This window comes from Oreochromis niloticus, linkage group LG5 (assembly GCF_001858045.2).
Source record: "Oreochromis niloticus isolate F11D_XX linkage group LG5, O_niloticus_UMD_NMBU, whole genome shotgun sequence".
NCBI classification, from domain to species: Eukaryota; Metazoa; Chordata; class Actinopteri; order Cichliformes; family Cichlidae; genus Oreochromis; species Oreochromis niloticus.
Window position 1 is genome coordinate 17,324,276 of NC_031970.2, and position 288,358 is coordinate 17,612,633.

Genomic DNA, 288,358 nt, shown 5'->3' on the forward strand with positions numbered 1-288,358 from the left:
TTTTTTTTTAAATATGAAAGTAATTCTTACAGTTACTTTATATTAAAACATTTGGATGAGGGTTCCTGAACACTTTGGCTTTAAATCAACAGATTTAATTTTAGTTTTCATGCTAGAATTTCTTTATTGTAGCTTCAGCAATAAGATAAAAATCCAATTCAGAATTTACATTCACACAATTGCTTATAATCATGTCAAATCTACTGTATGAAATATTGGTTTTTTTAGTGATAAATTGTTACATGAAATACATTTCCTCAGTGCAAAAAGAAAATCGACAGCTGCTTTTCTGAAATGTGCATTAAAAAAAAAATGTGAGCTGGATTAAGTCACTTTCCCTTTTTCTTTCTCCTGGTTTAAAATTACAAGCTGCTGGTGGCAAGGAGCCCTCATGAATTCTTTACATGTGTAGTGTCACATATCATTGTGGGACAGCTGGAGTGTTTTATAACTCATTGTTTCTGCTTGGATCTGTCACAGAGCGCCTGTTGGTTAGCCACAGTCCTCCTCTGACCATGAAAAACCCTAAACGGACAGAAGCAGGTGTTAGTCCTTCGAAATGAAGATTTTAGGAATGAATGAATTCTCCAGTGTGCAAGAGAAAGGGAGAGTTGTCTTTCACCTGTACTGATAGCAGAGACCACTGTTAGGACAAGGGACATGTAGTACAGCTCAGGGGTGGTTTTGGCCTGTGAACATACCGTACATAGAAATCATTGACATGCTGCAGGAGTTTTTTTAGGGGGGTTGAACTGGCTAATATTGCTTTTTTTTTTTTCTTACACATGCAGCTGCTGTCAGAGTCAGGATAGTAGTGCATAAACCTTGGCCACATGACAGTAGACCAAACACATGGTAGGCAGCCCACAAGCTCTGAGGAACTGGGTCTGTGAGTGTGAATATCACTGCAAAACCTTGACAAAATAAATCATTGTTCCTATTAAACCTGTGTAAATGCTGTGAGAGTATCTGCTTTGGGACTGCTGAGCTGATGGGACTTACCTGAAGCCATCAAGGACAGAGCAACTGAGGCTGACAGATTGTTCAGAAGGGGCTGCCTGCAGTATCTTGAGGATTTGGGCCTTTAACCAAAATAGAAACCATTGTTAACTTCATGTTCCTTCTTGTACGAGTAACCTGCGGGCTGTATGGCATGATGCCATTGCCTGCGTCCCAGTTACCTTCCCATCACGTAGAACTGAGGAACCAGAACAATTGTGATGAACAGTACATTCAGTAGTTGACTGTGAAGGGGGAAGTGAACGGAAAATAGATTAAGATCATAGTAAACCAAAAGTCATTCTGAAATCTTGATGTATGAGAGTACTTACAATCTTAATCTCTGATTCTTTGGTATCCATCTGCTGCTGTGATATGCCATGAAGACCAGCAAGTAAAGAAACATGGATGCTGCACATCCAGACGCGTATGTACTGTAACACTGTCCCTGGCACGTGTTGTATTAGTGCCAAACGCCCTTGTTGACCAGAGGAAGGATTGGATTTCATCCTGTCCAAGCCTGCACTTTGGATGCATATTTTTACTCCTTGAACTCAGAACATTTGCCCAAATAAGTTATGCTTAAAAGGGTTTTTTTTTTTTTTAAAAGTTGGCTTTAACATTTTAGAGGCTTATAAATTATTTTTGTTAAAACTCGCTAACACTCTGAAATTGTATGAGATTTCTTCACTTTTACCCCCTCACCCACTCCCGGAATGTACAGGCCTGAACTTCTAATACTTGGCTACTGGGTTAAATCGCCTACTGCATTATACTGACGCATGTGACGCATGGCGGCTGCACTGGCACAGAGAAATAAGCAGTGATCAGAAACTTTCTTTTCATGAGGTTAGCATCGACCATTTATGGTAGAAACTGGGCGGATACAGGGCTGGATGTGAGGCCGATCCTCTCCACACAAACCACGATTCATAAAGAAACACTGACTCCAGGTGTGCATGCTTACAGATTTAATTACCTCCAGCTTTTTACGCTATTATCACATCTGCGCAAGACCTCTTTTAGTATAAAGCCCACGTAAAAATACGAATAAAACGGAGTATATTAAAATTAAAATAAAAAAGCCTTGCGTCGTGTAAGGCTGTTAATCTATTTGGAACAGGGTAGTTTCCTCACATTATTTCAAAAGTCTTGCTCCACCCTCCTGCGTATGTGCCCAAATTAACTAGAGCATAAGCAACGCGTCACCCTTACCCCACATTTGACACACAATAAAAAGAGCCCACCCGACAACTTCGCATCCTTCCACTCTTGAAATTCTGCTGTTGCGTCTTCCAAAGAGGCCACCCAACATCCAAAATGCCTGCCAACCTCAGTGGGACGTGGGACATGGTCAGCAATGTCAATTTTGAGGGCTACATGGTTGCACTTGGTAAGTTTCACCCTTTTTAAAGAAAATTGGAAGTCTGCATGCAGAAAATGAGATTAGAAGAAAACCTCATATTTAGTTTGTTAAGAGTTCTTGAACTTGGGTGTACGTAAAATTTATAGATGGCAGGTTAAAGTTTATACTTTTTTTTTTTTTTTTTTTTTTGAGTGTAAACATTTTGTTGAAAGTGTTGTCACTTACCTCTGTCATTTTTGACATGCAGGTGTTGATTTTCCAACGCGCAAGATTGCTTCTATGTTGAAGCCTCAGAAAGTGATTAAGCAGGACGGAGATTGCTTCACTATTCAGACACTCAGTACTTTAAAAAACTACGAGTGCTCATTCAAGACCGGAGAGGAGTTCGAGGAGGTGACGAAAGGAATGGACAACCGCACCTGTAAGGTAAAAATGTTACCAAAATGTAACCTCCAGTTTTAAAAAAGCAAAAGCAGCCTCTTTGCACAGTGTAAACTCCATTTATGTTTATGTATTGGGGAAACTGTAGTTTATCATGATCTTTTTTTTTTCATTTCTTTTTATTTATTATTTTTTTTTTTAATGTTACCCGAACAGTCTGTGGTCAACTGGGAAAATGAAAAGCTGGTGTGTGTTCAAAAAGGAGAAAAGAGAAACCGAGGGTGGACTCACTGGCTTGAGGGAGACGAGCTTCATCTGGTATGACTCTGAACTTTATGCTGGTGTCCCTGTTAATGTTTTAACTTATAACATTCACAATGCTGTGTTTGCACATGTGTACAAGTGTAACTATACAAATGAAAATGCTGCTTCCTCTGAACATTGATGCCATTCATTGAACTCCTGCTGTTTTGTTTGTTTGTTTTACCCTTTTGTAATTGATGAATATGAGTTTTATTTTTTTCAGGAGCTCACTTGTGGGGATCAAGTCTGCAAACAAATTTATAAAAGGACTCTGTGATTAAACTCACAAAATGAAGTGCATTGTGTGTTTATTGTCTCGTTAACTGACATCATAACACAACAAAAACTATATCTCTTCCTTTTTATATTTTAGAATGATGCACAATACACTTTCTACAATTCTAAAGTGTTTTATACTAAAGCTTTCTTAGGAATTTAAAGCTACGTTTATGGATATTGATCAAAAGAAATGCTAGTCTTTCCACATACAGATTCATTTCATGTTGCCATAATGAAAATAGCAGGCTTTCTCACTTTCTAAAACATGGTGATAACAGATGTTGAGATTCAATTTCTCTGCTTTAAAAAAAAGGGGGGGGGAGATTTGTCTCTTAAATGGACATTGATGGTAAAATCCCCATACACAGTTATGAAAGGATGCCATAAATAAGTAATGTGCTAAACCTATGAAGCGTCAGAAGCAGCAGTAAAAGTAGAGAGAGGTTAAATAACTTTTATAAAAAGATAAAGGAAAGAAGTAGACGTATGAAAGGAATGATTGTTTTATGGGGACGTCCTCTCTTTTTGCAACGGTGCCCTTCGGCTTCCAGTATCACAGAACCAAAACATGTCTGCCAGTACAGTAAATACATGATGTTGTTTAGACTTGCTCTCCGATGAAGTGTCCTTGTTGGCACCATCTGACAGACAACACACATGCACTATGTTGGCACTAGACGTTTTAAACTAATGCAACGTGTGCACATGCAGCATTTCTCCCTGAGGTTTTGCTCAACAGATCAGCATGACTGTAATACTGTGACCTAAGTTGCAGAAATTAAGCATGATTTCTCGTGCGCTCATGTGTTTGTCACACACTGTCAGACTTCTCAAGCTGATTGGTAATTGAAGTACAAGCTGAGGAAAGATCTCATTCAAACCCTGGACTTTGTAAACTATGTACTTCCTTTGACTGCATGATCATGCACTGTGATTACTCAAGAGGAGGTGGAGCGCTGATTGATTTCTTTCTGGAGGGTGCTGTCCACAGAGCACCATCACTGCTCCAGGAAAGCCTTTTTGATTTTCCTCTTGTGACATGAAAAAAAAGAGTTGAGGTTATCTTTCATTCTTTTAATGCATCACAAAATCTCATGAGGTCATGAGCAAAAAAACATTGTCCAGGGTTACTTATAATTGTTGAGTGCAGCAGAAATAACTGAATAATCTGTAAATTATTATTATTATTATCATTATCATCATCATCATCATTATTATTATTGCTGCTGATGCAGCTTAAAGCATGTTGGAGCTTACAGCCGTGCCACTCACATGTTTCGTCTGATCTCAGAAGCTAAGAAATGTCGGGGCTAGTTAGTACTTGGATAAGAGACCTCATAATACCAGGTGCTGTAAGCTGAAGGTTGGTGGTTCAATCCCTTCAGCTGTCTGAATGTTAATAGAAAAGCACTTGGGGATAGAAAAAGTACTTGTATGAATGGGTGAATGAGGATGTCTATATTTGAACCAGTCTATTTATTTATTGTATATTGTAGTACCTCAACTGGACCACAGGATGATGCTATGAAACTAATCAACTAAGGAAAGACAGTGACTCAAAACAAGATCTGCTGTATAAAGAGTTCATTGATTCAGCATTTCATTTCAACCTTGTTGTCGGCGCCAGCACACAATCAATAAGGGACAGTAACATTCGGAAAAAAGCTTTTAAAATGAGTAGCAACAATAACTGAAAACCAGCCTGCATGCAATTCATATAGCAAAACATCCAACAGGGTACAGTCAGTGTAATGGAGAGTGGAGCACATAATCTATTCTGCAGGAAATATGGCTACAAAAAAAAGAAAGAAAAGATATGATGGGTCAGTTAATGAAAACAAGGCATGTATGTGTAATGATTACTAGAAAAGGGAGTCGGGTTTTTGAGAACAAATCCACACAAGGATAACCTCTCGGCTTAACAGCTTTAGTTCCTGAACTGAGACAAGCAAGATTTTCAGGGACAACAGCTATCAATCAAAGCTGTCATCATAACTCTGTCAGACCACAGTTTTACCATTTTAGAAGTTATTAATTAAAATCAGACTTTTGGGAGAAGTCACCCATTGACCACACGAACACATGTTAAGTAACATGGAAGAACGTGTATTTTATATGTATATCTGAGGTGGACTTTAGTGTTTTACTTACACTAACATTGAGTGTGTGGGGTTAATAGCCTTTACGGCAGCCAGACACCAGGGGGCGATAGAGACGTTTGGGCTTGACTTTAGGGAAGTCAAAAAATGGTGACGTCATTTTTTCCACAGTCAAAGCACTGGTTGGAAGTGAACTAAAATGTAAAAGACTAATAACACCAGGAGGGGGCAGTAAGCGGAACCTCTGGACACCAATCGAAGCAAAACACTGAAGAAGAAGCGGCGGAGTCGTTGGTTTGTTGACGCATTTATGCCGCGAGTTTAATTTTGTAGATATCAGACAGTTACCTCAGAGCAAATAACTTAAAAATCAGTTTACAGGTTACATATCGTGTTTTCAGCAGTAGCTAACCTCCAGTTTGTGACTTTCCTTTTTGCCGACTTTGTTGTGGTTGTCTGGGAAATCTTCGGTTTGGTTTGTCAACAGTTCTTCCACTTGAAAATGTCAGTGGATACAGAGGAAACTCACCAGGTAACAGTGTTTCAGTTTGCTTCACTGCTTGCCTGTTTGGCTAATATTAGCTATCACAAAGGGGTCTGTGCGAAAGCTACTGCACAAGACCGTTATGTGTTTTAACGTGATGTGTTTTTGGGGTTTTAGAGGTTAAAAGCTGCAGTTCATTATACAGTGGGTCGTCTCTGCCAGAAGATCGGTGAAGACCACCGGAGACAGTTCAGCCGACAAGCTATAGCGGCAATAGCCGAGACGACATTCAGACAGTGTGGTAGGTGTTCAACTAATGAGGACATCCGCTCACTGACCACTTTATTAGGTACACCTGATTTCTAATCAGCCAATCAGATTGCACCAACTCGGCGAGTGTACACTAGAATTGGGGGGGGGGGGGGGGTTAAGTGACTTTAAACGTGATGCGGTTAGTTTTCCGAGTGTTTCAGAAACTACTGTGATTTTTTTTTTTTTTTTTTTTCCTCCGCACACAGCCATCTCAAGCGTTTATAGAGTGGTCTGAAGAAGAGAAAATATACAGGAAGCCCATTTCCCTGAGTGAATATGCTTTGTTGGCCAGATCCCTGGCCAGATTGTTTTGAGGTGATAGGAAGGCAACAATAACACAATAACCCCTCATTTCAACTAATGTATGCAGAAGCGCATCAGCACAGTATATCAAAGTAGATGGGTTGCAGCAGTAGAATACCACACCGGCTTCCGCTCTTGTCAGCTAAGAATAGAAAACTTAAGCTACATTTCACATGGAATCAGCAAAATTGTACATTACAAAATTTGAAAAATGTTGCCTGGTCTGCTGATTCTCAATTTGTGCTGCAACAGATGGCAGGACCAGGATTTTGCATAAACAACATGAAAGCATGGATCTATCCTGTCTTGTATCAATGGTTCAGTTGGTAGCTGAGGTGGAGGGAGGTCTGGGCTTCTCAGCTTAGGTTGCTGCTTTTGCTGCCTGGCCCTGGATAAGCAGTAGAAAATGAATGAATGAACTGTCAGTCTGTTAGTACCTGGTGATCATTAATTAAACACCACAGCCTACCTGAGTATTGTTGCTGACCATGTCCTCTCTTTTATGCCAATAGTAATATCCATTGTATGACATGGTGTATTATTCTGGCTTCCAAAGGAATCGCACATCATGTGACAAACCTCAAATTATCTCAAAATGGTTTCTTGAACATGACAGTGAGTTCACTGTACTCAAATAGCCTGCACAGTCACCAGATCTCAATCCAACAGTACCTTTGGAATGTGGTTGAAAAAGAGAATCACATCATGATGTGCAGGTGACAAATCTCTAGCAACTATGTCACGCTAACGTGTCAATATGGACCAAAATCTCTGAGGACTTTTTCCAGCACATTATTGAATCTATGCCATGAAGAATTAAGACAGTCCTGAAAGCAAAAGGGGTCCAAAACAGGACTATAGCATGGTGTACATAATAAAGTGAATGAGTGTATGTGTGTTAACATTGTTTATTCTTTGATGGTGTATGTTATAAAATATAAAAATTTACTGGCACGTCAGTACAAAGTGTGGCGGTATTTACATACCCTGCCTAGCAGCAGCTCTATCTCACATTTTTCAATAAGGGATATATGAAATATCATGCAGAGATTCAGTCACAGCTCATAATGTACAGTTTTGTATTTTTAAACCCAAAATACAGTTATATTGTTTAGAAAACTTAATATAGCTCTTCATATGAAATTATTATGAAATTCAGTTTTTAGCTTATTCTTCTTTTTTGTAATTCAGTTACATTCAAGTAGTAGTTTTCAGTCTTCTTTTCTTAATGAGCATATTTCAACATATACCATATGATATATATATCATATGATTTGACCAGTCACATGTAAAATTATTTTTGCATTATCAAGACTGTATAGTTTTCCTTCTAGGCTCAGATTAAATCAACAATTTGCAAGCATGTAAAATTTAGTCTACAAATGGGGATAAAATTCCAGCTTTTTTTCCTAATATCCTCTTTGGTATGGATTGTAGAAATGAAATGGCATTACAGAACTCCTTAGATTTCATCAAAAAGGAAAAGAGACAAAGGTAAACTCTGGGTTTCTTGAGTTCAGAAAGAGAACAGGAAACACACTTTTCCTATGCTTAACCTAAACCCCATTCCTGGAATAAAGTGCAGTTACTTAATTAAGAATTGTCACTGAATTCAAAAATTGTGTCAAAATAATAATGTAGTCAAGTTTGGTCCATGTACAGTAGTCTTTTGTTGTGGTGTGTTAGGTTTATCAAGTTAAAAATGTAATACAGGTGGTGGCCATAGACAGCGCTCTCACATTTTCTCTTGTTTATTTATATATTTTATATATATATATACACACACACACACACACACACACACACACACACATATATATATATATAGTTTTGCTTTTCGTTGTTGTCCTTGTCATTACTGGAACATGAAATAGCACCTGCAGCCTTTTTAGGTTGCACAGGCAGTCCAGCTCCTCCAGTTTAGCACATCCATATGGTCTGTCACAAGATTTTTGTTTCCAAGCATAGTGTGGAGGAGAAACCAGGAGATGGGCTATTAGAGGAGGAGGGCTGGACAGAAAGGCATCACCGGAAGCACGTATCAGTCAGGATGGATAAGGAGAAAGCCACAACCTGCAAAACCATTTCCTTTTTGGGGGCATCTTGTTTCACCTCTAGTGAACCTGTTCTCTTTCATTTGCATCAAAGAAGGTGAAATGGCTTCAAAATGGTCCATTTACCTGAAAACTGCAATATGTCAGGTTTACCTTGTTATACTGTGCTCACTTTCCCTTATGTTTACTTAACTTTTGAGCAATAGCTATGGAAATGAATGGAGCTGAAATGATTCTAACTCATAAGTGGACAGAGGATCCACAATGGTCAACATTAATGCAGTTTTGCAACGGACTGAAATCAACATTTCACTCTTTGTTTTTAACAGATATATTTGCAAAAGACCTGGAGGCTTTTGCAAGGTAAGCATTTTTTTTCTTCCCAGCACCATATTAACAACTTAACCAAAAATACTTTGTTACTCAAACTGCAGCTATTCAAATATGCCCACATGGCTTCCAATCCCAAATTTTTCAGGCATGCTAAAAGAAGCACCGTGTCTGTAGATGATGTGAAACTTGTAGCCCGCCGCAGTACTGCTTTGGTGAGTTGTTCAAAAAAACAACACATTCAGTGACAAATGATTTCTGTACAGTTAACTTACAGTACAACAAACATGTAGTTATGCCAATGTTAACCACTAAAATAATTTCAAATAATTGTTTACTGAACCTGTGTATTGCGTATATAATCTACAGCAGACAGCACATTTAATGTTTAATTTGCCTTTATTTATTTCAGTCCATCTACATACAAAATAAAAGTGACGAACTGACCCAGGAGCACATGAGTTTAAAAAAGAAGACTACTGCAAAGAGAAAGAACATAGAAACTGAGGAGGAAAGCAGAGAATAAGGACAGGACACAGGCAAGCCTGCGGTATCTGATTTGAGCCCAATCAATCAAATAAACATGAAGACTGACTTACATGTATCTGATAAGCCGAGAGCCAACAAAAGTCTTAGTTCTTTCATGGGACATGTGCCTGTCAAAACAGTTATGTAGCCTAGATTTGGAGCAAATAAGTGCAAAGTTTCATCCCAGGATCTACTAATGTGATGTCAAATTTTAGTGCATGTAACAATTTTGACCTGATTTGTTACCATGTATGAATGAAACATTAAACTTGATTTTTAAAGCCAAAGTGACCCTACAGAAACTGCATCTTGTGTTTTACTTGGGACTGTAAAGTTCCCTTCATGTTTTGCAGTGAGACTCTTAAAACAAACCCCCAATTCCAAGGCACAGAAACTTGACATTAGCTCTAGTATAATAGCCAATTTGGGGGAGAGAATATTGCTGAAGGAAAGCAAAGCCACATTGCTGAGCTGGACTGTTTAACCTTCCCAGTACCTTATAAGTAGCTGTGGATAATAAAAAAGGGGATCATTCACGAATAAGCCATCAAAAGCAGCAAAAAGACAGGTACTACCCCATGTCATGTCTGAGAAGGCCACACACTGAAAGTGTTGGAACTTCCATCTTCTTCCTTCAGAACAGACTTCAGTCAGGGTTCAAACGGAGACCTCGACCAGCAGAGCCCAAAGTCCCTAGATGTGTGAATCGAATTAGATGGTTTTTGATTTGACAAACTTGACTCAAGTAATATCAACTAAGCATCTATTCAAATGAACTTTATTAGAGAACTCCCTTCATTTGACATGTTTATAAACACCTCACAAACAAAATCTACTGGGAACCATTGGACACACCACTCCACGTTCGCACACCATCACTCGCGTCCCCCAGTGTCTTCAGCAGGTGTCATCCACATCAAGTACACACTTACAGATCAGTTCATTAACATGAAAGCACACACCATACAGCATTCAAATCAGATAATATAAGCAATACAAATATTCATCACAACATTCCACTACATTTCGATATTTCTGCACTTGACAGACATACTTAAGAATAAGGAAAAACTTGCAAAGATTAAAAAAAAAAAAAATCTTGAAGTACTAATTAAACAATGTCCATGTTAGGGGAGGCGCTCGTAGCATCTGCAGCTTCCACTCACACACTCAGAAAGCAGTCAACTTGGGCTCTTTCACTGCACAACCAGTCCGTTTCACGCGTCTCTCTCCGTTCGCTCACTCATCGCTTCACTCTTCGCCACAAGCCATCCTCAATCGCACTCATCAGTTCTTAAAATGTCAGTTGCGCTGTTCTTTCCATGTAAAAGTGGATAAAAGTGAAAACACCCACCGTCTCTTAGAACATGCGGAGTGAAGCCGTTCTTTGATGGCATAGCATTTACAGGTGGGAAGAGGGAGAATGATACCGATATCACCCCAAGAATGCTGCCAAAGAGGAGCTTCCTCGCGGGGAAATGGAAGAGAGGTGAACTGCAGAAGAGATTTCAATGAAGGCTTTTCCATAGAACTTGACTGCAAATAAAGTTGCACTTAAAACATTTATGTTTCAACCAGATTCTTCCCAATGCAAGATTGCCTTTTAGGTCGATGGCAATGCCGGATAATGGTGAACCACAAACATTCATGCATTTTCAAAAATGGTTATCACATTTCACAATACATGCATTAGAGAATCCAGTTGAAATGGATACAAACAAATGAGACAGCAAAAATAGCACTTTTCTCAGACATCCTGGTAAACAATTCACTTCAACACTTCCTAAATTAAATCTTTAGCATTTTTTTCCAAATGTACAAAACATCTTCACACAAAAGTGTTAAGTTTTCAGATACGCATCAACACCAGAAATAAATTTCGAAATGACTCATCTTTCTCGCAATACTTACCATACAAACACTTAACTTACATACCCCACCCAGATGACTTTGACTCCATGCTGGACCCAAAACCTGAGCTAAACCCACTACCACTGGTTGTAGAGTTTGACCCTGTTCCCCAGCCAAGACTGGCTGAGCTGGTGCCGTAGTTGCTGTTGCCTGTACTGAAAGACTGACTCTGGTCTCTACTAGAGCTCGTTCCACTGGAGGTGCTGCCTGAGGTGGATGTCTGCTGCTGGCTAGCCAGCATACCCATCATACCCCAACTACTCTGCAGAGCAGCCTGTGCAGCAGCCATCATGGCAGGGTTCAAGCTGAAGGAACCAAAATTAGCCAGACTACTGTTAGTGCTGCTCCCTAACCCACTACGGCTGCTACCAAATGCTTGAGCCCCAAAACCATTTCCGAATCGTGCTGTGCGATCAAACTGCCTATTGCCATGTTTGGGCTCAGCATTTGAGATGTGAACACTGACTCCTTTGATAATAAGGTCTTCTCCACAGAGAGACTGGGCAACCTGTGAAGGGAGAAAAAAGTTAGATTATGTGGATGCAAGCAACACCAACAAAGAAGGAAAGTAATACCTTCTACATATTTCATACGTTACCTGATCATCTGCAAATGTAACAAAGGCAAAAGCACGGAATGGCTTGGGAATGAACACATCTGTGACTTCTCCATACTGCATAAAGAACTGTCGTAGATCATCTGTGGTCATGTCTTCTGTGCAACGGCCTACAAACACTTTGCGGCTTCTTAGTGGCTCATCAGGACCTTGCTGTAAACAGGAAAGGAGGGTGCATTAGCATTACAGATTGTTAACCACAGTATTAGCTTAGTTTTGATTCCCATAGTGTGTGGGTATATGCATGGGCATTACCATATTCACCTTCGAGTTAGGGAGCTTGCAGTCGCACCACCTCCCATCGATCATATGGCGCTGAGAGATCACCTTTTCCTGAGCTTCATACTCTGTGAACCTCACAAAGCCAAATCCTTTAGAGTTTCCGGTCTTGGCATCTCGTTTTACCTATGAAAGAAGAAAAAAAAACAAAAGAAATAAATCACCAACAAAAATAAAAACTTTTTTTTTTTAAAAAAATACATAAATAAAAATTGCAAATCAATGCAAATGTTTTACTATTCAAGTAATACCTGAACCATAATGACTTCTCCAAACGTGCTAAAGTAATCTTTAAGGTCCTGTTCGGTCGTTTTCCAAGGAAGACCCAATACAATCAGGTCCGATGTTTTCATATCTCCCCTCTTCATTTTCACGGCAGAAGAGGCATCGATTTCATCCATTTTTCTTTTATTGTCTATACGGAAAAAATGGGAAAAAAAATTTAAATACATGAAGAGCTATACAACAAAAATGCAAAATATAAAAATCTCATATAGTTAGTAGTTTATGCATTTCCCTCTTTCTCTTGACATTTAATAAAACAAATTGTACACCACTTAAATAATAATGATAATTTTAAAATCACAGTTGTCGTGATTTTCCTTTGTTGAAAAAGCAGTCAGTTCTAAGGGCACCAAAAATAACGATGCTGGAAAACCCTTGGCCCATCATTAAATCTTGTCACCTCGTTGATGCACCAATTCAAGTTTAAAAGTGATTTTAAAAGCTTGACATTGGAGGTACTTGATTTAATTATCCGTACACATATAATCTTAATTAAAAAGGTCCTTAATGGAATCGGGCGAAACAAAAATTCCACCAAATGGTAAGGTTAAAATAATCATGCCCTTCAAAACAAAGTCCAGCAATATAGATTACCTCCAATGCACTACAGGTACTTGGTTTGGCAGAAGGAATTTAAGGAACAAAATCAATCCTATGGTGCTCTTTTTAATGAATGGATTTAGTGCCTGAACTCTGGTGGGCGTGGCCAAACCACTTCTCACGTCACTTATCTATTTTCAGTAACCTGAGGCTACTTCATGAATTATAAATAACATCTGCACACCTGTTCGGATAAAGTCTCTAGGTGTAAATAAGAACAAGGAAAGCACCAATCCTTACCTTTCGGATAGTTCACCACGTACACGACATTCCCCCATCCATTTTCTGGCGCGTGCAGGACCCCTTCCACGAGTCGCACTCCTCTCATGCACTGAGACACGGGGCTCCTGAACCGCAGGCCGCAAGCCCCAGGAAACTGAGCCGCCACGGTGGAAAGAAGAACAGTGCCGTCGTCTTCGGAGGGAATCTCCATGGGCTCCTCATTTTCTTCCTCCGCCACTCGAATGTACACCTCAGCCATTTCCCCGCAAAAATAAAACTTATTCGCAGAAGCAAAACAATGCTAGCGGTTAGCTCGCTAATTGTCCACAGAATCGGCTAACCTTAGCCGATGACGCTAACAGGACTGAATGAGTCAGGCTAAACTGTTTATTATACTTGAGACAAAGACTTCTCAAATATAAAAAACTAAAACGGCGTCAGGGCTAATTTATTTCCAAATTATTTAATCAATAATGGTACTTTTAGATTGCGCTAAAAAGCGGGCAACGATCTTACTGCTCCTTTGTTTGCTGGGACGGGGATCTGTGCCGTCAACACCGGACGACGACCGTTCTAACGTGCCTGTTGAAAAGAAAACTGCGCAAATTCGTCAGCTAAAGAAAAAGATGGAACGTTTTCCTAAAAATAGTTTGCTCGGCCCAGAGGAGTCGTGCAACTTAAATAAAGCGCTTGTCTCATCCAACATGCAAAGTAAGGAAAGCTCAGACGAGTATTTTTCCACGAGGCGAAAAATAATAGCGCCATGTAAGGCGAGCAAAATGGCATTATCTAAGCGAAGGAGGAACTACGTCATTAAACTGGAAGGTTTCATTTCAACCGGGGAGGCGGGGGGCCGTGTCCTGTCTGTGTCGGCAAAAGTAAGTAGCAGTTGTAAGTAAGTACGTGCGTAATGCATTCTAAGGCTAATATTTTTGTTGTACTTTACTGGTTTATATTAATTAAATTTAATATAAAGAATTAAACTTAACAGTTAATTGTGAATTTTGTTTCCCTCCCCCAGTAAACGGAGTAAATAAGGCCTAGTGTATGTCATCTACAACAACAGCTTCCGTTTGTTGGCTGGAGATTGGAAGATGGCGGTTTGAATGAGCTATACAAACTTTGAAAGACAGGCGGCTAATAAGAAGTTAGGATCACAAGTATTTACCTACATTTTTAAATTGTAGGTAAATGCGCTCCCGCCTTTAAAATTTCAAAAGGCCGGAGCGTGTCTAAAGCATAGCTGTCATGTCCATGTTAATGTAAAATGCATTATTGCGTCGGTTGGGGGTGAACTTAAAAGAATCCAGTTATGATGAAGAGACTGGCTTTTTTAATATTAAGTAATTTTCAGATAATTGGTCTTTTTGCATGGCATGTTGTTCACTTGAAAAATAAAACTTGAAAGTTTCATGTGCATAAAGCAGTTTTACAAACCAATTTTAGAAGTTTGGGGATCAACATTGACTAACTACAGACAAGAGGTAAAGCAACGGAAGCTGGTGCAGGGATAATAAAGGTGATGATCATTGATTTCGGTAGGAAAGGAAACTCCCCTCCTCTGCACTTCATCTGTGGGAGTGGCCTCCACCTTCAGGTACCTTGGTGTATCTCATTGAGAACTTTACCTGGAGCCATAGCTCTTGCTACCTACTTAAGAAGGGACACCAATTCTATCTCATGAACCTGAGGCATGCTGGTACTCTGGTGAGGGTGGCGAAAGCCCCACCAGCACAGACATCTACACCAGCAGAAGCAATTCAATTCAATTTTATTTATATAGCGCCAAATCACAACAGCAGTCGCCTCAAGGCGCTTTATATTGTTAAGTAGATACAGCGAAAAACCCAACAATCGTATGACCCCCTATGAGCAAGCACTTTGGCGACAGTGGGAAGGAAAAACTCTCGTTTTAACAGGAAGAAACCTCCGGCAGAACAGGCTCAGGGAGGGGCGGCCATCTGCTGCGACCGGCAGGGCCTTCGTCTTGGTTTTTAACCAGGGGGCAAGTGAAAAATTTTACTTCACGTCATGTGAAAATGACTTTGAATGACAGAAATCCTTGGAAGAAAAAAAAAGTACCATATAAAATTATGTTGCTGGAATCTGATAATAAAGAGTAATAATACAAGCACTGTTACACAATTTTAAAAAACTCAAATTTCTGCATCCACATGCATCACAATTCCTTCTGCATAGGTCAGAAAAACAAATCCGGTCTCTCTTTAGTGAATGCAATACCATTACTGCATACAAGTTAGTTTTTTAAGGCTCCCTCCAAAAACTCAAAGCTGCACAAAGCAGTGAATTGTTTAAATGGCACATCAGAAGATTCAGGCAGAACCCTCACAAAAACACAACAAAGCAAGATCTCAAACAGCTTTTTATTACATTTTCCAATCAATAACAGTACAATTTAGTACAGTATCTATCTTGCATCCAGCTCACCGTGGAACACCAACAGACCGAAATGAAATACAAAAAGTGAATAGGTACATAAGGGTGCAGAGCTCTATAATATTAATGGAAAGAGAAAAGGGAATCCACCTCAGTTGAATTGCATTTTCACTTGTGGCCACACACTAATACATCACATTTATTGTACATCATCGCAGAAAGGAAAAAAAAAAAAAAAAAAAAAAAAAAAAAAGAAGAAAAGAAAGTAAAGTGAAAATATGTCACAACTTTAACAAAAGTGCTTCTGTATACAGTGAAAATGTTGTCATTCAGATGTTCCAATTTTCAATTTAAGACCAAAAGGGGGGGGGGGGGAAACAAAAAAAAAAAAAAAAAAAAAAAAAAAAAAAAAAAGGGACAGTGTGTGAGGACATTTTTGTTCCATTGTGTGTGTGAAGATTTGAAGGAGAGAGAAGGACTTTTCAAGGATAGATTTCTCACAATGATTGTTATAATTATTACAAAATTGGCATCAATAGAACTGGTAAGCATAATTTACATTAAGTATGCAGTCAATAATAAGTCTGTTTCCATTCTTGCTCACTCTGGTGCATAGCGTTACCAGTATTAGTACATGATGTATGTATGCAGAGTTTGAGCCAAAAATAAATTGGCCTCTATTAAGTTCAATCAACAGGTTACTCTCCTTTTTGGAAACAAAAGAAAAATCTAGGATTTTTGCACCATTGAAAGCAAGTCTACAGCATGCACATCTAAATTAACTCATGGCAGACAAAATTAAATGTCTTAACTTAAAACAGACCATTATTTTCAGACATTGATTTTGTACATTTCATTCACAGAGTTGCAACTGCAGTCCCAAGCAAAGGAAGTGTCTATTATGTCAGGTGAGGTGTTTCACTCAAAGTGGATACGAAACACAAATCCCCTTTCATATAGTAAAATCGAGCCATGCCTCAGTTACCTCAGCACCCTAAACCAAACCCTTCCCACCAAAAGTCAAAGGCATGTACAAGAATTAAGGGGGTTAACTGGATAATTTACTGGTAATAACTCTTTCTGTACTGGAATGAGCATTCATAACTTATAGCATGTGCTTGGTTAGTTAACACAGTATTAGTTGAGAGGCAAAGCTTCATGTGCAAAAGGCTGTGATGAAACAAAAACAGCTAGTATATAAATACATCATGGACATTTTGAAAGCTGCTCGTGTAATATGATCCAAGCTTTTTACTTCTGCATGTTTTTCTCATCTGTCTTATATGATTTACCTGGATTAGAAAGACAAGCTGTAATTCAAACATATCTAAAACCACTAAAGAAATATGACAACAAAAAAAAAAGAAAAGAAAAAAAGAAAGCCATCAAGAATAACAAACCATCAGAATAGAAATCTTTAAAAAAAAAAAAAAAGAAAAAAGAAAGAAAGGAAAAAAAAAAAAAAAGGAAAAAAGTTAAATAATTTGTACAATTACACTCCAACATTTGCTTTCAAGACGCACACATTTGCATGGGATGATAGTGTTGTTTTCTCTTTCAAGGTAACATAAAATGGTCCAAGAAGGAATGCACAAGTTTCGGATTTGATACCACAGGAGATCCTTTCTTAACTAGGTGATAAACAATTGTGCTCTTCTTTGTGTAGGAAAGGCATTGGTTTCCCTTCGTTTTTGTGGTGTCCAAGTCAGTTTAAACAGTGTTGAAGAAGATGCTGTGAACATTCTCAAGTTGTAATGGTCTTCCAGTCAACTTTGGAGTTAAATGAACATCTGAGAAACAAAGAAAGGTTAAATTTAAGATTTGAATAATCTAATCTGACCTACTGTTTAGCCTTCTTTAACATTCTGCCAGGTTAAGACCTTAAAACTTGATGGACAAAGATCAAGCACTGATTGTGTCCCGTACAAACTACAACCAAGTGTGGAACAAGCGTAAAGTTAGCTGGATTTTGGAGGGAAATTGCCATTTATTTGGATACAAATGTAAAAAAAAAAAACAAAAAAACAAAACCAAAACCAAAACAACCAAACAAACAAAAAATAAAACAAAATAAAAATGTGGAAAAAACAATCAAACAATAAAAGAACCTTCAGGCTTCAATTCCAGATCTTCAGAAAACTGTCCCAGGATCCTGTTGCAACTGCCATGCCATCATCAGTAACTCCCAGGCAGCTAACGCGGTTGTCATGTCCAGCCAACACACCTATAGGCAATCATAATTGTCATTTAGTTAACAGTAACGCACTAAGGACATAGAGGTGACATCAATTTGGATGTTACAAAGTGCTCTTGGGATTTACCAACACTAAGGAGATAAAAGGCTTTTTCAGCAATACTAACCAGCACGATCAGCTTTTAGTGTGTCCCACACATTGCAGTTAAAGTCATCATATCCTGCCAGAAGAAGGCGGCCACTCTTTGAGAATGCCACAGAGGTGATGCCACATATGATATTGTCATGAGAATAGATCATTAATTCCTGATCAGCACGCAGATCAAACAGCCTGCAGGTGGCGTCATCAGAGCCCGTGGCAAAGGCATTTCCATTAGGGAAAAACTGAAAGTTCCAAAACCAGAAATAATTATTGTCCAATTATCGATTGTAATAACAAGCAGGGAAACAAATTTAGCAAGCAAAACACTTGTATTTACATGTGTATGGAACTTACACAGATGGCATTAATGTCAGACTCATGGCCAGTAAATGTCTGTCTGCACATGCCCTCTCGAACATCCCAGAGTTTAGCAGAGGCATCACAAGCACCAGAGACAAATAACCTTGAGTCAGGGGCCAGTGACAGGCTCATGACATCACCAGTGTGTCCGGCAAATGTGGTTGTCTGCTGGCCAGTCTCAATGTCCCAAAGTGCACTGTGAAATAAAAGATTTAGAATCAGTTTGCCTGCCGTCTAGCACGTTAACCGCTCATTAACAAAACTCAATGTCATCTTTTCACTCACCAAGTGGTATCTCCAGAGCTTGTAACAATCTGGTTGTCATCAAGAAAGCGACAACAGGACAGGTATCCTGATATTGAGAGTCAATAGAAGTCATTAATACACAACTGAAAGACAAATGTAGAACTAGCAGTGCACATTTAACCCCTACTTGCAGTTATCGCTCAACAGCAATTAACAGTAAATAGATCAGTTATTTAAAATTCATTGAAAATTAAAAATGTGTATTAGCATTTTTTTTAAAGCAACATAAACCTTATGTCACTGTTTTGTTGAATCCAACTATAAGTTACCATAGACAATATGGCAAAAGAAACATGTTTTTAACTGATACTTTGCTATTTGAGAAGACTTTTACAACCATTTACCTGTATGTCCAGCGAGCTCACGGCTCACACGTACATTCCCCTCACGGGTTTTCAGGTTGTAGATGGAACAGATGTTATCTAAGCCACCACAGGCCACATAGTTTCCTGAAGGCGCATATGCGCAAGTCATGACCCAGGAAGATCGAAGTGGAATGGCATGAACCTATAGAGTAACAAACACACACATACATACATGCACAGAGACTTAAGTTCCATTTTGCCAAAGAAACACTTTAAAATAGGATTACATACCTTTTGGAGAGCAATGTTAGAATAACTCAATTTGGCATTTAAACACTAACACACAACAATGTCAGTCTGCCTTTATAAAGCATAAAATAAATGTCAATACTTGTAGGTACAGTTAATTTAGAAAGTACTACAGCTCCTTCACTTTTTACACTTCACAATTTCAAGCTTTCTTTTAAACAAGTATTCAGACCCTTTGCTATAGCACTCAACACTGTAGTCAGCTGTGTCCTGCTGGATATGTGTCCTTAAAATTTGTGTGTAGGGCTTCAGTAGAGTTGACCAATGTCAAAATTATTGGATTAAACAGTTTAGAAAGTCCTGCCAGGAAGACGACCATGTCAGCACTTCATCAAAAAGGTCTTTATGGTAGAGTAGTTAGAAGCCAAACACAAGGGTCCTTTAAGAGAAAAAGAAAAAAAAAAAGAAAAAAAAAAAGAAAAAAAAATCTCTGGAGCGCAGCAACCTGACTGCAGCAGTGAACCAAAGCTTACAGCAAAGAACGCTCTGGTGGCTTGCTGACAAGTTTCCAATGGTTCCTTCGAGGACAAGCCTAACCCCGAAATTTAAACTGAACAAAATATGTTTCTAAGAAAAAAATAAATAAATAATTGCAAAATTCTTTTCAAGTATAAACTATAAAAACAAGCTATTGTGAGGTACTGCCAGATCACAAAGTAAGTTCTTGTGACTCAAGCTACAACTCAGAAGAGACTGCACTGTTGAGATATTAGGCAGCATCCTGTAAAAATCAAACGTGTAATATTTCCATTTCAATGGAAAAGTGATATCAGTCAATAATCTGCTGCTTAGGGACACCATAATGCAACAGCTTAATTAAACAGAGGATGAAATAACCAGCCTTGCATTAAAGTATCCCATAAACAAATCAAACCTCTATCTACCCTGTAATGTTGGAAGAATTACCCTTTAATCTTTTTATTACCAGCTGGATCATTGTCCACAGTATCACATTAAATTATATTACCCCAAAAGGTTCTTCAGTACCCCAAACAAGTCAGAAAGCTTTTTAAGGATCCCGAAGAAACTTCTGTCTTTGGTGGAGAAGCCAGATTACCTTTTAGGCATTAAAACAGTGTACTCGTTCCTCCGATATCAACAACTGCACACCAGACACATCAGCCTCAGGGGAAAGGGCACAAATGCCTCGCGCTCAGCTGATCTGCAACACTTTTAAATATAGTTTTCCCTCTTTTCATTTCAACATATCCTCATAGGTTCCGAAAAATAGGTTTATCCCATAAAAAAAGTACAACATAGTACAACAGGAAGAACTTAAAAGGTAAACTAAATGTATATAGTTTTATTAATTTCAAGATCACTATTAGTATCCAACCTATGTAAACGTTTTAAAACATCCGAATGAAGATGGCCACACTTTTTTGTCTGCGCTTTGTGAGGCTGTGTTGTTATTACCTGTCAACTAGATTAAACAAGATTTGCCTATTATTCCATTAGTCCTCATTATAAAAGAATAATGAAGGAAATTACCTTATTTGTGGTATAGCTATCCCAAATAATAAGTTTGCCATCTTGAGAGGCACTGACCAAGAGCCTACAAAAAAGAAAAGAACAGTAATATGAATATCACTAACACAGTATCCAGAGGTTGTCACGGATCTATTTTTATCCAGAGTTAAAAACAACTAGAAAAATATGCATAAACTGCTGAAAGACAAAGTTCACTATGCTCCACAAATCATCTTCTGGCTGTTAGGTTTTACCTAGAATCTGTTCCCCAATGCATGGCATATATTTTAGCCAAATGGCCCCGCAGCGTTCGTCTTGTACGCATCTGGATTCGGCCAACGGGGTCAATGTTAGCTGTGATCTGTAAAACATTGCTATAAGGTTAATTTCCCATCAAATGCTTTTCAACCCAAACACTATGAAAAGTTAAATGTCACCTGTGATAGTGTGGCATCTGCACATGCTTTCCTGGCATCCTGAGGAGAAAAAAAAACAAGAACAAAAAAGGGTCAACACTTTGGTCAGATTTTTTCCATCTCACACCAGTCTCTACTGGAAGGGCTGTCAAATTTTTCAGAATAAACGTCTGTATGGTTTTATGTGGTGAAGTGATACTTTGTTACTCACTCTGATCTGATTCTTGAGCTGCTCTGCCTCTTGGCGTAACTGGTCCAGTTCACTCATTTTATTCTGCTTTTTCAATTACCTTACTCCAGCTACCACGGGCACTTGTTGCTCTAAAAAAGCAACAAAAACAAAGGAAATATGAGGCACTTTCAGCTTTCAAGCAAACCATTTTTAAATCAAAGCTGTAATGAAGACAAGACAAACGCAAAATGGGTCTGAACGCAGCTCACAGACCTGCAGTGGACAAAGACTTTCACCAAGATTGCCATCAGTTCAATCAAATAAATTGTTTACCTACAATATATGCAATGTGCAGTTCATGCTTCAACCTTACTTTCTCACCTCAATGTCACCAGCTAAATCCTGACACACAATTCATATTGCCAGACAAATCTTGTTAACGCATGACTTTCCAGTGATCCGAAAAGCAGTCATTATCCTGTTGACCTCAATCCCTGGGATACTCAGAATTTCAGTGATCAATAAGCCACTTATATTAATACAGAGCCTCGAGGCACGTTCAAAGTTCAGCTAATAAAATATATACATTTTAATTTTACTGATGATATATATATATAGCATTCCCAGTGTGTTGAAATCAGTTTCTTTGTATGAGACACTGATTTCATTCACATGGAAGATATCAAGAAAAAGACAAAAGCTCAGCAGTACAATACTGAACTAAAACTGCATTTAGCTTGACAGATTCATCTATCATTTTAATATCTGTTATGGTTGGGACATTTGTTAACTGTCCATTTCAGTAATGTCCACAGTCCACATCCGCATACTTAGAGTAACGAAAAGCAAGGTTTTCTTAAGGTAGCAGAATGAAACGCCTAAAAGATGGCTGCAATCAACAGTTAGGAATGGATTTATGAATATAGTATTGAATTTAATAATAAGGTCAGTAGGAGGATTATTAGTTGGACAAATCTTCTTATACTGACTCCAGTTATCCTGTAAGACAAATAACCTTGTGGTAAGATCCATCTAATGAATTATGAAAGTGCGGTGAACAAAAATACTTTACAAAACCAACCTGAAGCTTCACGCGGGACATCTCTTTGCATTTAAAATGGGAAACAGATACTTCTGTATTGAACTGCAAAGAGTAAATAAGTTACCAACCTAAACTGGAGAAAACACTCTCGGTTTTGACCAAATGTATGATCAGCCATAATTTTCTACAGATTCAAGAGTTATTGAATGGTTAGGACATGTGAACACTTAGAAGCCAAATTCTTTCTAAAGAATTGTAACTTCCTTCTATTATATGGATACTGCAGACGACGGTCACAAAGTTAAGCTCAGAAATTTTACTTGTTACACATGTAACAACTTAAAAGTGCAAAATAAATAACATTACCAAACCTAATTAACCCAAAAATTAAAAGCAAAAATGTAATACAGATTTAAATATGATTGTAAAGTTACTAAAGATCAAGTTAACCAGCACTGCCCTACCAGTTACCTTACCTTGTGTTTTTCCGTCAGCTCACCTATGTTACTGGAAGTTGCAGGACAAGACTGAAAGTCTCCTCAACCTTATCTACACTATCGTTTAAGTTGTCTGACTGGTTGGCCTTTCTAACTCAAGTTATCCTCTTATGCTCATTAATCTTATAATAAATGTGTCATGGAACGTAATCACGATTAAGCATCATCCAGTGACAGCAGGATGCCATTCTCACCTTGAAAACCTCTTAAAACATAATTTTAAAATTATATTCCCGACTTCTCTCAATCTGAGAAAAATAAAAACTCATAACTGTTAGAAATATTTACTACACTGATGTAGAGTTTTCTGTCTTAACTTTAAGTATAATTAATGCCATGAACTCAAAAATAAAACGTAAGAGTTTTTATTTAGTACACAGAGTTGAAAACAACTACAGAAAAAAGAGGTTAGATAAGTAACTCTGCCTGCATTTGAACTTTTCCAATGAATTTAAATTAAAGGCTTTTAAGTTAAACTGATGAGTATCTATCACAACTGAACTATGAAAAGCTGTTAGTTTTAAAGTGCTACTCAATGCTCAATGTTTTAAATTCAAACTTGAGTCAGATGAAATAAGAGACGCCCAAATCTTTTGTTCTTTTTTTTTTTAAATGCCAACTTCCCCAAAAAATAAAAATAAATTCCAGTGGCAAATATTAATGTGGAATAGCCTGGAGTCATGTTATAAATCTGATTTTTAAATATTCTACATTCAGAAATTTTAAAAAAAATTAAAATTAAATCTTGTTGACCTCTGTGGATGCTTACAGTTAAGGAGTTCCTCTCCCTCATCACTTCTCCTTTCCAAGCGCCTGATCAGGGTCAGCTGACTGCATGATAAACAATGAGCAGTGGCAAACAGCCTGAAGTTGCAGCTCACTAGTTTTCAAGTCCCTTAAGGGCAGGTTGTGTCTGCTATTTTAGAAGGTGTCTCCTACATTTTCAGTTAAATGTGTATATGTTTTACTAGATAAACATTTGTTCTCAAGAACATACCGGCTTATCTGTACTGTTAAATAATAATAATAATGCAATGTTTCACAGGTCTAAAGCTGGATCACAGAAAAAGCCATAACCAGCAGTATCACTGAGCAACTCCATAATCCTAAAAGCTAAAATCCTCAGTCAATGAGTCTCTAATCCTATCCATGTCCACTAATGTAAACAGCTGGCAAAGCCTGTCCAGGCATTAGAAATATGTTTTTCCAATCATAAAAGGATGAGATTAATCTTAATTCTTTTACACACAACTAATCCAGGCACTTGCTTTGAGAAATTGCCAGGATTTTCAGCTTCCAATGACATCACAACCCTATTACAGATCCTCTCATGCAGTTGTGACCAGATACAAGTAGGACTACTTTCTGAAGGAATCCAGTGACATACAATTAATTTCAAAAGACTACTGGTAGTTTTAACAGCAATGCAAACAGATTTTGTGACAGAAATAAAATGTACAAGTATAAATCAACAGCACGAACTAACGTGCAAAGGTTTAACCAACAGTGTATGGGTTGTACTGATAGTTGACACAGACACTGTGTGCAGTACTGTGATTTGCCTACAACAGTCACAATGAAATCATTTGCATTGGACTTTGCGTTGCATTTGAATGGCTGCCGGGTAGCTGTTTTAACCCCGCTTTTGGTTTGAATTTGTTTAGTAGGTTACTCTACAGATGCTGCACGCACATTTCAGGAGGAAATTACACGCAATTCTGCACAATAAGGTGGCAAATATACTGAGTGCTGCACAGTGTAATGATAATATGACTTGCACTGAAGATGCAGCTAAACGCCATCTTGCAGACTGCTGTCCGCTAGTTAGCTTGCTAGCAAGCTCGACAGAGTAGGCCTGCAGGCAGGACAGAGCTAATATTCAAGAATTAAAGTCACCTTATTAAGAACAGTTACAAACAAGGGTTAAAAATGCCTGGAAACGAGCAAAGTCAATGTAACGCAATACTCGCAAAATTTCATAACACCCGAACCAAATAGCCAGAATTATCTAATGCAAAATAACGTAACCACAGTCACTTCAGGGAAGACTCCGCCGCTCTTCCGCAATTACACAGGGTGCTATGTAGTTAGCTTTTAAGCAACAGTGGGTAAACCAGAAAACTGGCTTGTGGACTGGCCTTCGTTGATCCACTTACTTACATACTAACAATCTTGTTAAACGCAGTACTTCCAAGTTAATTTGATTACCACGTAAATTTATTTGGTCCTTTTAATCTTGCAGCAGACGGAGGGAGGGGGAAGACTGTAAAACTGCAAGGTCGGGCGGCGATGGCCTGTTTTACTCCAGCAAGCGACAAATGCAAGAAGGAAAAAAGAGGGGGGAGGAAAGGGGGGGCTGGGTGTTTTTCATAAAGCAAATGACCTCTCAAAAAATAAATGAATACAGAAAGAATAAAGAAAATAAATCCATGAAACCTGCAAGTTAGCTGGCTGTTGATAAGTAATGTTCCCAACACGAGTTAAGGCGTTGCATCGACGCGGCCGTTTTGTTGCAGACAGGCACCGATATGCTAACTTATTTGCTCGGCTGGTAAAAACAGGGTGTAAACGCGGCAATGGCATTTACGTTAAATAGGAGTTGCAATTTAATCCACAGAAGCGTGTGCAGAGTTAACAAGTGATGCTATAACCCCCTCTTTTTAATCACAAGAAAAACACTGTTTGCTGTTATTACGGGACGTTTATTGTTCCAGCCCAACCCAGTATGTCATCATCAACTGACAAAATCTTTAAATGTACCATTTCGATTATAATGTAAGTCAGTGCAATCTGTGAAGCTTTAAATTTAAGCATGATTACTGCAGTTGTCTCTTATATCATATGGCTATCAATGCATTTTATATCAAGAAGCACCTCCGCTGGGCCAACATTATTACTTTAACGCCAGCTAGAAGCTTTCGCCGACATTAATTGTAGCTAATGTTGCTCAGCTGCTTGGATACTAGTTAAGTTCTGTCATTTAATTTGTAGCTAATACTCTGCACCGGGATCCACCGATGCAAACACTCTTATGGCAAAATAGCCAACTTAACGCTAGCTAACCGCTGCTAACTAAAAGGCTAGGCTACTGCTACCCCACCCCCGGGCAGTTCAATTCCGCCACAATTCATTAGCTAAAGGTACGAACAGTTACAATTACAGCTCTAAAAGCAGTGTGCTGGTCGCTCCATTTTTCCTTACCTGATTCAATTTGCGCCTGTTTTTGTGTTTGGGCATTGACTGGAACACGGGACGGTGTGTATCTCCGATCCACGCATCAACGAACACCACAACGCTAGCTTACTAACTAGCTTAAGCCAGCTAGCGTAGTTTTCCGAGGAGTAGCCCTTCCCGAACGCAGGCTACGGCTGGGGGAGCTTGACAACCTCAGTCAACCAACCGGAGAGGGGAGGGGACGGAGAGGGGGGAATCACACCCACTATAGCCCTTTAATGTAGGCACTGCCCAGGCAGATAAAAAGCCAATCTTTAAATTCACTAAAGCTCACCCAACAAGACAGCCTACTGTCTCCTTTTTGCCGAGCTTAACATCTGCCCTTTCCGTAGTAACACTCTTGTCCGGCCACCGAGCGATGAGATGGGCGCGGTAACCCTGCAGTCAGCGCTGGGAAACCCCACGTTGCAGCAGAGAGGGAGAGAGAACCTTCGATTGGAGTTCTATAACTGGAGATGCTACAATTATCATCAGCCCCCTTGCAGCGATGTTTAGCACGTCTAATTTTGTACATGCGTATTTAATTCGAGCACAATACAGTTTAAGAGAGCACAGTGTTCGCTTATTTTTCTCAGCAAAGCAGCCTAACTTAAAGATCCAGTAAACAGGGCCCCAACTTCGCTTCTAAAGTAGGAAGTGGTAATCATGATTTCAGTACAGTGCTGTAGGGGGGGAGCATTTGCTCCCTTCCCGATTTCTTAGTTTTTCGTATATTTCCCACACTTGTTGACAAAATGCACTTTTTTAAATGATTATTTCATTTATTAACCGTGAAAGAAGATATCCAAACCCTATGACCCTACGTGAAAAAAAATTACCCTGCTACTTCCCCACATCCCCTTTGTGAAATCATGAATTAACTGTGAGTAACCACATTTTTTTTTTAAACTGAGTCGATTTCAGGAGCCACACCCAGGCCTGATTACTGCCAGACCTGCAGAATCAAGACATCAAGTAATTAAATAGCAAGCTAAAAGGTCTCAAAAGCAACCCAAGAATAGATGATAAAGTCACTCAGATCTATTATTCTGCGTTACAAATCCATTTCCAAGGTTTTCAGACTCCAGTCAACCACGGTGAGAGCCATTATCCACAAATTAAGAAAACGTAGAACAGAGGTGAACCTTCCCATGAATGGCCGATCTGTCAAAATTACTCCAAGAGTGCGCTGACGACTCATCCAGGAGGTCACAAAGAACCCATTACAACATCTAAAGAACTGGAAGCCTCAGTTATTGCACTTAAGGTCAAAGTTTATGATTCAAAATAAGAAAGCGACTGGGGAAAAAACTGAGGTAATGATTACTTTTTAAACGTATGCAGCGATGCAATGCAATTTTCTGCTGGAAAATCTTGTTGGTGAGCATATATATCAATGCTACTTTGATTGCACCAGCAGCCAAAATGCTCTTGCAGAGTGAGTACACACACCCATGGCAAAGACACACAATGACATAGCTGCTACTTGACCCTGCCTCAACATTCCATGAATCCCTAACTGGTAGAGTAGGGGGTAGGTAAGATTTTTTTCCAGAGGTCCACACGGGCTTAAAAAATCCAAATGAAAACGTTGTTATATAAATTTTAAATTAGCCTACATCTTGCCAGTTGTATGATATGTACTACTGCATAGGTCACTGATTTAAAAATAAGAAAACACAGCACTGAATTAAAATTAAATAGTTGTGTGGACCCAGTCATTCACCTCGATATTCCTTCATCAATGATTACGCTCTGATTTCACTGGCATTTGTTTTGTTTTTCCTCTTAGGACATTGGGGGTTAGATTGAGATGGTTCAGGGCTGATCCCTGCCCTCGGGCATTATTTTACCCATGTGAGCTATAGTGCATTTGTGAGATGGCATGAAAAAAACCTTATCTGCAAAAGTCCCACCCCACAATCCACAGGACCCAAAGGATCCCCCACTGACTTCACAGTGCCAGATACCACAGGACAACCCCAGAGGTCCCGTGTCATGACCTGACAGATCAAAGCTATTTTGGTGGCATGAGCGCTTTTGATATTTAATTAAGTCATATTAAGCAGTCATCTGACAAACAAATACACTTGTAAAAAATCCTAAGTGGACCCGGTTCATGTAAGAAATACATACTAGACAAACTGGAATATAAGAATCCAACTTCAATTAATCCATACCAGAAAAAATAAGTAGCTCAGGAATGTCATACAAAAAGAAATGCAATGGATTTGGTTGAGTAAATGTAGTAAAGACGTTAACTAAAGTTCCACATGTAATCACCTGTCAGGCAAATTTCTTGGCTACCTAGTTAGTGACTACCAACCTCTTTGTCTCACTTGCCTCACAAATTCCATCTTATTCATACCCGTCACCACATCCGTTCATTATCTAACCCCTCGCTGCATCTCGTCCATCCTTCCTCTTTCAATCAGACTACTCTCCCTTCTCTCCATTTTCAAGATACCATCTGGAGCTCAAAGTAGGCTCAGATGACATAAGACGTGATCTTCCTACATTCATTTCCTTCTCGCATCATCCATTCATCATCCATTACTACCCTGCATAACTTAAACCTTGAAAACCTTGAATTGATTATTGGTACTGATGGCCCACATATATATACAAAAATATAAAGGCAAGATGTGAATCGGTAACATTGAAAATATGTTTGACAAATCTCTTCTTAATTTACAGCATGTCAAAAGCCACTGTGTTTACCTTTCCCTCTTTATTTCTGTTGGACTCACATTTTACAACAGGATTTATCTACTATAATCTTTGCCATCAGCAAAATGAAGAATACATAGAATCTCTTTAGTACCATACCTCTGAGTGACCCTGTGGAATAAAAACAAATGGCATAACATTTGGATTATCATGACCATCTTCTTTATGGCTTGTCAGTGTCATTTTAATATTACATTTTGATCATGAATGAAAGCAGTAATTTGATTTCAACATGCAGATGCAGAAAGAAAAGTATTCCCACATTGCTGTGTAAGTTAGAATTCAATGTATGTGAATTCTCCCGGTCATATTTTTTTTATTTGCAAATGTCACAATGGATTAGTCATGTATTGCTTAACTAGAAGGACAGGGACCTGGTAAATTCAGCTCATGAAATTCACCTGACAGCTGGTAGTAATGTTTAAAAAAAAAAATTAATTATTATCTCGTTGCCTATTATCTAATCTACATATTAAATGCTAATAGCTTCACATAACTTTTAATTTTGATTTCCATGTTGTGTCCTTTTAAATTTGCACTCTGCAGTGAATTAGCTCACAGGAAGAATGCAGTGAACAGCGATACACAGCTTGTTCACTCAGCTAACAAATGTGAAATTCTTAATGTTCCCATTGCAATATTGGAAATAACATCTTGCAGTTGAGTGCCCCCTTATTTGGATGTCAGCTTTCATAAAAGTCACCGGGGGGCTGTGCAAACACCTGCTAATGGGCCACACTAAGCTAATTGCAGTTCCCATAACTGTGTCGTCATGTGACACTGAGGTCACGCAAAAATGCATCTGATTGTTTACAATATTTTGCTGTTACTTTCTCTAAAAATACTGATATTTAACGAATTTAAAGCTATACAAACTAGTTATTTTCCGGTGTAGCTGTGTTGCATTTGATGGGTGAGATCAGTATCAAATTATTCCTCATGGGTGATTAGCAAGTCCATCCTCTAAGTGCCATAAATGGTCTTCTGGCAGGCTTTTCTAAACTCTGGGGAAAGAGCATTAAACGTTTAGAAATGATGAGGCTAAGACATCCTCTTATTGTGCATTAAGTGTTTTCGGTACACACAGTACTTGCACTGACTCGTTTCTATATAATCCTGAAAAATTGGTGAGTATCCTATCTTAAAATTTAACTATTAATAGTTATTATTTTGAATAATATCTAATTAAAATGACGAATTTGAATTCAGAGGTTTTACATCATGATTAACAATCCCCTAAAAAATATTGTTAGCAGCATAAAACTGCAACTTCTTAAACAGTTTCCCCATTTTCATTTCCTTCCAGGTCAGCAAGTTATCACAAGAACAGATCAAAAAAGAGAGGATGATGAGTTTAACTGGAATCAATCCTACCAAGAGCGAGCTCATTCAGATGGCCAAAGATGTGGACAAAAAAGATACCTGCAAAATTCCTTGCTATGGAAAAAAATACTCTATCTTACTGTGCAGAGTTCTTGAGCTACCCATAATTTCTCCATATATTCTCTATATAAGTGATCTTAGACTGAACAATAGCAAGTATTTTCTTTGGCCATTGGCTGCTTTTTCACTCATTTTCAGCCCAGTTCTTGCCCCTGACCATTTTCATAGGAATTTTTTTGTTAAACCACTTCACCTCAACATACAAATCATTCAAGCATTAAAAAGGCACCAAACTCAAGAGGTGAACCAGACAACTTAGTAACAGACAACTTAGCAAAGAACCAAAGAATCAATTATGATTTGTATCTTTGGGCACTTTGTTACTAGCAGCCCTTCTTAAAAATGCATAATTTGTTCTAAAAAAGAGCTTTTAATGTCCTCCAAGAAGCGTGGAAAACATTTTTTGAAGACTTCTTAAAGAAATTACAAGAAAACTTGTAACTTGCAATGAGAGTTCAGGCTGTGTGGAAGAATAAAGGTGGTCATACCAAATATTGGCTTTCAAATGTACAAACACCGTTTTTGCCTTATATGCTAAATTTCAATTTATGTTTGAACATGTTTCAATAAATCACTGCACCTATTCACTATTTTCCTAGCAAAACATGCTTGGCATGGCATGGCTCAAGACTTTTGCACTGGACTGTATCTATCTAGCAAGTGGACATAGAACTTTTTAAGGTTCTACTTCTGTTGCCTGCTGATTGAGCTTTAAACAAGTTGTTGCAGTTGTTATGCTTTATTATACTGCGTTGCACGTAAACTGGTTCTATTTACATACATTAGAAATGTCTTTTTCTACATCCGCTGCACGTTAATGTGCACATTAATATAAGCGTTATCTTTTTAAAATCAGCCCAAACCAGAGAAGTAAAAACCTGTAACGATAATGTGGCTTATTCACCTTAGGAAAAGTGCTGATATGAAATTGATGTTTGTTGGATGTTGATCTGATAAATTAATCTTAAGATATTTTTGGTATTATCCTTTGTGGCTATTCGGGTCCAGAATTTTAATACACATCTTAATCGATTAAGGATTCATAAAGCAGCTTTCCCAGAGAACAATAATATTCCAAAATGCATTTAAAAACATTAAGTATGCTGCAGTCTTACTGCAGGTTTCTCTGTAAATCACTAGGTGGCATTGTTTTACAGTGTGTAATCTGAGAAGTGTCTAGTGGTTTTATGATTATTTGCATTGCCGAATCTCCCAAGCAACCGAAAATACACACACACACACACACAGAGTCAGACATTTAAACTATTAAATTATACATTTATTTGTATTAAAAATATATATTTTTAAAAATTATTATTTTTTGTAGAAATGAAATGCTCATTGTTCCTCAGTTGTTCCTATTGTGATTTAATAGTTTCTTGCATTTGTGAAATGAATGATATAATGAATTAACCATTATATGACCTGTGATGCACTGAAACACTGCATTCCTGGGATTTAACTTATTCTGAAGTATAGTTTTCATTTCACTTTAACTTAGCAAAACTGTGTTAGTTATGTTATGTGTCATTTCATCTGAAGAACTGGAGGAAATATTGCAATTTCCTTTCCTGTTTCCGATTTCCTATTGTCTTCCCTGCTCTCTTTACACCTCCCTCCCCTGTTTTCTGTCTGAACCAATGCAAGCTGAGACACACCAACAATTTTGATCTATATCTGAAGAATACATCCCTTTAAAGGAGATATATTGCTTGGAGAGGATCTTCTTTAACTGTAGTTATTATGTACTGTGTAATTATGATAAAGTCTATATGTAGCCCCTATACACGTAAATGTATTGATTTTTTATATATATGCAAAGCACCATAAAAATCACATACGGAGCAGATTAAAATGTATTATTTTTGCAATGTTTCAGGAAAAAGAGTATTTAACTGTGAAAGCTTTCTGGGTCTCGTGGTTCTATACCATGAAAGAACGAAGAACCAGGATTCTGAACACAGAGCTGCTTTTAGAGTATTTGATAAAGAGGGCAAGAGAGAACAAAGACATCATACTTTTCCACTCTTACACAGCACAAAAAGTTCCCTGATTCAAATCAAGCTATAACATATTCAGCAAAAAACACAGTAAGCATGGATATGCTAATCAGACTGTTTTCTACACAGGAGTGTTAGGGCCACATTATGAATAAAAACATTGTTCATTTTGAGCATAAAAGACTGTGAGGAAAAAAGTCAAAACGTGGAGATTGAAGTTGTCGTGTCAAGTCAAACAACTGCCACGGCTGCTATACGCTCTACAAAATGACCTGTGCAGACGAGCTAGTGAAATCATACTTCAGGATCAGTTTTAGTAAAAAATAAATTATTTCTCTTTCAGCACATAAACACAGTGTAGTGAGAAGTATAACACCATTGAAGAGATGGCGCAGAAAGCCGCTTCTGGTCAGAAGGAAAAAAAACACAAATTTGAATGAGTTGGTCGGGTTTGCAAAATAAAATGACAGGAAATGGACAGATGCAAGGATGTCGATGGTCACACTCCCATCCAGTTGTGTTGCATCACAAGACACAATAAGACAGCTCATCAAGTTGTTTCACTATCAGCCATGGCAGTTGTTTGACTTGAAAACAACGACTTTAATCTCCACATTTCAACTTCTTTCTCAAATTGGACAATAATTTATAATTTTCTTAACGTCGCCCTAATACGCCATCGTAGTTTCCCTTAGTGTTAATTTGAATTTGTCTTTAATATTTTCAGGGTTTTTTTTCATGTTTAATATCGATGGAGGCAGATAGAGATGGAGACGATTGATTATGAAGGCATGTTATATGCATTCTCTTTTATATTTTATCATCTTGATGTTTGTGATTAATTTTATTTTGTTCAAATCAATCAGAAAATGTTCAGTGTATCAAGTCATTATTGTTTTTACACATTTTATCTAAATCTACAAATGAGCTTCCTCTGAAGGGTCGCTGCCGGGTCTATTAGACATTGAGTTAGGAGCAGTAATTCATGAAGGGTTCGGAACTCCTAACAGTCCACAATTAAAAGGATCCAGCTTATTTAGTTTTGGGATCTGACTAGGGTCCCTTGGGTGCTTCCTCGGTGAGGTATTTTAGGCATATCCAACTAAGAGGAGATCCCGAGACAGATCTGGGTCCTGCTGAAGAGATTAAGCCTCTCAGATGGCTTGCCTTGGGTCTTGCCTTAGAGGAGCTGGAGAAGGTGACTGGGAATAGAGGTCTTGGCATAAAAGCTTAGACAACACAGATAGGCAGAAATTACTAATCAACCTAATTGTATTATTAAACCAGTGACTGTAACTGACTACAGAAAGCATTTTAACTTGTAAAATATTGTTGTCTATTAAAAAAAAATCTCTGAACAAATTTAGTAAGATATGTTATGCAGGGTAGTAATGTATAAGAATTGTACTATTATACCCACAGTGTCACATACCAAAAAGGTTGAAACGAATAATAATGATTTTGTTTTTATTTTTTCAGAATTCGTGGCAACGATGACTGGAAACTTGTTCAAAATGACTTGAAGAATCTACAGATTTGCTTAGAATCGACACACAAAAAAAAAGGAAAATAAAATCTGTTCAGTCATTTATCTGTGTGGGGATTTTTGTGCAACTGTACAAATCCTTACCAGTGAAACAAAATTTTAATGCCGAATTCTTTGCTGGTTTCTTCTTCTGTTCATGTGTTCCTGGGGGAATTCGGGTCATTGAGGTTTGGACAGAAGACATCACAGGGTTAATTTCCTCAGACCTGCCACCCGGATGCAGTCATTCACATGGGTCTGACAGCATCTGGTGTGCAGTGCCATTAAATCCCATTCTCATCCTTGCAAAGCCAAACAGACAGCTGAGGGAGCCAACCACATTCATCATCTTGAAGCCATTAGACCAATTGCAGGGTGAAGGGGGAGGGAGCTTGCCGCACTGATCTCTGTTTGCAGCATCCCCAGAGCAACCTCTGCTGTGTGAAATACAAGAAAGGGCAAGACGACGGGAGTAGATCCTAGGAGGCAATCGAAGAACTGGAAAGGAAGATCTTGGGGGTTACCAGGGTAGGGTTTCTTTGACGTGTGGAAACCATCTTCAGAGAAAATGGCTGTTTTGTCAATGTAAACAGCCTGTGCCATACCTGCATTGCTAAAGGGGGAAGCAGAAGAGGAGGAGGAGGAGGGGCAAATACTGGAGCAAATGTTGCCTCTTACAGTGAAAATTCTCTGTCTTTAGCTGCCCCAGGTCACCTCTGAGCATGCATGTTGTATGTTAAGGTACGTATGGATCTCTAATCTGAGAGGACACATGAGTAAGAGCTGGTCCTGGTGGCAGGATTAATAGCTCAGCTGTTAGTGCAGGACAGCTGAGATCCACTACACGTTAACTAAAATTAACACGCATCCGTAACACATGGTAATACAATCATACAATCATCCTCACAAAGACCGTGTAAAATGGTGCATGCTCCGTCTTTGTGGAGTGCAGGAATTGCTAACTGGACAAGAGCAATGACTGAATCCAGTCTTTGTTTTTCATTGGTTGGCTTCAGTTGCACATGTTCCTCATTAAGAGCACAAGCAGACAGGATGAGGAGGGAGGAATGGATCATATGTCTATGCCTTTCTGTGTCACCACATAACAAAATGGAAAGCATGTTCGTCTTTTAGCACTCCTCATATAATGTAAATCTTAAGGAAAAACTGCTTTGCACTCTCATGGGATGTGCATAGTGGAAGGCACATGTACCAAGTCTTGGATGCAGAGGATATTTATGGAACCTGTGTGAGTGTGTGCGTGTGTGTGGGTGGATGTAAGTTGATTTTGACGTTAGAATACGCTGCCAACACATTTCCTCACAGTGCATATTGAAGTTTGAACGCTTACCATTCCTCTGAAATTCATGAAGCTTTTTTTTTCTGCATACCGATTTCCTTCTGTGCGTTTACGACCCACATCCTGCCCAAAACACCTACCACAACCCACTGGCACAATCACCACGGTTTGAGTAAATATGAGGGTGAGGGTTCCAAAAGTGAAATGTTTAATTCTTTGCTTTTTTTTTTGTAAAGATTTACTTAAATCACAAGTGCACAAAAGCAATAAGAAAATAGGATGTAAGCATTTTCATAAATATGGTTATAGTTCATTCAATTCATTTTATCACATGAAACCTTGTACAGATTCATTGTAGCAAAATAGTTGTCAGCTTCTCCTTCATGTGTTAGGTTTTATTTTACAGATCTTATGGCCAAAAAAAACGATGCGTCAATGCCTCAGGAGACGTCGGACCAGCACGAAGACACTTTTGCTGATCATGACACACGCTAGAGGCTAAGCAGTATAACAGCATCTACACAAATAGTGAAGATCCACACTCCGGTTGAAACAGCTACACTCGACCATGGCTGCAAATGGAACTAGGACAACTACAAGTTTTTTCTCAACAACTGCCACAACCCCCACAACCTCCACAATTCCCTTCCTCTCGACAAGTCCTGGAAGCAGAGACAATATCACCTCAAGAACGTTAATGACTGTGACTATAACGACAAATGAGACCAATTTGAATGCCACCACGTTGCCAGAAGTCGTGATTGAGAGCTCAGGCATGGGAATGTTGCTCGTACCCTTTGGCATCATCACAGTCATTGGCTTAGCAGTGGCAATAGTAAGGAATCATTTTAACATGGTCTCTTCAAAACCATTTCACACAGTATAAAACATAAAAGTTATTTGACTTTCTCCGTCATATCTTTGCTTCTCCATTCCAGATGCTGTATATCAGGAAACGGAAGCGGTAAGTTGCCACAACCAAGCAAGGCTGGATTACCATCTGTTTTGAGTCTTTACAAAAAGAAAATAATCAAAGTTCACTGTGCCAAAATATGCACCACTAACTCAACTAAAACATATCTTTATTAGGTATTTCACTGGTTTAAGCTTGCATTGAGCCCTAGTGCATAATCATTCCTGAAAAAAGCAAATCATTTGCTCAAATTAGTACCACTAGGATCACACAGAGAAATTTGGCTCAGTATGTGTTCAACATGATTATTATGTTAATTTCACAGCCTTTTCCCCTCTTACTCATCTTTAACCTGTCATCATACAGGTTGGAGAAATTGAGACACCAGCTCATGCCCATGTACAACTTCGATCCGGCTGAAGAACAAGATGACCTGCTGGAACAGGAACTACTGGATCACGGCCGGGAAGGCAGCATCACAGGGCCCAACGCCAAGGTAGGACTGACAGTTTTTCCAAGTAGCAGTTTTTCTTTTTTACTGTTTGTGTTTATTTTTATGTATGATCTGAAGATTTCAGTGCAGATTTTTTGCATGTTTTTCTTGAGGTTGCTTCCCTATTAAGTGTTTTCGTTGTCATAATTCTTTATTTTCTTTAATTCCTTTGAAGTTTTGACAATGGCATAGTTGTAAAAGGCAAAAAATGGTAAAGTATCGCCTGTGTGTCATTTCAACCATTTCTCCATTTCTTTCCTCACTACCCTTATTCTTTCATGCTGTCTTTGTATCTGTATCTCAAATAAAACTACAACCCTAAATTCATAGACATAGGACAAACAGTGCTACATCGCACTGCCTTTTCCTTTGAACCTACATTCATATTACCTTTCACATGCTTTCCTTCACACTCTTTCAACTATATACTTACCATAAACTACCCCAGGGGCCACATGAAGCAAACACATTTTCAGAGTTTTCAGATGTATCTCATACGTGTCGACTAAATCTATCCCACTGTGTCCTTGTTGATGTTGTGCATTAAATGCATTTGAAAGCCTAAAAATGGCTTCTAAACCTTAATATTTTTATCAAAACTTTATTTTGGCTGTGTAAAACAACCAGCATAACAGCATCAATCGGTTTTACAATGCATGCTGGTATTTTCATAATTCTGGATTTTATGATTTACATTATCTGTGGTCTGTGGCCTCTGGTACAAATCTTCTAGTTTCAGTAATGAATCAGTTTAAACCTAAAATGCTAAGTCTGTGTAGGTGCTCTTATTGTCCTAAAAGTAGCAAAACATTACTGGGAAAAGAATAATTTAGCTATTGTATAGTTTCCTTCTGTCCTTCTTTCTTTTATTACTAATGACACTATAAAGCTTGTGTCATCACATGATCTTAATGTAACGGTTTTTGCTTTCCTGCTTCCTGCTACCGCTTTCCTGCAGACTCTTACAAGCTCCCAAGGGACAACACAAAGGCCCAGTCGTCTTGTCTTCACAGATGTAGCCAAAGCTCTCAACGCTTAACAGCTTTCTTCCATTGGATAAAATCAGTTTGTGAGGTTTGCTGGCCTCTATAAAGGGAAACCAGACTGTGTGGCGGAGCAACTAGAGCTCTCATGAAGGTTATCGTCACCGTGCGTGGAACGGCAGCGGTTGCATGTATGATAGGGAAGGGCAACGGGAAGCATCACGTATGATCTTGCACTGTTATCATATGGCGCACAAATGAAGTGGGATGCACTTTTTTTAAGGAAAAAAAAATCATGTCATGTCATTGCTGTTAAAATATTTGGTAGCTTGTCAGGGAAGTTCTTCTGAGCTTCAGTATCTACTTCTATGTTTCATAAGAGAGAAGTGTATATCTGTGTTCTAGTGATTTTGTGGTCCTACATTTCTGACAAGCTTCAAAGCTGGATGTGTTTCCATCCTTAAGTAAAGTGTTTCTCCCCAGTCGGTTTATTCTTTTGTGAGCATTTATGGATTGTTTCTCTGCGTGTGTTTTCATTAAAGTTATTTAAACCGATTTCTAACGAAATGTTCTTGTTGTACAAATCTAGAACAAAGGAGTTGATAGGTGATATTTTATTGATAAGTGATGCGCAGACGTAGAGTAACACAAATCACAAGGTAAAGAATCAAAACAAAATATATATCACAGGTTTGTGAGTTCTATTAAGGAAGTGGATGAGGACACATCAACACATAACATAACTACAAAATGGTGTTAAGAGTAAGGCATAAAAAGATGATTTCTCAAGTTACACTTCAACCTTTTCAAGAGTTGAAAATGGATCAAGTACTGTATGTAACTATATAACTATCAGTAAAATCACAAAACATTGTCCCCATTTAGAGAGTAAATATCTAGACAGCTCTTGTAAAATAACACACATTGACTCAGCTGTAGTTAAATTAAAAGGCACCCTTTAAGGCTGACTTCCATTCACTTATGATCATATGAATGTAGTGAGATGAGTGATGTGGACTACGACAGTACTAGTTTGACAGTTACTTCAAAATTTCATGATCCACATGACCTGCAGGTCTAATGGGAACTATTAGACATATTTAACCAAGAGTTTCCCCCAGAGATGACCCAGGCGTGTCTGTTTTCAGAGGTAGTCCAGGGAGCATAGTCAAAAAAAAAAAAACAACCCAGAAAACAAAAAACAAAATTAAAGTCAATGCAGATGAACACTGAATCAATATCTAAATCCGGCTGCAATTTTGTCAACAATGCTGAAATACATGAAATGACTGAAATACAACATATCAGTGATAATATAAGTACATTTTACGTGGAAGAAACATATATACAGTAAATAATGGTGATATTCAAGTAATGTGCAGTAATTAGCAACTTGTAAGTGATATCTAATTTGAATAAATGTTCACAAAACAACTTCTCAAAAACATTTTTTAAACTACACGGAGGCAGGAAATTTCTTAACCTCTGATGTTTTAGACATAAAGGATTCAGTCATTTGTATGAGAAACATCTCCATGAGGAAAAAGACATCCTGAGCTCTCCAGATTATTCTATATATATATGTGGCTACTTATGTTGATTCATGATAGAAACCAGATTTACTATCTACGAACACACACACACATATATATATATATATATATGAAATACCTTTAATGTTCAATTACATTTTTTTTGTAAATTTCATTTCCCTGCATTACTGTCTGGTGCCAGAGACATACAGTGCTGTGCAAAAGTCGTGAGCCACTCATTTATTTAAATTTTGCTAGGAAATTGGGAAATAGGTGCAGCAACTTATTGAAACATTCAGACACATGGAAATACAGTTTCTAAAGAAAAAAAGCTCAATATTTGGTATGACCACCTTTATTCTTTAACACAGCCTGAACTCTCTTAGGCAAACTTTTTGTAATTTCTTTAAGTAGTCTTCAGGAATAGTTCTCCAAGCTTCTTGAAGGATACTCAAAGCTCTTCTTTTGTTCTGTTCTCTGTCAAGATGATCCCACACTGCTTCAATAACGTTGAGGTCTGGGCTCTGAGGAGGCCAATCCATGACTGATAGTGTTCCTTTGTGTGATTTGTACCCAAAACTTCAAATTTGTATTTATCAATCCATAAGCCCCATTGCTACTGATTTTTGGTCCAGTTTTTGTGTAATTTGGCACACCTCATCCTTTTCTCCTCATTTCTGCCTTAAGAATGGCAGAAAACCATTTCTGATGAGGCTTGAACAGCAGATAAATCAGCTGAAGGGTCATGCATACCCTTCAGGTCCTGAATCAGGGCTTTGCTGGATTTTCTTTCTAGTAGCTCTTTATGAGTCACCTTGTTGGAGCAAAACTACTATTTGCCTGTTTTATTTTGTAGATTCAACTAAAGTCTATGTTCTTTTTAAGTGCCCAAAGATACTTAAAAAGAACTTATAATTGGTTCTTTGTCAAGTTGTCTGTTATGTGTAGACACAGCACTGTTCATCCCTTGAGTTAGGTGCCTTTTTTTATGCGTGAATGATTCATAGCACAGCATTTAGTGGTTTAACAAACAAAAACATTTCTATATTAATGGTCAGCTACAAAGACTGGACTGAAAGTGAGTGAGAAAGTAGCCAATATCCAAAGAAAACCTTTGAAAGACCTTCAGAAAACCTGGAGAACTATTGCTCAAGACCACCTAAAAAACATTACAAGAAAATCTGGCTCCTTGTATACAAAATATAGAAATGATGGTGACTTTTGCACAGTACTGTATTCATGGTGAAAAATACTACATTCACTTTTTCTGTTGGCATGCAGCTAGTTCAGAATGAATGTTTCTATTTGAAAATCTCCCATTTCTTTTTTTAAAGATTTCTGAATGCATCCTAATACAATGGAGATGAACTGAGTTTTATTTATAGAGTTCTTACAGACTGGGAGTTACCACAGTATGTTAGTGTGGACAAGTCTTAAACCACTTTGTCAACATATTCTTAAGTAGAAAGTAGCTTCAATGGAAAAAGTTCATTAAGCACCACAAAATAAATCCCATGCGCTTTGTTGCATTGAGGTGTACATACTGTAGCTGTGTAGCTGCATGCTTTTAGAGGTAAGTGAAACGATCCTTTAAAGGAAGACTGTAAAATTTGCAACGAGATACGACGCTCTTCCTCTCTATGAAACTAAAAAAAGTTAAACTTGTTTAACCGATAGACCATAAAACGCACTCCCAATACCTTCAGTACAACGAGGTGTTTTGTTGTTATAGCCTTAGTCGGTCTGGTATGGCCGGTGCCTAAAGTTAGCCATAACGCTTATGTATTTCAGCACTTTGTGGTTATTTGCTGCCATGTATTAAGAGTGTCACACATACAATTTACAGTGTAAGAATCAGAAAATACATGATAGAATAAAAATGAGAAAAGAATAACAATCCCCACCCCACCCCAAAAACAAAAACAAGTATTTCATGAGGAACTGCACCCTAAAAAGCAAGTATTTCATCAGGTTGTTGTAAACTATTGGCTGCATTTTATTTCCCAGGAGAGCAAACAAAATCTCACTTCAGTTTATATCAAATACAGTTTAAAAAAAGGAAAAAAAAAAGAAATTATACTGATGCTTTTATTTGTACTCCTCAACTGGAGTGTAACATCTGCTTCCACGTGTCGGCCTGCAGGCCTGAAAACCTCGTGTGTAATCGTACTGTATATCTGCACAAAAACCTGTGTGTGTTTGTGTGTGTGTGTGTACAGTAATTGTGTATATCACTGTTGAGAGAGCGAAGGATTACTTTGCAGGAGATCTTTTTGTGTTACTGAGGTAGAATGAGAGATTAAGAAACTGAAGGTAACTGAGGTTTAAATGAGGTCTTTGTGTCAAGGCATACTGGTAATGTCAAATACAGATCAGAAATGCACAACAAACACAGCACCATAATTATTTCTGAGTAGACAACATGTTCCTGAATAGTTTTGTACCTGAGGTTTCAATATGGTGTAAAAGCACTGTTAATAGTGAAATCCTGAGTGTGGCAAAAAAAAAAAAATGACATGTCAACATCCTTGTTGACTAAATGATGTGTGAAGGGTTTCTCTTTTCTAAATGAAATATTCAAACATTTTCTCTCAAATCAGCTGCTGGATTAAAGAAAAAAAACAAAAAACCCTGAATGTCACTTTTTTGGATCCAATTTAATCTTCTTTTTTTTTTTTGGAAGGAGCCCCTGCCCTGCCCCTCAAATAATTTGATATTTCATTTTCAGTTTAAACCTTTCACACAACTTTCATAATGACTTCAGCGCACTGTGTCTATATTTTAACGATGTTTCATACGAGGGTTCGTGACATTTGATTTAGAAACATGTTTCAATAAAAACGATTCAGTTTGGTTCCTTTGTTTTTCTCATTCTCATTTCAGCCTGCAGCCCAGTCCCCTCTCCATGCAACCGCCGCACACACGTGCTCACACGCACCCATGCACACTAAGGGGCTCAGGAAAGCTGGCATACTTGTAGGAATAGTTCAATTTTTATGGGAAATGCACCTTTTTTGTTTTTCCTTTATTGCTTAAAGTCACACGAGAAGCAGGCACGTCTAAAACGACCACAAAAACTGCTTTTACATTTTTTGATTTCAGAAATGAGACAATATTTGTGTGCAAGCTTTAGAGATGCTGCAGGTAGGAACTGCATATTTATTTGCGAAAATGGGATGTCTCAGTAAAAGAGAATAAGTGCATTTCCCAAAAAGTGGAACTACTCCTTTTCAATAAACCTTATTGAAAGATCAAAAACTCCAATGTTAAAACGCAGTTTGCTTACCAAAAATCCAAAACTCTTAAAAATCGATAACAAATCCAGGGTATCACATCAGGAGAAGAAATTACTGACTGCAATTACTTTTGAGTGTGTGTGTGTGTGTGTGTGTCTGTGTGTTCCTGAATCCCCATCACAGATAGGAGTCAGATTTTACCCCTGTTTGTCTGAGGCCAAACCTTGAGGTAGGTAGAGAGGTGCCCTATCTACTCCCCTTCCTCCTGTGCTGCCGCCTGAGATGACGAGGGACCCTCCTCAGCCTCTTCTGAAGCGCCCTGGAACAGCAGGACACCGAAAAAAAAAAAACCCAAAACACTTTTCACTTTGTTGTTATCTCTTTTGGTCTACTGACTCATGATGCTCAAGCACATGAATCAATACTAGAAAACGCACGAGAATACAAGAATGACTGTTAAAATCTCATGGAGCGATTGCGTGCGAGGAAGCAGGTTCCAGCTGTCAGACCCAGAAATGTGAGGAAGATGACGGTTACATCAGGAAACCAAAAAGACAGGGGAAGAGAACAGTTAGAGCAGGTTTCCCCTCACTATATTGACTCATTCTTCCCCTTCATGTGTGTGCGTCTGAGAAATGGAGTCTGTCTCAACGGTTTCAGTTCTTAAAGCATCTCAACCCCTTTGACAAACTGCTTAGTGGAGAGGATGCGATAAGACAAACGAGGGGCATCAAGAGAACTGCCCCGCTTCGGTGAGAACTGTTGTGCAATTTCATTTGAAATTTTAAAAAAAAAAGAAGAAGAAGAAGAAGAAGAAGAAAAAAAAAGATGGCTAAACGAACCAAAGTTACAGAGAAGCACTTGGTGTCACAAGATGATGTTTCTGGCGGTTTATCTGGGGAATTTAGCAACGGCATCTGTGAATTTTCAAGAATTTGGCATATCCTCATGAAGTCAGTGTACATGAAGCACAAGAAGCATGTGCATTCACGGCTTTGCTATCAAATGTGCTAAGGTAATGAGTTTTTAAGTGGTTTTATAGTTGCATTATAGTAAAAATGTGCCAAGGCCTAAGAAGGTTGTAACATACACAAGTCCTAGGAGTACTGAACTGAAATAGTATTGCGCAAAGTGAAATCCATATATTTAAAAAGAGCAGATACGCAACGTGCAGGGGAGTGAAAAGGATTAATTAAAGACAATGTGCTTCAGTACACGAGAAAAAAGGCAGTTTCGCTTCTTGAAAGTCTTTCCCTTTTACAACTGTTAGATTTTGGGACACTTTTCAGAAGATGGAATTATTTGGGATGTTCTTCCATTAACAGATATAGAAAAATATAAGGAAAGGCTTTGTATTGACACTAAGAGGCATTTCTCTTCTTTCACTGATGTCACTACTTTACCAATACTCCAATACAGATCAACAGTACTGCAAATTTATCAGGAATTAACTGGACACTTTTCACAATATGGACCATGAGCGTTATGGTGACACTTAATGCATTAAGTGTAGCCCACAAAGTGGCAGCTGAGTGTATACATATAGCATAAAGGACTTTATTGTGAAAATGACAAAGCCAGAGGATGGGATTCTGTGCCACGACCAGTTTAAAGTCAACAGGCTGCACATCACTAAGCCTAATTTTATATAACCTGCGGATCCTGGTAGATTAGCGGCTGTGTTTCCATCATGTCTCTCTCTCTATCTCACTTTTATTGCTATCAGTAAATCCTACCAGGACTAAAAGCAGCTTAAAAAACAGTATCTGCAGCTTCATGGAGGACATGTCAACACCATGTCATTTTAGGGACTTGAGTTTGTAAGCTACTGAGTATACTAGATTAACTATCTTAAAGGGGGCAAATAACATTTAGTAGAAAATATATGTATTATAAATATTCATCACTAGTTGGTGCAACTTCCTAGAAAACTTTACCTACTAGTTTCAAGCAGATTCAACATTTTAAAACTTCATGTTAGACATTATTTTTTGTATTTTGCTCTTTGTTTTAGGTTTTTATCAATACCTGTGAGTAGACTGGTTATAAAAATGTACAGTGCATACACTGCTTGTGCAACTGTTAATGTTTTTGTTTGGTTTTTTACTCACCCTATAGAGTTTGCAGGCCAGATTATAGCGTGTTGTTTTAGTTGCAGCTCACTAAAGAGTACAGGGGACTTTTGAATGTACTTTTTCTTTGATGATGAACTTTTGATATTAATAAATAAGATAAGCTATGCAAATCAGCACTGCAGGTCTGGCAACATAAATGTAACTGACATTAGTCAAAAGGTAAACGTGTGACACAAAATGAGATTTCTGCCCAACTGAAGCAGGGCTCACATTCCACCACAGTCACAAACTGTGAAAGTGACTTGTAACAATACAGATTACACTGCAAGAGACTTCAATGATTTGATGATTGTAAATGTTTTAAGGATTCCGCCGCAAAGCCACTGCTAAGTTTGTTAAGCCATAAATTTGATATAGTGGGGAACACGGCTGTGAATGTTAAGTGGTTTACTTTATTTTGTGAAGTTGTCTCAAGCGTATCTTAAACACAGGCCCTAATTCCATTATTCAAACCACGGCCCTTTCACAACAACAACAGCGTGTCAGTTGTGGGAACCTGCGTCTCAAAGTGCTACATCAAAACAAAACCGGACCACCCTACTGCCCTTTAAAGATTTCGTTTTCCTCACCTGCTGTTCTTCAGTTACTTCTAGCACTACTTTCTGGGGCTGTGAAAAGAGAGGCAGCAGAATTAATTAAACATGAAGGAAAACGGGCCCTCAAGGACTGCTCAGCTCCAGCATACACAGACACCTTGGAGGCTTTGGACATACATTTACAATTAACTCCATGAATGTCAGTGATTGCTTCATACCCATTTCCTTGGTCGCCCACGTGGTCGCTTCTCTCCAATGGGTTCTACTTTCTGCAGAGGAAGAGAAAAACGGTTGAAAACACAAATCCTGTGGTTTTCTTTAGAGTATTGTAGTTTTTCAATCTTCAATCCAGCCATATTTATTTGCGAGATACAGTTTCCTGTAGGTCAAGGGGGGGGAACACCCCTCTCAGGTGTGGCACCATTTCCTTAATTGAAGAAACATTTCAGTGAATACTTTGATGGGGCTTGTACAACTCCTGTTGGTAAAGTCAACAGTTGAAACAAAACTTCAGAATTTAGTGCAAAAAAATGCAAGGGGTAGGAGATGTATGCATGTGCAATGCCTGCACAGATGAACAATATGCCAAATTAAAGTTTTCACAGGCATCAGCATGTGCAAAGTTTACTTGGCCTATCACAACCATGTAAAATGATTTTAAACAATTAAAGAGGAACGTTTAAATTAATATTCGTGGAGTTCTTTTCTTTAAAATCCGTCTCTTCTGGGAAATGATCAGGTTGAAAACACAAAGGATGGATTTGTGTGATTTGCCATGTCTAATTGCAGGCTTATACATGAAATACCTCTCTCTGCCATGTTGTAACAAGTTTAACAAGCTCAGTTGCCTGACAATAACACTTCCCCCTCAGAGCTAGTGATGAAGAATAAAAACAATTCTTGTGAGTCTGATGTCTCCTGACAAAACAGAAAAATTTCAAATTATATTTTTTAGCATATTTTTGTATGATTAGCCAAATAGTTGATCCACTACAAGCTGTGGATCTATGATGATGAGGTCACACCTTCTACAGCAAGTTTTCTTTATTTTACACTTTATTTTACAGTAAAACCCGATTTTTTTATATGCACACAAATTTATGTCTAATTTTACAAGCAGCAAAACGATGAATATTGGTTGGTTTATACGTGAAAAGACTAATCAAATAATTCACGAGTCTATCGCCAGAAAATTGCTGATTTTTACAGTAAAATAAGTCTTTAAAGCTCAAAAGAAATTGTTGTATTGAAGAATGTTTTAAGGTGGTGTAAACAAGTCCATCCACTCTGATACTTCCCACCACTTATGGAATGCAATCGTTGTTCCTGACAAGACAATATTTTATTTGTCAGAATAATAACGCATGAGGCATAAAACCTGCAGTGATTTAACTTGAGCTTGTCTTTCTTTCTGTCTTTGTTGTGCAACCTCATATTTGCCCTTATGATGGCTGCTTTGTAGCCACAAAAGTATAATTGAATTAAATTGTATCACACACAAAAAAAACCTCACTAACACAGGTACATTGCAAAGTTAAGCCCACTAAGATTGCAAAGAATTATTTTTTAAAAAGTGCAGACACTGCCACTAAACCCTAAGCATCTGCATCTATTTCAGCTTTCTTATTACGCCAATTTCAATTATGTAATGTTTGGTTATTTGAAACAAATTGATTGTGATAAAGTTATACTCTGATCAGTTTCAACCTTCAGTGCAGTTTTGGGGCCTTTGTTCTTGCTGCCTTTTGGTCGTCCTCTTGGCCGCTTTGGAGTTGGTGGTCCAACGGGCTCCTGTGGAGAAACATTAGATGTGGATCTAGTAGATGTAAACACGCCATCGGCTCAGTAAGGCAAAGCTCATCACATTCATCGCTTAATGAATGGAGTCCTACCTGCTGCTGTTTCCTTGGTCGACCTCTGCCCCTACGCTGAGGCTCAGGAGGTGACTGGGCAGTGCTTGGCTGAGGAGATGGCTCTTTGGTCCCACTGTTACTCATGCCTGCGTCTGTCCACCTGCTTCAAACTGTGTGGGCATCAAAGCCTGGAGCAGCGGCCTCGAGGGCTTAAAGAGGAGCAGAGTTGAGTATCAGGAGCTGGAGATGTGAGCAAAGGAACGTGGAAAAAATGACTAGTTTTGAATGCAGTGCAGCAATCGTCTCTGACAAATTTAGCATAATCAGCTCTATTATACCACTTCAAATAATTTTCTTTTTGCACAATTACCACAATGAGTTCCAATCAGTGCTTAATGGCATCATTAACAGGATAATTCAGGATCACACAGGACTCTTTTCCAAGAGCAAGCGTGGGAACTGCTTATACATAAGCCTTGGCACCAGGTTCATCGGAACACAGACAGGGGTCTGGCAAATGCAAGGAAACATGAGAGTGGTGTGCAGAGACTAAAAGTAGCACAGATATTCACAACTCAATCTACCATCCAAAATCTGCATCTACTGTACTACACTACCCACTTCCATCTGACCTCTGCTAGGCGTTGCATGTTGTACGTGTGGTGATGCGACATTTTTAATGTAAAACTTGTGCAACTCAGACAATGATTTGCAAGAAATGAAAGACGCCACATGCAAAAATTTAATAAAAAGAACTGAAACTACTAGTAAATTTACAGTTTGCAGCCTGTAGTGCAAAACTGGGAAATAAAGCTACAGCTATTTGGATAATGTAATAGTCGTTTAATTGCTTATAGTAATGTGTAAGGTTTAGGTGAATATATTTGGTTTGGTCACTTTGGACATTTTATAGGCCCAAGAAAAAGGTGGATTTACAAAGTAAATCTGTAATCTCTAAATAGGCCTGTGCAGCTGATTAACTGTCTACTCAATAAAATGGCGAGAAATGGCCTTCACAGCTCCTGCAGCCCTTCAGGACGTCTTCGTGTCGCTTGGACTGTCTGACCAACATTCAGGTGGCTATAACGTTTGCATTTCTGCATGAAAACTAGAAAGAACTACTTTGCACGTTAAATCGATTTTCACAACAATTGCCAGTTAAGTCTTTGTAATAAATAAATAAATAAATTTAAATAAATAAATTTAAAAAAAAATCAATTGGTCAATTATTTTGTCGACTGACTTGTTTCAGCTCTAGTTGCAGCCCATCACGGGCCTGATTAATAGCACTGGTACTGTAAACACTGTATATTCCACTTTGATCACTGGTCGAACCATTTGTAAACGTGATGGATTTATTTCCATGGGTGGAACAAACAATAAATAACCACTTAAAACTGACTTTTGGTAATGTCCCAAGGTGGTCGCTTACCACAACGGGCAGCTCTGCGAGGAATGTGCCAAACACTAATTGCCAACACAGCCTATCAAAAACGGCCGCACCGAAGCAGGAAGTCGGAGTAATTTGAGAAATACGTCCTCGCTTGAAACGATTTAAAGCCAAACGAGACGCACGACGTCGTTTCGTCGCTTTTAAAACTCGTTTCCAAACAACTCAACAGGCGACGTGCACTTCTCGTGCAGCAGCAGACCGTCCGCTCAACTAGTCCGCGTTTGGCAGTCAAGTACGGGACTGAATGTACTTTTTGCATATGGGCGGCAATTGCAACCATAAAAACACATTCTTTTACAGCGTTTACCAAGGTGCGCGAGGCGCTCCTGAAGCGAACCCGTGAGCTCAAAGCGTCGACTTCAGTTGGGTAACTGGCACATGCAAACGCCAAAACAACAGTCGAGCAACAGGCCAGCAGTGTTTTAAAGCGTAAAGTCGACGCTGACCAAACAACATCCCCCTGCTTCCATCACTTGCGCAATCGATCTCTAATGTGTTTGGGTTTTTGGACCGATAACAGGTTCGCCAAAGTGGATGAACCGTGTGCTAGAAAGAGCTGGAGGAAGAAGGAGGAAAAAAAAAACTTTGCCAAGGACAAAGGCAAGCAACACAGGTGCAAAACCTCTGCTTTCAAAAGCAGAACATACATTTAGGCTATAGGCTCCATGTTCTGGCTGAGCAATCCTGCCCATGCAGCCAGCGCCAAATAACAGAGGGAGCAGAGGCGGTTCGACTTACCTTAAGTTGGTTTGCAGTTTTACCTGGAAGTTCACACACACTCACTTCACTTTGTCCTCCTGCACAACTATGAAAATCTTAGTGTATCGACCGTCTCATTGGCTGGAATGAAAGGGTAATCTCTCTCTCTCTCTCTCGCTCCCTCGCTCTTTCTCTCTCTCTCTCTCTCTCTCCCTCCCTCCTCCTAATCGGAAATGTGTGTGATCCCCCCAGACGTCCAGTCACGAATACCCCAGATGCAGTATAGTGGGGGGTTGTAGCAGAGCTGTATGCATTGCATACTTTCTCTATTAAAGCATGTTTCAAGAAAGAACGAGGGTAGGAGGGTTGAAACAGCGGACCCCGCCCCTAAAAGCTCCCTGGACCACCCACTTAAGAGGGAGAAAGACGGGCATCAGACTGGAGGGTCTGGTTCCGGGGTTCCCAAAGTGGGGTTTGGGGGCTGGGAAGTTCCCCAAAGAAGGGAGGAAAAGGTTCAGTTTGTTTCAGCAGAACAGAGTGGTGAGAGCAGACTGTCTGCACTGTTTCAAGCAAAAAGTTTCACTCTCTGTCCCTCTGTTATCTCCCCACCTACAGTGCTAAGAGATGTTAACTGTGTCATAAAGGAATAAAACATCAAATGGAGTTTCAGAAGAACAAAGTTTGCTCAGCAGCACTATCATATACATTTTCTTTAGGGGAAAATGTAACCCCGGCTCTGCTCATTTCAAAAACTGTGCTACATGCAAAGAGCATTTGAAGTCATCAGCAGAAAAACTTATAGAGCACGCAAAAAGTTGCGATTAGATGCAATCTTTGGATTTTGTATTCAAGTACTTTTAACAAGTGTAGCCCAGCTATTTTAAAAAAAATTATAGAACTGTTTATTTTTAAATAATAATAATAATGAAATAATAATGGAGCATTTTTAGATTAAAAGCTCCCTTTCTGTGTGGATTTCTGCTTTACATGCTGCCTGAGTGCAGCTAGAAAAAAAATCCTAAAAATAATATATTTTCAAGATGTAACTTTTTGAGTTTACACAAACTGATAAAAATGGAAATGTTTGAACCACCGCAGTGAATACACATTCCAGGGGCAGCTGCTGCTGCCACTGGACCGCTCACGGAGTCATGTCAGGTGAACACGTTGGCGTGCGACCAAAATATAAAGCTTTAAGTTAAAAAAGATGAAGCACGGAGCTTAGTTTGGGTGGTTTGCAGTGTCACTTTCATCATGTAATTAATACATTCTTAAACTGAACATCTTGTGAAACCAGATTAAAAAAAATTCCAAACAAATGTAGCCTATATGTCTCAGGTTATTACCATAAAATGCACAAAAGCAAAATAAAGAAGAAAACATCTGCATTTTTCTTTTTCATGGCAGCATTTATTACAAATTTCAGTCGGGTTTCCCAGCAGCTTTTGTCAACAGTTACTAAGAACTGGTAGTCATATACAAATTTTCATTAGTCATCTACTATAAATATTACTAAATGAAAGTGAACAGGATGACTCTGAAATCACAACCGCCAGTCTGCTGTTTCCAAACACTGTATAGAACAGGAGCATAACTGGCCATCATCAGTTAGACAGGAACGCGGTCTAAGCTTTTCTCTTATCGGGTTCTATTTCTGCAAACAAATATAAACATAAATCTTGGGATTATCTGAGATGAAGAAAAGTTTAAGTTTTACTGAGAAAGACACAGAAAGATAGAATGGGGGAGAAGGTAGAGGTAGGGGGAGGAGATGGTGGTGGTGGTGGTGGGGGTCGCGAGAGAGAAATTATGCGTGTGTGTGTGTCAATGTATGAGAGAGTTCACTGGCCTTCCGCGGCGTGTGGTGTCTGAGATTCGGTTGGACTCTGATCTTGAGGTTTATTTAAGCTGAATTCCGTGGGCTCATCAGGACCGCGTTACAAAAATCCTCCTATAGAACTAGAAAGAATGTGCAGCGCATACAGTTCTGCATAAGGCACAAAGGCATGTCTTTAGAGGTGGGGGCAGGCATCAAAAGACAGGGAGAGGAGGGATTTCTTTAGAGGCTGGGGGCAAAGAAGGTATTTCGGAGTTCCATTCATTGCCAGGGAGAGCAGGGGAGGCGTACAGTTTTGCAATAAAGGGTGCATTTCCAGGGGATGTTAGGAACTCCGAAACTGTGCCGTAAACCTCCGCACCCCTGCTCTAACTGGAAGTTAATTAGGGACGATATTTTCCTCTGACCCCTCGGGGGCTACATTTGATTTGATCCGTTTGAAAGCTTTTAAATTTTTTTAGAAGTTGGTGCAAAAACGGGTAAAATTAGGAGCCCTTTAAGCCCCGTTTGTGGTGCATAAACATGACAAAAAAAAAGGTTAAAAAAAAAGAAAGAAAAAGTAGTTGTTAGCAGATAAACATTTATCAGGGTAAAGGCGAATAAAGACCGGAGAAGTAGTGGTAATAAAAATGAAAAATCTCATCAAAGAAAAACTTTGAAAAGCAGCTCACATTTTTATGATGAACCTTTTCCGCATGGCTTTTTATTTTGCATGTCAGCGTGTGTGATTATTGAGTTCTTATTATTTTGGCATATGTGTTGGTTTCTGGCTGCCAGCAGCAAAAAAACAAAACAAAAAAAAACTGGATTCTGATCCACCTAATGTTAGTTACTGCGACTGAAAGGATTCATTAAATCATGCAGACGTAATGCAGACATAACAGAAGAAATCCCGAAAGATGCATTACTACAAAACGTTTTTTTCATGATATAGTAATGTAATAGTAATACAAGTCATATAACACATTCTAATTATAAATCTGGATTTGTGTTAGGGATAAATTTTACTGACAAAAAGGCATCTGAGAAGAGGAAAAGTGTACATGTTCAGCGCAATAAAAGGTCTCGCAAGTTTTGATAATACTCAGAATATCCAGTTCTGCGTTTGACGGCGCTCTCTCTTTCTAAGCCATCTCCATGACTTTCTTTATCCAGTCCACGTACATAGACACGCGGATAAAGATGTTGGGCTGCCCCGGGTGTCCACAGCGCCTCATGGGGATGATCACCCCCTCGAGTACCCAACAGTCCCTGTTCTGACACGCCAGAGGTCCGCCGTAGTCTCGCTGCAGACACACAGGAACAACACTCCGGGGTCATTATTTGTCTCTGTTATGACTGACTGTCACTGCTGAGGTTAGAAACATCTTGCAGTCACATCTTGTCCAGTTCACTTCCATTATCCAACTGGTGACTGTGTTTGATTTATAGGAACATATAAATAACTGTATGCGCTTTGCTTAAAGTAACTTTCATTATCAAACAGTTTTCCCAACCATCAGTATTTGAAGCGTTAAGTCCTAACATGTTACGCCGTTATTTTGTGGCACTTAAGGAACATAGTTTGACACTTTGGGAAGATACTTGTGTTCACTTTCTTGCTGGGGGTTTCAAGTATCTGCACTTTTAACACAAAGCTAGACAAGCAGTTGGTTAGCTTAGCTTAACACAAACAGCGGCGGAAACAGCTGGTGGAACCAGCTGGATCGGCTCTGCCCAAAGGTAATGAAATCCACCTACCAGGACCTTATAAACTCACAGCTTAAGAGAACATTTAAACAGTGTCTCTTAAACTCACAGTTTAAGCACGTACTTTCCCATTTTTAAACATCAAACTATTCTATTAATTTTTACAGCTATTAATACCAAAGATGGTCAGTGCTGTGGTTCTGTTATGACTTGGTTAAGAAATATACCACTTCAAGCAGGGGACCTTGCATTTCTCCTGTAACATCACAGCGGCAAAGTTTTGAAATGGTCCAACATTTTTACGCAGATACCTACCTCGCACGCACCTACTCCAGCTTGGAAGGCGTTTGTGCACATCTCATTTTCACGAACACGACCTCTGAAGTATTTGTTGCACTCCTTGTTACTAATAACAGACATGTGGGCCACATTGAGGACAGCCTCATTACCAGTCCCTTGAAAAAAGATTAAGAAGAAGGAATTAGTTAACAGCTAATGTATTTTGAGGCACAGTGAAACGAAAAGGAAGTTGGACAGATGTTGAAAATTTTGAAAATAGCAGTGCCATCTGTTGCTCAGTAGCCTGGATAGCCCTCATTTAGAAGCAACATTACTTCAAGGGCAGAAACAAGATGCTCGTTCTAAGGAAGACACCTTTTATTAATTATTCGAAGTAGAATGGTACTGCATGAAGTCGGCACTTCCGAAGTATTATACTTGCCTCTTGTCTCGCCCCATCCTGCAATTTCACACCTCGTCCCCTCGCTTACAATGTAGCGCTCAGGAGGGAGGCAAATCTGAGAGACACGCTCATTAAATACGGCCGGGCTACAGAAAGAAAGGGAGGAGGAAAAAGAGTCAGGAGGACTTTTAGGTATATGTCTGTGTACATATGCATGCATGTGTGTGCGTGCTGGTGGGACCTGACAGTACACACTATTCCAGTTGTAGCATGACCAGTTGAGACTCAGAAGGTCCGCAAACAATCTTAGTGAGCGGGATGGTTTGCACACCGGGTTCTCCTTCTTGAGGATCACGAAACAGCGTTCCCATCATGGCTGAATATCCAGGCAGGTCAACGTAGCTATGCACACATACAGACAATTAAGCACTATCAATATATATTAAAGCATTTTTGAGTTTGGAAAGTTTGGAAATATATTTATTTACTTTCCTGATGAGATTTAAATGAACGGCTTTTTCTCTATCATACGTGGATGGTAAATCTGAAGCTTTGAAGACTGTAAACTGAGAAACTGAGAACTGAGAAATTTCGACATGTCTTAGAAATATCTAAAGTCTAACAGTAAGTCAGACCTATTAGAGATTTAATTTAAATTTCACACTTTTATATGCACTCACCAACCACTTTATTAGGTAGTAATTAGGTTCCTAAAACTGGGTTAGGACCCCTTCTGCCTTCACCAAATTCAGAGGTGCTCTATTGGATTAAGGTCTGGCGACTGTGGAGGGCATTTGAGTAGACTGAACTCACAGTCATGTTTAAGAAACCAGTTTGATCAGAAGATGGACGTCGTCAGCAACAACATTCAGGTAAGCTGTGGCGCTTAAATAATGTTCAGTTGGTATTAAGAGGCCCAGAGTGTGCCAAGAAAAGATCTCCTATACCGTTACATACCACCACCAGCCTGAACCGTTGATACAAAGCAGGATGGATTCAAGCTTTCATGTTGTTTACTCCAAATTCTGACCCTACTATCTGAGTGTCACTGCAGAAATTGAGACTCAGCAGACCAGGCAACATTTTTCCAATCTTCTGTTGTCCGGTTAGGGGGAGCCCATATCAATTGTAGCCTCAGTTTCCTGTTCTTAGCTCACAGGAGTGGCACCCAGTGTGGTCTGTTGCTGCTGCTGCTGTGTGTCTGCTGCATACCTTGGTTGTTGTAACAAGTGATTATTTGAGTTACTGTTGTCTTTCTATTAGCGCAAAATATTCTGTCCATTCTTCTCTGATCTCAGGCATCAACAAGGTACTTTCACCCAGACAAATGCTCACTAGTTTCTCTTTTTCACACTATTCTCTTTCAACCCTAGAGATGATTTTAAAGGAAATTCCCAGTAGATCTGTTGTTTCTGAAATACTCAGACCAGTTTGTTTCACACCAACAACCACTTAAATCACCTTTCAGTTTTAACCTTAGCAGGTCATCTTGACCATGTCCATGTGTAAATGTATTAAATTACTGCCATGCAATTGGCTGAATGAATATTTGTGTCATGAGCAGTTGAACAGGTGAACGCTGCCAATGCTCTCTTTACTGCTCTAATAATTTGCATTAATGTTTTGCAATGATCCCAGTCTTCTTCATGCTCTTGTGCTACTTTAAACACACAAACAGCAAAAAAAAATCTCTGGTCTTTTGTCATTGTTGTTCTCTCTGCAGTATTTTATACAAGTAAGAAAACCTCTGCATCTGGTTTAAACCAGTACGGACAAGCAGCACGCTGAAATGCTAACGTGGAGTTGTTTTTATTTGTGACTGGACATACAACTGCAATCAGTTTTCTCATCTAACGCTTATTAAGAATAAACATTTGCAAAAAGGCCAAAAACTTTAGATGTGTGAAATCAGAGAGCACTTTTAAAAGAACCAGACTTACCAGGAGGAGAAACACTGTTTGGTGCTGATCACCCATCTAGCATTAACCAGGGATCCTCCACAGAAGTGGTTTCCTTTTCTGCACACACAGGTCAGAGGTTACATCTAGCATAGCAGAAAGCCTTTTACTATAACTGTTAATCAGCTGTTAGACTCACCTGTCTCTCAGGCTCACCGTCCAAGGTGAGTTCCCAGGAATCCCGTTCACTATACGCAGTATGGTCCTCTGGACCCGGTCTTCTCTCTTTCCACACTCACTAAACTCCACTTTTTCTGTGATCACAAAAAGGCGACTCAATACTGTAAAACATATTTTGCAGAGGTTTGAAATATATTTGAAAGCCTGCTCAACTAACCTATTGGTTCAGTGATAGACACTTTCTCCCCAGCTGTGTAAAAACACCAACAGATTGAATGTTAAACCCAAACTCTGGATGAACCATCACCACACAGCCCGATAAAGTGCTACAAGAGACAGGTAGAAAAGATCTGTACCGCACTGTTTGATGGCACAGTAGTCAAACTCTGTTTTGTGGTCTGTGGTGTAGCACCAGGGTCCGTGATGGTCACCGTCTGGGTTGCGACAATAGTTTTCTGTCAGATTGGCATCTGGATGCGTTCTTGGGTTTATCCTGGAAGATCACACACAGATCTCGTAAAATATAAAGGCATGCTAAAAATGCTGAAAACATGACAGGCCTTCTGTTTGTAACAATATTATTCTTTTTTTTCTTACTCAAGACACTTTTACCAACTATTATGTTACACACCACCTTAATAAAATATAAAGTACAGAGCCTATTTTTTAATAGTACATTTTCTAATGTATTCATCGGTTTGAACAGAAAACAAAACCCGTTCGATGTTAGTATGAAGTGCAGATACAGTTTCAATATAAAGCCAATTAGTGGTCAAGGTCATACATGTGCATAAAATAAATCCTCTGCTGTTTAATAACTTAAACGTTTATCTTACTTTGTCCTGTGAGGCGTGTTAACGTTCCATTTCTGGCAGGTTATGCCCTTACGAGTTTTACGCACAGTGCCTCTGTAGTTTCTTCCGTTTTCCTGGTAACAGTCTGGAAAGAAGACGAAAGACTTCATCATCATGGCAACGGCCATTACTAAGTATGGCAGACTGTCAACTGAGCATAATGGGACAGAACAACTCTGGCTTCATGTAGAATCAAAGCTACATTTGAGGTGAAGTCTTCCAATTTTTCTGGGCATTACAAAGTTTCTATTTCTGCAGATTATAATAATGGTGTACAGATAAATATTTATTTATTTAACAGAGAAAGAAATTTTCAACATGGTAGTTTTATTTAGAATGCATAAATCATTTCTTTTAGCACATGATAATTAAATTATTAAAGGGAAAAAAATGAATTACATATTATGAGTGTGATTTAACTTTTATATTACAAGCTTTGAGCTTTATAAAGTTAATTTCACTGAAGGTCTGTGGAGAGAGAACTGAAGACCAAGGTGAATAATAATCCTGCCCCTAGTAGTTTTTGTTTTTTGAGAAATAATTTCATTGTTTTGTTTCAGAGTAAAATAATGTAAGCATCCAAAATTTTCTCTTTGCTGCTTTTAAAAAAAAAAAAATTAATTTGCATAGGAGGGCTAATAATTCTGTCCTCATCTATAGTTAAATGTTCAAACTGAGAAAAAGAAAAAAAGAAACGATTTCTGGCGACTCGTCAGATATTCCAGGGTTTTGGGGCTCTCGCTGGAGGGGTCTTCATCACATTGATATTACAGCCCTGCACGTCCTCATATGAATATTCATACAGTCATTGCATCGTAAGGTCATCTTTATTCATTAATGCCAACAGGAGCCTGTTCGCTGGATTCATATTAAAATGGAGAAGAAGGCTAATACCCTCAGCTTCTATGTCGTCTGCACAGCGTTTGATTTGCAAGCAGAGCGCAGTCCTCATCGCTGGGACAGATGTGAAGCACCAGGGAGCCTCCGACCCATCTGGGTTACGACAGTAGTTCTCCTCCAAACCCCTGGATGACATGTAACACAGATTCAGCTCATCACTGATGCATTAAATTACTGGTCACTGACACACTGTGCCGGGTTAGTGTAGAGACACAGAGATCACGCTGAAATAACTAAGTTCTTGTCCCCCCAGCCTTGTAACGTCTACTGAAAATGAATGAATGAAATGCCGCTAATCACTACTGGCATGATGAGCGATCACAGCATCACAAAGAAGTTTAATATTCATTTCACATGCATGCTGCCACTCTGAGAGCGATCTGCTTTTAATGGGGAATTACTGACTATCCATCATCTGCTGTCAACTGTCAGCAGAGAAATAAGATGCAAGAAATCTCACTGCAGTGACGTTTTGACATTAATATTCATGTGCAATGCAGCGAGAGCACTATCAAACTAACAAGCTGTGACAACAAACAAAATTTTTTAAAAAAGACTAAATGACAAGGTTAACCTTAACGGCGATCAACACTTACTTGCACTCATATATGTTTGGGTAGAAGGGGTGCTCATGGGGTTGCTGGGTATCCCACCGCTGGCAGGGGATGCCTGACGTCGTCTCGTTGACTTTCCCGCGGTAATCCTCCCCACGCCCACGGAAACAGTTGGTGGTGAAGCTGGAGCGCTGGCGCTTCTCCACGTGAACTTCAGCTGGAGAGAAGGAACAGGTTAAAGATGACAAAAACATAAACAAAATGCAGGAGAAAACGAAAGTTTGTTGGAATAATCTCATGAGATAAAAGAACAACGTGATCTCAGTTTTTTATGAATCACCTTTAAGGACCAAATGATGCTGATTTACAGCGGCAGAGAGAAACTACGAGGAGGATCAGATAAACACAGATATAAAGGAGGAGAATAATTACCTAACGAAACAGGATAAAAATCATGAGAAAACTAAGAATGCGAAAGTCACAGTGAAAATGCAAGAAGCTCAGGAAAACACTGCGGTTTTTACGTGTGTGGAGAATAATAACATGTTACATAATACTAATCACACCACAGGATGGCACTGTTTTATCATGATCTTCTCTTGTGTCAATGATTCTCATTGGAAATCCCCAGGTTACACAACTTCTGTTGAAATTTTTGGGAGAACACTAATGCCCTGTTTATTTGATTTGTTCTGCTGGTTGTTCCCGTTCTCTCTTTGTCCTTGAGTGTATAAAAAAAAAATACACGTGGCCATCATCTACCTGCTTTAGAATTAAAATTATTTTTTTAAAGTATGGGCCTGTATGTCATGAATGTAATTAAAAAAAATACAAATAAAACAAACAAACAAGCAAAAACCCCAAAAATCTCTTAGCTATTCATAGGCAAGAGTTACAAAGACCTACAAAAATACACTGGGATTAAAAGCAGTACAAAAAGTCATAGAGAAAAAAAAAGGGGGGGGGTATAAAACTACAACTATTACTACTACAACTGAAGCCACTATATCTGGCAAACACAGCCCATTATACATGGCTTAAATCGATGAAAAAACACTTTTTTAATTGATTCGTTTAAAGAGAATCATCGTCTGCCCTGAAATGTCTCACATTTCTGAACGCAATTTGTACAAACACAGAAAAGGTGATTTTTCTAGATTTAATTACAGCAACTTAATGAGACTCTCTAATCCCACTGTGTCTCAGAGTACTACAGGAATCAATTTGGCTTCCTCTTTCTTGCCTGAGGGACCCACTGACAAGAACAGAACAAACAAATAAGCCACAAGTTTAATCCAGTAAATTTATACAGTGATACAAAACATTACAGTAACATCTAGTAATTATCTTACTCACTGTATAAGACAGCAATTCATTTCTCAGTTGATTAATTAATAATTTTGCCTATAAGCAAGCAAAAGATACTGAATTCTGGAGAAGATGGAAATGATGGAGACTTTTTTGCTTTTCTTTTTTCTCTCTCTAAAAAAGTAAAAGTAAAGACTCTACTGTAGGAGTTTGTCCAGTAAAGTTCCAATAAATGCAAGCTCTTACTGCATCGGCTGATGTCACAGTTTTCCCTTTCCACCTCAGGGTCAGTGGTGTAACACCAAGGCACCGGAGAGGCATCAGGGTTACGGCAGTAGTTATCATCTAAACTCTTATCCGGGTACCTGAAAAATACACATAGGCAGGTTTTTATCACCTGGAAATGGAAAAAAGAAATATTTTAAATAGTGCAGATGCAACAGCAAAATATGCCGTGCAATGCCGACTCATGTGCAAACAAAACAGTAGTAATGAGTGCATACTTTTCAGGTTGGTAGATGTGTTGGTGAGGGTACTGCTGGTCCCATCTTTGACACTCTCTGCCATTCACAGTGTGGTCAACCTGGCCCCTGTAGTCCTCTCCATTACACGTGATGCACACCTCTGCAAGCACAATGACTCAAAGTGAAAGATGCTTGAAGTAAAGAGAAACAAACATACAGAAAGCCCCACTCTTTTTTTTAACAGCTTCTATAATTGCTGAATAATTTTCTTAAAGCACATTTAAAGAATGAAACTTGAAGCTATTCATGAGGCAACTGGAAACACAGTAACTATTGTACGTGCATGCTGTCAGCAGGTAAGCCAAAAACGAGTAACAAGTTTTCCAGTTACATCAAAGTGCTAATTACGAGACATTTGGAGGAAATAAAGCTTACATAAAGCTTTACAAATCTCACATGTTTGCAGTTTAGATAAGCAGGATAACGTGTGATAATGTATAGGATGTACCATCTTTGCACTGGGGAATGTTGCAGCTTTCATAGCGTCGCTCCGGGTCGGTGGTGTAACACCACGGACCGATCCGATCCCCATCCGGATTCCTGCAGTAGTTCAGCTCCAGACCATTGGTAGCTGTAGGAGTCCACCTGAGGAAAAAAAAAAGAATTTTTCAGTCAGTCATACACTTTGGTACAACTGGTCGTTTAAAATAAAACAAATAATGCAGTTGAAGTGACAACTCCCTAATCTGGGAGTGTCAACTTCTAGTGTGGATGAATAATATAGAAACTGCAGCTGTTCTTAACCCAAGGGAATTGATTCAGACAACTATGACAGAAAGTGACTGGGTTCATTCTTAAACACTTACAGATGTATTAATGGATTTTTACAAGCTGAAGAGTACACATATCTGACATAAATTTGTTTTGGTTATCACATGTAAATCTGCTATCATTTGCACACCTGTACGCCTCTTTCACGGTGGTGTAGTTAGAGAACTGCTGGCCACCTGATGGCTATTACTCAGATATTCATCACGATTTAATCACTGTCAGGTACAGAGAAAAGATCTGGCTCCTTACTTTGCTCTGAAGACTGCTTATGATATTTTGCTTATCACAGTTTTTCTGAAGAAAACAGGCACCCACACTGGTGGAAATAAGACTTAAAAACAGTGAAATTTACAGATAACACAACAGTGAGAAGGATACGAGCAGTAATGCACTCTGGCTTTCTACCTTCAGTCTGGCTTTAAGGGAAATGAAAGACACAGTTATTCAGGAAAGTTTCTTCAACTGTTTGGTTGTTGTCGTGAATTTCCCACCTCTGCACCTCTCTCCCACAATTGGAAAATTATTATAAATAGAGCTGCGCTGTTGTTGACCTTTGAACTGAAAGTGAAATGCAGCACTTTATCTTCACAATGTTTTTTTCCAGTACAATGGGGACAGATGAATCATCTGAAGATGCAACTCACCTGTGATCGTGAGGAAATTTGGACCACCACTGTTGGCAGGTGAGCCCGCTTCTTGTGGTGGACACTTTGCCTCGATAGTCTTCTCCTTTACCCACAATGCACTTCCTTACATAGACTGCATAAAAAAAAGCAATCAGTGGTTACAGTATCGATGGGAAGCACTGATCTCTGTGATATCACCGATGTGAGTCTTACCCTTCTTCTCATAAAGATCACAGTTCACGTTTCTCTTCACTTCTGCATTGGTGCCATCGCCCACCCAGGGCAGATGTTTACAGGTGACAACTGGACGAGTCTCATAGTTGAAAGCTCTGTTGATGAGAAATATTTTCATGTCAAAGCTCTTTACTTTCAGAGGATAAACTTAATGTCTACAAAGTGTTTTTAAATTAATCAGTGAACATTTTAAAGTTATTTTTAAGAATATTATGTTTAACATTTAACAGACAGTATAATGAAAGCCCGACTGATATACTGGCAGGGATGACATGTCAGCTGATTGCCGATATATCAGTGTCAGCATTATTAAATAAATGCCGTCTTAACTAGACCCTGATTGGTAAAGATACAGATTTTAATATTGATATCGATACCAATATTTAATCATTTAAGACTATTCTGATATATTGGTTGATGATTTTTTTTTTTCAGGGACACAATTCACTGTTTGTTGTGTTTCTGGTGCTCCAAACATGTGTTGCAGACAGGAAAGTTCATATGGAGAAACTATGAAACAGCAACATGATGTGTTTGAAGGGTGTTTCTCCCATTTCTTCTTCTTTCTTTTAAATTTATTGGCATTTGTAAATGTCGATGTTGCTGGCAATTACCTAATATCAGTAGATAGTAATGGCCCGCCATTATTTTCTACTATTCTATTCTTAAGATGGCAAAACTCTGGGGAAAGAAGCTGCAATGACAATGTTGATAGTCCAGACATATACTTTTAGCCTTTTTGAATAAGGACTCATTCTGTGGTGGAAAGCCTCACACCATCTAGCCTTTCACTAATAAATATCTGCAAGGCTAGTCATTCATTCCAGGGTGGAATGGTTGTGCAGCATACGTCTTTAATGACTTTAAAAAACAAGAATTGGGTTCACAGGTTTTAATTGAATTTAGATTTTCTCAAAGCGAGTTCATAAATATTTGGTTGAATGTCCCTTAGCAAGTTGCACCTCAACCAAATGCTTTTGGTTTCCATCAACAAGTTTCTTGCACAATTCTGGCTGAATATTTGACCACTCTGCTTGGTAGAACTGGTAGAGCTCATTCAGAATGGTTGGTTTATTTCTTGGCATGGAGCCGGCTTTTAAGCATAGTCCACAAATTTTTATCGTCCAGAAGGTCAGGGCTTGGTTGTGGAGAAACATTCCAGAAGTTTAATGTTAGCCTGCTTTATCCGTTCCAACCCAGTTTTGATGTGAGTTTGTCCTGCTGGTAGTTTCAACCATCTAGTTGCTAATTTGAGCTGAAGAATTTGGAGGTACTCTGCCTTTTTCATTATTCCATCCACTTTTTGCAATGTGTCAGTTGTACCGGCAGCAAGTATGAGGATGATACTAGCAGCACCATGCTTCACAGTTGGTGCAGTGCTCTTAGGTTTGAAAGCCTCACCTTCTCCTCTTTGTCATTGTAGCCAAACAGCTAAATTTCTGTATCACCTTACCATAAAACTTTACTTCAAAAGGCATTTGGCTTGTCTGTATGGAAAGCTGCACATTTCAGTCAGCATGAAAGCGTCAGTTTTGAAACAGGGGCTTCTTTCTTGGTTGACACTCTTTCAGTCCATGGCGATATAACTGTGAACGGTGAGTCAGGTGTTCTTGGTGGTCCCTGGGTTGCTTCTGAACATCCTAACTAATTTCCTTTCATCTAAGGATAAGAGTTTAGGTATTGTTCTGGACCTTAGTAAAATTGTGACACATCAGAAAAGCTTGTACTTATGTACAATTGTTTAAACTGATGATCTTAGAATCTGTAGTGTTTGGCAATGGCTCCATTAAGCTTCTGGAATTGACTTTCCAAAGCCTTGATGTTAACTCTACTGAAAATGTGTGCACTATGCTTACTCAGAATCAGAATCAGAGTACTTTAATAATCCCTAAGGAAATCAAAAGCCTTGGCCGTACCAAGAAGTCAACTAAGTTAAATGAACTCCCACATTTATGCTAAGAACAGTGGTCAAATATCAACCCAGAATTATGCCAGAAGCCTGTTTTTTTTTAAAGATTTTTTTTTTGGCCTTTTATCCTTTATTGGATAGAGGCAGGAAAGCAAGGAGAGGGCTGTGGGACTCGAACCTGGGCCTACTTCTCTGCGGTCATACGGGATATGATCGCCTGCTAACCCACTGAGCTAAACCAGCGCCCAGAAGGCTGTTGATGGCAAAAAAACCAAAAAAAGCCCCTGATTTGTGCAGCTTGCGAAGTTGCACTTCAATCAGAAGCACTCTCCATTGACTAACTATTAACGGGGGTGTATACTTTTGACCCTGTGTGAATTAGAGAAAATTCAAAGTATATCGAAATTTTTTTCACCCAATTCCAAATTCCCAAAGTGACAATGACATCCATATCTATTATGAGAATATGTAAACTTTTAAGTTCTTGGCCAATTTATGAGCAAAGTCTGGTGGTCCTTTTGCAAACCATAATCTTTAAGTAGTTTAAGCGTGTTGTTTACCTGCAGTCCAGTGACTGTGAGCAGCGTGTGGCACAGTCCTCGAGGTTCAGGCCTGGTAAAATCTGCACTCGAGCAGAGTTCCAGGAGGTAGGAACGAGCTCTCGGCCCTCCGAGCGCTGGAAGTCATTCAGAGGACTGCGGTACCCTGTTCATGTATAACAAAACCACAAACATAATGCTTACAGACTGATGTGGGGACCATGCAGTATCTGCATCTGTTTAGTCCTGGTTTTAACTGGAGAGCAGTGGCACCACATGGAATATTTGGGCAGGAGCCTGGACACATATAACCTTTGGACCAACGCTCTGCTGCTGGTTTGAGACAGCAGATGTCTAGAAAAGGTTTGAACAGCAACACAGTTACACAACTGGTAACTCAAACTAGCTCCCATTAACACAGATACATACATTAATGAAATGATAAAATCCATCACATACTAATATTGGTGCTGTCAAAATGAAAATAACTGTCTTTTAAAATAGTTTATTTCTTTTGAAAGTGCTCAGTCTGTAAATAGGCCTCGTGATCTTTAACCAAATAGATTTAAACAACCAAAAATAATGAAAGTAGTCAGAATAACTAAGAAATTAATCAAACTTACCAGTGACCACTCCGACAGTCAGGAGAATGCACTGCAGAAACTCTTTCATTGTTTGAATCGGTGGAAGATAAAACTATTATAATCACGTTATGGGGGTCAAAACGAGATCTCTGCTCTAAAATCTCCTCTCTTTGAAGCCTTCGGGTGGTCAACTTCAAACAGCGACCAGCTCGACCTGACAGGCAGAAAAATACCCCCAAAAGCTCAGCACGATGTTAAACATCCACACAGAAAGTCTAAATCACGACCACCCACACGCCAGCGTCGCGCCTTTGCTCAAACAGTGGCCCTAATCCCCAAAACACAGCCGATCAATACATGTATTAATCATTAATGAGGAGTGGCACATCGGTCCATGTTCATGAACCTTCTTCATGCCCCTCAGATATATAAATATTTGCATCAGGATTAGGCTCAATATCCTGAAAAAAAGGAAAACTTGTGATTTTTTTTCTGCCACAATGAACGCAATTCTCGCCACAAACGCTAGACGTCAGTAGGGCGATTTCCAAAGGTTTTTTCTCTTTCTGTTGTTTTCCGGGAGATAAACTGAAGCTGAACTGCAGCTGGTTCAAGAACCTGTCTGACCTTCTCTGTTTTGCACCTTTAATCATCGGGGATTCACAGTCGGGTAAGAAAAGGGAAGGAGGGGGTTGTTATTCTGTCGCCACGTGTGTTTTGAATGATGAGCAAAAAAGCACCTAGATAGGCGAGTTCGATGTAAAATAAAAATGATCTTATCTGGACTTTGATCCGACTTGTTTAACCTGTCAGCTGCGCACACACTTCTGTCTGCTGATTATACGTCCGTGGAATATCCGATTAAGTCCACGCTGATCTTTGAAAGCACGGGGATCGTGGACAAACTCACTGCAATAAAACGGTGGACTATAAGTACTTAGCGTGGAGCAGTAAACCTGCTATCGGACTTTCTGATTCACGGTCAATGGATTAAAAAGGGGTGGGGCGATGAGTAATTGGCGTTTGTTGCCACACTCAAACGGAAATGTAACATAACATATATAACATAACATGAAGAGGCAACATAACCACATTTGTAGGCATGTGATGCAGTTATAGGCAGTTATGTCTTTCATTTAATACATAATATATAAAATGTACATGTTATGAAGTGTTTAAAGTAAAAAATCAAAGTTTTTTAAAAAACATTGATTTTATAGTATTTCAAATTAGTTTTATTATATTTTCAGTTAAATAATCACCATATTTATTAACAGAGAGGGGAAAAATATTGCACTGCTGTGCAAAAGTCTTGGTCTTCTATATTTTGGTTGAAAAATGTGGGGAAAGGTGCAGCGATTTACTGAAACGTGTGAAAACATACAAAGAAATATAGGATATAAGCCAAAAACAGAGTTTGTACAATTCTAATTGGCCATACTAATATTTAGTATGACCACCTTTATTAATCAGCACAGCCTGCACTCTGTAAGTCAAGCTTTCTTGTAAAACAGTCTATTAATAGTTCTCCAGGCTTCTTTAATGACATTCAAAGCTTTTCTTTGGATGTCGGTCGGCTTTTGTTCTGTTCTCTCTCGATCGTGATGATCTCACACTGCTTCGATAATGTTGAAGTCTGAGCTCTGTGGAGACCAATTCATGACTGATAGTGTTATCAGATATGCTTTTACCAGACTGACAGTGTGTTTGGGATCATTATTGTGCTGAAAAATGTTACATAAAGTTACATGACGTTTATCTTTCTGTGCTTACACTTTGTAAGGAAAACAAAGCAAATGAAGTTACGTCATTGCATTTTATTTTTTTTTGCACTGTGTACACCTATTATGGTTGGGAATTTTATTTTTTAGCATCTCCACAAGAATTTCTCTCTCTCCAAAGAAATATGGTCCTCTCTTGGTGTGATCTTTAATTCTGTCCTCAGACACAGAGCCAGTTGTGCAGCCAAGAGAAGAGCTCCACAGAAACTGGCGGCATAGAAGATGGTTGAGTTTTCCACGTGAAGGAACTAATATTGTTAAAGAAAAGGAAAAATGGGAGGTATAACAGTGTGGAAAACCATGTGAAATAACTGCTTTCTCTTTCCTCTGTTGTTGTTCAGGATGGCAGCTGTTAAAATGACGGAGGGTACAGTGCAGGTGGAGAGCTGCAACGCGCCACTGTTCTACAGACAAAGCCAACCTGTGACAGGAGAAGCAAAAGTGTCGGTTCTGCTTCTTCACGGCATACGTTTCTCTTCAGAAAACTGGCTCAGCATCGGCACCCTGGAGACTCTGGCCAAAGCAGGTTGCCGTGCGGTCGCCATCGACCTGCCAGGTGCGTTTGTCAGGGAACAAACACCATCTCCTTCCGTCACTCGGCTTTTAACTGAAAAGTCAGCATGACCAATGAAGCGCAGCGAGGCAACAGGCTGCCACCGGCACATAAAGAGCTCCTAAAAGTCTCAGAGTCAAACTTTTGGCTCTTCGCTGTTTTGAATGCTCGCAAATATTAAATTGGGCTTGGACTATTGACAGGGCCACACAATTGGGTATTACTATGCTAACCCTTCCTAAAATGAAAAACACACATATTAATTAAATATCAGCTAACATATATGAGTTATAACTTGTTTTAATTTTTTGTTTGCAATTTATTCCTTAAAAATGTTATTTTTAAAATTTAAGTTTTTCAACAAAAAAAAATCACAGTGATGATGTAGAAGTCTCAGAAACAGTTTCTTGACTTTCTTATTGTTGTTTATATTATAAACTTTTTTTGAGAACTTTTTTTAAAGTATACCATTCTGGGTCCCCATAACACGAAATCAGCACAGCTAGCTGTGTCCTATCGTTTTCATATTTTCATAGGTGAAACTTTAAGTTTTTGCATTATATTTATGGAGATGTATTTGCAGTTGGCATCAGGACTTTGGCTTTGTTTGGAAAGTCTAATGTGCATTGGGGGTTCAAATTTGAAGGTTTTTAATGCACTGAAATCCCTCCATGAGTCATCGTTACAGCCAGTGTTCTGCTTGTTTTTAGAATCTGATATTTTTGACTCATGCTTTGACAGCCTCTGGTAATCATCTGGCAGGCAGTCTACAGTTTATATAGATCATTGAGGTGGCTAGGTGAAAAAGAAAATGTTTGCCTTGGGGCCAGTAATTAGGTTAATAAGTCACTGTCCATCAACAAACCTTGCTGCTCTCCTCCTCTTCTCATGCCTCCCCTCTGTCCACAGAACTTGGTCAGTCTAAATCAGCCAAAGCACCAGTGGCAGTGGGAACACCCGCCCCTGCAGGTTTCCTCAAAGAGGTGTGTGAGCAGCTGAATCTAACCTCAGTGGTGGTGATCAGCCCGTCCCTCAGCGGGATGTATTCCCTGCCCTTCCTCCTCGAGCACCAGGCTCTGGTGCGAGCCTACATCCCTGTCGCTCCCATCTGTACGGACAAATTCACAGCGGAGCAGTACCAGAGTGTAAAGGTAGAGTCTGTGTGTGAGGATATGCCTCTGCTTGATATTCCTTTGTAGGTTCCTCTCCTGCAAAAGTTTTTTTTTCCTCTTTTTTGGTATAGTATATGCACTGTCATTTCCTTTTTTAAAGGATAACTTGAGCAGCTGTGAATATCATCCAATTTCCCAACTCTTCTTTTTAAAAGAGAAAGTGACTTCACCTGCACAGATGCCACTGGCTTTCATCCAGCTCAGAAATTTCTTAATGGCAAATCAATTGTAGGCACATTAGCCTGAAAAGTGATTTGTCTAATTTACTTATTTAGAACAAGCACTTACCTTAACAAAATTTGCAATTGCCACACAGAAAATCAGGTTTTGTCAGGTCACTAGGTCGTCCCTGCTCACTTTTATATACAGTTTGAATGCAGAAGTTGTACATTCTTTATTATTTTAATCTGAACAATATTCTAAAGACTCAGCTCACACTTTAAAGTCTCAGCAATTATAATGCAGCAAGAAGATTGTCACAGTTTTTCTGTATAATGAGTGTTTTTTAGTTTTAAAGGATGTTTTGCAGAGAATACTTTCGGATATCACATTTAATCTTTTATTAAGTGTTTTAAAAGACACTGAGTTGGTTTTTATAAATAACAGTTAAACAGCTAACGGGGAATGTTAAGGGACCAAGCACAGGCAAACTGATCAAAAAGCAAGTTTTACTTTACAAGAAAAATACTAAAGATTTTAAGAAAAAAAAAAATCAGATAAATGAAATTTAGCCTTTAGAAGAGGTCAATTAAACAAAACACTAATCAAAACATAAGTGCTTAAGAAATTACAAAGAAGCTGGTCAACCCACAGTAGGGAGCAGAGCAAATCATTAAAAACCCAAAGGGTCTCTGCGCTCGATACAAAGAACCTGCCCTTTCTGTCCCTTTTGTGACAGGTTGTTACAGGCCTCTGTATTTGTAGCTCCACTTTCAGCAGTCTCTTAGCAAACGAAGAGAGATCGGAGCAGCAGAGTAACTCAAAAGATGGATAACAGAGTAGTAAATGCAACTTGCTGATGACAAAAAAGCATAAAACAAACATTTATTTATTTAACTAAAATAACTAAACCGGAGTAACTGCATTCATGTGTATTTCTGCAATGAGGGTTAGGAACTTTAATGCAGTGAAGATGTGGGAAACGATAAGGTCGTATTCACCAGTTCTTCAGGTTTTCTGATGAAGTAATCTGATCGATGTTTTGCACCAACTTTTTTCAAAAACTGCTACAAAAATAACTGCTTTTTATAGCCTTTTACTGGTAATGGAGTTTGTTCATATTGCTGTATTTTTTTTAATAAGATGAGAGATCTTAATGTCTCTTCTCAGGCTGGAAAAACTAAGACTGTAGTTTTTCTCACTTTTATTTACTTTAATAATTCTTATTGACTACTAGACACATAAATCTGTTACACCTAAAATCTTTTAGTCTTAGCTTTTCACAGGACCAGTTTTGATTTCCTTCTTTCCTTTTTTTTTTTTTTCAGCTTGAGGTGAAATTTAGGACATCTGCAAAATCCCTTTAGCTATGGGTTTGAATTTAAAAACAAACAAAAGAGAGACAGATTTTAAAATGTGAGAAAAAGAACAGCGGAAATCACTGTGCAAAAGGATCTTTTTGTCATTATGGTTGTGTTTTTTGTGTCCAGGTCCCATCGCTGATCGTTTACGGTGACCAGGACCATCAGCTCGGGGAGGTGTCGCTCCGTAACCTGAGCAATCTGGCCAATCACAAAGTGGTGGTGATGAAGGGAGCAGGCCACCCCTGTTACCTGGACGACCCAGACACTTGGCACAAAGCTCTTACAGACTTCCTTAACACGCTGTGAAGCTCTTTGCTGTGCATTAGCGGCGCGATCGCCAAGAATGCGGTCACGCATAAGCAAACACATTAATCACTCGTGAAGAATTGAACTCACGTATTCCCAATGCTTAACCTGATTTGTATGTTTTGGTAACGTCTGCAAATCGGGCCTTTTCTAATGATGACAGCAGATGAACTTTTCCTTAAAAGGTTTAAGCCTGAAGCTTTTTGAGAAATATTGTTTCTTAAATGAGAAAACCTGATGTCAGTCTTGAATCTGTACACTAAACACAAAGCTCAAGTCTGCAGCCGACTACTGAACCCAGGCGTGTAGGATAACGACACGTGGATCTCCCAGATCACTGAACAGCGTCCATTATTTCCACTCTGGAAACTTTTCCTGTTTCGTTGTCGTAAAATATTTAGTTTGAGTAATTTTGGTTTAATTTAGGTGACTGAAGCTACAGTTCACTAACATCATATAAAATGACCATGGTTGTTTTAGTGTTTGTTGCGTGCACACAAAACTGTAAGAGTCTTCCAACGGGCACCTGGTCAAGGCTGCGAAGCAGTTGGAAACACTTTGAGAAGCATTTCTACAAATGGGCAAGATAGAAATGTGTCAAACATGTGCCGCTTTTATGTCACAGTGTTTCTGTCCTAATGCAGTTTATCTGACTTTGCAGTAATCATTACAGAACTGCCTGAAAACAGCACAAACGATGCCTTAAATCTGCCAAAGGCCATTTTTCTGTGTAACTGAACCCAAGTTTTAATAAAAGAATGACACTTTAGTGTTTACGTACAGTACTTTATGCCTCAGACACTGAAACTCTGTAATTATGAAGCAATCAGAAGGGAGCATGTTAAGAACATGGAAATGTTTGTGATGTGTCTAAATGGCACAAACAGAATAATAAAGTTCAAAGAGAGCAGGCTGCAGGTCACTTTCATGTCTCTGCACCATGTTACGTTAGCCAAATGCTACCTGCTATAAATTAAACTCACACACACACCAGGGTTTTATTGATCGTCTCATCCCAGTGTTAGAAGTGAATATTTTTAATGAAACATCATTATGATTATTATATATTTGCTTGATTCTGGACAGACTGTGTGTTTTCTATTTAACTGAGGAGTTAAAGTAGGTAACGCCAAACTGATTTTACATCACGGGCCACAGACAGCTTCGACTTCAAGTGGGTCAGCCCAGTGAAAGTACATGAGAAACATGTAAAATTACAGAAAAAGTTCTGGTAGTTCATTAACCAGCTTGCCCTGTAATTATAAAATGTTAATTCACAGAAAATGTTTTTTCTTTTTTAACTGTTTCTATTGGTAGATTGTGGAAAAGCGGGAACTTTTCTGTCATTTAATTGTTTATCTATTACTTAATGACTTTAAAATAGTATGAATAGCAATGTGGTGGTGTCTTTATCAAGAGGAAAATCTGTAAAACCTACACAAAAACAGTTAAAAATCTACGCACTCTATCACATTTTCCAGCCAGATTGGAATTTTTACCGGGGAATTTTTCCACCCCCCCCAAAACAAAACACCACACAATAAAATGAAGTGAAAAATATGAACATTATTTAATAACTGATTCTCTGTAATAAACAATTTGAAAATATTTTACAAGGAGTCACAGACACAATATTTTACAAATTTTGCCCTCTTCTTTTTTGTTTTCTTCTTCTTTTTTTTAAGCTTCATCTGTACAAAAGAATGGAGCGACGACATGGACTAGTGCCCAGAAAAGAAGGAGCTAAATCTTCCACACATACAAACATTCACACTCACACACGTACGAGGAAAAAAAGAAAAACAAAAAAAAAGAGAAAACATTTTGACATCAGATCTCAAACTTATCAACAGTGCTGTATTCCTATATTTTTTTTAAACTTCACTGAAAGTTTGACTGAATTTACTCTTTTTTTTCTCTCTAAATTGTTGCTGTTATTTTTTTCACACACGTGTCAAACATGGTCACATAGCACCAGACTACAGACTACAGAATCACATACACACGTGTCTTTCCCACATAGACGCACCAACACAAAGGGTTGCAGCGAGGGTCGGTGGAGGGGAAGGGAGACGCTTTGTGAAAACCCGCATTAATCTACTGTAGGGTGATGTTTTAAAGCTGACCCCTCCCTCTCGTCCCCCAAGCTGGTCCAATTATCTATTTATGTTCCCTTTTTTTTGGCAAAATTAAATTTGTCAAACCACAGAAATCAGACGTGTGTGTACCTTCGGAAGCTATTTTCCATCAGGATGCACACACAGACGTCACTAGATGTCTCTCCCACGACCTTCTGTTTACTGGGCTCGTGATGCTCTGTGGAGACCCACTCCCTGAGCTTGCCTCTGACATCCCGTCCGCTCACGAAAAAAATAAATAAAATAAAATAAAAACACCTGGAAGGTGACGTCCTTGGCTTACTTCTTCCTGGTGTTTGACATCTCCCAGCGGGGGATGAGTCAGTGTCATTACATGGTTGCTTATAGGTGTGTGTGCATAATGTCTGAGTGCAGGTGCACAGAGTGTATTTAGTTTGGGAGTGAGATTGTGTGCGCACACAGTCAGGAAAAAGAGTAAGTTGCAGGGGGTACATTTCCACAGGCACGTGTAGCGTTCATTTACAGACAGTGGAAATAGAGAAATACAGACAGAATAGTGGCACAGGACAGAGACAAACAGATGGCAGAAAAGTGAAACTGCATCCAGCATCAGATAGTAACGGGCCACGTTGGAAATGCTCATTCGGATTTTCATTGTCTTTAACAGTATGAATTTTGTTTTCCCTCTGATTTGTCCAGAGCTGAGCTGCAGTTACTGTGCCAGCAACATTTGTCACATCAAATAGTACCTACGACTGTACAGAGTGTCTAGTTAAGCTTCAAACTGTCGAGTGAATCATCCCACCTGAGCAATACTACGGCAAGTCTTGGGTGGGGTGTGAACATCGAAGGTCAGAGGCTTTTTTTTTCTTTTTCTTTTTTTTTTTTTTAATTTTAAAAACTTCCACCCACTTTCAAGCATTTAATCAAACAGGCATCGATCGATAACTAATCATTCCGAGACGTAAAAATATAAAATTAGAGCTCACTATATTTACTGCATAACACCAAGAAAAAAAAAGCCCAGGGGAGTGAAATATTTCAGGATCGATTTGTGTGTGAGAAAGAGGGTTACGTGGGGGTATCGGAGCTCCATACGTGTAACACTAAGGCATTTAGCGAGGTTTTGAAACAGAAAACACTGATGAACTACACATTCTTTCTGCCTCCTCTGCCCCCGTATATTAATATTTAAGCAGTCAACATGGATCTCCTTTTGTTTTCATAAAATCACCCCCTTTTTCTCCACAGCAACACTGGATTTTTTTTTGTCTGTCGCAACACGCCGAGGAAACAGTTACACGAGCACAACTGCCATCCCCCGAGCACTCCACGACTCATTTAAAAAGACATTCCCTTTGAGGGTTTTTAAACTAACGCGCATACATCCACACACAAACACATACGATTCAGGCAGAACTATAGCAGTCAGGTGGCCCTAAAAGAAAGGAAAAGAAAACAACACAAAAAAAGCTCTATGGCCAGTTAAGTCGCTGTATACTGATAGTGTAGCTCTATACATGGCTTTGTAAAGGAACGGTATAGTAACTCCATATGATGACAGTCAGGTGGCATTGGAGGAGTACAGCAACAACAGCCAAGAGGGGAAAATACATTAAGCCGAGCCAGTCAGTTCGATGGCTCTGTGTAAAGCTATTTCTTTAGCCAACAGATTCAGTCTTAGGCTCCTGTAGTGTCCAAAGCCTCGGCTGCTTTATAAAGGTACTATACAGTAGCTCTACTCTTATACAGCCGATGCGTTCCAAAACAAAGTGCATCAAGGCACTATGAAACAGAGCGGCTCCTAAACATGGGAGTCTAAAATGACTTTTCACACATGATCAAATGACGAACTGCGATGGATTACAACCACACTACTTACTGCACATGATCACCATATTTAGTGGCCTCTTCTGCACTTTTGTTGGAAATGTTGATAAGCCCCTATCCCCCAGCAGCGAATGGTTTTGAAGTTTGAACAGCATCAGTCAAAGGTAATACAAGCACACACCAAAAGAAAAATGATTAGCACCCCCCACCCAAGCACAGACAAGGAAGAAAGGAAGGGGAAAAAAAACTGGAACTACTATGGCGGGGAGATGTGAGTGTGTTTGCTGTGTGACAAAAGTAAAGCACGAATACAAATCGCGGTTAGGAGCGTTAGTCGAGGTTGTTGGAGAAGCCTCATGAGGAGTGGCAGAGGTGAGCTTTTTCATCAGAGGGTGCAGAGATTTTTTTTTTTCCCCTTTAAACATCAGTCCAAACCCGAGGTCAGCGTGGTGGATTAATCGTAAAGGAGAATACTACACAACAAGTTCCTGCAGCAACCGAACACTGATTCATATTTTACAATAAAAGCCAGATAGCACTAACCTCAAATAGTAAGTATGAGGAAAAATACTTCAAGAAAATGAGATTACCAACGTGTAATTACATTAATCCCCAGTGGATGTCTTTTAAAAGCATTAATCTGTAATTATGAGTCAGCATTCAGCTGCCGAGTGTCTCCTCTTCCTCTCGAGCTTTATCCTAAATCTAAATCCATTTCCTCTTCGTGTTTTGGCTATAAAAATAAGACCACACGAAAGTATATCTCATTTTGGCAAGTAGATATAGCGCATAAACTAATTCATGTCTTTTTAACACTTAACTTCCTTTTCATGTTAAAACCTAAATATACTGTATGTTTAGAATACTCATCACTTCAGCAGTTTATACGTGACATTTTGTATACTTAACAGTTCTTTTATTTTTCTGCTATTTTTCTTCTATGGTGGCTATTACTGGCTGAATGGTCCACAGCCTCTTACAAGAGGCAAATGACAGAGCGATGAGACTCTGAGATGGAGGAAAGGAGGAGGAGGAGGAGTCCTGCTGTCCCTCTGACAGACAGAGGTGAAGGTGGACACGCAACCTCATTTCTCCAGTCTGTGGTGGGAGGTCTGTGACGAGGAGATCGGCCTGTCCTTTTCACCCTCCCTTGTCTGGATGGAGAAGGTGGTGGGATGGTTGTAGGCTTGACGGGGTGGTTGGGTGGCTTGAGATCTCTTTTCTGACATTGCCTCTGATGATCCAAGTGGTCCAGCACCACCCTAGCTCATCTTGCAGATGAAGGTGAGGACGCAAATGTCTCTCTGTTTTCACAAAGCAACACAGACCAAAGCAAGCTGGGTAGCGCAGCGCTCAGGGCTTCCAACTCGCCGTGATGGGAAGTCCCATAATTACCTATGACTATACCAAGGGGGAGGGCGAAGGGGCTAGGAGGTGGATGCGGGGGGCTTAGGATGGGATAGAAGCTAAGGAGGGTGAAAAGGAGGATAAGTGCAGGAAAATGAAATTAATGTAGTAGGGAGAGAACGTGAGGACTGACAGCTGGATAAAGCAGAAGCAGCTGAATGAGCAGTAAAGTGTAGAGGGACGGGCGGAAGGAGTGACCTCGCCCGCAGTCCGACGTGTTCTCCTGCAAAACCACAGAAATGAAGCTGGAGTTATAAACCGAGTTTATATGAAAGTTCTTCCTTGGTATCTTACCATCAAATAAACACTTACATTCAATAATCCCTATCTGGTAACACTTTTAACTTAACTTCTACCTGCATCGATCTCTATATTGCCAACAGAGTCTGAACAAAGTAATTTTCATTCAGTGGTGTGAAAATGTAATTGCCCCCTTCCTGAGTTCTTAGTGTTGTTGAAGTGTTTTTGTATTTGCCACAGTTCATCAAACAAATTTTTGTATTACACAAAAACAATTTTATTAAATGAAGATTTGATTTATTAAGAGATAAAGGCTGTCCATACCTACCTCGCCTGATGTGAAAAAGTAATTTCCTCCCTAAACCTAATAACTGGTTGTGCCACCTTTGGCAGCAAGAACTGCAATCGAGCGTTTGCGGTAACTGACAATGAGCCTTTCATATTGCTGTGGAAGAATTTTGTCTTGCTCTTCTTTGCAGAATTGTTGTAATTCAATCACTTTGGAGGGTTTTGAGCAGAGGTGGACTTGCTGCTGTATTTCTAATCATTACCCTGCTGCATAACCCACGTGTGTTTTAACTTCAGGGCATGAACAGATGGCCAGACATTCTCCTTCAACATGGTTTCACCGATTATGACAAGTCGTCCTGAAGCATCAAAATGGCCCCAGATCAACACACTACCACCACCATGTTTGACTGTTGGTCAAACATGGTGGTGGTAGTGTCATAAAATGCTGTGTTAGTTTAATGACAAATATAACAGGATTCTAAAAAGTTCAGGCTTTGTCTTGTCAGTCCACACAATATTTTCCCAAAAGTCTCGGGGGATCATCGAGATGTTTATTGGCAAACGTGAGATGAGCCCAGTCTCTTTCCAATTGTTGAATCATGAACTCTGACCTTAACTGAGATAATTGAGGCCTGCAGTTCTTTACATGTTGTTCTGGGTTCTTTTGTGAACTCCTGGATGAGTCATCAAAGTACACTTGGAGTAATTTTGGTAGGGTGGCCACTCCTGGGAAGGGTGTGTGTGTGTGTGTGTGTGTGTGTGTGTGTGTGTGCGCACGAATGCGTGTGGAATGAAAAAATCATTTAAAAACAGCATTTTATATTTACTCGGGTTAACTTTGTCTAATATTAAAATTTGTCTGATGATCTGAAACATGCAAGCGTGACAAATATACTAAACACTAAAAAGCCCAACATTACTATATTTTTTAATATAACTGTATAAATATGTATATTAAATATATAACATGTATCAAGCTAAATCTGCCAAATATATAGTGTATGCTTCAATTTAATAAACAGTGTGTAAAAAATGAAAACAGAGTGCAAATCTTCTTCAAATTTCTCCACAAACTAAATAACGGACCTTTCCGATTTTTTTTAATTTTTTTTTGCCAGTCAACTTTAAAATCTTTAGCCCCACCTTTAAAAAAAAGTACTGAAATCGGCTAGGATCTCAGTGAAATCTTGAGGTCATGACAGTTCTGGGACTGAAAAAAATAATCAGATAACTAACTTACAAAGTCTTAGACTCGGTTGGCACTTTTGTGTAATTTTCAGTCATCTCATGAAAAAACCTGCAACGTCACTGTAATGTTTGTCTGTTAATGTCAGATGTAAATCTTTAAAAGTGTACACACAATTTTTGTTAGTTTTGCCTCACTACACTTAATGCAACAAATTTCACAAAATCCCTTGAATTAAAGCTAGAAGGCTGCACTTCAATCGCATCTTGATTGTTTGATTTTTGAAATCCACTGCTGTGGTGTACAGAGGCAAATCTACAAAAACTGGGTCTTTATCCAGCAAATAATGGACCTAACGGCATATAATTTCCAAGTCAATACTTGATCTCAGAATAGAAATAGGATATTTTTTAGTGTTACATAATGAAGCAACTGTTAAGTACATGAAAAAAAGAAAGAGACATGGAATCTGCATTAGAAAATCAGTCTCTTAACACAGAGAATGCTCAAAACCCCAATATCAGCTGGAGCCAAGTGAACATAGCGATAGGATTTTGGATATTGATCTTAAAAAAAATTAACTATGCTCTGGTGACAAATTTTAAACATAGTATATTTAACTAACAAGCACCAAGATTCAATGCTAAATAATGTTCTTGTTTTTCTTCAGAATAAGGGGGATATTCATGTGTTGTGTTATCTGAAAATCTTACAGCGATGTTACTGTCGAAGCAGGTGGAGGGTCCTTTTCGATAGCGCGCCTCAGGCGTTTCTTTACATGGATCCTCCTCCTTGACTGAAAATTGACTCCATTAAGGAAAATTAAACTCCTTTGAATTTCTTTCTCTTTCTTCTGTGCAATTTTTCATTATCCGCCTGAGCACCAATTCCTCATGCAGCCCTACACATGTAAATGACTGGCTATAATTCATGCCATCAATCTTAAAAATAACCTTAAAATGAATGTGAAACGTTCGCGTTTCCACAGGTATGGTGATGAGGAGAGAAAACCTACAGATGACAGAGTGTTTCTTCTCCTGTGCCAGCTGGTGTACAATGTGAAGAGAAAAAAAAAAGGATACACTCCTTCTCCTCCTGGGATAGCTTCTCTATCTCGCAGGTGTTGCATGGCATCTTTTCTGCTACCACAAACAGCAAGTTGGTGTTGTTTATCCTCTTGGCATGAATCAGCCTGCAGAGAGAGACAGCTCTGTCAACAACCCCCCTCTGCTCGCTTACATCACAGACTCATTTGCTAATGGATGAGCGAGATTCATGAGACAGTCTTATAAGGCTCATTTAGCCAATGATACGACAATTTCATTAGAGCTGATATGGGTTAATCATCAGCAGAGTTTATTAACTCCAACAGAAAGATGAATCTGTCTCACTAACTGCGTCGCTGTCACACCGCGATTCTTCATGCTACTTGTCTAAGCATATGCATGTCTGATTATGTGTGAGTGTTAAGAGTACTATGTCACGCATACAGACCTGGAGCAGTTGCCACAGTCCTGCAGTATGTTGTAGGAACTGCTGAGATTACTAAAGAAGTACTGGGTCTGGATCATTACACAGCTTCTCTCTTTAGAGTCGATTCCTTCGGCATCCACCTCATCTGCAAAAAAAACCCCAAACAAACAAAAAAAAGCACAGGAAATGATTATCTCTTTAACTCATTTCTCAGATCTGATTTTCAGCTCAATGCCCAAGGATGTATGTCATGTGTAATTTTTTCACTATATTTGGACTTAAGGTTTATTTGCTGTTGACTTAAAGCTCCAAATAGATTTGATCAAAATCTACTTTTAGCACTTTTAAACCTTTTTCCAATATCGTATAAAAATCGTATCATATAAAACATCAATACAAAATGTTACATCCTGTTTTTTCACCCACCTGTGACAAACCAACTGTGGTATGCCAGTCCATATATGAACTGTTGGAATAAGGACCTGAGGAGACAGGATTTGTTTTTAATTCAACTTGTGGACAAAAAAACGGCTGCAATTTTGCATTTAATATAACATTGTGCAATGATTAAAATCATGAGTCAAAGCTTTTTTGTTAGCAGGACTACTGCACATGCAGCAGTCCAGGTAATGAGCATGGCACGCCATAAAATTTTACCAAACGAGTCACAATTACCTGACCACAGAAATAACTATGAAAATGATGGCAGTGCAATACAGGACAGTATAAAATGTGATTGAAATGCAGACTTTCAGCTTTAATTCAAGTAATTTAACAAAAATATGTGCAGTAACTGTTCAGGTATTATACACATTGTTTTACATAGTCTCCCATTTTGAGAGGCATAAACTAACATAATTTTAAATATAAGGACTATTTTAAATTCAGTCATTCAGGTTATTTTTAAGTGTGTGAAAAATACGCTCTGTTGGGCTGAGATCATTGAAGAATATACCATTTCTTTCCTGGAGAAATTCTTGTTTCTGCACTATGCTTCGGGTCATTATCCATTTTCACCCCACAGCGCTGTCTGATAAGTTGTGTGAATCTGAGATTGAGAGTGTAGCCGTGTACACGTCACAGCTCATCCTGCTGCTTTAGCAGCCACAACATCATGAAACACTACTAGCCCAGTTCCAGTGGCCGCCAAATATGTTCATGCCATAATACTGCCTTCACCATGTTTGACAGATGATGTGGCATGCTTTGTTTCCAAGATGAATCCAAGTTAATGTTTGTTTCATCTGTCCAACTCATGGTCTTTGGGTATTTAAAATAACAGTGAAGAGACGTAAAATATAAATTCAACACTTTGAATTAAATCCAAATATTATGTGAGCAGCGTTCACCTGGCCCGACTTTTTTCTTTTTTTTTTTTTTGGATTAACAAATTATGAACCTTAATCTATGAAATAATGCTGGCTAATAACAACAAATATTATCAGTTTGTAATACGTAAAACACTTGCTGTATGTTACTATACACTAATAATCCTACCATGCAGCAGCTGATGTCCACCAAGCCAGGTTGGCAAAATCTGCAATAGTGGGCTACAGATACAGAGGGAAATAAAAAGTAAAATCAATATTTAAGTTCAAACACACACCCATTAGGCTACATTCAGGCTGCTTTTGGAATCAAACTATTCCTGCCATTGACGCCATATCCACTCACACCTGTATGGAGAAAGTCTATAAAGTAAATAGAACCTTTTTTTCTTATCTGCCTCCACTTTAATATAAAAGTGATATCTTTCACTAGTTCACCCTGGAATCTGATATTAGTCCAATTAAACAAAAAATAATTCAGTAAGTCAGTAGCTGATCTGATTTTTGCACACAGACTTGCAGTGTGAATGCAGCTTTAGTTTCCCCGTATGTCCATGCATTGATTAAACTCGTTTCTTCTACTCTGCCTCCTTCATTTCATTCACGGTATCTCTCTTTCAAGTGTTATCTTACCACGAACACTCCTCTGGGTGCAGCTCCGGCTTCGCTGTTGGGCATCCGTTCACAAACAGACTGGTAATCAAATGATTGTTTGCTGTTGTAGAAAGAATTGTTGTAGAGCGCGTACATCAAGTAGGGGTCAACATCACTGAAGAACATGCCCACCTGTGGGGGTAAAAAACACGAGGCCAAGCTCAATGTAAAGCTAAGAGCGAGGCTACGATCGGCGGAAGAATGAATTCTTTATTAATAAAACCTTGTTCCAGTCGTCCTTCTGATTGGACATGATTAGGAATCCGCCATCATCTATTAAATAACACAGCAGATCCTGCGGACAGACACAGAAATGCACTGCTAACTGGAAGTACAGAGATAAGCTGGGGAGTGCTCAGATTCAGAAGGTCCAGTTAAACTCGGGAGGATGTTAAAATTTGCATCAATCCTTACATCACTGTTGGCTTCACAGTCCATTTCACAGCCCCTGTTTGGTCCACACTGTCACAGACAAGGAAAAAAACAGTGTTAGCCAAATAAAAACAGATTTATATATTACGTATATTATATTGATCATATATATTTTACCGTATTTGAGCCTTGTCGGCTGTCTGTATGGTTGCTGGCAAGAATCTTAAACTTATCCGTCCAGGCTTCGAGGTCTAGCTTCACTCCGACAACTGAGAAAGCGACAAAGAAAGTTTAAAAGCGCACAGAAGAAAACGACAGGTGTGTAAAAAGAATAAATATATGCAGGGCAGAGACATGCCAACACAAAGTGACAAAATAACAAACTCAGACGTGTAATTATCTCGCTCTGAAAGCTTTTCTTTAACATCTATCATTATATCACAACAATTTGTTTCCTCTTTCAGAAGACTACCCACCTGCAGGTTTGATGGTCTTCCCTCCTATTGTCATCTCCAAAGCTGTGCTGACCAGAATACCTATGGTGTCATTTTCTGGGTTCAGCAGCTCGTCCCTGGCTACAAAAAAAACAGGAAAACGAGCCAAGAGAGAGGTTAGAAACAAACAGCCTTTTCTATTAGGAGGCGAGTTATATAACTCAAGACTAAGAGCATCATTCACCTGTTCGATAAGGCGCTCGGAAGATGTAACCCTTGTTGTCGAGGCTGCGGCGGTAATAGGTGGCATTAAACGGCTCAGGGTCTTCCTCCCAGGTTTCTGCAGCCCTAAGGTTTAAAACGAGAGATACCAGAGCTGTAATTGTCTCATGTATAAGCTGCCTGCTTTACCTATCCCACATGTATTAACAGCATACCACTTCAAAAGAGAACAAAGAGAAAAATGTATCAGAACTACAAAGCAGCTGGAGTCCAGACACACGCGCCTTGATGATGAGTGCACTTACTTGTTTGGAAACACTCTTGTTATACCTCCATCTGTTGCAGCAAACACAGCCAGGAAGCCGTATCTAAATGTCAGGTGGAAGCAAAGACAGAAAGGGGCTTCAAATCAATATCCAAAAATCTTAAAATGTACTTCCCTCACTACTGGCTGGTCACACTCACGTGTTCAGATCTTTATTCTTCCACACTTTCTCGACCAACTGTCTGATGATGCCCGTGTCCAGAATGAGGTTGTGAAGGAGCAAATTGTCACCTAGCGTGATAAGAGAGATTAGAGAGTTTAATCCACATTAGGGGTGCTGCCATATAGTAGCTGATGATAGTCGTTAAATTCAAAAAATGAAATATAGAGATTGTGTTAACACCATGGTAGCAATCCAGGGCTGGTAACTGTCTGATTGACAGTGATGGTGTTTGAGGCGACACCGCATTAATAGCAGATGTCAGGTTTTCTGGATCTTTAGTTCAGCAGTTCTTCTACATTCAAAACCCGATGAAAAACCCGATGAAAAACCAGATTAAAAGGTGTATTAAATGGTTCTTGAAAAGATCTGCCTCAACACAAAAAAACAAAACAAAAAAAGCCCCCAATTTGGGAACATTTGACAGCTGCACTGAGGCGACACATGGTCTATATCAGATGCCCAATGTGGAATGTGTGGACCAAATCCCGATTTTAACTCTTTACTCCTTGTAAGGCTACTAGGACTAATCTTTGAAGCTCTTTTCTGAACTGAGTGGTTTGTGTCATATTTCAGACCTGCCTATAGAAAAAAAGACTGGGTTTGCATCAGACGTTAGTGGTCTCTGCCTATGCAACTACCCTAGGAAAACTCCCTGTTTATATTGCTACAGATACTCAGAACTAAACCATGCGTTGAGACTGCATGGTTATTTTGCCCCACATCACACATGGTATGGAACCATGATAGATCATGTATATAATTTTGCTAATTTGCTAATTTTTACTATTTTAATGGGACAAAGCTGTAGAAACATCTGATGTAAAATCTGTGCACACCTGGATGGGCGACAGGTTATAAATACAGTTTAACTCCTGCACACTGTCTCGCTTACTGCTGATATATTTGTTAAATTACAACGTTTCGGTCCATTTGAGCTTCGTCGTTTATGTAAGTAACATCTCATCATCCTCACATATACACACAGAGTAAATGGCCCATTCATTCCAGCGTCCAGTCCTAATGAACACCCTGGTCAGTTCATAATGAAAACAAGATAATCAAGGTGACAATGTTAATCTCCAGTGATGTTCAAAATGAGTTCAAAAGGCTTCGTATCTAAAGCAAAATAAACACACTTAATTACAAAAAATAATGACTTTATCAATCACGTTTCTCAGGAAGCACTCTGAGAGCGGAAACCAGATAAGGGTTAAAATCAGATACGGGTAGCATGACATTTGCTTACTTCGATTACACAAACATTATGTATGAGTAGGTAATGGATAATAGGCACAACTGGGCAGCGCATTCTCTTTCTCCTTACAACACTTGCAGCACATTTTGTGGTACATTTGAAAGGAAGGCAGGTCAGAGTGAGGTCAGAGGTCAAACATAAGATGATTTGGATGCAAACTGAAATGTGATATATAATTCCCTATTTGCCTATATGCCGTCAATACAAACAACCACAGGAAGAAACAAATATTTAAATAGCTCTATATATTGTTATTATCACTTTGGCCTTTTTGACCTTGAACACCAGGTCAAAGATCAAATGTGACATATTTTTAATTGTGGTACTTTTTATATGTCGATAATGGACACCACACCTGTAAGAAAGCTTTCGGTCAAAAAATCATTAAGTCGACTTTGAAGACTTTAGTGGATGTAAACAGAATTATACTGGATTTTTAACGTGCCCGCACTCTACACCGCTACAAACTTCTATCAGAATTAATTCAAAACTTTTCCGGCCGTCGTGTTTACAGACACAAACACTGCCAAAATCACAACCTCCTTGGCAAACAAAACAAAACAACCTAACAATTTTCTTAAACTACCGAGCTGCTGTGGTTATTACTAAATATTTCTCACCGAAAGCTCAATACTGCATTTGTTACGTACTATTTACGGCTGTGAATTAATACACATTTTCATTATTGGAGGATTTGTGACAGCAGGATAATGCATGTGGGATTATCTCGAAATAAACTGTGCTCGTCACAAGAAAGAAACATGTCATCAGGTGCAGAAGTGAGGCTTGCTGATGCTTTTTAACTGTATCTAGGCAACAGGCAATAGGTTACATCAGATTCTGGCTACAAAGAAAATACCTGTTAGTTGGATCACTGCTGTTTATTTTGCCTTTTTATGGGATATGTTTTTAGAATATCACTAGACGAGCTCGTGGTGAATTATTTAATGTAGAACAAACTGCGACTTTACTGTGTGGGTGAAAAGAAAATGAAACTCACATTGTTTGGAGTCTGGTGTCACCTTCTCCATTAGAGCAATGAAGTTGAGCAGGAACTCAGTGTTGTTGTTGGCCAGTTCCAGATCATTGCAGTACTCCCTGAGGAGCAGACGCAGTGTTTTAATTCAAAGAAAAGGCAAAAATAGAGCTCGTTACTCTTATTCTGCCTCACTTGCTCCTCACAGATGGACACACAATGGAGATGGAAGATGCACGATCCCATACACACATTACTTGATGCTATTGTGTGCCTCATGTGCATGGCAAAGCTTCAGTGTGCTATAGTGGTGTCAGTCAAAACAAAACGTGGACTTGTACTGCAATACAGAGCATATTATAGGCTGTATGCACATGCAGATGATATTTTTTTGCCCAATAGCTTCACTAATCCTTACAATACATTGTGCAAATGCATTAATAATGCTTAATTTGTGTAAAACATGCAGCACCACAGTAGCAGCAGGCAAGAAGGGTTGATGTGTCTTCAGTGATCTCGTGTAATGAGTGTAACTTGGGGAATATAATTTATGAATAAAATATGAAAAGAAATCAAAACCAGATGAATTTTATTCCTCATAAATATAATTTCTGTCAAAGGAACGTTTAACTATGAGTAAACACACCACTCAAAATGTAAAATCAAACCATACAAGAAAATTTGAAATACGAGGTGGAACGAAAACAGGATGCAAAAACTGGATGCAAAGACGGCACCGAAAACCGATGACCATTAACGACAGGCAGCAATCACAGACAAGGCTACCTGGGAGCAATGAATACATGTCCTTCAGACTCAAAAGTGTTTGGCAGCAGTGACTCAAAATCTGCAACAGAAAGGGGAAGATTATCCAGGAAGAGCAGTGGGCAGAGCAGTGGGGAGTTGTGGGTAAACAGCAGCTGTTCTTCAGAGGTGCGGGGACGCAGAAGGGAGTTTACCATAGCAACACTGAGGTATCATGGGAACACTAGCGTTAGCCAATATGGTGCCTAAAAAGGAACCTGACTCTCAATGGAAGACCGTTTTACTTTCAGAAGCACTCACACTTTTGGTTTCTGGTTTGTTAGTTTGCCGGTAAACATTTTCTGATTGTGTCGGGTTTCAATCTAACATATTTGGGATGTCGGAGAACTGACTTGACTTGTCAGGAAGCGAGTTCTCAGACAGGTTATCCACGGTGAGTGCTTTTAGATCAGGCAGGCATCAACATGGCCAACTATTGCAGGGGGAGGTGGGTGAAGGTCCTGATGGAAGTGGTCACCCCTCAGACTGGCAGGAGAGAGGACTCGGAGAGACACATAATCAGAGGAAATGCATTGCATTGTGAAGGGCATGTCAAAAGGGCAACTTCAGTGAATCTATCACAGACAAAACAGAACACAAATATCAACCAGCAGGTGAGTCTGCGATGAATCCGACATGTCATTTTCTCATTAAGTCGTGACCTGCAACTGTGTCCAGAAGAGGAATTAAATATTCATTTGAAGAGTTAAAATAGAGTGCCCAGGTAGTTTTCCGCCCACAATGCCATGCACATCCGGGGTCAGGTTTATTGAGGAAGCGTTGGGCCGTGCCCCTGGCAGTCTGAGGGGTGAGGAGGGAGGGAGACAAGCTGATGGAGATAGGGGGTACAGAGGGACGACATAGAAGTGAGGTGCCATGCCGAGTGGCACCCTGACACCTGACAACATGGGAGGACCTGAGAGGGCAGGACACAGCTCAGACTGTAGGTCTGCAGTCTGCAAGCTGCAATGCTCCCAGCCGTGAGATACTGCTGCAGCTAACAAACAGTGTATTTATATATAGATGCCTTCATGACTTCAACATATCCCTATTATACTGTAAAAAAAATGCCATCACTATCGATAGCTGATATATTATTATAGCTAGTAACTTGCACAGACTTACACTGAATAATTACAGATCTTTTAGTAGGGCTCGATGTGCCCAAATAACAGTAGATATTCCACAAAATGTATACATATTTTTTTAATTAATTAAATATCTATCAATACGTCAGTCTTAGTGTTAGATGCTTATAGTGTTAAGACGTTTATAAACTACACTGTAAGAAAAAGACGGAAAGAGAAGAAGAAGAGAGCCAAAGAGAAATGGAGAAGGTGAGGAAGAGAAAAATGGGGGAAAGAGAGAAATGTAGTCAAAGCAAATGAAGTAGAAGAGAGAGGCAGAGGAAAGAAGGTAGACAACGTGTTTGGAGCTATCTACAAAAGGAAAAGGACTGAGGTGCAGGGAGCAAAAGACAAGTTTTAACAGAAAACATGAATATCTGTCTGTTTGTTTAATTATTTATTTATTTCTGATTCTGGAGCAGTGGATATGAGAGAAGGTGGTCGAGGTTGGGGACTGGAGGAGCCACTGTGAGAGATGTGGGATCTGAGCTGCAGCAAGAGAGTGAGAAGGAAGAGGAGGAAGGAGGGATTAGAGGAGAAAGTGGAGGAGAAAAAAAGAGGGAAAGGGGAGGAAATCCTGAAGGCAAGACGGGCAGGAACAGAGGCAAGCAGGCTAGGATGGGTGAGGGAAGGGAGGGAGGGGGTCAGCGGGAGGAGGTTTAGGATGAGAGGTGTAGGAAAGGGGAGGAAGCGGTAGGGAGTAGGAAGTAGAGGTAGGGAACGTGGACCAATATGGAGTATACTTGCCCTTGGTGTATGACACTGTGTGGATCCATCAGAGAAGGAGTGAGCAAGAAAAGAAACAGGGGATCGGGTGGGAAGGGAGGATCACAGACAATATTTTATTCAATTACTGTTTGAATAAAAATATTGTTTTCTTGAAAAAAAAGAAACCAATTAAAGTCAAACAAGACAAGAGAGAAAAAAGAAATGAAGAGCAAACATCTTATTTGCAAGAGCAAACGAGGAAACGGAAACCAACGGAAGAAAGGAAAAACAAAACAAAACATGACAATCTAGGAAAAGAAAAAAAACAGCAAAGACAAACCAGTAATTATGAGCGATAACCATGGGGAAAAAATCAAATGCACCAGGAAAAGAGGGAAGTAATGGGGTCTGGACAAAGAAAGAATGAGAGAGACAACACGTGTCCCCATTCAGACCCACAGAAAACCCAAACTCCCACAGTTGACAAGCCAGTATCCCAGGCCATGTGGGAGTTTATCAGTCGAATGATTCCAAAGCTGAGAAACATCTCACACAGTTTAACAAAAAAATCAAATCAAATCAAAAATAACACACATAACACAAGGAAAAGTTCCCAAAATTATTTAAAAAATCATCATAAGGAGTGAAAAGCATGCATGTTTTCACAGTTTTCCATCACATCAAATACTTTGAACACAGACGCTTCAGAATCATTACTTGGTGGAAGAAGAGGCGAGAGCATTTGGCAAAAAAAATAATAGCACAAAGGTCACCATTATTTTCACCTGAGTAACACAGTAAAACCACAGCTTTCACCTTTCTGTCAGTTCAGTTGTTTTTTTTCTTCAGCCAGTGTGAAGAAAAAACATCACCGTTTTTACAGCACAGCATGAAGACAGGAGGGAACGGGGGCAGAAGAGGAGTCGGGGGGACTCAGGAATGATCCTGCCTATCAGAGAGCATAGATAGAGCGAAGACAAGGAGTGAAGGAGGGGGAGGGGGGGGGACTGGGCAGGTGCCTCCGCTCGGACACTCTCTATGATGATGTTGAAGACCCGGGACAGAGGACTGAACCAGAGCGTAAAGGTCATATTGGGCAGAGAGCAGAGAGGCAAGAGAGACAGAGTAGTAGAGACAGAGAGTGAAGGATGTTGGGTATACCCAAGAGTACTTACACTGCACCTGGAGGATCTGGTCACTTAGATTGGCCTTGATGTGGTTCTCACTATATGTAGGCAGTACCAACCCTAGACTGAGGTGACAAGATCCAGAAAAACAGGAACATTTAATCCAAGATTATGTTAGAAGTCACAAATACACAAAATACAGGCCAATATGTTTTTTACTGCACGCCTGGTTTGCTTTTCCTTATTTTCTGTTCTCAAAAAAATCAAGTCTGTGCATATGCAAGAAATACCGATATAAGATTTTTAAGGCTGATACAAGTATTTGGTGATTTAAAGTTCCAATATTCTGATATACTGGCCGATATTTTTCTTTTAAGACACACAAAATCTAAAAAATAAATTTTCCTAGCATCTTTTACCTGCATCTAGTTATTTAACGATCAGCATTTATAGCTAATATTGATGATAATATCGACCTGCCAATAAATTGGTAAGGCTCTAATGCTCAAACGGACAGCTCTTTGTACTGTCAAATACACAACTCTAGGTTTGAGTAAAACAGCGCCATCTGCTGTGTTCAACCCTTCTGTTAGAGAGGGGTAGCCAATCGAAAGAAAGGAGCGGAAAGAGCTGAAATGACTTGTTTCAGACAGTGGATGGGGCTGTTAAAGGTAAATAAGGATTAACTTTGAATCATCCAAAGCTACTTTGGTGTACTCCATGATTAAAAATATAGAGTTGGAAACCAGCATCATAATCAAATTCACATACTGGCTGGAAATTGTGAATTTGCTGTATTTCTTGAGTCAAACTGAGGCAGCTAATGGGAGTTTTGACACTATAGACTGTTGGCAATGATAACAATTACCATTAAACCTGTGGCCAACTTTCTTAAGGGAAATCACTAGTTTAGCTGATGAAGATCCACTACATTCACCAGCCAGTTGCTTTCTTTGTTTATTGTTTATTTAAATTCCCCTTAATCTATAAAAAAGATGGAACAATCCTTCCTGGGCTCCACACAAATAATAATTACATTATAATATAAAATCTCACATAATCAAATAAGATAATAAAATCCAAGACATAAAAAAGAAAAACAATAAATAAAGAACAATTAAACTAATAATAATCATACCACCAAGTACCCCTGCATTGTATGAAATGCTAATGACACAAGAAATACAGGAAGCATTTGTCTGCTGAGTGGCTCTGAGCAGTTTGTGTACAATCAGTTCATCAAAGCTTTTTCTCCGGGAAACAGCTGCCGTCTGAAGCTACAAGGTAAACGCAGTAAGAGTGACCCTAAACAATAAAGATGGAAAAAATAGAAAACACCTCATAGAGCCTGATTTTTATCCAATACTAGTGAGGCCACTGTGAAAGTACCGTCACTTTTACCCTGCAATACATCATCATCAAGACATCACAGGTCATAAATTGTACAAACAGTCATCGCCGAAAGCAGAATTTAAACGGGACAGAGATGTCCCATTTCTTGATCTTTGTTGCCACGCAAGCCTAAAATAGAAGTCTTCACAGATATAATAGGAAGAGATTAAAAATCAAGTTGTGACAATATCTGTGGCTCACAACAGAAAAAAATTCTATGAGCCTTGAACTGCACAATGTAGGATACACTACTGTGCAGAGCTTTGGATGTCGGGTTATTTGAGTTTCACACAGATTCTTAAATACACTGGAATATCCGTTTGAGTTGGATATTAATAGGACTGTGCAGCGAAAGCCTCATATGCACTCTGCCAGGACTAGGCACGCAGCCAGCAGACGTAATAAAAAACACAAATCAGGCATTTGTAGGACTACCGAATGTCATAAACTGTAATTTGCAGAGTGTTGCCTAGAGGAAATGTCATTATGATGCAACTTCAAATGTTCAACCGAGTTTTGAGATGAGTAAACTAAGCAGTTAATTTACGCTACTCCTGAGAAATGTTAGAAAAGATAGAAAAAGAAGTGGCTTTTTAATTTTTAGTCAAATTCATTAGCGAGCTGCCATTAATGCAGGGAAGCTACTGTTCACAAACATTCATAGGTAGAAGCTGTCAAGCAGATAGCTGAGACTTGTGACTCAACACTCGTGAATTTAAAGTGTAAAATCTGGACTTCACTCACAGGTTCAAGTTGTGCCATCTTTTTCTCTGACGGTCAGGTGATGCATGTTTGCATTTCCAACCTACCTGTAATCTGTCCCCTCCACAGGGGTCCACGTGTACGTCCGCACAGCCTCGTCAATGTACCTCTGTTGGCAACCACAAAAAGACAGCGATAGGTAACCTTCACACCTCCTCACATAATCGGAGAGAAACAACAGACACTAAACAAACTGAGCGCTTCAAATTCATTACAACACCATTCAGGAAGGTGCTACTTTGGATCATGATTGAGTTTCATATATTGATGACTTGCCTCATCAACTGATTTAATGAGCGTCTTGATTTTCCTTTGCCCTGATTTGCCATCAATCATCTGTCGGCGGATCTGAAAGGCAAGCGAAACACAGAGGCTGTGGCGTGAGTGTGCATAGTGAAGGACAAAAACGGTTGAAAACAAGTGACAGTTAAAAGGTTAAATGTAACACAAATTGCATGAAACACAGGTGGTGACAGTCAGGGTACTGCAGGGGAATAGTTCTGCACCTCCTCTTTGTTGCTGTCTTGCAGTTCTGCATCCAAAAAGTCCAGAGTGACGGGCTCCCTGAAGTTAATGATCTGCACAGAGAGAGAAAGCAGTGGAAGATGGACAAGAGGGTGAACGTCAGTCAGCAGGAATAATGTCCAAAATTTAACAACGACAACTCTTTAGATGCACAGAAGTGTTAATAACTGGGTTTACCTTAGGCCGAAGGTTGGGATGCAGCAGTACATAACCATTTGGATCGATGGCAAAGGTATAGCCATTAGCTCCAAGCTGCACAGCACAAAAGAGAATGGTGAAATTATTCAAAAACCACACATATCTGAAAGTAACACGAGACATCTTCAGCGACATGCTCACTCTGTATGTAGGTGTCTTCTTTTTGATTTCGTTGATTGCAATGTCTACTCCCATGACTCCAAGGATGAGCTGGTTCTGTATGCAGAAGACATAAAGCAATTATAAGCATTTTATCCACAGCTCCTGCTAGCATCAGAGAATCACACAGGGCTGGTAGCTGTGCCGTGAGCGTGCTAAGAACATCTCTATGCCATCTCTGACTTATCACTTTGTGCGCAATCTGATTAGCACATATTTTCACAGTCTATCTTAAACTGAGTCGGTTTGCCGCTTTAAGCCTTTGTGATAAGCTCAGAGTAAATACTTTGGTCATGGATACTGAAAGCTGGATGCATCTATGGATGTTAGTAGATAGTACAGATGAGTTGCTGTGATGTCTGTCGTCACCTCAGGGGGGAGGTGTTGCATAGAAGAGCAGCTGGGCGGACGCCGTTACAAATGATTGATGATGGTCAACAACAAGAAATAAAACCTCAAATCCTTCTGCTCCTCCAACTTGTGTCTGTTTTTAGTAACTTTATAGCCCTACCTGCCTGGATAGATGTAAAAAAAACCACCCGAACATTATATTTAGTAAATAATAATGATAAAGTGCAAAAGCTCAGCTATTTTAAGGTCACATCCTATGTTGCAGTGTTGCTTTTACCTGAGAGCTTGCAGTATCAGCAGTGAGGTTGAAGACTGGCATTGTTCCGGTGATGACAAGGCCCAAACCCTGATAAAACACATAGAAATCCAATTAATTGCATCCTTAAAGCACATGTCCATATAGATGACAACAAAAATATGAAGAACACTGTTTACCAGGGGCAAACGCAAGAGGTGGCCAGATGGGTGACTAATGCCACCATAAACCAAGGTATGGACACCCCACATAAATGACGTCGTAGCCCCTTTTTTTGTTTGTTTTGCAAAATTGCATTTCTTTCTCAATGTTGTTGCCACATGAATTCTTTTAACGGCAAACTCATGTTTTCAGGAACATGAGTCCTGAGTTCCAACATATCTGGAACGCAGCGTGTTTCTACATACCAGTCATGCCCAAATTAGTAAATGATAAGATCTCCCACCCCAACAGGTTGTGGCAGATGGCTGATCTTCCCTGAGAAAACTTCTGTCAGAGGTTTCTTCCTATGAAAAACAGGACTTTTTCTTTCCCCCTGTCGCCAAGTGCCTGCTCACAGGTGGTTAAATCCTGTGATTTGATGCTATATAAATAAAACTACTGGTACAGTGAAATGGAATTGAATTGAATAAAAGTGACCTAACGATTTACAGCGATTTGCAAAAAAACGCAAATAAACCGCTTCATGTGCCAGCCAATGAAAGTGCCCCCTACTTTAAAAATAGTATGACTTCACCACTGCTTTATACTGTCAGTGTATCAACTCCTAGCCTATACGTGCACAGGATATGCTTATAAATTCATTATGATTATAAATTCTTGCTTACCAGTGCATCCTGGTAGACATTTGTCCACTGCACCTGCTTGGCTTTAGTCCCGGCGAGCACCATCGGACGGCCCAGGACATCCAGGTACTCCTGCAACAACAAAACCACACATGCTACTATGACTGCCTACAGTATTCACACATAATCAAACAGCCATTTATAGTGCGTGTCATGTACTGCCATTAAAGCAGAGAACTTGAAGAGCCTTCCGACATTCATCTGTCATAAAACTACAAGACCCTGACCGGCCTCGTCTCTATCACCACATAAAGCAGCGGGCCACCAGCAGCAGCCGCGTCCCGGTCCTGCCGAGCCATAAAGCCTCCAGTCCTGAGCCGCTCAAGGCCGTTTTTCATCATTATGAAGGAGCTATTAAAAACACATTAAGGGTGTCAATGGCACGACGTGCAACCACGCCATTTTCCCAGAGGCTTTCCTGTCAATGCTAGGAATGTGATAGTGTCCCACAGCAATTGTGAGTAGAGGTGAGGGGTTAAGTCTACTAGTAATACATCATATTCATTATTTTCTTTTGCCGTCCGAAGCCACCTCAAACAAAAACTGGGATGTCTTCTTTGAAAACAACTGATTGATCTGTGTCTGTTAGCAGATGCTTAACTGGTTAAAAAGTGACCTTATGACATAGGAAAGAAATGGATGCCAGAAATATAATCTCACAGAGACCAGAAGAAGAAGGCAAAACTGAGGTATAATTAAAACTAACTGTATACTTCTGCCATAATAGCTTCTTTTTCCCCGAGTATCCTACTCAGCAGTTAGTGAGCCATAAAGTCATGTATCACCACAATATAATTAAATGTAAGAGGATCAGCAAAAAAAAACAAACAAAAAACCCCCCAGCAGGTCTTCTGGGTTAAATGTTAATTTAACAGTTTGCACATAGCGACAAATTTCCATCCATTCAGCAGCGAAAGGGGAAATGTTATCGCAAATGTCTGACCCCTGACACCATCTACCCTTGAAACACAAAAGGCGTGACCTGTATAAGCACGCAGCTATTTCAGCATCGTGCTTTTGACCATTTGTTTTCCAGCGTCTGAACAGTAAGGTGCTGACAAGCATAACCTATTCTATTATTAGCTCAATAAAAGTCCGGTTTAATGCGCCACAGGGAGATATTCCATCAGGACAGTGACAGCCAGACCTTTTCACGGGATAAAGAGGGGAAATTTTCTGCCCGGCTACAACAATCTGGGAAACATAAAAAGTCAGCAACTGGAGATATGTGGACCCCCCCCTCCCCCCACAAATGCAGACAGTGAACTCACCAGTCTGGTCACACAGAAGCCAAACATCCAAACTAATGCCTGCACTGTTATTGTTGCTCCACTGAGATCCCATACAAAGAAGCCAGGATATATAAGTCAAAGTATTTTCAACTATTCATTCATAAAAGTATGACTCAGGATGGTGGGTATAATAATAATTTTTTGCCTTCTGTAGTCCATCTGCTATTTGAATAGTACCATCATATTTAAGCAAGACTATGCAATGAGTGTGTGATACTGAAGGGCAGACGGTGGTTAAATAACATCTGGCCCCAGTGTGTCTTCTGGGCTTGCACAGAAAGCTGTAGTCACCCACCTTCAGAAAACCTATTAGAGTAAGTGGCGGTTCTCAGAATATAAATATGCCAGAGTTAATGGAACAGCTGACAGTCTATTCTAGGGCCTGATCACTCACCGGGACTGGGGGTGGGTGGGAAGCGGAGCATAGGGGAGGAGGAGTTTGGAGCAGCTCCCCCACCACCAAACAATGGAGTCAATTTCTCCAGCTAGAATGAGGTTATCCCGAGGGCCTCTCGAAGCCCAAAGTGCCTTAAGCAAATGTGCATGTGTGCGTGCATGGGGTGGGCAGGGGACATCTGCGGGCCTTCTACTTTACTTAGCGTTCAGGTATGTTCTCATGGAAAGACCACATTTGTTATCGGTACATCTAAACTCGTGTCACTTCCAATTTATTGCCATCCAGCTGTGCTTTCTTCTGTTCCTGAGGAACACTTGAAAGCAAAGCTACAGTGTAATTATCATCAAAGCCAGCATGGGAGAAAAGTAAACTAAGTTCTTCATTTAAAATATCCTTTTGTGGACTTTTGAGTCCATAAAAGGATTTGGAGAGTCAGTAGCGGAATTATATAATTAACCTACAAAATAATCAGGTGAAGTTCTGAGAGAAAATATGCATCTAATTTAAAGTACAGCTAAAGTACAGATATTTCTGGAAATCTGTATGTATAACGATTTGCATCCCTTTGCTGTGGCAGACTGTCTTCTTTTGGCAAACTTCTGCACAAGGTGGATCAGCAAAAGGCATTTGATCAAATTTCCAAATCAAATTTTAGGGTAGGATATCTTACAAGGAGCTAGATTGGTTCCTTTCATCTGGTAGGATGTTTTTAAGCAATGTTCTGAATTTGCACAGCTTTTTATCTGCCAAATAAACATCTGCTGCTTTAAGCAACTTAAACTCAACAGGCGTGTGACCAGCCACACACGCTAAGGCTAGCAGTCAAATTATAGGATAAGAATGACTTTCATTGTTAATGTTTTAGTAGCATTTTTCTTTTAACATCAGAAACAGGCTTTCACATTACTGTTTTCTTCTTCTTTCATTTGCTCCCTTTAGGGAACACCACAGCAGATCATCTGCCTCCTTCTTACCCTCTTCCTGGCATCCTCCACTGTTGCACCAACCCTCTTCATATTGTCATTCACTACATCCAGGAATTTTCCATGATATTCCTTAAAATTCTTACAAAAAGATCTTTTGTGTTCCTAATGTCAAAGATGGGGAAGAATCAACAGCCTGTAGAAGTGCTGCCATTACTAACTTTGAATTTCAAAAGTAGTATTCCCAACACCATTTTGCAACAAACACAAACTCTTACCTGAGTGTTGATCCTGATGGCTCCAATTGATGGAATTTCAAAGTAGTAACCTGAAGATTAAGAGGAGAGAATTAATGCACTATCTCCACGCCGAGCTCGCATCCAGTCTGCTTCACGGAGCAGCCGGTGTCATACATATATTTTCAAAAATTAAACAGTCACAGTGTGCAGTAAAGTGATCCATTAAAGATTGGAGTCTAATCTCTTCATGTTATGAGGCACATTTAATAACATCATCTTCAGCTGATGATGTTGGGCACTGCAGGCATGGAGGAGCCTGTGGCCACTGACCCTTTCAGACTGTGTTGCAGGATGTAAATGTGGTGGCTCATTGGGAATGCTGAGCCCACGGCTCTGCTTCTGCTGATTAGGAATGGAGGAGAATGCCCGACTGGGTCAATAACCACGCTGCTCCCCAAGTTATTAAAGCCATGAATGTTTATACAAAGAGCTGCGAAATGGAGGCAGCATCCCCAGAATGTTAAAAGGTGGAGATAACTTTCATTATTTTGATACATTATGCGCTTTTTTCACTCGCCTGGTCTGTGTTGAAATTTGTCTCCTGTGTCTCTTTCATTAGCGCACGTGCTCATCCGTACACATCTCTGCACCCTCACACTGAGGTTCACATGTGCACACACGCAGGGCACAGCTATTTGTTACTGCTCTGTTAATAACAGCCATTGTCCAAGTGATTTCTGACTGTGTGCCAGGGAAGTGGTTATGGAGCAAAGCACCGCAAGAGGTGAAAAAAGGAAAATGTGTGCAGTGACTAAAATGTAAATCTCCACTCTGCGCTGCAGGTTCAGTGAAGATTTTCAGTTATGGACTTTATCAATCATTTATTTTCTTTACCTAAAATTCAGTTTTCCTCAAACTCCTTCTTCACATTTAGGAAGTAATTTGGGTCTCTGTTAAACAAATACAGTGCTTGGTGATAACACACTTTTAATAGAATAGATTTATTCCCCTGCCATAAAAAATAAGAACATGTAAATGTTTTAGAAATGTGTCAAAAACTTATTTAAAATGAAATTCACTGAACTGAGTTTGTGTTTTTACACACAAATTTGAGCTGGTATATTGGAGTGGTCAGAAATTACTCAAGCATAACATTCAATCACTCAAACTAATTTTTCTGTTCAGGAATCCGAGTAAATAACTGTAATTTGGCATCTTAGTAAAAAATAAATAGTGCGCTTTTCTATTCATTTATTTTAATATTATTATTATTGTGCTTTTTTAAATCGTGAATTTCAAAAATCATGTATTACAACAATAATTCAACAATAATTTGATTTTAACATGTGCTTGTGCATAATGTGGAATTAACAATCAGAGAAAAATACAAAAATGATTTTGTTAAATACCAGTAATGTAAATTTAGGGCAGCTGTGACATTTAAAACCTTATGTTTAGTCATGGACTAATACATTTTTAAAGTACTGGAGTCTAAAAAAATCATATACACTGATTATCAAATACATATCAAGCTTTTCTATTAAAGATAACTTTGTGCTTTCTATAAAGTCTTCCTCAGCACATTCAAACATTTTCAGTGGACTCGAGGTCTGAACTCTGGTGGCCAATCCATGGGTGAAATTATGTCTCTCTCACACTTTGACCCTGATGAATCCTGGTTTTGTTCTCCTGGAATATATCCATCAGGGAAGAAAAAGAATCCATTGATGGCAAAAACCTGGTTATTCATTATAGTTTGCGATCACAATCATTCGAGACATTTTTCCAGCCGTCCTCAAGGATGATGCTTCACAGTATCTTTCCAGATTTCAATAATTCCCCAGACAGTTCTTAACCCGGTTTTGTAGTTTCAGTAATGCCCTTAGATGTTTTCTTTGCTTCATCCAGGCTAATAATGTGAAGCTTCCAAAATGGAGTAACATCTTTCCAATCTGCCTTCCAACATATTTAAGTAATGAGAAGTTACTCACTGCATCAGTTAAATAACCCAAACTGTTGCCAGTCCAAACATATTAACCACTGCAGTAATTATCCAATGGAAGGCTCGTCTTCTCCTCCTGTTTTCTCAGTTAAATTGAGGTGGTGACTTCTTTTGGGCCTGATAGTTTTTACTGTGGAGTGTAAAGAAGAATGCATTCTCCTCCTCAGAAGAACAGAATGAACAGCTTTCTGATGACATCCAGTTTCCTTAACGCTTTTACTGAGACAAAGTATTTAAACTGAAGTTTACCCAGTAAACCCGTGCACCTAATTTCATGGTGTAATTGATTTTACCTCTCTTGGTGGTGGGCATTATGATTTGTGGAATATTGTACTTCTAACTTTGGATTAAATTCAACACTTTTGTGGGAGTATTAGGATCACCCACGCGGCATGTGACGTTTGCTGTTTTTATCCTCGACTCCACCTGTTCTTTGGAGATAACTTTCTTTTCTGTTTTGGATTTTGTTACACTGTGTGAGAGCATGCCGAAATGGTCCCATTGTCCTCAGAGTCACAGAGAGGTTGCTTTCTTCTTAGAATGGGACTGCAGCTCAAGTGAGGCAACAGCTAGCATCTTCAAGTGCCCTAGTTGTGCATGTTTGTGCTTGATGGTGTGCATTAATGTGGTTTGTTGAATGTGTGTGTGTGTGTGTCATGGGTGAAGGGTTAGGGCCTGGAAGTGTCAGGGAGCTAGCTCTGCTGGAGTGAGATACCAAAGAGTAATAAGTACTGAAGATACGAGAGGACAGCTCCATTGAGGCCTGTGTGTCAACACTATTGTCTTATGCCAGCATAGACTTTAGTAGCATGGTAATCACTACAGTCATGAACAGAAGAGAGCTTGTTGGCACAGAGGCATAATCCTGGACTTTCCCCAGCCTGACAGGGAGATGGCATGGTAATCATCCTGCTACCAGACTCCTCCTGCTAATTAATAACAACTTCTGGGGAGATACTTCTGAAGCACTTGGCTTCACTGGCAATAAGCTAATCGGCACACAACTAAAGCCCCCATAAAGGAGCAGTTTCAGATAAATCACAACACTGAAAAACAAAACGAAATCAAACCACAACAGGCCGAAAGAGAAGTGGGTTAAAAACATAAGAGTGAGCTCGACAACAACAGCAAACTAGGCTGGAGACAAATGAGCTAAGTCAAGATGAGATGCATGAAGACAAAGTAGCTCACAGGAAGACCAGCTGAGTCATGTGGGCTGTCAGACTGTGGGTCAGAGGCAGAGCTGCCTGTTTGCTGGGTTATTTCAGGGCTGCTGATCTCAGCATCATATGCCAGAAGACATTATTTTAAAGCAACTCAACAACAGATGGAAGGTCTTAATACCTTTCTCTGTCTGAAAGCTTTGAACCTGTTTTATTTCAGAGCACAGTGAGCATCAAGACGGGTGTGGTTGGGTTTGGATGTGAAGTCGCACTGTCCTGGTGGACACCTTTTTATCACTGCTGCAAGGTAACAGGTTAAATCAACAGGGTCTAAAAAATAAAAGTGACAAAGTGTGATTACAAAGTTGCACTGTCATACTGAACTTATAGTCTCCTGGGGCAATGCTCTAGCTCTTAGTATTTTTGGATTGTTTCAAGTATTTCCCATCAAAACAGTGATGCATTAACTTTTCCAATTCTGGGAATTGGAGGGAGTCAAATCTACCAAGATGCTACTGGTTCTGGTGAAAAAAACTCCAGATTTTCAATCTGCTGGGTGTTCAGCTCCTGTGAGTTTTTGTTTCCTCAGACGTCAGTGGATGTTACAGCAGAACTCTGTGTTGACAGTCTGACCCTGCGGGAAAAGTTCAAGGTGCACAACCCCGTGAAGCACTCTCGGAATTGAATACTGCGACCGATTTAGCTGAAAACTGCCTTTTTATAAATGTCACCTCCTCTACATCTCTGGGCTATAGCTAGAGATCCAGCTCCCATCAGCAATGATGATCCCTGCCAAAATTGGCTCAGTTTGATGTAAAAGTTGGAAGTTTGTTAAGTGCTGGTGGTCAGAAAGTGACTCTTAAGATGCTATCTATAAATATCAGGTATGGGTTTTAATTACTTTGGGTGAAGTAGCCGAATTTTGTGTATAACAAAAAAATGTATAACAAAACTGACCACGGTCTAGGACAACATTAATAACGTTAATCTCATTAATTAAACCAGTTATTCTTAAAAAACTGAATATTTACTTGACTAATTCATCTTTTAACTAATTAAGGAACAACAACACAAGTCAGTGCACCCTTCCTTACTGAAATGTCATCCTTGAAATATTTTCTGATGATTTCTGGGCATGCATGATATCAGTCTGGCACAAATCCTATGTTCGGCCATTATTCACAGATGTTTCTTTTCAGATCCTCTTTGCTGCAGGGGTTACACTTTAAGTTCTCCAGATGTGGGTGTTCTGTTGGATTCACGTCAGAGGACATACTTGGCTAAGTCATAGTTCACTTTTCTTGAAAAAAACAAAAAACAAACAAAAAATGTGTGATTGTTTGTGTTTCTTGCCAAGCTTCTTGACACTACGAGGCCACTCTTTATTCTGCATTTGAGCGAGCTCGCTTTGCAAATGTCACCTCCTCTAAACCTCTGGCATTAATGCAGACCCATATCAACATGCTCCCACCTCCATGTTTCAAGGTCAGACCTCTGCAGTCACTCTGGCATTCCTTGCCAGGTCCACACCAAACACTGAAATCCAGACAAATGGCTTTTTGCTTCATCTGAATAAAGAATGTGTTGCTCGTACCCACCAGGCTTTCTTTTGTAAGGCGTAATTGCGCAATTTTGTGCCCTCTCATGAAGAAAAGTCCTTTCCTTATTGGTTTGAGGACTGCCACAGTGGACCCTTACAAAAATCTGTTGTTCCAATTTAAGGTTGTGAAAATTGCTAATTGTACACCAACGCACTCCTGAGGTCAGCCGACAAGCTTTCAGGGGTTTACGTCTTCAGGCAGTTTGTATTTCATTATCCCAGGACAAAAGAGGGAAAGAAAGAAAGTCGTGCGGAGTTTTCTTTTAAAATCTTGTGAAATCCAAAAACTGTGAACAGCATGTGTAATAACTTTTGTAACAGAAGTCACAGATAAACAGACTTTTGGTGCAATGGTACTTGTATAGCACTTTTCCACTCTAGTTGAGCACTCAAAGCCTTTTTACTATAAGCCTTATTCACCCATTCATACAAGTGCCTTTTTCTATGCCTAAGTGCTTTAAAGCTATTCACACGCTCACACTCTGATGGGTGTATCGGGGAAAATCAGGGTTCAATATCTTCTCCAAGAACACTTCTACATGCAGACTAGAGGGACCAAACCACCAAGCAGACCTCCTAAACCGATGCTGGTATTTTCAATGCTGTCTCTCTATTCTATTTTAAACTAAAAGCTAAAAAACTCCCTCACTTTACTTCATAGAAAAAAACAGAATTGAAATTAATGTAAGGTAATACAACTTTGACAGTTTCATTATAATACAAGGGTTTCTATACATAATACACCAAATTTATTTTCTGAATTTTAGTTTAACAGTAAGAAGTATCGCCTCACAACATGAAAAGTTCAGACTTCCGCACAGTCTCATTCCCTGTAGATGTTCTGTTTAGACATGTTAGCTCTTTGGCAAGAACAACACTCTAATTATTCTAAAAAAGATAATTTAACACACTTTTCATATAACTTTAAGCAATAACTTTACAGAGGCATTCTTTATTTTGAATTGTGCTGCAAACAAGTGGACACAGCCTATCTGTATGAATAATTCCAGCATGGGAGTTCTGAAAAATAAATTAGTCATGCTAAATTTAGCTATTTTCTTGCTTTTTTTTACACTTCCCCCCTCAGAATGACTCGACTAAGACAATGTCATTCATCAGGGTCCACAAGTGTTCTAATAAATAGCATTATATTGATTCGAGGGCATGTGGTGGATGTATAATCACAGCACTCCATGTGTTTTCAAGCACACATCAAGTATGTAAATGCTTACACTGTGATTAATGGGCGACACAAAGCATTCCCTTTTCTTAGACTTTGCATACAAATATGAACTTATCCACTTACCTTTATTGGCGCATGCTATCCACTGCAAAGGGGTGACATCGTAGTTATGCTGGCCAACAGAGAAAGTGAAAACACGAACCTGATTGACGAAAACAACAGATAAAGGAGACGAATCACATCAAGGAAATTCATATATATATAAAAAAGTAACTGACAATAATCCAGAAACTTACTTACTGGCAATAAAGTCACCATCATGCACGTAAACTTCAACTATACTGACTGACCTCACAAATATCTCCAACAGTAGACGGCAGTGATACAGAAGTGAAACTGCAGATTAATCCTATATGACAGCATTTGTCATGAAGGAACCGCAGACTAATGAATACTGGTAGAACTATGAAATCAGGAAAATGAAGGGTGGAAGTGACAACAAGCTACTAGTGGAGTATCTACTGGCTGTAATATTACAGGCTCTGATGATAAAGTGGCTAATTAGTCAGCAGGTCAGAGCTGTTAACACCAGCAGCTAAACAACAAAAGAGACAAACTAAGAAGGAAGGAATGAGAGAGGGGAGCGAGTTGAAGAAAGACTAAGGAGATTTTTTTTTAAAAAAACCAAAAACAAATGGGAGTGAAGAAGCTTGGAGAGCACTTTATGTGCACAGATTGGAGGGCTTGGCATGTCTGACTGTCTAGCTAAAAGGTCTGTTTATGCTATATTCAGACAATGTCAGCAGAAAACAATGGAAACAGGGAGAGAAAAGGCAGTTTCTGGAGATGCGTGATCTCTTGGGCTGAACAGATAACATCCTCATAGGGACAAACTCACTGTTTTGTTGGGCCAGTTGTACTTCTCAAAGATTTCCTGTGCGCGATCCTCCCCGCCATCTGTAAACATCATTATCATCTTATTGCAGTTGGCCCTTGGGGCATTGCTCTCCTGTGGCACAAGAAACAAAATGAGAAGGAGCGAGCAAAGAAATAAAGGGAAGCAAGGCAGCGAGACGTGCTAAAAAATGCAGCAGTAAAGGGGCAAGATACTAAAACATATCCACTGTATGATCCCAGTGAAATAATTACAAGTACTTAATTAGCTTTAGTTATTTTACCGTTAACAAACAACAAAATGAATACAAAGTGCTAAGTAATTGGTTAATAATTGGTCTTTAAACCATATATTTGAGCTGCTAGATATTGTAAAGCTGGAAATGAGGTTTATAAAAAGTTGTAAATGGTTATTAAACAGTTTAACACTGATGGGATAGTATATTACCAGGGGTGTAAATCACAAGACTGTGGACCTGGGCGCTGCGGTTTGTGTTTCTTTCGCTCTTTAATTTCATTTTCACTCATTTTTTGGTTGAGTTTCAACCACTAAAGCTACTTGATTAAGTTCTGGAAAAGATTGTGGTTTAGTTTAAAACAGTCCCCTTCTCAAAGTCAAACTATAAAGGACACTTCAACATATCAAATCATTAACCTGACTAAGAGTCCATATGTGATCAAATCAGATCAGTACTCGTATCTATTATTTCTTTCCTCTTCATGTCTTAATTCTTCTATAATTTTTTCTTTTTTTCCTTCATCTGTTTTAAAAAACCCTCCTCTAATCCACTCATTGTTTTACTGAAACATTTATAGATTTCTTACTTGGCAGCCAAAGGCTTCTTCACATTAGCGTAATTTTAGAATTGCATCTCAAGTATACAACCTTATTCTAGCATTAAATCTGCTTGTCTCGAAAACATTTTCGCTGGCATTATAGTCCCCGCCACCCTCCCGCACTGCAGCTGTCATTGATATGCAGACCAGCAGCAAGTCAATCTGACAAGATTCTAATAAAGACAAATAATATTGCGACAATTACATATTTTTATTGTGCTTTTGTCCCCAATCACGGCAGTGAGTCAGACACAGACAGCGATTAAAAGGGGCCTTTTTATTTCTCATTCTGCCGGCAAAAGGGAAGTTGTGAGGGTGGGGGTATGGAGGGGAGCTCACTTGGCTCCATGCCTCCGAGCCCACCAGAGGAATATAAAGTGTCTGTGGCTGATATCCTCTGGGCTGCGCTCATCAATCATCCCATCAGAGCCCATTAGGGTGGCAGCCTCCTAAAATACACAGCAGCATACGGAGCTGAGGCAGCACCTGTGTCGGGAGCACGTGGATCCCTGCTGCTGACAGACCTCGCCACGGTGCTGGCTGCTGAAAAAGCTAGCGTCACTCCATTGCTACCGCAGTTATAATCAGACTTGCCTTCAACACTGACAGCCCTCTGGAAATGTCTTACGCAAACCTCAGCCACTCACTGTCAGCTTTGTGTTATCACTGTAAATTCTGTTTTATTAATTGGATTAGACAGCAACGTCAGCCACAGACAAACAACGCGCTCGAGGATCGCCTTTCCCTGAAAGGCTTGTTGGCTCTTACATTGAGAAGCTGTTCAAAGGCGAATGTGAAGCCAGATTTGTAATCTGTGGTCCCCTTGGCTTGCATACGCATGACGGCTTCCTTGAAGATCTTCTTGTTACGAACGTTGGCCTGGACCAAAGTCCTGAAGCAATCAACTACAAAAACGGCTTTTTCATTGAACTGGAAGGAGACATAAGAAGAACTGAATCATTTGCCCATTTAAAAAACAGTTGTAAAAGTGCACATTTCTATGTAACATATGCATGTGTGCACAGTTTATGGAGACAGGATGCAGACGTGGGTGTGTGCAGATGTAAGCTACCCTGCTCCTGGCTGGCAGTAAACACTGGTAATTACAACTTTCCACACCAAGAACAGGTGCACCTGAAACGCCAGTGCATTACACTGAACAGAAACCCAGCCAAGGTAATATAATCTGTCTCATCTCATCTACCAAATTAGCCTAAACCTGTGTATATGCATGTGATCGTGCTTGTGTGTGTGGCATCTCTGCGCGCTATTAGCAGCATGTTTGTAATAGCATGTTTCAAATGATGTTTCTTCTCGAAGGTCAGCTTCAGAATCAATGAATGTTTTCAGGACAGATTGATGTAAACTACTACATGAGAGAAAAGATGGCATTTTGATTAGGTCGGTATCATGTCATATTTAAACTGGCAGACAAAGACAGAAAGAATTACAATGCTGCTTCTTCAAATGTTAGGGAAAGCAGAATCTGCGCCATATGATCAAGACAAAATTAATCAGGTCACATGTGCTAATACATTGCCATGTATTGTTATAACTAATTATACAAGCCCTTACAAGTGAAACCAGATGATTACTTTTGGTTAATTTGTATTTTTTTTAATGCATTTTGGGTTTGGAAGGAATTCAGAGCAAATTTTTCTAAGCCCACACTTTTTTTTATTTTATAAGGGGAAAATCAGATGCTTTCCCACCCAGATTACCATGCTCATTTATTGCTCTTAGAGCTGGGATTTAGAGGCATACAGTGGCTAAGAGCAATGGATTATGAGGGATTACTGAAGGGAGTCGACAAACAGAGCCACCACACCGAGCACAAGGACGCGTTTCTGTGCGTGTGTGTGTGTTTATGTGTTATCTGCCCTGCAATATAGAATAACATTAAGATTCCCCTACACATTAGTCTCAATAGAAAACTTGGTAACAAGTAGAGTAAAAGAGGCAGACGGCCACAATCCTACAGGGACAGCAGTGAGGGAGGACAAGCAGACAATGTAATGAGGGAAGAGAATGGTTTCCACAACAACTGGGAGCTGAATGACCAGCTTACTAACTCCCTGCTTGAGTACCACCTGCTTAATGAGTGCCACAAATATTTGTGTTGATGTTGTTTCCAGAAGAGATTTGTATTTGTGTTCACTGCAAATGTGGTCTGCAAGCTTCCACTTACACTAGCCACATTCACATAGTCATCATCTGATAGAGTGTCTAGCATCTCCACTACGGAGGTCTTCATGAGCTTCAGAGTGAGTCCGCTGACGCTTCCACTCCTGCAGAAAAGAAGCAATGAAGCACTTGCACGCTCAGTTATAGACAGACGTTTTTATTTTTATTTTTGTTCATGTCTACTTTTTAAATCAAAATTGTGGGTTATACTCAGAAAATCACTCGATATTTGGACATGTATTCAATAAATGACATGCATATTTAGGAATAAGACCAACACAAAATTAATTAAAGCTAAAAAAGGAGAATATGAATCTTCCTTTATGTTTGGCCTTTTGTCAGACCAACAGGTGGCACTAGCACCCTTTGAAGGAGGCACACACTCATACCAGAAGAAAAAAAAAGGTTAAAAGAGAAGTGAGACACTCACACATCCACAATGATGACCATGTCCTTTGGAGACGATGCACCTTGGATATACCTGGACAAAGGGAGACAAAGAATGGGCTTTAATTTGTTCCCGTAATCTTTGAAAATTGCACTTTAAAAAGAAGCCAAAGTCACAATGAGCTGAGCCATCATAATATGGAGCAACCACGGCTGAGCCCACTTAAGCTACAGAATACTGAAAAGGCTTATGTGCTTAGAAGAGTTAATAAGTTGTTATATACTTCAGTGTTGGCTACAGCTTCTGCGAGTCGACTTCAACACAGATAGTCCTCTTTGCCGAACAACAATGCCCACTCTAAATAATTACTGTGTGAGACAAAGTAATTACTAGTTTACAGACTAAGTGTATAATAACACATTTAGTACAACGGGCTGTACTGATCTGCACACCCCGCTTTTAAGATGGCACTTTTAAAAAGACCCGTGAAAAATAAAAATGTATTCAGTACAATATCACCAGAAGATTGACTCAATTATTAATTAGTACCAGTAGCCGAGTTACTATTTTTACAAGGGCTAGGGATTTCTGTTTTGATATTTTTGTTTTTGATATTTAGTTTACTTTCTACATAAATGAGCAAGTTTCTTGTTGTTCTTTTATTTTTAAATTGATATCAGTCAGGTCACCATAAGCTGTGCTGGAGACATGCTGAGATTGCAGGAGTCTTTAATTTCAAGTAGACTTTAGATGAAATCACACTTTGTGTCACTAAATCCCAACAGCATAAAATTTTCCAAGACAATTTCTTTTTGTAGTGCTAGTAATCGTGCAGCTTTCATTGATAATTATTTCAACAAATAATTGTAGGAATCACGTGGAAAATACATCTTTATTTATCCTGTTATGCTATTGTGACTCATGGAGTCTACCGTGCAATATATTTAGTCACTTGAAATTTACTGTAAAGGAGCAGCCTGAGTAGTGTTGACCTGCTCAGTGGAGAGCCTGTGCTGAGCTAAGTGCTGTCAGTAAAAGAAGATAGCTGATGTTCTGTTCCTTTGATGACTCATCAGTTGGGCGTCAAACCACATTATTTACTCTGGCAGGCCCTTTGTTTTTTATTTTTATTTATTTATTGGGGGTGGGGGGTGCACAAGCTGCTTAAGACCATTGTGCTTCATCTGCAAAGCAACTTCTAAAATAGGGCTTTTCTGATGTGTGCGTCTGCCACGACACAAGCCCACAAGGCAGACGCAGCAGTGAGCTAGCTGCCCAGACAACTTGCATCCTGGAAGAGGCGCGCACATAACATCTGTCCAGTGTTGATAGAGGATGACATACAGAAGGAAATCTGAAATCCCCTCAGTCTCTTCCAGCGGCAATTAAATTCACATTTACCACTGATGCAAAGAGAGCTGAGATTGATGGACATTATATGCTTTTCTGTGGAGCGCTGGAACGAGGGAAGCGGTGGGGGTTGGAGTGGTGGGTGGGGGTGGGGTGGGGGTGGGGGGGTTCAAATGTGAGTACTAGTTTGACATTCTGGGAAGCGAGCAGGCGAGCAGTTAGCAGCCGTCTTCGGTAGAGTAATCATCAGGGGTCTCTTTCTGCTGATAATCAGCCATTCCGCTGAGTGTGGAGAGAAGCCAGCTGCCTGTGGGCCAGAGAGGCTCTTTTCTTATGCTCGGCCAAGCTGATATGGAGGTAGAGCAGCGGAGCCTCGGTAGGCCTCGCCACAAGTCTCAGTGCTCCCGTTCACTGGCAGGCGCCACTTCAACCTGCAGAATGACCTCTGACCCATTCTGCAGTGACAACTACCCAGCACGGTGCCTGGGCTCCTCTAATCCACATTAAGACACGATCTGGACCTTACTCTGCAACCCCCCAGATGGAACCAGGGCAATGTACCAGCACTGCCTCCCGTGAGGTCGATTAACTGAGCATGCCCAGAGTGAGCATAGGCAAAATGTATGCATGCGTAAAAGAGAGAGTGAGTGAGAGAGAGGGAGAGAGAGAGGAGCAGGAGGAGGGAGAAACCAATTATTTTCAATAATAAAGAATGCCACATCAAAGGTAGAACTTCCACAGCTCTCCACAAGTGTGTGGCGTATGAAATCAGGTCTGGAACCATGAGGCATGCTGGCATGCATGACTTTTATCAATTTAATTACAGAAATCTTAATTTGAGGCAGAGAGAGAGAGGGGGGGGGGGGGGGGGCTGAGACTCCACCACTTTCTTTTGAGCGGAAGGGGTTTGTGAAAGCGATCATCGATGCAGGACCGAAACTCGGTCAGAATGTGGCCCACGTCTCCAGTCCCTCAGGCTCATGGATGGAGACACCCCGTCTGGAGATTGAACGAGGGTCATTTGGTGACGGCTGATGCCCACAGACCTACTGCAGGATTTCATTAACTTCTGTGGTCAGTCTATTTCTCATAGAGGAGAATAGTCTTTCAATGGGTCTTGGAGTTATTTTGAAAGGGGCTAAATGTTAATTGTAATGCAACGCAGACCTCTATTACTTAGTCATTATAGGTCATCTTCAGCTGCACCGATATAAAATCTCTCAATGGAAAACCGTGCGAGTTCTGGACCTAAAACATGGCGAGAAAATATTACTTTCAAGCAGATCGTTTCTCTCTAACTGTGAGAGAGGCAGCATTGATCAGCAGTAATGGGGTTTAAGAAGAATGTGCACGCAGTGATAGAGTAAGGAAGAGTAACACATGAGCAAGGATAGCGTCACTCAACACTGGAGCTATAGTGCTGCCATGGCTGATCTTCCACAAAGATTGTCTTAGTGTATCAGCACTCCTCTCTTTCTCAGCCTTTCCAGTGCCTGAAGTACAAATGAATTTTCTCTATGCCTCTGAGCAGAGAGCAACAGGATCAGAGAGAGTGCAATGGAGTCAAGAATTTTCAGTCTCCGGGCTGATACGCCGTTCTACTGTTCTGACAGATAAAAATCATAAATCGAGGCCGGTATTACTATATAATTCTCCACATTTTGACTCATGGATCCAGATGTGTTGTTTCTGCATGGATTCCAGTCAGTAATTACCTCTCAGCTTCTGCCCACTGATGCCATTCTTTCCCTGTCATTACCCAGTCTCCTGCGTGCCAAGGCCAGGTGACAAGCAGATGGGCCTGGCTGGTGCTGAACGGAGCCTTGTCGCCCATTCTGTCCCCCGGCGACAGGACCGTCAGCCAGCAGACACAACATCTCGGCCTGTGTCCTATCTGTCCATTCTCTTTTGGTTATGGTCAATATTTTACCACAGACAATGACCCATCAGAAATTGTGATAGAGGGTATTTTACTACAATATTTCACATGACGAGGTGTCAGTTCTTGTTTACCCTGTGAACAGCTCGTTACAGAAGATAAACTAATGTGAAAGGTCTCCTTCTGAGTCCACCTCTTAGGCCCAAATTTAATTCAGCCTGTTCATTACACCTGTCCATTGCATCTAGGTTGCTAAGTGAAATATTACACCTCATAAAATATTAAATATCATATAGAAATGGCTACTAGGCATGCAAGGATCACTGTATGGTGGTAATAGACCATTTAGTGTGACTTGTGAAGAACAAGACATTATGTAAACATGAAAAAATGATTAATAAAAGGGATTTTGCACCTTGTTACATCCCTTTATTTTGAAATCACTACTCTACCTTATAATGCTGCTGGAAAATGAATCTTTTTGACTGTTAGTTGGACAAAACAATTAATGGGCTGACATTACCTCCGAGAACACGTGAAGAGCAATTACTTCTAGTTGTCGACGTCTTGTTGAATAAAATATTCATCAAAAGCAGAAACCCAAAATTAATCAGTAAGGAAATAATCACTAGAGCAGTCGTTTAGGAAAGCATGCATGACATGTGACATAATAGCTAATTGTAACTGCAGAGGTTTAGCTGGCTAGTATTGATTTTAACACCCATAATCACACAACACACATCATGTACTCTACATAATTGCATCCATACACTCACAGATATCTAAAATCAAGACACAGCCTGATTTGTGCGTGCAGCAGACATGTGCTCTTTACACTGAGGTGGAAGGAGGTATTGCTCTAAGTGATAAATAAATCAAAAAGAAATGCATTACACAAGCAATGAACACAATGACATATTCTATGTTGCGGTGATTGTGTTTTGCTCCTTTTGTAACAGTCTAGTAAAGGGAGTCTCATTGGAATTCATGAAATAGTTTTATCAAGGCACCACGTTGTAAAATCAATACATTAACTGTGCCGGGGGGGGGCGGGCGTGTATGTGTGTATAACTCTCTCTCTCTCTCATTTTGGTGAATGCACCCTGACCCATTCACCAAAATGCTGTGCATTACATTTAAATTGGAGGAATCATCTTCTACATACATTTCAGAAACATGCAGATACATATAACACGATCCATGGAGTGGGGAAAAAAAAAGGTTTTCTGTATTGTTGAAGCACATATTAACCGCACTGTGCTGATAATGAGCTGCATGCATACATACATACTCTGTATAATGAAACTGACACTACAAAATGTGAGTTTTCTTCACAGCGATACGCTTGATAAGCATGCATCATATAAAATAGATATATGGCGAATAACCACAGATTAATGGGAGAATTGTAACGTAGGGAAAGTGTGTTTATGTGTGTGTGTGTGCACGCGCGCGTGTGTGTGTGTCTGCTCCCTTATGTGTGTGGATTTGTGTCGTGCTGATGGGCTTATTATTTTATGGACTGCTGCTCTCTTAGTGCTCCTGTGGATGTGGCAGGCGAATAAAGATTGAATTAAGATAACAATATAGGAGGACAGCGCCCAGAGAGCCTGCAGGAGAAAAAGATGTTGTCTGCCATTTATTTATTCCACTTTCTGTTGATTATTGGAAGTGTTGGCACCCAGATGATTCACGTTTCCATATTTTCGGACATGCCTGTAAATACAGTTTTTTTGTTTTGTTTTTTTCACCACTTTTCAATCTGAAATAAATACTGAATATTGAATTAATCATGCATATTTCTTTATAGTAAAGTTTACCAACCAAGTATCAGCCTGACATTGTTGTTTTAGCAGATGGAATATCTTTTTTTACTGCAAACCGTCTGATAAAAGCTTGCTGCATCACCTTCAGTAGGCCTCTCTTTTGACCCGGCTTCTACCTGAAGTCGGGAGAAAAGAGGGGGCAAAGCCCGGGGATCTATATATATTAGAATTGTGTTTTCGGGAGCTTCAGCTTCGCGGATTGACCGCCATAGTCATAATATTTATAAAGAGGTTAGATTGACTTCTTGAAGAAATCAATATGTGATACAGCCTACATGCTGTTGTGAACCTGGGAGGTAATGGGATCTTTGCAACGCTTGGCTAACAGGACTCCACGCCTGTCTCTGGTTATTTCTTTCTTCGCCTTTCACTTTCCCCATCTCCCTCTCCCTCACTTCAACCTCTGCTTCGCTTCCCTTGATAACAAGTGCAGACATTATAATGGACAAATGTTAATAATTAATGTCAGAGCAATTGGAGACAATTAAGTGTGTTGACTGGACCATTAATTTTCCTGGGGCTGTTGGTAGGGGAACAGAAGGCGAGAAAGACCATCTGTAAAGGAAGGTGGCCCCTCTGTTTTTTAAAATGTATTAATTGATTAAGTTTTTTTTTCACAGAAGACCACCTGGACAGCTCTGGCCAGGTCAGTCATACCACTATCAGTTGCTCCCAGTAAAACTACAGGTCTTACACTACAAAAGAGCTGCTGCTCTTTGATGGGACTCTTCTTATAGACGACATCACTCCTTATATTACTGAAGGATGGTACTGAGATTAGATCTGTGTATTCTCTGGCTTTACTGGTATTTGCAAAGGTGTAGAATCTATAGCATCTTACCGGTATCACAGCATGTGATCTGATTTATGTGTAGGAGGAAAAGAGCCGGTCGGTATGTGAGCAGAAAGTGTGTGTTTGTCATTTTTATTCACTATTTGTGCACATTTTCTAGCCTGCAGGAGGCTCCAATGCCAGTGTATTTACTTTTGGTACACCTCTGTGTTGTGGGTTAGCTGTTGCTGTAAATGAAAGCAATTTAAAGTTATACCTTGCGCAATGTGAGATGAGCACAAAACTACATAGATGAGTATAGTTAAGTCGAGTCACAGTGACTTGACATGAGATGATAGGAAAGTTGAATTTCAGGGCCATAACTGAAAAGCCAGCCACTGCACCATTCGTCATGTAAAATTATAGGCAATTTAAAAACTACTGAGACAACTGGACAGGGATAATTACTGTCATCAAAACTTTCAGATCTAGCATCCGTCCTTTTTGGAACCAAGGCCCAAATGTCGACATTCCTTGAGGTCACTGAAATGGTGACTAGCCAAACAAATCAACAAACTGTGCCATATGTAGCATGGCATCTCTGATTATGCAATGAATCTTAACGTGCAATACGTAGTCAGGGTTTAATAGCGATGTTTCTGGATCCAAACGCTCCTTTGGTTCGCAAAATCAAAGAAACTCTGAAGCACGACTGAGAATCAAAGACGGTCCAAATTCTTTCAGTTCCAATAAAATAAACAGAGTAGCTTTTCTCCTGGGTTTGGCAAGAAATTTTTACTGCCAAGGCTTTCATGAAAAAGTAGTTTTATAAGGTTTAGAGGAATGATGAGTTAGCAGGAAGTTAGCATATGTCATGTTCTGAGCAGAGTAGTTCTAAAAGACTAAAACATATAGCACTGCAATAATTTTTAAGTTAAACAAAAACACAAAAATACATTTTAATGGAATCTGGAGGGTTAATGAAATTAGACAAGCTGACATATAATGATGTGCTCCTTGGTGGGGAACTAGGCTAACATAAACACACGACCACAGGGAAGATGTAGGATGAGGGTTAAACTGTTCTCAATAATCTTCATGTTAAGGATCATATGACAGGAAGAAAATACCAAAAACAGGCTAAACTTCAGCCAAAAGAGCCAAAAGTGATCCATCCACAGCACAAGGGTAGTTATTAATATGCTCCTGTGTGGTTTGGATTACTCACTGTGAAAAAGTCCTGATCCAAAGCTTGATATCCACACTAAAATTTTAGTCAGCCTGTGAGTGAGTCTTTGCAGATAAGTGCAAATATTTGGTGTCTGCTACACTCTGAATCCACAGGCTGTGGTGTACAATGTGTATAAATTGCAAATGTTAAAAATATAAACAAAACAGCCTCAACCAATAGAAACAGGGTTGATACAGCTTTCCTGAACAAGTAGATGTAGATGTTTTTACTGCTTCACACTGCTGTCTCTCATATACCAATGTGTAAATATACATGTAAAATAGGCTATTTTTAAGGTGATTGTTCAAAAGTTCAAGTTTGTTTCTTGTGAAGTCTTTAACTTGCATAATTTTATAGCATCAGAAATGACAGCACCTTATATTAGCTAACTCTAGGTATTGCACATTATATTGTGAACCTACTGAATCACATTTGCCCAAATGAGCTTCTGTTTCTCAAGATGCGATATCACTCGAAGAAAGGAAAACCTTTGTATCAACACTGGTAGACTTGACAGAGCTTTAATGTGCGTCAACAAATAAGGTGGCAATTTGAACAAGCTTTCAAATGCTAGTTAGCTTCTGCCACTGAAAAAGAAGACTTATAGTTGATGAATCAATATATTCTCAGATTTGAAATTTTCACCTTATGTGTTTGTAGTGTTGTATTTCCTCTGTGCATCAAGATATTCATTCTGTAGTTTTTTTATACATGTAGAGGAACCGCTGCCCACTGTCACACCTAACTTAAGCTCAATTAGAGCTTCTATTAGGAAATAACATGAGTTCAGGTTTAGCATGTGCTGTTCCATCATATTCATTCATTATCTATTTTTCAAATGACAAGCCTTAGAGAATATGAAAAACATGCTTTGTTTATGTGCTTTTTTCTACCTTCAGTTGATGTATCACAAAATTCTGGCGCCTGAACTACCAAGTGTAGAAACAACTGCAGCAACTGTAAAATAAAACTTAGAAAATGTGCACAGCAGCAGCTACAAATGCACAATTCATATTTTGTTACACACACAAAAAAAAAGGAAGGGAAGGATTTTAGTCCTACCTAAATGCCACGCAGACACATATGTTGTGCTCTTCTTAGCTTCTGTACACCTTGCATCTGTCGTCGCAACGGATGCCGCTATCTACAGCTGCCACACGCCGGGCTTACCTAACACCAGGAGACTGGTTTTGGAAAATGCGTGATTGGCTGACCTCTCCGGAGAATGTCAGTTGAGGAGACAGCATGTTAGAGTATAATCACACAAGTCTGACCTGACATATCATGACACTCCCTGCCACGGCTGTGCCACTCAGCGCGGCTGGGCACAAGTTGCTAAGCAACAGGCAACAGGAATGTCGAAATCTCCAACATGAGTAAAAGCTCAACAGAAATGACAGTGACAAACACGGACAACCGGGGCGGTGGGTGGGTGACAAGGTGTTCCTCTGTGCAAAAAAACCCCACTTCCTCTTGTCCACCCCATCACACATGCTCTGCTCCACCGTCCTCGTCAACCTTCTCATCCCCCTCATTCATTTCTGTCTCCGGGAAGAGTTCCCCAGTCACAACATGTGTAACAAGAATTAAAATCAGGTTTACGTCTGTTATTGCACTGACAGATCACAGACAGGATCACTGTTTTAACATGTCCTGCTACACACTGCCTTGCGTTTTCCAGTGTTTTACATGTTTCTAGTGTTGCCTGATGTGACAGTGCAGCACAACTTTAGAGACTTAAGCCTGGTGTTAACTTAATTAAACTGTCGGGGAACACCTTGTTAGTCTCATGTTTGTACACTGAGATGGTAATTTTTTCATTCGGAGGCACAATCCGTGATCTTACTGTAAATAGACGTGTCACCCCGAACAAAATCTGCTCTCGCTTGAGTGTTAGGCCCGTCTGCCACCCCTGCTCACCTTGCAGCGGCAGTGCAGTCTCTGGGTGTTGCTAAGGGTTACCTGCTAATTGTCTACGCCTGACGAGGTGAGGATTAAGGCTTGCCTGAGGGTGGCTTGAAGTGAGAGACACCACTTCTTGCCTCCATGCCCTTTGGGTGCTTTTAGCTGATATTATACGTACTTGAAAATGAATCCAGTGTTAATCATTTTAAAGAGAGCACAAACTCTGAGCCAGGTCATAACCGGTCATTTAAACTCAATTATTTTCAAATATTATCAAATATATCATCAAATAGTCATTTGTACCTTTTTTAAATATATTTTTTGTTAACAATTCTGATTTGGCATACAGATTTGACGCAATTTATCAAATAGCTAGACCAGTTTTTTTGTTGTTGTTTTAAAGATTTCAACACAAGAGACACGAGTCTCTTTTCTGTAGAAAGCCATGACTCACCTTTAATAGAAAGTTTGAGTTTCTCCGCATGTGCAGATCTACCTGTGCTAACACAGACTGCATTTACGGCATCATGGCTTGGTTCTCTCATGTAGCCTATAGATAAATAAAACACGACCCGAGGGACTGAACAGTAAACATGATCCCTACACTGCATTTGGGGACAGGCCTCTATTTGTTTGCGTTGTTGTGAGACATCCTATAGACTCAGCTCTAAATCAACTACTTGCAAATACAGTAGTAATAATTGTCTGAGGGAATATGAATAGTTTTATGAGCCACCGGATGTGTTTATTTGATGTAATCTGCACTTGTTGATCAGGATGGGTGCAGAGTAATCTCCCAGTTTTCATGGATGAATAAACTGAACCTTGATGGGACCTTAAAACTCCACTAGAACATGAAACGCGTAACTGATTTTATGTTTAATTTAGAAGATTTAGAAGATCGTGGCTTTCGTCTGAGTCATCGTCAGACTCGGCTAAATTTCAAGATATTACATGTGGAATATTGAGTTTCATATAAACAGTAACACAATAGAAAGGGTCGCTGGCGTTTGTTTAGTTCTGAGGTAGTTCTTGTTGACTTCGTCTGCCAGCCTGGCCTGACCTCAAACAGCCACTCACTTTGAGCTGGCTGGAGATAGAGATGGAAAATGGGGTCAGGTCTAATCAACGTTGCTGTCATGATTATGTCCAGTTCACTCCAACCTGTAACCAGGCAACAGCCAGCGCTGCCACAAAGCTGATGTGACAGTGGCAGGTAGACAGAAAGTCGAGGGGTGGACAGGAAGCTCGGTCGGGTGGGTGTTTAGCCCAACGCTGCCTATTTCTGTCCAGCTCATCACTCTGTATAGGTATTAGCATTTGAACACAGAACACACGTCAAAGTGGGTATATGCTCCTTGCTATATGTATACTACTGTGATGAGTCTGGAAACAGTCAATGATCTGATTGAGTTAAATATTATTCTTTTAGCTCTGAGCTGAGCACAGGACTTCTGCTTCTTTATTTGTTTTTCTTCATGTGAAGCCAGTTAGGGAAATCCTCTGAAAATGATGTCTTTTTTAAATTCAAACGGGGTACTTCGAGCATTTTTATAATAGCTGCATCAATGCACACAGTGTGCTACGTTGTGAAGAGCATTTTAAATACAATCACAGGTTATGCTGTTTCACCGAGCAAATAATTATAAGGCTTATGAAGATGAAATTACCACAGATTATTTTCAATATAAAAACAAAAGGCATATGCAGTGAAGTGACACAGGCCGCTGCCTCTGTTATATCACACAAATTAAAATATGAAAATGGTTACAGTGCGCGCGTGTGTGTGTGTGTAGGCTGAAAACAGAAGACAATTTGCCATAGTCTTAAGATAGTATGCCAGCAAAGGTGTTGCTTTTTTCCCCTTTTTACTTTCACTCTGTTGCTACTGCTGATTTTTGCATAGGTTAGGAGTCACCTGAGCAAACTCTTTGCCCCTCAATGCTTAGTGGGACTCACCTGGTAAACACTCAAATTCAATACAAAGATGGAACACCCTGCAAATTTCAAAGTATAACAACTTTATCTAAGAATTTAGAAGACGCTAAAAATAGTCACATTTTTTCATTAACAGGTAAAAGCTGTTTATACAGCAGGAATACTTCCCGCTCAGGTTATACTGTAAGCTGGCCTGAGCTGAGTTCATTTAATGATGATCCAAATTATTTATGAGCAACACTGTGCAGTGTTAAAGGACAATAATACAATTTTTGCATTCACCACTTACATATCTGGCTCTAAGTAAAGGCAGCTGTTTTCCTATTCTTCTTAAAAAGACCAGCAGGCATTAATGATAGCGCAACAAAGCATGCAAATAATGACTTGTGGACAGGAGTTCTATATAAAGAGGGCACTTACCATGGTCTTCTGCGGACATCGTACAGGTCAATCTTGTTGGGTGCCCTCCATGGAGTTGCTAGAGAGCACAAGAAAACAAATTATAGCCCATCCAGTGCACTGTAGGATGTTTCAGATCAGATTAGATCAAGGTAATCATAATTTCAGTCTCTCTATCAAGTTACCAGTAGAGCCATCTGATAAGAGATTGGCAATGTTCTCCAGCTGAGGAGCCCTAGGGTCAATTTAGACTCTATCTTGCAGTAAGTTATGACTGAGGCATCACTGTTGACTCAGTACTCTGCAGCCTACCTGGGTAGTATCGTGTCATGCCCGTGGCACTCCCAAACACCTGCCAGCGGAGAGAGCTGTCCTCCCTACGGTTTTCAATGAAGACCCTCTCCAGTGCCTGGGTCCAATTTAATTCATTAAGGATGACGGGGGCTGGGGGAAAACACAGAGAGCGAAGCACATGAGAAAAGACTCACTATGGCTAATTGGAACAGCTTTAGCCTTACAGTGATTTGTTCTTTTTTTTTAGTGATTTTTGCATTTTTTGGTGCACAATAGATGCAACTCAGGCACCAAAGGCTTTGTTATTCATCAAATTGCAGAAATCCAAAGATGTAAGTAGACCCCATTATTTAAGGGGGTCACACAACTCTCAATGCCTCTCGGCATGCTGATTTTCTTAAAAAAAAAAAAGTAGTCACTTGTCAATACTATATATTATTACATGATTACATGATTTGCAGGTATTCAGGGGTCAAGATCCATATTGATCTCATGCATGTATGTAAAGTTTTGTTATGGTCTGTTGCAAGGTTGCAGTGCTAAAAAAAACCCCCACTGAAACACAGATTTCTACAAAGAAATCAAAGACATCATTGCGCTTGTTCTCTTTTCAGCAGGTGTCTCCTGGATAAAGTTTTGCTCAGATGACACACGTACCAAGACAGACCCACAAGGTGAAAACAACACCAGCTTAATGGCTGTTGCCAGCAAAGATAGTGGACCTGAGTGTAACATAACAGCAGCTTTTCTCTGTTACGAACCCAAAGGTCAACTCTCTTGCCGAACAACCTTGTCCACACCAGCAAAGAAAGCTTAAAACATAAGAATGCATGTATGCAGGCGGCTTGGCCGGAGGTAGCCGTCTGAGTATGGAATTAGTCTAATCTGGGAAATCTTCTTTGGAGGGCAGGGGAAGAATCTGATATGACCTTGGAGGAGGTCGTACAGTCATACTGTCACTAGCAGGTTTTGGAGAAAGAAACAACTGCTGAATGTTTGATAATAGGGGCCCATAAACTGTTTCTGCAGACATCCATTAGGGTGTTAGAGGATTTACGGGTGCTTGATTATATGGAGAGGAGAAACAGGTAAAAGGAAAAAGACTATTCAATTCAACTTTATAAATATAGTGTTAAATCACAAGGTGCTTTATATAGTAAAGTAAATGCTTGTGCATGCACGACCAGATGCATTATTGTGTTCTGAGCTGAAGCATAAGGTCATAGATCTCACATGTCAGACATAAATGGATTTATAACTGTGGAAAGAAGCATTCATCATCTAGTCAACAATAGGTGGAGGAACGCGACGCAGGTGTAAAACGCGCATCTTTTCTGCTTCCGTCTGTCTTCTGTTGTTTTTACGCTGTCCTTGTTTTGCTTGCACTCGTGATCTAAATCATGCTTTCCATTCTTGCATATCCCTGCGTGACGCAATGTGCATCCACACACACATAAACCAAAAAAATGCTTTCAGTCTGTGTTTAATAGCTAAGCTGAAGTCAGAAGATGGGGAGTGCAATCAGAGGTTTAATAGCCACCTGATTAAAGAGGAAACAAGACGAGGCGCTGAGCTGAGGAGAACTTCACTCGCTTCTCTGATTTAATTACTCAGCCAACCAAAGCTAGATAAGCCCCTGAACCGACAAGTCCAGCTTTTCTCAACCCCACGTTTGAATTTCACACAAATAAACGATCATTATCCACTTTTCCATGCTTTTCAATTACTGCTCAGTCTTTGACAACCTGTCAGTTTAAGAGGTAAGAAATATGACACTAGCCTTCCATCATTCACTTCTCACCTCCTTTACTGTGAGCTGTCACACATTATAGAAAAATATAACACTGTTTATTGTTTCAGTTGAAAGCTGCCAAAGTCTTTTTAAAATTGTGGCTCAAAACAACCTGTATCCTGCATCCTAAAACAAATGCGCACACACACACACTCCATACAGCACCATAAAGCAGCACTAAGCAACGTTTGGAGGATATGAAAGCCAAATTGCCGCCATCACCAAAGGGAGCTCCTCGACATGCTTTTTTTCTCGAAATTCATAGACACAAACACAAAAGAAGAATGGAAGAGGATAGAGGCAGCCCTGCAAATGGGCACAAACATAAAAACACATTTGGGGGAGGGGGGAGGGGGGTGATTGATGGAAAGAAACACGAAAATTAACACGAGTGACTGGCTGCTTTCACAGCAAGAAAGAAAGCAATTTCTCGCCCATGGGGGCAGAGGGAAAAAAATACACAAAACAAACTTGATGTTCAACTGTTAAATTGAAAACCTAAGACGCTATTTAGGTCAAAGAACTGATTATTCGGTTTATTTTTAGATCGTGTAACAGCAAAGAACAAATGACGGATCACCTTTGCCGTACACGTTGTTAAACACAGTTTCAGAGGTTCAGTTATAAGGTATGAGTTCAGCAATATTTTGATGCATACATTATATGTGCATGTCTTTACATTTTGCTTCCAGGAGCCAGACTTTTTTGTAATTTTTAAAATGTTCAAAATGGTCTTGAGTAACAGTAACAGGCTTTTCTTTAGACTTCTTTAGACTCGCTGCTTTTCCATACATTTTCAGTCCGGTCCTTGTTCATGACCATTTTCAGATGGATGTTGTTTTTTTGTGTTGTTTTGTTGTTGTTTTTGTTAAGCCACTGACCTACGAACCATTCAGGCATTAAAAGGCGTAACTCAAGAGATGAACCAGTGTTAACCAAATAACAGATGATTAAGAAAAGAAAGAAATAGGAATCATTGAAATTGATGGCATTGGAGTTTGATCCGCCATGCAGTACCATCTGGATAGCATCTGGATAGGCAAAAGTAAAAGCATATCTGGATAGAGAAGTACACAATGGAACACTATCAGCCATGGATTGGCCTCCTCAGAGCCTTATTGAAGCAGTGTGGGATCTTGGAAAGAACAGAACTAAAGACAGCCACCATCCAAACAAGAGCTTTGAATGTCCTCCAAGAAGCCTGGAGAACTATTTCTGAAGACTACTTAAAGAAATTACCAGAAAGCTTCTCTAAGAGAGTTCAGGCTATGCTGAAGAACAAAGGTGGTCATACCAAGTACTGACTTCCAAGCTCTGTTTTTGCCGTATATGCTGTATTTCCATTTATGATTAGCTATGTTTCAATCAATCAGTGCACTTCTTTCCCATTTTCCTTGCAAAATATAAAGAATTGAGCGTTGGTTCAAGACTTGTGCACATTATTGTATTAGAGGACTCTATTTTCTCATGCCTTGTCAGTTTTGTGTGTGTGTGTTTGTGTGTGTGTGCGTGTGTGGCTATTTTGATGATTCATTTGTGAACGATGCCACTAACACGCCTGCTACAAAATAAATTGCATTCTACCAGAATTAGAAAGCAAAAGAGCTTTCTGTTCTGTCTCTCATAACTCAGTGTTTACATTTGCCAAGAATCCAGATGGCATGAAGAGCCAGAGAGATTAAAGTGGAGAGCGAAATTTGTGAGACTCGCAGTATGTCTGACATTATAACCATGTATTTTCAAACTTGCTGCCATCACTTCCAAGACTCCGAAGCATTTCAGTGACACCAGTGGCTATATTCGACTGATACTTGCGTGGAGATTATCAGGGAACCAAACCACGCTTTTCAATTTCACCTGTGCCGTGCAATACTCTGTGGTCAAAGAGCCATCTGATTAATGTGTAAAAAAGTATTATCCTTTAAGCATGAGCTATCACAGCAGGTTACTGCAGCGGCAGCCCGTGTGCTGTGAAGTCCTGGTGCTCTTATCTGAAGAAGCACCGGTTCTGTAATGATAGCTGTCCCAGACAGGCCAAGGGCAACGAGACATCCTGTGACCTCTGTTAAAACTAGCACCGTTTCAGCTGCCTCGATGAAGATCAAGGTAGCAACTGAACTCTGGTTTACTCTGGTTTTTAAATCACAAGGAATTCTGACCTTTTTTTTTAAAATCTGTGTTGTTTTTACTGTTTTGTCTCATATTTCTTTTCTTAAACTCTGTCATTCTGACCTATGTTTGATCTTATTTGGTTATTTTAGATGTACAGGACTTTGCTTAACACACCCACAAACACATGACGTACTACTTAGTACTTTGCAACCATGTACGCATGCTAACTCAGCAGCTATGTATGAGTTTTTGTTTACACCCTACTGTTGGTCAGTCTTGTTCCTCTAAAAATGACAGAGCAGTTCATTCACACTGCCAGCTGAAACTAAACCATTCATATTTGAGCCATCGCTACTGTCAGGCCAATTCAGCAAACACACACACACATATTTACCCACATCTGCAGGTGATCTCTGCAGAAAAACAGGCACATCACAGATAAGAGAAGCCAGCAAACTAATTCTCTTTGATTTATTCAGTTAGGATATGCTGTGACTTCTCTGGACAGTTGATAAAAAGACAAATTTCCCCTGGGGGGGAAATATGCTCACACAGGCAGACAGGGCCTAAGAGGACTGTGTTGGCCTCATCTTTCACATGAAATGCGCCTCTCTCTGATATCTTTAAAAGGTAATTCATCAGCGCACCGCTCCCCTGACATTTAGAGCACCCTTGGCTTTGCCCCCTTTATGGAGCAAGACTGCACACCAAGTAGGGAAACAATTATGAGTGGGATTTATGGAGCATCTCTGTGTGGGATCATTCCTCATCTCCTCCCACCTCGATCCTGTGACCCCACCCCTTAACTCCAAGTACACACATTACTCACCGTGATGTACCTGTGATAAACAAACAAACAAAAAAACACCCATCTAAAACAATATGTCCCTTATGTTCTGTGTTAATCCAACATTACAGAAACAAGTCGTTGCGCCACTGCTGTGCATAGAGAGCAGAAAAACGACCTGCAATATATCATCAAACAACACAAGTGGCGCCTTATAAGAAATCTATAATTGTAATGGAGCTAAATCTATTACCCGAGACCCTCTGAAGACCCATAACCATTAACGCCGTCATGACCATAAGCATTATATATTTCTGTGTTTTAAACAGAGCGACTAAATGTTAGTGAATGGTTCCTGGGTTTTGGAGGCAGGTTTTGAGCTTCTGGAATTTTGCTCTTTGTTTCATTCATGTTTGAGTTTTTGTTCAGTCACTTCCCTAATCTAGTTGGGTTTTAATTTCTTGTGATTTTGTTTATTATTTTGCCTTTTCCAGCTATAGCAAAACTTGTATTCTGAGTCTTTTAGTTCTTGTTTAAATTTTAACACGCATGTTAGGCCTCTGGAGAACTTCAGGACATGTTGTGGAGGTAATTTAGCCATTTAAATCAGCTGTGATGGATGAAGGACTCATCTAAAACCTCGACGCCTGGATTTGCCCACCCTTGTCCTATATCACGCTCAGTGTGGGTCTCATGCTGCTGAGTTACTCTCAGTTACTTCCTGCTTTAGTTTGTTACTCACCTTCTAACTGTATCTTGCAATCAGTTTTACTGCCCTGTGTCTCATCTTCTAGTTCAGCTGTGTCTTGTTACCCTGACGTTTCCCCTTTATATTATAGTTTCAGGGTGAATATGTTTTCTGCCTGCTCGTCTGCCTCTGTTCTCTAAATGTTAACCATTTATTTCTCATGTTCCTGCTTTTGTTTTTGCCTTTTATTGTAGTTTTTAGTTATCCTTCTTTGTAGACTGTTTTCATTACGCAAAACACTGAGATATGCATGTAAATATTAGTGGGTTAAGATATAAGAAAAATATAAATACGTTTGTTTTTTTAACGCACTATGTATTCAGGTATTTCACTAAATTGTAAAAGCTAAAGCTGTAAGAATGGGTTCCAACCATGAAAATTGTTGGAATAGTATGTTTGTTTTTCCTCTAGACTTTCAGATATCCGCCTGTGAGCTTTTTTGCTTTCATACCAAAACAATTCAGATAAATAAAATGTTATTTGTCGCGCTCGCATTTTTGAAGAGTTTCAATTACAAAATTCAATAGCAATGTGTATGCTGAGAAACAATATTGCTGGATAATTTCAAGACTTCACAGTGAGCACGTAATAAAAAAATTATACTAAATGTACATTAAGTGAGAAACAAAAAGCTTCCTGCACAGTTCAAGGTAATCTCAGATGCATCCACCGCCTGCCTTCTCCTGCTTTTTGTCTTGTCAACCCAAATTGCTACTCCATATGCCCCCTTTTTTCTTACTTCCTCTCTCCTGCTTTCTTCCTGTCCCTTCTTTTTATCATGTAGAGTGTCGTCTTGTTAACGATCTGTTACGATTTGGTTTATATCCACCAAGGTCTTCAGGATCAACTTAATGGCTTATTGGTTGAAAATTGACAAAGCCTTGAAAAGCCTTATAACTTAGAAGCTATGATTCTTTCAAATGTGGTGTGCATAGTCAATATAGAGAAAGTAATAATAATAATAATAATGGATTGCATTTATATAACGCTTTTTGAGACCCTCAAAGTGCTTTACAATTCCACTATTCATTCACTTTCACATTCACACACTGGTGGAGGCAAGCTACAGTTGTAGCCACAGCAGCCCTGGGGCAGACTAAGAGAAGCGAGGCTGCTATATCGCGCTGTCGGCCCCTCTAGCCGACACCAGTAGGCGGTACGTGAAGTGTCTTGCCCAAGGACACAACGACCAAGCCAGACAGAGCTGGGGATCGAACCGGCAACCTTCCGGTTACAAGATGAGCTTCCCAATCCCCTGAACCACGAAATTTAAAATATCATATCACATTTAACCTTCGACCTCTCCTTCAAGTTTTAATCATAATCCTATGTAGAACTATTAAAACTATAATTCTTACTGCCATTGATTGTTATGGCAACTTAAAAGTAAATACTGCCCAGAGAGTGAGGTGCCTTGGTGGAGGTTTGTGCTCTCAGACTGCTTCTTGTTGTTTCTGCAGCTTCCTCCATACTAATCTCCAGATACAGTGATGCAACACTCCATTCACAGTTCTGTGCAGATTAAAAGCCATTGAGTTGGAGGTGCAAACAGAGCGTTACCACTGAGCTTGCAAGATCATCAGCTAAAATATTTTTTCCAATCCCCATGCATAACCTTAGTAAAACGATAAATTGAAGGTACTTGCAACAACAAAAGTGAAGATGGGAGCTCCAAATACTATTTTCTTTTCAAAGGCAGAGCCAACAGACCCTAAGAAAAGAACACAGTGGGTGAAGGCTTGCTTTACAAAAGACACAATCATGCAGAAACCCAAAAAGCTACATAAAACCAGCGTAAATACGATATTTTCACCAATTTTTTTTAAAAAAAATCTTGTTTGGTGAAGTGTTTGCTAGATATGGGGTATTATAAAATTCAAGTAAAACAAAGTCAACTTGGTAACCAGATTCAGTGACTGAATCTTTCAGTAAAGCAGCCTCTTCATTTTCTTTCTACATTGCTTTAATGTGTAGTGGATGCCTAGCAGCAATTCGGGGAAACTGACAGCTAAGATTTTTGTTTTACTGTGATGAGTCGTCTGTCGTATCTCAATAAAGCCTGGACTTCACTGTCAGCTAATTTCGCCACTTTCTTTGCTCTTATCTTAAGGCTAACATTAAGAGGTGCTGTGTGCAATCATTTAATATGGTTAACACTGTTTAAAACAGTTATTCTAGCTGCTGCATTCATGGATTTTGAGCAATAAATATACCCCAATGGACCAATCACAGTACACCTGCATTGCTTAAATTTACTCTTATGCTGGAAATGTACCTATTTTATGTTAGGACCTTAAAAAAAAGATCCTAAAAACAGTTTCAAGAACCACAATGGTCCCCGGCCCATGCAATGCAGACATGATAAAAAGAGGTATTATCTCTAGCAGTTACTTTAATTATGAACAATTTTTTATTTGGTCTGAAAGTGCCTATAGAGAGTGAAACAACAGAGAATTTCTCTGAGGAGGGACGACTAATCAGTATAGAGAATAAGACGAGGGGAGAGGAGAAAATTTCGCCGTACCTCAAGAATGCTCCTCCAAATACTTTTTCTAATTAAAGAAGAGCAGTAAATAACAAACACATGAAATGTAATTTGTGAGCCTGGTGGTGAGTGAAGTGGAGTTTGCTGTGCTGACTGTTCTAATTAGTGTGCAGGTAAATGATAGTGCCCCTTCACTGGGCACACACTATAGGGTTTGGATGGGTGAGTGGCAGAGATCGGGGAGGGGGGGTCGGCGGAGAGAGAGCGAGAGACGGAGCCTGTAAATTTGGGAACAAAATAGAGCCCGCAGTGTTTATACGCCTTTCTTCTTTTTTTGCTTTAACTTTAAATCCCTTCCTCTTTTTTCCCACTTTCTTCCTTTTTTCCCCACAAATCACTTTTGCTCTTTTCCACACATTTAAATCTGGTTTGATGTTGAGAGGGGCTGAGTTGATCTCCAGCGTGGTGTGAGCAAGTTGACAGCGAAGCTTCCTCTACTGGAAGGAACCTGGGGCGTGAGAAACAAATAAAGAGCGCATGAACTGTATGTGCACAAACACACACACATAACTTCTCACTGACAGTGATGACATTTTACATTTAACTGAGGCAAATCTCAAGCGTGATAGTTTTTTGCTTTAAGATGACAAATGTACCATTTTATTTGAACTTATCTGACGCAAAGACAAAATTAAACAGGGGTCGTTATTATTTCCTCTTCCTGTATGAAGAAAATTGAGCCCGTCTACCAGAACTCAGCTGTGACCCTTTCATATACACCAAACCGACTCTCCATGTTCATTTTCAATGTCAGCAGCAGTTTGACTGACAGATACAAATATTTCTTTTGCATTGATGCTCACTGCTGTATTTTATGCACATTACAGTTTGCAAATTATACACATTCTGTGAAATATGTCGTTTGCAGAGGTGAACGGGATCACCACTTTCCAGAGCAGATCTAATCACAGACTAGTGTATTGTAACTTTTAAACAGTGAGGAGCACAAGAAGCTAGTTTAGGCAGAAAACTAGGAATTTTTTAATTCCTCCTGTTAAATTTCATACCTAAGTAAATGCTGTCAATTGCACATTGTTTATAGTTTATATTATTCCTGAATATTCTCCAAAGGATCATTTCTGTTGATGTCTAAGAAAGGCACTTTACTTCAGAGTCTGAGAAGTACAGAAATGTATTATTGTGCAAATTCAATTTTCAGTTCATTTCAATTTTATTTATACAGTACAAGTTAAAAACTGCAGTCATTTAAAGGTGCTTTAGACTGTGAGGTAATGTAAGTCAAATGTATTTATATAGCTTGTTTCAAGAAGAAAAATCATAGAGTGCCTCACAGCATGCTATAAAATAGATAAAAATGTGTAGATACAACGACTAAAAGAGACAAAACTAAACAAAATCAAGCTTGCACAGGTGGGTCTTTTGCTTATTTTTGACGCTAACACCAGCGTGCTCAGATCTCAAGTAGAAGGGGATCGATTAATCAGTGGGCTGATTTTATTGCCGATGTTAGCCATTTACTGATCTTTTCGTAAAAGCATTTATAAAGGCTGATAAATTAAAAGTGTCATCCTAACATAAAGCAAAGTTAAATTAAATAAAGGAGAAATGGGGGGAAAAACACCCTTCAACCCTGTTATCAGTGTTGACATTGCATAGATTGTCCACCAGAGGGCACTCAGCAATTTCTTTTGGCAACATGTTTTGAAATGCAACAAATTTAGAAACCAGCTGATCCAAGCAGAATTTGCAGAATGAAAACGAGTAAATACATAACTACAAATAACAAATATTAGGGAAATCTGATTCTTTTCAGAAACTAAAAATAAAAAATTTGATGGAATAAAAGCAGGTATGTTCATTTCTATGTTATATTGACACAGCTAACAGATGAGAAAAACCATCATACAGCACACCTGACATATTTATCTTATAGGGAAAATCTGATGATCCCCTATGAGCAAGCACTCGTTGACACTGGGGAGAAAGAACTCCCTTTTAACAGGAAGAACCCTTCATTATAACCAGGTTTTTGTTCTCCCCTTCGTAGTTGATAAAAGCAATTTGTTATCTCAGGTTGGGTACACCCAGAAGGTTGCAATGCAGCCAGTGGCTGCATAAATGGGAGAAAATTCGCCTTAAAAAGTATGGCATACTTTGACAAAATATCGGTTGAGTGCAAAGCAAAATTGACAATTTTGAATGAAGCAGTGGGTGGAAGACAGACAACCAAGTATAGAAAGGGGTGGTAACAATGGCTATGGTGTGTCCATGTGTGTGTGTGTGTGTGTGCGTGTGTGTGTGGAGGATGGGGTGGGAGGGTTAATCGTACCATGCAGAACATTTAAGCTCTGCTCTTTCATCTGCACACACAATCAGCCAGTTGTAGCCATTCATTTCTAATAACCAAGTTTGTGACTGTGCCTGACTACAATAGCAAACTGACAAGATGACGTTAGGCTGCTGGAAAAGAAGCAGCATGCGGCGGATTTAAACTTCAAATTTCATGAAAGGCCTTCCCACATTCAGTGGTGGTTTCCTTTATTCCCTGCTGGGAACAGTGGCTGCTTATTCTCCAGCTAGCACTAATGTATTCCCAAATTATGTGTACAATACACACACATTTACACACAATTAAAAAAAAAAAAGACTCATTTATAACATCCTATAATTTCAAATTTCAACATGCAACACTGAACACAGATGTCTATCTATTTATAAATAGTATATATATGTAGGGGGGGGGGGAGCAATGCAGCATGGGAAAAGAATTAGTAAGGAATAAGTCACATAACGTGTTTTTGTGAGTCTGTGATCAGCTTTTATTTACTGCTCTTTGTATATTTGGCCAAATGCCTTCAACATATAAGCAGATGTGTCTCGAGCTCTATGGCTGATTTTCTAACCCCTACACAGAACAAAGCTTGCCGACACATTTTTGTGACCGACAGCACAGTGTTTGCTGAGATTTGTTGAGCTAGCTAGACGCTCAAGTACAGCGACCGCAACTTTACATCTGCACCATGAACACATTACAGGGATGAGAAAAAAAAGATGCAATCATTTCATTATTTTCTTATTACTGAGCAGGTATCTCTGCACCACACGAAAAATTCATTCATTCACCAGTAATATGCAGGAACCTGCCTACCAGATTTAATTGCTTGTTATGTGAAGGTGTCAAAAGCCATTCTGGATCATTATGGGCCTCTTTAACCCCTGCATATATCTTCTCACTGCTTTTATACTTATTTTTTAATCAATATTTGTGCTTATTTGTTATGTGAGATCATGTTCCCAAAGCCCTTCTTACATTACAGTTATTTAGCGAATCCCTGGAGCACCCCACTACTTCTGCAACCTTTTCCTCCATGGACAACGCCAGCCACCTCAGTTTATTCCTCAGTGGTTGTGTTGTGATGTCCATTTTGTAATAGGCAATGATAATTAGAAGAAAACTGTATGAATGTTTGACCTAAGCTAATTAGAAAGTTTGCAGACTTGGCAGCAGGAATCAGCAGCGGGATAATGAATCATAAAATGGTTCATTACTGCGCTCAGGGAACACTCTCAATCTCAATAAACGGACATGGGGCCTAGCAGACAAATCAAACCAAGACGCATACCTCGCCTCATTTACTTGCTGAAAGGATCACAAAAAAAAAAAGGAAAGAAAATTCTTTTTTTTTCCTCACTAAATGGTTTCTATTATTAAAGTGTTTCTTCTCCTCTCACCTCTTTTCCTTCTATCTGTCCTTCTATCTACACCTCTCTCAAAGTCCATCTCTAAGGACACCCATTTGGATGCAATAGAGAATACAAACTGCCATTTTCTGTAAAATAGTCAATTTATTCAGTGCATTAACAATGTGTGCAAATCAAAGCTAGCTACTTCAACTACACAGAGCATGCATGCTAATAAATAGCACACTATCTTCGATCAACTGTTGAACATTATGCTGTTCTTTGGACTGTACACCGTTCTTCCTACTGTTTTCTTTTTCCTCTGGCCTCCCCTGAGAAATAAGTACTGAATCTACCCACATACAACGCTTCTCTTCTGATAATCCTATACTGTAGATGTAGACCACTTCAGACCCAGAGGACAACAAACCGCCCACATTAGTTTCCTCAGACATCCAAGGCACCCTGCAGGCTCCCACTGGTAGGACCAGAGCAGAGCATGACATGCAGATAACAATCCACTCATACCGTCTCTATAGAGCCATCATAAAAACTTGATGTAAATTCCTTTAGGTGTTGGTTAAAACATTCCACCAGCTCAGTAGTTATCTACTCATACATATACATATGGATAGTTTACACACACATTAAAAAGAAACTAAACCAACATGCACACAGTGTTGAACTGTGTTCATGTTTGACACACTTTACCTTAAGATTGATCCTCGTTTCAAAAAGTAAAAACTTTTTGTCAGGACTTCATCTGTACTCAGCATATATACATATATATATATTATATTGTGACGCCATAAAATTGCCTGGCAATGACGTGTTTTTAGCCTTTATGCAGCTACAACAATTTATGAAAGCATCTTATCATTTTAATTTCACAGCGCTAACACTAACTCAGCTTTGTTTTATACATACCTAGCAATCACCTGGCAACAGGGTAAAATTGCCCATTTTTTCCACATAAACTACTATTTTTTTTAACTTTCTTATTGTGATTAAGTACATCAGTTGGCCAGCAGCACAGAAGGGTCAAAAAATGTACTAATTAACATAAATTAGCACTTTTTCTGTTTTAGTTTTCTTATTTAAGACAATGGTGTCAAAATCAATAAAGCAGAACAGCTGTGTCTTTAAATTGTCAGAAGCTGGTTGATCTGACTTTCCACAGCTTCATCTGAAGCGATATGCAAAACCAGGGTGTCAAACATAAGGCGCGGGGCCAGAATGAGCCCAGCAAAGACTCCATTGCATTGGAAGGCTGGAAAATGGGCATAGATTTTGAACTTTTAACGGTATTTGGTAAGTTTTACAGCTTTTACTGTTGATAAAAACCTTCCCTTTTGTCAGCACACCAATACATTTAAGTAATAGATAAACAATTAAATGACAGAAAGGTTTCTGTTTTTCACTATCTTCTGTGAATTGAACCAAACTTTAGGTTTTATAAATGCAGTCTGGGCAATGAGCTGCCAGAACGTTTTCAGCAATTTTACACATTTGTCATGTAGAAAAACTGAGACATACAAAATTGCACTTTTTATATGAAGATATTTGAGAGATTAAATGTTTAGTTAAAAGTCTTTACACTGTAAGAAAGGAGAGTTTCACTGTCCTGCCTGGTCCACTTAACACTTTTAAGCTTGAACCATGAAGAATTCTTTTCTGATGAAATATCAAACATATGAGTTTTAACTTGCATCAATAAAAATATGATATGGCAATTTATTGCTTGTGTAATAAGCAATAAAAAAATAAATCTTTTGGCTTTTTTGGGTGAAAAATGTCTCAAAAACCAAAAAAAAGACTCATGTGTCAAATATGATACACTTGGCTTTACAAGGTTAAGTTCAAAATGGGCTGTATGTGGCCCACAATGTAATATTAGATGGACATTTTTGCTGTAAGAGCTGCAAAAGGATTTTAAAGATTAAGTAGATTGAATTTACTTTTTAACACTGGCTAAAGGAAGCTCTGCCTTCAGTATCTAAAGACTGATCCCAGGACATTTTTAAAGAATTAATGCACATTTGTTTAACAACATGTTTTTTTAACTGCTTATTTATCCACAGCTAAAACACAGCACACATGTTCATAATGGAGTTGGCACAAAGTCTGCAGTTGGTAATCTCTGCACAGCAGACCGCACTATGGGAGCTAACTAAACAACATTAATAGTAAACATTTTCCACAGAACAGCGGAGCAAAAAACTAACTCTGTGCACAGTACCACTCTACTCCTCTAGTCTCCACCAGCCTCAATCAAGAGGGCTTTATTCTCTGACTCATATCTTCAGTCAGGGGAACCAGAGCTGCAACAAAATGGCTCCGGGAACAATGTGCAGGCCTGATTGCTCTATTGTGAGTTAGCTGTGGCCTTTGACATCTCCTCCTGAACCAAGAGTGTCTAATTCTGACAAGATTTGTCTGGAGACACAGCTGGAGGGCATTGTTACAGACAGGTGCCATATACTGCCTGTTCAACAAAGACAGTGAAGAGCTAGACAATAACAGAAAAGGGGGGGAAAAAAGCTGCCACTGTGAAAATGGCTGTCTGTCTGCACATGCTCTGGTTTTTGAGTCTTTAAAGAGACAGGCATAGAATATCCAAAAGGTTAGAGGTGGATAACAGAGGGAGCGTGCCAAGTGAAATCAGAGTCCCGGAAGGTACACGTGCTCGCTTTTGTCCATTTGGCAGCGACAGAGTAAGGAGAGTGTTATGTCTACAGGGCAGGACAGTGCCAAGCAGGAAGGGCAAGGTCCATGAGCAGGGGGGACTGTGCCCACTCATGACAAAAGGAAAAAAACATAATAGTGCAGATCTGGTGTGAGGGAGTGTCTGTCATCAAAAATCATGTTAGTGTGTTAAAGTGGAGGAGGGAGAGATTGTGTTAACATACTGAGAAAAAGAAGAGGTCAAGTTAAAACAGACTGTCATGTATCCGTGACCCACGGCTACCTACGAAAAACAGGCCTTTTGGTGCATCCAGCACATATGTGAAAGCTGCTGGCAGCTGTGCCAATCCGAAGGTGCATTCAGTGTTACAAATTTGCCTTGCTTTTCACCGTTTCACCACCATCTTACACAGGCCATTCACACACATACCAACAATGTAAACAATGGCAGCAAAAAAGAGGTTGTAACTTACAGCCTTTGTATATGTCTGTAGGAATCTGGACTGCACTCGAAGAGTAGTTGACCTTGTTTTTAAAATTGGGATCGTCCACAAACTCCAGTTCCAAAGACGATGAAGTCTCCAGTGGATTCTCCTCTTCCCCGTCCTCGGTCTGCAGACACACATGCACACACACACACACACACACACACACACACACACACACACACAAATCTAAATGAGAACACAAATAAGAACAGACAGGAAAAAAATGGAGAAACGCGCTAATGTAGAACCGTATTTTGTCACCTCACATATTGTGGTTTTACAGGACCTTTTGTCTGCTTCCTGGTTTAGATGGTTATGTTCTCGTAGGAGGACAATAGCAGGTATTAGCGCAGACACCAAACGGAGGCACTCATTAGTACTCCTGATGACAATCTCAGACACATGAGGTGTCGCACAAATTAACCCCAACAATAACTAGCACCTAGCACCACTTAATCACTGTTTAGTTTACCGCCAGGACGAACGACAGCAGCACTGTTTCGCTTCTCTCACCGATGAACATTTAACATTTAAAGAAATAAAGAATTAGCATCTAATTTTTCTACTTTATAGCTTGTTCAGCACTGAGAGCAAAGATGAGAAAGCTTGACACACATTACATTAGGAACTCTAGATATCAAAGAGAGCCTGAATATTAAAAAAAGAGCTAAACTGACATTTGAGCTTTTTATCTTGATAAGTTATCAGTGTAGTACAATCTGTGCCTGTTCACACGGGATGAAGAGATTTTAGGTTGTGAAAAAAATGAAAAAAAATGGCAGCAAGATATAAGCCTGCCGCCTGACTCTGTTTATTAGCTCATCTTGATCTGATATTACTGTGTGTGCCCTCTAAAGCCCTGTTAGATGCACTCCCAAAAAACAGGTAAAGCTGACAAGTCAACGTGGTTGGCTCCTTGCTACAAAGAAAAAAGAAATATTGAATTTATGTGTACTCATGCACCAACCTGTGATACAGAAGTAACCCTCAGCAAACTCAGGCATCATGCTTCTCTAATTCCCTTTTTATTAGTGATCCTTCATTTGATTTCATTCACTTAATGCTTGCAAAACAAAAAACCTCATATCTCAGATCATTCTCCGTGCATTTGGACAGCCAAAGAGCAGCATTTCACATCGCATCGCTTTGATAAAGCAGCACGGGTTAATTGGATCTGACATGAAAAAAAAAGTTTGTTTTTTGAAGAAATTAAATCAAAACCCCACGTCCAGAGCGAAATTTGATTGATGGGCACACTTTAATTGACTATTAAAATGCAATTACAAACTGTTGTCGGAATGAGCCGAGCGATGGCTTTGCTGAAGCCCCATTGAAAGACAGCAGAAGAGACGATGAGTATTATTCCCCAGCTCAGGGGAAAGTTTTCATTACTATAAATAATATATTATAGCACAGGAAAAATATACATTGGGAAATATACAGTATGCTTGCACATATGATATTTAACCCATATACCACTACTTTCTTTGTGTTATTAAAACAGTTAAACATTAAAACTAATGACCTCTCAAAAAAGTGTCTCGTTAAATCTAATTTACCTAGCTGGCAATGTTTTAGAAAATCAATTAAAAATAAGTATTAGTTCCACTAGCTAAATTACTAATTCAACTTAAACCCATGGCACAATGAAATGTTTTTTTCATTGCTACAAGGCCACCTGTAGCCATAGTTTCTTTAATATTGGAGAGTTTACATCCTCTGTTTAGTTATATTGAAGATCTATGCACACAATAAACGTACAATAAAGTCTACCACAAATTTTGAGTTTGAATTTAAGAGGAAAGACTTATAAAAATACAATTCACGTGAAAAATATTTTGAATTTAGTAAACCTCCACTGGTAATAAAATAACACAGTTCTGCTGCGGTGTAAAAAGGACTATGATTGAACGCAGCTTGTCTGTAAAAGCTTCGAGTCCTGCCCGATTCTATTCTGTCTACTTTTGGAATAATTCATATTGTAAATGCAAACAATTCTCTCATTTTCACAGTGCTTATATGGATCCTGCTGCTTGAGGTAACCCTGTGAAGCTGCAGGTTTTTAATACTGTCAAAAGAAAGACACCTACAAACAGCAGTAAGCAAAAACCGCAACCAGGATTAATTCCTTTATAGACAAGCTTGTGTGTGTTTTTTATGTTCTTTGTAACACTAATTAACCAGTGCTGCAGCTGAAATGTGGAAAAACCCTGATGTTCAGAGTTGTTTTGTATTTTTTGTCTGAAAAAAACAAAATCACTGAATTGGCAGCATGAATAGAGCGCATGTTGTTGTGCATTGATTACATGTATCAGTTTTGATAGCAGGCACCGTTTATTCCTTCATATTGTCAACTTGTGACTGACAGTTCAGGGGGTGCACTATGTTCATTACTGTAATTAAAAACCTGTTTTTGTTGATAATGTTGTTACTGTAACCCTGACATAGGCAACCGCCTATGTCGGACACATTGGCATGTGCCAGAATATTTCAAAGTCTCTCTCTTTAAACACTCCCAGTTCATTAAAAGTTACAAACACAATTCTTACACTATCAGGCAACAACAATAAATACATAATACACATAATTTTGTCCTCTTGTCCTGGTTTAATGGTGCTGTTTATGTTCCTACTTCATAAGAAAAACAAACTGAGGCTAAGCTAAAGAGGGAGGCAATTTTCCAAGAAGGAAAACACATAAGAATTAGTTACTGTAAAAGCATGATCGTACTATAATATTACTGGTTACACAGGGGTTTGATAGCAAATAGATGTCTGCTGGATTCATGTCAGTTTAACATATTGTTTCCGCTGTGAATTTGAAATGGTTTGAGCTTTGACTATCAAACAACAGTGAACCTGATTGGGTTAGGGATGTTGGCTTTTCAGCGGCACTAACTGTGAGTTTGTTTATCACTCAGTGTGACACTAATTCTGTCAATGTCGGGCATGGAGCCTCTTTTTTTTCCTCCCCTTTCTTCAGAAGAGCCCAATCATAATTAACCAAGGCAGTGTCTAATTAGGAGCTGAATAAATCCACACAGGAAAGACTGATTGGTTCATTTTCTTCAACCATCCACCACCTGTTTTGCCCCATTCATTACCCAATTTGTTAATTTTATCTACCCGTTCTCAAGGTTTAATTAAAGACTGAAGAGGCCAGAGATGACATTTTAAAGCTTCTTTCTATCTCACCTTCAGCCAACCAGGGCTAACCTGAGACATGCTGCTTGTGACCCTGTGTATGTGCTTGCACGAGAGACTGCTTAGGCGGGGGGAAAAAAAACCTAAGACTATGATAATCCTTTTAAACAACGTCTGCTTCACAGAAAGCAACAATATGAGCACTAAACAGATGTTTAACATACTTAACAAGTAGTGCTATTTGCATTTGCACGTCACATCTGAAAAACTGTGAAAAACCATTTCAATTTTGAGTCACCATTACACTAATCACACTTGTAATAATATATTTTATGTGTCTGATGCTTGTCCTCCAAGTAAATTACAACCTAGTGAGACATGATTGACAATATTTTTCAGCCAGGCAGATATAAGTATTGTGCTGAAAGTGCGATCACGCAGTCCAAATAATATTTGCATTTTCACCCAGGATGCTTTGTCTGCTCTCTGCCGAAGCGTATCTTATAATCTTTTAGGAGGTGAGAGGGAGCTGCTTTTGTCTGTTTTTGCAAAGATACAAGTGTTTTAACTCACGGCCACACAGGACCCAAAAGTCACAGTGTTATTTCACAGCCAAACAAACTCACTATTTAAAAAGCTCAATAGCTGAACACATCTAAAAGAGGCAAATGAAACATTCTTCAGCTTCCACATTAGAATGAACATCAGACATGCTTTGGGACATGACCGGTTTTTAACTTAAAATGAATCATCACATTCCACATTTATATCAAGCGCACACTGACAACAGGAGAAGTTAACAGGGTACAGTGTAGAAGAGAGAAAAGAGCCTGCCAGTTACTTACCATTCTTGAAAACAGTCTTCAAACATCCCATTGCTCTATCATTAAAAGGTTTTTACTCAAGAAGTGGAGCTTAACTGAAAGAAAAAGTCATCGAGGGAGGAATCAAGATTCAGACAAGGGAGTACTGGTGGACTACTGTTGGGATTTTAGAGAGGAATGACCTCTGCCTGACTTATCCTGTCTTTTTTTGGGGGGTGGTGGTTGTGAACTTGGTGATGTGGGGGTCAGAGGTGTGTCGCTGGTTTGGCCTCAGCGTGCCATGTTAATGATGACCGATGTTCTCCAATTAGATGCGCTGACAGGCCCTAAAGCGCTGTGTCATTAATCAAGGGAGTGGCGTGCACAAAGAGAAAATCACATCATGATTTATTGCTCCTCTGCCTCCCTTTCTCACTCTCTTCCCATCCTTTTTTTGTGCTTTGGTGATCTAAAGAGGATTCTTGCACTCCTCCTTGAAACTTAATCAATCAGCGGGCACGGGCTCCAAGTGCACCCCATCCTGAGGAGGAACTGCAGGCTGCAACCAGAGTGGCGGCCTGGTGAGACCAATGATTTGCTGGGCTTTTCTGCTTCTTTGAATGCCACTCATATTCTTCAGTGTGAATGGCACGAGTGATAGAAATTGTTCCCACTGTATGAAACTGCGATGTGTTTAGGTCTGAGGTGTCTCGATGGGCACAGAGGTCTGACAACCATCCTGGTCCAGAGAAAGGAGAAAACTCTGGAAATTAGACCGGAGGGAGGACATCTAAAATCACTGTCACATGCATGTCAGCCTAGCCCTGCTCTGTCACACCAGCTCACCATATAGCAGTGTCACCTCGCTAACGCACACAGACAGCCCAGGGGCCTATGACCGGAGGAAGGGGAAGGCGGGGAGGGGTGCATCAACACCGAGAAGGGAAAGGATGGGGTAGGGTTGCAGGACACGGTGGCAGGGGTAGGAAGTTGAGTGGGTGGGATTTGGGGTTTAAGGCAGGCAGACGTGTGTGTGGGAGGGGGTAGCAGTCCGTACTGTACTCACATAGTCTGAATCCGCTTTGGAATCGTAGTATGAAATGGCATTCTCCTGTACAGAAAAGAAAAGTAAAAAGAAAGATGATGAGAGAAGATATAGCAGTGCCTATATCAGCCCGGACCTGCGGTGGTAAGGTAAAGAGAGTCATGGTTATATTCAATCACACTGTTCAGCATGAGAATATAATCAGCATCACAGAACACAGAGGAGTAGTGTGATGTGGAATGTCATGAGAAGGTGAGAAGATAGCTGTAGGATGTGCTGCATCTGGACGATGCTTTTCTTAATAAGATGCAAATGTACGTGGCACATGTTTGCGCTTTGTTTGAGACGCTATAGGAACAGTTTCTGGTGCTGTGGAAACTGTTGTCACCTTGTGTGGCGCTGTGGCATGAGCTCAGATGTAACATGGAGTAAAGTGGTTCGTGTGCGAGCAAAAATAAACTCAAAACATTACTCTCTCTGGGAGTCTTATCAACCTCTGCTGGTTGTGTTTTCAGTCTAGGCAAACAGCTCTCGTGGGAGGGAAGAAACAGAAAAGGGAAAAGAATGAAAATTTATTTGCATTACTTAATTAACAAGTAAAGTTTGTGGTCACCTGCTGAAGCCCCAGATTCAGTTTTCAGCTATTACCTGGCCCCATTCCCAGGATGTTAGCTTCCCCGCCGCGCTTTTTCAGTGAAATGGCATGCTTATCTCCCACAAAGGCAGGCGTGAGGGCGGGCAGGGGCTGCGTGCATCGCCCAGCGTCCGTGTGGCCTGCCTCATTATCATGAGAAGGCTGGCTGAGGATGCACTCTCAAGGGCAGCCCAGTGACCGCCTCGCCCACACTGTAAGAGCTGGTCATGGTCTGATGAAGGAGGATAGCTGACAGAGAAATAGAGTTTTCTATACAGGTGTAAAAAGTCTTAAACAACGAGTACTCAGCCTGATTAATTTACTCGGTTTCTATTAGGCTCTTTCTTACTCTTACTGTTCGGTACGTAATTATTCGCATCTCTCAAGTGCTCTGTGCATTTATTGATCTCAAGACAAAAACACACACACATACACCCACATGTATCTATATGGACAGGTTCTCTCTTTCTCTGTCAGCGCTCATCATCCCGTCATTCTCTTTCAATGTAAAAGCCTCTCTACACACAACAGCCGAGGTCTTGGCACGCCTGCAGCGATAATCAGCTAGTCAGTCATCAGCTCAGTACCAAACAATCCATCAAAGAAAGAAAAAAGCAAAGCAAAACAAAACCAAAAAAAAAGGAAAAAAGATCAGAACTCAAACTGACACCAAACATGGGGTGGGTGAGTCTGGGCTCAGCTTGTTTGGGAAATTAGAGAGGACAAGAGAGAGGAAGAACAGGATTTCCTTCCCAACACATCTCCTCAACTTACCAGCACTCCCTGTGGCGCCCAGCTCTTTCAGACATCAGGAGTGAGCAATGGAAGGAAAGGAGCTGAGTGGAGGATCAGAGCAGATCTTTCAGGGAGTACACTGGGTTAAGTTGGAGGTTAGGATGGAGGCTCAGGCCGGGCTGATATGAAGGGATGAATTGTGAAGCGAGAGAGAGAGAGAGAGAGAGAGAGAGAGAGAGAGAGAGAGAGAGAGAACGAGCGATGGGTGGTTGTGGTTGGGTGCAGTGGGGAAAGAGCTGCCAGAGCTAAAAATAGCTCATGCCTCTGCAGAGAGAGAAGAGAAATGAAGTGAGAGCGAGAGAGGGACTATGGCAAAGCAACAGGGTTGTTGTGTCTGCCAGCTGGATTGATCCGGAGCCCAGTCCTGCTTAGACTGGTCCCATGCTTCTAAAGAGTTTACTCTCACTGCTGCGGCATTACAAGTCATTATTCAGAACTGCTTCCTGTAAATAAAAGCTTGGTTCCTCACATCCAAGGGACACCGTCCAGCATCTTTACTCAAGCTGTAGTTCCCTACTTCCCGATTAACAATTGAATTGCTGTTTTGCTATGTAGCCCTTATTACAGCTCTTTATTGAAAATTGTATAATATGGAGTCAGACAGTAAGTCAAACGTAAAAGCTAAATATGTGACTACATAACAGTTGCACATACTTCCATATAGGACACAAGGGGTCACTAATTTAACACTCATAAAAATGATACAGTCACTAGACCTCAACCTGGTTAAATGCCTCTGGGCTATTTTGAACAGCAGCCTCTGCCAATGTCATCAAACTCCAAATGAAGTATTGTGTTTAAGGAGAAAAGTGTCTATAGTCTTTGCCACAGAGTAGTGTAGCTTTTCCGAGGCTCATTTAAAAAAAATTAACAGTTAATTTTCTGTCTTTTTGATGATATTCGTATCACATCTGTTACGATCCTGCTGCTGGTAAACATCATAATCCTGATTGTTTTGCTGCATTCCTGTTTTGCAGTAGCATTGTTTTGTATTCCTATAAATCAAGCACACCCTTTTTCTTTTACATTGTTGCAGTGACTGCTAATGCCTCAAAGCCCAAACTCACTGTTTAGTTCAGCTCGAGCCAAGCTGCATGACAAAGAACCTTTGGCAACTTTGGCAAACACGATCTAAGTAAAGGAGTTAAAAGTCATAAGAAGGTTCTGTCTGGGCTCCCATGGCCAAGTTCCCAGAGATGTGAGTCATCCTGGACAGCACCAAGGCTCGAACTCTTGTGGTAGAGGCAGCAGCCAATGGGGACAGACATTTACCCATCAGGAATCGGCTTCATGATCACAAACACCACCAAAAATGGGGGTCAAACTCCTGACTATGAGAGCCTGCCTACTCCACCACACATCCAACTACTCACAAGCACGCACAGAAGATGAGTCCGGGGCCACCATGACCCTCTGAGCATTCACTAGGGTAACATGGCCATCTGCTGTGACTGGTCACAGGCCTCTACGGGCTCAGGGTCTGGGTTAAACACACATCTGATACAACACCAAGCCACCAATTATCCGTCACTGATCTCCTTGCCCTCTGCACATGGTTGGCTTACACATGCACGAAAAAATGTATGATCTTATGTCTACAGAAACTGGGTATGTACATGCAAACTATAGCTTGCATGTACATACCCACAAACAGAAACACACAAAGCAGGAGAAATTCCCACTGACACAGTGTTATCAGTAAATTAAATCTATCATGCTGAGTGGACCAACAAATTCCAAACAGGAGACAAACACTGAGGTCAGCTGATGATCTCCAGCCACTCCCCTACATCAATCTTCCCCTGCTCATCTCCTACCGCCCTCCTCAGCTCACCGTTATCTTGATCTGCTTCCTCTTTTCTCCCTTTGCCCCATCTCCCCTTCTCCTCCTCCCTGCCCCGTCTTATCTTCATCTTTTCCAATCTTTCTTTCCTCAATACCGGCCTCCTCTCGCCAATTTCTGATTTCACCAAAAGCAGCAGCGCGTAGGTTAGATGCCTACTGTTGCTATAGAAACCGCCCCTGTGCTCTAGATCACAATGTGACTTTGTCTCCTCGCCAGGGCTCCTATGTCTGCTCGTTTTTATGTCTGACCAGATACATGCCTGCCTATCTTTGCTTTGTTTGTTTTTTTAAACGTCTCTGTGAAAGGTTGTTCTTCTTCATTGTGTTTTCTTCTCACAGGTGATGCATGCTATTTCAGATTCGGCTATTGCTTGTAGTTACACATTTAGACTTCAATATCCACTTTCAGGTGAAGGTCAGAGCCCAAAATTTCATGATATGTGAAGAAGCGCTTGGCAGATAATTCATCTTCTAAAGCGCGTCATAACAATTCTGACTGAAAAATGGCTGGCACCTATAAAAGGATGCTAAATGTAGGGGTACATGTTATGACCGAGCACGGTCGCTGGGGCTCAATCTTCTGAATTTGAATCTGTGAGCTCTCTCAGCATGCTGGCTGCGACAGGTTGACATTTGAATGTGAGACAAGCGCTCCATCATGGGTGGGGACAGATTACAGTCATATTCATATCTCCTCTGGACACCTGCTAATGAATTTATAATTACAGAACACACTTTGTGCTTCTGCTGTGCCCTGGGGTGTGCACACAAGCATGGAGTAACACAAACGCACACACAGACACGCACACACAGTGCACCTCTCTCTTGGCCCCGATAGTCTAGCAATCATTCCAAGCACCAGTTTCCCTAATGGAAGCTGACATTATATCAAACACAATAAAGTTTTTCATTTACTGCTCTTCATTAACCCACGCACATCAGCCCATAAGGTACACACTACCACACAAACACATGCACACATGCGCACACAGCTCAGTTAGTGTGAAAATTGAAGTAGAATAAAAAAGGAAAGCTGATACAATGTGATCCGACTCCAGAGAACTAATCTGTGAAGTTTTGCTGGAAACCAGTTAAGATGCTTTACATTTTCACCCCCTTCATATCTCCTCAGCTCTGATTTCCACTCCTATCTTTATCTAGATACCATTTTAGCACATGAACTGCAGTCCATTATCCGGCTGGGTGATATGTGAGAATGCAAATCTCTGACTAAGTCAGATTGGACGCTCGCTATTACAGAGTCTGATTGCACCTATATGAGAATATAGCAGGTAATTGTCTGGAGAATTCACAGCAAGTGTGCGAACATCATGTCTCCCGCCTCCTGCACGCTCTGCCCAGGCTGCACATCTCATCTAAAATGTCACATATGTGAACTGTCACATGTTCAGACTTTGTCCTGACTTCACTCTCCAGACGTTTGAACTTGATAAGAACTGGACAATATTGTGTGCGCACACACCACACACACAGAATACAATTTACGTATGTTAAGCAAGAAATGACTGACATCCAATTTCTTATGGAGACAGAGGAAATGCATACACAAGGGCATTCATACTAAAAGGAGAGACATGGAAATTAAATCGTAATACGCCATCAGAAACTAATTTGTTCAGCTCGTTTCCTTTAGTATATATGGCTCACAGGTTTGTACTGAAAAGGTGAACTCGTGAAATATGTCTCTTAAACAGAGGCAAATTAATCATAGACATGTAAAAAAATTGTCAGAAATCTGAGGGGCCTTTTACCACTTTGATCTTAAACTGCAGAGGTTGCCTGTGAATAAAATATGAAACTTTGTTCTTTAGGGGAGCTGTTCTCGCTGCTGGCAGTGTGTTTTTTTTCTTCTCACTCTATGCTTATAAAAAGCACAGTATGTGGACGTTTGTAATTAAAATGCATGGAACATTTTACAGTGCAGCACTTCCACCTATAGCCGACTGCATTTCTGGGGGAGGGGTGGTTGGTGCGGGGCTTTGCCAGTCATAGTGCGCTTGCTGTGGGGTGCGGCTGTAGAGTTATCAGCGTGGGAGCTATTAGTGCTGTGACTTGAAGCTTTCATTGTACTTACAGTAACATAACGAGTGATCATCAGCTTGAGTAGTTCCTGTTCTGTCTCTGTATGTGTGCCAACTCTCCAGTCACAATGAATACAGACAGGCAGACACACATTCTTCCAAACATACACATGCACAGAAAACCCTAACTCTCATTAACAGAAACAAACTTCATCTAAAGTCTAAAAATGAGCTGAAATTCAATAGGTGCAAACAAAAATTACAAATACACACATATATATATATATATATATGTATGTTTTTTTAAGGAATTTTCAAAATGTTTTCATTTATGTATTTTTCTGTGGGTTCAAGGCAAAGTATTGCTAATGCTTTTTAACTTCAGCTCTTTAAGACATCATAACTGTTTGCGCTATCATAACTTCTCAAAGAAATGCAGACTGCTGTTTGATGTGTCAGGTCCTGAAAAAAAGGCTGTTTTTTTAACCAGTGAAGGTTAGAAAAATGGCTCTTTATAACGCCAAGTCAATGAGAAGAGTCAACAGGCAAACTGGAAATTAAACCGCTGGCCCGGAAGAATAAGAAAACAGAGAAGGAGAGAGCTATTGAGCTGAAGTGAAACTCAGATAAAGGGGTGTATGATTGAGGCCTTGGGCGCGGCTGCCTCCCTCTCTCTCTCTCTCTCTTGCTCTCTCATTGGCATGCTCTGTATCTCGAGGCTTTTAAGCGATTAGGGAGCTGGTGAGACCATGGCGTCCAAGCATAGCTCCATGCAGATGTTCATTTGTATGCCAATAAACAAATGTGCCCCCAGATTAAAGCTCCAATACACAGTGCAAATTCAGCAAAGTGAATGACATTCTCCATGGACAACTCATCAATGTCTTGCTCCTCTTCACGCACAACCCCATGCCTCCTCCGAACTGCACTTCAAAGACTGGCAACGATGGGCAAAAATCCGCGAGACAGAAGAAGAAACGAGTGAAGAAAGAGAAGAGTCTTGATTATTTTAAAATGAAAAGGAAATCGTTTATTTGAATAAAGTTACATGTGCCCCCAATTTGGCCCATGAATCTGTAAATTCCCTTCTTTAAGTCTCTCTTTGTAAACACCCTGCAGGTCAAAGATGCCTACTTTTTTCTCCTCTTATATCCTTCCTCCCTCTCTTTTCCTCTTTCGTTTACATCTCTGCTGTGCTGTCTTTTTCTTTCAGAGCCTGACACTTCCCCTCGGTAAAAGCAGTTAAATCAGTCTGTGAATATTCCAATCCTGTGATAAGGAAAGAAGGCTTTGTCCTGCTGCACTCTGGGTAATGCTGCACTCCATTGTTGGCTGACAGGGCTCCATTGAGTAGCAGGTTTTAACGCTGATAGCATCACCACCCTGCATGGACACAGTGCCAGATAAAAAGCCTATCCAATGTGGCACACGCATGCCCACACCTCCAAACAAGCCTGCAATCTCATCATCACAGGAAAAGAAGGAAAGAGGTGCTGTAACACCAAATAAAGACAAATAAGATAAACAGGGCGTGACAATACTAACGCTATCATTGGATTCCCAAGGGATTTGATAAAGCAAATGCAATTACGTGCGTCTAACATTGTACGGCATCCATTGCTGAAGTGACCAATCACAGACACTCCAGCGCTCTGTGTGGACCGCCCCGCCAATCACACCGCAGCTTGGTATGACACTGGTTCTACACTTATCTTAGCAAAATGTTTCCAGGTTGCATTTTTCTCGGGCTGAATGCTGCCTTTCATTTCGCTGATGTTTTTCAGCCATTTCACCACCGCTAGTCCGTAGAGTCCCTAAAAGTCACCACCCCCTCTTTACAGCCTGACTGAGAGTGCCCAATCAACAATCAGCGCCAGCCAAAGGAAACCTGTTATTTTCGACCCCTTAATCATTTCCATCATATGCCTTGCTGTCCCTCACAATGATTTGAACATTGAAATGACAAAGGGAACCCTGCTTTAAGATATCTGCAGATAGGAACCAAGGACAGCAGGGACAGAATTCATCAAGCGAATGCTAAAACCCGAGCAGGAATCTTTCCTCAGCTGCAGCATAACCAGGCTCTCACCGCTCACAAAATGACAACCTAGCTGATGAGAGGCATCACTTTCCTGGAAAGCCGTGGTGGCCTCAAATGCAGAGAGAAAATGGGCAGGTTTCTTGCAAACATGCTATCTAATGGAGGCAAAATGAGACAATATGGTGCTGTACCTTTGCAGTTGATAAATGGGTATCACCAGAGATCAAGGCAATAGTGCTTGTTGTGTTCAAAATTTTGGACAAAACCTAGAGATACTAATCTTAAATGTAACTATACTCACACTTGGAGGCTAATTGATGTCAAATTACCATCTGATTAGATATTCATTTGCAACAGTGCGGTCTTTGCCTCCTCCAGCTAACTTCACATAGCCCCTCCTCTCACTAGCAGCTGAACACATGGACAGCAGCACAGCAAACTCAGTGAAGCACCTTAAAGAATGACAGCCCGGCCTTTATGAAGAATTTCATGATATCAGTAAAGCTCCTGTTTCAACAACAGTCAAGTATCAAACAATTGTCATAAATACTGACTTGGCTAGGGCACACGTTAATGTTAACGTTAGCTGTTTAATCATTGGCAGCTACTCACGTTAGCCACCTGTTAAATGATCATAAAGGTATTGCTTACCAACTTTAAACCAAATAAAGGTTAGTTTCATTACCTTGCTTTGTCTGTGAGTCCTGCATTTGGCTTCTTTTTGCCAAACCCCCATGACACTATGACTAATAATAAAACAATAACGTTAATGTGGGAGTTAAGTAGCAGATGTTATCAGTTTTGCCCAACTGCAGTGGTAATAGACATGTTAATTTAACAGGATTATGCAATTATTTGCCTCTAAAATATATTAAGCTTCTAGACTGAAGCTGAGAAAGGTCTACCAGTAGCTAGAATGAAACAACAGCAACTTACCTTAATTACAGAATTACAGGAAATAAATAGAGCTGCACTAATCTTTGTTTACAAAAACTATACCTCTTAATGTGATTATTATTTTCCCTGTGTGGTATCAGAAATGGTATTGAGTATTTTCCTGGCTATTGATATTGAGTTTGAAATTCTAGTATTATGACAACCCTTAAATGTAACATTGTAGAAAAGCTGAAACTTACAGTAGTAAATAAAGTTACTGATATTTTTCTATCACTTTAGGAGTTAGCAGATGTAAAAATTGTTATAGAGGAGTAGGGATCTGACACTGAACTGTAACTAGGAATGAAGGGAATGGATGAATATATGATCAATATTAAGTGCGGTAGAAAAAGAAAAGCACCCATCACACTTATGTTAATATATCAGCAATTACCACTTGTTGGACTGGCAGGCAAATACACAGTGCCTAACTCTAACTGGATGTACAGTAGGTGATCAATATTATCTCTCTCTCCTCTAATTTCTAGTCATCTCTACACTGTCAGCTCTATAACAAAAGAAATTTATTTTTTTAAAGTCCCCAGGGTTGCTGTACAATAGTTATCCACCCATCAGTATATGATCTATTAATTTAGTCTTTAAGACTAAATGTCAACATCTCAAAAAAAGGGAGAATACTTGAATACAGAAAGCTGTATCTCAAGTGCTTACCAGTCTATTGTGACTTCGTTTTTTACTATCGTGCTCTGACCAGAAGAGCCAACAGGCAGCAGGTTTACCCTTTAAAATAACATTTCATGGGCGTTAGCCATGTGTTCAAATGGGAAAATCAAGTTCTGCAGCATAACTCGGTGGATTTCTCTGACTATTGATTCCCATCTCCTGTGAGGCAGAGGGATCGATCAGTGGGATTTAGACATGGGGGCCACTTTCTCAGCCCTCCCTCCTGGCCTGCATGCTGCATCACAGTTGGACAAACTCCTCCTGACAGAAGGCTTACTGACATCTCTGAACTTTTCTTTCTCTGTGATCTTTTTTTTCTTAATGTTTCTCATTACCTGTTCCTGCACTTTAATGCTTCTTCCATTCTGAGTCACCTTACACTTTGTGATGTCCCCCCTGCTCGAGTTTTTGTGAAAAGGTGTTTCTTAAGGTAACAGCAACACATTAGTTATGAAATGTGGGGGAAAAAAATACCTCAGAGAGGGAGGTAAAGAGAAAAGAGTCTGAGCGGGAAAGGGAAAAAAAAAGGTGAAAAGGACATTTCCACCTCAGAGCGCACCACTTAAACAAATTACAGCGGTCTGCAATCAAGGAGCTGAAATTACCAAACTGTTGGGTCACCACAGCAACCAGAAGTCTGATCAAAGCTGTGAGCAGCACAGCAGTTGATAGAAAAATGAAGGGAGGTAACAGGGGAGGAGGTGCTAAAGGGATGGGAGAGCTCAGGAGGCGAGGGAAACTGCGGTCAAAACGCAGGTTTAGGTTTTAACTGTACTGGCATAAGACTAACGAATCAGTTGATCAGAAGTGTCTTAATCAGCACATATTCCTCAAGCACAGATTACCAGCTTTCCTATTCTATCCTATCCCTTCTATCCTATTTCCTATTCCTATTGTTGTTGTTGTGGTTGTTACTGAGTATGAGCACGAGTTATGTTTAATCCTTATTCTACTGAGCCACTCACACCATCACGTTTGAAAGGGAAGAGACGTCCTTTTCAAATAGCGAAAACGCAAAATGTGTAGGAATTTCTGTCCATATATCCCATTCATATTTTTTTCCCTTCCAGTGATGAGCAGATGGAAGGCCGTTCCATGGTTCAGGATTCAGTGATAACACTGTTTACGAGTTCCATTACGTGCTCGGCAGGCTGCGAGCACTCTGTCTCAGTGCAGCTATAAGGAAGTGGAAGGGGGGAAAAGCTCACAATGGAAATAGATGCAGTTTATTTGTGACTATGCTTATCAGTGTTTGAAATAAGAACTGTGCGTTAAAAAACGGGTTCACACGGCTATATTCCAGACCTTTTCCCATCAGCCCTCTGCAGCGGAGACGCTTTTGAGTTTGGCTCTGCTAACACAAGATGGATTCAACTTTTATTTACATGGTCAGTAGCTGATGTTTGAAAAGAGGACTGGATATCCCATAAAACACAGAACTACACCAACAGTTTGATTACTGTTTTGCAATAGCAAAAGCTATAATTACAGAAAAATAGGCTTTATGCTGTCAAATTATGATTTGTAGATATTAAACTACAAAAACCCCTGGTCTAATCAAGACTCCCTGTCCCATCAAGTTGATCGCAGAATTTGATGTCTGAAAAAAGTTGAAATGACATTCCTTGTTATTTTCAGCAGCCCATAAATGTCTGGGAACTGAGGAGACCAGCTGCTGGACTCTTGGGTCTTCTTTGTGGTATTTTTAATTTCATGATGCAGCCAATGTTTTCAGTTGTTGAAAAGTCTGGACTGCATGCAGGCCACTTCAGGACGTGGACTCTTCATCTAGGAAGCCATACTGCTGTAATAGATATAGTACGCGGTTTAGCAGTGTGTTAGTGAAATATGCAAGACCTTTCCTGAAAAATCCATCTCAACAGGAGCACATGTTGCCTTAAAACCTGTAATACCTGTCAGCACCGATGGTGCCTTTCCAGATGTACCAGCAGCCAATTCCATAGGCAGTAATCCATCCCCATACCATCAGAGAGGCCCAGTTTTGACAAGCTGCATGGTCCCTACCCTCCTTTGTCCAGAGGATACAGTGTCTATGTTTTCCACAAAAAAAGTCACATTTTACTTCTAATAATGCATTTAAATATTATTTTCTGGCCTTGACCCTAGTTCACAGAGATTTCTCCAGATTTTCTGAATCTTTAGATGATGATTATGTACTGCAGATGACAAAATCTTTAGTTTTCACCACTTTTTAGAGAAAAACATTATTCTGAAAGTGTTGCACAATTTTTAGTTAAACTGGTGAAGTTTTGCTTATCATTACTTCAGAAAAACTCCAAAATGTGCTTTTTATACCCAATCATGTTGACCTGTTGCCAATTAATTTCAACTTTTTTTTTTTAAATGTGTTGTCCCACAGAAATTCAAAATGCACTAATATTTTTTATGAAATAGCAACAAGCTTCTATGTTTTCTGTGGTCCACTGTGAGTAAAGGTTTATGAGATGTGCATATCATTCCATTCTGCTTATGTTTATTATTGGATTTGTACATACATAACAAGCAACTTTACTGTCAGAGATATAAGCATTGTCGAGTGCTTTGTATAGCAGCTAAGGTTAAAATGTGCTTTCTATCTGAAGGCTATTTAATATGAGAATCATCTTGAGTGGCAGCCCTGACTTTAATATCAGTTCACTTAAATTATATATAATTTAATATATAATTTTTCCTCTTTTTAAAACTCATTAACCTCAGTCTGTTTTATGTCAAATTAGTAATTTCTCCTTATATTTGCTGCACATATAAACAATTTCTAATTGTTGACACAGTAGTGCGTGCTAACAAAAAAATAAATCTATGCATGTCTTCCTTTTAGTTGATACAGTAAAATGAAGAGTGAAAACAAGAGGCAAGTAACATTTTCAGATAACCACAGAAAAGGAGAAATAACACATAAGATTAACATGTAGAGAGCAGCCAGGGACAGGCACCCTTCATTTCTGTCTATTTTACCAGAATTTGAATGTGTCCAAGGCAGCCCTCATAAGACTAATGTATTCTGTGGTTAATGGAGCTGGTTGCTTCGAGGGCTGGGCTGAGAGTCGCCACAATGATTCTCACTCATTTCCTCTGAAGGGCCAATTATCTCAAATAGAGGCATTATGAAAGGAGCCGAACTTGGTCAAGTGAACAAACCCTTGCAGCTCGCGCTCCCAGCACTTCAGGTCATGTTACACCTCTAAGGGGACCTATAGTGACTTAAGGACATTTAATGTGGCTGGAAATACTGACTAAATGTAGCTACTATAGAAGGCTGACAAACTAAAGAAAAAAAACACAGCATGTTAGTGATGTCTGTTGGTGTCGATTACTATGAGTATCTGAAATGCTACAATAAGAATGAAATATTGTTCTTGCAAATCCTTGGTGGCGGAGAGCAGTCTACAGATTTTTAACTGCGTTTAGATCTGATGACCGAAAAAGGCCACGCAGTGTGCTTTTTCTTATCAGATCATTTCAAGACGCCTCATGCCCCGTCATCCTGGAAGAGGCCCCTCCCAACACGATCAGAAACACTTTATATTGATTTGCACAATCCTTTCTTTTCAGAGTATAAGCATGGCAGCAAAATGCCCCGAAAGCATAACAAAGCTGCTGGGCTGGGGGTGGAAGGGGGTCAGGTTTTTCCTTTAATTTGTCACCTGTCTGTACATGTGCTGAGAGCCATAAAGAGGTCACATGAATACCACTATTATGTATGAGAGTGGGTGGCTGAGTGGAGTTGAAGAGAGAGAAGCAGAGAGAGAGAAGAAGAGAAAGAGAAGGAGAGATTGTGTTGTCCTATGATGAAAGGCTTGATTGATTAGAGAGTGATGATTGCAGTAAATGGCCTGGAAGATGGCTCCATCTCTGTTTCCCGTTTTCTCTATCTCTTATACCTTCTTCCCTCACTCACTTGCTTTCTCACTTACACCTCTCTCTCTCTCTCGTTCCCGTCGTGCTTCTCTTTGTCACCCCCTCTTCTCCCTGGTTTCATCATGGCAACCCATCAACACAGCGCCTCTTTCTCTCTCTCTCTCTCTCCTAATGGCACAGCTATTAGTACTAATGCATTTCAAACATACAGCAGCTGCCACATCGCAATCTGAATGAAAGGACATGTCTTCCTCCAATCTCTACAATCTCGGTCCTTTCTTCATCCAATCTTGTGTCTCGGTCCTAATGTGCTGCGCCTTATGTCAACTCTTCCTCAGATATATGACAGTGGTCATCAACAGCAACCTCTATATATGATATGGGATGTGTGGCTGATAATAACATCGGTAATATACCTACAAAGTAGCTCGCCAGATATATATATATATATATATATACATATATATATATTAGCTTCTATATCTATCTATATATATAGATATATATGCAGATAGATAGATAAATATATGAATCCTGAATCCTCTCAGACATGAATGGAACAACATTGTATGAGATTTGTAAATTCTTGCATTCTGTTATTTACTTGTTTCACAGCGTTCCAACATTAAAACTACTAAAACCAAACTTTTTTAGCTCCAGCCAGAAGATTTCAAAACTCCCCAAAAGAGTCTAACAAATGCTGGGTAAGTCTAACTCGCTGATATCCACACTGAACTACGAAGTCATAACTACGTTGTGGGAACAATATCTGTGCATCTCCCAGCCCCGTCACTGCCCAGTAGCAAAATGTGAAATACAAGACACATGTTTTTTTCATGGCAATCTGCATTGTTTTGTAACTGAAGTACACTAAATAACTAAGATATATTTCATGTTTGTAGCACGTATGTTTTCCAGAGCCTTTAGCAGAGGATGCATCACCATGGCAACTACGGAAAAAGACTTTTGGAAAAAGTGGCAATCGTTGTATATTCACTCAAATCTCACCAAGTAATTTGTATTGCCTAAAACTAACCAAGTCGTTTTTAATGATAATTAATAAAATGAATACAATTATTAATGTATTAAAAATAGAAATTCAATTAAAAATCACTGACGTGTATACCGCAAACTTGGTTCTCTGGTGTGAGCAGTGATTGAACTGCCCCACCAGCACCAACCCCTCTGACCTCTTAAGTGTGACTTTTTCACCTATTAAATGTGGAAAATGCTAATGGGCAGGAATCAGTTCACAAGTCAGTAGATCATTTGGGAAATTCATGTTTCAGAAAAAACACATAAACAAGCGTTAAATCTGTATCTGGAAATATGACTTAACATCTTAGAGGTTGTGACTACTGCCTGAACTACAATGAGATGTGTTGCATCTCCAAATATTTACATCTACATTTAGATTACTGGTCTCATTAAGTCATTTCATCATATATGAAGTTCAAGTGAATCAGGAACTTCCAGATTTTTGGGACAGAACCTCAAACAGAACATCTGGTTTCTTTCCCCGTTTTCTCCCCATCCCCACTTTCTGAAAGAAAGCCAAATTCAAAATCACATTACCATTTCCAGATATGCAAATACAACGGATAATCACAGAATACAGCCTCTGTCTTTCAACAGCATATCTTATGTCTCATTTAATATACTATATTTTGATAAGGGCAGTAGTTTTGTTGTGTCAACAACACCACTATCCATAAGCCTAACATGTCTGCAGTCTAAACATCATAACCTGACAGAAGAGATGGGGTGTAAAGACTGGGGAAAACCTCCCTGCACATTTTAGATGAGACTATGTCCCATCTCCATTCTCAGCCTACATTTTATCGCAGCGTTACAGTTATAAAGTTTCCTAAGCATTTCAAGAACAGTTGTACCACTTTCACAATGACACTATCATCACTGCTGATAGTGATACAGCAGGTGTTGCCGTGATCTCATTTAGGAATTACAACTGCACCCACTGACTCAAAAGATGAAAACAACACCAGCCTACACCAAACAATACCAAACATGCCTATCAATGAGTTACTGAAGCTAGCAAAAGAAAAGTTTGCTGAACTAGAAGATTTCATTATGTAACCATCTTCTGTGCAGTCTGGTCAGCAGGTCCTCCAACTCAATGATCCCATCAGTCCTTTATCCCTACTACCTGAAACAAGCCATCTAAGTATTCCTGAAACAACATATAGGGTTGTTTCCACTATAACAGAATAGGCTGGCAATCTTATCTGGGACATTTTATGACTTCCTTTCACTGGTTATTAAGGTTTAGGCACCAAAACCTGTTATAATGTTAAACAGATTTCTTTGTTACGATGGTAAAAGAAGTAAATTTTCCATTCACACAGGAGTTAGAGGCCTTGCAATAACAGCTAGCATAAAGAAAGAGCTTGTTATTGTTGGTGTTGTTTTGTTTTTTGTTTGTTTGTTTTTGGGGGGAGGCAGTCTCATTTAGATTCAGTGTATAACAGGAATGAAGCTTGATTTTAGCAACGCTGCAAGAATTTTCAGTGAATGGGTAAAAACACTTTAAAGCTGTTATTACGAATTTTAAGCACCTTTTTAATTAAAGTTAAACATCTCTGGCATCTTGAATGTGACTTTCCCTTTAATACAAACTAGATTTTAAAAGATTATTCTGCATGAGTACATTCAAGAACATATTCATCTTATGAACTAATCTATTAGCTGGTAAACTTCATGAACCATTGAATCTACTTGCATTCAGGATTTTGTACGAGTGAGTATGTAAACATGTAAGTGGATATAATTTTTGCATTTCTGTCATGCTATAAACATATAAAAGCGCTTCTATATAAAAGATTACAATTTTAGTGTGAAGCCAAGCTGCTCCAAAACCCCTCCAGCTGCAAATGCAGCTTCAAAAGTCGCTAACACGGGGTATGTATTCGCTGGTGTTCTGGAAGAAAAACCATTAAAAGCAATAAAACATTTCAGCAGCTACTTTGAGCGGGTAAACACCCAGGCAATCATATTACCAAGAGAAATGCACTTTCCTCTGCAGAACGGGATTTAAATGACACTCTAAACACCTCGCATGCAGACGTTCAGCAGTGGTCAAAGCTGTAAGACCCGGGACTGCTTAATCACTTCATTCTGATACAGAAATATTAGACGCTGCTGACGTTACTCTGAGCAGTTTCATAGTGCTCCACTGTCACTCAGCCAATTTTCAGTATACAAAACAGAGATATGTGATACTTGGCTCTAAAGGTGTTGTTTCTCTTTGCCCTTAAGAGAAAAGCACAACAGCACTGAAATGACTCGAGTCGCCTTGGGATGACTCTGTTGCCAACACGGTAGCCGGGTGTCAGAGCGATGGGCACCTGACCTTGAGAAATCAGCGGCAATCCAACACTTTAATGTCTATTTCACACACCATTTCATTCCAATGGATTTAAAACCCTGAACGACCATTTCAACAGTTGTTACGATCAACATTTTGACATCCATAATGTCCAGCAGTCGGGGTGGTCAGGCATTGCCTCTGCAGTTAAACCGGGAAAATGCTTGAATGTGTGTGTGAGAGTGAGGCGGGGAGAGAAGAAGTGAGGTCTTCCCACTGCATGGGTAACAGCTGCGATGGCAGCCGCTATGAGGAACAAGCGTGTCATTGAGTTTCTATGATGTCACTCTTTGGCGAGGCAAGCAGATGGGCTGGGCCAGGTACAGAACCTACCGTTAATAAACACATACAAATGAATACCCGCTCGCTGACAAACACAACCACATTATGCATTTTCGACCCAGAGTAGAGAGCACGCGCACCCACACACACGAATTCTACCAAAATGCACCGTCTCGCATGCATAAACACCTTTTCTCTTCATTTGACAGACTGCTCCACCCGCTAGTTTAAGATGCAACACATTTCTCCTAATATACCCAAAGAGCATGCATCCCTAATCTAATTAGAGTGTCAGTCAGCAGAGTGTTCACCCAAAGAGAAATTAGGAGAGCACAAAATCTACAAACAGGAGAAAAAAAAAATTCTTGCAGGGATGTGGCATATCTACCACCGCCACCACCTTTTTGTGATATTTTTTAATGGTTTCACAGTTGCCCCTGCTGAGATTCATTACCTGTTCTAATTATAAAGGCAAATGAAATCAGCTCAATACATTATTAATAGAGAAACACTATTAGGATTCATTTGCAGTATTTGCAACAATATGGTATATTCCAAATGTTTTCATGGCTGATTAAAGACACATACAGATAGGCTGGGAAAAAAAAGGTTTATGAGTGTGATGGAAGTGCTTAAGGTTAGAGTGCGAATGAGGCTGGTGACTGGACAGAAAGAGAGGCGAAAATGAAGGAGAAAAGCCTTGAAGGAGGGACAGAGAGAGGTGTTCTGGAGGGGGAGGGTTAGTATGAAGAGTGCTGGCTTTTCCACACGAGGAGGTATTGATGCCATATTGGACGGAGCTACTTATGAACAGGTGTGCTGCGCGTGGTCCCTGTGACCCAGGCTTCACTTCCTGCATGGTTACACATCCCATTGAGGTGCATCAGATCCGGGCAGGGAGAGGCAGGCATCAACCCCACTCAGGTCTAAGATGAAGGGACATCCACACTGCAGCTCTGTCCCTTGGACCAGCAGGGTGAGACGGAGGAGTGCAGTACCAGCCCCACCCCAAGAGTACAGCTTTAGAGTGTAAGCAACCATGAATAAAAATGGACTTGCAGGGAAGTAGGCTTCATAATAATTATTCGTTTAAAATCAGTTAAAGCCTTTTCTCAAATATCCCCCAGGAGGCGTGGGGTTAAAAATCCATTTGTGAGAAGTGTACCATGACATCGAGCTTGTCTCCCTGGAGACAGAGGATGTGACAGTAGGGAGTGTGCATGCGTCGGGTGAGGCTATATATACATGCATATATGTGTGCATTGTGTGTGCAGGGCATCCGAATGTTTGCAAATTTGAGAGTCACTGGAGCACACCGGCTCAAAGACACACGAGCCAGAGTAATACCGTTTCTCCTTTTTTAGATTTCAAGAGCAGATGTCTAGTATTTTAAAAGGTCAGCTGCAGGAGAATGTAATGTTCAAGTTACTACGGTCCCCAAAACAAACAAAGCAAAAGCTTTAGATACCATAAAAATAACAACCCCAGAAGTAATTTTCAAGCAATTTTAAGTAAGCAATTTTAGAGCGTGTATGGATATAATATTAAGGTCATAATGTGCATTACTGTTTTTTGCACTAATCACCACATTGTCTCTGTGATGCTGATCACATTGTCATCAAAGGGTTACCTTTAAAGGTGTTAAATTGAGGGGAAATTGGAAAGCAGATGACAGGAAGATAAACCAGTTTGCCTAGAAAAGAAAAAGGGAAAAAGGCAGAAGTCTTGGAAAGGAGGGAGAGGAGCGGGTGTCCTACTTTACCGTCACACCATCTTGCCAGACGTGTTCCTTCTGAAGCTGCTCTGCTTCTCTGGCCAGTTTCTACACGGTAGCAAAAAGAGAGAAAAAAATAACAGTGTCAGTATCAGAAGTCAATATTAAATTGATTTGTTTGTGTGTGTGTGTGGGTGTGTTTGTGTGTGCCACGGACAAACAGACAGAATGGAAATGGTGACCTTGTTCCCTATAAAAGCTGATGATTACAATGGCAGCTGTCCTCCTTTAAGCACCGGTCTCACAGCACCAGGAGAAGAGCATTCAATGTTTCCCCTACCACTGCCCTATATCCTCTCCAACTTACAAAAAATAAAATAAATTTAAAAGTTTATTATTATTATTTTTATCTGCACTGAAATAACAATTACAAACAAGAAAATATCCAATTTTCATCGTCGCAGTCAACCTAAAAACAGTTTGTTCAGTTTGTTAATGCTTTATTAATCTTAAACAGTGCACTCTCTGTATAACAGTATAGAAAATATCACTTTGCACTTGCAAAGTGACAGACATGCATCTTCAAATGCATGTCTGTCTAATTGACATACTGTATGTAGTCAAAACTTTAGGATTTAATATGTAAATAATATTCACACTTGTTACCATGAAGCACACTGAGAGTCCAAATCCCCACCAAGACAACTCGCTCTCTGGGGATAATTTACTTCTAAGGCAATAGTATTATATTTTGTATATATTCATTTCATTTTCTTTCTTCTTGTTAAATGTACTTTAAGACGTTCGTAGTGCAGCAAAAATGTATATATGAGACATACTTTGATTGCACAAACACTATGTAGGAGGTAATAGGTATTGATTTGTAAATAACTGGACATGGGTTATGAACACGTGTGAAATCTGAAAGGCTAAGGCTGTGCCATATCATACTGTCCATGTTAATACTGGATACATTTTTACCTGATATGAAAGTGTCACATTACAATAACAAACATATGCATATGTTCCTTGGTGTGTACAACAACGAGACAAGCCCGGGCATGTCTGAGAGCAAGAGCCACTTGTCAGTCTCCAATGACAATTAGGTATCTAGTTCTGCAAACTCGCAACCCAAACGTAAACAAGTCAACCAAACATCTCTTGTTGCACTCCATTTGACAGAAAGTTCAAATGGTAGATAGAAATTTCTTATAAGGTTACATGATGGAAAAGCAGAGCTTTAAGCAACTGGTTAAATATCTCAACCCAAGATACAACATCCTAGTTAATAAAAGTGAAAAATATTTTCTATGTGACAACATTGTGCAGATCCTGAAGAGTTAAAATGTTATGTTGCTTTAGTTCTTCTTAAAGTGAAGTGCTACATAGTTATGTTATGCTTTCACTGAATATTTCCTGGGCAAACACTGCTTAGGCTACTTTTGTGCACATATTCCTTTCATGCTGTGTCACTGGATATACTGCTGAGTCACTGCTATTGCACGACAATGCTGCTGCTGCTCCTTGTTTCAGTAGATTCACACTTTAAATTAGGAAGTGCGCCATCTATAACAGTAGCCCGAAGATAAGAAGAAGGATGGAAAAAGTCAAGATAACCTTAAACTAATCCCAGGTGAACCTTTGAGCCAAATTTGAAGAAAATCCCTCAAAGGGCTCAAAAGATGTTCATGAAAACAGGCAAACAGCCAGAAACCAGAACACGATGAAAAAACACAAACATGGATGGATGATTTTTATTATAAAATTATTATTATTATAAAAAATGTTATTACATATTGCACAGGTAATAATCTTATACTGTAAGTGTATCCATTTGTTTGAGAGCTGAGACACAACGTAAACAAATTTGACATAGTACCATACGATGTTTACAACATGTACTGGTGCTGCAGTAGATCCACATCGCTCCAAACAACGACTGATCTTGAACGGCTGTTTGCCAACAATATCCATATTTCTCCACGCATGCAGATAAGAGGTGGACATTAGCTTGAAAGGCAGTGTTTGCTTGGATTCAAAATTGGTATCTTCAGCTGCAGTCAAGTTAAAAATGTATTATTTGATTTAGTCCATATTGACAACAGAAGTTTGTGTGCACCATGACTTTTATATTTAATGTGCACATTTCTTCAACACCAACGCGTATGCTTATCTTGTTAAACGTTCTAACACCCTGGCAGCACACACTTCTTCTTTTTACTGTTTTTTTCTCTCTCAATATGCACAAATACTCTCCATCAACACAGACAAGGGTCACCTTCGTGATAGCGTCAAATATGAAACTTGATTTTTTTTTTCCCCTCACGCAGCGAAAAAACAACAGCCAAATAGAAGAGTTGCTGAAAATCGTGTCATAAAATGTCAGTCAAAAGCCTGACTGAATATCAAGTGTTTTAACTTTTCTACTGACGTAATATTATCATCTTAAACTGATATTTAACACCACTGCCCGTGATGTTCTTTTATGTTCTAACATCATTTCCTATGATGTGGTTCATCCCTGTAGAAGCTTCTCTTATAGGAAGTCGTCCAAGTGGCAAATACGCCTCCTACCCTACAGTGAATCTCACCCTCCTTCCCTCTTGTGCTTCAGTAACTAGGTTTCCCCAGCCCTCTAGGGGGCGATGTTATTTTCGTCACAGAATAGTGTGATCAGCCGCAAGTCCCAAGGCTCAAAAAATTACTAACCCTAATTTAGACCCCTGCTGCAAAGAGAGCTCATTCATTTGCGGAGCTACACCGAAGGAGCCTGTCCCCTGCTATGAGAGCCTTTTTATCTACAAAAAACACTCAAGACATAAACTGTCATTATAGTAGAAGCTGTCCTATTTCTATTAAGTGCCCCGCCCACCCAATTTCTGCAGAAACAATACATCTCAATGCACGCACACAGGCTCTATGTGTGGTCATGCGGGATGTTAGTAAAGATAATTGCTTCGCTCTAAGCATGTACACAATGTGATATCACTAGCATAATTTGTGGCGTGTGGTAGCAATAAATCTGGATCTTTGAAGCCATTTTTTTGCATTGTGATTTTAAGCACCTGAATAAGCTTTTAATAATGATTTCATTCATTTCCTATTGAGACAATAGAAAGCTAAAACAAAGAAATAAGGATCTAATTAGCTTATTGAAATTATTACCAGAGTCCATTATAAAAAGAAGTAATTGCATGGCCTTTTGTTAAAGACGGTCAGTTTCGCTAAAGGGCAGCACCACAGCAATAATCTCATAGTGAAGCTATCAGCAATCCCATATTCAATTCGGGACAAACAGAGGAGCCAAACAAAAATGTCACTACACTGTGGCAGCTCAGGTTAGCCACATGATTTCAAACTCTGTCTCAACATATGGTACACGTAAAGCTTTTCATCAATATGCAAATATTTGTGAAGATATAGTAGCAAGTTGCATTTTCTTAGCCGCCTTTTCTCAGTCCTCTCTTCTGATCTATGATCTAGCCATTCCCCTCAGGATTTAGTCTGTCAGTAAGAATCTCGACTTTGTTCCTTCAGAAAATCCATTTCCCACCCCTTGAGTGGCCAACACATCTTGTTTTTCCAGTTCTCTGTTTTCTCCAGCTGCCTTTCTCCTGGTCTTCTTCCTTCCTCTCGTCCTGGTAGGCAAACATTTCTCTGGGATCCTATCGCTTCTCTCGCTGCTTAATGCAGTCCCCGCTCCAAAACAGCCATGTGTCTTCATGTGTCTTTCCTTCCTCTGTGCTGGCCCAGATGGATGGGCAACACAAACAGCCAATGAATCACAGTGAGAGATGTGGGAAGGAGGGGGGCAGGGATATATCATCTATGCTGGTGGCTGGAGCCCAAGCAGCTTAGAGCACTGGATGAGCATAGTGAGATCAGCGCAGTACAGCACAGATAAGCCCAGTACAGGCCCACACAACACAGACACTCAGCTAGACTACACTACAGCATGCAGGCACAAATACACCAGGACAGTCAACAACATGAGCGTGAAGCGCTAATGTTACCGCTATTGTAACCTTGACACAAAACGCCTCACATGTTGGGCCATTTGTCACGCAGTCTTCGGCCAAGGTCAAGAACCGTAGACACAACTCTGCGATGTGTAGTGGCGTTTGAAGTGCTTCTACCACTTCTGCAGACTTAAACAACACGCAATGGAATCTGTCACGTATGGGAACATTGTACGTAATAGCGCAGGTGACAGCGTAATTGTGCAAACAGCCAAAGAGCAGGCAGCAGCAGCCTGTCGATGTCTCCGCTGCCGTAGAACGCTGCCGGCGAAGAGCCGCGATCCCTCACTGTGAACTCACAGAGCAAGGAGACGGCGAGAGAGAGAGAGAGAGAGAGAGGGGGGAAAAAAAGTATCGAAAAGCTCAGCATGAGACGATTAGGATCTTTAATATTCATAACTGTTCGGTTTCCTCTCTTCCAGAGGGGAGCAGTTTAATCAGTCAAAGTCATGTTATTTCTAAAGGAATGACAGCACACCAGGGACGGACAGCGTCATGCTGTGGTGAGCGCCAACTCGACACTGGGCCGCCAGTGTGACTGCCGTAGCCTGTTAGGTCTTTCCACTGAGCATTAACTTAAAGGGCACTCAACACATTGCCGCCTGTGCGATCTGGAGGGTCTTAAAACACAGCCTCACAATGCGTGTGTTTGACCGTGAGGACACTTGAGAAAACACGACACGGACTGTACATGTGATTGCGGCTTTGAATAAGGTACTCGACACATTCTCAAATGACCCCTTTAGCTCGGTTTATGCGAACACTTAAGTCACCTTGGAGACCAAAGACTGTGAAATGACTCTGCTGAGGTCACTTAACCTTCTCACTGCGACTAATACAGCGAGGGAAGACCCTTGGTACATTTTTCAATGAGATTTTTTTGAAATTACAGGTGGCTGCAGACATAAAGGTAAGCCAGGTTTCTTTGAAAACAAACAAAAAAATTATTTCTAAATATAGAACAGTTTTCTCGAGGGTCCTTCCAGCAATGTTGAATTAAACATCAAACCACAGCATCTCTATATTCCTCCCAGGTATCCTCTGACACGTGCATGATCAAGACGAATTTCCAGCATTGGTAGATCTACCAAGAGACAGTTTGAAGGGCATGTCCCAGCTCCATAAAATGTCGTTGTATTAGGAGATAAGTACGATATAATGATTAGTTTGAGTATAGACTGCTGTTTGTTATAGCTGCTGATAAAATACTTCTTGCACTCACAAGGTCACAGATGTGTCATGGCCCTAAGAGCTGCTCAGTGTGCTGTAGTAATGCAGGGAGACGTAATGTCATGCAGCAGTTAGTCCATTAGGGGGCAGCAGACTGAGCACCAGCAGTAGCAACAGCAGCAGCAGCAGCAGCCAGTGGAGCCTGTCAGAGTGAGAGCAGTCTGCTTTAAGCTCTTCATTCTGTCTTCTCCACTCGGCCGGGATTAAGGCCAATCATAGAAATCACTGAGTCAGAACCGTCCCACAATAACAGATGGAGGGACTTTCCACTCCAGAATTTTAAAACATCACAGACAAACTCACTTTCACTCGGCCTCGCACCCTCGCCGCCACCATCCCCCACCGCCGCCACCATCTTTCATTCTCGCACCATCCTTTTATCTCTCCTCTCCGCTCGGCTGTTTTATCCTGCCATCATATGCTGTACTCCATTTCTCTCCATCTGTCTCAGTTTACTGCCCCCAAACTTTCTCCCTCCACTAAAGCCATATTAATTCCAACAACACACTCAAATCAACTGCAGAAGAGTTTAATTGACTTCACAGATTGGAGAATTTCCTCTGTGAAGTACTTTGAACTGGGAAAGAGCTGGAAAACTTATAACATGTTTTGACTGCAACACAGCCTTCTATCAAATTTCAAGATCGCCACGCAAAGTTCCTCCGAGGAGGACACTGATAATAACAATAGACGTTCCCCCTTTAGAGTTGCCAAACAATGTAAAAATCCATAATGAGGTGAAATAATGACCCTTAATTCCAAGTCCCTGGTTGGTTAGCTACTGGCAGCTGGGTATTGTAGCCGTTATTAGCTAACTCTGACAGAGGATGTGCATGGATGGGTGGGAGACCCTGCCTTTGTTCTGTGATCCAAAGCACCCTGTGGCAGACCAGTTTGCAGAGGCTGTGTGTGTGTGTGTGTGTGTAGTGCTATTGTAGCATGTGCTGAGATAATCCCTGCCTTTGTTTCTCACCCATAATCTTCCTCCACCACAACGGAAATGTTAACACTGTCTTTTGCTTTTCCCCACTCATGGCAGCGCATTCCCAACTCCACTTCGCTGTTTCCACAGAGGCTGGATCTGGAAGATGTGAGATGTCACCTACCCACAGCAGCATCAGCTCACCAGCTTTTCAAAATCAAACACTCTTTTTTCTTTCTCTACACTCCACAGAGCCTCGCGGAAACACTACATTTCCAAAGACGATTGCCAGCATTGTGCTGAAGCTTCTGTGTAGTTCACGGAGACAAAAAAGGCAGCTGTCTTTACTCTGGAACAATAGCTGCTGCAAAGAGCTCCTGTAACCTCGCAGTGGTTCTTCAGTGTTACGCCGAAGTGATCGACCTTGATCATAAACCCTTGTGTGCCAACAGATCTACTTCTAAGTTTATGATATGGATATAATCAAAATACGATTATGATAGAAGCAATATCACAGGAGCAAACGTGCTAATCTAATATATTACTGACTGCTGAAGTATCTCCATAAAATAAACAATTCTCGCTACAAACTAATTCTCTTCTAATTGGGATGCTCTTTGTTTCATTTGAGATACACTCAAAATAATATGCATTTCACTCATTAAACCACAGTGCCTTTGAAGCTAAGTGGCAGGCTCATCATAGCACAGAATGAGGCCAAAGACCATTGTGCTACACATTATCATTCACTGGAGCTGCTACCACTGTAATTTCAATTAAACCTCCTATGGGATAAGTGCTACAAACAAGCTCTATGTAGATAAAACGCATGCTTTCAAAACTATGAATCCACACAAGTCACCATGCACAAATTCAGCACACGCGCGTTACGGTCAAACAAGGTCACTGCAAGAACATGCCATAGAGGTCTGCAGCTTTGAATGCTCACAGGTAGCCATGATTCCTACATGCAGAGGCCAGCAGGGGGCTCAGGGTGAGCGTGCAGACTGAGCAGTGTGTTGATGGGGCCAGGATCAGCTCGGTGACATGCGAGTGTCTGGCTGATTGGGCTCACTGTCCATTGTTTGACAGATAGTCGCAGACGTGCCCAGCCTTTCCTGCTGTTACTGGCATCAACCAGACACAGGAGCAGAGAGGGAGAGAAAGGGAGGAAGTAACATTACAGAAAAGAGGTTCTCCAGCAGCTCATAAAGCACCGACCTTGTGGGTGACTGAGACGATGAAAGCTGCATACTTGTTGTCTTGTAAAAAAGTGATGAATAAAATCCATAAGTCAAAAAGAAGAAGCCCATTGACGTTCCACAAGAGAAAAAGTGAGCACATCACTTCCCCTTTACGCGGCACATCTGTTAACATGTTAATGGGGCTTCATAGACGACCCACATGTTGCGTCCACCTCCTCCTGTGTGGGTGGAGTGGTTGGGCATCATCAAACACGTCTTCAGAGGTTAGAGTGACATAAGCACGCGGCATCACAAACAACAACAACAGAACAAGACTGAGCGCTTATGTCTGTACTCCGCCGCTGTTCTATATTTCAGCAATCTGTTATTTGTGTCGCATCATGACAAAAACCCCAATCATTGCCAAAACACACACACACACATTATGTAAAAACACACACGCAAACATTCAAAATGAGCTCGAAAACAGCGGCAGCTAACATCTTGAATGGAAGACAAGCATGATTGTACACGCACACTCTAAGGCGCACTTTTAATCACCACTGGTCACACATCGCACCGACACAGACTCCACCGAGATGTATGTTCATACTGTACACTTGCAATCAGACCAAAAGAGCCCTCATTAATCAACAGGCAATCAGTTATACAAGCATTTGTATGCTGTGTGTCCCTTCTCTGGCAGACATACGCTGAGTGCTGGGCTTGGATGGAAATACAGTTGGACAGAGTCAGATGTGTGCTGCTGAAACAAATGAGACAATGTAGACCATTTAATGGGATGGAGACAAGCAAACAACCAAAGCTTGAAATTGTGCAGAAACATGCAATAGCAGTGGGGGTGGGGGGGGATCTGACGTCACTAGACTCTCAGTTAATAAGCATCAAAATCTGTTTTGTGAAATACTAAAGCTACATATGTTTTGATCACTGTGCTGTGGACTATTTGAAAATAATTACAAAATAAAACAGATATTTGGCCTTGTTTGGGCGTGTGATGCTTCATTGGCACATCTGATCTGGGTGGGTGAATCAGCATTAAGTTTGCATGAACATAATGTTGATTCAGTCGCAATATAATTACTGTTGTTTTGTCCTCGTTTGCTGATAGAGTAAGCAAAACAGTTCCCACACATAGTTGTGTTTTTTGCTTGTTTTGATCAGATTGTAGTTTTTTGGTTAATACGACTAAATAACCCTTGAAAGATTTTAGCAGTCATGCACAACGTGTATGTTATAGATTAACTAACAGATGATTCTCTAGTTATTATGTATGGGCTCCAATCAGGTTAAGCCCGATCGATGTAGGATCTTTAAGATCAATACTGATATTTGGTCAAATCTGATATCACAGCCAAAATTTTTGTTCCTTTCAGACATGTGAAAGATAAAATAATAAAATGAACAATTTTTTAAATGTGTGTTTCTTAGGACTCCTTACTGAAATAATATGAGAGGACAGTTTAAAAATAATCTTGTTTTATTGTTATCGTCATCCAATTAGCCCTGCTGTTGAACATTGCTGAGTGGCCTCTGGTGGACAAACTGTGTAACAGCAACACTCGCGACATGGTTAAAGGCAGTTTCTCATGCCTCCTTCTTAGTTTTTAAAATGTTCATTTATCTGCCAATATAAACAAAGACACCAGTATACTGTATTGCCAAATAGCTAATATATCGGGAGGATGTCACTGTCCTATCGCCACAATGCCTCCCAGGAAACATTGGACTGACCATAAAGCCATTCTCTAGCTCTTATTCTTAAATGCAAACTAATAGCATATCATAACCTGATATAGTTAATGTCTGGAGGTTAGAATTGCACCAACATTGAATCCGATATACTGCAATATACTTTTTTATGTTATGTTTTAAATATATTGATGCAGAGATGCAGAGATGAAAAAAAATAAGGACGGGGGGAAAAGAAAGAACAACAAAAGAAGGAAAAGCTCTTTTTACTTTTTTGCTCAGAGCCATAGAATATAATCTCAGCCCATCAGCTTAGCTTGGCTCGTCTCACCTCACCTTTCCACAGCGATGTCTGCAGTTCAAGGGCAAACCGTCTATTTTTTCTGTCTATTTTTGCCCTTTACTTCAATCAGCCTCCCTCTTACTTGAAGATTACTGATAGTTTAATGAAAGGAGTTATACTGCGGGAGCTTATAAGGGCAGTTCTAATTCAACTAAAAGGCCATGATGTGTTTCCTAAAAGCTATTTTATGTCTTGCAGATTTACTTTGCTCCCTCCCTTTCGTCTTTACGGCTACAAAGGGAAAGTGTATGCTTCCTGACAAAACCACTGTCAGAGTGCAAGAAAGCTCAATGACAGCAGTTGGTGTTTGACAAAGTATATCACTGACAGCGCACGGCCAGTCAGTTGTTGAGGATTTACACATGTGAACACATGAATACAAACCTTCAGTCATATATATCCATGCACACACGCACGCACGCGGACACACACACACGCGCACATACCCTATCCAGTATTCCAGCAGACATAAGAGAGGAAAAACATGCAGACACGGCTGTCTCTCAAAGCAATTACAGCAGACTGAAACCAAATTAAATTTGAAGCCTAGAGCAACACCAGCGACTGAATGTCTATGACAGATATGACAGGGGAGGAAAGGGAGTGCTGCGGGACCAAAGGGTGGAAGACATGATGAAGAGAACGGCAGGTGTGGGTCAGAGAGGAAGAGAAAGCTACTTGGATAGAAGAGCAAATAGACAGAAGTGGGGCAGAGAGCTGGTCCCATGCAGAGAGCATCGGGAATGAACTCAACCGAGATTTAAAGGACGGTTCAGATGGTTTAGAAGGCGTTAGCTCAAGTTCACTGCAGACACGTTTGAAAGCACGCCATATGTTGTTGGACTGATTTGGCATCGTCTGTATAATAATTTCAGGAATTAACTTGGAGCTTTGCTTAAAACAGTAAATGTTTACCATAAAATTTCACATTTGCAGCTGCTGAGCAACAGTTTTTATCCAGTATATAAAATTTTGTCACTGACATACTGCAACTGTGACAGCACCCCCTCACCAAAAAAAGTGTAGAGACCCAAACTGTATCATTTAACCGACAATATTGTCCATATGAGTAGCTTTCCTTACTCTGATAAAAGTAATGGGAAAAAGAAAAGCTTCTAAAAGTTGGGAACTCAGTCTGAAACCATATGGTATGCTTTGGGACAAAGTATTGCAATTAATTGAGTAAAACCTGCAAAACTCCTACAGTTCACAAGACTTCGCCAATAGAATTCCTGCTAAACGTATTATATTTTACAACTTACCAAGTAATTATTTATTCAAAATAATTAGCTGAGAAGGCAATAAAAACTACAACATTATGAAAAAGCTGAAATGAAAATGTGCTTTCATTGAATAATAAAAGGACATCTTTTTTAAAAAAAAAAACTGCTTTACCACTGGAAACTGATGCCACGCAAGTAGAATTATACTATCTGTAGACCACTTAGCAATCACAAACATGCGCTCGTTACAGGCATACAGATTAGCTCAGTTTCCAGTTCTCCACGAGATATCATTTCTCCATTTTCATTATTCTAGTCCAAGAAATGACAGGATTAGTTGTGGCGGCTTTTAAACATCTGATGTTATCTCGCTCTCCTGGGTGAACAATTAATCCCCCCTTATTTCCCTTCTTCTCATCACCCTCTCTCTCGCTCCCCATCCAGGCCTTAACTTGCCTTCTTTTCTCTGTTTTTTCTTTTCTTTTTTCTTTTTTTACTAGAGAGAAATAGAGCCAAATGGCCTGATGTTTGAGCTGTGTAAGTGGACACAAAATTAAGTTTCTATAATCACTAGTCAGTGATCTACAATTGGACACTTCATTTGTATTTATGCCCTTGTGGTCACTCCATCATCGTCCTTTTGCTTCTTAAGGTCTGATTTGTTTAAAGAGCAAAAACAATACTACATGGATTCATAATCAGGTTTACTACAAGTAAAACTATGAAATGACTTTAACTGTCACTGTGCCTTCTGACTAACACATAAATGATACTGTCATCCTTGTGTGGAGAATAAGAATAAGCTCGCAGGTTTTCGTATGTTAATGTAAAATAACATCTGGCTAACTATGTAAATGTTTGATCAGTCTGCTGTGGCTTGTCCTCATGCAGTTCATGCTCCTCAGCCACTGAGACATGATGTGTTGAATATTTAACCAAGCAGCGATGCTCAGAATTCAGCTGAGACTAACATATGCAAGATCTATATGAGGCAATTTGTAGAAGCAGACAGAACAAACAGAAAACTAAAGACGTAATTATTAAAAGGTTTGAAAACGTGTGTCTGTGACTATGTGCTGGGAGGTCCATTGTGACACAGTATGCAACAATATAGCTCAATTCTTTTTTTTCCCCATTTTAAATTCTCTCTCAAAGAATCCCAAAGCTTTCTTTTCATTACAGTGTGATGTGGATAGACTGAGAGTGCCTCTCTCTGAGCTGCTGATGCACTAGGGTGACTGGTATTGTGGGTTTTTTTCTTCTTCTTTTTTTTTGTGAAAATTAATCTGGACTTCAAAGTGTCATCAAAGAACCAGCTGAACTTAATTATACCATATGCACAGCATATTCTAGAGTCCAATATGGGACCATTTCCTGTTTTATTCAGAATGAAATTACAAAATAAATGTAAACTGAAATACTGCTTTTCCGGGGTAAGTTACAGTGTGTACAATGCAAAGCTTAAATATGATGTGGGCATTGTAACTAAGTACCACTGCAAAGAAACCCCTCTGAATAACTTTTGTGCATATAAGTTGTCTAGCTGTGACATATAGAAAAATAAAAGTACAACTGCTGGGTGCAAATAGTGCTCACAGCGTGTCAGGAGTCCTGCCATCACACACTGAGCCTGCAAATGTTGTAATTTAAAACCTTGCTGACTCATGAATGCACTGGTGCCAAGCACACTAGATAACAGAATAAACATGTAAATAAGACATCTTTGTGGGTTTTGGAGAGCTGATTTTTCACTTTTCCTATATAAGATGGCATTTTGCCCATAACCTGGGCTTGATAAAGAGCAAATTATCCCCAAAAAAGCAATTATTGAAATATACCATTACATTGTTAATAGCTACCATAGGATCAGTGTGGTGGATATCTATGGGCAGAAATGAAATAAACTATCCATAACTGTGTTTTTCACATGAAAAGCAGATTACAATGAGTACTTTATATGGAGAGAGCATAGACTGTATATAAAAGATGCTGGTAGCCATCATGATCATCCTCTGTGTGCCTGTCAGTGTTGCAAATGTGGCAGTGGGGTGTGGTTTTGGTTCAGAGGTTAGAAGTGATGAGATGCTACGTTGCACAGCTAATGCACATCGTCCAATCGATCTCTCAAATTGATGCAGGAGCACAATAGGGGCAACCTGTGGAAGCACAGACAGCAGCTGGTGTAGCCGCAGCCATGATACAACCAAGGAAGCTGACCCTGAGTGCATGCGGCCACACTGGGCAGTGCCAAAGTGCACGAGTGTATAAAACACAGTGGTGGATCGTGAACTGTTGGTGTAAATAAAATATGTAAGTAGTATGGGAAAGCATTTGTGAGTGTTGGGGAACACGCTGTAGACAGAGCTGTGCTACAGTGGTCTCACTACTCGACTTGCCTCAACAAGTAGTTTGGCCACTGCCATCTTTAAAACCGGACTTGACTAAGCACAGACTGGACATGTGTTTGTGATTTGTCAGTCACAAAGTAGCCACATCTTATCAGGTTTATTGAGTTGTGTGTTTGCAGCTTGCTGGCCTTTTTAGACCAAGAGCTACACCCAGGTATTAGGTACAGTGGGAGTAAGTGCTCTTCTACAGTATGTGCCATGCTGCATTACCATGTTACTATGGTATCTCAGAATTTACAAATCAAAAACTGGCCTAAGAAGTGCAAAAAGTGGAAGGTTGAAAGAATGTGGCAAAGACTCTCAGCTGGACACCAAAACGTGTACACACAGCTGCTGCTTTGCATGCTGTCAAACCATCTAAGCAACTACAATTTAAACAAAAACAGGCATCAATTAGTGTTATTTGTAACATGTTATCACCTTTGACTGACCAATCAAGTATTTACAGGCCTGTAAATGGGTTTAAAAGCAGAGAAGAGACTGCCTTTTTCAATAAACTGATATTGTGCAAAAGCAGAGAAAACAATAAAAAACGTGAAATCGTGCTCGATTAATTCCTGCATCTAAACTTTACTCATTCTCTTGGCAATATTCACATTTTCTATCGGTGGAAATGATTTGGCCTTGTGTGCATATGCTAAAGTGTAATGGTTTAAAGGTACCATGTATAATGCTTTTTAGATTATTTACAAAAAAGATTGTGCTCATACTACACATGTGGCTAAAGACCAGGAAAATGCAATCCAATGTTCTCGTGATTAGTTATTGTCCGTCTCTGTACAGCTGACAACAAGCTGACTAAACAACAGCTGGTTATAAGCTAACATTATGCTAGCTAATGCTAGCCTCAAGTATATTTCTTTTTAGTTTATTCACTAAGTGTCAGTCTAACAATGTCATATCAACTTTTAAAAAACTTTTACTAATCCAGGCTAACAGCACCAAATACAGCAGTGTTTACTGCAGCACAGAAAGCCATCAGACAAAAGTGAGCTAAGCTGACTCACTGACTCGTATCCGGACTTCCTTCGCAAAGTTTTACAGACAGAGTAAATAAACATGGGCACCCTGTGAGTTAAATATCAGACTGACAGCTGACAGTCACTACAGATGAACAGTAGCTAGACTTTTCGAGTGGACTCGGGGGTAAAAATGTAAAATACCACAAAATATATAATTAAAACATGTTGCTTATTGTTGTTGTTGTTTGTTTTTTTTTGTTTTGTGCACTTTATGTTCAACATATGTATTTTGTTGTGCCTGAAATGAACAAATAAATGAATGAATGAATGAATGAATTAGCAAGTTATTAGTTAGTTATTAGTTATTAGCAATATGTTAATAGCTATCATAAGTTAATAGCTAAGTTATTCAAATATGTTAAAATGCAGTCTGTACAAAAATGATTGTATACACAAACAGTAGGAAAAACATGCCAACAAACATGGCCACAGTTATAGGGAAACTCTAAGTGACTGGCCAGGCCATTAAGGGGTGCGGTCCTAATGTAATGTTTTTGATCTCTCTTGGCTGACTAAACATGTTTGTCCTACAGCAGCTACCGTAGCTAGGATTAAGCACTTGAATTGGGAGTGGTAAGAAAACAGAATTTGGTGGCTAGCAGTGAGATTTTATACATTGTACCTTTAACCAAAACAACTAGACTATTTCTTTTATTCTAAAGTCAGGGATCTTTTAATAATGTTAGCTGATTTGATTATTTTAGTGTATGATGGCAACATCCACATACATCACTCCACTGACACTGTAAAGAGATTGGATTAAGAATTAAAGTTGAAAAAAACTTAATAAAGATAGCAGTGGCTGTGATATACTGTAAGAGAGGAGAACTTGGATCATTTATGCTGACCACGAGAATAAGACACAGCTCTGGATAAATGACTGATAACACAAGGGGTAGAGCCCTGGGCCTACAAGAACGCTACCAAGTCTAATCAGTCTAACACGGCTGAATTACAAATACTAGAGATATCTCATACTTGAATTATCAGTTTTAAACACACACACGTACAGATTCCCCAACTCAAAAGCACACACACACGCAAAAAAATCCATTCACGTACATCTGTTTCTTAGGCGCTAAGCGTTGTGCAAAGGCAGAGAATGAAAATACCTCATTTAAATCATTTCAAAAAGAACAAACTCATTTTTGAAAATGTGTCATGCACACAGCAGTCTGATGGTATATTCAGTATCATTACAGACTAACATTGGTCAAAGATTATAGCGGGCAGCCCATTTGGTCTGTCTGTGTGGATGAAGTCAATTTAGAAGAAGGCATTTCCAGCTTCTCATTACCCAAGTGGTATACACTGCGCACCTTTTATCTCACCTATTACGTGCTAAAAATATCTGCTGTTGGAGAAACAACACACTACAAGAAAGACAACTCCATAAAATAAAAAGGCAACGTGGAATATCTTAAATTACAGAAAAGCCATTGAAGGAAAGAAGAAAGGGGTGAAAGATTTAAAAAAAAAAAAAAAAGGCGAAGTAGAATCATTTAAAAAGCACAAAGTGCGATTCAAAGAGAGAGAGAGAGGGAGAGAGAGGGAGCGAGGTAGGTAGGACTGGAGCAGTCTAACCTTGACAGAGTGCATCTTCTGACAAGCATCTGCCTCCTGTAATAATTTAGAAATAATCTCCATCCACAAAGGCCCAGCAGTCTGGCAGAGTAAATGCTCTGTGCCTGATCGATCACTCCGATTCAGCCAGCTGCCGGTCTCTGTGTGCGCAGGCCTAACATCGATCTCAGGCCTTCTCCCCCCCTCTGTCGTACAGACGAGCGTGATAAAGTGAGGAAGAAGATGAAAAGGTGCGAGAGAATGGAGATGGCAGTAGTGATGCCAAACTGAGAAGAACAAAAATGATACAGATTCAAAAGCTAATTTCAGAAACAGCAGCGCAACGTAAAAAGAAAATGGAGCGAGAGAAAATTGAAAAGAAACATTTTATGACAAAGAAAGCAAATACATATCCACAAAACTGCAAGACAAAGGGAATTTGGGCTATTATGCCGCTTCCCCGTGATGCTTTGCTTTATGGCAAATATTATCCAGTGGACAACAGAAGATCCTTTTGTTACAAGCCTTTTTTTTAGTACAGCAGGTGGCCACCCAGTTTCGGAAAAAAGGAATACACACTAGCACACACAGGCACACCCCATCAACACATCCAATTACTACTCGGCGTTGTGACAGCATTAACTGCCACTGTGCATTTGGCCCCTAGCAATTAATTGACTTTTAAATAGTGTGCCATTAGCACCAATTTAAATGAATAGATGTACTCCTCCGCCTTCACTTAGCACACTTTGCTGTGGTTGATTTTAAGAAACACCACCACTGTGTCATGTGAAATGGCAGTGCAGCAAGCAAGATCTCAAAACAGAATGGGGACAAAATAAGCCTCTAAAATATGTGATTATCATGTATACAGACCATAATTATAGTATCATGTTAGGCATTCACACTAAGCCACCTGTGTGAGAGTGTGTGAGAGAGGTGTAACCTCAACTTTTCAGGTTCTGTAAGAAATAATGGGACAATGAACTATTTTTTTAAATTGATTTTAGTTCATTTTACTCACTAATATTTCTCTATAAAAGTCTGCTTGTTATTTGCATTTATAAGCACTCAAATTACGGTGCATTCCAAACTATTCAGGTTTGCATGCTTTTACACATTAAATACCTACATTTGCTCAAAACTACGCTGTAAATATGCTTGTAACTTGCACATTTAGTTAGCAAGAAATAATGAAACTAACCATAGACTGTAAACACCTGATGGGCACAACCACTGTGACATCATCCATTGTTTTGTGGCCTACTACAGCCTGGAGGTTTGTACTGTATGTTGAGCAAGCCAGACGTGAGCATATTTGGATGAGAGGATGGAGTCTGTGAATAATGCTAGCTACCCTGGAGAGAAAGGTGCAATTTTTGTCAATCCCAGTCTTTTTTTCTAAGAATTAAAACTGACAGCATATAGAAAGAAAATTCAGATTTTCTTGAATGCTAATTGTATTTATATACTAAAAGAAATTATTAAATTATTGAAACAACTGAAAATAAAATGCCCTACAACTTGAAAGAGGTTCAGCTACTTATCTGAAAACGAGTTGCAGTACGCCCACCTTTACCTGACATATTTACCAAACAAAAGCAGGTCCAACAGGTTTTATATGACAAAACAAATGTCAGTTACACCATTTCCAGTATGTTTATAACTTTACCAGATAGCAGGACATTGACTCTTGTCTTTCTTTTAGCTTTAGCTTTTTTGCCTTTCTAGGCGTCTTTGAAACGCCAATTTTCAGCTGCAGATGGGTTATTCTGATTAGGTCTGACGTTACGAATGTTTCCGTGGCGGCCGACTTCGTGTCTTCACTCATAGTGAAGAGATTGAAGGCTAATGACATTTTAGTCTGTGTGTGTTGCACGAAATGGACCAGCTCATAATCTGACTTACAAAAGGATGATTGGCTGGTCACCCGTCGGGGCTGGGAATGCAAGAAATCGTCTGATTCTGGTCCCCAGCCGTTCGAGTGGTGCAGTTCTGCTCATTAGTGCTAGTATATACATAATACTATAATTTAATTAACAAAAACGTTCAATTATTCATATTGTATAATTATAGCATATTGTATTATTATAGCATATTATTATGTTAAAAATGTTCTAGAAGACAGAGAGACCACAACCCTACCCGAAGGGTCCAGTTTGACACGTTGAATTTCTTAACAACACATAGCCCTAAAGCTTAACACAAAGAAATAGTTGAGTTATACAAAAGTTGCACCTTCTTCAAAGCAAATAAACTATGGTAAATGGCCTGTATTTATATAGCGCTTTTCTAGTCCCTAAGGACCCCAAAGCGCTTTACATATCCAGTCATTCACCCATTCACACACACATTCACACACTGGTGATGGCAAGCTACGTTGTAGCCACAGCCACCCTGGGGCGCACTGACAGAGGCGAGGCTGCCGGACACTGGCGCCACCGGGCCCTCTGACCACCACCAGTAGGCAACGGGTGAAGTGTCTTGCCCAAGGACACAACGACCGAGACTGTCCAAGCCGGGGCTCGAACCGGCAACCTTCCGATTACAAGGCGAACTCCCAGCCTCAAACAAAATGTGTTTGTTTGAGGCTGTAGACATGAACACTGTAATTATGCGGTTAAGTTGCACCTTTTACGATGGAGGTCAAGGGGATGGACTTGCTTTTGAAGTTTCTGCTACTTACATGTTTTGTGGTGCTCACAATGAAGATACCATTATTTTGGAAGGCCTGATATTCAGGTTCATAGTAATTGCATAACATTTGTTTTATTTTGCAAAGAACACTTTGGAAAATCAAAACTTAAACCTCTGAGTGTTTAATGCACTGTATCATGCTCAGTATTATAAATCTTACCAGGGGGGAGAGGGGGTCAAATGTTTGAGGCTTACTGTGATAAGCTGAACCTGAGCTTGTAAGTTTGTAATCAATGATAGGGATTAATGTGTATCAAAAAGAAGAAAAAGAGCTGGGTTGCTTTTATCTGAGGTCGCTAAGATTACAGGAGCAAAGGACAAACACAAGAAAGTGAGAGCAAAAAAGAAAGGGAGCAGGCCGGTAAAACAGGCAAGTGTAGAGAAGAGAAGTGAACAAGAAGAGACAGTGTGAGATAATTATTATCACAGAGGTGGTTTTCCAAGGTCAATATTTGCGATTCTCCTCAACTGTCTCTCAAAAGTATAACTCCCCAACCCCCCGAGCTTCCTCCAGCACCTCCTCTCTCCTCGACTGCCTCCAGGCACGCTCCTATCTTCCCTTCCCTTCTTCTTCAATTTCTGCGCCTTTCCTCTGTCACTCATCCAGTGGAGGAAAACTGTCCCATCCCTCTGGTCACTTCTTCGAATGAGCCAAAGCTACAGCTGACAGCGACCACATAGCTTTTCAAACACACGACAAATTAAATGGTCAATAAACGCACCACTAGGCCATTTCTCTGAGTAGTTTGAGGAGGCACCTGTCAGTCAGGGAAAAAAACAAGGTAACTGAGCATCAAACCACATCTTTCAGCCCCTACTTCATTGGCCTGTAAGGAAAAACACCTGCCAATCATGAAAAGTGTTAGGTCATTATGTTAAGACAGGCTATAACAGGCTGACAGAGTTATGACAGGCTGTCAAAGCTCAAGACAGTGGGGCAGAAATCACGAATGAGGAAAAGGAGGAGGACAAAGGGCAACGGGCTGCAAAAGAGAGGCCGGTGAACCAGAGTTTGACAACATGAATTCAAAACTCATCCTAAAGACTCGAAAGTACATACAGGACTAATATAACTTTAAGTGTCCTTAAACTTTTCAAACTTACTAAACTATCCAAAACAACAGACTGATAAATATTTGAGAAAGTGCACTTTTCTTCACTGACTTCTCTTTCTTCTCACCCTCCAAATGATGTCCTCCCCACCTTCACCAAGTGCTGGCTATTAGTCCATCACTGAACCATAAGGGCTCGCTACAATGTTAGTTTTCAACATAAAGTGCCATGAATAACTGTTGTGAAGTTTTGCTATATAATTCTTCCTAGATTCGCGCAATCAGGCAGGCCAGTCTCGGTGAAACTTTGCACAAACATCTACATACAGACAGGAATTCTTAATGTGTTGATATTTTTATTATTTTATCATTTTAATTATTTTAATTCTTCTGTGTATTAAGATCATTTTATCATCCCCCCGTGAATGCAATCTAATGTTCTCCATTTGTGGTTGTTTCACATGAAACGCTTAATGTGCATACATAATTTAACGGTCACCAAAATTTGTATATAAGATTAAAAAAAATTTCAATCACCACTAAATGCAGAATAAACTATTTCAAAAATCTAACAAAGAATGGGCAGAAACCCAACCTGACAATCATGTATTTTTTTCACACATTTAATAATAAATACACAGCAAAAATGTAATTTCATGGTAAAGTATCCAAAATAGATTAACATATCAGCAGACTGGCACCGAAAATAAATGTTAAATCTAATTTAAAAAGTTAATATACATTTTTTCTTAACCCAAACCAAAGCTTGAACCCCTAAACAGGTGCATTTGGCAAACGTTATGTCAAAGACTTTGAAAGTCGAAGCAGTCCCAGTGTGTGACCTCTTCGCTACCGCTACCAATTCACACACGCATAAAAAGAGCATGTGTAAAACAGAAGGGAAGCTCTGGGCATTTGCTTCTGCAAATGTGCTTTAACACCAATAACAGCACTGATTCGCTCTTTTCTTTTTTTTGTCTAACCACTTTCGCAGACCAGTGCCACAACTGATATGAGATGATGCAACAAGCTGAGACAGACTCTGAATGGCTTCCACTTAAGAAACAAACACAACAGAAGAGAAGTGACAGCGCACTGCAAATGAATGCATACTTGGGAGAAATGGAACGGAGAGAATAATTCAATCTGCAGCCACCTCCTCCAGTCAGCCAAGGAGAACTGAGCTGAGGGGAAGGCGGAGGAGGAGGAGAGAGGGCTGAGGCGTATGATGCCTTTCTCCCTGGGCAGGGCTAGGGTGGCAGGCGCCCAGATAAGCTGGGGCCAACCAAAGATTAACTGCTTGCTCTGATGGAAGAGCAAAATAAAGGCAAGTCGACCTCTGATTCCCTTGGCCTCTCTGCATGAGTGTCCTTACTCAGTGGGGACAAGTGGTGGGGATCGTGCACAATCACCATGATGAGAATTTTTAAACAGTCAACAACAGCCGAGGCAGAAAGAAACGACTGACATTCCTCCTATGTGGAATAGGAGCTGCACGACCCCTCACAGCCTTTCAAACTCATCCCTTTTTGTCTTTAGTCAGACTTCATTTTCCCGCAGTCCTTCACCGGAGAATCATACAATAGCTCTGGTGGGTGCACCAGCAAAAGGCTTCTCTGAAGATCACTTCTAATTGTCTAAGCCCATTCAGTGTTGAAGCAGAGGAATTACAAAAAGACAGAAGTTTGCAGGTAAAACTGAGCGGTTCTGCAAGAACTGTAGTGGAGCAGTGACGTTGATCTCTTGGATCATTGCAGATTGAGTGCTAAGGCTCTGCAAAAGGTAGATCTTAGCCATTAAGCTTTCCTGACTGTTGGAGACCTGTATAAATGCTCACACCTTCAAGAAAACAAAAACCACAAACTGCTGAGACGGCGAGCCTACAACCAGCAATGCAAGACAGTAGGTTTGTGCAATGGGTATATTTTGGTATTACCTCCATATGCAAGATGGTTAAAGGTTGGGAGCTATGTGATTTCAATACTTTGCGTCAGAGGAGTTAGCAAAACAGCCTTTTTATAGATATGAACAAAGAAGAACTGTCACATATCACACAGCTAATTATTGATGCATACAGCTTTGTCAAAACACAATTATTAAATAAACTGTATCATAGTATCACTTTACCGAACAAGGACAATACAGAGTAAGTGAAACAATAATGGGAGAAAGAATTTAGGCATTGTGATATTGACAGATGTGTGGCAAACAGCTTGGACGACGCAATAATCATCTAATTCCTGGACCTGGAGGGATTTTGTGGAAAAACTTTAATATGTTTTTTTTTTGTTACTCCCAATCAGAAATCCAAATTAACTGGAACTCATCTGGTGTGTTGGAGAGAATGTGGAGAAAACACAGCAGACTGCATTTTCTGGACTTCCATTCAACATTTTTGGAAAGACGTATCAGTATTTATTTGTAGGTATAAATATCATTCTTTTTAGCTTGAACACATCCCACATGGATTAAACTCTATGGATAAATACCTTCTAAAGGTCCTGCTGGCAGGTAGCAAAAAAGAAAAGCCATCACAAAGTCCTGGCTTCAGAAAGACTGACCTACATGCACCTTGTTCATTAACAGTGTTAAAAATTTACATACCCTGGAACAGATGACATGCTCAATAAGACTCCAAAAAGAAGTGGGAGAGAAAAGGTGGGAGAGAAAAGGTGGGAGAAACGGCGCAGCTATTCAGCCCTTGAAACAGACTTATGTTAATCATGTGAGACGGGGAAGGTCTTTTTCCTTTTTGTGAACAATCGTGTTTTATTTGGACCTTTCTTTTATTTTTGTGTGATTTTTGTTTACGTATTAGCCTAATATGAAACACCTAAATGGATCATTTTGGCTCCTCAAAAAAAGCTATTATTGCTTAACTGATCAAACATCAGTACTTTGTGAAACCTCTACATCATCTGTGTTGTTGGATGCAAAAAAACGTAAACTGACTGCCAATTAGATTACACACATATATGCAGCGATATTTGTCATGATTGGTGTGTAACATGCACTTAAGTAACCAGGTTATAATCTTCTAGCAGCGTCCTTCTCAAACAAAAACACATGACTGTAATTTAAGAATCTAGATGATTTTAGGTAAACTCTGCATTTTTTTCCTTCTTTTTGTGTAAATCATGTATATTACCGATATCTAACTGGGTTGTGACGCTGTCTAGGTGAGTGCATGTTATAGCCAGAGGTCTCAGACAGACAAAGCTGTATCATTTTGAACAAAACTGAATAAAATTCAATGACATTTGCACTGACAGAAACAAAATGTATTGCTTTAAAAAGAACAGATAAAATTACACAAATGTAATTACTACATCCTAGGAAGAAAATCCATCTTTGTTTTAAAATATCAAATTAGCTTTATTGAATTGTGATTGTGACTGACTGCCCAATCAAACGCAGGTAAAAGGTGACTTATTCTCTCTACATCACGTTAATGTATTCTCTGATTTCATGCACAGATTTCTCTCAGCATCTGGTTCCTTTCTTTACCGTTTGACATTCTCTGTTGTGAGGTTGATACTTTCAAAAGCCTTAGTAAAGAGAAAATTGACTTGTCTGTCTGTATTAGCTAAGATTAACATAAACCTGGAGTTCTTGTATGTGTGCGTGCGTGTGTGGGTGAGTGTGTCTGTGCATGTATCTGGTTATGTAAGCACACCATACTGTGAAAACAGCCCTTGTTCTCGCGATCAATGGTCTGTCAGGAACTAAGAACTCCTTGTCAGGACACAAGCCCATTATTTGCCTTGTCCATTCCACAAGGAATAAAAGAAGGGGCTCGCTCAAGCAGAACCCGACACTCCATCACACTGGAATTAAGGCACAGCTTCCCAGGGTCAGAGACAGGCTATGGATATCAGGCTAGCATTCAGAGACAGGGATTATTTACCTCCCCATCAATAGCTACTTACAACACACAAGCAACATCCAGCCTTCCATTCAACATCTGCTTAAAAGCAAAGACCTTGTCTTTGCCAAACAATGTAAATACGTCCATTTAGGAACTTCTAGAAATTTTAAATTTATACAAGTAATGTTCACTTTCACTGCAACAAAGTGCAAAGAGCCACTCAGGAAAAAAACAGCGGTAAATGAATATATAATTATTGTAAAAACCTAATATTTGTGATTTGCACTGTAACTTTCCTCCATAGGAACCACATTGTTATAACGCCTCTCAGTTGATGATGCTGACAGAGAATCAGTGGGGTGATGAGGAGGTAGCAGAGGTGAAGGGATCTGCCACAAGAGAGGGCTGGAGGACTAAAAGCAGAGTGGATTTTGACCTGCTTAGGATGGCAAACAATAAAGATATATTTTTATTTTAACAAATCATTTTGTCACTCTACAGCAGGGTCTCGCCAAGAAAAGCAGATGGTCACACTGTGCATTTTTGTCTGTCAAAATGCAATTTTCTATTTGTAGCAGCCACTATTTTGCACAGTGCTTATTTCATTTTTTTTCATCCCCAAAGTGGTATTACATATGTTTTCGGTTTGATTGCTGAGGTGTTTTTCAAAAGCCCCTTTCATAAAAATGATCTTTTTCAATTGTGCCCTCTAGGAAAGAAAACAACGAACAGACAAGAGTACTGCCTTGCAATAAGAAAGAAAAAAACACATTTTAGCACAGCAATTCCTGATTCGAGTGTGTCTGTCCTTTTCTTTCCCTCTCTGCAGATACAAATTCGCACATGGGAGGCTGGAAATATATGTTTTATGCGGCTTGGCTGCATAAAAGCACAAAGCAGTCATTTCTATTCATTTGTCTCTTGCTGACGGGGAAATGAAGGAGTGAAGCAGATGCCACTGCTACGTGAACAAGTTGCTTAAACACAGAAAGCATTTTTTCCCCCCCTTTCGAGAAGAAGTTAGATAATTAGATGCTGAATCAAACCCCCCCGCCCCAACCCCCACCCCTCGACTTCCTGCCTGGAACCCATATTGTCACTCAAATGAATGATTTTGATTCAGGCAGGAACACAGCAAAAAATATAAATCTTCTGCTGTACACTGACATTTGTTTAGGAGAAGAAAAAAAGGCAGAACATTCAAATGGAGCTGAAAATTGTACATTCAGACCTAAAATAAATGTGTGCATTGGAGATGTGAAGAAAAGTGCTGGAGGCAGCATGCTGCCATGAAGCAGATCAGGTTCTGACATTTTGTCTAATGTGAAATGCTGCCAAGGAACAGTGGGTGCGATGTTGTGACCTTTATCAGTGGTAATGATAGAACGACCCAATACTATGGATAGAGTAATCTAGAGATACGACAATCTGTTTTTACAACACAATGCCATGACCTCCAGTGTTCCTGTGGGTGCCTGTGTGTGTGTGTCGTTAAGCCCACCTTCCCGTTTGTGTGCATCAGTGTGCATGCGTGAGACCATGAGGGTTGTTGACCTTCTGACGCATCTGTAGTGGGCAGCGGCGCAGTGACGCTATCGCAGGTGTTTGCGAGCGCACGGGTGACTTCTGCTTTGAAGGTTAAACAGGAAACGGCAAATTCTCTCAAGGCTTAGAAGAAGTTAGTCTGCCATACGTCGAGCGGAGCAAGTGTGTCCATTCACAGGCTCGCGTGCGTGCGAGTAAAAGAGAGCGAGCGAGAGAGAGAGAGTGCGTGTTTGAAGTGTAATAGCTTTGCTGCAGGTTGTAACAGATGGTTGCTAATGGAAGTTCATAGATCTGAATGACAGGGGCCAGGGGATTGGGGATGAGATTATGAGAGGGAATGTGTGATTTTGCGTGCATGTGCGTATGTGCACATCCATGTGTTAGAGTGTGTCTATCTCTGAGTACATATGCACAGTTACTGTGGGTCCCTTTGAAAGTAGACCATTTAGTGCTTCTAGCCCGTAGATTTTGGTCCACACCGAACTCTAATTATCGCAGAGACTGTCAGATATTTACGGTGCCATGAGAATGAATTCTGATGTGATCCTCAGTAGCTCTAACATGAGGCCGACACTCATAGTTTTGAGCTAAATATCCACCTAATATTAGCACCAGCAATGTAAGAATTTGGGGCAGAAAAAAAATCAAATCAATGTTTTTGTGCCCCCTTTAAGTTTACTCATGATTGTTGGGGTTTTATCTGTTTTCTTTGTTTTGTTGTAGTCTCTTTAGCTTGCAATATAAAGCACCTTCAGCACCCGTTATAGAATAAAACTAAATTGAACTGAACTGAACTTAAGCGTCCTATAGCACCATCATCAGGTCAAATGTTTTACTTTGTCCAGTTCTTGGATTTATGGCCAAATACCTTAAAAACTATGAAGGTTCATTTTCAGCTTGACAGCTCTCACATCATTCAGAAAAATATGTTACTGTGACTTAGTGAGACAATACAGGATAAATACAAAAGAATCCTTAAAAACGCACGTCTTATGCAGTAATGACAGAACTTTAAATGGATTTGTTCTACATTGAAACTAAGAAAACCCAAAACATCTGGCAAAATATCTTTTTTAAGGGACTCATTGAGAGCCTGTTAAATGTGCTACTTATTCATTAATATGCATTCTTTTACAACTACAGAAATTTGATTTGCCAATCACTGCACACTGAAACTTTTCTATTTTAACCCAAGTAGAGCTCGCCCTACTTCCCCTGTTCTTCTCTAATGGGACCTGAGAGTTATAACTGCCTCTCCAAAGGCCTACAGGAAATGGAAAACCAAATTACTTTGTTAGAGTCTCCTCTTTAATTTAGTTTCTTCACTTTCTTGCAGTGCTTGCGGTGGTGGTGGTGGGTGGGCTAGGGTTGCAGTATGTATCTGTACGCCTCCTCCAACAGCATATACCAAATGTTTCATGCATGTTAAAGTTCTGACTGGTGATTGGGTTCATTAGTTATTCTAACCATCTGACCTCCCCACAGCACTGCTCAGACACAGTCATTATGAAGCCCTTGTAATTCATTAAGCCCCCTAAATGAACACAAGCCATACTGAGGGGTGCTTGCTATTACTGAGTGGCATGCTGTGCGTCAAGGAGGTTAATAATAAGTATGTGGATCAAGTTTTAATACCGTGATGAGGCCAGGGGTTCAGGTTAACTACTTAGAGCAGATAACGATAAATGAGTTAAAGGATATAAAATATAAGCTATAAAAATAACTTGACTTGAGTATTTGATTAGGCATTTAAGTAAAATAAACAAATCACAATACCAGAAATGGATATATCAATATGCTTATACCAAGAATATAATAAACAATGCTATGTATCTAGATAAGAAGATGACTTCAAATAATGATCACAGCAAACGTACAAAAATAAAATTAATTTATAAATAAAATCACTTAAATCCCATCCCAGAATGAAGACTAAGGGAAACAAGGCTGCAGGGAAATCTGCCTCCCCCCTGAAAGTGGGAGACAACTCCTTCATTTGTTACTGCATCATGCAAACAGGAGGGACATAATCACTTGCTGCCAGTGGTGTAATTCATTGCAGTCAGAACAGCTGGTGCCATACTGCCGCTAGTTGGAATGGCAGAAACTTTGGAAATCAAGTCTTTCAAGTGATCTAGAAACTATGGCGATACTTAAAAAAAAAAAAAATCTCTCTTCTAAAGGATGTATACAGTACAATTACAGCCACAGTGGGCGACGTACAACACAACGTAGCACAGAATAGTCTAGGTGACTGAAAAGAATCACCAGCAGTCGTACTGCAATCAGTAACCAGACCTGCATCAGACAAAGGACAGCTTCACTTACTAATCCTTGAGCTCTAGTACCCTCTACCACCGAGGGCCAATCCAGATCCAAGTGACAGCGCTTGCTAGTCACAGCAGCTTCAGCAGGATCCTGATTTTTAGGACTGGTGAGCCTTTAAAAGACTAGGGCTAAATTTAGCTGTTATAAATTGGTTATTTGTGCCGGATGCCTGTTCAATTAAAACGACTCACTGAAGCGTTTGAGATCTCGCTGGGATGATGATTCAAGTCATCAACCACAAACTCTAAGGAGGTGGTTGTACTCCTGATGTTACTGTGCTAACATCAGGAGTACAACCACCAGTAACAGCAATTAAACTGCTGATTTTTCTTTGTTGTTCTTTTGGCCCACAGTTAACTAATAGGCCTTTTAATTATACACTCGCTGGCCACTTCATTAGGTACACTTGTTCAATTGCTCGTTAACACAAATATCTAATCAGCCAATCACATGGCAGCAGCTCAATGCATTTAGGCATGTACACACAGCCAAAGTGACCTGCTGAAGCTCAAACAGAGCATCAGAACAGGGAAGAAAGGTGATTTAAATGATTTTGAATGTGACACCACAAAGTCAAATAAGGACTACACATCTAACCTTAAAGGAGAGGTGCTACAGCAGCAGAAAACCATGCCAGCTCATACTTCTGTCAGCTGAGAACAGCAAACTGATGCTACACCGCACAGACTCACCAAAATTGGACAGAAGATTAGAAACTCACAGCCTACATGCTGCTGACCATGTCTTTCCCTTCATGACAACTGTGCACCCATTTATTGATCACTGCTTCCAGCAGGATATTGCACCATGTCACAAAAGCTCAAATCATCTCAAACTGGTTTATAGAATATGACAGTGAGTTCGCTGTGCTTAAATGACCTACACAGTCGCCAAATCACAGTCCAAAGAGCACCTTTGGGATGGGGTGAAACAAGAGATTCACATCTGTATTAACTGAGTGATTTCATCATGTCAAAATGGATCTCCAAGTTTTCAGCCCCTTGTTGAATATGTGCTATGAAAAATTAAGGCACTTCTACAGGCAAAAGTCCAATCTGGTATTAGCAAGGCGTACCTAACAAAGTGGCCAGTGAATACTACATATGCCAGTACACAGACAGTAATGAAAACAAAGCTCTGGGTAAATATGTTACTTCAAACTAATGCTGTCAGTCTCCAATCTTCAGACCAGTTGGTTTTGTCTCCTCATTTAGCAGATACAGTTTCGTGGTGGTCAGTGAGTGATAGAAAAATGTTGAAGCTTCAACTGGATGTTGAGTTTTTGTGTGTTTTTCTTTTCTTTTGTATGTGTTCTTTGTCACAGTGAGGTATACAAAACCATCAGAATGATTGACTTGAAAACAAGGTCATAAAAGAAGAAAGCAGCTGACCAACAACTTGCTGCTGCCTTTTTGCAGTTTGATGACTGTTCAGCGTGAGCTGTAATTCGCGGTCTCTTTGGCAGAAATACCGGTGGGTGTTTCAGATGTAATTTTTAAGCACTGTAAAAATGTCAGTATACTGCATTTTAACTCTGAGCAGCATGCATGCTGTCAGTGAGAGCCATGCATGAGAGTCATTGTCTTAGTGAATTATTTATGGATGTAATATGATGACAGATGACTCGGAGCGGATGATCCCTCCCCATCCCTGTGTCGTCTTGGTTTCCATGGTTAGTAAAGAGACAGAGGGCCATGCAGTCCCATTGATTAATTCTGTCAAGAACTCTTTTGTTTTCCCTGCACAGTGTCCAATCTGAGCTCTCCTGCAATCTTTCACAATCACTATCAGCATGACTGCAAAGTCGCAAAACATCTAAGTCAATGCACGCTCAATCATCCAGGTAAGGAAATCCCAAAGAGCTGATTCTTTTCATCTGGACGTATAGGTGTAGCATTTTCAGTGGGAGGATGGTTTCAACACTCATCTAAGTGGCTTCTTGAGTCTCAGCTGACTGCAGGTATCAACAACCTTAAAAACAGTACATTTGCATAATGGCTGAAACTGTATCTCTTTGCAGTAGGTGACTCAGTTTGACAGGTTTTGAATTTAAATCACTGTCCTGCTGCTATTGTGTGACTATTTGTGGAAAACTTTCTGAAGTTCTGTTATAAATGTGTGAGCTTCTCTGGACTCTAAATGTAAGTAGTTAATATGAATTTCTGTGTGTGTGAAAGACAACAGACAGATTTGTGATTTTCACCAGTTTATCACAAATTGCATGATCCAATTTAGTCCAAACTAACAGCAGACTGACTCTGTCTCATTGCCCCAACATTTTATTACCATCTTGGCACACCAAAGTTGCTTTGAAGATGGCAGCTGAGACCATTTTCTCGTCTTCTGAGCAACAATTTCAAAGGCAACAAGATCACAAGTTCATTGCACATGGTCACAATAATTTTTAGGTCTCCAACCACTGCTTCCCCCAGTGTGACAGGTAGGATTAAGTCAGTCTACACAACATGTTAACACACTGAACTGTATTACTGACACAGACGCTATCAAACAGGAAAAAAGTTTATATGCTGTGAATGTTGTAGATTATCTTTTAGCAAGACATCAGCAGAGCTCCTTGAAAAGCTACAAATATACTTCAGGTGTGAACGTGCCAGGTGGAACGGCATCACACGTCAGTTTAACTTTGGTCAAAAAGATGCTTGTTGCATAACTTCAGACTAAATCATATTGTGGCGGAGGTGTGGTCCCTGGCTCAGCTGCAGTCGAGGGGTGGCGCAGTGAGGTCAAGGGGCGGTGCCAGCCAAGTGAGTGAACAGGTGGTGGTGATGGCACTGACAAGCTCTCTACTGCTTTTAGTGACGCTGGAGTGGAGAGGACAGGTCTTTCCTTCAGAAGGTGTGGGGAGAGAGCTGCAGTCAGAAGTGGCCACTTCACACATATTTGTTTTCCAGAGCAGTGAAGTGAGCCACAAATTATTATTTTTTTTTGTCTTTTTTTACTCTGCGCTTGCTGCCTAAGTGTCCTTCCATTTTTTGTTTGTTTTTTAAACTTAATCTTTACACTGTCCCTTTGCTTTCTACATCATTTCCATGCTTTCATTTTCCGACTATCCCAACCCCAAAACTATCCCAGCAAAGTGTTGGGTGTGTTTCTATCAAACAGCCAGCAGGCCAGAGGCACTCATCCTTCAGCCTATAAGAGGTATTGGAATAGTTTTGAGATCTGTGTAATTGGATTAGACCAACCTTAGTCCCTTTTCTATTCCACCAGTCTCCTCTGTGAAATCATAACTCAAGAGCTTTGACAATGGTAGTTTTGCTGAGCAACAGCTGATGGGAATGTAGAATGATCTCTGCCTGTGGCTCGTGGCCTTGTCTTCCCTTACAGAGACTAAAAAGTCCCAGCAGAAGCCTGACTGACAGCTCGACTCTGCCTATCTTTGACAGCATACAGGATATTTTCCAGTTTCAGCTGGTTCTAAAGGGCGCCACTGATCTCAGGACTCTGTGGCAATGATATGGCGCATCACAGCGAGGGGCAATGGACGGTATGAGAGCTAGCATCAGTCTGGGAGGTCTATCACACCTGTTTGGCTTTATACACATGACAGGTTACATGAAGGGCTGTGTTCTCTTTGGCTGCTCTGGGTTAAAAGGCCTGTCAGACTGACACTTGCAGTATCAGTCAGGCATGAGCCTGTTGCTCAGATAACACATGCACAAACATATAGAGAGACACAATGAAGATGTTAAGCAGACAGACGTGCACATGCACACACTGGGGAGTTCAGATGCTACTGCAACATCTCAGCAAATGTGATCTCAGATAATCGAGCCAAAGTGAAAGTTTAAACAGTTATATTGCATTACTCCACCCTGTAGCTCATCTTATTCGCATGTTTAGATGGTACTAATTATAAATAGTAGCTTGAATATGATCCAAATGTTTCTGATTCAGGGAAATAAAACGAATATGACAAGATCTGACAAATTAAAGGAAAAACCTTAATAAATAAAAATAAATAAACAAATAAATGAATCCAGATTCATTTACGCGGATGCTCTCCCCGGTACAAAGAGTTAACTTTGGATAATGTATTGGGTATGAATAAAATGCAAAAGAGGCCCAGATGATACTGATTTTATATCAAGATTGAAAGGGTAAAAAAATCTATGTCACGTTACAGAAGAGTTTCATTATTTGGGTTCTGATGGCTGAAGCTTCAACCACAAAGAGTGCTCAGCTGGCCAGCCTGTCAATCGTAATCCCGACTTAATTGAGATCTCCATTTACGATCTGTGAACAAGGCTTAGTGGAGAATTAGTGAAAATCGTGGTCCACATTTCACATTCGATACGTGCGATACTCGTGAATTAGAATAACGGAAGATCGACTCTTCCTCAGGTGAATGAGAATGTCAGAGCGGGACGTGATCAGACGGCCAATAAGAAGAGTACGTCAAAAATTACACCAAGAGGAATATTAAAGGAGGCTCGCAGTGCATACACCCCTCATTACAAAGACGAGTGCACATTTGAGAGTTCACTGGTGCAAATAAAAAGGCACTGTTCTACAGAAATGTGGAAAATAGCGATATGTCAAATGAGTCATCCTTCAACATATTCTTGACAAGTGGGTTGGTGCATGTGTGTATTTACTGAAACAACAGTACAGGCTTGAACTATTGACCCTCACGGTGAGAGGATCCAGCGGCACTGTTATACCGATAGGGTTATTTAGTTGGCACACTTTGGGCCCACTTGATCATTTATCAAGAATCAATGCAAGGTTGCTAAGAATTGATGACCTTTGTCCCTTGATGAAGCATTTGTATCCTAAAGGGAGTGGTCTCACCTGAGATTACGGTTCCACTGACTGCCGTGGATCTTGTGGTCACTGAATTTTTAACAATGGTGTTTCACTCCTGTAGAAATCCAGAGACTTGGAGAATTATTGTAAAGGTAATGAAGCTGTTCTGGAGCGTGGAGCATGGAGACAAAACAGCCTAACACACTTTATTTTGGAGGTATTTTTATTCCGTATACTTGTTGTTTTAAAGCACTTTATAAATAAAGTTTGTATTTTTCTATTAATGTTTCATTTGCCTTACTTTATTCTACAAATACAACATTAAGTAAATGTGCTCGTATCATCAGCTTATTATCGGAGAATTCATCTACCATATACAGCATGTTAAGTAAGTAAACTGCACGCTTACCCACAGACAACTTTTCACAGTTTGTGCTCATATAGACTAGATGACGCTACAGGTTATATCACTAATTGGAAATAGCTAAATGGAAGTCTGTCAAGTGAAAACTGTTTTGATTTTCTCTGTAATGAAAAGAAAATTCTTGGAAATTATGCGGATAGTACTCAGAAATTACCAGCGCATAAAATAAAGTGTTTCCAAAGTCTTCTAACATACATTAGTTTCATATGAGTACAAGTGAACAAGGACATCTTTTCACATCTTCGAATGCGCATTAAGCAAAAAGTTGGAGCTCACATAAAACAGGAAAAAGTCCAAACACAAATACTTGTACCCCTCAAATAAAAAATAACTGTCTAGATGTCAGGTTCAAGACAAAAAGCCACTGAAATAAGCATTTAAAAAAAAAAAAAAAACCATCAGAGAGAGAAAACTCTTGTATCAAATTTCAACGTACCTCGTGCACAAAAAAAAAAGACAGCTTTATATAAAAATGTCCACCGGCAACATGCGAGCCTTTCAGCTAGCTGAAGGTTTTTTGCCACATTTTAATTTTGGCACCGACCGTAGAATCAGATCATTGTTTGAGGAGATGGCTGAAGCCAGAGGCAAGAGAGGGAGAGCAGACAGATACATTCAAAGGAGGAGATTAAGACAAGGGAAGGAAAAGAATAAACACGGAGAGGCTTTTGACAAAAAAGTAAGTCAGCTTATATCGTTTCCATTTTTAGAAAGGGGTAGACTGAGTACAGTGCACTTTAAATAATGCATATTTAAATACCTATTTTGACAGTAGCTGTATGAATGCAGGCATACATCACTCTATGGACATTAAAGTTAAAAAGCTGAAGACCAAAAACATTCAATCTGCCATAAACTTTATAATGTGCGTTTCAAGCATACATTCATCCAACGCTTTATTTTATACACTTCAGAGGACTTATTGCCAATTAACCTTACAGGCATGTGTCAATGGCCTGTGGGAGGAAACCCATACATGCATAGGGAGAACCTATAGACAGGAAAAGCACCAGCTGAGCAGGAGATTCGAACCAGGAACTGTCTTTATGTGAAATGACAGTGCTAAACACTGCATCACCATGTTACCCAAATATACTTGCATGAGTGTTAGCTCTTGCAGGTAAAGAAAGTAAGAATAAAAAAACAAACCAAATAAAAACTCAGTAGACTGATTTATTTTGCGTCACCTTTACAACTATACAACCGGAGCACTTAAATGAATAAATGTGCTGCTAATTTAGGAATTTAGGCCGAATCAAGTCAATCCTGAGCAGTGAGAAATGCTTCGCTCTCCTTTATATATCAGTAACCAGTGTTTAGAGTCAATGTGCATTTTCTCATTAGTAATATAAACATGAATTACAACGAAGCACCCGAAGCATTATTTAAATAGGTTGCAGGAGAATAATTTCTTCGTGCATGCACACAAACACACACGCGCGCGCACACACACACACATTTCCTCATTTTTTAAATGTGTGGCAGGGAATATTTGGAACTAAATAACCATTACAGGGGGTAGAAACAGGCTGGAATATAAAACGCTGTCAACGGCGCGCTGAGCGGAGTTTGAGACCTTCTTATCTACAGACTGCATTAAGACATGGCTTTCACTTTCCTCCCTGTATGAATAATAAGTCCACATGAATTTATTTGCCTACAGTCTTGAATTTTCAGTTTTTGTGAAAAAAAATAATAATAAAGAAATCATAACCTGCCTAAATGAAACATATTAGCTTGTTGCATACTTTGTGTTAACATTTATGTTTTATAACGCCATAATCACTCCATTTCTTCGTTCCCTTTAATCATCCGACTCCCTTTTTTTCCCGTCCACCTGCTTTCTTCTTCCGATTATTTTTTTTTTTTTTTGCACACTCTTTCTCTCCCTTCCTACCCCTCCTGCTCCCTCTTTCCTTCCCTCTCAGTGGCTGCTCATTTTCAAATCTATGAATTTCTGAACATCATTTTCTTGATTTTTCCACGCCTCAGGGAGACATTCTCATTCCAGACCTTCTCTTTTTTCACCTCATTTCCTCCCTCCTGAGTCTGAATCTCCCAGACAGGATGTGAGGTGACAGTGTGGCCTGTGGAAGTTAGGGCGGGGGTGTGGGGCTTCAGTGTGTGTGTCCGTGCATGTGCGTGCATGTGTGTGTGTGTGTTGAGGAAGGTGGAAGGGGTTAAGGTGGGGGTATAGTCCAAAAAAAAAGATGAAGAGGGTTTTTGCCGTTCCAAATTCAATCCTGGACATGACCACAGGAGACCTACAGTAACGTTTTCTTCGCTTTAAGGATCCAAGCTGCAGAATTAACCGTGCCTTTGAGAAACTTTTGCTCCTTAGCATGAATGTGCCTCACTTCCCACAAGACCTCATGCTCTTAAAAGATATACACTTCTGCTCCTTCAGAGGACTTCATAAATATCTCTGCTTTGGCCTTGAGCGACCATATTTGGGCACAGACAGAGGGAAGGAAAGCAGACAGTCCCTCGGTCACCTCCATCTTTAAATGATGTGCCATATGGACTAAAGTCAAAGTATATCTTGTACATACCCACACACAGTGTACTCCATCTAAAGCAAGGTTTGGAGAACTACAGTAAAGTGCAAAATTCTTGAGCCAACACTTGTTTCTTTATATTTTGCTGGGAAAATGGAAATAAGGTGCAGCAATTTATTGAAACGTGCAAGTATAACTAGAAATACAACATATAAAGCAAAAACAGTGTTTGTTCCACTCTACGTGTGATGAGCTTCAAAGTCAACATTTAGCTCAAGACTACTTTTCAACACAGCCTGAACTCTTTAAGGCAGCTTTCTTGTAATTACTTAAAGTGGTCTTCAGGGATTGCTCTCCAGGCTTTTCTGAAGGACATTTAAAGCTCTTCTTTGGTTTTTAGCTGCTTTTTGTTCCGTTCTCTGCCCTGATGATCCCACACTGCTTATATAATGTTGAGGTCTCAGCTCTGGGGAGGCCAATCCATGACTGATAGCGTTCCACTGTGTGCTTTTCTATACAGGTATGTTTTTACTGCACTGACAGTGTGTCTGGATCATTGTCACTGTCTATTGTAACTCTACCCTGACCTCTTTACATACTGATGACAATTTGAATGAAAATTTTCAAATATTGATTCGTCATTTTAGATTAATACCTCTTTAATAATCATCTTCTTGATGTAATAAGATTATTTTATGTCTGTCAAACTGTGTTAATGTTTGGCTTTTTTTTTATTGCAACAGGGTAACAAAGTACCTTCAGATACAATTTGCTAAGATGTCTGTTATGTGGTTCATGTGTGTTTTATATTCTTAATGATTCATAGGACAATGTTAAGTGGCCCTAACAAACAAAAACCCTTCCTCAGAAAATAGTCATGTACAAGGACTGAACAGGAAGTGCAATGTGCAAAGAAAACCTTTGAATGACCTTCAGGGAACCTGAGGAACTATTGCTCAATAGTTCTATAGCCAGACTGTGAGAAAGTCTGGCTCCTGTAAATCAAACTAAATAGGAACGAGCGGTGACTCACGACTTTTTCATAATTTTTCAACATACGTCTGCTCAGCAAAACAAAATACTAAACAGGAGGCATTTGATTGGACTAATCCTGAAATGGTGGATTTTACAAACAGTCTTTTACTTTATCTCTGTCTATTTAAATTTAAAAAATTAACCGTCCGCACTTTTCTCATTTACCTACTTGCCACTCATCTTCCTGGCGTTTATTCCCCAACCACCCCCTTCTCCTCTGGGTTAGAGGTTTCCCACTGGGAGAGTGAAACAAATTTTTAACTAATCACAGCACTGCCTGAGCATAACAGTGGTAATAATTACATCCTAAAATGCGGGACATTGAAATGATAACCTTCTCACACACCATACAAACTATATTTCAGAATATACGCCTTCAATATTTAACAGAAAAATAAAAACCCTCAAAACTAATTTGAAAAACAAAGCATAAATACGGTTATCTCAGTTGTCGACAAAATATAATTAGCTCAAATTGTATTTTAACTGTAAAGAAAAACTATGCAGCTTTTTCCATCAAATGTAAAGAAAAGCCACTGTTTTCAAATAAGTAGGAGGACAGATTAACTGCAACATAAAAACAATGCATCATTTATAATGTGCAGGAAACTGTTCAATTATGGATGATTGACCAAAATGTTTCTGTCAAGTATTTAGCATTTGTAGTCATAGCCAAAAAAGACATCTTTATTGTAATGCATGCCTAAAACTCCTTAGATCCATCACAGCTAACTCTGATTTACTAAAGCAGGAGATTCTTCAAGCAAGTCTTAATTAATTAAATTAAGCTTTCAGAGTGCTGGCACTGAAAAATATGACGGCAGCGGATGCATTTGTATGCACAGGAGGTTCACCTTTCAGAAGAATCTAAAACACTCACCATGTATGTGTGCACCTGTGCAGTGGGGCATAGCATGTGTTTGTGCACAGGTGTTTTAATATATGTGGAGCATTATCCTCTTACCTCCAGGGCTTTTCTCTTGCTGTTGAGCAGCTTGGAGATGTCCCGTGCCACCCTCTCCACCAAATCCCTGGGGTTGTTTCGCTTGATTTCAAACTGGCTCTTCTTCTCATTATAAATCTGTAAAAAGAAAACACGGGGAATCAAAGGTCGGGTTATTGGAGACATTTGTTTAATTAAGAGTATCACAGAGGAGCAGGCTGCCCTACTCACAATGTAGCACGGAGAATGGTAAACATTTACTATAGAGCAGGCAGTAAGGAACCTGCCATTACGCCAGTAAGCCTTGGCACTGTAGCAGAATTAAACACAGAACAGAGCCTTAATGGCAAAGCACTTAGCTAGCTGCATCTGGCAGTCAGGCTCAAATTAAATAAACACAAACTCCAGCGGATTCTCACCACTGGGTGAGCACCTTGTATTTCGACTGTGTTAACCCTTTTGGCCTCTAACTCTGAGACAAGCAGAGGTATTCACAACCTGCTGACCAAATATCTGCAGTTCAATCCATTGTGTTAGCTACAGATTAACTTTAATCAATCTAGATGCATAATTTATGCTCACTAGAAGATTATGTGAAAAAGGGAATTGTACTTATACTAAATTAGCAATCAATCAATAACACTTAAAACAGAGACAGACATTGCAAAACACATAGAAAATCAGCTTCGGATGCCACCAGGGAATGGGATGTTTGATAAGGACGGATATCCAGAGGTAGAACTGCGCATACTTGGACCGCTTACAGGGACGGTGCTACAGAGATTAGTCTGCTCCCCTGGAAGAATTGTGAAGGCTGACTCAGCAGCCAGAGCTCTCTATAGGATCTGTAGACTACAACAGAGCACCACCCGAGGGATTACCACTTATCCTGCTGCCCTAAGACACCACAAGACCCATTTTCACTCCATAAAACCATTTTGTATAGTTCTTTTGAAGGAAGCCCCAAAAGAAGCCTGTTGTTGTTGAATATGTTAAAGCAATTAGAGTCACGTCAGCCTGAAATGCTGCATTTGCAGGGTGTTTAGCTGGCCTCACTGGTACTACTGACTTCCTCAATCAGTCAATCACATACTGAAGCTAAGAATCGGTAATAATTTAGTTTATACTAAACTCTTCATAAATAAGGATATATCACAGTGCATGCAAATCAATTATAAAAAGAAGGTGCGTGTTAAGCTCGACGATACAGAAAAGGGGATCTGACGCAGCATGAACACAAGCTGTCATAACTAATTCAGGAGATGCTAAGATGTCTAAAATTAATTTGAAAATTTCCAAATCTTCTTAAAAACAGCAGTCGGCAGAGTGCAGCGTTGGGCTCGAGTAGCTGCTTCTTAAATACTCATCATCTTGTTTTTAGAGGTTGATTTTAGGATCCTGTTGTTTTTCAGCAAGGCCTCAGATTGGTTTAAAATCAAACGCGGCAGACCATAAAGTCAAGGTTAACGCAACCCCCACCAGATCATCTGATCTCAGTGATCTGTCAGCCCACATCAGTTGATGACTGAACTGAAGCCTTTCTATATTTCTATTTGACAAATCTCAAATAGGGTGTCCTATTTAAGCTGCCCACAGTCACTGAAAATCTACAAACTGCTTCAAAACCCACCAACAGCCCAGCTCCTCTTTTCTATGCTGTGTCTGACAGGCTGTCCGTCATGCCTCCTCTGTACTGAGTGGTTCCTGCTCTGGCTGCTGCTACTCTGCCTGCTTCCGGTTATGAAGGGCAGAGAGATGTGCTCTTCCAGAACAGAGGCCTCTAAATTGCTGCTAATGGAAATACCAATTTTCTTTTGACTAAAGTGCTCCGAAATGAACAGTAGTACTTTTTTTTAAATGCATATTTTTTTATACACCAGTCAACCACAAATGCTGACTATTAGAGACTTTCCAGGGGTCCAACCTGCTATTATTACATTGCCCCTGTGTGGTTGTATATTTTAGAACTGAGAAAAATCTATTAAAAATATTGGATCTAATCTAATCACCCAGTATCTGCTGATATCTGGAATAACAGATGCAAAAATGTATGCACATAAATAAAACAAATGTTGTTTGCTCAAAAGTTAAAACTGAACGTTTACAAACCAAACAAATATTTGTTCAAGAATTGATGAACTTCCATTTTTTTGCTTGAAATTTTAAAAAAATCAATTTCTGTTGGCTTGATGTGCTGATGTGGACAATTAGAAAGGAAATCACTGCCATCCATTTGATCCATCTCTGTCAAGCTGAAAGCTGGGCAAGCAGCCAGACGCAGTCTCCCTCCACTGGCCCACTGAACATGCAAGCGTTGCCCGAGAAGCTAAAACCATGCCAACCGAGCACTCTGTTGAGATTGCCTGATGTCTTATGTTGGCCGCCCTCTCAAGGACCAGGGATCTTGCTTAGTTTCAAACAACACTTTAAATGACTTCTCAAAGTGAAATGTGAAGGTGAAATCTTCTTTTGGCACACCACAGAGTCACTCACTGCTCAAGATTATTGTGATACACTGCCTACAATAACAGTTTGACCACGATACAGCAATTTTGTGATACTAAAAACACTGCAAGATAGCTATACGTAAGACGTCACCATATCTAAACCTGGAGGAGAAAAACCTCCCTATCCTGGTCTCTGTCACAGGTGCAGCAGTGTGATGCTAAATTTATGGTCGATCGGTTGTGTCTGATTTGAAGGTATTTTGCCACAGAGAGACAACAGGGAGGGGTTTTCACCCTATGCAAATATTCTTGTGTGCAGTCCTCCAGAAACCCAACAGCCCACACATTTGACCTACAAACAGCGTCTTCAAACATGGGTGACACTGTGCATTGGTCAAAAGCTGATTGGTTGAAAGGTGAGCCAGAACAAAGAAAGGAGCAGTCTTCAGAGTGAAGCGTGAAAAAACATCAAGAATTAAAAAATACAGCATAAGAAGCACAGACAACGGCTGCAGGTGACATGTTTTTGATGTTTTTAATATTTGGTTTTGCTTCAGCTCAGCTCGGTATAATGTCGCTCTTCTACGGTGGCCCTGAGAGGTCAAATGGACTGCTACTTAACACCAGCAAACAGAAAAACCCTGCAAAAGCACACAAAACAAAACGGAAGTGTTTCTGGGAACATAATAATGTGACGGACCAGCTGTGGAAGTGACAGAAACCAGAACACGAGGGTTCATCAGTGTTGTCAGAGATCACATGATGAATGTATTATGTGTTGTAATCGCATGATTCATATAATTTGCAGCTGCAGTCCGTTTGACCTCTTGGAGCTACCGTACTCTTCTCTATGTCGGAAAGGACCAAGAACAGAACGAGCAAGAGTGTCCCACAGATGGGTTGTTTGTGACACTGCCCCCTGGTGACAGTCAACAGCTACAACATGTAGACAACAGTCATTAGCAGAGATGCTTAGACATCACTTTTCTCCCCAGTCACCTCTTCCAGCTCTTCAGGAGGGACACCGAGTAGCTTCCAAGCCAGCAGAGAATCTATTTTGAAAAACGTTGAAGTCTTTTAATAGGAAATAACAGCATCGGGCACCAGATTTTGATACCATATTGAAAAAGGAAGCTTGGAAAATATCGCCAAACCATTATTTTGTCCCACTCTGAATTCACACACACAGATAAATTACTCATTACCCCTGCTTCAGACCTTCTTTTTTTTTCCAAGGTGCAAGAAGCCGTTAATGGAATCTTATTAAACCATAAAACAAGAGCGAATTTTTTTCCGCTCCATTGACAGACTACAAACCCCTGACTCTTTTAAGTGATGCATTTTTCTAGTCAATTTTAAAACCATGTCAAATTTGTTTTTAAATCAATATTCATTCCCTTAATGTGTGGTAGTACCTTCTGGGTCTGCCTCACCCTGGAAGATTCATGGCAGTCTCGGGGACATTACAAACACTGCTTTCTCTATCCTGATCCTTGAAACAAAACACAAAGAGAGAGATCGATAAAAATTTATAATGCTTAATGTATAAATTCCAAATCACTTTATCCGCCACAACTTATAGTGAGGTCAGTGTTTTTATCGTTCCTCGTTTGTGAATCCCCCTTTATCAAAATATAGCTTTGGGGAGGATTTTTACAGGAAAGAGACACTGCTCTAATGCAACTGCCATCATTTAGGGAATTAAAAATCATTCAAATGGACTGCATAATTGTGCAGTGTCTGCTGCTATACTACTATACTCATCAAACAAACATGTCAGAAAATGCACTCCTTAATTACCTCCTCAAAGTGCAGCGTCGGCTAACCATTAAGAAATTAAGTCAACTATTGTCATTGGTCCAAAATATATGAAAATTGGCTTGAGCAGCAAACATTAGGTTGGTACGTGCAGGCCTAAAATAAAAGCAGAACACCTATTAAAATCTCAAACTACATGGATTCTGTTGCCCATAATACACGCCGCTGTTTGCCAAGGAAAAACACCACACAGGGTTACTGTGTACTGCATATTACCATGATCTCTCTAAATTACTTTGTGGTGAAATTTGATCTACTTCACTAAACATTCCCCATAGCTCTGCTGTCTAAATGCATAATAAATTCTATTTTAATAATTAATTATATGTTAAATACATTGAAATTATAAGTTTTTTCCAGCTATTCAAGTTTGTCTGGTTAATGGTAATTATAATTTCATCCATTTGCCCCTTCAACACCATATTTACATAAGTCTACAGATTAGTCTACTTGCCAGCTCAGTTAAATATACCTGAGCTGGCAAGTGCTCTTTCAGTTTAAATGAGCATGACACCGCTGCACTGTATCCACCCACACATCATGTCCCCTTCTCCGGTGACCTATGCCTATTTTTTTAATCATGCCCTGCTGTCACATAAGCCCTGCTTGTATCAGTTTCTCTCTACTTTTATATGCGAATTATTATGTTTACCTGATGAAAAGCAAACTTATCTCCATCATCGCTGTACATACACTCATAAAAAAAACACAACAAATAAAGGCAGATAGTACTGTAGGGTACTCATCTATCCGACAGGTTGGCCATTACAATCTCCTTCAACAAGCAGATGAGGTTTCTGTTTACTCCGGGAGAGGATTGAGCAGCGCTGTCAGCTAGACTAAGCTCTGGCCGGCCAATGAGAATTATGCTGGAGGAGTATTGGGTGTAGACTGACAGCGCATGGTAATGCTGGCATGAAGGGCCTGAGGAGCTTTAAATACCCTTTACCTAGAGGTTGGAGATGAGTGACCATCATCGCTGAAGGGCCATAAGTACATCAGCCTGTGTGAAATTATATTTGAGGGCTTTAGAGCTTGACTCACTCAGGTAATGGGGCAGCTACCGGAGAAAAAAAACCACACAAACGCAGTCGCTGGCAACTCTACTGAAAATCATATGCAGTGTTTCAGCTGAGGCAAACCACTTCAGGCACTCTGCGCTTGTAAAAATAAATAACAGCAGAAATATTAGAGGTCTGTTCACTTACTGAGTTGCTGTGCATCTATAATCCAACTATAGCTATGAAATCCAACTAAGCCTACCAATATGAGTAGTGAATTTAACTGAACTCGATGTGCATAATTGGATTTTTGAATATGTTTTGTCTAGTTTAATAAAAAATAAATACAAAATAAGTACTTTATTCAGATATAATCAAACAAGTGAAAAAATACTGAACACAAAATGGGATTTAAAAGTAAAAGTATTCTGGTTAGCATTAAAAATGGGGTTCACCTGCTTTAGTTATTATTCTTGGAGGCACGACTAATGGCTGGACTTTCAGGTGAGATAGCAGAAGCAGCAATTCCAGTGACTTCAACTTTTCAGTAAAGCGCCTGGGAAGAAGACCTGGAGGACTATTTAAAGATGCTGGTCAACACTCTCCACTTCAAATACTGCAGTAAAGCCTGTCAGTGTTTTCATCTATTTCTATTTTTACACAGTAGCTCTTGCAGTACTTAGACCATTAAATACTAAAACTAAACTAAAACTAAAAGTCCCCCCTGGAGCTCCAGTTTGGCATATTTACATATATCATGTGGAGAATCCCTTCCCTTCCACTGCTATCACGATTAATGTGCATAAAAATACAGATTGTTATATAAACTGATTTAAATGGGACAATAATGTGGACATTTGGAAAACATAAGAACAAACTAAGAATCCTTCAGTGCGAATGGAAAGGTGAGCGTAATGCTGACTCATTATTTTCATGGTCACTGTAGGCATATTACATTATCTGCAGTAATACTAGTATAAATTCTTACGTGATCTAAAGGTGTCACACCCAATATCATTGCTGTAGTTTATGGTCCCTCATCCTCGTCTGGGGCATGTTTGAGAGCAAGAGCCACGTGTCACCTCCCATGATGACTTAGTATCTAAAAAGGGAGCTCCTTCAACTTCTACAAAACTACAGTGCTTTGCAAAATATACAAGAAAACTGTTCCAGCTAAAGGTGGAAACGGGCAAACTTGTTTCACCACTGGAGACAAAAGCACACCTTTGAGCACAACCTGACTATGAAGTAGGAGATATGAGCAGCTGGTGATGTAAAGTAAACAAAAGACTCCACCGAGCGTCGCTGGAGCACTCACTAGTTGCACTCCATTTGACAGAAACAGCATCAGTGGATAGAAATTACTGATGTGCTTACACAGTGAAAAAGCAGCTGCTTACAGTCCCAAAATATTTTTCAGTTTTACTATTTGACAATATTGTGCAGCTTACGCTGAGATCTAAGGTAAAGTTACACTAACTACAGTTAAATTAAAGTATTAAGCAGTTATTTTATATTTTCACTTAATGTTTCCAGAGAAAACACTACTTAATATACTACTTACATCTGACTTACGCTGTGTCACTACTACTGCACTATACTGCTGCTGGCACCTTGTTTCAATAGATTCATACTTCAAATTAGCAAAAGTGTCATCCATAGAAGTGGCTCACTGGAAATTAAGGATGACTTATAAATGCCTGCAAGATGCAATCATCAATAAAATATTGTTCAGTATTTATTTTTCTGGATTATTCAAAATATCGTTATGGCAAATTTTCTTAGAATATTGTGATAATACAATTTTGAGGCTATATCGCCCTACCCTGTTCAGCGGTTCCAAAATGCGATTACAAAACAGTTCAAAACCAGCAATAGATTTATTAGAGGAATCCACATTTTTACCTTCTTGCAGGTACCTGCAGGATCAGAGCAATCTTTGTGTAAACCACCCCCAGGGGTCTCCAATTCAAGTGATGTTGAATCCCAGGGCTAAAACCCAGGGCTGGTGATGTGGAGTAGGACTCTTTCAATCCAATATATTGTGGAGTACAACTCAAGTTAAAAAAAAAAAAAACTCAAGTAAAGGGTTAGGGTTAAATTGCATTCAGGAAGAGTACTTGAACTTATTTATTTCCCCCTACTATATAGGGCAGCTTCTGCAGTTCACATCACCAGAATATAAAGGCAACAAATACAAATCATTTTATGCATTTATAGACTTGAAAGTAGGCCGATGATTGATGTCCCCCCCCACACACACACACTGAAAGATTAGAGGCATGGTTAAGTCCCATTTATAATACACAGACATGACAGCTCTGAGCAGCATTTTACAGTATAAAAATTACAATCAAAACAGACAAAATGTGGATGTGACTGTTAAGCGGTGCCCGTCCTTTTTTTGTAAAGAGGAATGATAATTCACGTACTGGAAAATGTGGAGCAAATTAGCAGCGTTAATCAGTTATGCTGTTGGCTGGAAGCTGTGACGCTTAGACAGCTTTCTGTGAAGGCCTGTCATTCTCACAGGAAAAGAGGAGAGGTGGCTCTCCAGAGCGCTTCTGACGGCCAGTCAAACCTTCTGCCGCTAACGCTCACACAGGATACGACAGTATCTCTGCCAATCGCCACCAATATGCTTTCGCTGGCAAATCGGGACATTCAAGTTCTGAAAAACCGCACACACAGCGAGAGATACAAATGTGCTTGTCCACAAACTCACACCCTCTGTGCAGCGTCACACATACTCACATTCTCATCATTAGCCATGATGACTGGTTTCAATGTGCCAAGCCCTAAGTGTCACTGTAAACACGCAGATGGAAAGACAGAGGGTGACAAGACTTCAAAAAAAAAAAAAAGACTGTTAAAAAGTGGTATGCAGATTTAGCTGGCTTCAAATTTTCATCAAAGTCCACCGCTCTGCAAGTCAATTTCCATACTATTTTTTTTTTAAATTGTTAATGCTGCATAAAATTTAAATACCGGCTCATGTTATCACACAAACCTTGAATATTTCAAAATGTTCCTCCTGTCATCAACAGAGCAGAGGAAAGGCAAAACAGTGAAAATGATAAAAAATGGAAACCATTCCTCTCTGCCTCTGACACTTTTTATAAAGACTTGTTTGTTGACTTTTTTTTGCTATGTTCGCCGGTAGCACTGATGTTCCTCGGCAGTGCTGATGTTATTGTGCCTTCGCCTGTGTCTAAAGGAGAGGACTGCTTATCTCTCTGTGAAGTCAGCCACAATAGGCCATGTCTGGCTGCAGCGACGCAGAAGTTGACAGAGACTGATGCCACATCATTAAGGAATATTAGTGGGTTCTGTCGAGCAGACCGGGCTTCCAGAGGCCCCAGGAAGAGTTCAATAAGAAAGAACACATAGGGAGCAGCGGGCCCTCAGAGGAGCTCGATAAGACACAACACACCAGAAAGCTCTTACAGTTCAATAGGACTCTGAGAGTCCAGTCAGATGCAGAAAAAAGCAAGCCCTAACTGCTACTGTTAAGTTAGTAACTCAGGGAGGTTTTCTATCCCTAAGAGACAGAGGAGGAAAAGAAATGGATGAGTGCATCCACAATGGACAACACGTACCCAATTAATCTGTCACCTGCTTTGATGACATATACTTTACTCCTATGTCCCTCTCTGCTCCTGTATACCAGGCCAGGCACCGCATCACGCAAACAGATCAAAATGTAGCACACCAGGAAGGTGGTTCATACATCTGTATGAGCCAAAACCAATACTGAAGCTTTATGTTTTGCTGTTGAATTTTCTTTGAATTTCTGCACTTTTCATTCAGTGAATGCACATTGACGGCCAGATCATAGCTGAGCAGCCATGACCAAACATGGCAGGTCTGTCAGCTTTTGAATTTCTGCACATAAAGCAGCATAAGGCTGAGGGAAACATTTTTTTGGTGGAGGGCCGTGCTGATGGATGATGACCTTGGAGACCAGAGACCTGAGTGATTGTCAATAGCTTGAGAATCAAGGCGATTTTAGCTCGCTTTCAGAATAATCCATCAAATCAATATCAGCATTAACAATTCATGTTCGGTTTAATCTGCCTCACTATTGTGTAATGTAAGCATCTTTGCATAAAACTGACACACAAGTTTAGGTCGCACCTTTGCCCCGTTGGAAATCAAGGTGTGTGCCTGCTAATTTGATTTTAAATTTGTGCTTAAGGTAACTGTGTTTGCAGGGGTACTACTTCCTGTCCCCCTCACAACTTTTCATGTCAGCAAAAGACTCACAGCCTGTGTGTGGAGGAATACCACTCTGTACCTGTGTGGGCACAGTGGAGGAGAGACAGACGCCTACTCACGTACATCAACATTACATGTCCTCAGGACTATGCGCTGGTGCTTTTTTTACTCATTCGAGTGCTTTACACTACATCCACAGCTACCTTCTTCACACATGTTGATCATATGTTTATTTTATGCACTCAGGCTTAAAAAAAACACTAAAGTCATCTCCTCTGGGGCCAAATGATAAGTAGTACTTATATTGCAGCATTTGACTCCATTTTGAGCGCTCAAATCAGTTCCTACAACAAGTCTCATTCCCCCAGTCACACACACTTAACCGTTGCTTTTCACAAACACTAACACACTAATAGGTGCACTCGAGCAAAATGTGGTTCAGTATCATGCCCAAGATCTACTGATCCACCTGTAGACAACCTGCTCTACCACCTGATCCCCAGCCATTCCCAAAATTAAAGCTTATTTAAGGTGGCCTTGTGGCCTAACAATAACAACATCCTCTGGGTTAAAAATATAGGGACTATCCAGTGCGGTTAAATACCAGTTCCTACGGGGCCTGTACGTGGCATGGCTAAACTGCAAATCTGTAAAGACTCTGTAAAGAGTAAAGATGCTTTACAGGAGAGGCTTTGCTGACCCATCATAATAATGCCCAACCACACTCTGCAGACTACAACATGCATCTGTAGTCAGAGTCAGCACACTGAACTGGCCCCTCTAACATCTACAGCATACGGAAAAAAAAGGAACTAAGCAAGAATTGAAAAATATTCCACTTTTCAAAACTACAGCAACCGCCTCCATGAAAGCTTGTGTATTGTTTAAAAAAAGAAGACGTAAACATCCTCCCCACCCAAATTTGTTTAAAATGTCAGTGTCTTTACCTACAATTACCTCGTAGAGAAGTTTCTCAAAGCAGTGGTGGGGGCGTGCATATGAATGTTTGGTTAATGTTATTCCCCAAATTTAAGTGCACTTGTTTCATTTCAGCTTAGTGAAAGTGTCTGTGTACTGCATTTTGATGTCATTTACGGTCGCACAAGTTCCTCTCCCCTCGCTTTAGATGTGTGTTGGGAAGGGCGGAGCTGAGCAGACGCCACAAAATCTAATAGCTCTCCGACTTCAATCAAACTCAATTTTCACTTTTATAGAAGGCAAAATCAGGGAAGCTGCATAAACTGCTCCTCTGGCTATCCTTGTCAGTGCTGGGAAGGCTGTGTGTGTGTGTGTGTGTGTGTGTGTGTGTGTGTGTGTGTGTGTGTGTGTCCTCCTGCAAACAGTGAATGTTTTGCTTGCAAAACATTGAAAACGAGCCCACATTTTGTTCCAAAACTACAATATAATTTTGTCATTTATTTGCTGTCTTTATACTTTTTTCATTAAAACATTGACGGCAATGATTTGCAAATCATTGCTTCCTGTTTTTATTTACACTTTACACATCGTGCCAATTTGGTTGTGAACGTTTTTTTGGGGGGGGCTTGTTTAAAAGCGGCTTTAGAAATGTTGGCGGAAAACAGCTGCTCCACACATGAAGTGCTTTCAATGAATGTTAAAATAGTGACAGAGGTGCAAATGAGCCTGGGTCAGCCACAAAGTGTCACAGCCAGATATTGTGGGCATTGAGTAGAGGCGGGAAAAAAAGAAAGAAAAATAAACATCTGAGTACAGCCTCAGAGGCAATCCAGGGTGCCAGTCCCAACACAAAGTAAATCAGAGCAGACTCCATCCGGGCACCCATCATCTGAGACTAAGGCTGGGCTAAATATTTACATAAACCCCATGGGGAGAGTTTGAGACCGGAGCAAGAAAGAAACAGAGGGATGAAATCCGGCAGAGGGGGGGTTGGGGGTAAGGGTGTGCTGGCTTCTTTAACATTATCAGAGGGATTGTCATCCAGTGATACAAACAGGTTTAAACAAAGGGAAACAACATTTGCATGCACACAACCAAAGCCACACACACGTGAACAAACAGCCCACAGAGACAGGACTTTGCATACGCTTAGCCTCGCTTAATCTCCGTGCTGACATAGCCTATTCACCTGCAGGTACAGTCTCATACAAATGTCATCAGACGATTAAAATTCGCCGTCTTTCCCCACATTTTAGTTGTACACGAAGCGATAACGATCAAATAGAGCTTACTCGTGTCACATTTTACAAGATACGGAGGTCCCCGAAGTGATTGCACTTGTAGTGATTTAAAAATCTGGGTCATAATTTACTAAACATTATAGCTCAACCATCCCGGAATAAAACACCCTTTAAAAGAAGTGTCGCACAACATAATTAATTCAAAAAAAGGGAAAAAAGAAGATTTAAGAAATGACTCTTTTAAAAAACAATGCATGCCAATAGTGTATGTGGGGATGTGAGGGGACGCTCACTATGCTGAAGCAGACCAACGGGCAAATCTGACCAACTGGACAGATGGAGCCCACAGCAATCTTTTAACTGCCAGGTTTTGTATGAATTCATTAATTAGCCCTGTCAACACAACCAAAGGGTCATGCAGAAGTGGTGTGTGATCCCAGAATTGTTCGCTGAAAACCAGCCAGCTGGTTGGCAAATATCGGACTGAGGGATTCATAGTAAGTGACTTGTTGGAGCGGGGAAGGACGAAGGTAAATGTGGGGCAGCCTCACCCCTGCTCCTCTCCTCCCTTCCATCCTGCCTCAGTCAGGGTATTTGTCTTTTAGACAGAGATAAACTGCAGCCTTTTTATTAACTTGCTGATGGTAGGGAATTGTTTTTTTCCATCCACTAGGTTTTCTCAAATAGACAGCAGCAAAAATATCCTCCCTATAATTCTTCCATCGCCCATTTCTCTTATTTTCTTGACTTCCTCAGCCCCCTCCCCATCAACACCCCCTATTCAATAGTTTACGTGGCACTAAAACTGCCTGCATATTGTCACAGTAATGTCTCTGTCAGGGGCTGCTGTATGTCACACATACAATCATCCAAATTTCATCTCCCATCCCATCGCGTTAACTCACAGCAGCAGCAAAATAACACGTGATGAGTGTCAGCCTGTGCGAGAGCATGTGTGAGCATGTACCTTATTGGGTGGCATACGTGCTTCATTTTGTGTGTGATGTTGCGGTATATATATGTTGGTTTAATTAGCAATTGAGTGGCTGTGTTTTCACTGTGTGTGTGTTTGAGTGGCCACGGCGGTCCTCTTGATGAGGAGACAGAGCCCCAGGGGGCTTCTCTTTCTATATTGTCTCCTCCACTTCCTCCACATTTGACTAATTACTGCGCAACTTCCACGCCACTGATGAAGCCTGGCAGCTGTCCATCAGTCTGTTAGTTTGACTTGTTTTAAACCACTGATACGAAGTGTTAGCAGGAAAATGTACTTTGACAGGAACTAGACTTCTCTCGGCATGATTTTCAGCACATCCACAAATACAATAGCAAAGATAGCAGCTTTGGTTCATTATGTTTTTAAATAATCAATGTCCAATTGCATTATTTTTGGTTTGCAGTTCACTGCTCATGCTAATGTTCTTAGGTAATCTGTGACACAAAATGTAGGCACCACTGCTTTTCCATGTAATCTGTCTGTTTCTGTCTGTTAGCTCATATCTATACAGCATCTTTTACACCGAAGCCAAATCTGTCCTACGCTGCATAAACTGCTCCTCTGGTCTCTGACCATCTCTGCCAAGCTTTAGTGTTAGATTTTAACCTGGAGTGACTATCCGTTTCCACCACGCTGGACTATACGTATTAAAAAAAAACTACCTTCCTGGCAGCGTTACTGCTCTTGTCAGCTCTTTAAATAAGACGAGTTAACCTAAATCTCCCCTGCTAAGTTCTCCCTTGTAAAACATGAGTAAATATGAGATGAATAATGAGCTAAGAGTAAGCAACTTGCACAGCCAGAGACAGCCAAGCATGGATCAGCTATAATTTGGAGATAAGGCTTCATAGAGGTATTAGAGCAGCAGAGGTCAATGAGGAGCTATTATATAATTCAAATGGCTTAAAAGATGCACAGCAGTGGAATTCAGTACTCATTATCATAAAATACAGATGATATGTCACACAGAGTAACCTTGCAAAAGAAAAAAAATCTGCATCTTAGAAATGTTTATTACTGAGTCATTTTTTATTATGATTTTAGTCTGATTTCAAAATAAATGTTCGTTTTTAAGAGCTTTTCAGAATAGTTGCAAGGATGCAGGACTCTAAAATCAAGCACATTCATTACTTGCCCTCTTTTAGCCTTCAGCAGCTGATGCCTCAGCTGACACATGCATATGCATCTTATGGGGAACTAGAGGTTGCAGCTTTTAAATTGCTACAGTTAATGTACATCTGCAAGCTGCTTTGCAACCCTCCTCTTACACCTGAATTACATTTATGAACCTTTTTTCAAATCGACTTGATTACAACCCAAAATGCATTAGCATGTGGAGGAATTTAGGGTTCTCTATTTTCCTCGAGAACGCTGAAAGATGTAGCCGGGAGCAGTAAGGAAATTGCACCACCAGCCTTACAATTAACAGGCGACCCAGTTAACCACCTGAAATACATCTGCCTAATCCTAGCAGCAATCTGGCACATTTCATCTTGCATTTCATCTTGTTTTAAAGCTTTTACCACGAACAAATGGAATTATCCCATCCATCTGTTGTTGTGCTCCGAGAAAAATATATTTTTGGCAAAATCTGAGGATTAATGTTTTATGCAGTGAACTTCTTGATTTAAGCCAGGGGACTCAACATGTTTTTGTCATTGGATGAAAAGAAAATCCTTAATAAGCTTTCAGCATATTGTTGGTTGTCTGAAAGGTAACGGAACCTCTTTTTTACCCTTTTAGCCTTTAAAATCTGACATAAGTTCAGGCCAGGTAATGGGCCAAGCATAGGTCAGACTAAATCAGAGTAATATAAAGAAGAATAAAGAGAAAAAAATCCATACTGAAATCAAGACAGCTTAAGGAGACAACTCTAACCTCACTGAGCAGAGTTTGAAAAGCCCCGGTAGCCAAAAATCAGGATTGACTTACTTTCACTGTATATGAGCCACAGCATATGCAAGTCCTTACCTGGTGGGAGGAGCTTAAAACACATCTCTTGATGCTGGCTTTGAATTAGCAACCAAATTTATATCAAATGGTTGCCAAGTTAAGTTTAGCGTTTGACTCTGCAGGCCCGGCGCCTACCTGAGTGACAGCCGCTATGACAGCCATTTTATTCCGGCCAACTTATCTGTCTTACCACAGGCAGAAGAGAGCAGAGAGGAAGAAATCCAAAGACAATTTAAACTCACAGTGCAGATTACATTTCAAACCTCCCAGACTGAATATTTAACCCTCTTGCCTTTTGATAAGTGATAGGGGGATTTTCACTGACTCAGGAACTCAATTTAACCTCCCCTCTGAGAGACATGGCTGCAGAAACGTCCTATAGGCTTGCCCTTGGTGACGGCCAAACCTCTTCCTCCCTCCTTCCCGCTGTGTGACGCTAACAGTGGCTGTCTGCTGGGCCTGATAGAGAGTGGCTCCATGCTATGTCATTACACACGGAGCACAGCCTAATTACACACAGACGGCCCCCATGTAACCTGCCAACAGGGCTACTGCTCTTAGAAGTGACTGCATTAAGCGTACGACGACGCAAACCCTCGTGGAGAGATAAGGGACGGCTGGGATGTCTCCGGGTGGAGGTGGGGTTGGGGGCCCTTAACAACCCTCCATATCTAACCCGCAGAGATGTCAGAGTCGCATCCAGCCCTGTTCGCTCCCTCAGCAACTCGCAGCCCTAACAGCCCTAACAGGTTTGCAGTGACACACTAAACTGGACAAGCTCTCAGCGGAAGGCAGATAGTTCTCCATATTGAACATCACAGGGCCACTTTTACAGCATGCCAATTCCTGCCAAACTGGCTGTTTCCATGGAAACGTAGCACTTAATGACCGATAACAGAGAACGACCTGGGAAAAAAGGGAGTTGAGAGCAAGCGAGAAAGAGAAAGCCACTGACAGAGAGAGATGGCGAGAGAAAGACGGAGATCTTGTGGAACAAAAGAAGCAATTTAGTATCGGAGGACAGCGTGAAGCCTGATTATGTCGTCAGTGTAAATGATCATTAATTTCCTTCTGTCCAGCTGGGCCAGATTAATGCCTACCCATTCTGCAGGGTAGAAAGAGAGCCTGGGCTTAACCATTTCATGGGACACCCCTACGACAGCAAGCGTGGCCTTAAAAAGAGCTGTGGTTTGACCACACCGGCACCTATAGTTGGATATACGTGGGTAGGGGATACTGACACTCTGTCAGTTTGTCTATTGTTTTGAATTTCTCATTTCTCTGGCAATGAAAACCGACCATCACCACAATGTAAAACCAGAAAATAAATAACAATAATACTAATAACTAATGAGCTGGGAACTGTTTCATCGAGTGTGATCTGTCTGAAGGCTCTGAGACTTTTAGAATAACAAAAATGCAAATGTAGCAGTTCCTTGCATTGTCATTTTTGTCAACTCTACTTCAGCTTCAAATATTTAGCTTAACCCAAATTCAGTTCTTTATCATTTCCATTCTCTTAATCTGCAATGTGCCCGAACCAGCAATTTATCTAAGAGCAGAAAAAGAAGATGAGATTCTGCATTTTGCACTACAAATCTGATCCAATCCATAATATTTTTCCATGTTGTTTTGAAGCTGGCCCCTAGTGGTTATTCCCATTAAAACAATGGTTTCAATTTGCAATATTGCAGCATGCATGAGGAATTAGGACATCCAGTGCATGACTAAACTGATAACCAGAGAACTTGTATGTTAAATGAACCATTATTATAATATTCTGTGCATTTTTACACTAACTGAAAATGTTAGCCTGATTAATTTAGAATATATAAACCTAATCCTACAGCTGTCATTAGCTATGAGGCCTGTAGTGAAGACTCGTTAGTGTGATGTTAATATCTAAATATTTGACTAAACTTACAGGTCAGATGTAAAATCTCACACGTGAACACCAATCACATCACACTCACACACACACCCCATGCACCTTAATGTCTCTCTGCAGAGCTTAGTCGGTGGTTTCCACATAACTGGATCTGATCCCTCTCAACAGAAGCAGCACACTGTTTGGCTGCTGAAAGCCCCCACTTTCACTCCTCTTTGCATGAGCTGATCTGATTATTCATAAAGCAAGCAATTACACATCCATTAAAATTGCAAATACAAAATCCAGGATTGGCAAAAGTTTCACGTGAATTAGATTCATTTCCGAAAACATCCGCAACCTGTGAGACAAAACGCATTCAAAAATCATTGTTGACTGAAATCCTAGTAAAATTTTAGACCCTCAGAACCTGAAGACAAAACTGTGGCCACAAACTAAAAAGGTTTAAACGTCTCCATTCTTGAGTAAGCGTGCCTCCCCAATCTCGTATGAACAAACTGTAGTGTTTCCTCTGTTAAAAGCCAGTAGTCAACTAAAAGCTGGCTCTCCAATAATGGCACGGGGTGTGGTCAACAGCCTGGTAATGGACCTGTAAGCTGTTTCCCAACCACGATTAAATCGTAAAAATAGGTACTAATTGCCCGGCACCAAACCGGTGAAACAGGGATGGTACTAGATTCCTGGCATTATGTAAAGTGTATACTGCAGGTAATGTACTGTGCATTTCTACTACCTTAATAATGCATTCAGGAATATGATAACACTGTTTCCAGTACTTCTTGTTCTTTCTTTACTTTTAATTCATTTCCTCTGATACGCTTTGCTTTTCCCTGTCTTTTATCCCATTAGGCTGTTACTCGCCATCTAATGTTCACAATAAAAGTAGTGAGTAGTGACCACTGAAATACTACAGGCCTTTAATTTGACAGTTACAGGAAGCACTGAGTTTGTACTAACAGCATAACAAACCAACTTCAACAGAGAAAACTAGGGCAGATCCTAAAATAACGCTTTATGAAAAAGATAATCTCTCAAGTCCCTGCTATGAAAGAAAAACTACTTAATATCAGCAATTATATACGAGCCTGCTTCAAATACAGGCCCATTACTTTTTCCGAGGGTGACGTTACATCGTCACGTAAAACATTGTTACTGTTTCTTCCAGAGACGGCTGGCAAAGATACAGGCTTCTTAGGTGCTTTCCAAAAAGACAACTGGTTGTAACTGATTACAGTATGCAATGTGTGTGTGTGTGTGTGTGTGTGTGTGTGTGTGTGTGTGTGTGTGTACTTTGTTGGTTGTCTACCTGTTTTATGAAGTGTGTAATTGAGCTTTCAGTGTCCTGAATGTAAATGTTTAATAATAGTCTCCTCCTTCCAGCCTTTTCTTCATTGTTTCAGCCAAATGTGATGCTGCATTTTACAAAGGCGTCTTTTTTTCACTGACTTTACATTACTCTGCGTTCTCACTGTAGCTTTACATAGTAAATTTTTGTTATTTGTAATCATCAAAGTCAACTTCCTTGTTAATTCCTATATGCTGTAAGTACAGGATCTACACAGGAAAATGAAATGTCGACTCTCTCTGACCCACAGGGTGCAACGAGAATGAATCAAAAAATAAAATAAATTAAATTAAATAGAGAGCTACGAGATGTGAGCTAAATAACAAGTACACAAGATTTATTGAAACCTACAAATAATGTTTGCGATTTAGATATAAAAATATGAGCGAGGTTTCTTAAAGGTTTATACAGTATTAAAGTTTTTTGTATAAAAATATGAAGTATACACTAATTATTAACACGAATCAATAAAAAACCTACATACAAAGTCTGTGTAACTGTACATCTTTATCTATAGTTTCACATGTACAATCACAGTATACTAATGTGTTATTGTTGAAAATGTAGAACAAATGATTAAATATACAAGACAGAAACAAAACTAGTGCTGATTAATTGAAACAACTGTACAATGAATACAATGAATCTGAATGTTTACTCAGGGACAGGCACGACTTATAGTATCTGACAAACCCTTTTTGGGAAACACACATAAGAGGTAACATCCAAAGCTTTTAGCTTCCTTTTGTTATCCTGAAAAGTCTGACTCCAAACCATTTTTTGGAGCCAACGTCGCTTGCCATATTCCTTCCGAAGGAAACTCAATTTTGACAATTTAGCACAACAAATTCAGAGAGTCAGAGAGACGGCTTCAATTCCCCCGAAGTTGTGTGGCACAAACGGAGACAACGTTCAAGAAAGAGCTGTCGATCAGCATTTGTACAAAGCGTGTGACTGCGCAACAATCAATGCCTTGAACACGAGGGCTGCTCTTTGAAAGGCTCTACAAACACACTATTAAAATAGAGATCAATGCAGGGCCTTCCTTACTATGTTATCATACGACACAGACACGCATGCTGGGTCCTAACGACTGCTTTGTACGTACTCCTAAAAACCAAACAAAAACACATTTAACACAACCTTTCAGGATCAAGGCTAAGACCCTGAGTAATGAGCATGCGGTCTGTAACTGTGCCGCTCCTTTTATTTCACAGCTAAACACTGCTAAAGGATTCGATTCACAAAAACGTTTTTCACAAGACCAAGAGCAACAAAATGCAGAGAATTGCTCCCAATGTCAAAATAATCCCAAATAATCCAGGACGCCTTAAAATAAACCTTAATTTCAGTCGAAAACAATCAGTTTTGAAAGTCACAACTTATTTTCTTTCTCACTCATCGTATCAAAATGAATATCTCTGGAACAGAATATATCATAGTTTGTTATCATAAAGATTATTTATAAAAACGAACCTTGGTTCTCGCTATGTCATCTATATTACATGATAAACTGCAGCTAAATGTCTGATTTCCTGCAGCAAGGCACAGAGCTGTGGAGATATACTGAAGAAAGATGTCACTGTTTCATCATTTATGTCTCATATGTATGCTCGAGTGTTTGTGTGTGGCAGAAATATTTGATGCAGAGCGACTGTGAACCAGCCTGACTGATGGCTGAAAAGAATGATCCTCTTTAGAGCCAGAAAGTTTACGCTTTGGTGCACAAATTTGCAAAGCTACAGTACAAAGGAAAATGTTTCATAAAATGCTCATTCTTCAAGCTGTAAGTTTCAATTTCCACTTTAGTGGCTCTGTCATTGTGGAGTCTTTAAGTCTGTGAAGAAAAAGATGAGCACAAGAGTCTGACCAAGACTGTGTGTTTTTCTTTTATACGAGTTATCTGAGTATTAGAAGCAGAATGTGGCCTTTTAAATCTCTAGTTCGACGATAACTTGTGGAGGTACTTTTACCTGCACAACAATCATATGAAATCTCTTTTAAATAAATTGACTTATTTATTCCAACCTTTATTTAGTTTGATGTTTCAGCTTAGTTTAGTTTATAAATGATCCCCTTCACTGCATTGCATTAATCATGATCCATATTGATGATTGATTGGCCAATTAATCATTTGTTTAGATAGCACACGGAGAGCAGCTAGGAGAGGGAGGAGAGAAGAGACGCAGTCTGTTTGAGCCAAACCCGGGATGCTGGCTCTTGTGGCATATGCACCTTCTCACACCGTTAGCTAACTGCTGCCCTCAGTTAATTGTTTTGCCTCAAATTGTCACTGATTAAAGTCACAAGCAATAACACCATTTCCAGGTCAAAAACTCCAACACGTGCAACGTTAATAACACTCTTTTCAAGGTTAAATTAAACTAAACTATTGAGGTACGGTCACTATTTCTGCCTTGGACATATTAGAAATTATTAAGCTAAAACTATTTCAGAAAGCCTGATGGTGAACTGGACTACTGTGCTCCTAAACCCCTACTACCCCATACAATATTACCATTTTTAAATTCAAATAAACGTATTTGTTTATCCATGCATTTTCTGCTTATCCAGTTCAGTTGAGCTGGAGCCTGTTCCAGCTGTCATAGAGTGAAAGGCAGGCGACACCACAGTGAGACAGACAACCTCTCATACTTTCACTTACAGTAAGTTTACAATCACCAGTTAGCCTAACATGCATGTCTTTGGACTGCGAAGGAAAACAATCTAACAACACACAGGCAGCTGGTGGACTCAAACATGACGACATAAAGTTTTGCAAAATCACACACTGCATAAATACATCTTAAAATCTCAAGTTTTTATAGCGTAAAGTCAAAAAATATAAAATACGCATAATAAAATACACCATTTTAGTATCTAATGCTTCAAGGTCATAGGTCAGCGTGTTGTTAGAAAAGCAGGCGGATGTCAGCATGCTGTAATAAAAAACATCATTAAACATCAAAGTTTTAGTAAAGCCTTTGCCCTTCAGGGGAGAGTTGCTCTCTGAGCGCTCTCGTTCCCACTGTCGCCAAGTGCTTGCTCACGGGGGGTCGTCTGATTGTTGGGTTTGCTCTGTATTACTGTAAGATCTTTACCTTATAATATAAACCACCTTGAGGCAACTGTTGTGATTTGGCGCTATATAAATAAAACTGAACTGAACTGAATCAATGCTAAGCACCATCCCACCTACTGTTATTATGTGACTTTAAATGGATTTTTAATGGCCTGAACATAGTTTAACCATTTAGCAAGTAAATCTCTCCCCCCCAAATAATGCCTTTTTTCAGCTGTTTCGCAGTAAAAGCTATATTAAAGTGTGCCGTATACAAAAAGAGAAGTGCACAGTTGACCTCAGCCTTGCCTATCAACTCACACAGAGGCTGTATAGTCGAGTCACAAAGAGAACTGTGACTAAAAGCTGCTAATTTGAGTGCAGCAGTCCACTACATACAGAGAGACTCTAGCTGTGTTAGACACATGCCTTTTGAGACACCAGCCAACTGTATCTTAATGGCATGAGAGCCATAGAAAGAAGTGACTAAGAGCCAGTTTGAAAATAGACATGCAGACGTTGGTATGGCAAAATAGGAGTGACTAAACCCCAGAGTGAGTCTGGACCACGGAGCTGGAGTGCAGCTTCCATGTCCGCATGTCATTAGCTCATATCTTCTGGTCTCGTTGGCAGTGCTCAAACGCTAAGGTGTCCCAACAGAAGGCTGAACTACCCCACACATTTAACAGTGAATTTAACATTACAGACCCCGGAGGCCATTCGGGGTTTTCATCACTAGGATTTCATCACACACACACAACCTCTTGAGCTACATTCACTGTCAAAATCTCTGCAAAAAATACACCACACTGGTGAACAAAAAGGGATTTCATTCTCAGTGTTCATGCTTCCAGATTCTCTCCTCATGTACACAAACTCAGATCTAAGCTCCACCCAGGCACATATATAAACACATGCTTCACTACACTTTTTTTTTTTATCCTTGTGTCTATATCATATGACGAGGCTCAATCAGTCCTGGATGGACTATTCATCCTCCAGATTTGACACTAAATCCTACCCAGTAACAAACAGCTTCATCCCTTTTCTCGCTCTGCAGACCATCTTTATCTGGAACAGCTACAAACACACATGCACGCACACACAATCTACAAATGCACCTAGATCAGTTGAGCTGAGTGCAGCTGAATAATTCATATCAGGAAAAATTTACAACAAGCCTTCATTATGAGCAGGGACAAATGCTTGTTTTGTATGGTACAAGAACTATGAGACAGCCCTTCAAAAAAAATGCCACCCTATACGCAGTGACCCATTACCATATTATTGGCATGCAGAAATAAATTACACCAGAAATCAGCCTGAAATTAACTCCGCAAAGCTGTAATAGCTTTTTGCATTCAAGAAAAACACAACATGACACACGGGAGCCTCAAACTAATGAATGGCACTGAATATAAAACAAATGGCCTGAAATCAGGCCAATGGAAAAGGCAACAAGTCGTGCTTCTGGTCATCTTCTCTTTTAGATATCAAAATTAACTTTAAAGGTATAGTATGCAACACTTTCATTTAAAAAAACAAAAACTAAACAGACTGATACAAAAATAGTCCCTCTCAGCCATTACTCACAACCCACTCAAAGTGCGCATGCATATTCATCTAACGAGACTCTTCCTTCTGCCTCTGTGTCTCCTTTCTCGCTTATTTTGCTCTGTTTTGGACATTGCTGGGCTGCAACCTTTGCTGAGAGGTTGTGTAACACCAGGCAGCAGCAATGTCCAGGCTGTGAGGGCAGAACAAATAGAAAACGCCGCAACCAGGTTACACATGAGCCCATATATAAAGCAATCAATTTCAATCACCAGCACTGATTGAAAAAATAAGTTTGATTATACAGAAGCTTTTGAGAATTCTGCTCACAGTATTTACGACCTCAGTAAACAATTCCCGGTAAGTTTACGATGCCGTTTTCTACGTTAAAGTCTTAACTACAACACTATGTTTATATTTTTCTAAATTATGTTTCCATATAGAACAGAACAGGTGACACAGCAGGGTCTGCTTTGTGACTGGAAAGCTGCTACCTTACTTGTTAGACGCCGACAACCAAAGTGTTCAAATGGACTTACGGCTGGTTAAGTCCATTTTTTTTTGCATAGGGTCTCTAGTTACATGACTGTCTCTGTCACTGCAGTGCTCTCTGCCTGTGTCATGAATGTATAAAGAGCTGCGTGGCCGCTTGCTTGATGCCGATTGCACACACTTACAGAGCGGAGAAGCCACAGTGGACAGGATGACGGCGAGCGCCTCGGCTGCATTCACACAAAATCCGGCAATGCGAAGCCTCGCTGCAGGGCAGTGTGAAGGTTTGCAGAGGTGTGGGTGTTTGTATTTCTGTTTTAGAACGTAGCCACTCTCAAACGAGCAGAAAATTGTTTAATTCTCTGATTCACTGCTTTGTTCTCCTTAATGCCGTTGCTTCCAGTCATTCACTCTTTCATTTGTTCAATCACTCCTCGGTGAGCTGTGGAGCGCAGACCTGTGCTACGAAGCAGGATCTTGTTTTATGTTTCCGTACTATGAAAGTGGTCCAGTTCGTAGAGGGGTACATCACCATGGTAACTAATGCTGCAAACCTAATCTGCTTATGTTCCTGATTAGAGATCAACAGGTATGCAATCACTGTCTACTGATCAATCAAATCTCCAGGAAACAGCGTCACCATTCCTGGAATTCTGTGTGCAGATAATAGGAAGGTTTTTTTTTTATTCCGTCTAATGTCTCTGTGTTTCCCGGATGAGGATGAGTAATAAATACAGATTCTTGGATGCAATTTTATTCCTTCACTGTAAACTCACACATTGCCAGCTTTTCTTCCTGCCTTCAAATTGGCTATGCTTCATTAAAATAGTAGCTCTTTTGTACTGACCGAAACGTTTAAAGCACACACACATTCAAACCATGCTTTTAACACTTAGCTAATGTACAGTGCTTTTCCTCTCACACCACTGATTTACCTGCAGCAGCTCTGTTACTTTCATTCTGTATTATTATTGTTTTTCTTCCCCTTAAAAGGGAGTTTTTCATTCCCACTGTCACCAAAGTGCTTGCTCACAGGGGGTCGTGTGATTGTTGAGGTTTTTCTCTCTGTTGTTGTTGATAAAGCGCCTCGAGGTGACTGTTGTTGTGATTTGGCGCTATATAAATAAAACTGAACTGAATCCAGATATCAGAGTAATATCCTGGTTATGTTGAACTTGGTTTGTAGTGCAAGGTCCAGGTTTGAATGCTGAAAATTCCTGCATAATATCCCTTAAGGTCAATACTACTTATCATTAAAATGAAAGAAACAATAGGCACAGATCTAACTTTCTACAAAATACCACAAAAAAAGATCACTGATGCGTTCCTATAGCACTTAAGGTGCAATTTATCCTCAACTTCTACAACTTATCTCAACTTGAACTACACAGTGATGCACAAGAGCTTTCAAGCACACACTTTTCAGTAGCTCCATTTGCTTTTACATCAGTGGCCTTCATCAGCAGATGGAATTTGCTCAGCTGTCAACTGTCGAACTGTAGCTGTTAAATGTTTCCATTGCAGGTGATTTTCGTCTTTTTTGACATGACGCACTTTGAAAAGCACTGACGTAAATAACACAAAGAGCAATGGCTAAATTCCATTTAGCTGCTTTAGCTTTCAAGTCCTGGTGTTGTGCGAGCTCGATCATTGGTTGAGCTGGTTCACAACTTACTGGATCGCTGAGCGTGCCCATCAATAAAAGATTTTTTAGAGTGAGGCAACACTGGGTTTCAGGAAAAAAAGAGTGGATTTGTTTTTAATGATACATTAAAATAACAAACTTGATCATAAATGTTGAAGATAATTAATGAGTAATGGAATAATTAGTCAGATGTTCATTTATGACTTTAAATGGACTATCTGTGCAGGTATACAGGGCCCATATTCCACAGCAACCACCCCAGTGGCACACAGTGTTACCTAATGCAAGTTTATCATGTTAAAAGGCTAACTGATCATTAAAACAACCATTTTCCAATTATGCTAACACAGCTGAAAACAGTTATGCTGATTAAAGGAGCAATAAATTTGGCTAGTCAAGTGTCTGGAGCCTCAGCCTTTGTTGCTCGATTACAGTCTTAGAATAACCACCCAAAAAAAAAAAAAAAAAAAAAGGAAAAAGGAAATTTCTAAAGAATGGAGGATATCACATAACACTGTGCACTAAGGCCTGGCGCACAACTGAGCACAAGGTCAGGAACATTAGAGCCATTAGTTTGAGACCAATGTCTCACAGGTCTTACCTGAAAAACGAGTTACGAGTGAAAAGGAAATCCCTGAATCCTTTCTTTTGAGGAAAAGTTGCAAAGGACAAGAAGAGAGACATTTGCCAGACTAAGATACGGCTTTTTCTTTTTACTGGAGTCACCTCTTCACAGGGTAAGGTCTGTTCTGAGCATTCTGAACTTGTCATCTATGCTGGCCCAATGGGCTTGTTCTGGTGAAACCTCACAGCTTGAAATCTTTTTCACAGTTTGGAGGATAGGTTAATGCGTTCTTTGTGATATTTTTCAGGCAGCTTTGCACAGCACCGGTTTTTTACCGTGTGGCAGGCACTGTAGGCAGCGTATGTGCCGAGGCTGTAATTCTTCTGTAAGTGATGGAGGCAGCATACACCTACAAGTGTTCTAGTCTGACCTGACATGCTGAAGAACGAGGATGCCCACAAGCACAGGTAAAACTTAACAACAACCCAACTCATTGATAAGAGAGTCAGGGATGAACAAAGAGTGATAACTAGAGCCTATTCTAGCTACCATAGGGTGAGAGGCGGGGTACACCCTGGACAAGTAGCCAGCCTGACGCAGGGCTAACGCAGAGAGACAGACAACCAGTCATACTCACATTCACACCTGTGGGCAATTTAGAATCACCAGTTAACTTAACCCCACTAACTGCATGTCTTTGGACTGTGGGAGGAAGCCGGAGTACCCGGAGAGAACCCTAAGCAAACACGGGGAGAACAGGCAGAAGGCCCCGGCCTGGTGGTGGAGTCAAAGTCAGGAGCTTCTTGCTGTGCGGCAACAGTGCTAAATTTGTTTGAGACAGATGTCACGGAGGGGTGAAATAGGCTAAAATGTTTGCAGCAGCTAACATTATACAAATGCTTAAGCTAATGTAATGTGAATAACATTACACCTCGTAGTAACGTTAGTAGGCTGCTCGGAAACCAACCCAACACTTCAGTCTGTGTCCTGTCAATAAAGTACAATGTTAACATTTCCTGTTCTGTGATCAGGGACGTAACTAGGGTCTAGAAATGAATGAGGTCAAGAAGTTTTTCTCCTTACATGTAACGTGTGCTTCAGTGACCAGCAGAAAAGGCCAGACTTCTGGAGAGATTTGGTACAAAAAAATTCAGACCAGAAATTCTGAAAACTGTAAAGTACTTTATTTTGTACAGCTTCCCTCTTTTTCGCAGAAGCTACTTTGTATATATAAATGTGGAAGTTGAGCATTGTCTGACTGTTTAAATAAAATAAAAAAAAAAAAATAAAAAAAAAAGAAATACAACACAAAGAGAATTATTCCCTCCCTTGAAATTAAAACAGCAGAAAGAAAAAAAGTTACTCACTCATGGCCCTGGCTCTACTCTGACTCACTCCTGGTGTCTAAACCAACCAATTATCATTCCTCATGAGTCATGTGTTAACCTAACCTCCTAAACACAAGCCAGTCAGAGTCACTGCAGAATTCCCAGAATTCCCGTGGAGTCTTTTCAAAGTAAAAGCCACACTGATCCACGTCGGTTTTTACTGTCTTGCTCTGAAAACAAAATGACCAAGGTCCAGACCTCATAGCTGGATCCAGCCCTGCCTGCACTGTTGATTTAATTTAAACATATTCCATTATTCTTATCTCATCTTGACATATCTTAAATTGTTCTTATCTTTCATTAAAAATTACGACTATCATTGCTGGATGTCATCACTTGCTGTATCATTTCTTGGCACTTTCCCACAGATGCTTGAGAGTCTGGATTTTTTTTTATTTTTTTTTTTATGGCAGTGCAGTTCTGATCTCAGGCTGACAGATCACATGGTCCTTTTCCTCCACCTGTTTTCTTCTTTTTCTTGTAGTCTGTTAGTCTTCAATCAACTCTGAGTCCAAGCTTCTTTTTTTTTTCACTGAGTGTCAATTTTTATTTATTTATTTTTAAACATTTGTCACTCCCGTGGAAGCACTTTGGAAAGCTGCACCTCTTCTGGCTTCCTCCTCAGACCTCAGACACTATTATTCAATTTTCTACAGTCAGGCTTTCTCCTTATTTCTTGCCTCAGAGGTGCAGGCTTCTCTCTTACAACATCATCACCACTTTCTCCACTTCACCTAGAGGTAAGTGTGCTTCCTTATATAGAGAAATGGAGGCGGACCAGTATGCAGATTGTATGGAGAATGCACAAGGCTGAGAGCAAAACAGGCGGTTATGCACATTTCATAAATGCAACAATAAGTTTTGCATGCGAACGTTTTTTTTTGGGGGGGGGGTTTGCACAGGTTAAGAATGAGTCCATGCAAATATTCGTAAATGAGGCCTTCTAACTTGGAATAACTTTGTCTAACCCACAGCCCTATGAGAGTTATGTTGAGCCATATTATCCATGTTGTGCTCTTTTTTTTGTGACTCTGTCTTAACCCTGTAAAGCCTGAACCATGAAGTAATTGCCAGATTTTTATTTTATTTATTTTTTTTACACCAAGTGTTTATTAAATCTTTTCATTTATTTTTTTTTTTAAAGAAAAAACTGAATATAAATTTGCATATATGAGTTTTAATTTGTATCATTTTTGCTACATTGTTCACAGTTTGTTTATCTTAAACTAGAGCTGGGCGATAAAACGATAACGATATGTATTGCGAAATAACTTTTTCTCCATAGAAAAATTAAACTATTGTGATAGGCCTCATCTCTCTTGTCCTCTTAAAAAAAAAAAAAAAAAAAAAAAAACCAAAAAAAAACCAGCCAATCCAAATTAAGCAACGCAGAGCCGAACCAATCACAGCCGCAGCGTCACGTCACGTGACTTGTTACGTACAGCACAAGCGCCAAGGCGCACATGTGTATTTGTTTTTGCAGCCGTGCAGCCCGGGTAATGAAGGAAAGGAGTTTGCCGACTAGAGAAAAATCAACCGAGAGCGTGAGCGAAGGTTACCGAAGAAAAAACAGATGGTTCCAATGCCGGAGAGCTTGTCGAACGGAAGGGCCACAGAAGTTCCGTAGTGTGAAGGTATTTCGGCTATTTCAAGTCTGACAAAAAACAGAGTAGCGCGCACTGTAAATTGTGCCGAAAGCAAGTCTGGAGAGACAATAAAGCGGTGCATGCTCAATCTCTGACTGAAAGCGCTAATTCGTCATTCGGCTTTTGTCAGACTAAAGTAACTGTTAAAACTGTTTGAAAAGCTAAGCTATACAACAAGGAGAGATTGAGAATTTCCTTTTAGTTCTCAGTTTATTTGATATTGACAAAAGTTAGTCAATTTTGTCTGTTCTTCTGTAAAACGACCTAAGATTTATTTTTAGAATTAATATTTTGTTTCTAAGTGGAATTGACAATTTAGTGGTCTGTTTTGTTTGTTCTATTTTGAAACTTAAACGCTTTAGCGGCTGCCTTTTGTGTAGTTTGCAATATTTGCCTTTATTTATCTGAAACTGAAGTCTCATGTTCCTTAAGTACATCTGCCCTGTTGAACTTATTATGGGAAATAAATATTTTAATTAAAACAAGCTGCTAATTATTTCACATTTTACTTGTGAGCAACGGCACATTTAAATGTTACAAATATAGTTATTTGGCTTATATCGTGATATATATCGTTATCGCCTGAAATGGAAAAAAACATATCGTGATATGAAAAAATCTTTTATCACCCAGCTCTATCTTAAACACACAAAAACCTATAAGGGAGTTAGTGTTATGATTCAAAAATCACACTGATGATGTGGAGGTCTCAAAAACTCATGTGTCAAATATGATGCACTTGGCGCAAGAGGGCTGACTAGTAAATGTTTAAATGGCATTTTGGTAAACATAAGTAAGACATGTTATAGACATGACTAGAAAAGTCTGTTATGCACAAATTTGAGTAGTTTTATGTAATTTTACATATGTTTGCATGTCAGTGAGGGTGTGTAGTACGATCCCGTCTGTGTGCTTGCAGGCTATAAATATGCATGGGTGAACACGTGTGTGGGTGTATCTGTATTAACAGTGGCCCTATACACTGTTAAATTTAGCTGTCACGGAGAACACTAAGAGTATGACAAATAACCATGAGAAAAGACTTCCTCGTATAGTACTTACAGCAGAGTGTGGGAGCGTGGGTGCAGGTAGCACAGCAGGACGAGGTAAGGTCTCAGTGGATTACTGAACAACCTCTAAAGGAGACAATAAGAGGCCATCAGGGGCGGAGAGGGGAGAGGCTAGATTAATGAAATATGAATGTGTTTACTGAACAGCTGTCATGGCAGCCTACTGATGGCTCAGGGATATTAAAAATACACGGCGCAGCTGATGGCTTCACCTACACTTCAGCGACCCCCGCCATCTTCAGAAACTACTCTAATCAGCATACAAACTCATCGCAATCACAATCACCCACAGAAATGATCATCATCACACTCTTCATCACTATTCCCATCCTCACCATCAGCCATCGCCTGTTCATCTACATTATCGCTTTCATCGCGCGGCGGAATCACGCCGCTGCAGGAAATTGAAGTCGGCCAGATCAATAAATACAATATAAAATTAAATTAGCTGCCAAGATGAGGTGAAAATGTGAAAATAAGTGTTTGGAGGCAAAGGCAGAGGTAACGCTATCCAGTCGAAACAATCAAAAAACACATTTCGGACACAAGCAAACAACGCGGTGAGGCGACAGGCTTCCTGTTATGGATTTATGAAATGAGTTAAAAGAGGTGAGCCACATATGCTTTGATGTTTGTACCTGTGCGCGCGTCTGTGTGTGTGTGTGTGTGTGTGTGTGCATGTGACCATGACATCATTTCTGCAGCGTCTAATCAAGGAGAAAGGGAGCCAGCTTTTGCAAGAGAGCTGTAATGGAAACACAATTGACCTGCTTTAATAAGAAAAAACACGATACTTGCACTTTGCCCACACTTTCACAGAGACACAGAACACCTTCACTTCACCTGCGACGATACACAGCCTCACCACCTGCAAAAACAGATCCCAATGTATCTCCGCTCTTTTGAAGTTTTATCTTTTCTCAGTGAAGGATGGCGATTCGCTGCATGGCAAAACTCCATCTGTTCATTTCAATATGAATGGGCATGTAAGTTTGGTGCCGCTGGAGCGGCAGAGATGTGAAATTGCGGATGGCATGCAGAGCGGCCCCGACACGCAGGGTTAATTCAAAACGCCTTTGATGTCTGCCTGCGTGTGAAATGAGCTGGTGGTCCAGGGTTCACTCACACACATGCCAGCACATACATACACGGTCGTACGCGTGTACGCTCGCCTCGTAATCATCACACCTAAAAAAAAAAAAGAGAGAGAAAAAACTGGAGGGACCACTGATGTGGGCACGTGAATCCAGCCGCACAGTAATCAATCAGCTCATATTGCATATTCTATAGTGCCAAAACATCATCGGAAATTCTGCCTCGCTGTGTCGAGGAGAACCAAATCCATTGCACTCTTCAGGATTTAACTCCTGAGCATCCCCAAAACATTCACTCACATACCATCCACATGACAATGGAAGCTTAAGCAGCCTGTAGGCAACAACAGACAGCTGGCTTACACACACAATACCTGTGCAAAGCAGACGCAGCTGCACAGCAGTAAATGTCGGGATGAAATTTTAACTGTCATACACAAAACGTATCTGATTAAGCTCTTAGGTGTCAGTAACCCGAATCAAGCATTTGTTGTATTTTTCCCTCAAGCACTTTTATGATTTATTTCTGCATCGCCAAAAGTTACAGAGCCTTTAAAGTCACACCTACACTGTCATTAATGTGATTATAACTCACAATAAACGAATGCATTTAGCTCGAATTCAATTAGATCAGCTGTGTCATTTCTAAATACACGCTGAGTGATAGTAATTACAGTGTTGATGCTAATGTAAATAGCAACGTCGGTTGTAACTGAGACAATTGGCCGCTGCATTGAAACCGGTGACAGAAAAAACATAAACAGAATTATTTATAAACAAACACGCGGATTTGTGCAAATCGTGAGGTTGGAAGTCGGGGCGACTGTGCACTGCCGGGTGCTGTTTTTCAAAAATAAATGACTTATATGAGCATTGAAATCATTTATTTACTTTTATGGTAGGATACTCTCTGAATGTGAAGATAATAAATGGCACAGCGGCACTGGCGAAACGTTTGATTGCGGAAAGTTGCTCAACAAGTTTAATGAGTATGCGAGTGCTAAACATTGTGAGTTTGTAATATTGGTTGGGGAAAATGGAAACGTGGCTCGTTATCTTTCAATTTCACTGTGAAATAACACGTAAAGGGAGGTAATGGTGTTCTCTTTGTCTCTAATCAGTCTAATGTGTTGATAGCGATGCTTTTTACTACATCCTGCTTGGAGCTACGTCAGTATTTTATACTGACCGGCCTTTATGAGAGGCTTTCAGGTCCACAAGTTTTGATGGCCAAAAAATGGCAACAGGAGGACCACATGCCCCTGTTTGCGTTTGTTATGGGGATCACTATGAAGGAGCAGGTGTGACTGAAGCAGTAAAAACAGGATGGGAGCTTAAAATGATTTTATTTAAGTTTTGGGGTGTTTGGGTATATAAAGGACTTTGGTTTATATCCAAAACAGTGGCAAGACACTTACATGAAGGAGACAAGGGGGCTGGAAAAGGATGGAGAAGGGTTGTGTAGGGTTAAAACCTCCATTATTGCCATTCATACTACACCAAAGTAATTAAGTAACAGATAAACAATAACAATTAAATCACAGAAAAGTTCAGGTATTTTTTCCACAATCTGCTATAGAAATTTCTATTTCTATTCTATTTTTTTCTGTTTTTTACAACAGATCATGAAGAGTACTAGTCAGCCACCAGCTTCTTCTCTAATTTTACACATTTATTTATAAGTGCTGACAGATTTCTTGCATTTACTACATCAGCATTTATGTATTATATAGAAAAACTGAGATTTACTGCTGATATTGCACTTCTTTCGTCTCACCATTAGAGGTGGGCGGATCGATTCAAATATCAACAGTATCAATACAAAACACTGTTATTGGTATCGGAATAATACTAGCGCAAATAGGACCGATATTTTGTTTCTGTCCTCCGCATGAGGCCAAATCATAGGTGTGTTTTACTGTGTTAACTTATTACTGTAGAAAGTCATTTAGTGGTCATTGAAATGTGTTCAGAATTTGCTAATTAGTGATGATTCATCTCATAAATCATGACATACTGCTCTCCCCTACATAAGCTGCCTTTCGAATTTAAAAGTATCAGTAATACTGGTACTGTATTTACCTACTTACTATCAAACCTTCACTTGGATAGCAAAAACAAATATATTAAAACATCAGCATCAAAATTGTAAGGCTGCGCGTGCACTCCCTCTTGAAGCATATTTTCACTTACAAATTACATAAATGTAATTTTTAGAAGACACGGTTGCTATACTGTATGTTTTTTGTAAATACGGTATATGAATGCGTACACATACACGAGTGTATGCGTGAAGCAGCAATTGTACTGGTGGAGCAAATCCCATCAAACAACGGGGCCCTGGGAGAAGGGCCAGAGGCAGAGATGAGAGCGAGTCCAGCTCGAAGCCAAATAAGGGGGTGGACAGATTGCGGAGGGAGCGGGAGCTTCACTTCCAGCTTTTGAAGAGAAAGAGAACAAGGCAGAAGACACGATGATTTACAGAATTAAAACATTGTAGGTAGCACTTCTGAAGACCCCTCTCAGAAGGCAGCAGAGAGTCCTTACTGCCTACATGATCAAAAATTAAAACAGTTTTCTAGGACTTCCACAGCAGTCCTGTGTTTGAGAACCACCCACTGCTGAGGCAAGCCAATTAAAGTTATTCAGAACCGTGACCAATCAATCACAGACGAGAGCAGGTGGAGGAGGAAGAGAAGAAGAAGAGGACAAAACCTCCGAGACTTCGGCGCAACCAAACTCTCTCACATGCAAACACCCATAAAAAGACACAAATATATTTTGCTCACAATGGAGAATAAGCGTCACACCTACCACTTCACACATGCAGAAGCACTCCCTCTGCAGTGGAGTGAATAAAGCACTTCACACCTGGAATTTTCTAGGGCATCACGCCACTCCACATTACCAGTGCAACCCATTCAGGGAACTGTACCCAGTTGTTTCTTTCTGTCAAGTGCAGATAGCACCAAAGACATGTCATGTGGTGCCTGAACAATCAAACAGAAGAACCAATGAAAATCGCACAAGCATGTGAACACACGCTTCGTAAGTAATGCCAAGAGACAGAGACAAGGGGAAGAGATTTGCAGCATCGGCAAAATAAAGCATCTTCCTTTGACAGGGCTGGAGCTTTAGCAGACCCCCTAATCCTATTTTGACACATAATGCTATATTGTCTTCCTTTAAACAAGTGCAAGGCCTTCTCTTCTCCCCAAAAAGCCTCTAGTAGGATGAACGCATCGGCCTTTTGTCTTCCTTGAATTCATCAGGCAATTAGTTACACAAATATAGTCCCCTAATGTATCAGAGTGCATGTCAGTGAGAATCAGACACTGCGACCATCCTGGTTAGCTTCATGCTGACACTCAAGAAGCCATTTCCCCCCGGCTGGCTTCTACCGCTCTGTCCTAGTAATTCATTTCTTGGATGTACACACAGCAACAAGGTCTAGGGTTCAAATCCAGAGACTTTCTTTGTGGAGTCTGCATGTTCTCCAAGTGTTTGCACAGAGACTAAAACGTATAAAACACAGAGACTCTTAATCTCGTTCACTTCCTGGTTAAATAAAGGTAAGCTGCTTCATGATGTGACCAGAGATGACGTAAGCACACACAGCATGTAGCACTGTGTCTTTCAAGCCTGCATTATTGATGTCAGTCAGATGACTTTACTCTAGGACTCAGCAGTTACATCACAAGAAGGAAAAACAGGCTTTTCTTTGAAGTCAAGAGTGTCGAGGAATCTTCTGACGGTTTCAAAATAAAACATTTTAGAGTTAAGATTTAATAACGATCATTAGAAAATCATACTGGATCAAATACTGGAGGTTTTTAACAGCTTTTAGCAAGCTGGGGAAAATATTAGTCATAATAAAAAAAAAAAAACAGACGTCATGTGAAACTGTAGATGGGGGACTGGCGCTACATAATCTGGTTCCACTTTTTCCAAACTGTCATATTTTTTATTGCAAAGCTATTTCTAGTAATTGCTCCTAACGCTAACCCAGAGATATCAGCATGCAGCCCAGGGTTGCACTCTGCAGATATACGTATGTATTTTCATTTATACAAACACCGCCAACCAGTGCCAGGCCATCAAGCTCGGGAGCTGAGGAATCCTTGTAACCTTCCCCGGTGTCAGAAAACCAATAAAAAGGCAGAAAAATAAACAGTGTGTGTTTGCATGCCCTTCTGTTCTCCTGTCAGCTCAGGGGAGGCTGGGGCTGGGAGTAATGGTGCTGACCAGCTCCCTCACACTGCTTAACATTTAACCGACTTCTGGTTTTATGTGCCTCTAATGTCCAGTTATTTTCTCATGGTTTTATTTTTTATTTTTCCCATGGTAAATACACAGTAGCTGTCAGAGAACGCACACAAACAGAGAGGCAAGCAAAATAAAAAGTCGTTTGCTAGAGGACAACCCATCGGACCCCGAGGACCCCTCGCCACTGGGATGGCTAATGAGACATCTCGATGGGGATTCGTCCAGGTTTAAACAGTATATCCTCGGCAAAAGTGCAACTGGATAGAAATGTAGACAAACAATGGTGCATAATTTATTACTGTATCAATGCATCACAATTAGACGTACTTAACCTCAGTGCTCTAGTGCCTAACAAAGTGGCCCCATTATGCCACGCTCAATCTTAATTTAGCACTGTGTAAAAAACAAACTGCAGACCCCTCATTGATTTGACATTTCTATTCCATTGACATTGTAGTTGCATCAATACAGAAGGATACTACAAAAAAAACAGTTACATTACTGTTACATTATTCTGTTACACAAATGGTGTTTCTACTGTTTACCTCGTATTTCTCGCAACAAGAAAATTCAAAAGCAACAGGCTAAAATGCATTTTTAATGCAAAACCCTTCATAATGTTCAGTTCACTCAGTGTTTTTGGATGTAGGCATAAATTCTTTTATTTTACCACATTATTCTGCTTCTATCTAAACCAGCACATCCGAAACCACTTAGTGATGCATGTCTCTGTTTGCTTATCTGATGTACAAGTTCTACATACATACATAATATTAAACATTTGTTCAATTATAAAGTGGGAAAAAGTCATGATTGCATTATATTCCTTACAACCTAAGCGTGATTTTATTTTTTTTAGCACACTGTTACTTAACTATTTTTGCCCTTCCATAACTTGTTTAGCATGTTTAGTTTTAATTATGGTCCAAGAGGCCTGTATCAAACACTTTGAGCGTAGATAATAATGAACTGCAAATTTGGTGCCACAAAAATGCAGAGAAAGCCTCTATTTGTCTGCAGCTTTTGCTGCTGATGTAAAATGCTTTTTAAAAAGCTGCAGTGAATTAATCACCCATTTTAACAGACAGAATAAACTATGGTGTACTCTGACGTGAGCTACGCAATGACTCAGGGATACTCAAGCCAAACACAAGCCACGGGTAAAGAATACGAGAGCCAGAGAGTCAACTGTTGTTCAGAAATAGCCTCTGATGTTTCACACAACCAGATAACAAGTAGCTGTTGTGTAAGGTCCAGGCCAGAAGATAGAGGGGGAAGGGCAGAAGGAGAACTGACAGAGGAGGCCTGAGCACGCTCCATCTCTCATTCCTTTAAAGGTAAGTGCTCACATTGAGAGGAGGGACCTTTAACTCTTCTGTAAGCCATGTGTAGTCCAAGGAAGCCATTAAATCACAGAATAAATGGGACTGATCAGCCCTCACATAATCATCTACTGACGGATGAGCCTGCTGAGGGACTGAGGTGTGGGGAGGGGTTGAAGCTGACATCAGCTATAGGAAAAAAGGAGGTGTGGTGTGAGAGCACAGGAGATGTCTAGCATAGGATTGGGCATTTCAGACAGATTATTGGAAATTTCTGTAGTCAGCAATACTGAGTAAATCCACCAGTGCACTTTAGAGAGATATCTGTTTGTCCGGGCTGGTTGTCTCGGCTGTGAGTAACAGTCTCTTTTTTTTGGAGTGGAGGAAGAGAGAAGGTTTAGAGAAGTAGAAAAGACATTTGAAATTGCATTCAGCCTGCATATAACAAAAACAAATCGAACTGACCAAATTGAACCAGAAGCTCATCAGCAATGTCAACAGCATAAAGAAAAGAGGGCTTTAGTGCTGCCGGTGCACACGTGCACGCTCATGACTGTGTGCACGTGTGCACTGGCAGCACTAGAGGCGAGAAGGTCTGTGCTGCACTGAGATAAACTTGCTACCAGCATGTGGTCGGTGGCGCCGACTGATACAGTGTTGACCATCCGGCACAAAGATACAAACAGAGTGAGGATGAGGGAAAGGAAAGAAAGATAGCACAAAAAAACCAGAACAGAACTCGAATGAAAACTGAATGAATCACATGTCCATTAATTGGCATTAAGTCCTTCCACCCTACATTAACATGTGGGTATATTGATCTTGATGCTGCTATCAGGTTCCCAGCAAAGAGCAGTAAATGGCAGGCAGACAGGGTTTGGAGGCGAGCTGTCAGATCCTCAGAGTGCAGCGTTATAAACTCCCGGTCCTGATATGTGTAAGTCTAAATCATTCATGCTGATTATTATCTTTTCATTTAAAATATTTTTTTTTTAATGCTGAACTGAATTTGTGGAAACTGCTCTGACACGATGGGCATGTGTGTGATTTTTCCGCGTTTATAAAAGTTTATGAATATACCTAATTACATGTACTCAAGTCCTCCACTAGAAGTCAAAGGGAAATACTGTAGTTTTAACAGCGTTACATTCATTTGCTGCGTGGTCAGGATGTACTTGAGAGATTAACATTTTCCATAAAAAGGACCAGAGCCGTAGGAAAGGTCTCAAAGTTTAGTTAGTTTTTATTTAGTTGTCAAGGACACAAATCTCTACGGGGTTGCATCAGGAAGGGCATCTATCATTTAAAAAAACCCCAAATCAAACATGCAGCGCTCCCACTGCGGCCGCCCCTTGGGATTAAGGGAGCAGCTCGAGCTTTTCTTTTTTTTTTAAATTAACTGTAAAATAAATCAAAGTAAACCAGTCCTGGGACTACCAAAGCATGCTGCACACAACTGGCCAGAATAAGCATGCAATACTTGGCTGAACAGCAGAGAAAAAGATCACTGAAACAAGCACAATATTTTAACAGCACAAATATGAGTAATTAAACTTCTGCTATATGAGAGGGTGCCTAGGTTGGGCACACACAGAGGTGAGCAACTTCATAATGAAAAAAAGTAGCACTGAACTGCAGGCTTCCTTTAGAAACAGCAGCCAATAACATACAATAAGCCTATTTATGCACAGCCGACAAGAACACATCCAAATATGCACAATATTTTACCAGACCCAAAAGTCCAATTTGGGCAACAAAACAGTCAAATGCCCCTTTTGCAGCTTAATGATAATGTTAAACTGCTCGGCAGCACCTCGCATTGAGCCAAAGCATTACCTTCATCTGGAGGCACGGTTGTAACACCCCAAATGTGACTTTGCACTCAGATGTTTAGGCGACAAATTTCCAACACGTCCAACATGTTCAAAATGTGTGTAAGGACATTCATCAGTGGCAGTATGTGAGTCTCTTTGGTTTGTGGTGGAGTGTAACCAAGTTTCGAAGAACTATCACTCAGACGAGGCCACCGATTTGGTAAACAGTGGGACAACTGCAAGAGTTTTCAGCCTCTGTGAACAGCTGGATTGAGCTTCTTAAATCTGCTCTGCTTTTTATAAGCTGGTTATCAAAAATGTTAAAAGAAAATAATCTTACTGTGCTATTATGATAACTGACCTGATAGCTTACTTAGAAAAATGTGCGATGTCTAGCTACTGGTGACTATGCTATGTAATGTTATTTTGCAATGATGCTTGCCATTTATTTTTAAGGCAAAGTTAAAGGCAATTTTATTACTGAAAGTGTTTTAACACATTTATTTAGTCATCTATTTTTTTCCATTTGGCAGAGGTTTCTGTGATATTTGATTTCCCTTTTGCAACAAGGATAGCACCCTATCTTTCTGCAGCCATGACATTTATAAATACAAGATAATATATATATGTATTATAAAGTCTATGCTTATAATTACACAAGCAGTGTCTAGTTAGACCTAGTGTATTCTGCCTTGTTGCAGACAACAAGTAAGTTGCTGCATAGTTACCCCAAAGAGTGATTTTGCTCAAACATGTCTCAGATTGTTATAAATGCGTATCTGAATCCAAAGAGGTTGGAATATTTTTCAGTATTTTACCAAAAAAGCAAAAAATGAAAGAAATGGCCCCCCAAAAATTGAACAGAAAATTTGCAATATAGCACGTTGTTTCGTTTCCTGTTCATCTCCATAAACCCTCTGTTTACATCCCGTCACCTCCTAGCTGTGACTGAATCAGTCTTAGTTAGCTCTGCTGCCCAAACAGTAATTCTTTTTAACTCTTAGTGAACATATTGAAGCTAAAAAAATCTCCCTACATGCCTAAAACTGCAAAATCTACACAGAAGAGAGACGGTGACTCAGATGAAATGGAGTACGAGCACAAAAATGTCAAATTCTTTAAAAGCACTCTGTGAGCACACCTGCTAGTGCTAATGCTAGCCGCCATCTGGAGATGGTGAAAGTGAGGTATCTGACTGTCGCACTTGTGTTTTCTTTATAAGGCATAAGTGCACACATGACTAATGTAGTAATGCACAGGTGTCCCATAACCAGTTATGCTTTCATCTGTGTTATAGTGCGCTGTTGCCAATTTTGCTATCATTTGTTGTAAATCTCCAACAACACAACTGTGTGAAGTAGAGCACAGGGGTGTGTTTTAGTGGTAATTTCATTTAGGTGTCTACTGTATCGTGCAATTGTCTGTTGCTGGTTGCTTTAAAGCTTTATTTGCTGCTGGCATATTGTGTTATGCCTGATAATGATATTGTGAGACTGAAGGAGTTGCTGGTGAGGAAAATTAGGGGCCAGTTCTGGCTAAACTATGTTTTAAGCAGCCGCTGTAAAAATCAGAGTGGCAGCACACTTTGACAAAAGGCACAAAGAAGGCAGGTGGCAGACTGAATAGGAAGAAGAACATCATGATGCACTGTGATAGGCAAGGCCTATCATATCTTTCACTGGGGCCAGGTTCTGACAAGTTGAACTAGATTTACCCAAATGTTGTACACCCTGTCCTCTGTGACTCTGCAGAGCTGGTCGAGACATTCAGGGCTCAGTCAGGCTGGAGTAAAGACACTCAGCCTAAAAACAGAAGTCTCCCTGACACAATTCAGAGCCTCAGATATGGAATAAGAACACTTAGGGCTCATTGAAAGTCGCCAAAGTGTGGAGCATGTAGCGATATAAGTTGTAGCTGGAGGTGTGTGAATCACCCAAGCATACCTATAAGTCGTTATTTTCCAAGTGCGACCCTACCCTTAACCAACACACAAATGCAGTCTCATGTAGTGGATCGTACTTATAGTGGGACTTTCCTTTTAAGTAGGTATGCCCTGCAGTGGGGGTTACTTGTAGTGGTCATGTCTCCATGGCATTCCCGCAGAACACACCAATCAAGCCAAGTCCTTCTGCAGTCACTGATTACTGATTGGCAGCTTTTTCTTGCTTGGGACCATATCTTTGAGTCTGTCCACTCCATCCAGCTGATTGGTTTATCTTGCATTGCGACATGAAACAGCAGTTTTTTTAGTTTAAACAAAGCAATCAGTCCAACGAGGGCTGCAGGAGGGCAAACAATTAGCCATTTGGAATCATAGAGGGGGCTATTGTGTAGCTGCTGTGGTTAAATCCACGTAGATATATCGACCTTTAGTGATGGGAGAGGAAAGTCAAGTTAGGTACACCTATTCAGCTGCTTTTTAAGGCAGATATCTAATCAAAATGACAACAATTCAGTGCATTCGGGCATGTAGACATGAGCAAGATGAAGATCAAGCTGAGCATCAGAATGGGGACGAAAGGCTTTTATTTTAGTCATTTTCACCATGCCATGGTTGTTGATGTCCGACAGGATGGTATGAGTATTTCAGAAATTGCTGATGCACTGGGACTTTTTTCCTCATAACCATTTGTAGGGTTTACAGAGAATGGGCTGAAAGAGAGAAAATATCCAGTGAGCGGTAGTTCTCTGAATGAATACGCTCAAATCAAACCTCAGATCTTCTCAAACTGGTTTTTTGAACATGGCAATGAGTTCGCTGCACTCAAACAGCCTCCACGGTCGCTCGATCTCAATTCAAGAGAGGACCTTTGGGATACACCAACTGCGTGATGCAGTTATGTCAATATGGACCAATCCTGTTCTATCATTTTGTTCAATCTATAAACATAACAAATAATCAATCAGTCACATATTTGATTCGCCATAAAATCTTCAGCGTATTGTTTTATTTTGTCTGAGCAACCCCCCAGCATGCAGCCAAAATATTAAATCTTCTCACTTGATGGGGTTTTAACCAGTAACTCGTTTTTATTTTTGCTTTCAAAATTAACTCCAATAAATCTTCAAATATCTAAATAATTATTATCATTGGATTAATGGAATTTTTGCAAGTCTGTATCTCTGATTAACCATCTGTAACGACAGTATGTGGGCGTGGGCGTGCTGCTCATGTGTTCCCTATTAAAACTGCTTTGAATAAGCCCGAGGATAAGAAAACAATGCCAGTGTCCACCGCCGCCTCTCATCATCACCACGTACTGTAACACATCAAAAGCAGCGGCACGGAGGATAATGAGGAGGATAAGGACTATAAACAGCATCTGTCTGCTCATATTTAAATTTACCAATTCTCGTCCTTTCCCTCTATCATTTCATCCATCTTAAGTAGTTTGACACTAAATATACACACAAAATCGCCTGAACATCAATCTCAATTGTCAAGCCATCCTTCATTCCTTTTCTCTCTAAAAAACCCTCCTCCTCCGCTCTGAAAGCCGCCCACTCTCCTTGTCTATCTGCGCTCTTCCATTTGAAACTTCCAACTCCTCCAGTGCACTCACCCTCTAGCTTTCTTTCACTCCCCTGGGCGAGAAGAACATCTTGACCAAACCTGGGCCGAATATATTAGAGCGCGATTTTATTAAACATTTAAAGAACTCGAATCTTCTTATTTATCTTCAGAGGCACTTGAAAATTTGGAACAGAGACGCACATCTGTGAGCTGCTTTAAAAGTCAACCAATTCAGAGCATGTTTTTTTGTTGTTTTGTCCTTATTTACTCGTGCGACTTCGGACTGTCTTGGCCTTTCTCTCTCTTTCACCCACTACCTCGCTTGTCAGAGAAAATAAAATCTCGACCGAGACCAACTGAGCATGCCACATTATATTCAACTTAGTTCCCTTGTCTCTCCCCATGTAAGACAAACTCAAAAATAATTTGCACACACTTTACATTTTTTGTCTCTGAGAATAAACTGCGCATGAAGAGGAAGGGGGCGCAGAGGGAGGCAATCTTGTTACCAGCCGGCATAGCCCTGGGAAGATTTCTATCAGACACACGTATAGAGAGAGGCATCCATTTAGAAAATGGCTTTTCTAGGCATGCTGGGCCATTTAGCACACCCTGTGACGACTCCTGTTTGGGGCAATGATAAATGTTCTTTCGCACCCGGCCTGTGCACACAGTCAGGCCACCGCATACACATGCACGCACAGCCATATGGGCACCCCACGCCAAACATCGCCAGGCAGACGCAGCCTTTTCAGAAGAGAGTGGCTTCATTGGGTTTGGCCCACAGAATAAACTCGAGTCACCGCTAGTGGAAATTAGTTTAAATCCACAGAACTTAAATCCTACTGAGCATTTAACGTCATGTCAACACCACTTTGCAGCTTTAGGAATCATTAAGTTCAGGTTCATTCAGCTATACATGTCCCAGTTTTTTAACGAGTAGTAATATGACAGCCTTTTTTTTGCCATTTCCAACATTTAGTGAAGAAAATAATGAAGTAATTTAACAATAATCAGAAATCAAAAACAAAACATAAAAGAATTAAACTAGAGCCAACAAATCCAAGGGGGCATTTTGCATCAGGAAGCATTGTGTTGCAGGTCATTATTGACGGAAGTGATCGGGTCGTGACAGCCATCCAGACTGCTAGTTAAACCCGAGCCATGGGATAAAACAAATTGTCGGTTTTACAGCCTTCCTCCTGACAGAGACATTACCCGCGAAGTAACAAACGTGTTTGTGTGATTTATGGCAGCAGCGTTTCTTTTCAATGACAGCAAACAGACTGAATGTGAAGAAAAGTGACTTATTGCTGCAGCTGAACTGCACTAAATGTGAATGTTTTCTGTCTTTACACTAAAAGAAAGTGGGGAAATGTGGAGGGTTTTTATTGGTTACTTTGCAGTGGATTTACAGATCCGGCCCACTTGAAACCAAAATTGGCAGCAAATTATCACCAAAATGCACAAACTGAGTTAGTTTTTTTTAAAAAGGAGGGTAGTAGTTTAGTAGTTTATTAACCTTTTAGATCAGTTAAAGGGTGATCGGCTACTTTATACATTGAGAAAACTCTTCAAACTCTTTAGCTGAAAAAGCCTTTCTCCACCCAGTTTATCCCCAGAATGCATCTACACCACATTTAAATCAATATTTTTTTTAAAAATGACAATATTCTTGAGATACAAAACATTTTTTCAGATACTTTGACTTTCAAACAATGAGTCGCATTATTTTTAAAGTCTACTGCCTGTGTAGATATCCACACTGCCCAGTGGGAGCAACAAAAAAGCAAAAGGCAAATATTTTAGCAGGTAAACACTCTGTCTGTGTTTTGTTTACACTGGATGAGTGCTAAAAATCAACCTGTCTCTATCATGCTGTCTGAGTGCGCGCCTGATATCCACTAATGGTCATTACCCTTTACACCAGCACGATTTCTGTCAGCTTACTTCCTCCTCTCTGGGATCCATCAGTGTCGCCACTATACTAACAGCTGTCGTGGAGGCTGAGATCTCTCGGCTCAGCTCCAATCAGAAGTAAAAGACTCATCATCCAGGTTTTTATGTGATTTATAGACACAGAAATATGATTCATATGTAATTTTGCTGATAGTTTGCTATGATAAATACTGATAAGAATATAACCAGACAGTTATAATTATGTTTAAGTTAACCAATATATTAATGTGAAAATACAGCAATCATTCTAAGGGCAGGCCTAACTCAGGCCTAACTGAAAGCCTGAGTAGAAACAGCCTTAAGAGATATGAGGGTGTGTGTGTGTGAGGAATGAGGTGCCACAGCGGACGCTCTGATCTCTGAATGTCTGACTTTAAAAATGTATGATTTCATAAAATTTATCAGATGAAGAAAGGGAAGACATTGGGATGATTTCGAGGCAGTCAGGACTGGGCGAGCCCCCTCAACCACATCCGCTTCACCTGAACTCTGCGTTACCTACTGAGTAAGACTCATAGGATCAGAGGCTAGGACTTTTTTAACAGAGAGCCGAACCAGACTTCCTGTAAAGGGGTCATGGGCCCTGCAGATCGACATAGCCATCGCACTAACCACTGTTGCTGCTGGAATTAAAGCCACAGGCTCCGTATAGCCTGGATGAATCATACTCATCTACACAGCAATAATGAAGCATTTATTTCAGGGTGAATTACAAACTCTGGAAACATGGCCAACACGCGCACGCAGCACAAATATGATGAAACTGTGTCAATCACACTATGCTAAACCATCTGCTCTATCACAGGACAGACATGTGGTGCAAAAAAGAAAAGAAGGAAAACCCCAAAACACTAATACTGGGAGGTAGACACTTAAATATCCAACACCATAATCATGCCTAATGTGTACCTAATTTTTTTAATTGCTTCATTCAAATTAAATATGCAATCAATCCTGGAGTTTCAGGAAGACTAGAGGTTAAGGGGGATCTGGCCAAAGGAAAATTCTTGACGGCAAAAGACAATTTGGAAAAACACAGTCATCTCCACTCGTGAAGTTATGTAGAAGATCAATGTTTTCCACATCACTCAAGTCAACACAGGACCTTAAAGATATCCACACCCTCACGCTGTACCTTGACGAGGAGTGCAATCATACTGATTAATAATGCAGGAAGATGCAGGGCGTCACATGCAGGCCTGACGTCAACTTACCGATCTCATCTGCTGAGCTCCGGTGACGTGCTGCAGAACCTTTTCCAGCTCCTTCTCAATGCGTCCAGCCCAGTGAATCATTCTGCAAAAGTAAAGTTAAGACATTTTCAACATTATCATTTCAACATCATCACGAAAACTTTCATTTCTCTGCCACTGCATATAAGTGAGTGCATTTGCAAGACGGTGGCAGTGTGTGGCTCTCTTTCTGCTGGAAAACTGCCACACTCTGCCCCTTTTGGGATGCCTGTCTGGAAGTATCACTATCCTATCTCCAGTTAATGTCTGGGTTGGTCATCAGCATCTTCTCTCCCCTTCACATCTTGCATGTATGTGTTCCGTCCAGGACCGGCAGCGTACGTGCCTGTCCACGCTCGGCTGGGATCAGCGGTTCTGCAATAAAACTGCTCAGGTCTGACAGAAGTGCAGCCTAAGCAGGAGCTGATCTCCGTTAGACGGAGCCAAGTTTGGAATTAAGAGATCAAACGGCTGGAGCTCATCACTGTATATCTCTCAGCAAGCAACAAATGACTTAATGGATGAAGATTTTTACCAGATCACTTTAGAGAAGCAGCAGGGGCCAACCTGCCAACCAAGATTCATGCTGAACAATTCATGTGAAAAGCCAACAAGAAATTTTCACAGAAAAAAAGGAGAACAAAAAAAAAAAACCCTATTATGAAAGCTCGTCTTTCAGCAATCAGATGAATAAATTCTGTCATGTGTTTGCTAGCCAACCACTGATTCCATGCCAACCTTTTTCCTTTCAGCAGCCTGCAGATAGCTAATCACTAGCATCAACAACACAGCCGTTTGTCTTTTAATATGATGACGGAGACAAATGTCATCTTTAAATGTCAGATTTGCTCAGAAGACAAGAGGGGAGACAGATTTATTAAATTGCACAAATCTGCCAAGTAGTGACAGCGCCCGCCATAATCACCAAGCCAGAGCGGGCTTCATCAAGAGAGTAACAGCAGAGCAAACACGCCAGCGAGTGTGCAAGTTCCCTGTGTTTATAGGGACCGTGATTAAAGGAAAGCAAGAGGGCCTCTAAAAGGAGCAGAGAAGGGGGGAAAGCTGTGACTATAAAAAGGTCATTCAATATGAAATGAAAACAAGTTTACAGTGAGAACAGAGCTGAGCAGGACACAGTGACACTAACAGTGAGGGACAATACCTCTGTCCCCGAGCCAGGCAGACTTCTTACGCAACCTCTTTAGTCTGCATACTACACACAACATGATAGATAGATAGATAGATAGATAGATAGATAGATAGATAGATAGATAGATAGATAGATAGATAGATAGATAGATAGATAGATAGATAGATCAATCTAATAAATCTAAAACTCTCAGCTAATATTGTGTCTCATATCGTGATAAAAGTATCTATAGGTCATTTATACACATGTGCACTGATGCACAAAAGCTTCCTATCTGATGGTTTCAGTCTAAGTTTAATACATTTAACACTTAAAATAACATCTGTGTCATATTTATATTCTGTGAGTGAACAGACTACACGACTTGCATCACACCATAATAATGCTATAACAATGTTTTAAAGCACAAAGCAAGTAGTGTTGTTTGGAGACTGCATGGCAAAAAATATCTTGCAGTATCAAATATGCAGAATTCTTCATTCAATAGCAGCTGCAGAGATAGCAGGACGTGGTTGTTTGGTAAATTATACGCATTACTGTGGCCTAATGCTCAGTGAGTGCTCGGAGACCTTCTGCATTATGAAAGCTGTGATCTCTCTTTAAAAGACAAAAGTTGTCATAATGCACTACATGAAAGCCGACTGATGCTCTCTGGCTCTTTGTAGTAAAGCAGCAGTAAAACTTTGCCATTTGCCTTCTTGTGTTTTGATTCGTCTTGCTTGTTTTATGATTTATGTTAGCCAAACATTATGGAAAAGCAGAAAGTGTGATGAAATGAGTTTGGATGGAAGACCTGTGTGAGTCAGACCCATACTGTCACTACGCTCATTCGGCCGCAATGGATCTCATCATTCGAAGTGCCACTCTCGTCTATCTATTAGGGCAGAAGGTGGGCTATTTTTGTATGTGGTCATATCATCTGGTGCAAAGTGCTGATGATATTTTGCCAGAAAAGATTTTACTGCTCTAGAAAAGACTATAAAAGTGACCATTTAGATTCCAGTTATCAACTTTTTTTTTTTTAGAAATGAGGAAATAACTTCCCCTGCAGATACCTCTCAGTATATCACACACACACACCTACATACACACTAAATTATAAGCATAAACAACACTTCAGTGTAATATTTAGTACGACACAGACCATACTGGTGGATGGCAAGCTGTAGAAAACGCACACTTTCTGGCGACTCCTGTGAAAACGAAGCGAGCATCCTTATACGCGTATTTCTTCAGCTAGACCTCGAACACGGAGAAGCTCTGACCCGTGCATGAGTGTGTTTGTGTGTGTGTGTGTCAGGCCTATACATCAAATAAACTGCCACCACTGCTCCCAATACACTTCAATTAACTGTCAAATTCTGGCAAATACCACAGTGATGTGGGTGACCCAAAACCCAGTTTAGAAATCTCAAGAGATGACTGGATAAAACACAGACTGCATATATAACCAGCCCTACAGAATATTTAGCTTCTCTTTATCTGCTTAAACAAGGACACTGGGAAAGTAAGAAATAATGACACAGTTTCTCTATTAAAAAGGAACAATAGTGTATAGTTAAAGAAAACGTAGGTTTGGAAAATGAACGTGTCTTTAAGGGGGTGGAAAATAGGGTTGCTTAAATGTTATAATAAACAGAATTTCAGGGTTTTGTTTGCAAAGTAACTCGGGTGTAAGATAAATTAACTGCATCACTTACAGAGCTAAAACAATCAAATCAGTGACCCGGTAAATTGTAGTTTTAAGTCAATCCACAGTAGAATAAAAGATAACTGATTTTTTTTTTTCTTTGAAAGTCACCTTGGCCATCAAATTAACAGAGCCCCGGAGATTTTAAAGAGATGATCTGGTTGATGCATCACACAGGAATCATTTCTGGGAACCTGACTGACTAAACAGCACTACGGGCTACACACAGTCTTCGCATCAGATCATCACGTCACGGTTATTATAAAGAGGGCGACATTTGGAGCGATACTTCAGTGCGGGACTAACTGTTGCACTCACGAGGGTTTAATGTTGAGCATAAAGCTGATTATCGGAACTCTGAAATACAATCTTACGTGAAGTAATAGTAACTGAAAGAAAAAAAATAGGGAAAAATGCTTTTTGGGGGGTAAATTACTGACTTTTATTGAATAGTTGACGGTGCACAGGTGGTAAACTGTCGCGGTAAACATTTGGCTTCAGTCGCCTTTGCGCGTCCTTCAAGGTGAAATTATTATAATGTTCGCATAAGAGAAGGGAATGGGGCTATAAATGCTAAATATTCCCCCAACAGATGTGCGCTGAACAATTCCAGGAATAGTTTTTTGTTTTGGTTTTTTTGTTTTGGTTTTTTTTGTTTGTGTGTTTGTATTTTTGCTTTATTTTTTCTGCTCTCCTCACAGCTGGATGCTTTACTACTTTCTGCGCCCTGCGGTCACTTGTGATGCTGCCCTCAAGTAAATTTCGAGTGTAACGTTTCCACATTTAGAGTCTGAAACAAAATGAGCGATTAAAAGCAAAAACAAAAAAAAAACCCACCCTGCGGTGAGATAGATATGATTACTTTCACGGTGCGAGTGCTTTTAAAGACTTTGTAGAGGACTGCGTCTAAGCGGGATATTCTCCCTCCTGCACTGACAGCAAAACAACACTCGGACTATCTCTTTAATATTTTTGTATTTTTAACTATCGCTGGCACTGTGTTTTCTCCCCCCTTTTTCTTTGCCACATGTGCATGCTCCATGTTGACTGTCACTAGCGGAATAAGACTTTGGGCTTTAATGCCAGTGCCCACCAACACCACCACAACAACAACAACATAAGCCGTGTGAGAATGACACTCATAACGCAGCATCGGAGACGGAAGCTGCGTCTGCTTGTCAGCATCAGGGACAGCGGCTCATCTCGCACCAAGGTAAACGCCGCTTCATGTGCAGGCTCGTCTGGGGCCACCTGTCCTAGTTCCGCACTCCTCACCCCCCCAGTTTATCCTCCCCACCAAAACCGTGCAGGGTACTTACGTGTATTGCTGTGGGAAGAGGTGGGTCCCGGCTGTCGGCGTGGAGACGCATATGATAAGTACAGTTTGGATTGTCAAGAGGCAGAAGACACCGTACGACTGTGCGCAGATCGCCATTTTCCATTAAATATTCAAGAAACTGAGATAAATAAGAGAACGACCGGAAGGACAGTCTCTCACAGCTGAGCTAAGAATAACCGAGCTCCGGAGAAAGTGTGTAGTGGGAGGTGATGGTTGGCGGAGGCTTCTGGACACTTCAGCCCGGCAGTGAAATCTCAATCAGAGACGCACACGAAGAATTGGCAGCTGAAGACACGGGAGATCAGGATCAGGAAGATGCTCTGCCGCGGCTGCCGATGTGCCTGGCTGCCTATTTGCGCACTCGCTTTCCTCCCTCCCTCTCCGTCGCCGCGCACATTTGCTCCTTTTCTCTCCCAACGTCTCCAATGTAACAACCATACACGGTGAAGCTGGTCGCTATGCCGCTACAATTTTCCCATTGTGACTTTCAAAATAAAACAATGTGATGCCTTTAGGCCAGTATCCAACAGAAGAGAGACCAGAAAACCTGCGAAAAGTGTTTTTTTAATCAGAAAATACCCGGATTTCAGCGGTCGTAGATCATATGAGCATCTTTTGACCACATATGATGCGCTTTTTTCACTAACTTAGAAAATTAGCTGCTCTTTTAAAGAAAGCTCTCTGGCTAGATTTAAGCTCTAGAGTTGTAGCATTTTATTTTTGTAAGCCCGGTAGCCCAACTTCCTTTAATCGCCTCGCCCATCTGTGACACTTGACTCAGCTGTTGGCACTGGCGGCCCTTCCTCTATTCAAACAACCTACTTCTGTGCAACAGACGGGGGCGCGCATCAGGCCACCTCCTCCTCTTCCTCCTCATGTCCAGTTCATACTCTTGTGTTTTCACCAGTCTCGAGATTATGATCAGAAACCAAGGTGTCATTTGGGGTAATTGGAAGCATAACACCAGAGCGCCATGTTATATTAACTAGAGTATAAACAGTCAGCAGCAGTCGCCTTGGGGCTGCTTCCGAAACTATATTTGTTCTACTCATTAAGACCTCTTGTCCAGTGGATGAACATTTAAATGGATGCAAGGAAAATTAGCTACCTAGATATCTAGCAATGGTGTTTCACGCTCTCACCGGCTATTTGGATCGAGGGGCTTTGAATTTACAGAAAGGCAGGACCTGTCTCCTTGTTTCTCATAAATAGCAGCCTCCCATTATCGTAAGCTATTTAATAGGTCATATTTGAGTGGAGCAACTTTTCCTCTGGACATATAAGTCAGATAGCGTTCATTTTAAAGGTAAACAAGGAGGAGAGATGCACCGAAACCTCAGAGTAAATGTAATTCAGCATGAAGTTCCCCCCCTGGAGAAGTGACTATCTCCTTCTATCAGCTGTGCTTGTGTGTGTGTGTGTGTGTCTTGGTATGCATGCACACATGCACACCTGTACCTGCTTTTTTACCTTTTCCTGCACTGCTCTGTTCTCTGATCTTCCTGTTCTGTAGCTGGAGGGCACATTTGCGCCTAAACAAAACCAATATTTCAGGTACATTCATACAATATATAGACATGATATAGTTTCTGACTTAAGGTGTGCCGGTTCGTATTTATTCTCATTACTGCGATCAAGCGACACTATAAAACGCCAGAGTTTAGGGATTAGGGTGCTCAGGGATTCAGGTTTGGGTTTTTTTCCTGATTTTTCCAGTTGTCTGCCAGTCAAAAGCGCAGGCTCGGGACACTCGGTCCCCCTCGGCTGCTCCTGGGGGAGCCATGCATCTCTCAGCTCATTTGCTGGGCACAGAGAGACAGTCGTTCTTGTAGCTGTGTTGTCCTTGGCTCAGTCATACGGCAGGGGACACGCAGGTGCTCTGCTACAGAAAGCCGCACAGCAGTCGGCAGGGTTGCTGCACAGCATTTCTGTCTCTTCCCTGACAGAGAAGACGGGGCTGTTTTGGTAGAAAGGACACACTGCGGGGCATGGACCTCAGCAGGAGGGGGAAAAACCCACCTGATGGCAGGGATGAAGAGCTACAGGAGCAGCAGTCCCCTGCTTATGTACATAGATGTCACGGATCATTCAGTCAGAACAAACATCTGGCCGTTGTTTCTCAGGAAATGAGAAAACAAATACACTTCTATAGTTCCCAGAGCTACAGTTTTTTTAATCATATTGAGCATCTCCCTCTCATCCAAACCCTCCAAGCAAATGTGTAGCAGAGAAGCAGGAAACAGTCATGTTCTGAGACATTACTATTCCCCACGCTAGGAACAAAAAGCTTAATTGATGGCTACTCTCACACATTAATTTACGCCATCATACTCCCCATTGTCGCATTAATAATAACAGCAACCAGATACTTGTAGGTTGGCTGACTCACACTAAACATTTGTGCTGACTCACTGACACCCCTGGTTCAATCCTTCCACTCAAACATACATTAAGCCAACATATCTCAATTCACCTGACTCAAAGGGCCAGGACAAAGAAAAATTAACTAATTTTAAATGAGCGAACATTATGTAGATTTCTCTCAATAAAAGAGCTGTCCAGAGCTGGACTTTTCTTTTTTTTATCGATGCAAATAAAATAGCAGGGTGTACAGATACCTTTGGGGACCAAAATAACACTGGCAACCAATTTAAGTAACACTGCGTGTTGGCCGGGTCATATTCAACAATGTCACACCTTAAATGCAAATTTAATTTAATTCACCCGTACTTGCGGTGGCGTTCGTGGGCAGAAGAGAGGAAGATAAAAGAGGTGATTGTCACCCTGGGGCCTTGGATCTCATTGACCACGCTGCAACGCTTATAGAGAATCCACTCTTTATTATAGCTGATCGATCAGGCCAGCTAAGGGATCTGCTCAGTGAAAACACACAGATCAATGGCCTCAAGCTTTGCTGAGCCTTCAGAGGGTGAGAAAAGTAGACAAGAGGCGGGGCTCCGCTACATAGGATGTCTCTCATTGGCCGTGCGTTTTGGTCTGAAGTGATTGACCTGCCAATCTGTTATTGATCCTAGTGAGTGCCGCGAAAGGAGGCAGGATTCGTAGCTGTGTACTGGACTCCAGCTTCCTTTCTGAGGAGTGCTCTCCTAGACAGAGGCCAAGTAGGTTAGAGTAAAATTAATCACTCCTTGTTTCCCTGTCTGCAGGCCTCAGGGGAAGTCACCAGTAAAGGCACACTCCACACATCCAGAGAAGTACACACACATACACACAGAGATGCACTGGTCTCTTATCTCACTTTTCCTCCACCTTATCCATCGTTCTCTCTCCCTTAACGTCCTCCTCTCTTTCTGTGGCCTCTGTGCTGATGTTCTGGTGGGCTGGACAGAAAAAGTGAGGCTTCACCCTCTGTAAAACCGACTCTAGTCAGCATGCTGAATGCTAAGATTTTATTTTTCTGATTAGACAAGGACTGTGCATCGCATTCAGTGCAGATGATAGAGCCAGTTGCCCTTGAGAGAGAGCCCCAAGGCTCTCAGAAAACTTCAATGATCCTCTCAAGTGTTTCCTGTAAAAACAGGAGCATGATATGCTGTCACTCATTTGCCACATGCTATCTTTGAGAGTATTTTTTTAACCATAGCAGAGAAAAGACACAGTGCCCTTGTCCTCCACGGGGATGTACTGAAAAGATCAGCAAACTGATTCCAGTAATCAAGGTTATTTTCCCTTTGTGTCTCTTTTACTTCGCTCCCTGCTCACCTCACAGCTTATCCTCCTATTTAGTTTTATCCACTCAGAAGATCAGGAAAAAAAACCCTCCAAACAAGACATTTATTTTACATAAATATTTATATAGCCCACCATGACATATTATTTGCTTGGCTCTATAACACAGCGTTTTCCTACACGACCTAACCGCTTTGCGAAAAAATCAATAAGGGAAATCCCTGATTCAGGCCCCAGTGCTCTGTATACCTTACTGTAAAATACAAACATACCCAGAGACGATGGGCTGCAAAGCACCCTGGGACTTTCGTGCTCAAATGTCAGAGCGTTTCATCCTGATGATGATGACTCACTCCCCTCGCTCTTAGTCTGCATGAAAGAACAACAGCGCCAATTAATGACCCAACCTCAACACGTGCAACAGTACAGTAAACAAACACTATATTAAATTCTACAGCAGGGCACACAAACAGCGCTGCGATATTACAAGTAGAGATGTATTTGCAAGAAATATGAGCATTTAAAAGCTACATTTTATTTTATCTCCCCCGGAGAATCTTTCCCTGCCTCACCCACATAGACAAGTGGTCGCATGTGAAAACAGAGCAAGACTCAGCACTCATTGCCATGCTCTACTAGAGGCCTAATGGCCCCTGGGTAATGGCCTCTTTGGTCTTCAGGAAATCCTCCCTCATGCATACATCAAAGCTGGGATTGAGAAGGATAGAGAGTGGAAATAGAGGGGAGGAAAGAGACATCAGTGCCACACAGGGAGAGGAGATGAAGAAACACACGAAAGGAAGTGCTGTAGTTCTGGTTTGTGACATTCATAGAAAGGTCAGTCCAGTATATTTTAGACTTGCGGTTCGTGTCAGCGTAGTACACCAGGGCTATAGCAGCACTATTTGAAGACAGTTTGCTTTTGGTATTGACTGAATGTTTCTGCAGACTGCTCAGATTTGTATTCTTATTTAGTTATTTTTAGCTATCTTGATTTAGACCATAACCTTGTATGACTATTTACATATGCTTTAATTACCATTCGACATCTTTGGGTTCTATGTCTGTAGAAAAAAAACCTTTTTACAGTCAAAATCAGGCTTATAGTCACTTCAAGTGGGCCACTTTACGTCTGCTGCCCAAACAATTAGCCAATTACTAAAATAGTCAAAAGACAAAATTGAATTATTTTAACCATAAAATAATCCGATTTTTGAGCAAAACTGCTACAAAATTTGCTGCTTGCAGCTTCTGAAAGTATGAGTATTTTATGCTATTCATCATACTTTTCAATATACCAAATATTATTTGGATCTTTTACTGTCAGACAATACAAATCATACATTTGCTTTATTTAGAATTACACAATAGTCTGACTGATTCAGTATCATTCTGACAAAATAATTGATCGCTTTAGAAAGTGCCAAAAAAAACGTATTGATAGTGACAGTCATAAGTTGCAGTATATCATTTATGATCCAATATTAGATCTCTTCATCCTCAATCCACCATTATTCTCTTTTCTTTCAATCTCCATCACTCTTCAGTCTCCTTTTTTAAAAACTCTTTTTGCTGACGTACAGCATCCCAGAGTTGACAGCCAGCTGCTATAACACGAGACCTGTAGCCCGTCGTGGCACAACACCCCCTGCCCCTCCCTCTCACTGTCCATGAGCCATCTGCTTACTCTGCATATTGCAGATCTGTCAATGCTACCTAATTATAATGCACAGAAAAGTGCTCATCGTGACCCTGACTGTGTTTGCAAAAGTTTTGCCTTGTTCCATATGGTACGAACACAGAAGGCACCTGTCTGTATGCGGCTACGTACCCATCTAAATGTGGTCTCTATCCTGTGCGTTCATACAGCAGAGCAGTGTCAGCTCACATTCAGAGAAAGCTCTGACTTCTACATGTCCTACGTTGTGAAGTGGAGCATGTGATTTTTGCCTCTTCGCTACGATTTTCAACTCATCTCCCAGTTTTGTCTTCTGGTGAGACTCAGAAACCCTCCATTCAAATGCTTCTAAAGTTTAATCTATTTTAAAAATCAGATGAAATGTGTTGAATTTAGGTTAAAAAAAACTCAAGTAGGAACCACTACAATCTGCTCCACGGTGGGGTGCCCACATCAAATTGGCCTTCAATATGTTTGCAGTGACTGAAGTGCTAGGTGTTGCCATACAGAGCACATTAAACAGTGTCAGTACTAAAGAGGCAAAACTAACAGGCCTGTGGTGCCTTTGGTGGTTTGATAAGGCAAGCGGGTGGTCCTGTCTGAACGTGGTCTACCCCTCTTCTCTTGTCACTGTGGAGTGAGAAGTGCATAGTCGCTTGCCCGCCCTGCCGTCACATTAAAGCGCATCTTAATTGGCATTAAAACTGGTGATAAGAGCTTAATGAAGGAATTAATAGATAACACACATTCTGGAGCTTATTCGCCATAGTCACACTGACAGACACAAACACACACAGCTGTACTCAAACGGGCAGACTTTACAACCCAAGACAGAGCGAGTGAGGATTCATGGGGAAATAGGTGGCCTGCAGCGAGAGGCAGGACCAAGACTGAAAGTCTGTAATACATCACATCACCATGCATGACAACAGCTAACCTTCACAGGTTTTACAGCTGGAGCATTGGTTTGAATGGAAAAGCATGTGCTGCAATCACTCTAGGCTTTTGAGGGGATTCATGGCATGCTTGTTAGTCGGGTCAGAACTGTTTGGGTTATACACCTATTAACAGATACACATCTATTAGAATAGCCATTTAAATGGATTAATACAACATTCAAAGACATTTCATATACAGAGCAGGTCTGCAGTGCCTGTGTGCCGATGGCCCAGTATACAAAAATATGCAACTAAAGCACATGCAAAGCACAATAATTACATTCATGAAACTATTATTAATTGATCTGACTGCAGATAACTAACTTGTTGTTAGTTCTACTGAATGATTTAGGTAAACCTATCAGTGGCTTACTTTCACATTCATGCAAACCCACAATACACAGTCAGTTTCTACATGAACATGCAGATTTAGCAGTTTTCACTTTGTTACAGGTCAACTTACCTTTTAAAAATGTTTCAAATGAACTTAATCCTGAGTAAATACCAACGTCTGGGACTTAAAAGTGAAACCAAAAGCTGCAGTTCCCCAAATGGCCAGTTGAGGCTGGCTCCAATCCCTTGGAGTAGTCTCCATCCAGTGCTGAAAAATGAAATCAACACAAGAGGTCAGGGGTAGCGAATTAATCCCAAGGGGCCATATAAGAAACTGAAACTGATATGGAAGGTCACACCAATAAGAGGAACTCAGTTCTGCGTAAAATTAATTTTATTTCTTTATAAACTGGTACTGGTTAGTGTACCAGTTTATAGTAGTACTGGTTTGTACAAGTGCATAAAAGTTAGACTCAATATCTGAGTTAGAAATGCAAAGAACAGCAGATATGTGATTATGACTGAGGAAGGAACTGTATCTTGATTTGGTGAACTTCATCAATGAGAAAGTTTGTTCACACATGAAGGTAGATCCAGAGAGAAACATCTTCATTGCAAGCAACTAAGTGAGTAATAATGTTGCTCTCAGTTAGTTTGAAAGAAACTGTAATTTTCCCGTGTAAGCTTTCACCAGGCTGTACATTGAATTTAGGTTATTCCTCAGTGGTAGCCTATGTCACCATGTTCAGTCTAAAGAACCTCCAAAATCGCAACAACCTACCTATAATTCACTGCTAACTGTTTTAGTTACAAAATCAACAATATGGTTAATTGGTGTATCCATTTCAGTTCTGGATTTATTTCAGTCCCTTATATTACATCTGTTTCTACAATCCCAAACTTTTCCCTGTCAGAGTTGGACAACCACTGGTTGTAACATCTGCCAGTTTGTTCCATTTCAGTCCCAGCTTATCCAAGCATGCACTTACCTCCGTGAACAAATCACTCCCTGCCTAGTCCCTTTTATTGAACGCTTTGCTGCCAGCTCCTCCATAATCTCAAACACTTTCATTATCCCACGTACGAAGATGAGTAACTGGGCTGTATTGCAGACATCACAGTCCTCATCCAAAGCCAAAGAGAAAAAGTCAAGATTGTCTGCTTTGTTTTTCAGCTGAAGCTCCATATTTCCCGCGGTGTCCTCCATTCGTCTTGTTACGGATTGCCTGGAGAGGTGCACTTTCTCAAATGTTTCTTTGTCTTTTTCTCAGGGCATATTAGTGTGACAGACCCTCCACCAAACACTCTTTGATAAACACCCCATCAGAGAATGGCTTACTGTTTTTTGTGATTTTGTGAGAAATCACAAAGCTGGTCTTGACTGCTCCATCCCTTGATGTGTAAAGCTTGGTTAAAAAAAAAAAAAAAAAAGAAGGTTCAAATGTACATGATCTGCATCAGTCAGATTCCTGTATTTCTCTGCATGTTTGGTCTCATACTGATGATTCAAATTGTAACCCTTTAACATATCTGCTTTCCAGAAACTGAGCACACACTTTTACCTCTGACTTCAATAAATCAATACTTAGAAGTAAATGTCTTGTTAAAAACTCAACATTCTCCATTTTTCTTTTTTTGATGTGAGCTAATATCTTCTAGGGCTGACAAACTTTCTCATAAATGCATTTCAAGTGAAACTGCATCCTTGAACACACACCCACGTGAAGATTTTAAGTTGAAAACCAAAAAAACAGCAGTTCTGTTCAAAATAAAAGCTACAAAGTCATATTGTGATTTCACACAAATCACAAAAAATAGAAAGCCATTTGGGGAGTAAACTTCATGGTATACTTATTTGCATTTGAATCCTAATTTCCCATGGACATTGGGCTGGTCAGGGACAACCAAAGGTCCCAGAGCATTCTCATTCCCAATGCGTAACATACCGACGATTTGTCATGTCCCGAGGGGTCTCAGAGTAACGTGAAAGGTACCCTTCTGCATCATTATGAGATGCACCAGATTTACATTCGAATCCAATAGAATGCCGCTTGTTGCAGTAAGACATGCTCCTGCCATCCGTTCCAGCCCTAACCCTAACCTTAACCATAACCTTTACCCTGTCAGATAGTGTTTTCCAAAGCGATTCATCATCAGAATATAAAACATATTTACATGTATGGATTCATTCCAACCGGCTCTCGAGCCTCCGAAAGCGTAACATACCGACAATTTGTCACATAGCGTCGGTATGTTACGTGTTGGTTGAGAATGTGTTTGAAGGTCCAGATGTGCCCAAATCTCATTTGTAGCTGACTTCAAAAAGGAGTCAATCCCCATGTTAAAATGACCAGTATTATAGCATTAATGGTGTCTTTATAGCCTGGTACAAAGATAGTTTCCCCCCTCGTAACAACCTCCACCTCCACCACCTCCATAATTGAGTTAGGGGTGTGGCCTGTCGATTGACAAATATCCTGCCACAGATGGCTGTGGCTGGAGTCTGCTAGTCGGCTACTACTTTGAATCAATAACCTAGAGTGCTTAACTGTTTGTGTGCTCTTGGCGCATTTTGGATGGCTTATGGCTTATATAAGTTTGTAACCAAGCTAACTAGCTTTATAAGGTCACTTCTGGCTTCAAAATACCAAAATTAACACTCAAGTCCATAGTTAGTGAATGATGCCACAATATGTTCTTCTTTTATATAGTTATTGGTCCGTCCTCACAGAGTTACTATTGAAATACCCAACGAGACGTGTCTACACCATGGTATGAAAAACGTTGCTTTTTTTTTTCTCTATAGCTAATTTGCCCTTTCGTGACATCTACAGGTATAAATCTTTTGATGACTCATGGATTTGTATTAATACTTTTCTATTTGGGACGTGACCACTTTGAATGATAGGTGGATACTCACAGAGTCTGCTAGGTGACTAATTCGACCTCTCTATCATGATTGTGGTGTTGGTGCCTTCAGGAGCATTTTAATGCAATTATCAGACAAATAATATGACTTGCGTGTGGTTAATGGGTTGCACATAGCCCCTGTGGTTAATTGCACTAACAGCCCATTCAAGAAGTCTGTGCTCAGTTTTTCCAACGCATGCAATTCTTGAATTACATATAATTATTGTATGTGAGCACTATCATAATAGCCAACAAACCAATGGGCGTCATCAAAGCGTCATCCACCTTTTATATAAAGTACATGCTTATTAATTAAATTGGTGTCACATGGAAGTTGGTTAATGGCTTACTGAGGCTTGGCTTGATCATATTCCAGCAAAGAAAGAATTCACTTTGCATTGAACTTGATTTAATTGTATTTAAATCATTTATGACATAATTGATTTAGAAATGAAGTAGTTAAAGTAGAAAAATGCTATTTTCCCTTTCTAACAGTAAATAAAGCACAAATATGCGTTTTACATTTACAGTAATACAAAACATAAAAGGCAGCAGAAACTCAAGCCAGTGAATGTATGTTTGTGCTGACTGATTAACTGTTAATTAATTTGCCAACTAAAGTTCTAATGTTAACAGCACTCTGCTGCTGGAGCACAATCGTATCTGAGAAAATCCTTGAACAGTTCACGCTTAATTAATCAGCAAGCTTCTCCCTAGAAGTAAGGGCTATCGACCTAGAAGTGGCTTATGCTTCTATGAATTTTACCATAATTTCTGCTCCAATAGTGCACGCTGCATTTCCTTTATTCATTGCTTTCCGTCGTCCAGAAGGCACCTATTGCCCTCAGCACAACACAATACAAAAATTCAAAACACTACTAGAGCAGATAGGTAAACCCTTCTGTATTTGCTGAAACTGCTTCTGAGTGCCTGATAGAGCTAGAAGTTTAACTCTCCCCTCATTAGAGCTAATGGATTGCTGATATGCTTACTTTTTTATTTGGACCCGGGCTTAGAAAACTGCTGCATAAATCTTTATCATTACCAGCGTTATTACTGCATCTCTTCCAGCATGTAGGGATAATCAGCATCACACCAATGTTTTCTAAATTCAATAATATGAAATGAAAATTGGGGCGCATTAATATATTTGCACAAATGATTGTTATTTTTGCTCAGACGCGCAGGTGTATATTTGTTTGTGTGAGTATGTGTATCCCTCCTCCTGAGCCTCAGATTTGGGCTATTTTCCCAGAAATGTGTTAGACAGACAGAGGGAGGCAGATGCATTCCTGTCCTCCCAGAGGAGACTGCGACACATGTGGAGAGTGGCTAGGCTGGTCATATTAAACACACCATGTGCACCCTGCATGTGACCGTGTGTGTGCATGTATGTGTGTGTGTGTCTAAATGTGTGTGGCCTAAAAACAAGCATGGAGTGAGACATCTAGTGGCAGCTGCACAGTACTTCACCAATATTCCAGTGTGACTTGTATTTTTCACAAAAAGAGATGCAGAAACTGCATTTGTGTGTGCTTTTATGGCAGGAAAAAGTCACTATAATTAGTGTTTACTCTGTGTTACAGTATGCTGTGTGTGTTTATCAGATTGTGGATATTGCTCCAATGATAGCATCTTTCCTGCTGTCATAACAATAGAGTCTGCAGCTGATGGTAATGTATCATCTGTCAGGCTATCAGTGCTGGGACATAGTCCATTGGTCCCACAAGGCTGCAGACATGATTCAGCACAGTTTTTAAGGCGGGTGTCTCATTTCATTCTTGGCGTTTTTTCTGCACTGCCGTGTTGTTGTCTTTCGAGGCCCTCTATAGAATATTGTATTAACCTTGCACTGACAAGCGCTGATTATTTGCGCGGGGGGATATTCAGGATCTATGAGCAGCATGGTAAAGCTTATCTCAATTCATCTAATGGCTCGGTAATCAAGACATCTGCACATGAGTAAACAGGCCTCGCAATCCCTGCATGGTTATTAGCAGTAAATCATCAGGCTTTTACGTTTTGGATCGACATCAAATTCCAGTTTGCTCCAGCACCGCTGCAAGGACCAACAATTTAATAGACCAACTCTGATCGCATGTTTTTGTACAACACAGCTGTAGATGAACAGAAAGAAACTGTGAGACTGAGAAAAGTCTCATTAGCAAATACATGTAATCAACCCCCAAACCTGCAGCTAAACATGTTTTTAACACGGGTCCCTGCAAACACACACATGTGCATGGGCAACAAGGTTACAGCAGAGATAAACAGGTTTTATGATGCATGCTGCCTGTTTGAGCCTCTTCACGAATCTCCAGCCTCTTTGTTACTACTAAGCTGGAAGGCGGGACCTGCCAGTGGAGTAGCAGACAGGAGATTAAGACCTGAATCAAAAAGCAGATTAATGGATTGTATTTGTGTATGTGTGTGCATGCCTGTGTGGGCGGCTGGGTTAGTGGATATTTTGAGGCGGGGGGATTTGTGTATGTGTTTGCTTTTAACCCCCTACGGATCATCTAATTGGGCAAATATGTCTATTTAAATAGTATATGGACTTTGGTCTGTTGCAGTATCTCAGCAGTCTTTATCACCCTTAAATACCACACACAAGCGATCACTTTGCAAGTCAAACACACTTCCAAAATGTCACTTTAAAGCTTTGTAAGCGTATGCAGAATAATCCCCAGTTTGCGACAGGCTGTGATCCAGTAGATAGTTTCAATCGTTGCAAAAAAACCGATGTGAAAGGTTGTTGAGGGTGCTAACGTCTCATTCCCGAGCATGGGTCTCCTGTGTGCTTCAATCCTCCCTCCGCACTCTGAATTTGTGTGCCGACACCATCGTATCTCAGGCCAGCCTCTGTAATCATCCCCCAAGTGATCAACAGAGATAACATCGAGGAAAGCTCACTCCGCAGGACGGCACTAACAACAAGTTTGCCACTGAAATTGGGTGATGGAGCATAAACATCACCCAATTTCGCACCTTGAATTCAAATCCCTTCTTGGATGTTCTGATAATTCAGTTCAACTCCATTGAACAAGAATAATGATTGTGGCAAAGTGCTTATCAAACCTCCCGTGTGTGGGCCACCTGAAGCATGTCCGGAGCCGCGGTGAATGTAAAGACCAGCCCCACCAGTATCCTAATGTGTGCCCTCAAAGCTGATTGTGCACATAATTATGATGATTGTGTAATAAGGCACAGTTTGACCTCACAGTGAAATGTGTGGTTTGTCGCAGCTATGATCTAATTTTTAAACTTCATTAATTATAATTTACCGGCCAAAATATAGTAATTGCTCAAATGTCATAACATGGCTGCCCTTCAGCTGCAGAAGTGAACACACCCAGCAAAATACACCCTTATTAGAAAGGGAAATGTGTCAGCAGCTGCCAGGACAAAGATAGAAGTGTGAAGTTGAACCAGGAAATCCTTATGTTTAATTGTTTTCTCTCCCAAATGAAGGTTGGCTAACCTCAGGGTTTATTTAAAGCCTGTCTTATATAGTGTCTCTACCTGGGTTGAAGCAAGCATGCAACAATTTAATGGCACTGGAAACTACTGAAACCATAACGATGAATTAGCACTGCATTTAACTGGTCTAAACAAACCTGAGCATTATAACATTAACGCCAGTAGAATTTTTCACAGGACTGTTATTAGACTAAACTTATAAAGTGTTCCTAATAAGCTGTCGACACAGTGTGAATAAGGGTGGGAAAATGTTGTGTTTGTATATTGCAGTAGTCTACCACAAACTACATCCTCCAAACTCCAAAGTCTGAAATGAGTTGCCACCCTTTTAAATCAGACAGTATAAGTTGCTGTTGTTGGAGTGGAACGAGGTGATGAGAAGTAACGGTGAGTTGTGTTATTAGGTACGCCTGTCAAATGCTCGTTAATACATCTACTCAGCTAATCACATGGCAGCAACTCATTTATGCCCGTAGACATGTTCAAGACAACCTGCTGAAGTTTAAGCCGAGCGTGAAAAGCAAGGATCCATCCTGCCCTGTATCAACAGCTCAGGACGGTTTTGATGGTGTAATGATGTTCCCCTTAGAACGAGCTGAGCATCATTTAAACACCACAGTCTACCTGAGCATTGTTTCTGACCATGTCCATCCCTTTAGGAACTCATTCTACCCACCTTCTCGCCGCTTTTCCCCACAAGTTAATGCGCCATGTCACAAAGCTCAAATTATCTCAGACTAGTTTCTTGCACCTGACGCTGAGTTCACTGGCCTCCTCAGTCATCAGATCTCAGTCCAACAGAGCACCTGTGGGATGTGTTGAAACTGGAGATTCATATCATCGATTTGAGGCCAACATATCTGCAGCAGCTGTGTGATGCTATCATGTCAGCATGGACCAAAATCTCAGATGAACGTTTCCAGCAACTTTTTGCATCTACTGTATGCCACAAAGAGCCCGATTTATCAACGCCTGAAAGGAAGCCTTTACCACAGCCAAATTGGAAAACTGGACTCTAATCATCATGTTGTGCAGTCGTTTTTTGGCATTTATAATGCCGTAATCCAACAAATAACTGAATTAGGTGACCAGTTCATCCACATAATCGATAGGATACAACAAAATAACTAACTAAGCCTGCGAACATTAACTGATAACTTTTGGGATTTCACCCTCTCATCCAAATAATGCCATTTTTGCCTGCCAACTGCTATGTTTCGCTAAAGCCACAGCTTAAAAATGGCCGTCTACAAACCATTCTGTGTCGTCACAGTGGCTACCTCCATCTTTTATATAGTCTATGGGTACAACCGTAAAATAAATCTTCTTGTAAATTCTATAAAAGCTGTCCCTGTGAGTGAAGGTTGGGACTCATGAATTCACTCTTAAGCTTTTTATGTGGCACCAGAGTAGATACTGGAGTGGATCCAGTGCCACTCATAATTGTGAAGCTTTTCGTCTCTGTTTCCAAGCTTCTGCTTCTGTGTCTGATTTTATTCATCGGCTGTAGATCACTGTGAATAACAGGAATATTTGTACTACTGTCAGACTTTGCTGATAGATGAACAGGATGTGCAGACTGACTGCAGCTGACTGGGCTGAAGATAAAGCAGCAGGATTTATATATAACAGGATGAGGATTTAGAAATTAACCAGCTTGTTTTGAAACGGGGTGTCATTTTTAGAGGAGATGGAGCATTGATTGGAAAGGAGGCGATGGCAAGTGAATTGATTATTACAAAAAATCTTTGCCAGACAGGAAAAGCAGGTCACCAGTTTAAACTTGCAAATTTCACGTTGAGTATATTGAAACAGAGATGTCTACATCTGCATACGCACACGTGCACGTGTTTGCACGTGCTTGCCCAGAAATCAAGCTAAAACGAAGAGACAGTCATATGTTTTCGATCGGCTTTGTCCTTGACTTGTCCCAGGAAGCGGGAGGAGATTTTCCCCTATTTGTTACTCTAGAGACACCAACTGGCTGTGACTATAGCAGAATTTAAAACAGTAAATAGGGAGGTAATGGGCTTTGAGCCTACTGTCATCTCCAGTCTAGCTCCGGCTATCACCCAGGATATTAGCAGATAAATCTGAATGGCTTCCATCTGAGGCAGTGCACAATGGTTATTGATCAGACAACCCCGTGCAGAGTTGAGGGGGAGAGAAGCAGAGTTTATTAATTAGGGATTGACAGCCAATTCGGTCTCCTTATTCACAGATAGACAGCTCTGGAATCCTGATGAGCTGTGCCCTCTATGCATTTGTCAGCCGCGAGCTCCACGCCGCCTCCAAACACAATGACACAAGAATGCACAGGGGGAATTGAACCGATGACCCTGCTCGCTGCTCACACGGTGTAAACCTGAGTACAATGAGAGATCAGCAGTTTAATCAGGTGTAAAATGACCAGGCAACCACCTGCTCAGTTGTTCATTTTCTTAGCCTTTAGTGCTGGATGACCCCTGAAAAGGCACAAAGTCATCAGTTTTTCTATCAGTTTTAGTTTCAAGATATCAAGTTGTGAGTTTACTTATAGAAAAGTTACTTGGGTGAATATTTTGGGGGGTTTCTTTTTTAAATTTTTTTTCTATTCTGATGGCTATATATACGAATGTCTTAATGGCCGTTCTGCAGCAGCTCTGCTTCTCCTCCCTAAACTTGACTCTAATAGGATACAGGGCTTTTCCACTGATTGGGTTGCTAGAGAATAAAATTGGCTCTTAACTGTACCTCAGTGCTGAGCAGCACCCTAATCCAGCCGCCCCCGGGCTGCTAGGCTCCGTTGTTCTCCCTCAGCTCTCCCGTATGCTCCGATACGGATCTGATCCCCTGCACAATTTCATGCCTGCTTTGCCCTCTTCTCCTGCAGCAAAGCATCAATTACCCTCATAAAACAAATTCTGCCCCCTTCAGAAGCGTCAGCCAAACGCGTTCCCCATTCATACCTCCTTGGCAGTCAAATAGCCACAACCGCCTTAAACTTTGAGCTCGATGTGCAAATCGGCAGCACGTTTCTGATGAGAATCACACAGAAAAAAGATTAAAAAGTAGCAGCTTCATGTAATATCTCCTGGCCAGTTGTGCAACTATCGGCTGCACGTCCACAGAAAATGCACACTTGCACAAATTCCCTTGAGGTGAGGAAAGATGTTTTTATTTTTTTCACTTATAAGAGGGAAGCAATAACTGATAATTCAGGGCTTGGAAAACAGACTGTGCAGCAGGGTGACTCACTTACTCTCTGACCCTTGACTTCCATTTCTGCCACGCTAATCCCAGGTTAATGACGGGGACAAACGTCAGGAGGCAACATAACAGCCATCTTAAGCACGAAGCCACTTGTATAACCACACATACATTGATGGAGCAAAGCCATTTTACTTACATGCAATACTGTCTATCAAAAACATTACCCCGTATCACATTAGCTCTCTGTGGCTGGTATATTATGTAACTGCATTGTTATAAAAAGTTAATACGTGTTTAGTGTGTGAATGGGTGGATGACTGGAAATGTAAAGCACTTTGGGGTCCTTAGGGACTAGTAAAGCGCTATATAAATACAAGCCATTTACCATTTTACCATTTTTAATGTGCATTTAGTCTCCTACTATAAAGTGGTTTCCAACCTCAAAGGGTTACAAGATAAACCTCAAGATGGTTAAAAGAAAACAAACACTTCTGCAACACAAATTTCATTTCTTTCATTTTTTATTTTACTTTAATGTTTTTTGTTGTTTGTGAGAGCATACACTGTTTGAAGGGAAGTACTGGGTCACACTTTTTAATATTTGTGTTCAGGTGTTTTCGGCGCCACAGGTGTCTAAAATAATCAAACACCTAGCCGTGCATTCTACCTCTGCAGCCATTTGTGAAAAGAATGGGTCATTCGAAAGAGCAATTCGAGTGTGTTACTGTAACAGGATGCAACCGTTGCAGTCGGTTTGAAATTCCCTCCTGGATATTCCACGATTCTACTGCGGCACCAGGGCTCTTATTCAAACCCGCTGCCATTAAGAACACTTCAGGAAGTCATTCCTACCATTCTCTAGAAAACTGCACAATAAGTCTTTTTTCAGTGACAGGTGAACACACCTGTCAGGCATACGATCACCCCACCTTGCAGCTGTTTCTTACATTTATAGTGTGCATGTTGTTTATCTTGCACATTTGCATTTGGTTTTAGAACTGAAGAAGCCCTTTTGGATGAAAAGTTAAACATCCAAGTCCAAGTGTCTTTCAAAGCTCCTTAGACTGACATGTGTACATGACAATTAATATTGTTCATTAAGTGTCACAGGAGTATGGTTACACTTGGCCTGGGGTTAGCAGTTTAGCAGTTTCTGAAAAGGATCCTACAGAAAAGCACAAATGTCAGGACGCCTTTATGGAAATAACTGGTATCAACTTTGTTACTCAGTACAGATACGCCACCTATTCAAACATACTAAGTGGGCCAAACAAGTTCAAATTGTGAGTCTAGCTGATGCTTAAGGTCAAAATGCTAACAGTGGACTCTTTGGGAGTAACTTCAAAGTTACTGAAAGATGCAGCGATCCAAATGTTAGGGACCAGAATTGGCCAATTTTCAGTGTGCTCAGCCGGTCAGCCTCCCATCGTCTGATTAAGAGCTGCTGTGTTTCAAGCATGCCTAATACACATGAAAGGTTGCAGGCAAACAGTCATTCACACTAACAGCCACACAGTTACAGCACTTCATTATGAATGACGTTCACTAAATTAAACCAGCACAAAAACTTTTGTAACAACAAACCTAATCAGAAGCTGAAATCACCGTCATCCAGCTGAACACTGAAACTTTAAAGAAACTAACAAAAGCAAAGCAGCTAAAGCTATCCAGAGCTCAGCGCCAACAGCCTCGGTATGAGCAAAGGATCAAATTAGTGAAAATTATGCAGATGAGTAAAAAAGGAAAAAAGGTTCAAGTTCCTCTTGTCTGGAGAAATTAAAAACATACTGGAAAATAAACGAAATACCCGACATTTGTTTTGTTATATTAATCTGTCGCATCTGCTCTTGTTTGCCAATGTTTACCTGTGTCAGGTACAGATTGGTGTAGAAATTATCTGAGCCTCTTTGCAGGACCAGAGCACTTTTCAGTTTGTGACAGTCCTATAACTTGTATCTTATATAGTTTACTGTGAGAAAAGCTTGTTTTTTTGTATATGGCGTCAGTCTAAGTTCTTACTCCGTAAAAATCTGTATTGGCGCACTTTGACAAAAGTGGAAATTGGAATCAGCCAAGAAAATTGCAATTGGTGCATCTCTGCTGACGTGGATCACATTTGTGCCGTCTGTGCGACTGAGTGTTACTCGGTTGTGAAGTTGAAGCTCGAGCAGATTACTGGGGACTTGATCGAATCAAACTGTTGTAGGCCAATCGTTCAGACAAGTAAGTACAATAATTGACTCAAAGATTGTTGTAACTCAATTTGGAGAGAAACCTTTTCTGTGTGCGTGTTAGTGGAGTACACTGTGTAGTCCACACAATGTAGTCAGTCAAACACACACACACACACACACACACACACACACACACACACACATATATATATATACTATGGATTTATACAGGCTATTTGCTAAAATTCTTGCCTCTAATTTACAATTTTGGTATGGAAAATGTTCATGCTACACTAAGAATGGCAGATGCTTTTTGTAACTGATAATTACTTGTTGAACACTGGTAACTGAATTTACTATCGTTAAGGTGTTATTTCATTTAATAGTTATATTATTTAGCACCCTACTATATCCATCCATCCGTCCATGTAGCCTATCCCACCTGCCATTAGGTGATAGGCGGGTACACCCTGTACAAGTCATCGGTCCATCCCAGGGTCCATATTATACACAAGGAGTAACCAATAATTTTCACAAGGGGCCAAATGAGAAACTGGGACTGTTGAGGAGGGCCGGACCAATTCGCTGAACTCAGTTCTAATCAGTATTCATTTTATTTGTTTATAAAATTGAGAACAGTCCCAGTTTTTCATGTAGCACTTTGGGAAAATTAATTGGCCACTCCTGATGTTTAACGGGTGCATTTTTTCACATGAATACAGTCATTTTACTTTAACTTTAGTAAAATATAAAGACTTCTACTCGAGGTTTTCTGTACTCCTCCTATCCAGGCGCGTGCAAATGATTTTCCCTCTTTCTTTCCATTACACACATTGACATGCACAAAGCAAACAGAGACACTTTATCTTGCTGTTGTCCCTTCACTGTGCCCTTGCTCACATCTCGACAGTTCAACAGGGTCTCGTCCCATTTACAGAACCATTTTCCCAAGAAGATATTCAAATGATTTTCAGTGTTTTTCTTTTTTAAGTAATGCACATTACTTATGGGAGAGGCTGGATGTGCACGCAGAATTTTATCTCAGAAGTGCAAAAAGAGGAAAGCCTGACATTGGAAGTTTTTCATTGACCCAGAGAGCTTAGCGAAAACTGCAAACGGCTGAGGAGTAGAGGGCAATGGAGTCGAAATGTGAAATTGACCATCTGAATACTGCGTTTTTCATATATTTAAAAAAGCCTTAAAAGGTCAGAACTATTCTATATGTATCCCTCACAAACCAGAAGTATTTAATATACATTAATTCTCTAGTTTGAGGACCAAATTCTCAACTCTAAACTAAGATAAACTTCATCAACAGTCTACAGTAAATAATCAACAGGGCTGCGTCTGATTACTTGGACTGTAATGACCGCGTATCGAGGTCAATGGCAGTCAAACTCTCATTTAAACACTCAATCTGTCTGCGGTCGGTGCTTAAAATTAAAAAGAACTTGATCAACACGTTCGTTTAGGTTTCTGTTAATGACTTATTGAGCATTTTTCTTTCATCAGTTAATTAGCATTCAAATACAAAAGGTACTTAATTTCAAAGCAATTATCGCGTGATTGGCTGGCCCAGATGAAAAAGTCGCCCACTCTCCATTCAGCTAAACCCTTGTGGATTTCTGCATGAATTGATTTACCTGCGTGAGTGTGTATCTTGGTGTGTACTGTGTCTTGTGTGCTTGTGTATAACTACAAAAGAAAAATCTCATACCCTTCACCGCACGCGAGTCTTTCTTCTGTCAAGCAGGCGGACGACATGTAGCAGGTGGGCAAAATTTGGCAAAGCGCAAAGTTTTTCCGTCAGCGTAATTGCTTTCACACAAATACACATGAACACACATAATGCGGATGTATAACAAAAGGCCTTCAGAGGGCTTTGGGATCATGCACTTTCTTGTAGTGGGAAGAGATAAACAGTAAGTGCTTTCTGCAGCAGTGAGTCAGCTACTTTATCCTATCAGCCTCAGCCTGGCAGTTATCTGCAAAGAATCCCATGTATACATGCTGAAAACGCCTTGAGATTTCCAAAGTTAATTACGGCATCAAATTAAGTGCATGACAAGTGCCAATAGAAGGCCAGTGGAATGGTCTTTAATCCCCTTTGCTCCCCGGACTCTCCTCCACGCCACCTCAAGCGCCACCTCAGCCACTGTTTACCAAATTAAAAAAAAAATCCCAGCTGCAGAAGGCAATCAACACGAACGTGGATTTACATGACTCTTTCCCGCTCACTTGTTTGTTTGTGTGTTATTGAAAAGAAAGTGATGCATGATTTAATTGAATGAGGTCCCTTTCTGCAGCCAGTTTAAGGGGTGAATTTGATTGCAGTTTTAATTAACCGGCATAGTTCGCCCCTTTCATCGGTCCAAGGGATTACAATTATGAACAGAATGAGGCAGCAGCCGTCTGGTGATTTGGTCATTTGTGCTCGAGTGAGGGCTGTTCAGCTGCGCCTTTAAAGAGCCATTCACAGTCACTGTAAAGGTGGCTGTAGTGGGAATTCAGGGCTATTTTTTAATCCATGCTAAGAGGACTTCAACACGGGTTCAATATGTACACAGAAAATAATTTTTAAATTGTTTACTTTTTGTAATAATGCTGCTGTAAATGTCTGTTTATCACAAAATGTGTTTTCTTTCAGTTTAATTCATTTTAAGTTTGGTGCCCCTGAAAAGTGCATGAAGTATATAGACAAAGGTAATCTCTCTTTTTAGCCATCACTTATGAACCACCGGTGTGTGGCTGAGTATTTATCTGAAGAAACCCTTCCCTCTGGCTAGATTTTTCTTCTTATTTTTGCTGTGTTTGGGATGTTTGTGGGCTGCAAACTCTGAGCAGTGTGTGTGAAGCCCCCAGCCAATAACAGAGCACAGGGTGAGATTGCAGGACTGCAAAAACGTAGCCACTAGTTTAAGGTTACGTGACTATTTCTGCTGTTTTGAGTTCGGTGTTGTGCCAAAAAACCAAACAAACAAACAAACAAAAAAACGTCCCACTGTAACTCCTAAATATGATGATATAAATAATGCCTCAATTGCATGGTTTCGCCTCTTTCATCACTTTGTATAGGATAGCCCCTGATAACTGACGCACCAATAGGATTGCGTTTCACTGTTCAGGCTCAAATCGGTTCGATGTTTAAAGGTGCACGGTGACGTGAAATAACTCCTCAGATGTCTTAAAACAAAAGCAACAAGCCGGTTTTGAGTTGAAAGTACAGATATTAGTGTTAAACTCTAGGGTGTAAAAGTTAAAAGTAAAAGAAATTCTGTTAAGTCTAGTAATGAAGTGTCTCTAACCTCTGGTCATTTCCTATTTAACAAAAACTAAGCCAGAATGCTGGGAATGAAAAAGTAAGTACATTCTATGATTCAATGATAGCATTAACTTGAATTATCATGTTCTGTATGATGTAATCAGTCTCTTACATTACTGTGAGGTAGATTTGGCTCATTTTTCTTCACTATGTTGCTTTAGTGCCTGAGCTCTCTTGAGGTCACATCACAGCATTTCAGGCATGTCTGAACTTTGACTGGACTAAAACCAGTGTTGTATGTAACATGTTACTTTTGGCTGTAACAGGTGTTACAGCTCAGGTGCGTAGGTCTTGTGGCTGCTGAAAAAGCCCAAATCATGGTAAATGGTTCTTTTATAGCACTTTTCTACTCTGAGCACTCAAAACCCTTTACACAACTTGTCTCATTCACCCATTCACACAAGTGCTTTTTTCTTTCTGTGCTCTTTCTATCTACATACTATCACGTAACCTTAAACATTCATGTTATGAAAGTGTTTTGAACTTGTTGTTATAAAGGAAAAGCACAATATCACAGTGAAACGCATTCATACTCTGATGGATGCATCAGAGAGCAACTTGGGGTTAGTGTCTTACCAAAATATTTGGCATGCTGGAGCAGACGGGGCTCAAACCACCAACCTTCTGATTATTAGGTGACCTGCTCTACAGCCACCCCTCGACCACTGTGCTGACACCGGTATGAGATGTTTGCGCCGATATGTTGTGTTTTTCATCAAACATGGTGCTGTGCATTATGGCACATGTGCCCTGACATCTCCACATTGGTCTCATCTGTCCAAAGGACATTGCTCCAGAAGTTTTGTGGTCTGCTCAGATGCATCTTTGCAAACGTGGGCCACGCTGCAGTGTTATTTTTAGAGAGAAGCAGCTTCCTCCTGGCAATCCGTCCAAACATGTCATACTTGTTCAGCCTACTTTTAATTTTACAATTATGTACTTTAACATTTAACAAGCTAAAGCTAAATTGTGAAATGGCTCATAACTTTCCACAGACTGACGGCCAGCATCAAGTGAGATCATTACTGATGTCCTCGTTTGCATTGTGTTAAAACACACCACTCCAGATGAGCCAAATGATAAAAATCTGGCGTTTATAGAGATAGTCACACTTGTTGATGATCAGTTAATCAAATGCATCTGATAAGCAGCATGTGGCCGCTACTTACCCTCTTGATTACTTTAGGAGCAGTAAAGATCTTACTTTATTCACACACTGCTTCTGTATTTTGGCTTGCTTTTTGTAAAATTAATGATATGGTGTAATACGATATAAGTTGTTGTTCGTTTGAGGATGAATTTACCTCATTTTAAGACAAATTTTATTATCATGTCCTGATCTGTAGAAAATTGAAATCAAAAGAAAGTCCACTTTCTTTTTCACATGACTGTAGATTAACTTTTCACAAATGTTAGTCTGCAATTCGAGTAAGCAGCTATTTACTTTTTCACAAAAGCAATGTGTCACAGATAAATCTGTACTGCATTTCTGTTCCTTTTGTTATCCAAGCCTACTATTGTGCACATTCATAGTTCAAAGAGTGAGATGGCAGAAAAGGCCAGCATTCATGTTATGAAAGTGTTTTGAACTTGTTGTTAAAAAGGAAAAGAACAACATCACAGTGAAATGCAAAATGCGCCACGGTGACGAGAGTCTGTCAGCTGCAAAGAGCTCTACTTCAGAACTGGACGAGTGCCTGCAAGCTAAGCACAGCTATACAGTGCTAGTGGCAAGTCCCACTGAAGAGGAGGCTAAAGTATTGGGCTCTGAAACAGCAACAGCTAGTTTTTGGCTTGATCAGAGAGGTCTCTCTCTCGGAGGGTAAATTCATTACGTAATATTTAAAGGTGGGTAACAGGCTAAACACTCCCTAGACCAGGGGTCTGCAACCTTTTACACCCAAAGAGCCATTTGGACCCGGTTTCCACGCAAAAGAAAACACTGGGAGCCGCAAATACTTTTTGACATCTAAAATGAAGATAACACTGTATTGTTTTTTATCTTTATGCTTTGTGTGAACAACTAAAGTGTGCTGCTTATGAAATCCATGAAGTGCAACAGAGAAAATTAAATTATATTTATGTAATCAACACATTTTGAACTCTTAAAGAAATATAACAAAAGGAAAGACACCCAGCTGAACTAAAATGATCCATGTAGCAAATAAAAACTGTTGTCAGCCGCCACCCTTATATCGCCTTTGGGCTGTTGGAGCCTTGACCTGACTCTTAAAAAATAATTGGAAAAAAGCACTATGCTGCTGAAAGATGAAAAATAGATATTTGCAAAATTCTGCCTAATTATGTATTTTACCTGGTTAATGCGTGCGGCGGGGCGTGGTTTGCGGCGCCGCTGCAGGGGAGGCGGACGCACCTGAGCGACACCCGCAATCACGCCTCGCTGCCTTTACGTCTGCGCTATCTGTGCTGTGTTGGTGGTGTATGTCGGGCTGTGAGCTGAAAAGCTACAGCCGGCTGTATGCGTACAGCAACCGTGTGTGAAAAGTGGTCAATAAAGAGATGCTCAAAAGCGTGTTCATGGAAACATCGTCGGGTCTGCCGTGATTTGTTTACAATGGGACTTCTGCTCCTGAACCTCTGCGCACAGAGTCCGCAAATCGGGGCTGTACGAAGTCAGTTTACGCAGGACTGTAAGCTGTCATCTGTCAGGCGTGAACGGTGTTTGTCTTTAACATAGTTCACGGTGGAGAACAGCTGCTGACATAATGTGGATCCGAAGATCCATAATTGGCCTACCTGGGGTTGAAAGTCTCGATAAATGCACGGTGTTTCGGCGGGTACACCGGCTTCCGCGAGTGTGACTCTTATTTTGAGCGATGAAAAAATAATAGAATATAATTTTATTTTTATATTTCAATATCACAATAATCTTCCAATTTAGAACTCCGAGTTAAAAAGAGCTAACATAAATAAAATACACTTCAGCTAAATGCTTCTAATTTATTTGCCCAAACCAGGCGGAGCCGCACTATAAGGACTAAAGAGCCGCATGCGGCTCCGGAGCCTCAGGTTGCCGACCCCTGACCTAGACAATAAAATCAACTAAACTAAAGAGGAGTGTTCATATTTGGTAGTACCACATACACTGTAGATGCTATATGATGTAATGTTGCGCAACACCGGCGGCCACAGCAGGCAGGATAAAAGGTTTTTTAGGCCAGCGCTTTAAAAGTAACTACTGTGAAACAATCAGAAATTAAGGTTTTTTTCTCTGGTTATCTTTGTTCTCAATAAAACTCATTATTTAGGGTTTGTTTCCACAGACAGCACATCACTATTTACATCTCCTCAATATTTACAGCATTGATAAACCTATCTTCTTGATACTGATGATCTGATACCAATTAAATACAGGGCCAGTATTGCCAATACCAATACTTTTAACCTATAAAGGCAGCTTATGTCATGGAGAACAGTGTGTCATGATTTATGAGATGAATCATCACGAATTTAAATTCTTGACACATTTTAACGACCACTAAATCACTGTGACTTTTACTTTCCACGATAGTTAATTAACACACCGAGACACACCTTTTAGCTTTTCATGTATTTTGAGAGACCTGTAAATATGCCTGTCTCTGAAGAACTTTGAGTCAGCTTCTGCTATTTAAATGTGCTTTAGGCTATAAATAAAATAGACGTGACAGTTAACACAAAATGGTTCAAACATTTTTCATATTGCATGGTTGAAATATGGGTTTTAATTTAAATACAAAATTCATTTAATACAATTTAGTGGGCTACATGCTGAACTTAGAGAACAGAAACAAAGTATTGATCATATCACACTAATATCGATCCAATACCAATATCAGCGTATCAGCCAATACCAACTAGGAGAGCATCGTGAGTGTAGTGAGTGTTACTGTGGTCATCTGGATGAATTAAGTCTGACCTACTTAGCAAGTAGCTGTGGACAAAAAAAGAAAGACCACTTAATGAGGTCTTTTTCTTTGTTTCTTCTACCACTTCTTGATTTTGTGTATGTGTCTATTAATGCTTCTAAGCAGGTGACACGATAAACATCCTGATGCTGATTTCACAGTCTAATAGTTAAAGGAAACATGGCAGACGAACTAAAAAAAAGAAAATGCAGCAACGCACCCAGAAAGGCAGCGAACGAGGCTGCTGGCAAGGAAACAGTTAGGATAGAAAATGTGTTTTGGTGATTAACGCTCACTGTAAACACATATTATGTTTACAAGAAAGCACCAGGGATTCTTTAATAGTGATGAGAAGGCAGAGCCATTGTTTCTCAATTAATTCTTGAGAAGTGCAGAGACTGTCTGTCATTTTGTTCTAATTGAGCAGTCAAAGAGGACTGTTAGGTTTACTGAATTGAACCAATTCTCTTTGATTGAATGACTCAAGTAAATGTCATTATTCAGTTATTAATGAACACACTATTATAAGCATATACCTGAAATCAAAGTGTACATATTTGTCCTTTCAGCTGACCTGTGAACTCATTACATTTAAGCTATAATTGTTGCAAACTATCAAAAACAAATAAAATTTCAAGTTAGTTTCTGACTTTTAACATGAAGTATTACTAATATGCTTCTATTCTAGTTCTCGAGCATTCTGAAATCACTGACTGACTGACTGAAAGTGTAAAAATTAGAGACAAGATAAATCAAATATGTTACAGTCCTGCACTTTGTTGCCTAGCTACATGTCTGTGCAGATGAAACACATTTGCAGAGCCCTTAGTGATGCAATTTAGCCACCTGGACCTTATCTCACCAGTGCTAATAGGAAGCTTCCTTCCTATTTGAGCTGTGGCCAGACAAACACTCTTTGTTTTCCTGCATCTTCTTCTTTATCTCGTTTGTTTAACAGAGAGAAGAGTGTGGAAACAGAGATGATGGTGTAGCTTTGAGCACTGATCTTGCGACTCCTCGGTGATATTGCCTCTTTAAGATTGTAGCTTGCTCAGTCAGATGTTTAATATGAGTCATTACACAAATAAACACAGTCAGTTTATAGTGCCAGCGATAGCGATCATTGCCACTTATCAGCTGAACAGCAGCTTTGGTGATACATAGGAGTAGTACAGCACGTTCTCTTTGTAAACATACTAACATCAGATCACCACACCTGTAACACAAATATAAGGTGTTCTAATAAATTTATAAATATCACATGTAATTTGTCACCATAATGGTTCAGCATCATTTAATTATTTAGCCCACACATTATACTTTTCCCTCGTCACCGCAGCTATGTCTTCAAAGATGTTAATTTATGTATTTTTTATAAGCATTGTTTTGGGGATCTTAAAAAAAAACAGAAGCATTCTGATTATTGAAAGACTAAATGTATTTTCTTTTTTAAAAAAAGCATCAAACATACAGATCAAAGATTGTTGTACACGGATAAGCAATGCAGCAGATTTATTGTATGTAGGACATCTATCTGTGAAGCTAATTTACAGCCCCTCTCCCTGGTTAGGTTTCTAAATCTAGATTAAAATAGCATGATAGATAATACAGACTGCATGTGTCAGCCCAAAATGGTAAGCGGGTATGTGCTGTGCATACATTAACATACAGGGGTAAGAATCTGAGTACTGCAGTACTGAGTATTGGATTCTGTATTTAATCAGCTGTTCCACTTGTATGGGTATGAGAGATGTTTTAACTTATCCTTTCGAAACAATTGTCTATCTATTGGTGTGTTTTCAAGAAAATCCAAGCTGATAAAAACAAAACTATTCAACTGAATGTATTTTATACAAGGTTGCTGTAATGTGTCAAAATCAGCTCTACTGTCCACAGGTTAACAAATATAAAGATACATATGTAGTCTATCAGCTGCCTATCGTAGCATCATACTAACATATTAATGGCATATGTTCCTTATCTCCTCCTGGGACACGTGTGGACCATTAATAATGAAACTTTGCATAAACAGTGCTTAGGGCACTGTGAGTGCCAACATCTATATGGCATTTGAAAATGTTGTATACAGATCCCATTTGTATAAAACATTTGTAAGTTCAATTGAGCACTGAATCGTGACCTTACAACTGCGTTCACATTTGTTGATGTTTAGTGTGCACACGATACATCCCTTTACTTTGTGCATTTTCTACGATCGTCGCGCCGCTAATCATCAATCAAGTTATAAAAATACTAGATGTCCAGAAAATAGTGTAGACACTTATGACTTGATAAGGTTACTCAGTCTTCTAGTGACTGGTGATTAGTCACAGGTGGGGAACAAGACATAGATGAAACTAGTACTACTACTAATAATAAGCTTGACACTTGATACTTTTTCAAAAGAGCCCTGTGTATAAAAGGCCTATACAGTCTGAGAGTAAACAGACTGGAGAAACCGAAACAGTGTAGTGAAAAAGACTCGGAAAGTGGACGCAGGTACAAAAACGAACATTTATGGATCCCATTCATAAGATTTCAAAAGTTTATTTTAACATACAAATATTCTTTGAGCTCTTACACACTTAAGGGATGCCGAATGTTCAACAGATGAAGCTGCCTCATTCTCTCTGCTGCTAGTCCAGTTCACGCTCAGACAAGGACATGAGGGTTGAGTGGACGCAGACAGACGCCATCCTCCCTGCCCCTCCCATACTGTAAATGAGCAGCGCTGGTGTAGATCAGCTCCAAATTGCCAAATGGGTTGTGTCAGCTCACAGAGAGCATCATCATCATGCTGCTTAGTTTAGACTGGCATTCCACTGGGAGGAGTGAGCTAATGCATTTCAATCCACAGACACACATGCTACGCGCATACACACACACTCTACGCATATACACAGTCACACAGTAATGAGATTCAAAACAAGACAAAGGTCAATAGAGAGGTGGACAGAGGTTCCACAGAATTTAGATACAATGTAAACTAAAGTCAAGTGAAAGCACTACCGCCATGCATACAGACACATCACTTCAGAGGGCTTACAGTCATTTTCTGAAGACTTACCATAACCCTAACAACACTTCAGACAGGCGCCACAGTCAAAAGAAAACTGTCATTTCCAACTGCAATAATTTATTTTGCATCATGACTTCTGTGAGCAGCAGCAAGATCCCAGCACAGATTCAGTGGCAGCAGGTATTATTATAGCATGACAGGAGGAGCTAGTGTTGTAGGGTTGCAAAGCGGCTGACAGGAATACACAGACCTACACTAAAGTAATGTTATGCTCTTATTACGACTAATTCCTCCCTTATGCAAAACTCAAATTAAGTCTTTGTTCCCAAAAGAGAGGCATGTCCCTACAGTTTGACTGTGTAAACACAGGACCTCACAGTATAAGGAAAACAACTACGCCCATGCATACTTAAATACTAGCAGATATACTGTATACTGTATAAATCTGCAGTAAAGACTAAAGCACAAACAGACAGCACGTTCTTTCTTATGAGGGATACAATAACGTGGTGTGGCACAAATTTACTTCCAAAGACGCCGCCCCTCTCCATCTGTACAGTTTTACGATGCAGAACAGGACCCTAGTGACAGTGTGAGCTTAATGGAGCACTGATGAGGTCAAAAAGAGAGGAGAGTCAGGTTAATTGGGAGCTGCTCAGGAAATCTCAGGTTGAATGATGATTACAAATCCTCCAAATGTTAACTGGGGAAAAATAGGATAAATATAGTTTCCAGTTCAGCTGAATGGGAATGTGGAACAGTGTGATAGCAGAAGGAATTCTCCCAGGAGATGTTATCTCTCAGAATTAGGGCATGATACCGTACTAGATAGAGGAAGGGACAATTATCACATCTCCTCCCATCCAACCACACTCGGTGATTGATAAGATGCCCTAAGGACTCAGACTGTTGTTACTAGAATCAGACAAAGTGAGGAGTGGATGTAGCGTTCATTCTTAAAGACAAGAAGAAGTGTTACATATTGTACTTGTTAGTGACACATTTTTACGATCCAGTGCTCACGTTCTTTAATTAATGTGCATGTTAAAATACTGTTACAAAACAGTATTGTTGTTTAGTACACATTTTATACATTTTAACTTCCAGCTTAGCTTCCAGTTTGGATTCGGGAGACACACACTATCTCTACGTTTAAGATTAGGCTTAAACTTTCATTTTTGCTAAAGCATATAGTTAGGGCTGGATAAGTGACCCTGAATCCTCCCTTAGTTATGCTGCAGTAGGCGTAGGCTGCCGGGGATTCCCATGATGCATTGAGTTTTTCCTTTCCAGTCACCTTTCTCACTCACTATGTGTTAATAAACCTCTCTGCACTGAATCACTTCTTATTAATCTCTGTCTCTCTTCCACAGCATGTCTTTAATCCTGTTTTCCTTCTCTCACCCCAACCGGTCGCAGCAGATGGCCCCGCCCCTCCCTGAGCCTGGTTCTGCTGGAGGTTTCTTCCTGTTAAAAGGGAGTTTTTCCTTCCCACTGTCGCCAAAGTGCTTGCTCATAAGGGATCATATGATTGTTGGGTTTTTCTCTGTATGTATTATTGTAGGGTCTACGTTACAATATAAAGCACCTTGAGGCGACTATTGTTGTAATTTAGTGCTGTATAAATAAAATTGAATTGAACTGAAAATTTACACTTGTGTCTGCTTGATTATGCTACACTTTTGAAGTTTTAGAGGCTGGGATAGAGATTTAAATGTTAGATATTAAAAAAAGATATTAAATTAAAAAAAAAACATCTTCAAAATCAACAGCTTACAGCTAAGATACAAACTCGCTTGTGTATTTTGGTTGCCAATCTATTTAGTTCAATTCAATATTATTTATATAGTGCCAAATCACAACAACAGTTGCTTCAAGGAGCTGTTGCAAAGTAAACAACCTACAATTATCCAGAAAAGGGGAAGGAAAAACTCCCTTTTAACAGGAAGAAACTTCCTCCAGAATCAGGATCAAGGAGGAGCAGCAGTTAGGTGGGGGGTGAGGAGAGGAAGACAAATCTATGTAACGGCAAATCTGCTGCAAATAATAGTGCTAATAATACTTGATTGCTTATTCCTTGTGCGGTTTCCTTGCTGTCAGTCTTAAAGATCTGGAAAGAAGATTAAATGAAGTAGAAAAAGTAACAGGATACATTTGTTAAACTTTCCCAGAGTCTAATGAAAGAATCCCACATGCAGACCATTTACCAGCAATTCTACCAACATTCATAGCTGTAAAAATTGCTGTTAGCACTCTTTAGTTCTTTCGTTCTCATATATTGATTTTTCAATTTAGGTAAAAGCTGCAGTGTTTCTGCTTCTGTGTGAAGGCCATAAAAACCAAAACAATGCGCTAAAAATGCTCAAATGCAGCTGTAGAGCTGAGAATACCAGCCAAGTCAGGTGATAATTCCTCTGTGAGTTGGTTATAATGAGCAAGCAATTTCACACTACTCTCGGCTGTTGTTCATAAAAAACATTCAGTGTTCCAGCTTTACAGATTTGCGTGCCTCGCCAATGGCATTTCTTTTTCTTTTGTCACATGCACTGTTTTAACTGAGGTTTTAGCTGAATTCATGTCCAATAAAGGTAAAAATAAAGACACTGGAAATAACTTTGAATGTATTTGTAGTTAAGGATCACTCAGCAAACAGAAGAATTTGGCTGTTTTTATGGCCGTTGGTTGTTTCCGTGTTACCCATTTTGCATCCCATCATCTTAGTTGTTAGAAGTTCTGATAATCACCTACACAGAGAAAAGTAACTGGTACATTTACATCTATTATATACCATCCCTTTAGTACAATAGAATTTCTTCTTCAGTAGGACACCTAAGGATTCTCATATATTTATACAACAGTTTTCAGAAAGAAAAAAAACATCTATTCACTCATACTATACACTGACTGGGACAAAGGTGCAGAGAGCGATTTCACTGAATAATATGCAAATAGGACTTCTTCTCCTTAGATCAGCTGAAACCGCCGAAAGCTGCTGTTGCTGCATTTTCACAGAATCATCCATATGAATTTCTGCTTTCTGTTCTCCGGCTCAGCGGCACCCGTGTCCTCACAGCATCTGAGAAACATCAGGAAACACTGTCTGCTCCGTTTCCCAGCGGAGACCTTATCAGTGAGAGGTGTTTGTGTAATGGCGTTTTTCCAGGCTGGTCCTGCAGGTCACAATGTCTGGAGCAAGTGGAGGGAGGAAAAAAACAAACTGAACAACAACTGAGAACGAGATGGAGAGAGAGGACAGGGGGGGACAAAGGAAACAGAATTATGAATAGTAGGGTATTGGCCTTATCATGCCTTACATGCTGGCTTTTCTGTACAATGCCTTTCAGCAGGGTTGTGTTATTGAAGCGAGGACTTAACTGAAGGCAGAAAAGCAGAAAAATATACTGGAAACACGGTGCTGTGTCACACAGTTGTTTGATTTTTGTTGTTTTGTTGTCTTGTTAGAAACTGTGCATCAATTCAGATCGCAGCAGCGTCAATTTTTCTTTTCTCTCTCACTGCACATCCCACACACATACACCTACACACACACACACACGTACATGCTCACATCCACACACGCAAAATGCACAATTTTTCAGAATACTTTCCACATCTCTCCTCCCACATTCTCTTCCACACAGAGATAGCAGCACATGTATAATTGCAGTGTGCAACAGTGCGCACCTTAGAGGAAATAATTACCACCATAAAAAGAGCAATTACTAACCTGGCAGAGAGTTGCAGTGGATTTTAATGCTTCTGCCAGTAACGTCTGCTCACATACCGCTCTTTGTTTGTTTGACTAATGGTTTCTTTTGAAGGATAAACAAGCCACATTTACCAATACTAAAATGCTGTCTGTTTTGCACACACATTTAGATGTAAAACACAGCTTGCAGGTTCTCTGACAATCTGAGTGAGCGGTGAACGCTGGGAAAAAGGGGGGAACAGAGCTGAAGGTTAATATGAGCTTGATTCATATAACAGAACATTAAAGAGCTTTATAAAAAATTGACTGTCAAGAAGGGCCTGCTTCAATTCAATACTTAATATCCAGTTTTGATTAGCTCGTGTGTCATTTCAGCCCCTTTTCATCTGCTAGTAGTAAATGCTCGCCAAACCGGCTGTCAGTGTAAGACAATTATTCGTTTTCTTCCTAAACGTCGTTATGAGAGGATCACTAAAAATGATAAAAGTGAGTGAGTGGCTTTGTGATTTGCATTACAAACGCTAAGCTTCGCATGTAGAGCAAGAAAAAGATGCATTCGGGGGAATATTCTCGTACACACATTATTAACAGATAGAAAAGGGGAAATAACCGCAACGATTTCTTTGCTACTTCCGGCAAATCATTCTCAGAGAATTAATCACAGTCTGTTCCCTGCCTGCTTCAGAGAATACGGCCATCTATCAAAGCCTTCGCTTGTCCTCACCAGACCACAGGATTCACTAGTCATCTCACCACCATTGTCCCTGGGCTTCAATGGCCTGATTGATTTTACAAGACAGCTACTGGGGATTATCATTTTGGTATCATATTCCATGTGTAATTGCACAGTATTGACTTATGCTAACCCACGGGCAAAGTGAGTATTGAAGGAGTAATAATTCCTCATTTTCGGTCATAATCTGTTAAAATTCAAAAGCAGAAGATCAAAGAGACTCACCACAGGTACAAACTGAAACATGCCAACAGCTAAAATGGTTAAAGCAGTGAAAGCAGGGTACCCTATATAATATGAAAAGCCTAATGGCATTATTTATAAACCGTTGACTGATGCTTTACAGTTAAACGAATAACCTTTGGCTTACCGTGTTGCCTTTAGGTGTTATCTGAGTCATAACTGTCAACAGTGAATTTATTTGGGATACAGTGTTTCCACTATGGGCCCATATTGATATCAAATATATATATATATTTACTATACCTTCTATATAACCGAGCCACAGGCTGCGATAATCAGTCACTTAAGAAGTCAAATCTGGAATATCTGAGCTAATTACCTCATCAATCACCGATAAAAACACAAGATGAAACTTGCAAAAGGCAACTTTTTGCTTTAACTTACCAAATAAATGTTGATTGCACTAGGTATTAGCTAGAGAGTAATGGCACCTTTGTTATCTCAACTGGCCGTCTATGAGCCACACCGACAATGTTATATTCTGTCTGCTATCTCATGCAGAATCTCATGGGAAAATCAAGGCTTGATTGTGATGTCGGAACAAGAAAAGGACACGAATTTTGCCCCCAGTTAATGAATGGTAGCTACAGATATCTGAAACTGTGGAACAACTGGGATAATTGTGGAAATTTCACCTAAAAAGAAAGAGTCCCGTTGTAGGAGGAGACAAAGAAGTCTCCTCTTCTCCAAGATGGAGTGTGAAAAAAAAAACAGAAAAACATGAATGAACCATAGATGGACATTCATGCAATAGAGAGTGAGCCAGAACTTGAGAGCAGAGAAAGGAGAAGTGTAGTTGTCGTTATTCCTACCGAATTACTTTATTGGCATATTTTCGTATTAGCATAGGTTTTTGTTTGTTTGTTTTTTTAATCTAAAATCAAAATCTGTGTCAGTCTGTGTCAATACAAATTAAGGTAGACGCACTAAAGAATGTGTACAGTTCTATTCAATTTGATTTGTATAGCACCAAACAGTCACCTCAAGGTGCTTTATATTGTAAGGTAAAGACCCTACAATATATATATAGAGAGAGAGAAAACCTCAACAATGAAACAACAGCCTATGTTAGCACTTGGTGACAGTGGAAAGAAAAAACTAACTTTTCACAGGAAGAAACCTCCAGGAGAACCAGGCTCAGGGAGGGGCAGTCATCTGATGGGACTGGTTTGGGGTGAGGGGAGGAAGACAGAATAAAAGACATGGTGGAAGTTTGTTAATGATAACTAATGATTAAATTCAGAGGGGCGTAGATATAAAATTAAAATAGGTGAGTGAATTGCGGGAAGCAGCCTTGGCCTATTACATGGTAACTAAGGAAGGGTTCAGGGTCACCTGATCCAGCCCTAACAATATGCTTTATGAAGAGGAAAGTTTTACGCCTAATCCTAAAAGTAGAGTTAAGATTTAATGGGAACTGGAGAAAGCATTTGTTATCAATGAGAAGCTAAAACACACTTGGCAACATTTTGTATGTCACAAAAAAATGTGTTTCAGAAATCTGTTAACAAGTTAACAAGGGCACTAAGAATTAATTACTGCAACAACTGCTGGATCATCAGATGCTTGGTCATTTTGCCCTCAAGATCAGTTCTGCAAGAACAAAACGCAATTTCGTCCTATCATCAGGTCAAAGTTGTATTTTTTTTCTCATTCATATGCTTTTTGTTTAGTACTACTTAGCAAACATTATCCTAACAGACTAAATTGTGAGCTTTTTAACCTGCTGGTGTTAGCAGTGCCCGGGTGCAACTTCACAGACTGTAGAAAACAGACTTTCTGAAGTCATTGTCACAGACCAACACATTTGCTTTATACCACTGTTATTAACTAATAGACACAAATGCCATCATGTAGCAAGACTGATTCTGATCGAGTGAGAGTGATGTAGTTTCTATAATTTCTCTCTTATATTTGATGCATTTTTCTAAAATATTTTCTGGCATGACTTTATATTTTATTTCTTTTCCATATTCCTCTTCTCACCATTTTGAATCTTGGCACTGGATACTTTAGGTCTTGTGCCATCAGGGTGGAGCTGCATGAATCAGGTTGGTCCTGCACATGACTGAGCTGATAAATAAGATTGGGATCTGAGAAATTACAGGTTGTGTCATAACCCTGGGCTCCTTGTTGTGATGCTCAAACGCTCAAAACACAAAATGTTATCTAAAATTTTTTGATGTACTACAAAATTAGGTTGAGGGTTAGAGGTTAGGTTTGTCTGGATTTTACTAACTTAAAATGGTGAAGAAACTACTCAAAATTGACCAAATAAATAAATAAAAACTTTACATTTTGAATTGTTAAGTCAAATATTTTGACTTATGGATAGAAAAAAGAAAGAAAAAAATTCCACTGCAGATTCTTATTCAGTGCTAGAAACAAGCCTCTACGTGGTGCAAATATAATATACTGTGTGTATTTTCTTTTTAGAATAATACATAACAGGATCACTGTGTTCATGTTTAGAAGCGACTCTTTGTTTGGGAGGGAGGCCAGGCTTTAACTACTACAAGAGCACCCCCATGATCACATTCACATGATTCAGCACGCTAACAGATTGCTCGCTGGGTTAGGGAGCGATCAGCATTACTCCTGCTAGCGGGTTTAAGTAACACAATCTGGTGTCTAATTTCAAACAGCTGTCTGCTCTGCCACAGGACAGGAGTGAGGGCGGAGGGCCAGAAACACCTTGATGATTCATGGCCTGCGAAATGAAGATGAATATTTTATATGAACCGGCATTAAGAGGTTTCAACACAGTCATCCAGATCAAACAGAACAGCCTGGCAGCGCGGTTCTCCACTGACTGTCTGTACGGCTGCTGGTAGTAACGTGATCAATTACATGGTGGGCTGGTGTGGAGTTGGGGTTCAATATCCATGAAGAGTATTTGTTCGAACTGGAAATTAATGACACAAACCAACTGATATTAACCTAGATTTTAACCAGTGCTGGCTGCATTCACTCTTTCATATGTTTTTGTTTTAAGCACATTTTGATGTCAGTGTTGTGAAACATTTCATGTCATTGCCTAAAATAATGTATCGTTCCAATTTTCTGCACAAATTAAAAATTGGATTTCATTTCTGTCTTGACTTAATGTCCTTAATCCTGTTAACTAATGACGAGTGCATGCTTTAACGGATGCATGCGCGCCAGCGTACATGCTTGCTACCCCACAGCATGTGTATGCCTCCATGTCTGTTCCCTCCATAACTAGGTTTTCAGGGGTAAATTGAGTGTGTGACTGCTTATAATTCACTCTCAGAACAGCCCCATTTCCCTCTGCCTGCCTGCTTGGTCACACTGATTCAGTGCACCAGTAGCAGCACAAAATCCATACCAATAAATTTCACCTCCAAGGGGTTGCATGTCCCACCAGCTGGGGATGCCCCTGCCAGAAACCAAAGCATAGATGGTTAGCCACAAGAAGCATGCTGCAGTTGCCCCTTGGTTCTGATCTCAGGGTGCTTTTCACTCGGTTTCCATTATGGCTTAGTGTTACGATTACTTAACCCAGAACAGCCTCTCTCATCCGCCACTGTCACCAGTGTGTTTATAATGCGTTGTTAAATCAAGGCAAACCCAACAGGGCTGACCGCATTGGTGATCACATTCGGTCTGTAATGGCTGGACGCCGTCTCTGTGATTGATTCTTCTTATTTGATGTGCATCTCGTGGGTCACAGTCCGGGCTTAGATCAGGCACAACAGTCAGACTTCAATACTCTGATGGTGATGCGTGCACCATTTCTACAAGTAACAATCTGGATTTTACATGTAACAGTCCCTTCACACACCATTAACCTGTCCACAGTCCTCGTGTTGTTATCGATTCTCCAAAGGCTACATGGGCTGTAAACGCTCCTGATGCCCTTCAGAGATATCACTCTTAGCCAACGCCCACTCAAATGTGCAAAAAGAAAAAGCTTCTGTCTAATCTCATGCGTGCCATCATGTTCTGTTCATTTGTGTGTGTGTGCATGTGTGTTAGTGTGTTGGTGTGTGTGTTCTTGGGTGTCCATGTTGCATGCAAAATGGCAGTTTGTTGACAGAGCTGTCTGCTGTTACTGAAACAGAGCCACATATTGCTTTCACGCTGAAGGGTCACTGAGGAAAACAAAGACGGCCAACTGATAGCTGAGTGGTGTAACGGTCTGTCTCTATGGTTTGCCCACTTTTCAGATGGGAGCCACGAGCACTCCCTCATCACTCGACTGAGGTCCCTTAGAGCCCTTATTATTATTCACAGACAAGATTATAGTTTAGCAAAACATTATCTGTGCTGATTAACTGGGGATTGCAGCGAGGGCCAGATTTTCTCTGGCATTTTGATTCATGTTTTGATTTTGCAAACATGTTGAACTCTGGATATGGTGAATCACCAAGACACGAATTAATGGTAATCAGTCTAATTGCACAGAGATAAAAAGCAGTGTCCCTTTTTTCATATTCCCCAGTGCCTGACCAAACCAGTGTGCTCGGTCACACCGTGTCACTGGAGATAGGCAGCGTTAAGGTGATGGTAAATGGGATGTAGCTCTGCAGATATTTGAGCTGATATCCTTTATTTGGTGTCTGTTTATCACACTCTCCAGTTTAATATTGGCAATCCTAGGGGAGTGCATGCTACTTACATTGTGCAAAATGTATTTACTTAAGTAAATTGCTATTTAGTTTGCTTTAGTATGCAAAGTTGCACGATAAAAAGCTTGTCAAGAGGAACCAGAAACTATTGAAAATGAGAGCGAGGAGGCAGGCGATGAGAGTGAGGACAGCCTGATCAGACATGACATGCTACAGTAGTTTTTCAGGTGATATTCACTCCTGGCAATGCTCTTGGCATTCAAAAGAGGGAGCTAGGAGATTCTCTGCAGTCTTACAACCTGCATGGAAATGGTCATATGACTAGTACAGGTTGCCATATTAGACCAAAAATACATGTAGTTTCTGGGTTTGAAAAGTAAATGTAATGTGAAAGGGCTTTGAGTCTGTAATCTTTCTGATGGCAAATAGGGGACGACTACATGGGTTGAAAAAAATAAGTCAAAATGTGTAAAGAAAATCAGATTAACCATGTTTTCACAAACTAATCACTAACATTGTGGTGGCCACATCTTTTATATACAGTCTGTGATTACCAGGCCTAGTGTTGCTGCATAGTTCTCTGGATTTACATCTAAGAAAAAATTGCATGAAATTACACAAAAACCAATGGCAGTTCATAAACCAGACTTAATTTTTTTAATAAAAAGTTGCTTTGAAGAAGGCAAACGATTGCAAGTGGTCATAGATCTGGTCCCAGGCTTTTAATCTAGCATTTCAAAAGCGGGGCAGTAAGTTGGCCTTGTGGTTAACACTGTTGTCTCACAGTAAGATGGTCCTGGGTTTGAATCCATTATCTGGTCTTTCTGTGTGGAGTTTGCAGGTTCTCCCTGTGTCTGCGTGGGTTCTCCACCTTCCTCCCACTGTTGAAAGAGATGGGGTTTGGTAGGTTTGTTGTACTTCCTTCCTTGCTCACTTTGGTGTAGTATATTATGGTGTGGGTGATGTCTTTGTCAGTAAGAAGGCTGTAAAAACTGACCAAAATATACAAAAAAGCTCCAAATTGAAGGACATCTTTTGCATTTTTCACTTTTCTAAAGCCAACCAGACCAGATCGAACCCACTGGCAGACACATTGTTTCAGCCTTATAAACTTGTGTGAACCGTGACCTTAACCCCTGTGAATGGTTGTTGTTTTAAGCACACTAATACTTTCAGACAAAAAAAACAAAACATGTTGGGTTACCATCCCATCCAGCTCAGGAAGTGATATATTTGATAGACGTCCACAAATTTCAAGCTGTCACTTGGTCACTAATGGCCCAATAAACAGTATGATAGGAAGAGAAGATGGTTGAGCTAATGTCTGTTCCTCTCTGCTGCAAACGTGCTCGACTGTGTTATCCTACCTCGCATCAGATCCATAGTCCTATTATTCACGATACGCCTCATATCTCCTATTAAGGTCTGCTGAGCAATAACGCACCCAATAGTTTATGTGTTTAAGCTGTAGTTAATATCACCGCATGATATTAGCAGTGGCCTTATTAAATAAAACAATCGCTAAAAGCTAGCGTTACTACTGAAGTCCACTTGTCACATATTGATTCATGGTGAAAAAAGGCAGAAGGGGGAACTGTCCTCTATTCAATGAGGTCTGACCACGCCGAGCTCTGTGCCTTTATTTTTGTGTATTGTTGTGCGAGTGTGTGAGTGATGCAGCAAATTGTCCATTTGCAGTATATCCGATGGGCTCAGGGATGTCATTAGTCACAGCGTGCTCGTTCTCATTAAATGGCCCAGTCGCCATGGCAGCCCTACAAAGGCCAGCCCCTCCCCCCCGAGTGCACTGAGAGTGACAGGCCAATTAGAGCAGGGTGCTGTGACATGCAGTCTGCTGTGATTACAGCTCTGAGGAGACAGGACTTCTGGGGGGGGGGGAACCATACACCGGCAAGGTCCCAACAAGATCCATCTCCAAACAAACACACTGAACCACGGTCCCTGGAGGTCATGTCTGCTTTGAAGACGCCACATCCTCATCTCTCCATTACATGTGGCACCTGCCATCAAACGCAGTTAGCAGCGATACCAACAGAGAGACGAGTACAAACTACACCCAGAGGGCTCTGGGCACATATCATACGCCGACAGGTTGACTGTCCAGTGTTATTCTCTGCTTGAGATCTTCATCACCTGTCACACGCTACACGCGCTGCTTTGCTATAATCCCGCACAAGTTTGTATCCATTGTGAAAGGCATGTGACAGATGAATACGAGTCATAGAGCAGCAGCGGGGGAGCGAAGAAACTTTTCTCATCTCTGCGATGATGAGATGATAATAGAAAGAGAAAGCGTGGCACAAATTGTGGCACTGAATGTGTCAGCATCTCTCTAAGATGCATTCAAGGTATAAAGCACATAATGACACAGCAGACAACAAAGAGTGGTGCTGTGATACAGGAAAAAAACATATTGTACACATTTTAAAAGTCAATAAAGTGAAACGCTTAGCTATTATCGACATTTCTGCAGTATAATAATATAGTTGGCAGTAAAAAAAAAATCTCAAACAAGGTCAATTTAGCTAAAACTTTTCATCATGTGAAGTTTGCAGTTTCCTGTACAAATGAAGAAGTTTAAATGTTCTTTTCCTGAGCATTTTAAGGATTTATTATGCATGTTGGCTCAAAGATTGAGGCAGAAATTTTACTTTCAAGACTTTAGAAACAGATTCACTTTAAAGGGTCATGTAATATTTAATGAGCTGTCAATCATACTTCAGCAGAGGAAACAAGCTCATTTCAATCAGCGCTTCTTTTTTTAAAAAAATTCTGTGGTGAGGTTGCTAGTTGCTGTTTCCAAATCACAGCATATAGAATAATATATTGCATGAAATACTGCGTTAAAATAAAAGCTTCTTTTAGATGCTTTATTTCTTGAGCTTTTGAGGGGATTGCACAAGTTTTTTTTTCAGTGAAAGGAACTTGCCCAGGATTCGATATGCGACCTCAGTACAGAAATTCAGTTTCACAGTTTCTGCTGGGATAGAAACGGGTCAAGTCATCAAAAGAGTGTCACTGGAAGCACCATGAGTTAGAAAAAGGGCAGAAAACCAGCAAACAAACATAAAAACAAACTTGTGCTTTGGGGATATTTAATCATCTGTGTTTAAAAAAAAGAAAAAAAAGAAAAAAAGAGCAGTTAAGGTATAGCTAAAGCTTGTTAACTAAAATTTGTGCCACTCTGTTTACATGGCCCGTATATTCTCATCCCAGGGAATCAAATATTGTGTAAGGTGGCCTTTTGCAGCAGTGCCTAGTTGAGCTGGGGATGAACATCAAAAGATAGCTTTTAAAGATCTACAAAGTCTGTATTAGACAGCTAGAGGGCTGGTGAAGGAGTGAGTCACAAGCTTCTTTTTTTTGCCCAGGAGACAGCTGTACAGGCCCTGATTTAGATTTTTTTATCAGCTGCTTTTCATTTGCTCACTTCTTTCTAATTTTGTTTCTCCACCCTTTTATTTCTTTTGTTTTCACTATTTTTCGTCCTTTAAAGTTACAGTGTGTAAAATTTTTAACACTAGATGTCAGAGGATTGCAGAATGTAGTCAACTAAATTCTGTTTTCTTATCCTTCCTAATCCAAGTGCATGACATTTTTGGTGCTACATAAACAACATCACATTTAGACTGGTTCCCGTAACAGCAGGCTGGCTGGGTGGTTTCTACTACTGTTTAGACCAGCGGTCCCCAACCCCCGGGCCACGGACCTGTACCGGTCTTTGAGTTGTTTGGTACCGGGCCGCGAGAGTTGAGCCTCAGGTGTGAAATGTATGGTTTTCAGGGTTTTTATCGTTAACTCGGTTTCACTGGGTCTTTTTCAGTGTGTTATGAATAAACAACACGTTCTCAATCCCAAAGCATAATATTTTACGCTAGGTGACAAATCGTCCACATATTACATTCCCGGGCACCCAGCACGTCCCTAAATGACGAGATCGGAAAAATGAGGAAACATGAGAACCGTTTGGAATCAATCTACACATGTTTGTTCATTTTACTTACATCGCTTTGGAAAACACTATTTAATGTCATTAAAGTGCTGGTTAAGATTAGGGATAAAGTTATGGTTAGGGTTCGGGATAGGGTTAGGGCTGGAATACTTGGCGGGAACGTGTATTATCGCGGGACCGTCATTCTGCTGTATTTCACCCATAACCCGGCGCATAGCATAAGACCACGCAAGGTCACCTTTCACGTTCCTCAGGAACGCCGCGGGACGTGACAAATCGTCAGGATGTTACGCCTCGGGAGTGAGAACGGGGTGGAATAAATCTTGGTTTTTTTGGTACTGGTTTTGTTTCGTTGGATTTATCTGCGACACGTTAAAGGCCGGTTCGTCAAAATATTGTCGGACATAAACCGGTCCGTGGCGGAAAAAAGGTTGGAGACCGCTGGTTTAGACCACATCTGGATTTGCCCCAGAACTGCCCCCTATCTGTGGTAGGCTGTCATTCCACTGTTTACCTCAGCCGTCACTGCTGTCTGCATCCACCTTTATTTACTCTAACTGTAAAATTTTGTGAAAAGAGTCTAAAACAGGTCAATGAATCAGAAAAGCTCACTTCTGAGCAATGACACTGGTGAGTGGTGAGTTGTTGGGGATTTGCTAAACTTTGCTGTCAGTAAATCTGCTGCTTGTGCTGCCGTTAGCCTCTGTTAGCTGCTGCGGAACATGGTGGCTTCCACAACTGCAAACCCACATCCATCTGCTTTTACTGGATTAATTATGAATTTATGAGAACACGTGAATTTCTTGGAAGACATAATTACAAACTAATCTGTGCATATTTATGAGTAAAATATGCTGCACCTTGTTGTTGTCAAAATATACTTGGTTAGTTTTAGGAAAACAGTAATTTCAGCAGCATTTTGTGTTTTCAAAACAGTTAAGTTTAACTATGAACCAAAGGTTTCTGTAGAAGTGTCCATATTTGACATGTTAGGTGAGACAAACTTGTTTCACTGTTCCCATAAACTTCACGGAAAGATGTCATGTGCTTCACAGCACAGACACCAAAGGACACCTTGTGCGTATCTGTGAGGTGCCATCAGCTTTGACAAAAGGGCAGTATTTGATGTCTTGGGAATAAGGACGGGCTGACAGGGCCATCCATCCCCTTCAAATGTTTCCTTTCTGTCTTGCTACCTAAAGCAAACTGTCCTCAGCAATCCATGAATTTCAGCAACCCCCCCTCAAAAAGCAACACACTGTAATAATATTCTTGCACCAACAACTTCCATAGTTCAGTAGAGTTAGTTTCTCCTCTCCGTGGCAAAGAAAAGAAAGAGTAAAATGCTGTATGGGCCGGGGATCAAATAATATTCTTTTCAATAAAGACCAAAAAATACTAGTAATCCTCAAGTGCTTTAAAAGCCTAAAGCAAGTCAGCCGTTTTTCATAGCTAAATTAAACAGTGATAATATTCTGTTGTCTAACTTAGGAGTCCTAAATTAGGAGTACTTAAAAGAGTCAATAAGACATGATGTCTAACTATAAGAGTTAGAGAAATCAAATGTGTTCCAGGTTGACATCCAAATTGACACAATACAAGCTAAAGAGAAAATATGGACATGAGAAGAAGATGGGAAATATTGATGTTAAACTCAGGACTCTGCATACATTTTCAGACAGTCTCTCCAGGGATCCTGTGATATTGGTGTATTTATATGAAAAGTCTCACTTATAGTTGAGTACCGAGGTGAAAAATCAGAGTACAATCCCGAGCTCTTCTCACCTCCTCATGTGCCGGGCTTAAATGTTGGATCATTGGGTCATTAATGCCTCGCTTTTTCCACGGCAGTACTGATACTGGTTGTGTTTTCGTACCTTTTGAGAACCAAGCATTTCAACATGTCTGAGAAGTGTAAGAGTCCCATAGCTTTTTGGTATAATTATTTTGGTTTGACGCATGTATGTAGTTAAGTCCCTACACCATCATTAAAGTCTTTCAGTTGAGAATATTACAGTTTCCTCAGACAATGGACAAAGACAGGTGGATCGGACAAAAGCTATATGCAACTGCAATTGGGTATGGAGCTGACTCTGTTCAATTTGATTATTCATTTGAAACAGCACTACATGAATGTAAACAGAACTGCTATGGGCAAAAAAAAGAAGTAGCAAGGGACTGCTAACTTTGCTAGCTTTTACAGCAGCAGAAATGCAGCCACACTTAGGCTACATCCACATGTACACGGGTATTTTTGAAAACGCAGATTTTTCTATGCATTTGGGGCTTTCGTCCACACGTAAACAATGTTTTGGGTCACTAAAAACAGAGATTTTTAAAAACTCCTGCCAGGGTGGAGATTTTCGAAAATTTTTACATTTAGTTGTGGACGAGGAAAACGGACATTTACTCACGCAACGTCAAAGGTGTGCCGTTCTTTGACGTCACACTTTGTGCCACGTTATTGTTTACATGAGATAAATTTCTACAATGGCGGATATAGACAAAATACTGTAGCTGTTACTATCTGCAGTTTTTGCACGCTTACATATACACACGTAGTTACTGTCCCTCCATTTAGAAAGACAGAGGCGTCAGAGTGAACTTCGAACGTGGCTTCTACATTCAACAGAGACGCTCTCACAACTCAAATCCCGATGTCTGTTTTGAATAAATTTACTTTTTTTTTTTTAATTAAATTTGTGTATGCTGTATGCATTTTGGTCAGTCCTAAGTTGTGAGTCCATGCCAACCAAAATATTGTCACAAAATTATCTGCCTTTCAAACAAAACAAAAACTTTATATTATATTGGCATTCAGTGGTTCTAGTTTTTTGTCCAGCAACTTTGTGGTGCTATGAAGGTGCCCCCTTTTTAATCATCTTTTGTTTATTTTTTGGGAAGCATGGGATATTTTTATTCTTTAAAACAATGAAGCTTGAGCTAAAAAAAAAAAAAAGTGTCCATGATATGTACGACTGAAGAGAGGTGCATCACAATAATAATAATAATTGTGGACTATACTATATGCTCCCCTATACCCAGACAGCAGACGTTAGCAGCTGTAGGCCATGTTTGCACCAAGTAGAAGAGCTAAATGCTACTTAAAGCTTTCTCTGTGAGCCACAATAGAGTAAAATGGGGAAAAAATGGCAGAAGAAAAGAACACCCTGTCTGGGCAGATCGAGCCACTGGCCTCTCTCACTGCACATCTTTTATGTTTTAATAGAGAATGGTTCACTGCTTTCCTACAATAAAAACAGTTTCTTCAGGCAATGCTTTCCTCCATTGCTCGATGAACAGAGTCACAAAAAGCTGGAAATTCGCATTTTGGTCACAGTTTTGGATGAACTGCATTCCTGTCTGTACTTAAACATACTAATTTCTCATTCGTCTCAAGTAGGCGGAGATAACATGCTCGAGCACAAAAGCTGCAACAAAGTAATGACTTAATTGCAGGCAGGGGGATACAGAAAGCAAAGGCGGTTAGATATGTATCATGTTATTAAATCGAATTAGACCAAAACATTCAATTCAGACTGAAGAAACACAGAGAAGGTCACAAAGTCAGCTTTTGTGTTTAAAAGCAAAATTGAGTTAAGAGGGGAATTAGTATTATGTCTTTATACAAAAAGTAAGTTCTTGCTTACCTATTTGTTATTTTGGTGATTTTTTAATATCATTTCTTCAGCATTTTTTTTCCTGCATTGGATAGTAGGGTAGTGAATATGGACAGGAAAGTGGGGAGAGCGAGAAGATACGCAGCAAAGGCCCACCGGTTGGGCCCATGCACTCTGGCCATGTACACCATGTTTCCTTCGCATGCAGTCAGATGAGTTTCGTTCTCCTGGCAACCGCCAAACCCAGAATCGTCCTTCAGATTGCCAGACAATGAAGTGTGATTCATCACTCCAGAGAACACTTCTGCACTGATTTAGAGTCCAATGGATATGGGGCACCACACAAATCTTGTCACTTTGACGCTTGGTGATGTAAGACTTGGATGCAGCTTCTCGGCCATGGAAACCCATTCCATGAAGGCCACTTTAGAGGTGTGCCAGCGTCCGCGCACTATGCGCCTCAGCTGACCCCACTCTGTAGATGTCATTCCCAGTCGCTTCCACTTTGTTATAATGACATTAACAGTTGACTGTGGAATAATTAGTAATGAGGAAATTTCACAAATGGACAGGTGGCGTCCTATCACAGTAACATGCTGGAAATCGCTGAGCTCCTATGAATGTCCCATTATTTCACAAAGGTTTGTAGAAGCAGTCTGCATGTCTAGGTGGTTGATTTTATACACCTGTGGCTGTGAGTGAGTGGAACACCTGAAATCAATGATTTGGATGGGTAAGTGAACACTTTTGGTGATACTGTGTAGCATGTGGTTCCCTGCTCACCCACTGAGCTGAAGTGGCACTGGTGATTTCTTTTGTGTGTGTAACACATAAAAGAACTGTTAAAACCACATTTAGAGAAGTACTGAACAAATGATTTTAAACATAATGTGGAATTTTATTATGGCCAGAAGCCTGTGGACACGAGAGCACTATATCCATATCTGATTTCTAAACATCTCATCCAGAGACTGCTGTTATGCAATTTTTTTTCTTCAAACTTTGCACTTTTAAGGGGATTTTCTACATCGTTTTAGAAACTGGCAGCAGGATTTTTTATCCCTTTTACCCTCAAGAACCACAAATGCTTGCCAATAAATCCTGGCTCACAATCTGCCTCGACTGATCCCAAAGGTGTTGGATGCATTTGAGGTTGGGACTGAGACAGCTAGAAATTTTTTGACATTAGAAACAGACCGATGTTTTGTTTTTAAAAGGAAATTTTCTTTCCAGAAATGTCACTGTCTGCACTACTGTTGCTGTCATGGTTCTTGGATTTAAGCTGCTTCTGTCAGTTGCTGTTTCATTTTTGCTCACCCTGTTTTATCCCTGTTAGCTTTGCTTCCAGCCTTTGTTTCTCTTTCTACCTTTTGTTGCTATGGTCTGTCCCACCACAGTTAGTATCACCTGTGTTGCATTATCCAGTCATTCCTGTTAGTGTGTACATACTAATGCACAAGGAAAAAAAGAAAAATAATTTTCTGCAACTTAATTCAAAAAGGTAAGCTTCTATATAGAAAATCAGAAAACCAGTATCTCAAATTATTTAAATATGTAGTTTTCAGTCAGAGTAAATCACCAGTATAAATACCACATATCTCTCACCTAGTTCAGTAAACACAACTGCAATCACGGGGAAGTTAACTTGATGGCTGTGCAGATGACAATCATCAGCACCCTCCACAAGCCACAGAAGGTTGCTGCTGAATAGGCTGGCTGTTTCAGGGAGTAGACTGAGGTTAGCGTCCTTGCATCAAGAGTTGCCACGCACGCACAGGTGTTTCCAGGAAAGCTGCTGCGTTCATAATATCAATCCACTTCTGAACCAGAGACCACATTAGAAGCATCTTCTCTGGGCTGTTGCTCAATTGTCCAAAGTCCTCTTTTCAGATGAAAGTAAATTTTGCATTTCATTTGGAAACCAAAGTCCCAGAGTCCGGAGAAAAAGAGAAGAGGCACAGAATACAAAGTGTTTGAAGTCCAGTTTGAAGTTTCTGCGGTCTGTGATGATTTGGGGCGCTTGTGTCATCTGCTGGTTTTGGTGCTGGTCGCTGCATTGTGTTTCATCAAGTCCAAAGTCAGCTCGGCCACCTACCAGGATATTCATAATATTCACATTTTTTCAGACACACTACTGCTCCTGCTACCCTTTGTTTCCTGTCAGATTGTCGGGTTACTCATCAGTCACTCCAGTCCGGCAAATTTTGTATTCCTCAGATTTTCACTATTTCTAGTTTCTCTCCTCATCTTTAAACTTTTTGCCTGTGGCTTTCTCCTTACCTGGTTTATTTGCTGAGCTGTGCATAACTTCAGCCTAGATTAAAGAGATTTTGAACATTTACTCTTCCTGTGTTCTTCATTTGAGTTTCCACATGACCTGACACTTTCATACGCTGTGGGATTATTATGTAGTAAGAAATTTTAAAGACAGAATAACATGACAGGGAAAAAAAAGATGCAGTTTTCTAACCAAGCTCGCTGGCATTAGCTGATAAATTAGCTCTCCAACCTCTCATCCAAACTTGGTAACTTCTGGCTTAAAAAAAACCATCATGACGTCCTTAGTTAGCCAATATTATAAATAACACCATCTGTAAGGTCTGGCAACAGTTATATGATTACATTTAAAGATCTCCATCTTTCTTCCATCTCTCCAGTTTTGTCTTTTGAGCTTTTCCCCTGAGCGCAGAACTGTGAGTGAAATTTCAGATGACAGCACAAGGTGAGTGAGGGTAGAAGAGGCTCTAAGTGACTTAAGAGTAAGAACTC

The 288,358-nt window shown here is 40.1% G+C and overlaps 9 protein-coding genes across 26 annotated transcripts; 4 read left to right on the plus strand and 5 right to left on the minus strand.

Moving 5' to 3' along the window:
- The first annotated feature begins 2,256 nt into the window (after window positions 1-2,256).
- Window positions 2,257-3,344, plus strand: rbp7b (retinol binding protein 7b, cellular). Its single transcript, XM_003448321.5, has 4 exons — window positions 2,257-2,392; window positions 2,613-2,791; window positions 2,963-3,064; window positions 3,273-3,344. The coding sequence occupies exons 1-4, from the start codon at window positions 2,320-2,322 to the stop codon at window positions 3,324-3,326; spliced, it is 408 nt and encodes a 135-aa protein (XP_003448369.1). The 5' UTR covers window positions 2,257-2,319; the 3' UTR covers window positions 3,327-3,344.
- A 2,223-nt stretch (window positions 3,345-5,567) lies between these two features.
- cenps (centromere protein S) lies at window positions 5,568-9,539 on the plus strand. Of its 2 annotated transcripts, XM_005453506.4 has the most exons (6): window positions 5,568-5,721; window positions 5,915-5,959; window positions 6,089-6,212; window positions 8,910-8,943; window positions 9,059-9,125; window positions 9,323-9,539. In XM_005453506.4, the coding sequence occupies exons 2-6, from the start codon at window positions 5,930-5,932 to the stop codon at window positions 9,434-9,436; spliced, it is 369 nt and encodes a 122-aa protein (XP_005453563.1). In that variant the 5' UTR covers window positions 5,568-5,721; window positions 5,915-5,929; the 3' UTR covers window positions 9,437-9,539. The 2 variants fall into 2 exon arrangements, with proteins under 2 accessions (XP_005453563.1, XP_019214784.1); XM_019359239.2 differs by having other exon boundaries at window positions 5,603-5,959.
- On the minus strand, window positions 9,506-14,149 carry tardbpb (TAR DNA binding protein b). Of its 4 annotated transcripts, none has more exons than XR_266374.4 (6): window positions 13,370-14,149; window positions 12,496-12,659; window positions 12,221-12,370; window positions 11,948-12,118; window positions 10,793-11,857; window positions 9,506-10,131 (listed from the first exon to the last, which is right to left on the minus strand). XR_266374.4 is itself a non-coding variant. In XM_005453505.4 (6 exons), exons 1-5 carry the CDS (start codon window positions 13,608-13,610, stop codon window positions 11,366-11,368), a joined length of 1,218 nt encoding a protein of 405 aa, XP_005453562.1. In that variant the 5' UTR covers window positions 13,611-14,149; the 3' UTR covers window positions 10,195-10,932; window positions 11,350-11,365. The 4 variants fall into 4 exon arrangements, 3 of the variants coding, with proteins under 3 accessions (XP_005453562.1, XP_003448367.1, XP_005453561.1); XM_005453505.4 differs by lacking the exon at window positions 9,506-10,131 and having other exon boundaries at window positions 10,195-10,932; window positions 11,350-11,857; XM_003448319.5 differs by lacking the exon at window positions 9,506-10,131 and having other exon boundaries at window positions 10,195-11,857; window positions 12,230-12,370.
- Window positions 14,150-15,716: 1,567 nt separating this feature from the next.
- On the minus strand, window positions 15,717-26,654 carry gnb1b (guanine nucleotide binding protein (G protein), beta polypeptide 1b). 4 transcript variants are annotated; one of them, XM_005453500.4, is made up of 11 exons: window positions 26,163-26,654; window positions 21,462-21,571; window positions 21,272-21,310; window positions 21,089-21,195; window positions 20,856-20,919; window positions 19,095-19,257; window positions 18,730-18,796; window positions 18,439-18,640; window positions 18,110-18,326; window positions 17,857-17,972; window positions 15,717-17,538 (listed from the first exon to the last, which is right to left on the minus strand). In XM_005453500.4, the coding sequence occupies exons 2-10, from the start codon at window positions 21,516-21,518 to the stop codon at window positions 17,866-17,868; spliced, it is 1,023 nt and encodes a 340-aa protein (XP_005453557.1). In that variant the 5' UTR covers window positions 21,519-21,571; window positions 26,163-26,654; the 3' UTR covers window positions 15,717-17,538; window positions 17,857-17,865. The 4 variants fall into 4 exon arrangements, with proteins under 4 accessions (XP_005453557.1, XP_005453560.1, XP_005453559.1 ...); XM_005453503.4 differs by lacking the exon at window positions 26,163-26,654 and adding an exon at window positions 25,398-25,506; XM_005453502.4 differs by lacking the exon at window positions 26,163-26,654 and adding an exon at window positions 25,170-25,270.
- A 7,566-nt stretch (window positions 26,655-34,220) lies between these two features.
- Window positions 34,221-38,782, plus strand: lg5h3orf18 (linkage group 5 C3orf18 homolog). Of its 5 annotated transcripts, none has more exons than XM_025907227.1 (5): window positions 34,221-34,613; window positions 35,565-36,007; window positions 36,111-36,136; window positions 36,452-36,581; window positions 36,754-38,782. In XM_025907227.1, the coding sequence occupies exons 2-5, from the start codon at window positions 35,741-35,743 to the stop codon at window positions 36,757-36,759; spliced, it is 429 nt and encodes a 142-aa protein (XP_025763012.1). In that variant the 5' UTR covers window positions 34,221-34,613; window positions 35,565-35,740; the 3' UTR covers window positions 36,760-38,782. The 5 variants fall into 5 exon arrangements, with proteins under 5 accessions (XP_025763012.1, XP_005453553.1, XP_025763011.1 ...); XM_005453496.4 differs by having other exon boundaries at window positions 34,232-34,613; window positions 35,579-36,007; window positions 37,537-37,673; XM_025907226.1 differs by having other exon boundaries at window positions 34,232-34,400; window positions 37,537-37,673.
- A 1,047-nt stretch (window positions 38,783-39,829) lies between these two features.
- On the minus strand, window positions 39,830-49,363 carry si:ch211-161c3.6 (high mobility group protein HMGI-C). Of its 4 annotated transcripts, none has more exons than XM_005453493.4 (6): window positions 49,045-49,363; window positions 46,893-47,093; window positions 46,708-46,791; window positions 45,219-45,269; window positions 45,034-45,072; window positions 39,830-42,648 (listed from the first exon to the last, which is right to left on the minus strand). In XM_005453493.4, exons 2-6 carry the CDS (start codon window positions 46,995-46,997, stop codon window positions 42,580-42,582), a joined length of 348 nt encoding a protein of 115 aa, XP_005453550.1. In that variant the 5' UTR covers window positions 46,998-47,093; window positions 49,045-49,363; the 3' UTR covers window positions 39,830-42,579. The 4 variants fall into 4 exon arrangements, with proteins under 4 accessions (XP_005453550.1, XP_005453551.1, XP_019214786.1 ...); XM_005453494.4 differs by having other exon boundaries at window positions 46,893-47,062; window positions 49,045-49,362; XM_019359241.2 differs by lacking the exon at window positions 49,045-49,363 and adding an exon at window positions 48,614-48,966 and having other exon boundaries at window positions 46,893-47,062.
- Window positions 49,364-50,609: 1,246 nt separating this feature from the next.
- Window positions 50,610-64,422, minus strand: mst1 (macrophage stimulating 1). The gene is made up of 18 exons (XM_003448389.4): window positions 64,134-64,422; window positions 63,532-63,676; window positions 61,042-61,157; window positions 60,847-60,961; window positions 59,880-60,016; window positions 59,411-59,531; window positions 59,154-59,272; window positions 57,642-57,816; window positions 57,040-57,170; window positions 56,128-56,230; window positions 55,648-55,784; window positions 55,509-55,541; window positions 55,311-55,425; window positions 55,154-55,231; window positions 53,469-53,615; window positions 53,253-53,359; window positions 52,847-52,986; window positions 50,610-52,128 (listed from the first exon to the last, which is right to left on the minus strand). Exons 1-18 carry the CDS (start codon window positions 64,180-64,182, stop codon window positions 51,967-51,969), a joined length of 2,130 nt encoding a protein of 709 aa, XP_003448437.1. The 5' UTR covers window positions 64,183-64,422; the 3' UTR covers window positions 50,610-51,966.
- Window positions 64,423-64,609: 187 nt separating this feature from the next.
- On the plus strand, window positions 64,610-69,798 carry abhd14b (abhydrolase domain containing 14B). The gene is made up of 4 exons (XM_003448317.4): window positions 64,610-64,764; window positions 66,217-66,431; window positions 67,338-67,579; window positions 69,250-69,798. Exons 2-4 carry the CDS (start codon window positions 66,218-66,220, stop codon window positions 69,427-69,429), a joined length of 636 nt encoding a protein of 211 aa, XP_003448365.1. The 5' UTR covers window positions 64,610-64,764; window position 66,217; the 3' UTR covers window positions 69,430-69,798.
- On the minus strand, window positions 69,347-240,509 carry cacna2d2a (calcium channel, voltage-dependent, alpha 2/delta subunit 2a). 4 transcript variants are annotated; one of them, XM_019359242.2, is made up of 39 exons: window positions 240,056-240,506; window positions 235,879-235,960; window positions 191,470-191,586; window positions 154,710-154,769; window positions 136,446-136,490; window positions 131,419-131,557; window positions 116,653-116,784; window positions 116,362-116,419; window positions 105,083-105,133; window positions 104,657-104,756; window positions 103,237-103,398; window positions 101,636-101,746; window positions 100,861-100,939; window positions 94,829-94,878; window positions 91,921-92,010; window positions 91,115-91,183; window positions 90,469-90,543; window positions 90,307-90,381; window positions 90,111-90,182; window positions 89,881-89,952; window positions 89,652-89,713; window positions 87,499-87,575; window positions 86,363-86,377; window positions 84,471-84,531; window positions 83,709-83,806; window positions 81,431-81,521; window positions 81,271-81,333; window positions 80,988-81,091; window positions 80,786-80,884; window positions 80,487-80,578; window positions 80,352-80,399; window positions 80,161-80,232; window positions 79,917-80,069; window positions 79,453-79,505; window positions 78,382-78,437; window positions 77,977-78,100; window positions 77,565-77,674; window positions 77,196-77,278; window positions 69,347-74,988 (listed from the first exon to the last, which is right to left on the minus strand). In XM_019359242.2, the coding sequence occupies exons 1-39, from the start codon at window positions 240,169-240,171 to the stop codon at window positions 74,866-74,868; spliced, it is 3,339 nt and encodes a 1,112-aa protein (XP_019214787.1). In that variant the 5' UTR covers window positions 240,172-240,506; the 3' UTR covers window positions 69,347-74,865. The 4 variants fall into 4 exon arrangements, 3 of the variants coding, with proteins under 3 accessions (XP_019214787.1, XP_019214788.1, XP_005453547.1); XM_019359243.2 differs by lacking the exon at window positions 136,446-136,490; XM_005453490.4 differs by lacking the exon at window positions 86,363-86,377.
- Between the last annotated feature and the right edge of the window lie 47,849 nt (window positions 240,510-288,358).

Coding starts and splice junctions, on each gene's coding strand:
- tardbpb (XM_005453505.4), bottom strand. CDS start 13,610: ATGGCTGAGGTGTACATTCGAGTGGCGGAGGAAGAAAATGAGGAGCCC. Junction 12,119..12,220: donor CTAACTCGAAGGTGAATATG/GTAATGCCCATG, acceptor TCCTGTTTACAG/CAAGGTCCTGATGAGCCACT. Junction 11,858..11,947: donor TTACATTTGCAGATGATCAG/GTAACGTATGAA, acceptor CTCCCTTCACAG/GTTGCCCAGTCTCTCTGTGG.
- si:ch211-161c3.6 (XM_005453493.4), bottom strand. CDS start 46,997: ATGAGTAACAGTGGGACCAAAGAGCCATCTCCTCAGCCAAGCACTGCC. Junction 45,270..46,707: donor GCCCCAAAACTGCACTGAAG/GTTGAAACTGAT, acceptor CTTCCTCTGCAG/AAAGTAGAACCCATTGGAGA. Junction 45,073..45,218: donor GTGGGCGACCAAGGAAATGG/GTATGAAGCAAT, acceptor CTCTTTTCACAG/CCCCAGAAAGTAGTGCTAGA.
- mst1 (XM_003448389.4), bottom strand. CDS start 64,182: ATGAAAGAGTTTCTGCAGTGCATTCTCCTGACTGTCGGAGTGGTCACT. Junction 57,171..57,641: donor CCAAACATATATGAGTGCAA/GTAAGTGTTGAT, acceptor CATGTCATCCAG/GGGTTTGGAGGAGAACTACT. Junction 55,785..56,127: donor AACACGCCTCACAGGACAAA/GTAAGATAAACG, acceptor GTGATCTTCCAG/GATAAACCCAAGAACGCATC.
- abhd14b (XM_003448317.4), top strand. CDS start 66,218: ATGGCAGCTGTTAAAATGACGGAGGGTACAGTGCAGGTGGAGAGCTGC. Junction 66,432..67,337: donor GGTCGCCATCGACCTGCCAG/GTGCGTTTGTCA, acceptor CTCTGTCCACAG/AACTTGGTCAGTCTAAATCA. Junction 67,580..69,249: donor AGCAGTACCAGAGTGTAAAG/GTAGAGTCTGTG, acceptor TTTTGTGTCCAG/GTCCCATCGCTGATCGTTTA.
- gnb1b (XM_005453500.4), bottom strand. CDS start 21,518: ATGAGTGAACTGGACCAGTTACGCCAAGAGGCAGAGCAGCTCAAGAAT. Junction 18,641..18,729: donor AGCTCTGGAGATACCACTTG/GTGAGTGAAAAG, acceptor TTTATTTCACAG/TGCACTTTGGGACATTGAGA. Junction 18,327..18,438: donor CTGACATTAATGCCATCTGT/GTAAGTTCCATA, acceptor TGGAACTTTCAG/TTTTTCCCTAATGGAAATGC.
- lg5h3orf18 (XM_005453496.4), top strand. CDS start 35,741: ATGGCTGCAAATGGAACTAGGACAACTACAAGTTTTTTCTCAACAACT. Junction 36,008..36,110: donor TTGGCTTAGCAGTGGCAATA/GTAAGGAATCAT, acceptor TCTCCATTCCAG/ATGCTGTATATCAGGAAACG. Junction 36,582..37,536: donor TCACAGGGCCCAACGCCAAG/GTAGGACTGACA, acceptor GCTTTCCTGCAG/ACTCTTACAAGCTCCCAAGG.
- cacna2d2a (XM_019359242.2), bottom strand. CDS start 240,171: ATGGCGATCTGCGCACAGTCGTACGGTGTCTTCTGCCTCTTGACAATC. Junction 136,491..154,709: donor TCTGGCAAGATGGTGTGACG/GTAAAGTAGGAC, acceptor TTTTCTGTACAG/GAGAATGCCATTTCATACTA. Junction 80,579..80,785: donor GAAGACCATCAAACCTGCAG/GTGGGTAGTCTT, acceptor TCGCTTTCTCAG/TTGTCGGAGTGAAGCTAGAC.
- rbp7b (XM_003448321.5), top strand. CDS start 2,320: ATGCCTGCCAACCTCAGTGGGACGTGGGACATGGTCAGCAATGTCAAT. Junction 2,792..2,962: donor TGGACAACCGCACCTGTAAG/GTAAAAATGTTA, acceptor TTACCCGAACAG/TCTGTGGTCAACTGGGAAAA. Junction 3,065..3,272: donor AGGGAGACGAGCTTCATCTG/GTATGACTCTGA, acceptor TATTTTTTTCAG/GAGCTCACTTGTGGGGATCA.
- cenps (XM_005453506.4), top strand. CDS start 5,930: ATGTCAGTGGATACAGAGGAAACTCACCAG. Junction 5,960..6,088: donor ATACAGAGGAAACTCACCAG/GTAACAGTGTTT, acceptor TTGGGGTTTTAG/AGGTTAAAAGCTGCAGTTCA. Junction 6,213..8,909: donor GACGACATTCAGACAGTGTG/GTAGGTGTTCAA, acceptor TGTTTTTAACAG/ATATATTTGCAAAAGACCTG.